Genomic DNA, 277,979 nt, shown 5'->3' on the forward strand with positions numbered 1-277,979 from the left:
TTCTACTTTCGAGATAATTCTTTTGGGATGAGCATGTAAATTCTTATTGACTCGACTTAATCAAAAAAAGTATTTTAATTAGCCGATTTCTAAGCAAGCATACGTAAGGCAAGCCCATAGTGTCAAAAATGGCCCTTCTTGCTATCCGTGATCTGTATTTTGTTTCCTCTTTTCTTATGCCTGCCGAGTATAATCCCAGAACCATCACATTTTGAGTATTCTTCTCATTCATCTGACTGGTTCAAGACTCAAAAAGTCAGATCAGCCTCACTTTTTCCTCAATGTTAGACTTTGAGATTTTCTGAAAAAATCTCCTCAACAGAAGAGAATAATCCTGTCTCATGAAATATTTTGGCAAAATAGCGTCTGCACTTTTTTCTTTTCTTCTGATCCATGAGCGCGCAAATTGGTCAAAAAGATTTTGGTCACTTCACCCTCCACTGTTTTAAGCCTTGAGAGTCCCCCGTCCGCTCTTCACCACGTGAAAACAGAGAGAGCAAGAGAAAAACCAAGTCTCATGTCGTAATTTCAGTTCCTTTTGCAGAGACAGACGGCTACAACAACTGATTTTAAAAGATGGTTGCTTTTATGCAGCAATACACAATTCACAAGGCACTATATTTAGCTTCTTTGAATCAAGTTTGAAGCAGCCAAACAGATTCTCAGTCACTTTAGATGCAGTTTAGCTCACACCCTAGAGTTAGTAGTTATAAACAATGTCTGGGCCATGAAATCAATTTGGCATTGAAAATGTAGTAGTGTAGTGTGACGGGAAAATTGGGGCAGGACTTACCTGCTTAGCCTAAATGGGATTTCACCGAAAATGCAGAAATTACTTGCTTAGCCTAAATTTCAACCACATTGCCAAATTTAATGCACCACCAAGAGTAAACATATAAACAGAAATAGAAAAGCAATGTATTAGCACCGGATATATTTACACGAGAGAATTAATGTTAAGGGCTGGGATTTCTTCTTTTGCATCCCTTCCCAATGAATAGGTTCAGGTTCAATTATGCAGGAACCAGAGAATCATGTAGAGGTACAAGTAACCACTAGGACTAGGAGGGGCTAAGGATCCACTGGGCCTGCCACCGCGTCATCACTAGAGTCGTATTCATCTTCGCTTAGCTCCTCATCACTTGATTTCTCCTCGGGAACTGCTCCCACATCTTCTTGCTTGGCATATTTCTGACAATATTCTGCATGATCAATGCATGGGTGAATCGAACTATTTTTGCATGACCATGCAGGCAACAAGAGAGAAAGTATGTTCAACTCATAAAAAGATAAACTGTTCAATCGGGTAAAAAACTTTTTAAGTGCTGCCAGACTACTACAGAGTGGAACCAGTAAAGCTGGCAAAGGGGGTTGAGGCAAATTAATCATCCGAACCTGTGATAGCTAGACGAAACAGATACAAAGTCTGAAATTTTAAGAGCCCTTTGAATCAATATCCCGTGTGAGCTTAAGGCCCAGTATTGTCTTGCTCTATTGGCTGACAAGGCTAAAGGTACTTCATGGGAAAACATAAAACAGCAGTATATCCATGGATTGTTAACAGACAATTAACTGTTGGGTTAAAATGTAGTCATGACCGCCTTTTCATTTGTTTCCTCTCTTTCTGACCTCAAGCCAGGAACTGGTCGACAGACTGATTAACTCAATTCTAACAGCTATCAAAGAGAAATGAAACATAGCCGACAGTGGCAGAGATTCCACGATAGACAAATCTGCAGCTGCGTGTTTTTAACCTACCATTAAAGGTCACAGCATAATTAACATACTATACCTTTACTCGCATTTATCTTTTCCTTCTACCCACTCAGCCCTAAACCTACATGTGTTTTCTAGTGAGCATACTCATGCCAGGTCAGAACAGATAACATCATTCTTCAATCTTGTATGTTTTCCCGAGGACAGTGTGAAACAATCCTGCCTGAACAGAAAAAGTTAAAGATCTTTCATAGGATTCCCTTGCCATACAATGACTACAAAAGAGTCAGAACCATCTTAGTGACTACAAGAAACTTCCATATGTAATCATGAGGACTGAAAGGTGAAGTAGACTGAATTAGAATCCACTTAGTATCTCCATAAATCTGAAATATGATATTGTTGACAAGTTATCCCCTTAAGCTAAAGGGGCTGCTAATTGTAGCGCGCAGCATACTAGTGAATAGGAAAAGCACTCAATTAGTCCATGAAAATGAGCATAATCATGCAGCAGGAAAACTTATATCAATTTAATCAATAGGAGTGCATTTGCTTATCTGCTCAGATCAAATATTAAACAGCATCTAAAAAAAATCCAAAATAAGGTTATTGATTTTTCTGAGAAACATAAACCACAATAAAAGATTCCCATTTTCAGGCAGGCTTAGGTGGCACATGCTCATGGTTCATGTGGAAGTTTCATGTATTTTCTTTCAACTCTCAGATTTTGGGTGTGTGCTGTCTCCTAGATCCTTGATGCTTCCTTCAAAATAGTATAACAGACTAAAGATAAAGGCAAGCCCACTTTCAGATTTCAAGAGAACTGAACCAACATTGCAAAAGCAGAATGTTACATGGGAATACTGTTGAAAGCCGAATCCTACTTGGATCTCATTACCTATCTGCACTGCTTGAAAACCTAGCACAAGCTAATGCAATGTAATCATGATTCAAGCTTAGTATGTGAAATTGAACTGATAAACATCACGGAAACAAACTTTCACATGAATTCCCATAGATGTGTTGTATCTAGCTAATTCAAAGCAGGAGAAATTCCTAACAAAAACGTTTAAAGAGCATCGAAATTTTCATGGCCAAGATCACATCAACAATCTATTTTAAGTCTCATGATACTCAAATAATTTGAGAAAATTACAAGAATAATGTATAAGACCCGCATCAATTATATTTAAGGCTTGACTCATCTTATGTATTTTGACATATTCAAGAACTATGAGAAAATATCCTACTTGTATATATGTCAAACACACAGAGTAACAAATTAGGAAAGGAAAGCATATTCAGGATTTCTTACATTCCAAATCAAAAGGTACCTTTAACTCTTTGTTCGTAAGCAGTTTGATCACGCATCATCAAAGCAGCTGCCTCCCCATTCAAAGGGTCTGATGGGTTCGGATATAGAAGAAGCTGTGGGAGAAATACTTCGAATACATTTACCAGATCTACAAAGAACATGTTTCCAACATCAAATATACTACTTGGTCATTCAAAAAACAAGAAAGGGATAGATTGATTCATATGTTGAGATCAGCAAACTGAGAGAGTACGTAGTCCAAAAGAAATCTAAGAACTCAATATTATTACCAAACATCGGGCTCCATGTCTGATTAATTACATCTAAACAAACTGAGCCAGACCTGAAAGTATATATTCAACATCATCAAAGACTTCATTTTTTCAGATGACAGTAACGCTGGGATATCATCAAGCAGACAGTAATAGAGTTTTGTAACTAAATACATACATCTCATCAACATTTGGGTGGTAGATCTTATTAATAAATCCTATGGATGGAGATTTGTAAGGGTAAGAATCTGGAAGCTCCACTCTGATTTTCCACGCCCCACCATGATAAGGACCTGGCACATTTCATTGAATGGTCTTAAAAAATGGTGAAAGCAAGAGAAAAAGGAAAAAAAAAGAAACTAAACAAAGTCTTGTTCAGAACAGAGAATTATGCTGGTTCCAGTATCTTCATCAGTAACTTTAATCACATGAACAATTTTTTCAGGTCTAATGCAAATGTCCACTGGGTAGAAAAAGGAAGCTCTTTTGACAGTGTCTGTAACAGCTAAAAGAGTTTCCATCCTTCTAGAATTGCTAAAGAACGACACATTTTAGTTAACAAACAAGACACAACCAACAATTCTAGTATGCACTTTCCCTAAATCTCGAACCAGAAATGGAGGGGTAAATAACCACGAGACAGAAAATAAAGGAAATAAATAAAATTTCAGCATGTGCTGCAACTGCAAGAATAACCTTTTCACTAATCAGATATCAACTATTTGCATCAATTTTGCATTGACTGAAGCAGAGCCATAAATTTTCTTTCTTTCGTTTTTACAGTAAATAATATTAACAGATGGTTCTCGTTGGCTGAACGAGATTTATTAGCAGATACATAAAAATTTTGAACAAGAGCTCAATCTAGAAAAGCACTATCAGCCAAGACAAAGAAAGAAAAGATCCAGAAATTGATATAACTGTCATTATAGAAAAGGGATGAAGTATTAACTGTCATTAGGTCCATGGAAATGGACATAGAATTCTTGCATGCCATCATTGATGATATCCACCTTGTAATCACTCATCATCCTGTACAAATGAACATTCAACAAAAAAAAAAACCCAAAAAATTCAAAAACAGAAAAAAGCCCATAAATCGAAAAGTCAATCCAATCTAAGAAAAAGAAATCCAAAAAATTTAAAAGGATTGATCAGGGATTTAACAGTTTCATCAAGTCCATCTCCCTGCGTTTGCTTGGGGAAGACATGATTTTCGTCTTGATTCTTGGCACGGCTTTTAATCTCTTTTTGATGATTTTCTTCTGGTGGAGAGGAGGAGAAAAGGTGACGCAAAAAAGGGAAGAAATAAGTTACTTCAAGTCTTCAACAACTCAGATAAGCAAAAGAAGAGCCGACACAAGAAAGAAAGAAAAAGAGTAGGATCAGAACTTATCAGAGAGAGGGAATAGTAGTAATAGAATATTCATGGATTATGATACTAACCCCTGTGATATACTTTAATTAGAAAGATTAAATTTTGGAATAGAAATTTTAATTTTGATCAAAGCATAATGAGCCTTCCATTTTCAAGATTCCTTTCCTCTTGTATGCTGTAATCCTTTGAGGTAGTGACACCTTTCTTCCTCTTCTTCTTGCCATTATTACGTTGCCACGCAAACCTTTAAATAATACTACTCAACAGTCGTATTAGATTTTATTTCCCAAAAAATAGAATAAATCCTTCCTACACCTGATAAGATCACTGTGTCGACATGGTGTCTTGTTCCTTTCCAGAATCACTAATAAATACTACTACTCTTTTCCTTTCTTCTCCTTCTTTTTTTTTTCATTTTTGAAGAAATTACTTGTAAATGGTTTGTTTTCTTGATATGTTATACTCCTCCGTCCCACTTTGATAATCCTGATTTTTTTTCACCCAATTTAAGAAAAAGTAATTAATTATGTTGGAACAATCAATTTAAGTAGTTATTTTCCTAAAATACCCTCACATTAATTAGAGTACAACTTTATGGGAACTTGAATTGATAGTAAAAAAAGAATCAACTCTCATTAAATGGGGTAGGTTTATAGTAACAACAACTTACATTGAATAAGGATATTTTAGGAAAATTAAAATATAACTACATTCTTCAATTGGAAAGTGGACTACAATTTGGGACAGACGAAAAAGAAAAACAGGACTATCAAAGTGGGACGGAGGGAGTATTATCTGGTTAAGGTATTTACGGAGCTGTCTGGATCAAATTCTAAAATTACTATCATTATAGATATGATAAATTGAAAAATAATAACTAACTTTAATTTACAAAATTAAAGACTAATAACTAATGTACCAGTACATAAGTACCTAATTTACTAGTACAAGATTTTTTTTTTTTTGTTGAACTACAAAATTGAAACCAAGTTAAAAAGATTCTAACACTAGATTTTCGCATATAGCTTAACAAAATTAATTTTTTTTTATTTTATTGGTTAATTAGTAACTCAGGTGGCATGAGTCAGATGTGAGTTATTATTATTGTTTAAAGTGAACCATTATTTTGTTTCTTTTTTAGCAAAATTTGTGTTTGGATTGCATTTTCTAGGATTTTTTGTAGAAAAAATACTGTAGCGATCTGATGTATGTGAGGAAAAAAGGTAATAGGGAAACGTGAACACGGAAAACGACGCAATTTTCCGGCACAAAAAATGGCTATCAAAACAATTACTAATTTAATAAACAAATGACTGCTTGTGATTATATTGGACAACTGATTATTTTCTCAAATATATTTGTTTACATCATCATTACAATTTTCAATACACCTTTTTATCTTCTCAATTACCTTTTTATCTCACATACATCACATCACAAAAAGTGCTACAGTAAAATATCTCAAATAACTTACAATCCAAACAAACTTTGCCTTGTTTGGATTGCATTTTTCTGGATTATTTGTAGAAAAATTACTATAACGATTTGATATATGTGAGGTAAAAATATGATTGAAAAATATGTTATTTGAAAAATGGCAAGCAACCAAGAAAGTTGACAACATGACTTGCCAACTCTTTTCTGTGCATATCCTCCAATGGTCACATTCCTCGTGCATCAAGAAAGCTGTTCAGCAATTACTCCAATCCAGCCTAATTCCAACCAACTTGTTAGAACAATTCTTCTGGCTTCAATGCAAGTAAAAAGCAAACTCAATAATGGGATTCACTTCCAAGTACACTAACCAGGCAAGCAGTTGATCTTATATGTACAAATTTCAAGCCTGATCTTACGGAAATCAAACAGTAGTGTGGGATGACTGAATCAATTGTGCAAAGCATTTGCGGATTCTGTTGTTTGAACAGCAAATCTTTAGATATGCATATGAGCATGAACTGACTTTTGTTTTGGCTGCTTGATTCTAAGTACAGATTTTTCCACTCTCAAAATGAGCCCAATAAGACAGAATATTTATCCTGCCAGATTTTTGGCACTACACTCAACATAGACGTCAATTCTTTCTTCCCACTGCTCCTGAACCTAAATTTGAGGCTTGATCATGTGATCATTCAAGATTCATTTTTTTCTTTTGGGATTCTACTTCACTTAATAAGCTGCCAAAGTAGCTTAAACCGTCATGGGGTCTTCTGATGGATAGTGGAAAAGCGCCAAAACAGAGGGTTGAAAAGGTTGTCTGCTGTACAATTCTGTTTCCTGAATCAGCGTGTGCCGTCCAAGGTGAATCCAGCTAATTAGACAACTTATTAGGCGGAAAAAACAAAGGGAAAGGGAGATAGAGGGGTGGAGAAAAGACCCAAGCGAATTACTTGGCCACCACCTATCTCATCAAAAGTTGTTATTTAAAGTAACTTCTCTTAAATCTATATGATTGACGGTAATTTAGTTTTCATCGATTTCCGTGATTCCGTTGCATCATTTTAGGACTGTTCACGAATCGGCTCACATGCAGCTCGAATACGAGCTCGACTCGAGCTCGGTCAATATCGAGTTCGAGCTAATCAAGTCGAGTTCGAATTCGAGTTCGAGTTCAAAAACATTAAGCTCGTTGGTTTACGAGCGGTTTGCAAGCACGATTATATTTTTTTTTATTTTTTATTTTAATAGTAAAATTACATATATATTTCTAATATTTTATTATTTCTTAAAAATTATTATTTTATTCATTTTTAAAAATAAAAAATTTATTTTTTATTTTTTAAAAATGAAATAATTATTATTTTTTTATTTTTTAAACTCGAGGTCGAGCTTGACATTTTGAGCTCGAGTTCGAACTTCATAAAATTAACTGGAGGCTCGGTTTAATTAGATCAAAAGTCGACTCAACTCGACTCGTTTGCACCCCTAGATCACCCTCTTAATATAAGTTAAAGTAAGAGGATCACCCCTTCGTATGAGTTAAAATAAATCATGTCGAATTATCCCTTTAATATAGATTAAAGTAAGAGGATCATTCCTTTAATATAAGTTAAAGTAAAAGTAGATATAAATAGTGACGATAGGCGACAAAAAAAAAAAAAAAAAAGAAAGAAGAAGTTCGAGAGTCATTGCATTATTCCTGTCGACATGACTCAAACTTCAAATTTGGCAGCTGCCATTCTATTTAAGAATGACAAAGTGAATCGCAGTTAATCTACCCAATGGGGAGAGAAAGCCCTCTCAATTCTACTGCGACGAGTTACTAATTAATTTTAAAAGATTTGTAGAGTATATACTATATAGAAATATGATGGTTTGGCTAGTTAATAGCGAATGGCACAAGTCAAGAGACTTTTTCAACCATAAGAAACACACACACCCGGATCTAAGGTGAATCCACCGGTTTACCAAAAGGCAATTGCTGACTTCTGGATAAAGTCAAGAGACGCTTCAAGTATTAATTTTTTTAACACAAAAAAAAAAAATTAGAGAAAGTGTTTATATGCAGAGTATAATATAAATATAAGTGTGTGTTCACATAATAAGTTAGGCATAATGTCAGACTAATCTTGATCATATTATAGGCAGAATGGGCAGAAAGGAATCAGAGTACTTTTATTCTTACTTTTAATCATTTCAACCATGCCCTTTTTTTTTCTTTTTTTCTTTTTTTGAGATTTGAAGTAGTGATCCAACATCATTGTCACCAGTTGCATATCTAGTCATTATTCATTAAATACTGTCAAAGAGACTGAGTAAGCAATCGGACTTTTCTTGAACTTAAGCCAAAGTTACATATGTCACAATTTTTTCACAATTTTTTTGAAAAACATGTGGCACAATTAAGTGAACCGCACAATTTGTTGATTACACGGCACCCCAACATCCATTCTATACGTTAAGCGTGAGAAATGGATTTGGTGTTAACATTGGGATTAACATTTATTATCATTTTATTTAATTATTTATCTATTTTTATTTTTAACTATTTAAGTATTTGCTTTGAACATAATTAACCCTAAATATTATAATTATCAATATAAAATTATTTTATGAAAAGTTTTTAAAAGATTAAAGTTTGGTTCAGTAAAAAAAAATTATTTAAAATATCTGACCATAAATATTATGTATTTTTTGATTTCACACGCATTGGATGTGCATTGAGCACTAGTATAATAAAAACCCACCATGCTACATTCCACTGTATTGCACAAAAGGGGTATTGTAGATTCTTCTACAAATGAAATCGACCTTAGCTGAATTTTTTGGCCATTGTGGAACTCACGAATGAAACGATCAAATGGAACCGGAATGTACAAAAGATAAAATTTGTGAGCTCCATTATCTCATTGAGATCGGGAGACTGAATTGTATTTGTTATTATACCAAACCATGATGGGATTTAATGTTTTCCCTGAACAGTGTTGCTCATATACCTATTTTTCTTAACTTGAATTTTCTCAAAAAAAAAAAAAACTGTTGTTGATATTCAAAGCTAATTTATAATATTTTTTATGCGATGAAAAAAATAATTAATTTTGGGAAACTAGTACGACGCTCAAACCACTTTTAAACTCCATGGCCCTCAGGAAATTAAGGGTATGGTTGGGGTTGTGGTAATTTATTGAAAAACATTTCACCAATAGAGTTTTTAATAAAAACACTTATTAAGTATTTAAGGGCTTTTAAATATATTGTTTGAATATATAGTTTAATAAACACTTATTGTATTGAATAGTGTAAAATTTAAAATTTTGTAAATATATTTATCTTTTATTTAGTTCATAATATAAGATGAAATCATTAAATTTAATGTTTTACTTTTTAAAACATAAAAACTATTTTGATAGTACTAAATTTGAACTTTTGCTAAAAGTACTTTTAATACGAAAAGTTTCACTCCCAATTTTATGCGATGATATTCACCAAACATCTTTAAAATATTTTTAATATCCAAAAGTGCTTTTTTATCAGAACCACCACAACCCAAACGGGCCTAAGACAATGATACTAGAATTTTTACTCTCTTGACCTCACCATGTCTTGTGTACCCCATCCCTTCCTTCATTTTTCACCTTCACTCTTGTTCCCAACACTACACAATCTGATACACAAATTTAAGTATATCCAACGTAAAAAAAGAAAGAAACTCAAATTCAGATTTTCTCTAAGGTGCCTTTCAGTTTCTTATTTTGTTTTCTTGTACAGCATCTTTTTCAAATCAAATTGGAAAATGTTCAACCCTAGAAAACACTTGAAATGCAGTATATACTATAGGGTACATAGGTTTTCCCTGTTCATCTGGAAATAAACACAGATATAGGATCTCATCTTGCTATATATAGAGTACAAGGGATTTTTTTTCCCCCATAGATTTGTTAAAAACTAACCTGGCTATAGGATATTATTTTCTTTACAATCAAAAGTAGAATGACAATTTCAAATGGTACTGTTCTGAATTAAGACCAAACCCACTGCTCTATTTTAAAGCACACAGATTGAGCAACTACATGCTGCATTTGTTGTTATTTCTTGTTTGCAATTTTTTTTTTAAATTTTTTTCCTTTGAAGGCCTTTTTCCCCGTTTGAAGCCCATAATTTGGGTTTCTTTTCTTAAGAAGTTCAAGTGATCCACTGGAAAGTCAAATTTGGGCTGTCCAAAAGTTTGATTAGATCGCCCAATTTCAGCCCAGTTCCATCCTCGACAAGGCAATTTGATACGCGCCACAGTCGCATTGGTTTAGGACCTTTTTAGGTTGGGCAGTTCAGTCAAATTTTGGGTTCACAGAAAATTTCTCCTCTCTCCCTCTCTTTTTCATTTTTATTTTTCCAAGAAACAAGAACTTGTGAGGACAAGAAATCACTGCTCTCGTGATCAGCAATAATTTAGGGATTGCAATCGGGGCGGGGGAATTTTTTCTCCCGTTTACAATGTTGTAAAAACCGGACCGTTAATTGAACCGGTAAAGTGAAAGGGTCGAGGTTCAACCGGTCGGACCGGTTCAATTCCGGTTCAATGAATTTTTTTAAAAATAATTTATATAAATATATATATGCACAAAATAAGACATGGAATGGACTAATTTAATACTTTATATGATGAAAAGTTTACTATTTTTTAATAACTTGGATTTTTAAAAATAAAAATTTTAAATTATAAGTTAAAACAAATAAATTTCATCTCAATTTCACTTATATCTAAATCCAACCCAAAAATATCACAATATTTTGAAATTATACAAAATTCACGTCTATGAGAATTTAGATATTGTGAACTTAAATTTTAATTTACGTTTTGGAATTTAGAGATTGCATTTTAAAAAAGAAAGTTTGGAGTTCGAAGGAAGTCAAGAGAATCGAAAATAGAAATGTAAACATGATAAGAAACTAAAAATGAGATAAAAGTGAGTGGTTGTGGCATTAAATAATTTGGGTTAAAGAAAAATAATTCTTTTTTAACTTTTTCCAATTTAATGGACAAAAACAAAATTAAAAGATGGAAGAAAACATCAATAAATTAAAAATAAAGAGGTTTGATTAAAAAGGGAGTGACAAAAGAAAAGAGGATAGAGAGAGAGTTGAAGATTAAAAAGAAAGAGCCATGAGAGGATGAGATTTTGTAAGAAAAATAGAAAAAAGAAATATGAGTGTTTGTTTTACATAAATAAGTTATAAAAAAAAAACTAATAAGATGTGATGGTGCAACGGTTAATACATTGGTCTTCTATTACAAAGTTCTTGAGTTTGAATCTTGATAGCTGCATTTTGCAAAACTTAAATAATGAATCTTGATAGCTGCATTTTGCAAAATTTAAATAAAAAAAAAAGGAAAGTTGAAAATCAGAAACCACCGATTCAATCCGGTTCGGCGGTTTTCACGGTTCGATCAATTTTTGACCGATTTTCTGACAAAGTCAACAATGACATAGAACCGAACTGGTGCCATGGCCGGTTCGAAACATTGCCCATTTAGAAACGAGGCAGGGGCAGGGGATTCCCCCATCTTGTCATCTGTCAAAAAAATAATAAATAAATGTATGTATATAATTATATATAATATTTAATTTAATTAGTTACAAACTTATAATAATGATATTATTAGTTATATGTATTACATAATAAATTTTAGTGTATGTAATATAATTGATATTATCAATTATACTAATAATTATATATGTCTACTAATAGAAATTATTAATAGTTATACTAATTAGCTAATACATTTATACTAAATTTCTAATTACACTTAATACAATAACACTTTTTTTCTCAAAAAAAATACAATAATGAGTTAATAATTATATTTGTGTCAAAAGTAAAAACTTGACTACTTTACCTATATTTATTTCATGATGTTAGATTGTATTAAAATAACTCGTGTTTGACTATTTTTATGGATCTCAATTGTGAAATTATAATGAACAATAACTTGATAATATGTTGATATTTTAGTACTTAATTATTTGTTAAAATTTGACTATAAAAAAATTAAATGATAACTTTTTATTAACTCCGCGAGAAAAACAGCAAATAAATCAACACTTAAATCCTTGCTATCACTACTATTTTCATCAAACGACACAACTACTGAGAGGTGGGAGAAGTGGGGGGCGGGGGGTCCAAGGGGAATTAGTGGACAGCAGGCGGGAGAGGGGTTCTCGGCCTCAACCCTGCCCCGTTGCCAGCCCTACAAGAATTAGAAGTATATCTTGAGAAATCATACAGCAGGTACATTAGAGTAAAATTTGCATTAAATTGAAGTAAACTTTTCACTGTGCTTTTCCACAGTCATTAAAGGTAGTTCTAGCTATGTTATGTCTTGAGAAGTAAAAACGAAACTTTACCAGCAAAATGCAATCTGCACAACCATCTATGGTATATTCTAAATTGCCGAACAAAAGCAACAAAAAAGTCTTCCGCAATTTACACTTTGAACAGAACCGTTGACGCAGATTTGCCAATTTATCCTTCCCCATGCTATCATCCTATATTCAGATGTGGCTTCTTCGGCGAACAAAAGATTGAGCCAGGAGGTTTGGCACTACCGTAGCTGGACTCTGATTCATCATCATCACTGTTGATGTCAGTTGGTGTTACTCTGTTCTGGTAACCTCTGCGATGGAGAAGGCAGACATTGAAGTAGTAGCTTACCAGTGATTCCCTACTTCTGTTTGGAAAAGCTTTAACAATTTCATGCCAGAAACACTTGCCAAGAGACAAAGGGTTTGACTTCACTATATTATGGAACTTCTTCTCTTCTTCCTTTGTCCAAGAAAGTGCAACATCTTCACCCATATTGTCGAATTTCCATCGATAAAATGCAGGCCCCAACTCAAGTTTCACCCTCGTCCTCTTTTCAGAGACGTGGAACCTAACACATTCCAAGGAACCAGGAATTTGGCAACCACACGAATCTAGTCTTCCCTTTCCAATGCGTTCCCTTTCAATTAAGTTTCTATTTTGTTCTACTCTTACAAGTGGCCAATATTGGGTACCTAGCCACTTAGAATCGCTTTCACAAGCCTTCCCAGTCCATTCTGGAACATCTGCTTGAAATTGTGGCCCCAAAGGAATACGCTTTTTCCGATGACGACGACTCCCCACAAAATCAGCTTCTGAATCTGAAGAGGAATCAGACTGTGTGTCATTGAACTCCTCATCACTTTGAGTACCAGAAGAACACGACTCTGAGAAATTCCGGGCCCTTGACTTTTTTGAAGGATCTTTTGCAGAAAGTAGCCTCTGGCTGAATCTCTGTCTCTCAGAACCAACTTGATCATCATACAAGACTGGATGCATCTTTTGTTTCTTCTGCAAACACAAAAATCATCATCTGCTGCTCAACAATTTTAATCGCATATGCACAAAAGACGACAACAGGACATGACTATAAAAGGAAGAATTCAATTAAGTTGAAAAATTCATTTCAGCTATAAAATGTAACAGAGCTCGATCATATTAGTGGCAAGAAAAGGACAATTGGTCACATCTTGAGATCGTAAAATGGATGTATAAAGAAAACCTTAGGCAAAATTAAAATGGTATGTTTCTGCCATTATCCACAGCAGATTAGTGTCCTTCCTTTTGTGAAGTCTATAACAATGCAAATACATATTCCTTCAAACGAGTACAGATTACTGAACACAGAAGAGTCAAAAAGAGTCCAACTGAACTCAAACTTTTCCTCGTATAAGAAAACAAGGAGGTGAACTGAGTAATCATGAATAATGGTATAAGGAAAACTGAAGGCTGAGGCAGGTGATGTTTACTGCACTTCACTGTTGCTTTTCCCTAGTGTGAATGCCATTGTAATCACTTAGCAAAACAGAAGGCACGAGAAATGCCAAAAATGTTTGAGGTGAAAATATATATGCTGATTAAGAAGTAACTCATTTGACAATTTTGTCCTTCCAGTTCTAGATGAGGATAAATAGTGGAATTAAACTGCAAATCCTCAATTAGATTTTTCACCTAAAACCCACAACACTCTCAAGTAATATCTGATCGTCATACCTGCCTGGCAGCAACCCAATTCATACACAAGTGCAGTAAACATGATTCATGCTTGCTCAGTAGAAACCCACATCAAAATGCAGCAATCTATATATTATGGTAAGAGAAAGAGAGAAAGATAGAAGCTACTGCAAACAGCATGTGAAAAGATGTAACTCAAGAAAGGAATTAGCCTATAAGTCAAGCTATAACAGAGAAATAGGAATTAGCCATCACGAAATATTCAGGAGTGTACTTTGCTAAGTTAAGTTACACTGCTAGATTCTTGTTGACCTACGTTGTTAATATGATATTTATTTTGGGCGCATGCGTGATTGGATTAGGTGGGCTGAGTTGCACCAGAATTAGAAGTCTCATGATTCCCAGGACTCCTTCCAAAAACAGATATTACATGTTTGGTAAGATTCAGTAATTGACAAGAAGCATATTTATTTCACGAGACAAATAAGTGAATTCTGTAATCTAATACAACCTAATTATTAGTGATGAGAATGGCCAACAAACGTAGTGGGAGAGTTGTATTAGGAAAAAAATAACCTGAAACAATTTAGTATATCCACATTCCTAAGAACAGTTAGATAAAATTCTTTCCTAGTTAAGTGGAGTTTCATGGATCTTTTGGCAATAACTTACTCCAACAATTACTGTATGGTCCATGTATAAAGCTCCATAATACGACAGAAGTTAGTGTTGCAGGGGAATTACTCCAAAGCCAGTCTTGATATTTTTACGTTGAAGATGTGTTATAAGATAGGCCATTAAAGGCTGATGCCTCTGATTTTTGCTTTGATCAAAGAAAATACCTGCGGCCCTATTTAATGAACAGCTTATTAATCATGTTAACCCCAGACTTACATCAACAAAAAAGAGAGCCAAAATGAAGAACCATGTATAATATCTATGCAGCATAAGCTGACTGACAATGAAGAAAAATTCAAAACAAATTTCATTCAGACTTTCACCTTTTATGTTCATCTTGATACTTATATACACAAAGGATACAAAACTGTCAGTGTATACCTGCAAAATTGAATGTTGATCACTTGACTCGGAGTTCCTTTTTGACATCATTGCCTCTCGAACCAACAGAGCCTGTTTCCAGACCAAGTCATTTGCGTAATACTTCCACTTGGACTTATCTGGTAAGAACCCAATTGCCGGATCACAGGGATCCCTCGCAACCCTGTTAATCCATTTCAGCATGCTCAAGTAGCTCTCCCGCCTCCTCTTTCTCCTAACAAGATCTTCCTTCCTACTACTCGAATCCAATTGTGTATCACCATCCTCCATCCTTCTTTCTTCCCTAATGCCAACCTCAAAAAGATTATCAACACCATCAGGTTTTTCCTCTACATCAAAACTCACAAAACCACACTCGCCTCCATCATCAGCAGCACTAGTTTTGTCTCCATCCTCAGCATCTCCATTTAATTTGACGAGGCCTCCAACTTCATCAAGTCTAGCAAATTTTCCACCACTTTCAAAATCGAACTCCTTTTTCTTCAACTCCACACTCATAACTTCTCCATCTTTCTTCTTGTTATCTACAATCCCTGATAAAAACCCCTTCAAATCAGACTCCAAATCCATGAGCAACTCTTTTAAAATATCCAAACCACTCTCGTTCGCTCCTCTTTCTGAACTCTCACCTCTAACTACTCTCTGCAAAGATTTATCTAATGTATCCAAATACTTCACATAAACCAACTTCAAAGCCGAAGCTGAACTTGAATCAACTCCACATTCCAGAGCCACCGAACCCCATTGCCCAGTTTTTGAAACCTTCTCAAGTCCACCTCTATCTCTAACATTTAAGTAAACTTTAAACAAATCTACAGATTGCCCATTACCCAGCATTGGAGGCAATGGTCTAAAACACAGAATCCCAAAAGATTTTTTGAGAAAAACAGGCAAAAATTCATCGAATGAAGACTTAAGATTACCACTGGAACCTTTCTCTTCTTCTCGTTTTGCAGCAGTTGTACTAGCACTGACAGACCCTTTAGAAACAGGGCTGTTATGATCCAACCAGGAAGGCTGCTTCGCTTCTTCAACTTTCCGGTTAAATTTGAAGCTTTCTAGACCTGACCCATCAACTCTCTTCAACCACCCTGCCATTAATTTGTGAATTCAAGCCCTAAAAACAACTCATTACATTCATCCACAAAGCGAAGCCTATGCCAAAACAAAACAAACAAACCAAAAAAAAAAAAATGATGACAATAATAGTACTTCACACGGTGTATGATTGTGCAGTGTGTGTGTGAAATGAGTGTGCGCAAGTGTGTGAAGAAATGGGCGGGACAAATCCAAAGAAGGGTTTTGGAGCTTAAGCGAGGGAATCAATCAAGTGGGTTTGTAAGGAGAAATGGGTTTCTTTGGCGGGAAGTTTTTGATACATCAGATTATCTGGGGGAAAAATAAATTTTTTTCGGACCCCAAGAATTCGAGTGCCGCTCTCTCTCTCTCTAGAAAATGCCCAAGAGAGAGAAAGAGGGAAGAGGGGGAGACGGGGTCGGGGGGTCAGGGAAAGGAAATCAAAGCTTGGGTTTTTCTTTTTTTTTTTTTAAATTTTCCTTCCTAAGGTTTGAACAGAACCAGGCCCTTCCGTAGAAAACCCAAAAATAATTGCAAATAAAAAAAAGAATACAGATAATTATTCTGAGGGCTACTAGGGAAAGGGAAAAAAAAGAGGGGAAAAGAAGAGAAACGTACCAGTGTAAATTTGAGAGGATGGGATTTGGGATGTTGATTTCGATTTGTTTTTGTTTTGTTTTCCTGTGGAGAGGGTGTTAAGACCAAATATTTGGAGAAGGGGACCCTAAAGCCTAAAAGAACGACTTTTTTCCGCTCTCGAGACTTGAGAAATAAGAAGAGAGAATTGAGAGAGTTGTTATTGTCGATTTCTCTCGGACGGGTAAAGACTTGAAGAGTGACTCTAAAGAATGGACTTTTGTTTTCTCTCTTTTGATGCCTAATATTCTAGGAGATTTGTATCGGTAGTCCAAACCTAATTTTAGGGTGTTTCAACCCCAAAAAAAAAAACCCTAAAATTAATTTTAGGGTTTTTGTGGGGGTTAAAAGAAAGAAGAGAAAAGCAAAAAGAAAAGGATGGGGATGTTAAATTGAGAGTTGGGACTTTTGGGAGGTGGAATTTGGGATGGGAAGAGATAGATCTAGATTTGTAATGGAAGGGAGACAAAATATAATAAGGGGTCTACGATTTGTGTTTTCTAAGGATTGTGAAAGAAGACTTCAAAAAAGGATTGTCAAAAGAATGGAGAAAACACTTATTTATAGGTGAAACTTTTGGATTGGCTTACTATGGTTTGTTAGACTAAGGTACTGAGTTGGTGATGGGTTGAGTAGAAAGGATTTTGGGCAAACAAATTCTTATGGCTGGTCAATTGGCTTTGTCCTTGATGGATTAATGGGTCTTTTTCCCGAGTTAGTGCAACTATGACAATTTTATAAGTAGTACTAAAGACAAAATTTTTTAATGAAAGAAACAAGTTTTTTTTAAAAAAATAATTTTTTGGTAAGCATAAGTTTTTTTGTTCTTTTTTTTTTTAAGATCAAAAGAACATAGTGAGGTATTGGTAAAAGATGAAAAAGAGAGTAAGGTCTTACGGTGAATCTTTCATTGTGATTTCATATGAACAGCAAGAGAAAAATGTTAATGTCTTGAATCCAAATTAATGGTGTATATAGATTTTCACCAACAAGTACATGCTCCACCTTTTCAAAATGAGGTTATAAGTTGATTAAATTGTCAAACTTTTCAACTGTGTGAAGTTGAAGCCCCTTCGTATATTTCAGTCAATTGATTTGATTTGGACCTTTTTTTTTCTCCAGAAACGATAAGTGATTTTATTAATAGTGACTATATAAACTATACAACTGATTAAATTATCAAACTTTTCAATAGTGTAAAGTTGAAGCCCCTTCGTATATTTCAGTGAATTGCTTTGGTTTGGACCATTTTTTCCTCCGGAAAAGATAAGTGATTTTATTAATAATAATGAGTATAAACTATACAATTGGTGAGCAAAAGCTCAGAAAATATCTATACAGGTGCACCTTGTCACTAAGGATGAAGCCACTCATTATCAAAAGATATGCTTAATGTATGGTTACTAATATAATCAGTTCTATCTAACAAATTTGATTAGGATGGACAGAATAGAACATCTCTTTATGGATGTGTGATTGTGAAAGGAAGAGATACCCAGGATGAAGCTTTCAGTAGTTATTCCTTAACCCTAAAACTATATCTTGTTTTCCTTTAGATAGTTCATTCCTAATCATTGAGTGTATTTGAATAGGAGATTATTTGAAATAATTTTTTGAAAAAAATATTCTAGTACTTTTTTATATAATATATGTGAAATAAAAATGATGATTAAAAAATATGCTTATAATACAAGTAAATAAATTTGTGCAAATAATAAACTATCTAAACAACTATCAAAGTAGAAATATACACTATCTAAACAAAAATATTGGTGCCTCCTTTTAGCATCTTGTTCCATCTTTCCCTGTCCTTTTTCTCCGTCAATTCCCAACCAAATACCATGAGAGACCATTAGCTACTTTTGGTTTATGCTAGCATCTTCAAAATACATTAGCAATTTAGCACCACCACCAGTTCTGCTAACCCCGTTGGCCACTACTTTTACCTCTTTCTTTTTCGCTTCTTTTATGTTGCCTATATTGATATTAGTTTTATTTAAAATACACAGACACATTCAGCTATATATATATGTGTGTGTGTGTGCGCGCGTGTGTATTGTATATGTGCATGTTGTGTGCGTACATTTCTAGGTATTTTGTATGTATACACCTTTATGGAAGTGTGGTGTCTTTTTCTCAAAACATGAAGGACACATGCAAGCCCTAAACTTTTTTTTATATATATAAACAAAATAATTTCATTATAAAAAATAAGCATCCAACGAAAAAGATTTAAAACATGAAATTTGAAAAATCATCAAATTACCACTATGAAGCTACAAAATAATTTTTTAGCATCAGATGAATTTTTGCAACCTCAAATTGTGTCTTCAACGGCCAGATCAAATGCAAACTTGTTTTAGACCTCCCCTCCCCAAAATTAGATCTAACAATTTGGGATTAAAAATTTTCAACTATGAGAAAGTAGATCTAAAAAAATCTTAGATATAACATTAAAAAAATTACTAATAACTCTGAAAAATAAATTTAAGGATAGGAGAAACTCTCATTAGATAAAATTAGGAGAAAAGAAATCCTAACTTAAAAATTCAAGGACAAGGAAAAAAATCTCAAGAGCCTATAAGAGACTTCCATACAAACAAATAAGAAAAAAAGGACCATAGAGACAGATCTCCCGTAGAAAAACAAAAAGGAGTTATGCATAGAAGAAATTATGAAAGAAGGCAGAGAATAATTCTTATAAAGGAAATATTTACTCACATAGCTTTCTGATAATCTTTTACCTATAGACCCACACAAGCTTCGAACTTAATTAATTATTTTAATAGCTGTAAAACTAATTGTTAATAATCTTATTGTCAACCATAAGCTTCAATCTTTTTTAATTAATCTCATAAATTAACTTCATTTTTTCTTTGTCATGAAACTAAATAAAATTTATATTCAAAAGATTTTCTCAAATTTGAATTCATAATTCAGTTATACCTATGATAATTCCCTATTCTATGACTTATAAAACATCATAAACCTTCTATAAATTGATTATTCCCTAATGCAAATTAATTTTCTTAGTATCACTTTTGCTTGTTCAATAACTTTGTCTATTTCTTCAGTTACTTTAATGAATTTATATATTGTGGCATGTCGTGCAAATAATGTGATGTGAGAACATACCCATAAAAAAGATGGAAATAATCAAGGGACATGGAGAATATGGGAATAAAATTTCAAATTAGAAAAGAGGGAGAAATAACTTCAAGAAGAAAGAAATAGATGAAAAGAATCCTTCAATGAACAAGTAATTGATGATTATTGTCGGATAAATTATAAAGAAATAATATAACAAATTTTGATAAGAGTGGATGATGAGCATATACATAGACACACACATACACATATATACAAACATACATACATACATGCACACATATATAAGCAACAATATTGAGACTTTTGTATTAAAAGAATTTCCCTCAAACTAGACAACATAGTATAAAAATTAGCCAGCTAAGTGATATATAAAGGCAAGAAAATATTTAGATAAATTTGGTTTTTATGTCTATTGGTAAGCTAGTTGAAATCGCACAATTAGAGTGAGGTAAAATAAAATGCATAGGGTTTTTCAGAGGCCTTATTTGATGCTATTAGAAGGGCAAGTGCAGTTCAACTAGAGTGGCCTTTGTGAACATGAGAAGCAAAGCAAGATGTGCTTGGATGCTTAGTTTTTTGGCTAGTTTTTAATAGATAAAGTTTTTCTCAAATTTTATGTACAGTAATTCCAAAAAATTATAAAATTTTTAAAATACACACTTGTCTCTCTCTTCTATCACCACCTTCCTACCTCAACTTATCATCGTCGCCACCATTGTTGCCTCGCTATCGTCAGCTACCTTTCTTTTCTTTTTTTCTATCTCTATCTACCTTTCCTCCTTCTTCCCTTTCTCCTCCCCCTCTCATCCTTTCTTCTCCTCCCTCATCCTTCTTCCCCCTTCTCTCAACACTCTCTCTCCTCATCCTTCTCCTTCTCTTCCCCCCATCCCCTATGACCTCCGCCCTTTACTATCCAAATTTGGTCCAGATCACAGATTACAGATCAATATATGGACCAAATCCACTCGAATCTAGACCGATCTAGACCAATTCTGGATCAAGCAAGGGATGGCGCCGAGAATCTGAGAAGATGAGGAGAGAAAAATGGAGAGGTCGAAGGGAAGAAAGAGAGGGGGTGGGCGGGAGAAAGGGAAAGAAAGAGGAGTAAGAGGGAAAGAGAAAGAAAGAGGTAAACGAAGAAAGGAAGAAAAAAAATGGGAAGCAGCGGAAAGGGAATGAAAGAGTTGATAGAAAGAGTTTTTAGAATGTTTCGTTTTTAGTAGATTGATAGAAAAGAAAAACCCGGTTCGAATTCTTAAAATGGAAGAAAATAAAGTTGGAATGAATGAATAAATAAATAAGGTCTCGTAGCTTCAATTAATTATAGGAAAAGATAAAGCAACGAGCTTCTATTTTGAATTTAAATATTAAAAATATATTAGTACCCAGTAGGAGAGGTGTTGGCCAATAGCGTTGACTATGATTGGAGTAGGGATGATAGAAAAGAGGAAGAAGATAAGCGGAAAAAAAAAGGAAAAAAAATTAAAACGAAAAAGAAAAGAATTAAAAAGGTTTTTCAATTTCTCCAAAAAAAAAATTTAGAGTAAACTACACTACGCGAATAAAGAGTTTTATTACCAATCTCTTAAGTAACCTTCATTTGTTTTTCTTTCTTATAAAACTAAATAATGTATATCTTCGGAAGATTTTCTCAATTTTGAATTCATAGTTCAGATATCCTTATGATGATTCCCTTTTTAGTAACTTACAACTGATCATAAACTTTCAATGAATTGATTATCCCTTAATGTAAATTAATTATCTTAGTGTGGCTTTCTCTTCTTCGATAACTTGTCCATTTCTTCATTTATTTCAATGAATTTATATATCGTGGGGGTATTGTGCAAATAACGTGATATGAATACCGAAAAAGTTATAGGATAGGGTGGAAATATGAAGAATATGAGGATAAAATTTCATATTGGAGAAAGGAAGAAAAACAATTGCAAGGAGAAAGAAAGAAATGATGAGAATCCTTCCATCAACAAGTAATTCAAAATTATTGTTAGATAAATTATAAAAAAGCAATAAAACAAGTTCATAATAAGTGTGTATATACATATACATACATACATATATATATATATGCGCGTGTAAAAATATTGAGAGCCTTGTATTTAAAAAATTTTCCTCAAACTATACAACATAGTATAAAATTAGCCAGCAACGCAATACATAAAAGGCAAGAAAATATTTGAATAGATCTGGTTTGTAGGTCTACTTATAGACAATAAAATAACAGTTGAAACCATGTACTAGAGTGATGTAAGCTGGCGTTAAAGAAGGGATGATAGGCAAGGTTTATAAGTCTATTTGTTATGGGTGTAAACAAATCGATTCGATTCGAGTTTCAATTTATGAAACTGGAATTCGAGCTTGAGCTTGACGAGTTTAAATGTCGAGCTAAGTTCGAGCTTAAAAAATAAAAAATACTTATTTTATTTTTTTTAAAAAAATAATAATATTTTTTAAAAAATAAAATAATATTAGAAATATATGTAATTTTACTATTAAAATAATAAATAAATAAATAAATATGTAATCGATCTTGAGCCGACTCGCGAACTAACGAGTTTAATATTTTCGAGCTATCAAAAGGAAATTTGGAATTAGGGATGGCAATGGGAGCGGGTGACCGCGCGGGAGGCTAATGGGGCGGGGGGTGGGGCGGGGCCGGGGGGAAAAATTCCCCCCGCTTAGAAACGGGGCCGGGGGCGGGGGGCGGGGAGTGTACCCCCGCCCCGCCACCCGCTTTAAAAAAATAAATATATAAAATAAATATATGTATATAATTATATATATAATATATAATTTAATTAGTTACAAACTTATGATAATGATATTATTAGTTATATGTATTATATAATGTCTATTAGTATATATAATATAATTGATATTATTAATTATACTAATAATTATATATGTGTACTAATACAAATTATTAATTGGTTATACTAAATTTACTAATACATTTATACTAAATCTCTAATTACACTTAATACAATAACATTTTTTTCTTCAAAAAAAAAAAACACAAGCACAATAATGAATTAGTGATTGTATTTGTGCCAAAAGTGAAAACTTGACTACTTTAGTTTATTTATTTCATCATGTTGGATTGTATTCAAATAATCTTTGTTTGGTTGTTTTTATAAGTTTCAATTGTAAAATTACAATGAATAATAATTTGATAATGTGTTGATATTTTAGTACTTGATTATTTGTTAAAATTTAATCACAATAAAATTATATAACAAATTTTTATTAGTCCCGCGGGGGAAGCGGGGCGGGGCGGCGACGGGGCGGGGGAAGCGGAGGACGGGGGATGGGGCAGGAGCGGGGGGAGTTTGTAGGCAGCGGGGCGGGGGATGGGGGAGGGGTCCCCCGCCCCGTTGCCATCCCTATTTGGAATAGATGCAAAAAGACCTTTATACTGTTATTCTGATAATGATTCGGCAGATAATGGTGGATTCTAGAGGCAACAGAGATAGTGGAAACTTTTTCACTTTAGCTCATCCATTTCCTCGTCTGTTTTTCCTGCACTTTTTTCTAGTTTTTCTTTTCTTGGTTTTTTCTTGTGAATTTGGATGGAATTTAAGAGGTTAAACTTGAGATTTGGAGGACTTTTGGAGATTGGTTTTAAGAGAAATGTTGAAAAATGAAGATGTGGCCATGGATTTTTATGACTGCATTTTACGAGAAGATGCAAAATGGAAGTTGAGGTCTCTAGTTCAGATGATTAGGTGATTAAGGCTTTGATGATGAAGTTGGTAATGATTCTAAATGATAAAGAAAATATATAAGAACTAAATTTGCAGAAAAAAATCAGTAGACCAAAAGGCCCTTTGCTTATTGTCCAGTGTGCAAGGTGTTGTTTGTGTTAAACATAACGATTCAAATTGACGAAAAGACTCTAATATACATTTTAATTCGTTGGACAGGTAAAATTGTTCAATAATAATTGGGTTAACAACATAAAAACCCCCTGTGGTATAACTATTATCCAGAAAAGCCCCTTGTGGTTTCATATCATACGCGTCGGTACCCTATGGTTTGAATTATTCTGAAAAATCGACGGAAATCGTTATAACAGACGGAGCTGAGTGAAAAGACAAAAATACCCTAATGATATAAGTGAAAATTGCAGAAGTAATTTTGGGCAAGGGCACGGGCCAGGCGGTCGGTAGTGTCTTGACCTGAGACTCCACCATTGTGGACCTAACAAAGCAAGGTTATCAAGATTGAGCTCTTCGGTCCAAGAAGCGTGGCGATGGGGGAGGAGGTGGTTTTTCGAAGGAACTTCTCGGCGATGGCAGCAGCTGCTGCGGCGGTGACGGAGGAGGATGAGGATGAGGAAGAGTCTGATACGTCGAGTGCTGCCGCGGTTGGACTGGGGTCGGGTGGGATGAGGAGGAAAAAGAGGAGGAGGGCCGCGGTGAAGGTGGCAGTAAAAGGGTATAGGAAGTTGGCGGATACGACAGGGGGATTTGCGGACATATATGAGAGAGTAGAGGAGGCGAAACAGAGGCAAATGGTTGAGTTGGAGAAGCAGAGAATGCAGTTTGCCAAGGATTTGGAGATTCAAAGGATGAAGCTTTTTATGGAATCCCAGGTCCAGCTCGAAAAGCTTAAGCGATCTAAGCGCAATTCACTATCTGGTGGTAAGTTTATCTGTGCATTTGCATATTGTCTCGAGTAATGCTGGCAATGTTACATGACTAGTTTCAGCCTAGAGTTTCTTGGGTTTCTTGACGAGCCTCTCCTCCACCTCTTCTCTCCAGTTGTAAGTGGGCTTGCTCTCTCTCCTCTCGTTCCTCAGTTGCCTTCTCTCCCTGGCCGTTAGTTGCTTTTCATTCATGAACTCTACAGTCGTCGAGATCGTGAAAGAAATAATGGGACTTCGGAGCTTATTGAAGGCTTTGGAGTAATGGGTGGACGGGGAAAGAAAGAGAGGACAAGGACTCCATGTAAGAAGCCTTCGCTGCAGCTCTATCATCCCTATTAGTATCTCGTTATTCAATCTGATTTTGATCTGGTTTTGTTTTCTTGGCACAAATGGCTTGTGTTTCTGCTATTTTGGTGTTTGTTTGGTTTTGGATTAACTAGCAATTTGGTAGATGAAAGGTAAAATAGACATATCAGGTGAAAGTTTGTAATAAAAATCAATTTTCCCAAGAAACACGCGCCTTTCCAGTGCGTTTAATACAAACGCCGTACATTTGACGATTTTCGTCGACTTTTCAGAATAATTCAAACCATGGGATACCGACATAAATGATATGAAACCACAGAGGACTTTTCTGTATGATGGCTATACCACAGAGGGCTTTTATTTTGTTAACTCATAATAATTGGAAGGTCAAAAATTAAATTTTGTCATAATTTGAGAACCACTAGGCATTTTGCCCTTAATTTTTTTCAACCACTTGTGGCTTGCTTGGCAAATGAAAAATTTGTCACATTTGAGAAAAACAATTTCTTTTAATTTTTTAAAAAAATACCCAACAAATATACATGTAAAAAAAAAACCCCCACTACCCTTCACCCCCATTCTTCACCACATTTATCCCTCAGGACTGCTTACAATCTCTTCTGTTATTCTTCTCTTCTAGCCACTCTATCATGCATCTCTCTTCCCATTTTCTTTTCATCCTTTCACCACTTTCTTCTGCATTCCAAATTGGGCGGTGACAAGTCTAGACTAGATCAGCCACCACCTCTCCCTTCTTTCATTTTTCCTTTCTCTTCTTCCTTTTTCACTATCCCTTCTCCCCCACTCTCGATATGGACTAGAAAAGGGATGAGCAGTAGCAGGGAAGAAGGGGAGGGAGGGAGGAGAATGTAGTGATAGGATAGAAATAAGAGTAAGAAAGGAGATAATAGGTGGCAGATGGGGAGGTGGTGTGTGCTAACGTGGTGATGATCGATGGCAAGGATGGATAGTGTATGGAGGGTAAAGGAGTTTTATAACCATCTTCCAGACACTCTAAAAGAAAAAAAATTATTAAAATTCTACGCTAAATTACAGTAAAATTTTAGACAAATATTCAAAAAAAAATCCGTTTGTCAAGCAAAGCCTACATTGCTAGGTGTCAAAAAGAAGAAAAGTATGGGATCAATACAACTAATTTACAACTCAACAATTTCGCCTTTGGAGTAGGGTTACGTTCGAAAGGTCATTTCCCCGTATAGGTAATTCAACCACTTGAAGAATTTTGATGTGCGGTGTTGAAGAAATGAGGGGACCAAGAGTTAAAACTTATGAAGAATGAGGAATGAAATTGCAATTTTTGCAGTTTGCATTTTCCATCTACACTTGAGAATCGGAATTGGGACGTAAACTTTACATATTGCAGTACAGGCTGTATGTATCAAGGATCACGTAGCAATACGTTCAATCCCAGCTCTACTCAAGCAAAGACGAAAAGGATTTGTCACCTGGATTCACATTCTTCAACTATCCCGCCCCACTTTCGCATCCGTTCTGATGCATGTGCTACCTGCGTTTCAATTTTCAAGTAAAAAAAAAGTTAGAAATGAGAATAGTTAATGTTATGTTGAATATATTTATTCAGATTATAGTATCATTAGAAGGCTGGAAAATCGTAATTACCTCTTCATTCCAATCAGTTTTCCACACAACAAAGCAAAGGACTAAAGTTTGTAAAAAAGTTCCAAAAATCATTCCCATCCATATTCCCTGAAACAAACAATCTGTAATTGAATTTTGTGGAGTTTAAATGATGAAGAACAAGGATAGCAAAATTTCATCAAACTAGTAATACGTCACGTGATTTGCACGTGGATATATTTGTACAACATATATTTTCTCAAGCTATTTTATTTGCAAAATTTTATTGATGACATGATATTAACTAAAAATCTGTGACATACGACAATAAGCAATTGCAAGTCATACATGATATTTGTTGCATTAAAGAGAAAACTAAATGTTTATTATGCATTCCGTCATTACAAAAGCTTTAAAGATACAAGTTATTATATCTAAGTTGAGTATCTACAATTTTCTTAAATAGAATGAGTTGGAAGTCATGGCTTCTAAAATTAATGTAAGAATTCAAGAATCTCTCAAGTCTAAACTTATACATTTCTATTAAAAAAAAACTTTGATGAGGCTAAAATAATACCTTAAGATTCTTCAAGACCACTCTCTAGTAAGTTGAAGTTTTGAACCCAAACCTCCATTTGATTCACCAGCAAAATTAATTTCCAATTCCAATCCAACAATATCTAACGTCTTCATAATTAAGCCTTCTTTTTCATGCACCTTGGAATATATATATATATTTATAGCTTTATTCTTCAATAAATCTTGATTTAGGCCATTTCATAGGACATGAGTGGTTCAATCAGTTATTAATACCTACCTATTTATTGCTCTCTTTTCTCATTACAGGAACGGTTGCTTAAGGAGTTTTAGAATATGATGCAGTTAAAAATAAATATAGAATATGATGCAGTATCGTAAACTTAATCATCAACTTAATCTTCTGTCTTTTCATCAGCCGTGGATGACTTTTTCTCTTCTCATTGTTCGCTATTTTTTTCTAGACTAATATGTATGACATGAAGCAAATAGAGATAAAGAAAACTAAAACCATAACAATGCTTACACTGAAACAAACCTAGACACGTGGTATTTCTACAATGGTAATAGATGGATAGATAGATAAGAATTATTCTTTAATTGGAGGATTTATTTTCATTCTTAGCAATAATAACAATTCCACACAAAAATGAAATTTACAATGCATCTCCTTCAATTTTTTGTTTTTTTTTTTTGTTTTGGGTTGCATTTTCTTTCGACAACTGTCTTATACAGTTATGTTTTTGCATCATAGCTTTGATAACTCCTATAAACATGGAATGATACTAATGAGTAAAAGAGAGTACAAAATCCTTAACCTGTTGATGAAGTACTTCTTGCATTTAAAGCATAATATATCCTTACCTGAACTCCTAATTTTGCGTTGTAACCTAGAAGATATCCAAGAGGAAGACCAATAACATAATAACAAGACATATTAATATAGGCCACCAGTCCTTGCCATCCTCCACCAACAGCCACACCTGCAAACCAATAACTCTTATTTTCCTGTTTTGGGCTTTTTAACATATTAAAAAAAAGATTAATCTTTCATAAACTGACAGTGTACTGTCAGCGTTGGATGAATAACAAATGTGCAAAATTTGAATTTTTAATTCAACTTTTGTGCATATGTCATAGATCCAACGGTGATAGTGTACACACTGTCAGTGTATATAAAATTTACTCTTAAAAAAATAGTGGAAAGATAATACTATTAGTGTCATTTATGCCATTCTTGGCACCTGATATTACTGGCTGGACACTATTAAGCACAAGGGTTACACTGAGAAGGTACGCCAAATCTGCAACAGCTTTCTGCATTTTCTCACTGCTGGTGAATAGAATAGCAAAATGGTTCTTGGCTACCATTATAGCCACCATGCAGAGGATCCCAATAAGTAGAGATTGAGCTACAGTTACATAGACTGAATATTTAGCTCCCCTTGGATGTCCAGATCCTAGCTCGTTCGAAACACGAACACTGCAAATTTGTGAAGACATAGATGTGTTTTATATATGAATGCTAAAGTGTAATGATTCCTAAGACAACGCCAAGAACTTTTTACTGTGTTGGTAATTAGTTGCAATTGTACCATTTAAGCCCAAAGCTTACCTTTTACCTGTTACAACTTTTTTTTAATAGTAATTACTAGCTTGACAATCTCACAAGGCAAAAGAATCAACCTAAAGTTGGTTAAGACGTAAGAGAGGAAAAAGAGAATTGAGTTATTAGCTGTTTTTTAAAAAATAATAATAAATTACCTAATTGCTGCATTAATTCCAATGAATAGCATTCCTTCCCAACCATTCACGTTCATGCTGAATAAACACATAATGACTAGTCAGGAGAATTCGTATAAGAGTAAAATTATGAATGTAGAGAAAAAGCTGCGGCAATTTGATCAAGTACCAAATAGATAGGGAGCCAACTGCTAGAATAGGGTCTCCAAGGTGTCCCGTGAGAACAATAATGCTCATAAAATACCAAATTTCTAGGCAAAGCATCACTGCTGAGGCTACAGAAAGCTTTACGAAAGACCAAATCTCCTTGAAAGCTAACCAAGAAAGTCCCTTCCATGCATCTTGGCACCAACCTACAATATATACAACCTGAGCCAAAGAAATTATCCAGCCAGAAACGTCATAAGCTGCAGCTGCACCAGCCGTGCCCCATTTGAATACGCTAATGAAGAGATAAAGAGCCCCAATGTGTATGATGAGGGCGACACAGCCAACCCACGCTAGAATCCCAACCTTACTCTGTGCTTGTAAGAACTTCTGGGTGGAAAAATTGATGGCTAGGGAAAACATCTGAGGAATAATTTGCATGGAAAATGTTCCAGCCATATCTGCAATATCATCTCTTTGGCCTAGGAGCTTTAAGATAGGTGTTGAATAAATGTAAAGTGGCATCAAGCTGAAACAGGCACCTATTAGGATTATCCAAGACCTTTGCATGTATATCCCAAGCATTTCTACTTGGCCAGCCCCAAATGCATGCCCGCATAGTGTTTCCAGTGCACTGCTCATCCCAAACTGTAGATTTATTTAAAGATGAAAACCTGAGTAACTTGGCTTTTGTCTACCATAAAACGTCACTTTTCTCTCTCTCTCTCTTTCCGTTTTATCTTGAGAAGGGGGGACTTTGGTCGACTTTCATCAACATCAGTTCCCACCACCCTACTTAATGCATACTATATGCAGGTTCATACTGTGTTTTTACCTGTTGTAAAGACCATTCTATCTGAAATATAGAATTAGTACAATCTTCGATAAATCCTATGGAGGTCTAAGTGGGAAGAAGAGAGGGAATCCTCTATAATGCTGGGATTTTTTTTCCCTTCCTATTATGGGCTTGATCTTCTTTGCTTGAAATAGCTAATTCTAAATTCTCGAAGCTGAAAGCTATTATTCGGGCGTTCTGTTTTTAGTTTATCTCTACTTCTAACATACTAAAGTTGATCTGCAGAAAAATCTGTCAAGGTGCACGTATTAGGCTTTAATTTTCAAATCTTTTAAGAAAAAATCTCCTTCCATTTGTTGAATGGCTTCTTCAAGAATCAATCAAGTAATGGCAAAAAGATTGAAGAATACACAAATTCCCCATATCCTCCAAAATATCGATAAAAACTCTCTTTTATCTTAGTAAATACGTCAAAAATATATCAAAAAAAGAAAATTTACATCGAGTGCTAAAAATATATGTAATTGAGAAGTCAAGGATTCAGAGGAACCTAACCAAGAAACCGAATGAGAGGTTGGCAATAACTGACAAAGAGATTGCGATTGCAGAGAGCTCCACATCCCCAATATGCCCAACAAAAATATTAGTGAATGAATTTATTCCATAGTTACAGAGAATGTTGAAAACAATTGGACCAGCTATAGACCAAAGTTTCAAAGATTCAACATAACATATATTCATTGCATCCTCAAATCCACGAACTGGAGGATAATCTCCTTCTGCCTCACCATTAACTAACACGGCGGAGGGGGCCTCATGGAGAACAACCTCTTGGGAGGAGGGACCCTTAGGGAGTATTGGTGACTCGATATCCAATACATGCATGGACTTGGGTGATGATTCTTCAGAGGGTAAGCCATTGCTGCCCTCTTCTTTAGCATTCTGTTTATGTTTCTCAATCTTTGCACTTTCTAAAAGACCTACAGATTTTCGTGGAAGAATACGAATATAACGTTGAAAATATGAAGAATTTTGTTGTTCTTTCCTGTTCTTTCACCGGACAAAGCTTTGTTATGCATTTCTTGGAAGTCTCTGTCATACTCCCTAGCTATTAAGTAGGCCATTTTGACAAGTGGCATTTTTGTTTACAAGAATTTTGCAAATTTCACGGTTCTAAATCGAGCCTCACTTGCATAATTGGATAAAATAAAAATAGGGGATAATTTCAGAAACCTCCCCTGAGGTTTTCGACAATTTCACTCGACTCCCTTGAGGTTTACATAATTACAGAGATCTTCCTTATTGTGATAAAAAGACAATAATGCCCTTTATTAATTGTCAACTCAATGAAAAATTCTATCAAATATTAAAACTCTCTCATCAATTATTAACCAATAATTCAAACCACAGTTCTATTTAACTATATTTTCTTTTTCTCATATATCTGTTTTTCTTTCAAACTCATTTATCTATTATTATCAACCAAATGTGTACTGTCGCTACTTATAAAATCACCATACACTCTAAACCACAAATACTTACATATCTTAGTATCTATTCCCAATTCTCGATTTTCCATTATTAGTAAATGGTTTCCTTGCGCCCATTTTTGTTTCCAATTTTTGATAGGTATTAGCAAATTGAAATTATCAAATGGCAAATTGAGTGCTAATTTCACTATCAAATTAGATGGATATGAAGATAGTGACAGTGATAAAAAATAAAAATTAAGGATAAGAAGTGGAATAGGAACTAAATATAAGTTATACTATTATGGTTATCATGAAAAAAAGTGTTCTTGGTATATATTTATAACTACATTGTGTTTCTATTTTTGATTTACAATTATTGATATTATTTCTATAGAGAGAATTTGATTGATTTTGAACTCTGTGCCAATGGAATATATTGGATATTGATATTAGTAGTGATGGTTTAGATTATTTTGTATTAAAAAGGTGGCAGTCATGGAATTGAAATTTAGGAATATTGATGAATATTGTAGTATATTAAGTAAAATCTAATATTGTTATGAAATTGTAGGTAAGTTTTTGGATATATGATGTAACATTTATAGCTGATAAAATGGTCTGCATAAAAAATTTTTAGGTAAAAGAGGAACATTAAAACAAAGATAAGTGTTTATTTAATGATAATTTAGATGTTGATAAGTAGGTAATAATGGTAGGAAATAAAGATAAATGAAATAGAGACTGTAAACCATCTTTTCCTTTACATTTTTGTTATTAATTATAACTCAAGGGTATTATAGAAATTTTGGGAAAAAGTATAGCCTTTTGGGTCTAGAATATTACTTAAATAGTGAAAATAGGGGACGTAAGTATAATTTTTAGAACTTGAGAGGAGCTTTCTACAATTGTTAAAAATCTCAGGGGAGGTATGTGAAATTAACCCTAAAAATAGAGCAGAAGTCCAAACGCCTCAGATGTATAGTGATCAGTATAATGTGGCATCCAGCCGATCACGGTGAAAAGGGACAGTAGAGGACAGCCATGCCCTAACCTCTGCACTGATTATAACTTCTCTTTTTTATAATGATTATTAGGAGGACGACTTGGTCCATCAGTGGTAAGCATCACTTAATCTATGGAATAAAGACTACAATGATGAGTTTTGGGTATGAAATTTCCAACACCCTTTGTACCTTTTCATTATTGTTCTCCTCCTTTTCATTTTTCAACTGTTTAATTGTATATCCATGCCATTTGCAAGCAGCCCTGAATGGCCGACCTTCAGAGGCAGATTCTTTGATTGACATTTTTTCGGTTGAACAACAAATGAGGAAGAAAATGATTAAAGATATCAAAGTTCAAGAGAAAACAGACTCACCATTGAACTCAAAAAAAATAATTTGCATTTCTTCTTTTCTCTTTGAATTTAGCAATATTTCTCCCATTGGTAATTCGAGAGAAAGAACTTGACAAGATCTACACTTTTAAGAGGCAAAAGAACGGAACTTCTAGTGATAGTTTACCTCATCAAAATTTAAAGCTTTCTGAAGAGGCTAGGCCTCGTAGAACTCATACGGATGACCGCGAATCCTTGGAATTCATGGAAAGCTGGCCATTATCATCTGAAACCCCACCATCATCATTATATACCTTGCTGCTGGAATCAACACCTACACCGTGAAATGACTCCCCAGATACTAATGCTTGAAGTAATTTTGGTGGTGGTGGGACTGTTACTTCAACTACTCCTTCCAGCATTTTTACCACCATTCCCATTGTTGGCCTAATTGATTCATCATCCTGGATGCACCAGACTGCTACCAGAGCTGCACGCTGCGCCTCTGCTATGTTGTATATGTTGCCAAGCCTCTCATCAACCACGGCAGCCACATTACCTTCTATAATTTCACGAGCTGCCCAAGGTGGAAAAAACCATTTTTCTGTTCCAACCCCTCCACCGCCACCAGCTGAAGGTGGCCCCTCTACATTGCGCCTGCCACCTAGCAATTCCAGTAAAGTCATGCCATAGCTATATACATCTGCTTTGGTGGTGATCGCCACACCAGAGATCCACTCAGGTGCAACATATCCCCACGTTCCTCTCATGGTGGCTAACACTCTACTGAAGTCCCTACCAATCAGCTTTGCCAACCCAAAATCTGACACTTTTGCTGAGAAATCTTCATCTAACAAAATGTTCTCAGGCTTAATATCACAATGTATTATACAATTTCGACATTCCTCGTGTAAATAAGCAATGCCTCTTGCAGTACCAATCGCTATACGAAATCTGGCATCCCAACTCAAGTTCTTACCATCCCGCCTCAGATACACACTGAGAGGACCATTTGGCATGAAATCATAGACTAGCAGCCTATGAGAATTTTCAGAACAAAACCCCCTCAATCTAACCAGATTTACATGCTGAATATTCCCAATTGTGCAGACTTCTGCACGAAATTCCTTCTCTCCACCGCCTGGTTTTTCAAGTCTCTTCACAGCCACTAGTGTAGAATCTGACAGTTCCCCTTGGAACACTGCCCCAAAGCCACCATGGCCAAGCTTATCTGAGAATCCCTTAGTAGCAGCATGAAGCTCTTTATAGGAAAATACCTTCAAATTTGTCACTGGAAAAACACCTTCCTCTTCCTCTTCCTGCTTCCTTTTCTTAATCCTCCTCCTCCTCCGCAGAAACAACAATACGATTACTCCTATTACTAGAATCACTAAAAACCCGCAAATTGCTTCAAGAAGTACAAGTTTCATCTTGTTCTTCACCTCAGCGTTGTTTCCTGGCACCCTTAAGTAAAGTTTTTCCTCGAGTGTGCTATCAGAAGTAAGATTTCTAAGATTCAGGAGTGAGCCATACAAGTTCTTGCACAAATTTGCTCTCTCATTGTAATGCAAACCAATACATGAACAATTTCTTATACACATTTTCTCACACTCACTCCTGGTTCCAGTAAATGACAACACCACTGCTCCCTCATAGCTCACCACACCTGCATCCTCAAAACCATCATTCTTACCACAAACATCACCACTTTGGCGGCGACAACCATTGGAAAAGTCCCCTGCATCCCATGAAACATCATCTACTGGCTTAAACCCCATCAAGCAGCTACATGGACTTAACAATTTAGCATTACAGAACCCAAAATTCCCACACAATGCATAAACTCTACACAAATTTTCAGGCTGTGACCAGAACATGTTCCAATACTCACTCTGAGGGGACCACGTGAATTGCTTCAATTGGCCAGTGTGGTCCACCTGGAACCTAGTAAGAGGTGGACTCAAACCATTATCCAATGATACCTCCGTATATCCAAATGATGCCATAGGAGTAAAGGGGTTGCCAAAATGAAACCTATAAATGTAAGGAACAGTCATTTCCGGCACCCCGGAAAATGCATTTCCAGTCCAATTCCCAGTTGACCAATAAATATTAGTACTATTGTTATCATTACTAGTATATACAAGAGCAATCTCACCGTAATCAAGTGGCATCAATCTCAGGGAATACTTCCCAGGTGATGGATCATTGGAACTCTTCCAACAAGTCAGCAACTGGTCTGCTGTCAAGTTCATGCCAGGAAGCCACGTGTCAGTTGGATAATCAAAGCTTTGCCAAACTTTGTCACCATTACTCGAGTAAAGCACTAAATTTCCCTGCTCCAGAAGCCTTGCCTCGATTGCTTTCTCAAGATTGTCACTTTCCCAAATAATGGTTCTTGAATCTTCTTCCTTCAGAGCTAACTTCCCATCCTGAGTGATTTCCACACTAGCTGAAGTTAAATTCTTGATGGGATTTTCCCTGTTTGCAACCCAAACATAAGTCGGGGTTGGAATTGAAGCATACCATATCCCCAAGTACCATTTGGACTCATCATCAGTACGGAAAAATCCCAACTCAAATGTCCTGTTCTCACTGAAAATTGTGGTATTTCCAGCAAGTACAAGACGGGATCTTTGCAAAGACTCTAACTTTATGCTATCTTTTAACCTTCCCCTAAATTCTTGGCTGGTTTTAGATAAATGGGACGGCTTTACATCCTGTTTTCTTGATTTTAGTAGTTCTGCAGTGGTGCTGAGGGCAAATGCTGTTGAAATCAGAAGCAAAGGAAGTATGAGAGATAAAGTTGGCATTTTTTTGGGAATTTTAGTATGGTTACGCGTTAATTCAAGAAGCATTCTTGGAGTTGAAATGCATTGAATTAATTGATTGACTGGGAAGCTTTGCTCAATTACTCAAGCTGCAGCAGATTACGAAGTGGGTATGTGCAGAGTTGAAGAGGAGGAGGGAGCATGGGGGAAAGTAATAAGGAAGGGAAAGGGAAAGAGCAGAGAGTGTTTTGTCTCTGATATCTATCTGAAAAAGCTACCACATTTGGACAAAGATTGGTGGTACCTATACTAGTGGAGCTACAAAAATGCTCTCTCAAATCACGGGGCCTTGTACATTAATGCACTTTTTTTTTGGCCATGCAAGAAGGGTGGAAATTTTACCAGGAAAATAAACGAATTATGGACGTGATTATAGCTCATAAAATTACGTGGTATTAACATTTACTCGTACCAAATTATACTTGAAAGCATGGCTTGTATGATAAGACTATAAGTTGAGGAAAAGATGTTTTTGTTATCTAATTAATTTACTCTGACTGAAATTTGAAGAATTACACAAATAATAATAATTAAGATTCATTAGGCAAGACTCACTCTTTATGAAGCTCAGATTTCAAATCCTATGCATAATAATTAGGAATAAGGATTGAAAAAAAAGGAAAGGTCCATTTAATTTAAAACATCCCTATTCGATTAGTAAGTCGAACATGGGTAGTGGGGTCCTGTTAAGACTTTTGAGGGACGAGGGGGCCCCATGGGCTAAGACCACGAGAGCACGAGTCCATTTAAACAACGGATTAGATAGGATGCTGTCCTTCTCTGGTTTCAACACTTTGACCTTTGTTCGGTTTTAGACCCGAGAAAATGTGCCGATTCTGGTACATTGTTGACAAATCCCACCATTCTTCTAATAAAACCATTTTCATAGCCAACTAATCTTTGGATTCTGGAAGTTGGTGAAAGTCGGGACGATCCTTTTCAGGTGGACGATTCTTCTTCGTATGCTCAAATTTTCTTCCAGAGGCAGGTGTATACTGTATAGCTGTACTGGTAATCACTCTAAATTTCTCGAGCACTGCTATTATTATTATTATTATTATTGCTTCAACATATAAGCTTTCTTTACTTGAAGCTGCCCAAGAAAGGTGTTTATACTAGGAGAGGTACTATCAATCGTCTAACACCATGCCAGCCTGTGAAAATAGTTGAAGGAAATAACAAGATGAATCCTTATACAATATAAATATAAGAACGGGTCGTGATCAAAGCAAATTTGAATTTCAATCGCATAAATAGAGATTTTTTTGAAAATGTGGAATGTTACGTAGTTTTTTGAAAACTTTGGTACAATTGAGAACAGCATGTGTTTATACCGAATACCTTCATTTTGATACATTTAAAGTTTTGATTTATGGATACATCTGGGGAATATGAAATTATTTTGCAACTATTTTTGCATTGAGTACAACTCATATAAGCTTATGTGTTATAATTACTGAAATGGTGTTATAGACACATTTAATTGAAGTATAGATTTTGTTGTACAATTAACACAAAGACATAATAACACGTTGTGCAATTCACATGTTACTAGAACTAGCCATTGGAAGATATTCCTTTATCTAAATCAATTTATGTCTACTCTTGCACGATTTTCAACTAACATCTGTAAAAGGATCTTTTGAGAATAATAAAATTGTAAAAGCATTGATAAAACAAAATATACAAGTGTGTGCTGCAATTAGAATGTATTATTATTAACTTTGTCATTTTTTATGACTATTGTTTTCCAAAATGTACTATTACTTATCTAATAAAAAAATCCTCTCGAATTACAAGCACCAAACTCCCGCACAGGCGTTCCTCCGTGGTATGATAAAAGTAAACAGGTTCATGATAGCATGAAGCCAAATTGAAGGAGCATTTTACAGATTTCTGTCGAGCTTTTTTTTTTTCAGTTTTTTCTGTCACAATATAAGAAGTACTAATCACATCGACGCTAGCGCATTTTTCGGTCGCCATTAGGGTGATCAGCTTTCTCGACTTTACACAGGTCAACGTGTACACGTTATTGTATGTTATATACAACTCAGTTGATGCCCAAATCCAAAGAAATGTGTCAATCAAAATCTCAAAATGTCAATTCAATTTTCAATTTAGCCATCTAATATTATATAGTTTTGCCTCTTAAACACCTTAAATAACAAGAATTCAACTTGGTCCGGGTATGAAATCTTGAAACCAGTCAAACGAAGCAACATGGCTGAATGCATGTATCATCCTAACTGATATCAGAAGATGAAATTTGTACAGCATTATGTCAATTGATAAACGATAAACAGTAGTATCAGAAGGATTAATCCATGAGAAATCGAGTAATGTCAGTGATCTTCCAGACATCAAAAGCAAAAGTGACTGTTTCTCTCGAGTCCACGACCATGAGCCTGAGTTTGCACCCTTCAACATCGCTCATAGTTTTCTCTGTACAGGATAAAAAGATCAACCAGCTACGCTGTCCTTCAATGCATAAAATGCCAATCTGTTAAAGATATGGCATCTGGTGTCCTAAAGTGAAAGGAGCTTCCTTCCTTCCACTAGTGCCCCTCTTCTTTCACGTTAATAGCTCCCCAGAATTGAGATGCCTTCCGAATTTGATCAAAATATGAACTTACATTGACATTTCAAAATATGCACATAATGCACAGAATTATTAAGAATTATACGAAAATGAATCTCTTGGCCACCCCACCCCATGGTGTGGACAAATTAACTTCTTAGGCAACCCTTCAAAATTCAAGTTGCCATGCCTTGACATCTCAAGGCCAAGACACTTCAATCTGATGGCATCACAAAGCTTCATAGATCATTTCCTGTCAGAATTGACAAGAAACATCATCTTATGTTGTTGCACATTTTCAACGGTAAAATAGATCGGGCCAATGTCGTCTGTTGTCAGCGACCACGACGACTAAGACTGGTATCTATACAGAAAGATGCCCCCACCCCCTTAGCCATTTAACTACTAAGCGCTAGTCCTAAACAGTTTAAAATAAACCATAAGCAGCATATTTGATATTAAAAAGAATCAATTTTAAAAGGAAGCCCTTGAGTTGCTTTTGAATCAAACTGTGTATTCAAATTTTCAACAATTTAGAAAACCAAATTCTTTTCCAGTTTCAATAAGCTGCACATAACTTATTTGAGCTGTTGAGAACAATCCCAAAGACCCAAAAATATCACTTCCAGTTTTTGGAAACATGTTTTTACAGAGAAATGCTATCAGAGTAATTAAATAGACTGTGATGTATAAGGAAAGGTAATAAAAAGACCTGATCACATATGGGACAAGTGTCACTTCTTTCCATCCACTCCAGTATGCAAGAGAGATGAAAATGATGATTACATTTGGTGACGATTCTAGGATTCTCCGCATCATAATCTGCAAGAGAAAATGCAAAAAAATTAACCTAGCAGTGGTGAGCTACTAAAAATCCATGAAAAAGAGTGATGTTGTTACTGTTCCCCAAAATTGCTGTTAGGCAAATAAAGTGGTGCACCTTCAAGACATGTAGGACAAACATCAGCTTCTTCATCTGGAGTCAATGAATTTAAGTGAGGGCTTGATTTCAGAAGCTCATTTCCAATTTTTTTAGTAGTGGCAAGAAGGAAGCCAGGTTCAGCTTTCAAATCAGATTCTTTATTCTCTACAGGTATATCTGTCTCAAAGCTGCTTGCATTGCCTGGTTCTCCAGCAGAATTAGAATCAGTTGGTGGACGGCCCAAAACCACATCAAATGGAATAGGTGTGGGTGGGGATCGAAAAGTGTCAGGAATTGATGTATCAAGATTCAAATCAACCAGGAAACCAGCAGTGAGTGCAGTTGCAACACTGTCATTAGAAGTCAGGGACTCGTGTTCCTCCGACACGGATGGGCACTGCACAAAGAAGTAGATCTGAGACTCAAAAAACAGCTACCACAAAAACGAGGATTTCATACTGTGGATTTGCTTTTAAAACAAAAAACACGAGAGCAGAGAGACTTGCAGCATTTGGAAATAAAAGACCTCATGAACTCCCCATAGACAAACATATAATCGGAGTTCCATGGAAGAACTGTTCACTAGAAAGTTATAAAGACTGTTTAACATTGCCACGTCCCTACAAGGAGTCAAGACTTGGGTAGCAAGGCACCCAACACTTTTACACCATTTGCACATTTTTGGTTGCCCCTTTTTCATTTGGGGCATGTGTTGGAGAAGGGGTAGGGGTGGCATTCATGTATAAAAGGAACCGGGACTTCTAAACTGATGAATTCATCCCACTCATAAGCACTGGTAAGTGCTCATCCAAGTTTCGTATAAGCGGATAACCATGAGAACATATGGCCACGTACAGTATATTTAAGCAAACTAAAGTATCCAACTAAAACGGAAAAATACTAACAAAAGCAATGGTGCTATGGCCTAAGTAATGAAGGAATACGTAAACCATGTGGTATCAGTTCTTTCAAGACCAGTCATGCAAACTATTAGGTCCACCAAGCTATAAAAACAAATGCACTCAGTGTAGTGATCCAAGTGCAAGAAGCAAAGTGAATTATTCATAGGAAATCTCTCCCAATAACTCGGAGCCTAAGAAGATGATTCTGACAAGGTAAGAGAAAGTAAGCTGTTGTCTAGATAATGGAAGTAATTACCCACATAGTAAAATACAGGAGTTCCATGAAATTGAGGCTTGCGGGAAGAACAACAGCAACCTCCCATTTCCTGCCTATTTGTTTATATCACTTAGTAAAAGGAACATGATTTTCTGGTCACCATAATGAAAATGAGAGTAACTGCTACAAAGAATAAGAACATACCATGTTAGGCCTGTGAATCAAATTAAACAAGAATTATAAAGTTGCACTCTTGCGGCAACAATTCAAGAGGGTGGGGGACAAAGAAGTAATGCACAGAGATGATCAGCAAGAGAATCTCAAGAACCAAGTGCATGGATGAAATTTTTGAAACTTATAATCTTGGAATCAAGATAACTGTAACCCTCTTTCATCAATACCTTGTGAAAACGTGACGCAGCCAGATCCACCAGGAAAAACTGTTTTAAGTACAGATTCAGTCCTAGATGTTCTTACTTCTACATCAATGATTGAACCACCAAGACTGCACCAGATGAAGCACCTAACTACTATTTTTCAGCTTGCAGGTAACATGAGAATGGTTATTGATGCAAAACTCAACGATCTTCTAAAAAGTAACCAAAGCAAAGCTCTTACACTCAAAAGGAAAGGAAAGAAGTACGGAAGAATCATTTGTATATGATCAACATATTTATCATGTCCACCTCGTATGATAAGTACCGATTCAGGGATGGTAGAAGCATGATTAATTATAACTATTTATGGTAAAGGAAGAAGTTAAGGGAGATAAATGCAACAAGAAAATGTGGTAATGAAAACACCAAGGCTAGAAAGTACATTATAGACCTTTGTTGGATCGTACCCACAAGAACGTCATAATCCAATTCAAGCAAAATGTGAGACAAAACGTTCAAGTTCAAACATTTATAAGCAATACATTACGTCCGCAGAGGTGAGCAAAATCCAAGAAGCAGGGAGCTATGAATACACAAGGCCTCATCGTACATGGTCATGGACTTTAAAGCACCATACTTAACGTAGTAATGATACCTAATAGATTAACGTAGTAATAGATTAGGTAGATTGGCCTTTCTTTTACTTTCTTCAGTTTCACCAAATTCTAAGCACTTGCATTTCGAATTCTCGATACAACTACAATTACTTGAAAAGTCAATTGATAATGTTCTGGACCACAAGCAGGCACTCCATGGTCCAAGAATTCCCTGCTCCTTGGAGTCCTTTTCTTAACAGCTGAATCAATAGGGGATACCACCCCACTTAAGTTGTTATTTATGAACATTTACATTTCCTAATGAGCTATAGCTTCCCAACCGCTTCCACCAAAATAAAGAAAAAAATAAGTTATGCTACGATGATTGGTACAAACAAGAATGACACTTTCTGTCGCTGTACAACTGTTGAAAGAAAATTTTTTCCAGCTCAATCAAGAATAGCAAAAGAAAAATATCAGTCAAAAGCCAACAAAGAAGTGAGAAGATACAAACTTTCTCCGCCATATAGCCACCCCTGTCCCTCCTCCTCCTCGCCCAAGTCCCAGGGGGAAAAGATACAAAAAGAAAAAAAATGGAAAACTAAAAAGGATGAACATCAAAATTGCATAAACAGAAGACATTGAAAAAGGCAATTTCTGGACTACAAAGTTCACTAACAGAAAATGTTCAAACCATCAAAGACTTGTAAAAATATGACCCCAAAAAAAAAAAAAACACAACCCAGGCCTGAACTCGACATAAAGAAGTGCATACTGTACAAGTCAACTTTACCTTCAACCAACAAACAGAGACTGGTGATGGTGGGATGCTGCTGAACGAGTGCTGCTGACTGAAAGGGTCAAAAGGGCTGCTACTGTTGACGCTTTTTTTTTTTTTTTTTTTGTAAGTTTTATCTTTCAGGTCTGCAAATGAGAAGAAGGGATTAATTTCATGTCCGACTACTATTAGTATTTTCTGTATTAGCTTCAGCAAACTTTTCTTCTGTTTTTGGTAACGTATGGGTGGCGAATCTTTATCAATTTTGAGAGAGAAAACAACTGGAGGGAAGACCTGAGAAGGGAAAGTTGAAGGTTGTTTTTTCAGAAAGTAAAGAAATGGGAAATTTGGGGAGCGAGCGTGGTGGCATATTTGATGTTTGATAGTCCCTGTAATAATGAGCAGTAAGCACGATGACCACTTTCTGTGAATAGGTATTAGGTGGGGTTAGTGGCTGCGAATTGTTTCAGTTTTCAACCCAAAAAAAGAAAAAAAAAATTCAAAAGCAACTGATGATGCGAGCCACGGATGAGAAAAAGATGGTACAGTAGTTTTCAAAAGGGTGGCGTCGCCCGGACTCGAACCGGAGACCTTCAGTGTGTTAGACTGACGTGATAACCAACTACACCACGACACCGTTTGATTCGAACACGTCCGTAATTCATAATAGGAATATAACGGGATAAATAGTAGGCTCGATTTCAACTTTGAAGCAATATCTAAGTAAAAGTGTCTATATATATATTCCAAGGATGGTATTTTATTAGAAGCCACCACGCACCCTCACAATCTCAATCCCTTTTTTTTTTCTAGAACTTTAAAATTATTTTAATTTAAAAATATTTAGCTCCGCAATTTTGTTACAATCAACTTGTTTGAAATTGTTAGTTAACTTTTCATGATGTCCAATTGCGGTGTGTATTTAGGTAACCCTCATCGACTCTTATCCTTTTTCACCATTTCAAATTTACGCGTCACTTATCCACTAACTCGGAGCACTGAAAACTCAAATCACATCTATAAACTGAAGGCGCCATGCCAATTACAATTCCTATAACTCTATAATAATTAACTGATAACACAAATCATTCATTCACACTCCATTCTGATTACAATTCCTACAACTCTATGCTAATTAACTGATAACACAAATCATTCACAACAACTAATGAATACTTACCACTAGCATTCTGACCCGTACAATGCACAAGTTTATATTTCAATTCAAAACAATATTAACGTATATACTTATATATTATAGTATAAGGGGTTTATATTTCAATTCAAAACAATAAAGTTGAAACCAATTTTTGTTTACCTATTGTCTGTCAAAATATAACAACACTTTGAATATAATAATTTACATGATAGAGCAATTGTAAACTTATTTATCAATATATCATGTTATACCCATATATCAAAATTTTTAACATTAAAAATACAAAGTATAACTAGTTCATTTCCTTCATTTTTATAAAATTTTGCTCCCATCTTGTAATTCTAAAATTGTTGAGTGCTTATAGAATAAGGTTCTTCATAAAATTTAATATATGTTTAAAACAATCTTTGTAATATGTGTTTTTAAAATTTTCAAAATTATTAAAAATTGCCACTCTTCCCATCATCTCTTACGTACTAACTGGCTATTTACTACCTTCTATTATTTTCAGATCTCTTACCACAATACCATCTTTCCTATCATATCCCCACAATCCCATTCTTTCTTCTCCCCTCTCTTCGTCAAACTTTGTAGTAGTTTTCCTTCCTTTTTCAACCTTTTTCACCACTGATTAACTCATTGCTATTCTCTTTCCCTCACCTATAGCTAGCCTCTAACTTCCTATCCTTGCCACCCAATTTCCTATTATTTTCCTCTCACCATTCTCCCAAACCCTTTAAATTCATAATTTGTTTTTTTGCTAGTAGTACTTTGTTTTTTATTTAGTGATTTGATAATTAATGATTCACAAATGGTACCATTCTTGATTTTTTTTTTTAAAATCCATGACCAATGAATATTATTTTCTTTTTGTTTTCTATATAATTTACCATTTTAGTTAGGATTACTAAATTGAAGGTAAAATATTGATATTTACTTTTTTACTTTTAGTAGGGTTGGTGATGTTTCCTCTTTATTTATCTTTACATTAATAGATTTCAAATCAAATTCATATATAAGTGGGTCACTTCTTACTTTTTAAATTCAAAAGACAAGAAATGATATATAACAATTTAAAAAATTCAAAATTCTATAAAAAAAGAATGAAGAGTTATAAGCATTCTGATTTAACCATTCTAAAAACCCTTCCTGCAATACATATATATATATCTGTATATGTGGATGTCTTCCCATTTTGTTCCCTCACCAAATTTATTCTCATTCGTCATCCACCCAAACCAAAAGGAGGGAGAAAAAATAATATTACGTGTCATAGCCTAATCAAGGAGAAAATCCACCTATATGTCAATCAATTTACTATTATAAAATTCCTAATCACATATGCTATATATAGAAAGCTCCCAGGTCTAGGTAAATTACGCCAAAAAACCAGTTCAACTTCTCGAAGCTGTGGGCAAAATGACTTGGTTTGGAAGCAATTCATTGTATAGGTACCTATTCTATTTGTTAGTCAGGCAATTTAAGAATTTTTAGAAATTTTAGGGCCACAATAGGAAATTTAAGAGAGCATGTTATGTAAATTATCCAAAATGACAGGCTGCAATCTAGTCGCAAACCAAATTTGGTTGGAGAGTAAAGGGAACAGATTGTATGGAAAAAGGAGGGGGAAAGAGAGAGGGCCTGGTTATATGGCTAGGCCTGTCAACGGGTCGGGTCTAGACCCGGATCCGGACCGGATCCGTGAAATTATTGCGGGTATGGGTAGGGATTTAATTCCGTTTTCCGGATCCGGATCCGGATCCGTTTTGTCAAACAAAAAAACGGGTCGGATACGGAATATAGTATTCCGACCCGTATTAGACCCGGATCCGGATATAAATGAATTAATAATTTAAAAAATATATATTTATCAATATAATTTGATTAGGGTGATGTATCTTAATAAAATTAATTTGATTTCTTTTCTTATTTGGTTTTTTCTTTGCATTAGTTAGAAATTAATTTACAAATATATTTTTTTCTCATTTTTATTAGAAATTATAAAATTTGGTAAATTTGTTCGGGTAGACCCGGATCCGGATCCGGGACCCGCCGGATCCGGATCCGGAACATAGAATAAAAGACCCGTCGGGTAAACGGGTCGGATCCGGATCCGGTATAGTAATTCGGGTCCGGGTCCGGAATAATGAATTCCGGCCCGGACCCGACCCGTTGACAGCCCTATATATGGCTGATGAAGAAAAAGGTGTTAATGTGTAGGTATTTTGGTGTGTCTGTTTTATGGATGGTGTTTGATTTTTTTTTTCGTTTTAGTGTTTTAGAGAGGGTTACTATAGATATATTTTGGTTATTCAAAGGCAAACCAAGTTAATTAGCCATCATACTAAATGCACAAAATGCAAATTATCATAAAGGAATAGGAGCAGTACAATTATACAAAATCAATCACTAATTGTTGTAATTGAATTAAATTTATTTTTAATATTTTAAAATTAATGGGTTTGACTTAAATATCTTTTACTGGTTATTAATACACAGGTCTAGGATTGCTTTTTATATTTTCTATGGATCGAATTATTTTATGCACAATATTATGAGTAAATCTTATATATATTGACAATGCATACACTATCATCGTTGGATCTATGACACATGTGCACAAATTGAATTTCAAATTCAAATTTTATATAATTGTCGTTCATCCAACGCTGATAGTGTAGAAATTATTATATTGACATATAATAGATAGATCAAATTTGACTTGAAATTACCCATATATGTAAATGTACATAAATTTTTCTTATGATCTCATAGTACCGTTTTTATTTTGTGGAATCAGAACATACAACCTACAGTTAAAAATTAACCCAATGTTAGAAAATAATTAACACATTCCACTAAATTGTTTTTATACCTTTTTATATATAATTTATTTTCATAAATTTGGAAATAAAATAATACCTCTTCATAATTGTATAAACCAACTCATACCCCAAGAAATTTTTTTGTGTGATTCCCCAAAGTCTAGGTTGTTTGTACGAATGGCAATTGGGGTAAATACCCGCGGGAGGTTAATGGGTGAGGCGGGAAATAAAACTCATCCCTCATTAAAAAAAGAGTTGGGGGATGAGATACTATACCCCCGCCCTGTCCCCTGCTTATATAAAGTTTATATATATATATATATATATATATATATATATATTATTAGTTATACTAAATTACTAATTACACTTTTACTAATAATATATTTTGGCTAATTATAAACTTTTTCCGGGTGGGGGGAACGGGTGACGAGGGCCGGCGGGTGGGTCCTTTGCCATTCCTAGTTGTTTGGATTGTATTTTGTAGAGAGCTTTTGGGGAAAAAATTATCGTAATATTTTGGGATGTGATATGTGTGAAATGAAGAGTTGATTTGGAAATATGTAAAAAAGTTATTTACTAAAAATAGAAAATTTTTCTCCAAATAAAATAGCAGTTCAAAACAACACCTGATCGAATCTCATATTGAAGTTTCTCTAAGTAGCTCCTCTAATTTATCAATGTTTGATTACTAAACTTTTTTCTTTGGGGGGTGTCAATTGAAACTTGAAACTCGAGCATTGTTTTCTTTTTATAAGCACAAATTAAAACACGAACGCATCAAAAGCCAACGACTATGGACATGGGCTTAATTGAAAGTTGAAACAATCTTAATGCTACTCTGGAATTCCAAAGGGAAAATTGCACTTTTGAGAAGGGCCATACCTGTGTATTGTGTCAGGCCAAATTGAACTCAACCCTTCAAGCTTTCACAGTTTTCAATTTTGTGATTCAAACTTGAAGCGCAAAATGTCTTTTTTGACTGAAACTTGAATGAGACATTTTAGTCGCAATTTACCATTTCTATTTCGATATAATCCTACGTTGTCTTGCAAGTTGCAATGAACATTTTGTACATTCTCCCGCCAGTTTGCGATGATCAAATGCCTTTCCCTTTCAATCCAGGCCGTCCTTTTTAAAAGACGGTTATCCTTTCTAACCACTCCCTCCATAACTAGACCTCGCGGTTCACTTCCAACACGAGAATCTGCAGCTCGTTCTGCCTGTTCACAATTAACCCATAAGTTTATCTCCAGTGAACTGAAACACTCAGCAAAATTCAATCTTTTTCATCAAGGGAAACAGCTGCATGGCCAAATTATAAAACTGGGATATCAGAATATGCTGCCATTACAAAATCTGCTCTTAAATTTTTATCTCAATTGCAAATGTGTATCCAATGCTCATCAGGTATTCGGTGAAATGATTGTTAGAAACATAATCACCTGGAATACAATGATATGTGGCATTGCAACCGAGTTTAGCTATTTCAAATCAAATTTTGATCTAGGTATTTGTTACTTTGGCAGAATGTTGACGGGAGAAGTCAGACCAGATTGGATTACGTTCAGGGGTCTATTTCGTTTGTGTGTAGATACTAATAACGTTGAGATGAGTCAAGTGTTGCATTGCTTTGTAATGAAGTTGGGCCTGTGTGATGATCTTTTTTTAAGAAGTGCTCTTGTAGATATGTATGGAAAACTTAGGCTTGTTGAAGAGGCTAGGCATGTTTTCATTTTTATTAAACAGAAAGACTTGGTGCTTTGGAATACGTTAGTTTCCTGCTATGTACTTAATTCTTTTGAGGATGAGGCACTGAGACTGTACAAAGTAATGAGGTCTGAGGGGTTAACAGGTGACGAGTTTACATTCACAAGTTTGCTTAATTCTTGCGCTAGTTTTGGAAATTGTCAATTGGGCAGGGGCATCCATGGGACTCTAGTTAAACTTAGCTTTGATTTGGATGTTCTGGTGGCTAGTTCACTTGTTGATATGTATGCAAAGAATGAAAGTTTAGTTGATGCTCGAAAGGTTTTTGATATGATGATCTCAAAAAATGTGGTTTCTTGGAACACTATGATTGTTGGTTATGGACAATATGGTGATGGGGTTCAGGCTATGAAACTTGTTAACAAAATGTTTCAGGAAGATTTCCATCCGGATGAGCTGACTTTGGCTAGCGTCTTCATTTCATGTGGTATATTAGCCATGGTTGGTGAAATCACACAACTTCATGCATATACTGTAAAGAATGGTTTGTCATCTTTAACATCAATTGCTAATGCAATGATTAGTGGATACTCCAAGTGTGGTAGCATTGTTTCTGCCTTGCAAGCTTTTAGGTCAATTTTAGAGCCTGACCTTGTCTCATGGACATCTATGATTGGAGCCTATGGATTCCATGGTTTTCCACATGAAGCTACTGAACTTTTTAAGAGGATGTTATCTAATGGTGTGAAGCCAGATCGAATTGCATTTCTTGAGGTTCTGTCCTCCTGTGGCCATGGTGGATTGGTCAATGAGGGGTTACGGTACTTTGCTCTGATGACTGATGTCTATAAACTAGTTCCAGATCCAGAGCATTATGCTTGTCTTGTTGATCTTCTTGGAAGAGTTGGGCTTTTGAAGGAGGCTTTTGATGTTTTGACCTCAATACCAGTGGAACATTGTTCGGATGCTATGGGGGCCTTCCTTGGTGCTTGTAAGGTACATGGGAACCTAGGATTAGCAGAATGGGCAGCTGAAAAGCTGTTTACTTTGGAGCCAAAAAGGGCTGTAAATTATACTCTCCTGTCAAACATGTATGCTTCAAATGGAGCCTGGTCTGATGTAGCCACAATTCGTAGATTGATGAGGGAGATGTGTTATCCTAAAGCTCCTGGTTGTAGCTGGATGGAGATTGCCGGGAAGGTATATTCATTTGTCTCAGGTGACAAGTCCCACCCGCATGCTAGAATGGTTTATTCCATATTGGGACATCTTTATGAGCTAATGAAAGTAGAAGTGAAAGAATCCACAGAGATCTTCAATTCGTTGTTCTTAAATTGAAGCATTCTGCTGATTTTGTGCCATTGTTGAGAATAAGTAGTTGAAAAGTGACTGTCCATTGGAGATTGGTTTATATCTACCAGTACAAACAAAAGAATTTGCAGGATTTATAAGGTAAAGAAAGCTCTATCTTAGAACCGCTAACAGAGCCTGCAAGTCAGAAGCTTGAAACCATTTCTGGTTAACTAAATTCCATCACCATGTTATAACGTGCAGTTTTCATAGTGTTGGATCACTTTTTATGCTCGAGGGTGCATGAACTATCACTTTTTTCTTCCATATTCTTTACACATTCGTCTTATTTTGTCATATTGGAATCATTTATTCTTCTGACTTTCTATGCAACTTCCAGTTCATCTTTTTTCATTTTTTGTACCTTCCATTATGTCTGCTGACTTTCTTGTGCTTAACAATTACTTCCTGTTTTGATCAAATATCTACAAGCATGACCTCATATGGAAGCGGATTCCCTTATATTTTGTGAAGGAAATACAATAGTAAGTTAAAACTAATACTGCTTTACTCACAATCCCCTTTCTGTATTATGATCTTGTAGGTGCCATGTATTTTGCATTGGCCCACCATTAAGAGCTGGATATCCTGGTCCTTACATTCATGTTATTTGTGACAGACCCGATACTTCCACCTTTTTCTTAAATATTCACTACTAGTTAAAAGCCAAGGATTGGCTCATGTGACTGATGATCTCTTTTACGTAGTCATTTTCTTGGGCTGTAGAATCACCTCTAGGTATTAACTGTGTGCAAGAAGATCCATGGCAATGGATGTTCCTCAGGATTTGAGGTTTACTTCTTCTGTTCCTCATAGGTGGCATTTCCTTGCGAGCTATTACAGTTGCTCATCATATATTATCTATTACGGGAGAGGAGATATCCATATCAATTGGGCTACCATTGTTGTTTGTCTTTAACTTCTTCACGTCTTTTCGAGCCAACTGCCGGAGTTCCCTTTGAATCTTGATTATATTGCCAACTTGTAATTTCTTGAATTGGTTTGCAAGTATTACTTTCAACTAACTGTGATTTTGACAGAGCTAATTGAGACCCTTGATCTGACAATTCCATTGTTTGTTTTTATTTTCCACACTAATCAAGGATGAACCAGCTATTTTCAGAACCTCATGTGTGTTTTGAAGCTTTTTTTTTTTTTTTTTTTTTTAAGGTGTTGTGAAGCTTAATTATGTAAAAAACGATGGCTCCAATGTAATTGGCCGACTCTCATAGCGTGGACCTTTCTTTAAGGAAATGCATGCTATTCCAGAAGCATTTATTAGTCTGTATTATGTCAAGGCCTGCTCCTTTTACTTGGGTCTCTGTCTTCCCCGACAGCATAGTAAGTGGTTGACTTTGACATTTTGCTAACCTTTGGGTGGGTTCCAAATGTTTTTGCACTCAACCGTGTACGGAAGAATAAAGAATTGCAAATACCAGACTTGCAATATATATATAAAAATATATATATATATATAGTTATATAGAGAGAGAGAGAGAGAGAGAGTAAAGACAAATTTATTACTATATGCATCAGAGAGAAAATTTTTCATTGAGAAGGCGGCAGTTTGAAAAGTAAGTCCAGAGAACAGCAGAGCAGTGCTCGTGGAAAATGTTCTAAGAAAAATAGAAGGCCCAGCACCAATCAACGCCGGGCAGAAAGGGAGCAGATGACTTGCCAATGCATTTGTTTACCAGATCTCCTGTTTCTCATGTAGCAACAAAAAAAATTATTATTGGTTGGACTTTTAAGATGGAACTTTTAGCAAGTGATCTAGATAATCCAAACTCCCAAGTCAAGGTATCATTTGGCTCCTGTGCCTGATGCTAGGTCTTGAATGATTTGTTTCCTGAATTGGAAAAAATCATGCTAATCCGAAAAGGGTTTTCGACCGGATTGTTATTTTTTAGAGTTTTTATATAAGAAAAAAATTATACCGTAAAGATCAGAGATAAATGTGTTCAGAAGAATACATATAAATCTTTTAAGAAAAAATAATGATCTAAACAAGATAGCGGACTTCTAACCAATATGGAAATTGCATCATAAATTGAATAAAGTTACAGAAAAAAAATGCATATATACATCTTGCAAATGCACAGAGTTCGACATGAAAAATCTGTAAGAATCATCATCCTCTCGGGGGATCGGTGGGGCCCGCTCTCCCCGGGCGATGGGAATAGTGGCACAGACGGTATTACCAGTCCGGAGTAACCGATACCCAGCGATAAAAAAAAAAAAAAAATCATCATGCTCTTGTGGATGGTGGCCATGTCATTATGCTGTAGCAGTAAGATGTTGGCATTCAAATTGGGGATTAAGCAACTGAGAAATCAAGTTGGGTTCTCCAATAATTGCCTCGGGAACATGGGTCCCCAGTTGATACTTCTTGACCTTTTCTAAACTGAAGTCTAGAAATTCGGCTTTTATAAACCTAATCCCAGAAGAAACCTCAAAAGCCGGCAACTCTTGAGGTCCTTCCAGGGACTTATAAACCAAACCCAAACCCCCCCCCCAAAACCGATGTGGGATGGCAAACCCCACAAGGGCAAGCCAGTAAGGCCGCTGCTGCTAAGAAGTAAAGACCCCTCACGACACTCAGTAAACTACCTTGCATGAATTTGCCTCTTGACCTTTTCTGGTCCCCAGTTGATACTTGAGAGATGCAAATCTATACAAGTTTCAAATACAATCTGCACATGATTGGCCCGCGGCCTCGTCCGCCCACTAAACAGGAGAACAAGTGTTATTAGGCGGGCACCGCTTTGAGTTTGAGTTAATCAAGAATAGCACATCTTCAACACAAAACTTGGCAAATTTGCAACTGACTACTGCTGGTTTTCTCAACTGCAGGTGACCGCCTAATAAGTAGTGACAGCAATCTTCTGATTTGACAAATCAAAGCTCTCATTTATTGAAGATAATTGTGTGGATGGAGTGCAAGATATCTCCAATCTAGCCACAAACATCAATAATCCAAAAAAAAAAAAAAAAGGTATCTATTCCTAAATAAATTTTTTCGTTTCTCACTTTATAATAAGATTGAGAATTCCATAAGATATATCTATTTTAATACTACTTATATTTTACATAAATATAGAAACAGGTACGGGATACAGATTCTTTAAGTTATAGAGCTAAAATTTTGTTAAGGTTTTGCATTCAAGGCAATCAAATTCATATCATATTTTGATCCATATCAACTGAAAAAACTATCTAAAAATTCAATCTGTAAGTTCACTTTGATCAACTAAATCTATCTATATTCATTTTTAAAAACATTTTTTAAAGGAAGAACATCATCGAAGGGAGATGTGCTTGGTGAGTTTGACCTTAGTTTAATTTAGGAACTAAAATATGGTAAAAACAAATATAGGTGGTGTCATTATGAATGCCCTTAAAAAGTGAAGGACTGCTAGAGAAAAACAAAAGTCATAATAGTGGTTCAAGCAAGACCAATTATATCTTCTACTACGTAATTTCTTGTACAAAGCTCTTACTACAACTGCCCGCCATTTTCTAACGCGGACGAGAGACAGCCATGAAAAGTCCCACCTCACACCACCCTCGCCGCCGGTGGGACCTCTCTAGCTCCGGCTCAGCTGGGTCCGGAACTCCCGACCGACCAAGTATTTCCCCGACGTCTACCTACTCATCATCCTCTAATTCCTCCAACACTAAGTCAAACTCCGACAAGAACCCCGTCAAGGTCGCCGCCAGGACGTTCGCCGGAGCCTTCATCGCTTGCTTCACTCCTCCGGAGAAAGTCGAGACTAATAATAGTTTAGGCAGCTTTGGTAAGTCTGCTGCTGATTTTACTACTAGTATACTTCTCCTTGACAAATTAAGCTTTTTTATATAATGGTACTACTATTTAAATTACTCATGTGTTGACCATAGTTTATTGGAGTTGACTCTGAGGTCTTCAAATATCGGATAATATATGGGTTTTAAGAGTGATTAAGTGCTTGTGCTTTGTGAAGAGCTTTTTTTTTTCTTGGATCTTGGGAGATTTAAGAAAGTGTTTTGAGGATTATGGGTTGGATTTCTCTTTTTTCAAATTTGATTACTGCCATTCTAGAAAAAGAAGAACATTTTGACAAAATTAATTAGTCTTGTTGGACCCTTCAATGTCTGGACGAAGAAAAACCAACTGCTCGAGAGATGTAGTAGTACTGCATTTCACCTTGGTTGAAACTTAAATAAGCTGATTGCAGCTTGATTTTTTTTTCAGGAAAAACAGAGGACGAATTTTAAGGCAATTTAAGTCTGCATCTTTATTTTTCATAGTTGGTTATAAAGGACGCATCTTTGGATGTATGTTTTCATAACTTGTTAGAGCAATCCCTTTATTGAGCAACATTATAATGTCTGACATTGTATTTTTAAATCTTTGAAAAGCCAAAGCAATTCACCTGTAACTACAGGCATTTAAGAGAAGCACTTTTGCTGAACTTTTCTGTTTGTTTTTTAGTTTAGTTGCTTTTTCTTCTTATCTTTATATTCAGAGAACACTTGAATTACCTGGTAGATGATCTTGTTTAAGGCCTTATCTGCTCATGTTAAATCAATGTTAAGAACTTGAGAATTAAGAGCTCCCTTGCACAATGTCGAAATCAAAGCTTAGTCCTGTGGTCTTTTTTGTATTCGGATGCGTCAGATGCTTCTTCCGGTTCTGGCAGTGAGACGAGACGTCGAGGCATTTATGCCACTTCAAACAATTCGACGCACGCCAGAGGGTCCGGGAGAGTAAAATTCACTGTGGATGAAATCTACAAGGCGACCAAGAATTTCTCCCCCACCTTGAAAATTGGACAGGGTGGCTTTGGGACAGTCTACAAGGGCCGACTTGAAGATGGAAATCTCGTCGCTATCAAGCGTGCTAAATCGGTGCATTCCTCTGCAATATTCCTTCCTTTCTCTGTGTTGACCTAGTAAAAATTGTCCTCATTGTATATGATTCCTACATGTTTCTTGTAGGGTGTACATGACAAGAATTCTGGAGCTGAGTTTCGAAGTGAGGTACGAACCCTGGAGAAAGTGGAGCATCTAAATCTAGTCAAGTTTTATGGATATTTGGAGCATGAGGAGGAAAGGATTATTGTTGTTGAATATGTTCCCAATGGAACCCTTAGAGAACATTTAGATTGTAAGTTGGTTCTCTCCTACTCTGTCTGCCCGTCTTTCGCTATTTCTGGTTTTCCATTTATACGCTAGTAGATTTAACTAGCGTCCATATCTTCTTTCCTCTTGCGCTGATATTTGTTAAATCCTTAATTGCTAAAATCCCCTGCTATTGACTGGTAATATAGGTATGCAAGGGAATGTACTTGAATTCGCTGCCCGACTTGATGTCGCAATAGACGTGGCTCACGCTGTTACATATCTGCATATGTACACAGGTAAGCTTCGGATTCTTGATGAATATTTAAATCTTTTCTCCAGGCCGTACAGATTTTCATTGATTTTTGGCAGCATTCTGAGCATCTCACATCTATTGTAGCACAATCATGACTCTTTTGTATGAATGCAGATCACCCCATCATCCACAGAGACATCAAATCCTCCAATATTCTCCTCACTGAAAATCTTCGAGCTAAGGTAGCTGACTTTGGCTTTGCAAGGCTGGCAGCCGACAGTGAAGCCGGAGAAACACACGTTTCAACTCAAGTTAAAGGAACTGCTGGCTACTTGGATCCTGAATATCTGAAAACCTTCCAACTTACTGAGAAAAGTGATGTTTATTCATTTGGGGTGCTGCTGGTGGAGCTGGTCACAGGCAGGCGCCCCATTGAGCCAAAACGCGAATTAAAAGAGCGTATAACAGCTAGATGGGTATGATGTTTCCCCTACATTATTTCTGGCATGGCTTGTTTTGCTTTTTAGCGTTCTTTAGAATCAACACCAACTAATTTTCATTTCTTTGAGCATATCTGATTGGAATGAACTAATTGCAGGCATTGAAGAAGTTCACTGAAGGAGATGCTATATTGACTTTGGATCCGAGACTTGAAAGATCTGCAGCAGCTAATTTAGCCATAGAAAAGATTCTTGAATTAGCCTTGCAATGTCTGGCTCCTAATCGACGCAGTCGTCCTTCAATGAGGAAGTGTGCAGAGATACTGTGGGGTATCCGCAAGGATTACAGAGAACTATTAGACTCGGATCGCTCTTCTGATTCTCAGAGCAGCTATACCATCAGAGGAGATTGAGCAGTATATGCATAAATATGATTCCTGGCCACAATTTTCGTATAGATCTTCCACTTTTGATCAGATTAAGTTGCAATCTGTAAATGCCAAGAAAATTCCTTTTCATTTCTTTTGAAAAGCCGATAATCACCACAAAATCTAGGTAGCGTGGCCAATGAAGAAATTTTCATCATCCGAAATTTGGCCATATTACATGATTTTTATAATGTTTTCAATTTTTCGCTTTGTGTAAATTCAGCTTACGGAAAAAGAATCAACAAGTGTGTAATTGCCCTTTAAATTCTAGTACATATTGTTTTTATCGTTTTTGTTGTTGGTTTAAAATTGCCTCCTCAGCAGTATCTCTCTCTGTCTCTCCCTCTCCCTCTACTATTATTTGAAACAACAAATGTTTATTTTCTTCTCATTTCACTACCATAATATTCGATTCAATTCAATTTCTTTTTGGTCCAATTTTGGTTAAGCTCAATCTTAACCTGCCTATTACATTATATAAATTTATAAAGATTCCATCAGAACAAAATAGGAGGTGAAAATCTGTAGGGGATGTCTATTCTATCTGCTGCTCTGATTGTAAACGTTGCTGTACTGTGTATTCACTATCTTTTGATTTATTGTACAGTTTCTCGTGTACAGTTTTTTCCTCTGCCACACCACACTGATGCCTAAACCAGTCAGCCTCCAGTATGCTGAACTATGTACAATTTGGATGGTAGCTAAGGCAATGCCTCCCTACAAACAGATGCCTAGTTGAGTGGAAAAAATCTTCATCCTCTTGATAAACTGCTAAGATCCACATGAAAACAAGAGTTAGCTGATGCAGTAAAACTGCTTTGTATAGACGGTAAGAGGGCTGTTGCTCTGTTTCTAGACTTCAAATCAAAAGGTGCAGAATGAAAAGTACCTAACTGCTGCTATCTCCCCGTTCGCTCCAGTGAATGAATTTTGTCGAGTTAGCACATAGCTCCTGTCTGAGGGATCTTTTGCTTTTGAACAGAGGAAAAGGAAGGAAGAAGTATATATGGAGACGTGCCATATGCTGCAGAGCATTTTGCATCAACAACCAGAGAGAATTAAGGGGGAAAAGAGGGAGAAGCAGACAGACATTGTAGAGAATCCATCATACCTGTGCCAAATCCAGTAGGTTTGGCTATTTTCCAGTTTCCAGCTTATTGCAGCCATCGCTAAGGCAACGAACCCTGCTATAACAAAGCCCCACCGATATCGTCTTAGAAGCGTGTCAACAAGATTACGTATCCATTCCTTTATGGCTGATCTGCAAGTAACAAAAATGTTGATTACATCAGCAAAATTGAAGTGTTTTCTGTATCTGTAATTCACAAGCTGCCAGGAGGCATTAAGCTTCACAAAATGCAGTATCAATCAAATATCCCACTTCCTCCTAGGGGTAGGTGAAAGGGATAACTTCTAGTCTTCTGATACCAGCAGTAAGCAAATTGCTTGACTCAAGAGCAATAGCCGCTTATTTTGCATTTATATATGAGTTCTATACTCCCAAATAAACCTAAATGTGCCCATAACTTCCTGTTTCAATTGTGAAATAGTTCAGCCAGGCCTGACACAGAACAATATAAAAGACCTCGATAAAAATGATTTACCTATCAACCAAATTCAGATGGAACTGAGCCGAACAGGCAAACGATCTATAGTGAGTACAAAGCTCAATCAGCCACCCAGCAATAAGACCCAAAGTCCCAATGGCTAAAACAAGAACGATGTTTGAGGATCTACAAACAATAAAATGAAGGTTAGAAACCCAATAGAATCGTAAGAATACAAGGAAATAAAAGAAATACACTACCGTGTTGGACCAGTTTCAGCCATAAGGGCCGTTACTATTGCAACAATTGTGTGAATCGTCCTCTTTGAAGTTTCATTAATAGCAGCTAGGTACACAAAAGTGCTGACAACCGCCATGAATGAAAGCCAGAAATCCATAAACTATAAACACAAACACAAATTTATGACGACAATAATCAAAATCACGTCTCAAGAGTCCACCAGTACACTCAAATAAGAAGCCAGAAAATACCTGCAAGACATGAAATGTTAATGCACACCAGGTTCCTACATCACAAGCATGATACAGCCCACTTGAGATCCCACTAGATGTGAAAAGAACCCATTCAGCAAATGCCTGCAGCAAAATGCAGAATTTTAACTTTTAATACAGAAATGAAGAGAAACAGAATTTTTTTAGCTGTTCACAGTTGATTAAACTGAAAAACAAAAAATGAGCCCATATGCTGATGAACTGGAAAAGGCTTGTTGTTTTTTCTCATTATTCAGGCTGATATACTTAGGTCAGTGGGGAAAATTAAAGAGAAAAACTCTGTTAATTTCCAGATGAGCTATCACTACCTTATGGCGGAGGGCCCAGTAAGCGGGAAGCACAGCTGCAGCATTGGATGCAATGAGGGAAATTGATTGCCATATGCGCCCTACATGATTTTTCAGCAATTTTCCTTTAAAAGACCCATTATATAGCATTGTTAACTACTAGCTTTTAAATTGAGATGAATATCAATCATTAGCTATAAGATACATGTCGCATCCTAATCTTACACACAACAAATTGCATGTAAAAATTGCAAAGGCAATCAAGAGATTGAAGATATACATAAGATACAATTTGAGACTTTGACAGAGCCAGAGCATTAACAAGGAACAAGTACTGCATAAACATATGCATATGGATGATACATATACATATTCTGACCAAATGTAGGCCCACAAAAAGACAATAAAAGAAAAACTTTTGATGATTTGAACATAACACAAGTGACAAGGACATTCGGGGCAACCACTTGTGCAGCCAAAGTGCAGCTCAAGTACATTATGCAATCCTCTGTGCAAGGAATCTAGTTATAAGATTGCAAACAGTGTGAATCTCTGGAAGATTTTTGTGCATCCCATTTTTTGGACCTGATGTTTTGCTCCCACATGTACAAGCACCGCTTACAATTTATTGGTATACATGATGTACACTTATAAAACAACTGATGTAAAAAAGGACTAACAGATGTAAAATACATCTGATGTAATAATAATAACGAAGATGATGATATAAAATAAATCAATTATATTATTAGGAATATACAAAAAACTTCCGCCTGCATTTAGGCTCCCTTTGCAAGCAAAATGATTAATCAAAAGCACTGACTCAAAAATGAGCCAAAGGATAGAGTAAAGTCAAAATTTACCTGTGGGCATCATCAAATAGTTCCTAAATTTATGCATTATAAGGAATATCTGTTCATGTCTAGAAAACCTGTTGTGTGAGTATGTATCACTCAATGAGGAACCTCAATTGGAATCTGCCCAAATAAATTGTCATTTTTTTTCCCTCAGAAACTTCTGACTCATTTCAATGGCCTGAAACCATCTACCAGTCTAAATGAAACACGGAATTTTTTTTTTTGAAACCATCAACCAGTCTAAATGAAACACAGAATTTTTTTTTCTCAAACTCTATGTCATGTTCAACACATAAAACTAGACTTCGAAATATGAAGCTTAATGATAACCAATAAAATGCCAGAAAGACTTCGGAACTGTCATCTTTCATCAAAGAGGAAATCAATTACCTTTATGTGACACCAACTCCACGCTGCAGTCAAAGCCTCCATGGTTACGATCACAAGCACAGTAGCTGGCCAGAAATCATTTCAGATGAGAATTGATCAATAGTTTACTACTAAGCCATTCATTGAGAAGATATTAACCTGTATAGTGACAGCCCACTGGTATCTAAAAGAAATTGACAGTTTCCATGAGCAGAACATTTTTGTGGACATCTCTCTACTGAGATAGACATAGTTGTTTGATATGTGTATCCACTACCAACGGGATTTACTTGCCTCAGTCCAAAATTCCAGATTCCTTCTCTTGGATATAATATATAAAAACCGATTGATTTCTCAGTAGAATCATACAGCTTAAAAAACATGGAACCATTGCTGCTGCTCGTGCTATTTGTGCAGAAATAGTCCCAGTTATCCAGAGAAGGAAATCCTCCATATCTGGCATACATTTCATAACTTATCTTATCATCTGATGTAAGGCGGATATGGATATTTCCTCCAGCAGCACCATAAGGGATGTCTACGAGGAAAAATGTCCAAGCAACATCATTATTTCCTCCATAAGAAGAATTGCTCAAAAGCGGTTCTAAAGGAAAGTTAGCTGAATCTGACAACACCTTCTCACTCAATGGCAAGTAGTAGGATTCAAAAGGGGCAGAAGGATTTTTCCGAAGAACAGTCTGCAAGCAATCATTTTCAGCTTGTAAAGAATATAATCCAGGTGACTTCTTTGAGTCTTCATCAGAAGAAACAAAATCCAGATTATAAGCAACCAGAATAGCTCAAAATCAGGTAACCGAGGGAAAAAACTTTGTAAACAAAATTTCAACTTATTTTTTGTTAAAAAACGTAACTATACAATGGATCAAGGAAGTCAAGCAAGTGTTTTTGAGTAGTCGAGCAACCATTTATGCAGTCTTACCTGAAGCATGTATCTTTTCCATGTACAGTTAGGTCCAGCTTTATCCACAGGACACTGAAGAACTTGCCACTCCAATGAATAACAAACAGCTGTGCTCAGTTCTCGAAGTCCGCCACTGTTTGGAAGACTGACCGGTTGAACAGTAACATACCAACGGCCAAGTTTTGGTGCTGGTATAACTAGAGGGGCTTTGCTGATATTGCCAGAATAATCATGCAACGTATCTAGCGGCATTGCACCATGCCGAGCATAAGACATCAAGATAATCCCACTTGCATTTTTTGTGCTATTTGAATTGAACCTAATATTTGAGGCAGTAATTGTTAGCTCTTCAGAAAATCCCATTACATTCAAAGAGAAGACTTTTGGTCCATTATCCACATGACAAGTCCCATCATCAGCATTTCTGCAAACAACCACATTCTCTGCCACTAGATCAGAAGTTTTGTTACCAGAACTGCTATCGGTTACAACATATCCCTCAGCACACGTAAGCAGATTAACCGTCTGGTTGCAGAATTGGCCAGTCACCATTGGGGCTGTACATCCTTCCACACTCACATTGCAACTAAAAGAGTATGATTGGCCACGATTAATCTGCAGTGAGATTGTTAAAAACAACAAAATTGAATAAGTAGCTGGTGTGCAATTGCATAAGTCATGAAATTGGGACTAAAAAACAGAAGACATGCGAGAGTCATACATGAGAAGAGAAAATAATGTTTTGGTAGACTAAGTGAATATCCAATATGCCAATATAAGAATGTATACCAATATCTGCTATGCAAATATATAGATGTTACCAAGAAGAAAAATCATAGGATTTCTATGTCTAATATGCAGATATATGGCTGTATACCGATATCTATTGTGAATGTAAGTTTGGCGTAAGAAAATTAAGTCATAATACTTCACCACACATCAAAAAGAATTAAAGGGGGAAAGGGTCATAAAAGTTTGCAAGAAACATGTCCTTTGGCTAGCATTTGTTAATAATGTGATATGAGTCATATGACCCCAAGTCTTGGTTAAAGAGCACCTGCTTTTGATCTTGTCCTATGATAGAGAAAAGCCACGTGTAATAACTAATTTTCACCATAAACTATTTGACAAAATCTAGTAAACTAATCACCATTGTCCCATATGCAGTCTTTTGCCAAGAACAAATAAAAGAAGGAAGAATGAACAGAGAATGGATTTCAGTTAAATTCAACGATCATTCCAATTGATTTTCCTTAGTGAATGTATAAATCATGAACTGTGTCAGAATGTAATCTTTATAGTGCAGAGATCAATTAGAATGAAGGCAAATATAAAAGGCTGAATGGAAATTTAAGTTAAAAAATGTTATGAAAACATGGCTAGCAAAGAGAAATGAACCTTAAGAATTGAAGAAAAAAAGTACCATTTTTGACTGTGTCCTTATAGGTCCAATGCCATTGAATAAACCAAAGTACCATACACCAGGAGAAATCTGTAGAAAAACTTTGCAATTTAGACAAATGGTAATAGGGACTATAACGTTAAAAAATGAAAAGTACATTAGACTATTTACACAATAGCCTGGATATTCAACAAACCCTGTCTAACTCTGTTACCTACAAGACACCTTCATATACCAAGACATAAAAAACATATTTTCTGGGTATGAGTACCATATTGATACACAATCAAAGAGAAAAAGGAAAGTATATACACAATATTGGAATAGAAACGGGAGAGTGTCCAAATATTTATCAATGCGCTCTCTGATTATACGTAGCAAGTTTATGCCTTGTAGATTTAGAAGAACTAAGATTAAACCTGCTCATTTGTCAATCTCAGAGATATTATCTTCTGCATAGGGTAGCACTGCTCAACAATCTGAAGACCTTGTATTCCTCCAATAGAATCATTCGAGACATAATCGAACACTGTGGAAGATAATATTATAACCTTGAGGAGAATTGACAATAGTTGTGTCAATCAGAAGACAAACTGCTATATTGCAGTTATCATAAGTAATATGAATACAAAAAACACTGGACATCAGGAATATAGCATGTAGAAAGAAATGAAACTTGAAGTCCATCTGAAAATTGAAAGGCGTCAAATAACCTCATAAATGGATGTTGTGAAAGGTCCATGTGAATGATTTTACCATCTTCAGAATTTGCAAAGTAATAATGATGCCAGGTGTACAAAATTTAGTAATCCATTAGTAGGGTGTTGGGGATGTATGTATTGGGTACCAAAACTGGAAAAAGATGATACTCCAATACCAGGAGACAATAAAATCTTTCACCAGGGGCATCATTTTAAGAAAGATACAAAGCAAGCATGCAGCTGGCTTCTAGTTTATGCAAGGTATTCACCAAGCTACAGCAAAGTAAATCAAATAAGAACAAAGGAGGCAATCTAGTTTATTGTGCAAAAAGTGTAACTGACGAACACTGACCAAAGCATGTACATGAATGTGCCCTTTGAAGAAAAGTATTGCTTAAAAGCTAGTCCTCACATACAAAATAATAGTAAAATAGTTGCTCTCTGTTAGAATATGCTTGTAAATCAAAACTTTACCTAGACCAGTTAGAGAAGTATTATAGAATATGCTTGTAAAATCAAAACTTTACCTAGACCAGTTAGAGAAGTATTATAAACATCAGGCAGGGGGGGGCTCCCTTCACGGAAGCAAATCATTGGAAGATTGCTTGTTGAGGCTTCTCTAATGTTCCTCAGATCCTGCGAATACTTAGATTCACATATTTGGACATGCCACAAGATTCAAGACACCAGAAGAAAAAGCATTTGAAGGAAAAGCCTGTCGTATTTAAGTAGAAAATACAAAACGCAAGACATAATAAAACTTGGATTCAAGCACAACAGAAATATTAACACGCTTACACTACTAAAAAGCCTTAAATAGCACACTTACAAGGTCTACATCTGATTCTAAATTTATTGACATCGAAGAGAACCATGGCGGCAAATTCACTGCAAGAAATCCCAGAAATTAAAACTGACCAGAGGTAACATGAACAAGTAAACACATTCTTTCAAGTACAATATATTATTCCTTTCTGACTTCTCAAAATGCAAGTATTCATGCTGCATTTTAGAGAGTGCAAGCAAATAAGAATGGAGCAAAATGATTCACAAAAAGTTAATTCCACACACTCTAATTGAAATAAGTAGACAATTAGGAATCCTAAGTTTAATGCTAATCTGCAAGTAAGGGTATTAGTTTGGAGGACTAAAACGCTACAAATCCCGTCTTGGAGAAAATCAAAAGAATAAGCACGAATTGTTCTGATGTCACCGATAATCCAATATTCATACCTAACATGGCATAAAACAACTGACAACTCTTCTTACATCAGTGTTCTGACTCCTAATCATTTAGACAATCAAACTGGGCTTATCAATATGAAACTTATAAGTTAGCCTTTTAAGTTTCAGACAAAATGTAACTCCTAGTAAAATATCAATCATAAAGAGAATTTTGGCAGCCAAAACGGATGAGTCATCATCCAAAACTACCTCTTTTAATCAGGCGCATTCTAGTAGAGAAAGCAACCAGCTAACTTAACCCGAGTGACCAATCTAAAGACACCCTATACAAAAACATGAAGCCTTGGTATTGAAAATCGCTACTTTATACAATTTCCAACCTCTGCTGTCATAAAATTAAGTGGAGAAGCGAGATTTAAAAGTCAAAAAACAGAGGCAGCAGAATGTTTAAACAGCAATTGGTATAAAACCCAAAACCACGCCTACGCAGTCCAGTCAAAAAAAAATTATTAATCAGCAAACAACATCAGAAAAATGATTGAAACTTCGAAGACAATCCTCCAAGCCTAATAATCAGTGATGCTCAAAACTAATAAACCAAAGCAAAAAGATCAAAACTTTTACCTCAGCCCACCAAGCCTGACAATTGATAATTCTAAAACAACAGGATAAAACAGAAAACAATCTAAGTTCAGCGAAAATAATGATCAAATTGTTACCTTTAATATACCGCCAATCGTAAGGTTTAAGTCTAGTTTGAGCATAAGTAAAGCTGGAAATAGTGAAAGTAGAATTAAAACCATCATCACGTCCTCCTCCACCATCATCACCAGCTGGTATTTGTCCAAACTGAAAACAGTGAACTCCAGTACAAATAAGAGCGTATCCTATAAAGAAGGGACACAACAGATTCCGACAAGAAGAACCCAGAATCCAAATTTTGCCCATGTTGTATTTCTCTTTCTTTTTTGATGATTCTCGGTACAGAATCAGAGTGTAATGTGACTACCGAATGTTAAGCAAATTGGGTTTTTTATTACATTATCTTATGTCTGTGCCTATTGAAAAACAAAAGAAAAAAAAAGTTTCCTCTCAAGGTATGATGGGGGTGATAGGTTATATAAGCATGTTTATAATTCTAATTAATAAGAAATTCTATAGTTTGGTGGGATGTTTGCATGTATGTGGATCTGTGGGTTGACTGATGCTTTTTGCTTTGGCCAGGTCTTCTTTGTAAACTAAAATAAAATAACAAGGGGTGCACTCACGCGCTTGGGATGGTATAGTACGAGGAGCTTGTCCTGAGGTTTGGGATACTTGCGAATACAGTAGTGTGATATTGCGTTTCAATAATGACATTGAACTGTGTTGGTGGATCAACGTAATTCTGAATTTAAAATGATGCTCTAAGTTGTGTAAATTGTGTTCTGTATTAACAGGTGATTTGTAAAAACGTAATTCTAATCTTAAAGGTATGCTCTAAATCGATTTAGAAGATGATAGGAGTCGAATTCATCTAAATTTTTATTTTATAAAAAAAATGTAATTGAGTGTGATTAATGACCAATTAATTATTTTGATTAGTAAAGGGCACAAAAAAAAAAAAGCATTTATTCTAGAATGTACTGACTGGTGTAAAAGAGCGTGTCATATTTGGTCAAGAATTCAATGCAGAGGAATATGTACATCAGTATCCCAATGTGATAAAATCCACTAAGTCTTGTTCACATTATTCGGTCTATAATTCAATACTAGTTACTATGTATATTAACAGAGTAGTGTATTGCATGTATCTACTTATGTCATGATGAGTCAATGTACTTGAATTGTTGAAAATGTGGGTTAAATGCATCTATACCATGCAAATTCCAAAAATTAACAACTTTTCCCTGGGTGGTTTATTACTATAATCCAAACCTCAATTGCAATATCTTGCTCATTAATCCTATGTTGGAATTGGATGTGTTTCTTCTTAATTTTAACAATATAGGTTAAATTATATTTGGCGGGTGCAACTTTTTTTTTTTTTTAGTAGGGAAACTCATTCTCCTCAATATGGCTGTGAGAACCCGTTTTGCCCTAATATTTTCCTAGGGTTTATTTTCCCCTTAATTGCATGTTTTCTGCATTTTCTGGCTTAGAAATATTTTCTTAGTGGATTTTATGAGTAATTATAGTTTTTAGATGATTTTTCTAGCATTGGTGAATGTTTAGAAAAGTAAGAATCTATATTGGACGTGGGACCCACTAGTGCGAAAAATTCGGAAAAATTCGGCCAATAAGGTTAAGTTTCGGATACTGTGAAAAATTTATCGGGTGTTAAGAGATAAGTAGTGTGTGTGAAGTGATTGATGTGAGAGAGAAAAGAATGATAAGAATGCATTTAATGAGGTGACAAGTGTCACATAAGTATTGGTTTGACCTTAAGAAATACTATTCACCTTTTGACAAATTTTTGACTTTTGACCCAACTAGTAAATATCTTCAAAAAAATTCACTAAAATTCCCTCATTTTTCTCTCCACCATAGCCGGCTCTCTCAAGCTCCAAGGAAGACACAACTCTTCAACATTCAAGCTTCTAACAAGTCCAAATCCACCAAATCAAGTGCTTAAGTTAGTTCTACTCCATAAAAACTTTCCTTCTAGTGCTAGTTAGTTGTTTGGTGAACTTTGTTTGAAGGACTAAGGTGTTCAACATCCCTCTCTCTCTTGGTCCTTGGTAAGTGAAGCTTGAAACACCCCTACACCTAATGATGCTTATGTTGTGCTTACTAGTGATAAGAGTGTTGAAATTTCTGGTTTTATCTTGGTTGGAATTGATTTGGTGAAGTTTTCCATTTTATGATGATTTTTCTGGTTTAATTGGATTATGATGGTGTGGTTGTTTGTGATGATTGGCAATGGACTATAATGGCTCTAGTGGATGTGAAATGTGGTTAAATGCAATCAATTTTGGATTTGGTGTGAAATTGAAAAGTTAGGGTTCTTAATTTCCCAATTCTGTCCGGTTTTAGATCACTAGGTTAGAGGCCGAATTTGACTTTGCTTAAAACATGAAAGTTGTAGGTATTGATGTGATGGAGATACCTGTAAAATTTCAGGGCATTTGGATTAGTGTGGAGTGAGTTATGACGAAATTACTGTAGCTGTTCTGCTTTGGACAGAATGCGAAAACTGCGATAGTAATTGGCTATTTTGACTGGAATTGGTTTGGATTTTGGAGTTGGTGTCTTCTGATGAAATGTAGCTGGATGACTTAGCTAACATATGCCTTTGGAATTTCGGCAATTGGACTTGTATGGACTGAGATATACTGATTACAGTTTTTGGTGATTTGCAAACCTGTTTTGGTAATTCTGGTATAGTATTTGGCACTTTCGACCTAGTTAAGCTAGGAACTGGATTGAGTGACCTTCTACATTGTTGTAGCCCTGTTTCATAGCTTCGAAATGGTGGGTCTTACACCCCCAACCGATAATTGTAGTGAGAGTTGCGCCATTACCGCATTATACGCTCAAACACGGTTTTTCTATCAAGGCTTAAGTTAAGGCCATATTTTAATTTCTGGTTTGCTATCATGCCTACTTATGCATATGAAACCCTATTGGGGTTGTGTTTTGCATTGTTTGGTGACTCGTTCTCGAGTCTCATTGTATGTGTTACATGTTCTAGGGCTTGAAGGTAGTGCTCGACGGCTTGGTGATCGTGGTACATGAAAAAACCACTTACTTGCGTGGTGAGTATACTACTCACTTAATTGTTACTATGTGGCTTTGCTAAATGTATATGTGATGCCTTGAAGGCTTACTTGGATATTGGAATTGATTAAGGTGAGGGTGTACTTGACCGCCCTCACCCCTTTTGATAGTATCACTGATTGGCTACCGTTTTACTGCATTACTGAACTTGATATACTGGATACTGAATTCCATTCTTGGAAACTGATTTGGTGTCATTTGGGCGAATGTCCAATGGCTTCACTGTATTACTGAGCTCAACCCCGTTTGGTAGTCAATTGGATCGAGCCGGCGAGGGCTTGGTCGTGAAAATTGTCATGCCACGGGGACTGTACTGAGGAACCTTGTGGTAATGAGACCTTTGGTTCCGGTATACTCGAGTATTACCAAAATGACTGAATGGAGTGCGGGCCCGGTTGGGGTATGTTGGGTGGAAGGAATGGAAGTGAAGTGAGGTCTACGGTTTGGTACTTTTAACATTGACGGAGGGTCAATGAGTGTGGATCAAGAATGTAAGCGTGGAAATGGGCTCTTGAGAGCCGACCGTATCCTTTCACTGAATTGCTTACTTCGAAATTGCATACTTGAATTGAATGGTTATGCTTATGTGATCTTAACTGCTATTGTGATAGTTGCTCACTGAGCTTTAGCTCACTCTGTTCCATTTGTTTTCCTTACAGGAAAATGAATACTTTTGGAAAAGGTTGTAATAGTTGAATGACAAGTTGAGCTCATGTACATGTATTTTGAATAGCTCCTTGAGGGTGAAACCCTATGTGTTTTGTTTCACCAATGTTTGGTGTGTAAATGGCTATTGTATGTGAATGAACTAAATGGATCTCTTGGTATGCCATTTTGGCTTGACAAATGTTGGATTTCCATGTATATATGTTAAGTTGATGTTTGGATGAACTTTTGAACGTTTCGGCTTTCAAACGGCAAAAGAAAAATTTTTGACGGAAAGGCACTGGACTGAATCCGGCCAGGAATCCGGCCAGAAACTGGCCGGATTGTCGGCCGGATTGCTTGGAAAATTTTGAATCCGTGAAGTTGCTCACTGGACAGTATCCGGCCAAGAATCCGGCCGCTAATCCGGCCAGATTCCGGCCGGATTTTGCTGTCCAGGTTACTATTCAGTTTTTTCGTTTTTTTTTATTTTGTTATTTTGATACTTGTGACCTGTCCGAGCGCACTTTTGCATTCCCGAAACGTATTAGAACGCGTGTAACTGCTCCGTAGTCCTGGCGAGAGCTGGGCAGACAGTCCGCTAACCCCTTTGGTTCGCCTTAGGGGAAAGTGGGGCTGTTACAATGGCCCCGTTTGACAAATAAGTTTTTTGGGTGTTTGTCTAAAATTTTACTGTAACTCACTGTAGAAATTTTTAAAAAATTGTTTGAAGTGTGTAAATTTTTGAATATTTTGAAGTGTATAGTTTAAAAATTTTGAGAAGTTTTTTGAGATTACTATAGCTAAAGTTTTTAAAAAACTTGTAACAGATAAACTTGGCAAAAAACTCAAGTGCCAAACAGAGGTATGGTTTTAGAAAGGGAAAACGACCAAAATGGTCCTTTATATTAAAAAAAAATTTTGGTCCCCCACATTTAAAATAATGTAAAATAATCTATCATATATAGCAAATCGTATCAATTTGGACCCCGATTCTAACTATCACCAAATTTTCAATAAAAAGAAAAAGTGCACACTCAAGTCGCATGCTCATGTTTTCAATGACAAAAAAGGAATAAAAGTAACGTTCTCTTGTAAAAAAAGCCTCCCCACCCTCGCTTCTATGAGGGAAAGAGGTTTTTTTTCAAGGAAAATATTGTTATTCTTATTCATTTTATTCCTAAAAGTACAAACGTGTGATTTGGACATACAATTTCTAGCCAAAATTTTGGTCGAGAATAGATTGTGGAACCAAATTAATACATTTGTGATTTGTTATATGTGAAGGACAATTTGTGCACCATTTAAAATGTGATAGACCGGAATAGTTTTTTTTTTTTTTTTGCTTCCAAGCACCAAACTAGTTATAAGCTTTTTTTGAAACGGATTGTTGTTCAGCATAGAATAATAAGAGTACACAATCAAATTGTTTGTAAATATGAGGACTTAATCAAAATTTATTAAGTTCTGAACAGTGACATGGAAGATAAAATCTATCAAAGAAAGTGAGTAGACTTGTTTCGATAAAACCTTAGAACTATTTGTTTGCAAAGAGTTTTATCTTAATATATATATTGTCCTTGGCATCATTCACCTCTTTGTTTTCCCATTTTTTTTTTCCTTCTCTTGTTTAGTTTGTAGCATATCGGGCTGCTTTTCAGAACTCTGCAAACTTGCAAAATACAATTCAAAATTTTTTGCCCCGTACGTTCAATATATTCTACTAAAGTAGGATTCATTATTATTTAACTTTTTTTTTTATCAATTGTCATCCCTACTTCTACTCCTACTCCTACTAGGAAGAGGCTCAACTGAACTTACGGGAGACCGATAGGGACAGAATCTGAATTTGAAGAAGAACCACAAGAGTGGCATTTTGGTGGGAGGTTTAAACCCTTGCCTCCCACCCCACCAAAGCTCTACTCCTACTCCTACTAGGAAGAGGCTCAACTGAACTTACGGGAGACCGATAGGGACAGAATCTGAATTTGAAGAAGAACCACAAGAGTGGCATTTTGGTGGGAGGTTTAAACCCTTGCCTCCCACCCCACCAAAGCCTTAAGGGCTCGGTGGTGGCCACCAGCCCAAGAGCTGGTGGTTAACAGCAACGTTGTCTTTTATCAGTTTTGTCAATTGACTTTTGCTGATTAAATAAACCTAATCCCAGAACTAACCTCAAAAGCCGGCAACTCTTGAGGCAGTCCCAGGGACTTATCTACCCAACTAACCCAACCCCCAACCCCGATGTGGGACTAGAATACCCTGAGAAACTCTGCTACTAGAAGTGTACTAACCCCCAAGTTATCTACCCAACAGCAACGTTGTCTTTTAGCCCGAAATTGCTTGCTTTATGGTGTCTGGTTGTCAACTCATAAGTTTCTCTCGAGTACGTGTGTCTACCTAAGTCACAAGATCACAATTCAACATGCCTAACTTCAATAAAGCAACAAAAAAACACGCAAGAAAACGTAGCTAAGTTCAAAAAAGCAACAAAATTATGCAAGAAAACGTGTAAACAAATTGATCATCACAATCGGCCAAGTTTGAACAGCCTACTTTTATATTCCATAACTTTTAAAATCGATCAAAATCTAGTTCAAATTCGATTTAACAAATGAACCAGTTTAAGTTTGAATAAAATTTTAAACTAATTAAAATAATCAAATAAGTTTGAGAACATATGTTATGGTGTTCGTTTTGATTAGATTCATTTACGCCCTGTATAGGTAATATTTTGAGCTGCCTATTAAGCAATTTTGCTAGGTTCCCTCGTCTTCTCCGTCACCGTTTAGACGATAAATTACAATGACAAGAGCAATGGGGAAAGCCTCGAACTGGTGAAACGGTATGCTGAGGGGGGCTAGTTTCATACACAGAAATAGCATCTGGTTCAAACTGCTCCACCAGATAATTTACCGATAAACTGCAACCGGAAAATGGAAAACCATATACTCCCGCTCATGAGGATTGGAGAGATGATCATTACAAGTGTGAATGTAATACTAAGATTCAAAGAGACAATGAGTACGAGAAGTACGATGTTGAGAAGCAGAGGGATGCATGTGGACATCAACCTTGTGTCTGCCCATGACGACGCTGCTTTTGCCCGTATACATATACGGTGTCGTACGTGGTCGTGGAGGCCGACCTCCATCAAGCCCTCCAAGTACGATGCCTACTTTTCTTCATTACAGTAATATGTACTGTCTATTTTTAAGTACATTGCATGCGTATATATATATATATATTGGAACGGTGAGTTGGTAGAAACTAGAAAGCAGACGAGGCAGTGGCCACGGAGAGAAAGAAACAGATCGCTAGAGCTGTAGCCGTAAATGCCGCAATAATTAAGAAGATCAAAGGCTCGTTTGGTTCGTTCAGCAATTTCTTTCTCAGGTTACAGACGCTTGCTTTCAAGAAGGTTTGATCTTCTCCCCTTCTTTGTTCTTTCCTTTTCCTCAGAAAAACGGAAAACAAAAGAAAAAGACTTTTGGTCGTTGACCATGGTCTTGAAATCTTACATGCCTCTTAGAAGACTTTTGGGAGATGGTATCGAAGGGTTGTATCCCCTAGATTTATACATAGTCCTTAGAATTGGGTCACAATGGCCCTCCATTATGTCAAAAGAAAGTAGTACAAAAAAGAAAAATATATAAAAGGGCACTGCCAAATTCTTAAAAGCGTGAAATATATTCATCTAATCAAAACTGGATTTAGCACGCCTTCTTTTGCCCCATGAAGGCGTGCAGCGGTGTCTCGCTACGTCATGAGTTAAGACTCGCGCCTTCACTACTCATCGGGTCAGGCGATGTGAAAGGATTGAAGCAAATCCCAGATGGGTCAACAGCTGCAGTTAAACAACAAACAGTAATGACAAGGAAACTTCAACATTCCCATCAAGAATTAAAACCAACTCCCCTTCAGGTAAGTACTACTAACTTAATTACTATCTGAACTTGGTGGATATACAATACAATTAATCAGCACCAAGAGGAAGTGATGAACTTAATTTATTTTCTCATGCCAACTACATGCAATGGACAATGATGGATGTGGACTTATTCATTTACCTGAACATCAAGGAACATTCAACAATGAATACTTTCAAGAGACAGAGGAAGCCAACAAGTTTAGGCAGGACTGCGAAATGCGGAGAATGAGACGGGCATGCATGTTTGCCCTGTCCATCGGTGTCTTGTTTTAATTAAGTACGCTGCATTCTGGTTTTTTCTGTCAAATGCAAAAATTTGCTGTTTTCGATTTGCAAAATTTATGTCATCTTAAGAAGGATAGTTTGGATTCTAGATTGGTTGGGTTCTGAAATTTTGACCGCATGCATTCGGGATCAAGGTTTGGATGTTATAGCGGAAGGATTGGATAGAGTAAAGAACATGGCCCCTGATATGAATGAGGTTCAGTTCCTTTTCTTTCTCTTATTTCTTCAGAAAGTCTAGTTCTCTGTAGCAAGTGCCGTTTTGTTCCTATACTGCGTCATCTTGCTGCTTCTTCACCCTAAATTATCTGCAGGAGTTGGATAGACAAACAATATTGTTGGATGAGATAGGTGACAAGGTAACCTGCCATATAGTAAAATTTTAGCCTGCCATTCTCAGAAAATCTAGATATACAGTTTCTCCTATATATGGCCGTTGCATTTTATCCTATGGTTAGCGAAATCGAACTCATACATGCTTGGAGGCACTTGCATTGCCCGGTATTGAAGTCGTAAGTTGAACTGCTATTAATTAATCAAAAACTTCAAAGTTACCTATTAGCAGTGCTTCTCATGAGGCACTGCTTTATTAAACCTTCACTAAAACTTACCAAATGATAAATTCCAGGTTGGCAGGGCAACCTCAGACCTTAGAAACACTAACTAATGTCAAGCTCAAGGATACGGTGACACGGGTATATTGATTACCCTTTGAGGCCAAAATAGAACTATTAGCTACTTTTTGTGTTTCACTGCAATTGTTCATATTGTCGAAAGCGCTTTTATGTCTCAGCTAAGATCGAGTCGCAAGTGCTGCATCGACATCATCCTCGTGTGCATAGTTTTGGGCATATCTTTGCAAGTACCCTTTTAGTCCCCCATTCTTTTCCATGTTCTATTAACACGAGTAATTAGAGCATTACTTCCATTAGATGATGCAGTTTTTGTCTGAAACTATCTTTCTTGCGGGCTTATCTTTGGGCAATATGGGCATTTACGCGCCTTTGCAGTTTGCTCTCCAGCCCTCCCCTAAAAATCCTTCCCCTTTGGAAAGCAAAAATTTTCCCTAAAGGATTCATGCATGCATATTACTAGCATCAGATATGCATCAGAATACTAAGAAATGTATTATCCTTTCTCTTTCTTTTTTCTCCCCTTAAATATGCCTTGTTTGGTTGCTTTAGGGTCCCTTCTCTTTTTTTGCAGTGTGCTCAAGTGAGATTCTGATTCTCTTGGCTGTTTGTGGCTTCTGTGAAGCTCAGCTCCTGGCTTCCTGTTTCTCAAAAGTCCTCCAAGATTCAATTCAGTTCCTATTATTGTATTAACAAAGCATGGGAATTAGTATCTGCACATAAAATAGGGATAATTTCAGAAACCTCCCTGAGGTTTCAAACAATTTCAGTACATACCCCTAAGATTTGAATAATTACACTTACCTCCGCTAGAGTTATGAAAAGACATTCTTGCCCTTATCCAATACTATTTATTTTTAAACCTAAAACTTAAAATACCAAAAAAAAAAAAAAGGAAATTTGAAGCAATCAACACAAAACGATTCATAGTTTTGCCCTCTTGCACTAACCTCACATTACATTCCTCTTCGACAACACCCCTTGGGAAACTCTATTCCACAGCTCATAACCCTCCTAAATTAGTTTCATCCTTTAAATTAGTTGATGAAATCTATCTCTTTTGCAAATTATTTATTGGCTATGACTGATTTCAGTAAAGAAGAGAAGTAAATTAATTTGCAAGATGTTGCAGTTCCGAAGGTTACCTTTTGTCATTGATGCTAGACAAAAGTTCTTGGATTGGGCCTTAAAATTGAGATTGTCAAGCTCCTGTAGGACATTACTTGAGATCATATTTGGAAGCTTTATTTCTGTGCATTGATTTTGAAATTGGAAGCAACCGTTGTTTAGAGGCAAAAGGGAATGTAGATTGTTCTTTGCTAGTAAAAAAGGGGCGGTGGGATCAGTGAAAATTATACCCAAAAAAGAAGAAAAAAGCAAGCAAGCAAGCAGAAGTGATGTTGGGAAACAATGGTTGTTAGTATTGAAAGAGTAGTTTAGGGTAATCAATGAACTATTTTGGGCAAATGATGAGTTTTGTTAGCATTAGATTTGTCATCCATCAACTGCCTCAGTACTCTTCCAGTACTTAGTCTTTTGCGAATTCATAAACAGTGACAAACTGCTCCCTTGGATAATATTCTTCATAATTTCTTGAACGTTTTAGACTCCAAAGGCATTTTTCGCTGCTCATTCATTTATTTAGAATCATAATTTGCGTATATAAAATTTTCGGGGATTTTACCTACCGCTAGATATAAATTGTTAAGTAAATAGACACGCACTAAACCAATTGTATGTTTACATTACACTAACAAAATAGTACCTTTAATGATATGAGTAAATATTATATATACTGACGATATATACACTTTCAAAATATTGAGAGTAACTATTAAGATTATTCAACTATACATTATCGATTCTCACAAATTCCGGCGGACACGATTTTGATTTGATTCTTCAACTGGTAACTCAATTTTAGTATTGTAATTGTAGTTTCTAAAAATAGCCTGAATCTAAGACAAAAGTAGTAATTTTTTTTTTCCAAAAAAAAAAAAAAAAAGTACGAGTAACGTTGTGGGAGGAGCATAGATGTATGTCATAACAAAACGAGGTGATGAGCTTTGTACTCTTTGCCATGCATCAGCAGGTGACTGAGTTAACTTTCCGCTGAGCTGAACGAAGTGTTGAGGTTTGACCACGTAGCTAGTCAGATTCATTTATTAACGACATTGACTTTTTTCCTCAATTCTAAGAGCAAAATCCCTTTTGAATCTTATACTAATTGATTCCCAGTTGTAATTAATGAGGTAACCTTCTGATTGTGCGTATTAACTATTCTCAGTGGTACAGAATGTAGCAGGGCCAAAAAAAAAACAATTGGAATAATTAATGTATCACTTTTTATGATGTGATGTATGTGAGATAAAAAAATGATTGAGAATAATAAAAGGTGGATTGAAAAATGTGTTTATAATGCAAGTGAAATATTATTTGAAAAAATGAAATATCCAAATAAAAAAGCTTATTTCTGTGTACTTACGTCATTTCCCAATGCATATCAAAATTTTATTAGTTTATCTCACATGCCAAAATATATAATCTAATTTAGTGTAGATATAAATAATACAACTCAGGAATTATTAATACATTCTTAGCATGGTAGAACATATCAATATCTAATAGTAAACCCAAATAACAGTAAAAAGTGAAATTTTCAAAATTGAATATAGCAGTAAAAAGAATTACAGTACCGCACGAGAGCGGCGTCAGTGAAAAAGGCAACTGCTGCAATAGATTAAGTTGGAACTGCAAGCAGGGTTCACCCACAGCACAGACAAGAAAATCCCAAGTCACGAAGGACGCTATTCTCACCCACGTTGCACACCCTACTCTACCCCCATCCAACAACAACACGTCACTACCCATAACTCTTTTTTTTTTTAATATATAATTAATTAAAAAAAAGTTCATCAAAACACAACAACAATAATTAGTAAAACCATCAATACCCAAAGTCTAAAATCTTCCCATGAGTTTTAAAAAAAAAAAAAATTAAAAGCATTAAAAGAAAAGAGAGAGAGAGAAAAAAAAAAGAGAGAACGATAATCCATAAGTAAGTTACATATAACACACAACACAAAGACCTAACACACAAACTTGCTATGCTATTTTTCTGCTGCTGGGTATGTAGCAGCATATTATTCCTCTCACTCACATTAGAGACTTCAAAGACCTAGCCTTAATCGGCTTCCGGGCTCTCTTCCTTCCCATTTCTCCATTTTCGTCATCATCAAGTTTGCTGTAGTTATCGTAATCGTCTTCATCATCATCCTCAACATAGTCGAGTACTTGCTTATGAAATTGAGAGGTAAAAGGGGAGGATTTAACGCTAGGCTCAGGAGTATTAGGCCCCTCAGCTGCATCAACCTCGATAATGCTGCTGTTGTTGTTTCTACTTGATGTATTCTCACTGCTACTATCGTGACTCGTATAGGGTTCTTCTTTCATAGCAGCAACAGTAGCAGCAGCAGCAGCAGCACCTCTTTTCTTCCCCCACCGAGGTCCGAACCCCGAATAGTAGTAAAACTCGTAAGGATTCGACGATGATGCTGGTTTCTTGGGTCGAGCCCGGCGGCCACTCTCGGATTTTTTCACCGAAGCCGAAGGTTGAGGAGCTAAGTGTCTCTGGCAAAAGGGTTGCTCGTTTTTCACCTTTTTCCTGCGTTGCCAGCCCTTTCCGTCGATCTTGCAGTCGAAAACCTCATCCTCTTCTTCTTTCTTCGACCTTAATGATTCCTTTTGCTCAAACTTGCCCCCGGCCGCGATATCGTCCAGTTTCACCTTGGGCCCAGGTCTGAGAATATAATTCACGAAAACCCCACCGATGAAAACGCGACCAAAACGCTCGAGTTGAGTTTGAAATTTTCAATCATCAAAGCTAAAATTTACGCTATTTGGAAATATTGCAGATTTGGCATCGGACAACGGAAACCCTAATTATTCCTTCCTTAGCAAAACGAAAAATGCTAAAACAATCTCCAAAATTAATTCGAATTCGTAAAAGGGCATAAAACTAACCTCTGGTCAGCTGCAATGTGATCCGAGAAGAACCCATTTGGAAAATAGCTGTGATCTTTATCGACCTGCCAAGGCATTAAAAAGAAAATGCGAAAGCATGTATCAGCTCGGAATAAAAAGCAACAAGCAGAAGATCCGCAAGACAAATTTACTATCTAAACCTTAAGAAACGAGAGAAATGGTGGGATTTACTGTTTCAAAAACAACCCTAACGGAAGTTTTGGAGAAAACCCTAGACCCAGAAGGCAAGGCAAGGAGAAAAAAAAAAAAAAGTAAAAATGTAGAAAAGAATAGAGAGGGCTGCTGTTTTGGATCTGCGGCGTGTGATTATTGGAGTGGAATATGGTAAGAAGGAGAGATTCAGAAACTAACCAGAAAGGCGGGAGGTGGAGGAAGCGTAGATGGGTCTGGTGGAGGGAAGGTCATGACATCCCATGGCGACTGGTTGAGCTGGCAGACGTGGGTTTGGATAACTGTGCCGGGTTTTAGAGACGAAGCAGCGTATAAAAGAGGGGAAATTTTTGCATGTTTTCTGATTCGCATGGTCGAAGATGTAGAGGAGGAAATGAAATGAGAAGGCTAAGGCTGAGGCTGGGGCTGGGGCTGGGAGGAGGGCAGTTTTATTTCGTTTTGTTGTACTTTCTTTTTGGGGGAGAGAAAGAGAAGGGCGAGGGGATAGAAACTAGAAAGAAAGAAAGAGGGCAACAATAGTTAGCACACGACTATTGTTTGGTTCTTTGTTTTTTGCAGGCCTTCTCTCCCTCTGCTCCACTCCATCGAAGTAGATCCAAAAATCTAGTATACATTAATGTAATTAATGTGTTTCTATAATTATTATTATTAATAGATAATTTTTTTAAAAAATATTTTTTGGGGGGTTTTCTTTTTAAATACTATGAATGATGAGACTTGCTTGGCCCTTGGCTCTGTGTGCGTGCTTGGTGTGGAGCGCAGATGTTACAGATGTGGGAGGAGAGATTAATTTGGAATTGATTTTTGGGTCCTTTATCTGTTTGATATTTTCTCTTACTTTAGAGTTACATCCCTGCATTTTTTAGTATTTGCAGAGGCTTCGTGGGAAGCTGAGATGGAAGACAGAAGACAGGTCAAAGTTAGTTCCAACGGAAGTATCTTTGCGGTACATGTTACGTGGACTGGATTGTGGGCTTTGGAAATATTTCTTTTTTTTTCAATTATGCCGTATCCCTGATTTTTTTTTAATCATTAAAATTGAAATTCGATTTAGAAAACTTAATCTTGATTTCAAATCCTTTAAGAGGTAAACCTTAACAAACAAAAAAAAAAAAAAATTGGGCTGTTCTGTAAATAATATCACTAGGTTGTGGAAATATTTATGTTTGATCTGTTGAGTGTATGATGAAATCTTGCCAATATATTGTCCAATGACAATAATGTGATTTTTGGAAAATAAATTTGTCAGGTATGTTATGTCCTGGCATATGACTTTTTACCTTACTCTATCCTTCTATCATCAAATTTAAGTACGCATTAAGAACCACTTAGGTTCTATTCGAATTTGTAGCTAAAGATAATTTCTTTAAACTAATTACAATTGAAAATTGAAAAGCTACCCTCTTTTTCTTAAAAGTTTTAGCACCAGAATTTTGTATCCTTTTCTCTTACAAAAAAAAAAAGAAGAAGAAAAGTGCACGCTTCTCTCCCTTCAAAATAATTAAAACGTACTTTCAATGCTTGCTCTTATTAAGCATATAGCACGTTAAAACATCATATCCCGCTCTTAAAACACAGAAAAACCTACAAATTAAGGATGTATAAGATAACTTTTGCCTTTATATACATCCGAATTGACTCGCTTGCTAATTTTGTACTTTTCTCGACTTTTAATTTCAATACTTTTTTTTTTCTGAATCATTTCATACTTCTCTTTTACAAAGTGACCCTCCACTTTTGAGTTATCTTTTAATGTAGTGAATGGCCAATCTGGAACAACATATGCAACCATACATATTTATATTTCACAAGAATGTACGACATAAATGCAAGAAAAATGGTTATTCTACTTCCTTACATTTTCTTACGAAAGTAAGAATTTCGGTAAATAAACCTAGATCTCCAAGCAACCTTCAAAAGCCGACAACTTTTGAAGACGTCCAGGGACTTATCTACCCAAACCCAGACCCCCCAGTACCAATGTGGGATTGAAACCCCGACAAGGGCCAAAGCCTCCGACAAGGGTTATTCTACTTGAAAGCCATCTTTTTTGGGCACTTCATATCAATGTACCTTAGGTTGCATAATCTATATAGCTACTCTAAATTGACAAACTAAAGACACGTGGCAGTCATAGATTATCAAATCGAGGCAATTTATTACACTTTCTATATTTTAAATTTGGAAGATTATAATGTAAAGAAGCACCTAAAAAAGGGAAAAGGGAAAAATTCATGTCATACAACCAATCTATTGAATTAAAAGGAAATAGTAAAAGTTTATGTTTAAAAATCGTTAGGAACACTTCATAGAGAAACGGGATTTGGAAGATCAAGAAAGGCAGCACCCAAATTAACACAGTAAACCTAAAACAACATGGCTTAAATAGGCAAAACAACTTTTTGATTGTGCGAGAAATCATGTCCAGGAGAAGAACAAGACTTTCACAAGATGGAGTCCTTGAAGCTTTATACGAGGACAATACTTTCCATTAATTAATGTAGGGCAAAAAACTTGTGCGGCCCTTAAACTTTTTATGTTTATGTACTTTTGGCCCTTTAATAATTATATATATATATATATTTGCTCCCTAATGTTACATATATAACGTAAACAAATAATGTGACATATATAAGATGCATATAGATAGGTCTCGATAAGAATTATTAAAGGGATTAAGCATTTTAGTTCCATATCAATTTGATGTAGGCCAATTCGATCGCTCAAGTTTTAGAAAAAACTAATATAGTCCTTACAGTTTCAATTTTGATATTTGTAGTCCCTCGAGTTTGCAAAATAACAATTTAGCGCCATATGTTTTGGATTTCACTAATTAAGTATAAGACATTTGACAGATTTTCAATCACTTTATTAGGCTTTTGTCCATTTATATCAATTATCAGAACTTAACACATCGAGTACGTAGCAAAGGTTTTAAGTTCAGATATGAGGTACCAAAAGATGGGAGATTAACATAGCAACCATTTTACTAATAATACAACTTGATTTCAAAGTAGAATCGATACCCCATATATATAAGTATACAGGACTTTCGTTCTAGTTATTATTTTTCATTAGAGGGGGACTCCAAAATATGACAGTACTAGTTTGCTATCATAACACATAATATCACATTGCACATTTTCTTGTCATCAATTTGCATCCATGGTATTTACTTTGAATAGTTGGCCGCTTAAAGTTATGAAAAATATTCAAATAATCTTTTACAGTAACTTTCAGAGTATGAAGTATCAACGATAAATCTCGCGTGCAAAATCCAAATAGACACTAAAGTTGGGGCAAAATATACATAATGGTTTTTCAATTTCCAAAATTGTAAAAGAAAGTCAAGTTAGTAGTACTTACTCGTCGGTTAATCCCATGTACATATCTTCTTTGTAGTACTTATTAGTTACCCAATGAAAAAGTTGGCGAACGTTCAAGATGGTTATTCCAAACAATTTTACAGCAGCGCAGCTGTGGTAGTAGTAGTACTAATTTATTTGACGTCACATATTTCCGAAGCCGGTCACGTGACAAAATGCGGAATGTGGCGGCTTAACGCTGTAGCACCTTCTGGGCAATCCGAGTAAAAAATTTTTTTTAAAAAAAAGGAAAAAGAAAAAGAAAATGCCTTTGAATTCGCGCTTGTCTCCTCATCCATCGGTGGGGGCCATAAACATAATCAATTGGTCCCACCACCAGTTCCCCGTCTAAACCGTGCTGCCCCGCTTGCTTGCCATAAACCATTAAACTTAACACCAAAAGTCGTTAAGATTTTTTAAACTATTACTAGTAAATACTAAATACAGCTTCTTAATTTCGCCGGTTTTATTTGACCACTGGGACCCACACTAGAACCTATACATATATATACCCCTCCTCAAGTCCTCTTACCCAATGAAGTTGTCCTTGTTCGTCGTTTTCCTTCTATGATGTACAGTATCTAGCCAGAACTAGAAGGAAGAGGAAGCCAATTCGCTAGACGTGCCTAAATCTTCGAGGACGAGGACGAGGACGAGGACAAGGAGGGAGAAGAAGAAGAAAATGGCGATGCAGGCGAAGATGGAGAAAATGGAGATGCGTCAGCAGTATCGGAACCATTGGCACACCGATCTCTTGAACGCCACTGCGGCAGATCCTGTTTGTACGTTCGAATTTTCTCTCTGTATTTTCATCGCATTCTTATGGTGTTTAATTTCTCTTCCGGACTTGCATTGTTTCGTTCTCGACGTAAAACCTCGTCGTTTTGGTTTATCTCCGAACGGCTGACTTTCTGATACATGTGTTAATCTTTTGCAGTTTGCTGTTTCGCGTTCTTCTGGTGAGTTCCAAAATTCTCTAGTTCTTCGATCCATGCTTACTGGAGTGTTATAAATTTTTTTTTTTTTGGTTATTGTTATTTGTTTATTATCGCTGGTCAATGTGATGAATGTTTTGGTTAGAAATGTCTTGAAAAATAGAAAACTTTTACGTCTTGCATTTTCGTTTTCATTTGTTGTTCTGCGAGGTAGTAAAGGATGGAAAAGTAAAGGAAATGTGGATTGAATCTTGAATTCTTGCCTTTTAACAAGGAAATAAATGTAGGCGGAAAATCTCAAATTTTTTTTCTCATGACATTTGACACTGAATATTGGATTGCACAGAAGACTTCACGAATTTAAGATTTAGCAATAGTGACAGCTTGAATTAGAATTTAAACGAGAAGGTGATTTTCTAGTATGAAGCTATAGATCGGACGATCATTATCTCATTCCTTAGGTCTTCAGTAACCATGAGAGTTTTCCGTTCTCGGTTTCTCATTTCTTGTCTGTGCCGATATTGGGTGCAGTGATATGATTCTGTAAGATGTAAATGGCTGTGATAACAGTGTATTGACTGGAACAACTTAGCGCCTAGCTTGTGAAGCTGGCTTAGCTTTTCAAGATACTCGGGCACTGAGTGTGATAATTCAATCACTCTAAATTTCAGACTTTAGTTCTAAAAAACAATATTCTTATTTTTTAGTTTTTTCTTTCATACACAAATTGGAATTTCAAGTTCAGAACTTCGCTGCAAGTGGATCTAACTGCTTCATGTGTCGTTGAAAGGAGATAACATGCATTCTTATGTATCTGCTGTACTTTGTCTAGACCAAAATACAGAAGTGGAACAGTGATTGGTGGAAAGACATTTTAACAAAAGGGAAGTATGTAACTGGATGAGCATTTATTGGAATCAAATGAAAATGATTGTGTAAATACTGTGTCATGTGTAATAGAAATAATAGCAAAGACTTGGGATAAGAGTATGGAGGCTTTTATAAGTTAAGGGCGCAAAAATAAAATTTTCAATGCTTCTGGTGCCTATCCCTCCCCCTGATACATTCATCCTCGAGGATTTATACATGTTGTTAAGACGGCTACATCTGTCTTCAGCATCTGGTAGTAGTATAAATAAGCCATGCCAAACTGAATATTTCAAGCACATAGAATACAATCTTTTCATAGGTTGGTAAATTTTGTCTGCTGTAGGATAAGCTGTTTTTCCTCATAATTTATCATTAATTGTAGTTTGAAAATGTAAATACTCTCATAGTTTCTAAGATGGAGGTTAGAATAGCAATTAAGAACTATTACCAACTCCCATGAAGTTCTCAAGCTATACAAATAGTACTTTATCCATCCAAGGCATGCCATAAACTTCTAGATGTGTAAGGTATATCATGTCAAACATAGAAGTGGATTCTTGAAATCTGTCTTTTGTTTTACCATTTTCTAGATATTGGTTAAGTCTGTTAATGCCTTAGCATTTAGACCTGGCAGATGTCTAAGCTGCTAGACTTGAGAAAGTGAATGCATTGTTGGAAAGTGGCATACAAAATCATTAACTTTGTCCTGATAGATGATGTCCTCATTGTCACTTAAAGAATTTAAGAACTAGAATCTGTGGCCTCAGGGACACGGATGCATGGTTTCAAGAGAGTCTTGTAAACAGAAGTGATTTTATAATTGACACATAACTTTGGTCAGGTTCAGTTGAGCTTGATGACAACTGAGCTGGATTTGAAGATTGAGGGTTGTTAAACTTCCTGAGCTAGAACAAGAGCTATAATAGCTAACTCAAAATTTCTCAAACTTGATGTTCAGATAATCTTTCAGTGCATGAACTCGGCTATGTATATTATGCATCTAATTGATCTGTATGCAACATGACAAAAATATCATCAACATGCACTGTGGGTTATATTATACTTTCTCCAGTTAAGTGTTAATGGGGCAGATAATATGAAATTTTAAAAAAAAAAGAAAAAAGGGAGATAGGGATGTGAAGGTCAAAGCATATAAACTAAGCTCAAGCTTGTTAAATAAAACTTCAAGACGAGATTGAGCTTGAGAATGAAATTGTAATTGAGCTTATGCCAAATTTGTTCAGCCAAGGATAACAATGTGAGGGCTCAACTCCTATGAGGTCAATTACAAATCAATTCAAAAGCTGAACATTGTAGCAGTGATTAATCTGTTGCATACACGATTTTAACATTGTACTTACATACAGAAATTCTCTCCTTTTTATAATTTAAGGGGGAAAGATAAGCTCTGTGGTACACTACATTGAGCAATTGTGTTTCTGAGTAAGAGTTTGTGGCAGCTGCTAATCCAATAATGTCAATATGGTGATTTCCTTCTCTTTTTTTTGGCTTTGGATGAGGATGACTGCCCTATGTGCTGATTTATGTGATAAGTAAAAGCAATTAATCTTACTCACGCACCTGAAGTGAAAGGCTTTGCCGCTGGAATGAGTTCAAATAACATTTTGTCCTTTTTAGGCCTTGTTCCTATTTTCTTTGAGTTTTAGCCTCCCTTAAGCTTAAGTAATGGTTTTTCTGCTTCTGTTTCTCTTCCATTTTGACCAGATCTTATCACAAAAAATGGCTTCCGGCGTTAATTAACTTGTTATGAATGTCAATTGCTCATCGCCCATCCAGTGAAGGATTATATTCCCTCAGTCAAGATCCTCTGGGATTTGAATTGCTGAATAAACTACTAGGAGAATTGGAATACTAAAATGAGAACTGCATCATAATAGGATAATCAAAACAAAACTGTTACTGGTCAAGTGTCTGAAATTCTGGGCCTCCGATGCACTTATTTGGCAGGCAGGCTTCATGATACATGATAATTTCCATAATATACCTCGTGTTACTCTCTTAGTATCTATTTAATTTGATGGCCAGGATACAGGATTCTCTGCAATCCAATTTAATGGTCAGTCTGATGTTTAAGCTGTGTTTGATGTGGAACACTTGACAATAAAGATTTTGCATTGACTGGTTGGGGCCTGAATTACTGCTACGCTTTTAAGATAATTTATTATTTTTTTCAATGCTTTGTTCCCATGTGCAATTCTTTGTATCTAGTTTCCACTAATAACTTTTCTTTGTTACATTCTAGTGGTCCATGTGCATCATACATGCTGCGCAAGCGAGCTCTTTACAATGATATGTCGAGGTTTGTTATGTTCCATAAAATTTGTTTCTTACAATCTAGAGAAAGGAAGTGAAGGATGATATTGTGATGGCTTTTGTGATATCCTTTCTTACAGGTATACATGCTGTGGAGGCTATATGCCTTGCAGTGGTCATTGCGGAGAAAGTACATGCCCGGAATTTTGTCTATGCACTGAGGTGACTCTGATATGATTTATTATTAAGATTGTTCCTTGATACATTATTTTGTCAGTTAAACATCTAGTATCCATTCAATATCTCCATCTTCTCCTATCTAGACATAGTTATTTCTAAATGTGATTTCTTTCCTTTTTCCAGGTTTCTCTTTGCTTTGCGAATTCAGTTGCCTCAACACGCTTCATGCTACAAGATGAATTCGATATACAGACAACCAAATGTGATAATTGCATCATTGTACACTTGCTTACTCTTTTTTTAGTGGTTCCCTGTGTCTCTGCTAGTACTCACTTCTTTTTCCCTGGAATAATTACACTAAATTTCATTTTCAATTCTAGGGATTCATGTTCTGCTTACAGCAGCTAGCCTGCATATGTTCCCTCATCGCTTGCATTGTCGGAAGTGAGGAAATTGAAGATGCTGCTCAGATGTTGAACTGTCTGGCTGACATGGTTTATTGCTCGTATGATACTGGTGTATTTTTTTTCTCATTATCCATTGCTGCGTACTTCAGCTAATCTTTAAATCATTTGCTAATTCTCTCTGTCTTTTCATGTCAGGGTTTGCCCCTGTATGCAGGTATACATGAGATGCTCTAGTCTTTGAAATTGGCATTGTGGTACAGCATAAAGTGCTTGTTTCACAATTGTTGTCTTTTGATACTTGCCTCATTTTAACTTTTCACATGTTCTTTCTTTCGAAAGGATATCACTTTGCATTTGTTATAAAATTAATCTAAGTTTGTCGTGCAGACTCAGCACAAAACTGAGATGGATAAAAGAGATGGCAAGTTTGGATCGGCAGCAGCAGCAACAATGGCAGTGCCTCCTGTTCAACAAATGTCCCGTATAGATCATTCTTTACCCCCTTCAGTTGGATATCTGCCTCCACCAGCCTACAGCTACCCACCACATCAGCAACCTCAGGGCGCTTACCCACCTCCACATTATAATTACTACCCACCGCCTCCACATTTCCATGGATATCCTCCACCTACCCAAGGCTATTACCCACCGCCACAGCCCTATGGGTATTTCCCACCTCAGCCTTATGGATATTCCCCCCCACCTCAACAAGCCCCAGGCTCCCCCCCTGATTTACAATCCCATGTATACCCTCCACCACCTCCACAAAACCAAGGCTCTTCCCCTGTTTCGCACACCGAGGGATACACTCAGCCCCCTCAACAAGCCCAAGCCACGACCCCTTCTTCAGAAATCTCACCTTCACAGGCTCAAGGCCCTTCTCCTCCAGTACAATCTCATGAACATCCCCAAGCTCCACCAGAACAGAGCCATTCCCCTGCTGGTGCTGCTCATCCGCCTCCAAGTCATCGTGTGTAAACGGTAAATCGAAAACTTGAGACGGTAATATGGGTAGTAAGATCCAGGAAAACTGGCTCTTAAAGCCTTACTGGATGACCAAGTATATCAACAATCAATTTATACCATATCTTTCCTTCTGTCTATACTTCATGAGCTGTGTTTTCTATACCGTGCCTATGGTTATTTGATCCTGTCAGCTAATTTTGCAGCCGTTGACAGTTGATTCTTTGTAGTTTGCATCCTCAGACTTTGTCTATTAACCAACTTTGCTCCAGCGCCGTATCTGTTTCCTCCTCCTTTCCAGGCGAATAATAGAATCCTGCTGCTTTTTAAACTTCGCCACTAAATAGGCATTCGACTAGCAAGTTGGTGCCTTTTCACATTCTTAGATTAGTGGTTTGCTTGACATGATGTTTTACGGGTCAAGGTCTACCACTAGCCATTTTCCTTTTTGGTTGTTTTCTGCAGGTGCTCTAGAGAATATTGCTTGCAATTGTGAATGTTTAATTTGGTTCGTTAACTTTCATGTAGCTCTCCCAGCCAAAAAAAGTACCGAATGGTGGTATAATTACAATACTCTATTATTTAGTGCTTGCTTGCATCTGACTATCATTGAGAAAATTTGATCTTCTGCCGACAGAACAGATCTCTAGCGAACACAAGAAAGATGGTAAAAACCACAATGCTTAAAAATAAATTCTTATACTATTATACAGTGGTAACAATCGGTGGGACCAATCTGTGGGCAGATCTGATTCTTAGACAGGGGTGGTGGAACCTCTTGGAATCTTTCTACTGTGACCTTGACGTTTGGTAGGAAGAAAGCTGACGATATTTCCGATTAAGCTCCTCGACATACCCCAAATTCACGCACCCAAATAAAAGAAGGCAGAGAAAGTACTCAGTTGCAGTTCCTGAGATAGAGATTGATCAAGCACAGACCCCAATTTAATATTGATCAAGAAACATGCATTTCCCCACATTTGCATTAATGTATCTTTGTCTCCCCCAAAAAAAAACCAAAGCTTCAGCTCTATAAACTGAAGATCCCCAAAAAAAAAAAAAAAAAAGAACGAAAAGAAGAAATTATTAGAAACATGACAGTTACTGCACTATTGCAGTCCTATCGATTGCTGCCCTTTTTATTTCATTGGAGTTCTAGTAAACTTTGGAGTTATTGTCACCTGAATTTGTGGTGTTTGGACGTACATAGACGCAGGGTTCCGCTTAAGCATCTCACTGTTTGGTTGACACAAGATGACGAATTGATTGATATATATTGTCTTTGGAAGTGAAAAATAATTGATTGCCTACCAATGGTAACAATACATGTAGGGCAACGGTTGTTTGAAGCACAGCCGCTGATACACAAATAGAGGCAGAAAATAGGGAAAAGAACAATAGAAAGATTTAGTCCTACTCTTACCACTGCAATGCGTTAGGACAGGATCTAGTTCATATGTTCAATCAATGGGGCGGCAAACCAGGTTCAGTGAATTTGGTGGCGGCATATTGTTTTTCATATGTTCGATAATAACATCCAACACAACAAAAAGTTAGCCAATACAAACAGTCAATGGTTGGTCTTACTTCAAATCTCCATCTTCCCTCGTGGGTAAATTAATAGGAACTCGGCTCAGATTGGCATGTCGTGGATCAGTACTTTTTATTATTATTATTATTATTATTATCCTCCCCCACATTTCAATTATTGGCCAGTTAAATCTTCAACTACCTACAACCCCCAAACTGAAAAGAAGATAAAGATCTCAACCACCGCAGAAACACCAACATCATAATTTCCTGAATATTTATTAATGCGCTTTTCAAGCAAAGTTGAATCTTTTTTTTTTTTTTTTTTATCTTCTCGGAGGGTGTAATAGTTCATGAATTGGATACTTTACTCAATCTTTCCAAGCATACTGCAGGACTCCGTCCTCATTTAATCATTTGCCAAATGACACTTACGTACCCACAGTCTTGAATCCATTTGAATTGCTATTTTTGAAAGTTTCATAGATAATGTACCGAATAAATCTTATATATACTAACAACGCATACATTATCACCGTTAAATGAATGATAACTATACAAATTTTGAATAATTATCATTCATCAAACGCTACACTGTAGTGTAAGTAATATTAATCCCCGTGTAGCATACCGATGCAAGGTAAAAAATTGATTAAAAAAAATATGATCAAAAAAAACGTTATAATTTTTTTTGAATGAAAAAATGCAAATTGTTAGAGCCAAACACCCCAGTGAAATATTCCTTTCCTTTGAGAAGTAGTGGCCTAGTGGGGGGTATATGAATATGATATGTGTCTAATAGTCGTCAGCAGAAATGATTTCGCTGAAGGCTAGTATTAGCACTACTGTTATAAAAGGAGAACAAAAAAGCGTATACTAACTTGTAAGTACATATAAGTATTTTAAAAAAAAAAAGAAATTGGAAAAGCTTTTCCTTCATATATACAAAAATGTATTTGTCTCGAAAGGGAAAACAACACAGAGAGACAGCAGCAGCAGCCGCCTCAAATTACAAGGCAGGAATAGTAGTAGGATTGTCATCGTAATCATCATCGTAAAAATCATGAGTACTAGTACTACCGAAGGCGGAGGCGGCCCAGAGCCGTTGATTGAATTCGTCTTCCAAATCACGTGGCACAAAAGGAGTCCTACAAAGTGGACAGGTCTTCTGATCGTGGTCCATCCAACGGTCCAGGCAGCTCCGATGGAAAATGTGCTTACAGTTCTTCAACCACCTGATTTCTTCTCCACCTTTGAACTCATACAAGCACACCGCACAACTCTCCTCCGGCGGCTCGCCTCCGGCACCGGCCACCAAATCCGAGAACTTTACCACGGGCAGGAGTTCCCGGATCAGGATAGCGGATATGGGCGGGGTAAGGGGCATCTGGGCCGGGTTTTCTTGAAAATAATACCCCTCAGCTGGTTCAAGAAAATCTGAGAGACCCAGAAACCTAAAAATAGAGAAAAGGACACTCCGGATAAAACCCAGAATGGAAAGTGCCTGTATGAAGATTTTTGGCAAGAAAACTTCTGTATAACCCACCGGAAAACCCATTAAGAAAACTCAGAGCAAGAAAGCAAGAAGCCGGACCAGATTAGTCTAGTATTTATACTATACACTTCTCTAACGCACGTAATATATATGATCTGTGCCAAAGAGACAGAGATGAAGAAGCTTCTTCGGGCTCGGGGGGTTGAGTGTGAAACTGTAAAATGTAGGGATGGATATATAAAGCTAAATTGGAGTACGAGCTAAGTTGTATGGTGGAAGGGATGGTAATCTGACAGGTGGTGACTGATGTGTCCTTGTACATTGAGGGAAGACGATGGCATGACGTGGAACGTAAGGTGCGTCTTTGACCGTTAGACTAGCAGGGGAAGGAGGCTGCTGCATTTTTTTTTAATTATTATTATAAAGAGGGGCTGCATATGATTGCACTAGGGACAGGCAAGTTGCATTAATGCATGCGTCTCACGTCCTATAATTGGTTTTTAGTGCATTTTTACTTCTTTTTTTTTTTTTGAAATTCCAAGAAGCTTCTTTTCTTTTCCTTTTTCCTTTTAATTTTTTTTTTGTGAGGATCATCCGATCGATGGTGTTCATGATAAATATTTTTTTTAATAAAAATATCATAATAATTTCATTAAATCTATACTGTTAACGCTATGGACTAAGTTAGAGAAGTAGTAAAATAACGAGGGTAAATAAATGCTAGTGTATGTATGTATATGGGTAGAAATCAGACACACTAACGAGCGTTCGTTATATACCATTTAAAAATTTATTGTTGTTTTTTTTTTTTTTTTTTTTACAAGTAATTGGAATTCATAATGGACCCATCCCATCTATTTTTTGGATCAAGGGGCTCGTGGTTCATTTTAAAACTATTTTTAGATAAAAATAGTTATTTTAAATTTGTTTGCATCCTATATATCTAAACTTATTTACACTCTGCTCCAATTTGTTTACACCCTCGACCTAGGAGCAAACTGCACTTTGTGTGCCTAATTGTAAGATCAAACATCTAAACTACTACTAATTATGTGCAAAAATTTTTATATGCACATAAAAAAACTCCGACCCTAAAATTACACAAACATAGGGATTCAGAAAAGCTCGAGAGAGTTTTTTTTTTTTTTTTTTTTTTGGGTTTGGGGGTGTACTCTTATAATATTCTATTGAAAAATCATGTGTATGTTCGTTTGCTCTTGGTTAATTTTTAAAACTATAGGTATTCTCAAATTATTCTAATCTTATACTAGCATCATTTATACTAGCGAAATTAAGAAAGCAGCGTGATAGAATCCGTTGCGTCCATATATATAATTGACAATCATATAGTGCCAAATTCTTGTATATATATATATATGAAAGGCGATAATAGGGTGCTGGGATTGAAACCAGGAGCACCACCAGCCACGGCCATGGGAGCCCAGGAGCTAAACTGCTAAGCACAGCAGACCAAAAGATTGAAGATTGCAAAAAGAAAGGACAGATGGCGTCGGTGATGAGAACCCTGGCCAACCAACAAATCACCCTCTCATGCCGAGAAATGGGGCCGGCCAATATTGACGTGAAGCTGTGGAGACTGGAAAGTCGCCATCTTTTGAACGCCAAAGCCCTGGGCCTCACCCCATCATCCCTGTCCATGGTTGCCTGGCCATGCCAAGACACCTCCGGTCCGGTTTGCTTCCTCATCCCATTCATACACTATTATCTTCACTCCCCACTCACCAAATTAAGATGTTAACCATTCAATCCTTCCGGCCATCCTCTTCTGCTTTTCTCTCATGCATTGTCGTCCTGTCAGTCATCATGTATCTAACAAAATCCATTGTTGTTGTGGGTCGAAATTCAAAACAAAAAAACAAATTTTGCAACCCTTTCATCATCCATTATTTATTTATTAAACGATTACAGGATGAGAAATGGCATTTGCTAGTTACTATATATGTCCATTGCATGAGATAAAATATTAGTTAGGAAAACAATATATATATATATATGAGTAAATCTTATATATACACTGTCACCGTTAGATCTATAATATATATGCAAAAGTTGAATTTTAAATTCAAATTATTCATATTTGCCATTCATTCAACGCTGACATTGTATACATTATCAGTGTAGGAAAGATGAATCATATATATATATATATATATATATATATATATATATCTTGTATGGGCAGTTAATGTTACACACAAGTGTGGTGTGGACCTATATATGGGAAAAGTAAACAGGTCAGTCTCCATGATTTTAAAATCGACCTAGCTAGTTCCTACGTACTAATTAAGAGAATATCTTCTATACACTTGTAATTATAGAAGCATTACTCCAAATACTACACGTACGTGATCCCTCAAGTACTCCTGTGCATGCACATACTTCTTAGTTTGTGGACAACAGGGTAGCTATTTTGGTTTTGGTATCATCACCTGGTAATTGGTATATATTGTAGCCATTCCTTTTTCAGCACTTGTAGTTGTAGGGACCGGTATCTACAAAGTTAAATGCAAGTGCAAGGAAGAAGGAAGAACTTATTCATGGATGACCCTCAGATTCATTCAAGAGCCAATCCCTTTGTCGCCTCTGCAAAATCAAAGAGCAACATGATGGCTAGTACTGGAGCAATATGGGCCGGGGAATTATCACAATTCAAACATGTTCGTTAAAACCTACAAAATCAAAGAGCAGCATGATGGCTACTATCCATCCGGAGCAAGATGGGGAATTATCACAATTCAAACATGTTCGTTGAAACCTACCTTGCAAGAGCGGTCCTCACCCGTAATCCTTCACAAAAATTGTTTTATCTGTCACTTCTCTTTCTCTCGCCCGGACCTGCCCTCACAGCCCTCGTGCATGCATTATCTTATCTCCAATGTTCCTTCTATTTAAGTGGGCTTCCACTTCATTGACTCCTCATTTGTATTTTCCACTTTGCTGGTTTTGCTTTGCTTTCCCTTGTCTTAATCAGCTCCCCCATACGCATGCAGCAGTTTCCCTTCTATGGAGTTTTGATGTAACATGTTCCTACTTTCTATCCATAAACAAAAGGCTTCTCCATATGGTTTCCTTACTTTTGCCCGTCTTTCTCATCTTTTTTTTTTTTTTTTTTTTTTTTTGTTAACTAGGAAAATAATGGGATTTAAGAAGCAATGAGCTAGGGAAAAAGAAAATATGATCCTAAAATCTCTGATTATATATTGAGATCTCAACCTTAACCATAAGAGCAAGATCTCATCGGTCTTACTCATCTTGAAGTTCGAATTAATTCTGAAATCTAGGAATGGAGTATTTAAAAGTGTAAAATCGATACTTGATAAGGGGGGTTTTTTTTTTTTTTTTTTTTTGAAGAATTGGTAAGGGTAAATTCGATACTACATAATGATAAATGCTTACATGGCTAGTGGCGAGTGATTTAAGTAAATACTTAGGTGATGAGTGGTGATTGATTTTTTCGTTAATTTCAGCACTATGATAATTAAGGTTGCGATTCTGTGTTATTCTATGGAATGGTTGCATAGCAAGTGAGTATAAAGGGAGAGGAGTGGGATTTTTGCTTAAACATTATTTAATCACTTTCTGAACTTTCAATTTTACCCTTATAGAAACAAACGCATGTTTATAGTTATTTATCTTGAAAACATGTTTTGCTTTAACTATTTACTTTCAATAACTAATACTAAGCATTACAATGATTACCATGGGAAAGAAATTTAAGAGATCAAAATTTGATTTAGCAATAAAAATTCATAGAAAATGTATTTACCATAAATATTATGCATCTCTTTATTGCACACGGATGGAGAAGAGTGGATTTGAGAGCCAAATAAAAAACCTCATAATCACTTGATTAATGTTCCTATCAATTAGTATAAGTTGGGTTTTGAGGATTTCAATGTTAATTACAATGCCCTGGACCACGTGGGATTAGGCCCGTCTTAAGGTCCGGCCCATAAATATTGGTCCAATAAACTTACGGAATAGTTTTTGTTCTGCTGTGGAACCCAACAAAAAAAAAAGAAAAGAAAACAAAGATTCCAACGCCGAAGAATCCAGGCCATGAGCGACTTTGGATCTTTTGTTGTGGTCCTCTAAACAGGGTCGAGACTCCTGAAAATAGCATCTACGGATGTCCCAAAGAAGATTGACCCGCAACGGTTATAAGACATTTAACCCCAACTTCTTGGTTAATCCGTCTTTTTTTTTTCTCCAAGTATTTGCCGATTGATACTTTCATAGTTTGATGCATTTGATTAGGGATGTAAATAAGTCTAATCAAATCAAGCAGTCTAGTGTTTAAACTTGTTTGATTCTTTTATCGAATTTCAAATTTTATTCAATCTTGGCTTATTTTGTTGTTCAATCAAATTTGAACGAGATTTTTTTTTCATTGTATTTGAAAGTCATTGAGAACAAAAAACTGTGCAAATTAGTTAGTGAACCAAATTCAAACGAACTTTTATTAAACAAAACTTGATTCGAGTGTCGAGTAGTTTAATTCATTTTTTAAACATACAATTGATCCCCGTATTATTTAACAACTTTGTAGGAATAATTCCTATTGATCGTGACCTTATTCTACGATATTTATGTGTCTTCCCAAAATTGAGGATAAGAATTGCCAAGGCGCCCTCTCTCTCTCTCTCTCTCTCTCTCTCTCTCTATTTGTTTTTGTACATATGTTATGCTTATCGATGTTTAGTCCCTAATACTCTAGATAATGATCATTTAAAATAGAAGTTGATGCTCCACTAAATTGCCCCGAGCGACCGAAGACGAGAGTTAAAACATAAAAAAAAAAAAAAGCTTTCTCCATATTTGACTCAAGCATGATTTAATTTGTACCTCCAATTAAAGGTAAATAAACTTCCATCATGTGCATAAAATAAGTTTTGTTGGATATTTGTAAAACAAATCTAAATATAATTTCAAAATTTCAATGCCAGTTTTGAACTCTAAATTATAACATTCTTCCAATAGAAATATGCTAAGAAGTGGAATTTCCCTTTGCCAAAAAAAAAAAAATCTTTTAACCACAAACTAATTTAAGGGAAGGAAAAAAAGAGGGGGAAAAAGAAAAACAAAACAAAAGAGTTCACCTCTACCTCTACATAGACAGTTGGCATTTGGCGGTAACGTAATACTAACAAAAGATCTATGACGGGAAAATAAAGGGAAAATCGCCAATTTAGTCCCTAAACTTTTTTTTCCGTCAATTTAGTCCCTATATATTATTTCTAGCCAATTGGATCCCTAAACCTATATATCGGTTCCAATCAAGGATCTTTGCAGCGGCGCCACCGTATAATTTCCATTAGGTTCATAATCGTGCAATACAAAAGGGGCATTTTAGGGAATTCCATTCTGGCGCCTTTTCCAATTAAAAAGTAAACGAAACAAGTCTGCGATAAATACACACCCAAAAATCCAAAATGAAAACAAAAAATGTCTTGGACAAAATCCAGGGCTTGAGTCGATGATCTGCTAAATAAAATCAAAGCAAATCGTGTTAAATAAGGAATCGGAGGGCATAAGAAAGCAAATGATGGAGGCAGTGGGGGACAATATGCAGGAAAGGAGCAATGTTGAGGAGAGGAAGTCAAGAAAAGCAAGTAAGTTTAAATAGCCTGCCTGCCTGAAACCCGCTTGCGGGTTTCCCCCTTATGTAAAATGACTAAAAGCTGCGTTTCTGTTCTATTTATATCAAACACATACTCTCAAACCCTCACCTGAAGGGTGAGGATGAGAGGGGAGGTTTGCTGGGCATCCTAGGGCCCTCCGATGGGCATGTGCAACTCAACGCAGCTTGCATGTAAAAAAATTTTTTTTTTTTTTAAGTAATTTGTTAAATAGCCTGAAACCCGCTTGCGGGTTTCCCTCTTTTTTTTTTTTAAAAAAAAATAAATTCTATGCTAAAATGACTTAGAACAAAAATAAAAGACTAAAAGTAAATAAAAACTAGCATGAAAAATAAAAATAACAGTAAATAAAAATACACTAAAAATTTGGTGTCTACAGTAGTTAATGAATAATCTGGAAACAGATTGAATGAAGACTCAGAAGAAACGGAAGCTGGTCTCTTATTATTAAAGAGTGAAGGCTAAAATAGGCATATCAGGTGAAAGTTTGTGGTGGAAATCTGTTTTTCGCATATGCACGCGCCTTTGTTATTTGGAAATCTGTTTTTCGCATATGCACGCGCCTTTGGAGGCGTGTGTCTTAAACGAACTGCAAAGGCGCGTGCATATGCGAAAAACAGATTTCCACCACAAACTTTCACCTGATATGCCTATTTTAGCCTTCACTCTTTAATAATAAGAGACCAGCTTCCGTTTCTTCTGAGTCTTCATTCAATCTGTTTCCAGATTATTCATTAACTACTGTAGACACCAAATTTTTAGTGTATTTTTATTTACTGTTATTTTTATTTTTCATGCTAGTTTTTATTTACTTTTAGTCTTTTATTTTTGTTCTAAGTCATTTTAGCATAGAATTTATTTTTTTTTAAAAAAAAAAAAGAGGGAAACCCGCAAGCGGGTTTCAGGCTATTTAACAAATTACTTAAAAAAAAAAAAATTTTTTTACATGCAAGCTGCGTTGAGTTGCACATGCCCATCGGAGGGCCCTAGGATGCCCAGCAAACCTCCCCTCTCATCCTCACCCTTCAGGTGAGGGTTTGAGAGTATGTGTTTGATATAAATAGAACAGAAACGCAGCTTTTAGTCATTTTACATAAGGGGGAAACCCGCAAGCGGGTTTCAGGCAGGCAGGCTATTTAAACTTACTTGCTTTTCTTGACTTCCTCTCCTCAACATTGCTCCTTTCCTGCATATTGTCCCCCACTGCCTCCATCATTTGCTTTCTTATGCCCTCCGATTCCTTATTTAACACGATTTGCTTTGATTTTATTTAGCAGATCATCGACTCAAGCCCTGGATTTTGTCCAAGACATTTTTTGTTTTCATTTTGGATTTTTGGGTGTGTATTTATCGCAGACTTGTTTCGTTTACTTTTTAATTGGAAAAGGCGCCAGAATGGAATTCCCTAAAATGCCCCTTCTGTATTGCACGATTATGAACCTAATGGAAATTATACGGTGGCGCCGCTGCAAAGATCCTTGATTGGAACCGATATATAGGTTTAGGGATCCAATTGGCTAGAAATAATATATAGGGACTAAATTGACGGAAAAAAAAAGTTTAGGGACTAAATTGGCGATTTTCCCGAAAATAAAAGGGAGGTCCAATTGGAATAGAAAAAGTAGATTAATTAAATAAAAAAGAAAAAGAAAGATGGGCAGTTAAAAATCGAAAATCTCAGATCCACTTTCTCCACCTGAGAAAATAGTGGCGGTAGTAGTCTTCCTCCTCCATCAGCGCCACCGCCGCAACAAAGCTATGTGATTCGGATCTCCTCGCCCTCTCTCCCTCTTAAACCCTAATTCCTCTTCTCCTACTCTCATCTTCTTTCCGCCAATTTTGAGTCCCTACATTCCACTCTATCCACCCGCCTATTTGGGGCAAAGATGTATATGGCATACGGATGGCCGCAGGTGATTCCATTGGAACCAGGATCATGCCCTACTTCTTTCTCCGACCACATTGTCTACTTCAAAGTCCTCAATCGCTTATTGCTCGTCGTCGCTCCTTCTCATATCGAACTCTGGTCTTCTTCTCAGGTCTCACATTTCTCTCCTTTTTCTTTTGTATGATTTAATGCTATGCACTCTCACTTTCTGGAAATTGATGACTTTTCATTTCGATTTTTTTATTTGAATTTTGCGCCGGCGTTTGTACAGCATAGGGTGAGACTGGGAAAGTCCAAGAGAGGCGTGGATTCGATTCAGAAAGAAGGCGAGAATTTGCGGGCAGTTTGGAGTCCGGATGCCAAATTGATTGGCGTAATTGTAAGAATTTGGAAGGCCTTTTATTAATCAGCCAGCATTGGGCTTATCACTTTTTTGAATGGCAGCATTGAAAATATTACTTGGTTTTGCTGTTTGGAGCATTCATTTGTTCAGTAAAATTTAAGAAATTGGGTCATCAAATAATACAGTGAAACTGAACATCCACACTTTCAGGAATTCAGATATTAAGTTGGTTTGCAGGAGTTAGCATTGTACTTATGATAATATAAGTAAAAATAATATATTTATACTGGGTTTGGTCATATTGGCTAAAATTTGAAGGATTTTGTGGAAAAGTTTCTTATCGTTAGGTTGCTCTGGAGTGAATACTGGAAATTGATCTTCTGAAGTGCACTGTGGAATTTTCTTCATCTGTTTTATGTATAATGAGTATATATCGTTACACTGCATTTCATTTAGTAACCTAAATTCAGGAAAACAACCACCAAATAGAAAAAAAAAACAAAGCAGCAAACTCTTGGAAGAAGATAAAGGAGGAAAGAAAAGGGGGAAAGGAAGATATTTCTAGGAGGAATATTCAGGAAACAATAAAATCTTCACATATTTATTCATATGTCAATAGCAAGAGGAGAAGTTTTCGAAGCCAACAAATCTTCAATACTTTCTTCATACGGCACTTTATGCACTGTGAATGGTGGTGCAAGGCTGGTTGATTGCTGTTATTGGAATGGGATTAAAATGTAAATAGCTGTGATCTTTCATTTAGCTTTCAAAAAGGGTTGGCTAAAAAGTCTCACTTTAAATTCATGTCACTATTGTGTACTTTGGTTCCTTCTTCATAATGTAATGCTTCATTTGTTTCTGGCGATTTTTCCCGCCTTCTTTGCAGACATCTTCTTTTTATCTTCATATTTATAAGATCCATTTCACGGACAAGAAAATACAAATTGGAGGAAAGCAGCCATCTGGTTTATTTCTTGCTACCATTTCTTTACTTCTAAGTGAGCAGATCCCTTTTGCAGACAAGAGTATGACATTGTAAGTGTGTGTACACAGCTCCCTTGGAAATTGTAATTGAACTTCAAGCTTCAAAGTTTTCATTTCCTTCTTTGATGGCAGAATATTGTTTTGAATATGCATTAAATTTGAAATGTTTTGCTGTATAAGCTTCTGACAACCAAAGCAGTAAAATAATATGGTCTAGCAATTTGTTTGGATCATAACATTCAAGGGCTTAGATATGCTAATGGCTTATTTTCTAATATCAAAGTTCTTTGGGAAGCTGCACTAAGGGTTGCAGGCTATATAAAATGTTACTTGGAAGGTCAAATGCATGCATTCTGCTTTCTGGTACAATTTGATGGAAAGATGTTGCATATGCAAGGTGAATGCTGCTCTAAGTGTATGCATAACCAATTGGACACCTTGCATCCCTCTGGTCTTCTTGAATGTTTGGCTGTGATCATACTGCTTCTCAAAAGCAGTCAGACAGTTGGATATGGTGTGTTACCAGGGATTCTTAAATCATTTTCCAGGTGTTTGAAACTCAACCTTGTAGGCTCTAAGGGTACATGTCCTAGCTCCTAAAATTTCTTGTGTCTATTCTAGATACTAAACCTTTTTGCCAGGTAAAACTCGTAATTTAAAGTTAGGCTTGTTGAAAGTTGTATGAGCCTCCAAAATTTGTACATATCTGAATATGCTGAAGTGTGCGGTGCTATTTTGTTTCAACAACACTCTAATCCAAAAATGATTTTATTTAGTATAAGAAGTTTGGATGCGGAGTGATGGATGATTAGACATTGTTTGAAACTTTTGAGTTTTCTTAAAAATTAGTGTCTGCTTTAATGTCATTGTTAAAGCTATTTATAAGAAAGAAACTGCACTTTCTGCTGTGATTTGTTTTTGTTGTTCTTTTTAATAGCTTGATGTTTTCTTGGGGTTTGGGTCACTGCTGGTTTTGAGGGCTGATATACAGATACGAAAAGTGTGTATTTGAGACTTCAGGGCCGAAAGTCATTTTCTGTATGTCATTGGTCCTGAAATTTGGACCTTGGAGAAGAAGGATTTCATTTGTATATTTGTCAGCATGCTATAGTTTTTAATGCCAATAAGTCAAAGAGTTACTTGAGATAGGGAACAAGATCTCATAAGATCTTGCATGTTAATGAATGTCTAGGCTTGCAGAATTGTTTACACAAGCCACTAATGTTTTTACAGTATACCTTAGAAGAAAGATCTGCTAAGTTGCCAGTTATAGTATAAGATCTTGTCATGATATATATATATATTGGTGTAGATAAGCTTTCAGCTTTCAGACATCACTGCAACTGATGTTATGAAGTACTTTTCAGTTGCATATTTTAAGCTTTAAGCTTTTGGACTTCTGTGCACCTGATATTACTAATAAAGTCCTTTCCTGCTATAGATTGATGGTTGTGTTGCACCAAATACAACTTATCATTGAGTCGAGTAAATCTGATAAAAGGAATCGTGGTTACATGTTTACATGCGCAAGAATCTACTCAATTCAAAGGATCAAGATATAATCGAAATGTTGATACTCCAAAATTTTGGTTTTTGGTTATGTTTCACATACCTTAGAGGCAAATCACCAGAGAAATTCACAAGTTCATATCAGTGCTTCTTGTAAGAAACGGGGTCCAGAAGTGGACATATGATGTTTGACAATCTGATATATTTGTGTATTTCATTCCAGATGAATTTCTGATGTTATATTATTTTTGCCGTTGTCAGGAGCAACATTATCTGTGATAACAAACATATGCTTGTTGGACTTTCTGATGGATCATTTTATAATATATCATGGAAGGGAGAGGTAATGTGAATGTAGCAGTTCCTCCAAGTCTTTCAAATGCACATTGAAGAAGCATCTTTGTAGCTTAGGTGCTGAATTCATTTTTTAGCACCATTATAAAATGCTGTGTCTATTCCCTTTCTACTTGCTTAACATGATTTTAATGGAGATTGGAAAGCATCCAGAAACCCGCATCTCCCTCTCAAAAAGGTTCAACCAGGTTATCATTTAACTTATTCTGTGATGCAGTTCTGTGGGGTTGTTGATCTTGACATTCCATTCTCTGATGGAAGTGGAGCTGATAAATTGTCTCATTCTTTGGACAATGGTCTTCCTTCTAATGGAGCACGAGGTGTTTCTCTGCCCAGGAATTATATGAGGAAGAAGTCTGCTATTGTGCACATGGAGTTTTCCTTCTCACTGAGGTTACTGTTTTTGCTCTTTTGTGATGGACAACTTGTGTCATGTTCTGTAAGTAAGAAAGGATTAAAGCAAGCTGATTTAATTAAAGTCGAAAAGAAGCTGGCATCTGGTGATGCTGTATGTGCCTCAGTTGCTTCAGAGCAACAAATTCTTGCTGTGGGTACAAAAAGGGGAGTTGTTGAGTTGTATGACCTCACAGATTCTGCTTCCCTTATTCGTGCTGTTTCTTTATATGACTGGGGGTAAGTGGCTTTACATTTCCATGGATATTTGGGCATATGACCTAGTTGTTTGATGATACTTCCTTGTTATTAGGCCAGTGCTTCTTTACTAAATGTCTCTGAAAGTGGCATTAATCTCTAGCCAGTCTGTACAGCTTCCTGCTTTATTCAACTTTGTTTTCTATCACTAAGGAAATTATCACTTTTGACCTCTATGTCAAAAAATCATTAGTAGCTTCTAGCCTGCTACTATTTTACTGCATTATTTTTATGGGTAACTTTGCTGCTCTTCACTTGCAAATTGTTGGATCTACAAAGTTTTCATTAAGACAGTGGTACAAATAGCTGACTGGAGATTCAGATAATTTATTTCCATATTCCAAGTGCAATCTTTGAGAAGCAAAATGAGATACACTGTTATATGATCCAGTGAGATAAACTAGTTACTATGATTCTAAAGCTGCAGATGTATGTTAAGACTCAAAGTAGGCTCTCTGTGCTTTTGCAATCTGTTTATCAACCACTTGCAAGGAAAAAGATATTTCTACAGATAACCACAAGGTTTAACAACTGAAGTCTCACCATGTTTTTTGAAACTCTGAAAAATATTTGCCCATATAGTTGTTGAATGAGAAAAGTTTGGGGGGTTCTTGTATCGTTTCAAAATCTGAATACAGAACTATAGTTTCTTATATTTTCTTAAACTGTGCTTGTCCCTGGTGTGGGAATTAGGGAAATTTACCATTAGTTCGTCATTCGAAGTGCTCCAATGAAATAAATTTTCCTGATCGTGTGATTAGCAACACTAGGTTCATGTTTCCTTCTTTCTATTTTTACCTTTTTTTTCCTTTGGGCAGATATTGCGCAGATGATACTGGACCTGTCAGCTGTATTGCCTGGACTCCTGATAATTCTGCTTTTGCAGTTGGGTGGAAATTAAGAGGGCTTACAGTTTGGTCTGTTTCTGGATGTCGGTTGATGTCAACAATTCGTCAAATTGGTTTGATCTCAGTGTCTTCTCCAGTTATTAAGCCAAACCAGGATTGTAAATATGAGCCTATGATTGGTGGCACCTCACAAATGCACTGGGATGAGTATGGATATCGGCTTTATGCTATTGAGGAAAGATCTTCAGAAAGAATTATTGCTTTTCCTTTTGGCAAATGTTGTCTTAACAGAGGAGTATCTGGAACAACTTATGTTCGTCAAGTTATTTATGGGGAAGATCGGCTGCTTATTGTCCAGTCTGAAGATACTGACGAACTTAAAATCCTTCATCTTAAACTTCCAGTTATGTGCTAAACTAGGTCATGAATAAGAATTTATTTTTATGCTTATTAAAGAAGGTTATTACTGATATATCTTTGTCCATGTCAGGTTTCTTATATGGCGCAAAATTGGCCTGTTTTACATGTGGCTGCTAGCAAGGATGGGATGTACTTAGCAGTTGCTGGACTTCATGGGTTAATTTTATATGACATACGACTAAAGCGGTGGCGAGTGTTTGGAGATATTACTCAGGAACAGAAGATCCAGTGCAGAGGCTTGTTATGGCTAGGGAAAATTGTTGTGGTCTGCAACTACACAGATTCCTCCAACATGTAAGTGAACAATGCACATATTGCTGTGATTTGAAACTATGGGCATGCCTCAGATATTTCTGAAGAAGCAGTGTATGATAATAGAAGTTGATTGGAGTGGAGAGAAAATAAGATGTGCACATGATTTTTATCAACTGGATAAAGCAAATGAAAGAGTTCTTAGGAACTTAATTTTGTGGATCTTAAAATGGCTGAGCAAAGCCAAAATGATTACACTAGGAACCAATGATATTTGTCATATTGTAAAGGTCTAACAAAACCCAGTTTTTTACATTCAGGTTATAGTATTTCCATATTTTATGGTCTCATGTTGGGTAAAAAAATCATTGCTCGTAGAACCCCAACTTCAAAATTTTTCTATCTTCAATGTTTTCTGGTTTCTTGCTTATGCATTCTCACTGCTGAATGGCAGATATGAATTGCTTTTCTACCCAAGATATCACCTTGATCAAAGTTCGTTACTTTGTCGGAAGCCATTGCTTGCAAAGCCAATGGTCATGGATGTCTACCAAGATTATCTACTTGTTACCTATCGCCCCTTTGATGTCCATATATACCATGTTAACCTGTCTGGAGAGTTGACACATTCTAGTACCCCAGATTTACAGGTAATACTTGTTTCAAGATAAATTCTGTAGATAATCTTGCTTCTAAGTTGATATGAAACATTTAAAATTTTAATGCATGTGAGTCAATTACAAATTGCTTGTTAAGTGAAGGTATCACTGTAAACAATTATTCTTCTTGCGTTTTTAAGTGATAAAATGACAAACAGCTTTCTACAGTACGTGAACTCTCAATTATGACTGCAAAGAGCCATCCTGCTGCAATGCATTTTATCCCAGATCAACATCCTATAGATTATGTTTTGAGGAAGGATTCCTCTTCATCAGACCACTTGGCCAGAGAACCTGCTAGGTATGTGCATAGATTTGAAGTTACTTGCTGGATTTGCAAGTTTTCAAGTGATGGTGATTTTAATCTGTACATTTAGATGCTTGATATTGAGAACAAATGGGGAGCTTTCCTTGCTCGATTTGGATGAAGGGCGGGAAAGAGAACTCACTGACTCTGTGGAGTTGTTTTGGGTTACCTGTGGTCAGTCAGAGGAGAAAACAAATTTAATTGAAGAAGTTTCATGGTTAGATTATGGCCACCGTGGAATGCAGGTAAAAACTTTTTGTCGCACTTGAGTATTTACTGTACTTGTGTTTTTTCAGTTTACATGTCTCATGGGTGCTAAATGCTGCAGGTTTGGTATCCTTCTCCTGGTGTGGACCCTTTTAAGCAGGAGGATTTTTTGCAGGTAGTATGACCCATTTGATTACTGTTGCCTATGAGGCATATGTTTTATTCTGTGTCATTTTTTCCTGTGAAGGGCCTGTATTTTGATTGTCTATATAGTTGAATAGCTTTTCATTTGATTTAAAGGCAACTGATTGGGCTCCACACCACATAAGTCCAAAGATTAGGTGTTCAACAATATATGATCTAGCAGTCCGTGATGTTAGATTTTCTATATTGATAACTTGTAGAAACTTGTAACCATGCAGCTATTGATGATTTTATCGTTTTTGGCTAAGGTGTCTATCTTAATAATATTGAGGTTGCTGGGTTTATAGAAGCTGGAGGCAGGCAAAGAATGCTGGAACTTGGATACTTTCCTCATAGAACTTAAGTGTTAAGAGAGGCGGTTTGGAAGGAGTCTTTGGCCATATCTTTTAAGATTAAAGGCAGCATAATATTGAGGAACGCCAAAGACTATTGAACTTGTACATTATTGCACACCAAAACCTTGCAATTGGCACTTTAATTTTTTTTATTATGTAGGAATTTTAAGAAACCACATCATTCAAGAGGTTCCATCTAAAAAAGTTTTGATCAATCTGAATGAGATCTGTATATCTTTAGTATTTTCCATCTACTATCATCTGGAACTTCCCCCAAGTATCTAAAATTTCTTGGTCAAGTGTCATATATGCTGCAGTTTTCTATTAGTTGACTTATTTTAGCCTTATGCTATCCTCTGGCTCTGATCTTTTTTCGTATTAAGATAATGATCCTATGACTGTCCACATGGCATGGTTCTGGTTCATGTGAATCTTGTGTTACTGTTTCTTCAATGATATTGGGAACTTTGGTTATGGTCTATTTGGTTTGCAGGTCAGCTATATTAAGCATTCAAAACATACTAGTATTCATACATGAATTGTTTCTAGACATGTAGACCTACTACTAAAAGATTTGTTTGTCATGCCTCAGGGTTGGAGTGTCTTGTATCTTTGCTCTTATTGATGTTATTTATCTGAATAATGTTTTGTGGAATCCTCAGTTGGACCCAGAGTTGGAATTTGACCGTGAGGTATATCCTCTTGGTCTACTTCCCAATGCTGGAGTTGTAGTTGGTGTATCCCAGAGAATGTCTTTTTCAGCATGCACAGAGTTCCCATGTTTTGAACCATCTCCTCAAGCTCAAACCATTTTGCATTGCCTACTTCGGCATCTTCTTCAGGTACAACTTGTATTTTCTTACATATGACATTCTGCATTTCCACTGACAGCTGGTTCCAATATGGGATAGAGGAAGAGGATTGTGTGTGGTAGCTAGGATGATAATCACAAAACTCTTGTTTTACACAAATCTCTCTAGAGCAGGATATGTGAAGAGGATTGGTGGAATGTTAAAATTGAAGTCAATTTGCAGTAATTATGAAATTGGTCTTGCAATAAGTATGTCACTCATGATTATATAGAATAGAAAAAAATAAATGTCATGTATGGGTGACAAATAACAGCTGGAGCTGGTTAAATTGCTATAGTCTTAGTCAGCAGAATGTCTTTTGGAATGCTGGCCATTTTTGGAATCTTAAACAAGGACAAAGAAACTCTAGAATTTTATCTTAGTCTGCACAGATTGCTGTACTTATGAATTGTTTTTTTGAATTTAGAGATCCAGACTGTAGCTGGATGCATATAATTGCATTCCTTGAGGTTTTCGTGGTGTATATATTTCTTTATTGAGTTGTGCTTGTAATATGTTTGATTTCTTCCTTTTCATCAGAGGAACAAGAGCGAAGAAGCTTTACGTTTGGCGCAATTGTCAGCAGAGAAGCCACATTTTTCTCATTGCCTTGAATGGCTTCTTTTTACAGTATTTGATGCGGAAATATCCAGGTAAATTGAGTAGAAACCTCAGTGGTTCAGTCTTTTTCAGTTCTCAAAATTTTGACTGAGATAAACTTGCCTTTTTGTTCCTTCTATTCTGTGCCTATCCCGAAATGGTCTGTTTACCTTTGTGTTTAACTGGTCTTCTTTTGGTAAGGCTACCTTATGGTTAATTAAAAAGTTTGATGGTCTTCCTTTGGTAAGGCAAGCTGATAGTTTTTTAACTTCGGTATCTCAATCTTAGATATAATTCCAATTGGTCAGACAGCTTCATGAGATTAAGTTAGGCATCTTTTTTAATGAGGAGCAAGTGAAAAATTTGATATCGAGTCAATAATTTCACTTTTTGTATTTTAATCAGTTTGGATTATTCAGTCTAAATGAGAAGAGAATATTCTTCTCTCTGCCCTTGGATGTCGTATATAACTTGGCTGTATTATTTCTGGCTAGTGTCTCAAAACTTCTTGTTTTAATGTTCTGTAGGCAAGCCAGCAAAAACCACGCACCTGTTCCTAATCATGCTTCTACCTCCTCTCTTTTGGAGAAGACCTGCGATCTCATAAAGAACTTTCCAGAATATTTTGATGTGGTTGTTAGTGTTGCTAGAAAAACTGATGGCCGACATTGGGCAGATTTATTCTCAGCTGCTGGGAGATCGACAGAGTATGTATCTGGCTTTGTCTTTATAACATGCACTTTACAGCAAAGACTGCGTAAAAGGATGGAGAAAAGAAATTTTTTTTTCACTTTAAATCAAAACTGGCCAAATTACAAGGCTCCTGGTTAATGACAAAGTGGCTTTTTATCTGTTAGGTTATTTGAGGAATGCTTTCAGCGCAGATGGTATCGTACTGCAGCTTGCTATATTCTTGTGAGTGCCACTTGCAATTACCCTGAAAATTCCTGAAATCCTCTCTGTAACAGTTTTCAGATATTAGCAAATCCAAAGTTTCGGCTTCTGCTTCATGTGTGCAAACATTATGCAATGAAGATTTTTTTTTTTTTTTAAATTTGGTGAACCCAACATCAAATAATATCGATAGATGTCTTATCTAGTAAGTCAGCGACTATCTATGATTGGTAAAAAGGTTCATCTTCTGCTTGAATAGAGCCAATAAATAGATTTGACCTTCATGGGTTTTGAAAAGACTTTCTTATCTGGTGTTGGCCGTGTGATTGCTTGCACTTATTCTGTAAATCAACTAGACACACTGAGTTTTTCCTTAGGAAATTAACTGTATATGCTGCATGGAAATGGTAACAATGTCTAATTTTATTGCTGCCTATTCTATCAGGTTATCGCTAAACTTGAAGGTCCTGCTGTCAGCCAGTACTGTGCATTGCGTCTATTGCAGGTTACCTTCTGATGCTTTCAGTTTTGTTTCCCATGAAGTAAAGGCTCACATGGGCTAACTCTATATGTTCATATCTTGTCAAATATCATATGAAGAAATTATTCAAGAAACTACGAAACATCTGCACTCATTAGACTCCTCCCTGGTCATCCAAAAGCAAATATGACTTATACTTGTCAGACAGATTCTTTGTTGTGTCCTTCTAACCCAAAGGTTTCTTTGGTATCTTGGTTATGTTAGTTTTCTTTCAAGTTTTGCGAGTTTTAATTACTATATAAAATTCATCTGATTTTCTGCAGGCAACGCTCGATGAATCTTTGTACGAACTTGCTGGGGAGCTGGTAAGAGTTTTATCGAATAGACATCTCTTTGTATGAACTTGATGAATCTTTTATATACATTTTGCGACTAGCTTAACAGACAACTTTTTTTCTTATCAGGTTAGGTTTCTCCTTAGATCAGGGAGGGAATATGAACCTGCTAGCCCGGGTACAGAGAAACTCTCGCCTAGATTCTTGGGTTACTTCCTTTTCCCATCTAGTCAACGGCGGCAGCATTTGGAGTCAAAGAGGTAAAAGGCAGCCTTTAGTATTTTGTTTAACAGCAATTGTATCTGTTTATGTTTTCCCTGCATTAACTAACTATTCTATTACTTCGTCCTCTCTAAACATGATGGAGCAGCTCATTTAAAGAGCAGAGTGCTCATGTTGCTTCTGTTAAGAACATTTTAGAAAGCCATGCTAGCTACCTAATGTCTGGGAAAGAGCTTTCAAAGCTTGTTGCATTCATCAAAGGCACACAGTTTGACCTAGTGGTGAGAGGATATTAATATTTCATTCACAATGCAACATGTGCCACTGTTGGTTGTATTACAATTCATGTAACAAAAAAATATATTTCAGGAATTTCTTCAACGAGAAAGATACGGGTGTGCTCGCTTAGAAAATTTTGCTTCAGGGCTTGAATTAATTGGGCAGAAGGTACAAATATCCATGCATATTCTTGTGCTTTATTTAATTTTTTTTTTTGTATTTTGACTCCTTGTGGCGTATTTGGTGGTCTATTCATCTTTTCTTCATTACATAATTAAGATAATCATATAGCTCATTGCCTTGTTCTACTTAAATCCTCCAATTTCGTTTGCACACACTTCCAGCTCTGATAGTGAAAAACCTCCAGCTGGAAAAAAGATTCTTATTTTATTGGTGTGGTCTTCTTCTGTTTGTGTAAGTTTCATACTAATTGCTGCTTCACTTTAGTGGCATTTCAGTAGTGCCCTTTTTTCTGGTGTTCTTTCCCCTGAAAGTGTCGTGCTTATGTTGCAAAATTTTATATGCCTTGCTGTCTTAAGTAGTGCATTGAAAGAAAAAGATTAAAATTTGGCAATATTTTGTTCCTTTCGTAAGAACATATTGGCATCCGTTTTTCTGCTTTTGCTTGAACCATATTACTGCTCGGCATATTGCATTTTGACATCTATTTGTAAGTTTTGTCAATTAGTCCTAATTGAATGTCTCATTTGAAGTCTTGTTACACATCAATAATTTTTAAGAATTCTTTGAAGCAAAGAGCAATAGTTCCTTTACTGCTGCCATGGGAAGAAAAGTTCGTTTTTTATTTGCTTCAGGTTCGTTTTTTCTTTTTTCCTTTTTGCTTCTTCTGATTCAGTCGTCATTTTTGCCAGCTTCAAATGGGAACATTACAGAGCCGGTTGGATGCAGAATTCCTTTTGGCACATATGTGCTCCGTAAAGTTCAAAGAGTGGATTGTAGTCTTGGCTACACTTTTGAGGCGATCCGAGGTTTACTAAACATAATCAATGCATGTGTTTGAGAATTTATCCTGTTCTGCGTGTCTGCTAATGTGACAATTAATTGGTTGCTTTAGTCAGTGCATTTTCAGTTAACAAGTACGAGACAGTTCAAGATGTTAATTTTCTTTAGATTTAATTTTCCTTATTAAATTTCACAAAGATTGTATCATGCAGTACCATTTCTAACAGTTATTTTCTGTAATTTCTCTCTAATTCAAACAAAACAATCACTTTTAGAGTGTGAATAATTGTTTATAGATACTCCAGTGCAATAGTTGGGTCAATTGTTGCTGTTTTTTTTTGGTGATTCACGTTTGACACTTAGAAGATCACTTCAAGTTCTCTTAAATAGGGATAATCTAGTGATTTTAATCACTTGAGGAAGATAAGAAAAGAAATTATGTAGTTAGTATCAAAGGCTGCAGCAGCCAGATTGTTAATTGTTTTGAATTAATTACCTTTTGACATTTACTCAGGTTCTCTTTGATTTGTTCCGCCATGATCTGCGGTTGTGGAAAGCTTATAGCATAACCCTACAGGTATCTGAGTCATTCCTTTACGGATGTAAACGTTTGTTACACTCTTAGTTTCTTTTGGCTATATCTCACGTGCCTCACCATCGGTTTTTCATTTTCATTTCAGTCGCATCCTGTATTTTCTGAATACCATGATTTGGTTGAAGCCTTGGAAGAAAGGCTTTCATCTGGTTCATATTCTTCTAGTACAACTGCAGATGAGAAATGAGCTCTTTGGATGCTTCGAAACCTTTTGCAACTGGTCAACCATGTTGCTTCAAATGATGCAAATGCATGTGGCACTGCCTTCGAGTAAAACCTTGTTGGCCAAGAAAGTGACTGCCACCACCTACAAATGAAATGCCTTGTATCGTGCTATTGAGCTGTGTAATGAGCATCGTCATGGAGTGATGGAATGAGACTGCGTCTCTCGAAAGTCATTGTAAGTTTTACTTGTAAATAAGCGATACCAGGGTAGTAAATTACCTCTTAGCATTTTCCTTTCTTCAGAGCTTGTATCATTCTTCCCTGTGCTGGCTTTTGGGGTTTTCTATTTTTTTAGGTTTTGAAGGGGGGTGGGGGGGGGGGGGTGGTGCGGGGGTTCTGCGGCAACCATTTTGGGTAAAGAGAGACAGAGAGTGGTTGTTTTGTAGGGGGAAACTGATTGCTGAATAATTATGATATGATGATTTTTCAATACATTTTGATTTCGTGTCATCACCACGCTTTATGAACTTGTTTATCACATGAAAGAAGTTCATGACTTTCTTTCCGGCAGCCTATGTTACCCAACCTAAATGAATTCTATGTTTCAATCTGGAAGTCAAAGAGTACAAGTAGTATCAGGAGTTTCTGGTAGTTAAACGATTGTCCCTGAATCCTAACCCAATCTTATGGTTCTGTGGCACATTTTTTGTTGATTTCTGAACCTATGTTAACGAGTGAACGATCTACTCAAAACTGTGGTACTCGCACAATTGATGCTTTATCGTGTATTGTCGCGCTTATCATTTGGTCTTCGCAATTTTTGTTTCCCTTTCGAAAGACACAAGGCTTTTTGCATAATTTCCTTCTCTTTTGTAGGAAGAATGTATGACCTTTTAATTCATACGGTTCTGGGTTTTATCTATAAATTTTGCTTAGCCAGCTTCTGAAGACGAACTTTGAATGCCAGTTATGAATTCTCCATTAGATATTGCTCGACGGTGGAAGAATTAAACCTAGAGTAAAATATTTGATCTTTTTATAAGATGATAAACAAGGAGACTGCATCTCTGAAATCTAGGCCGCTCGGCGGGCATCCAAACTTCTTCAACATCGAACTTAGTAACGTCCGTATGGTACTTAGCTTTCGACCAGAAAATTGGGGGCGGGGAGCGGGGAATACAACAATCAACACTAATAACGATGACATAGAATTACTAGCTATACACACACAAACACGTATTTGATGGGTCCCTGGTTCAGCTTAGATTACTATTCAGCTTTTACATACATGCATCTGGTATCCAATCCGAGGATCAGGTAATCACCAACTGAAGCTGATTGATTCAAAGTGAAGGTTTTCTGCTAAACCGGATGAGCAAATGGCGGCTACATCATGCCTCATCTGCTTAGGGCCGCACACGAGAGCTCCAATGCTTGATCCCTTACTCTGCAGCAAAATTCCTGCAAGAACACTTCCGTCATACAATGATAAATCAAAACCCAAAACGAGTGTTCGCCAATCATGGGAGTTAAAAGATTTGCTTACGCTTGAGGTCGGGTCTTGCTCCATAGTGCACCTTCATAGATTTGACGAGAGATTGATGGGGAAGACTCTCTAATTCTCTATCAGCAGCATCATGCATGGAGCCGGATGATCCTCCTGTTGTTGAATCTTCCAAATCCTGGATCTGTTTGGTTTCCTTGACATTTTGGTTCTTGTTCCACAGAAAAGCAGCGGTGGCCGTGATCGCGATTGAGAAGCATATGATGAGTGTAGTTAGCACGGTCCTTTGAGTCATCAGGTTGACCTTGTTGGTGTTGTGATCAATGGGGTAAATGTAGTAGCGAGTAATGATACCCAAAATGAAAAGGAAAATGACGAAAGAGGATGAGATGATTGCGGCGAGCCAAAGCCAACTATTTTTGCCCAAGTTGGGAGATATGGGAGAATCTGATGGCAGTGGCCTGAAGCGAATGATCCGGGCAGGTTCCGCTTTCTCCAGCGGTTGCACCTTTTCTCTGGTTACATAAGCCTCTATTTGTAGGTCCAAATTGCAAGATCCTGCAGAAGCACCAGAAACTGGAAGGAGAAGGTCTAGCATGGAGAGATGCGAGGAGTTCCTGAATGTGCTGATCAGCAGTAGCTTGGGAGTCTTGCATTTTCGTGCTGAGCTCATAAACATCAAATCTCTGATGATAGAGATGAAAGGCGTGATTCCACTTCCTCCGCTGACCATCACAAGCATGTCATGCCTGCATTTAAAGGGTTTTACCAGTTCACAAAAAACGCTCACGGTGCAACTATAGTTATTCTGATTACTGCTAAAATACTGATTGGACTGGACAGAAAAACCTGAGAAAGTGAGTTGTTGGAGGTCCATAGGGTCCTTCAATAGAAGCTTGAAGACGATCAACAGAAGAAGGCGATGAAATCAGGTCGTAAAGCTTCTTAGTCCAACTCCCTTCGCATTTAATCACCACACTGAGCGTGTCTGGTTCCAAATGACTGTTGGAAGTAACGGTGAACGGATGCCACTGCAGCTTAGAAATGATGGGGATACTCACGAACATAGTGCTTGTTGGAGTGTAGTTCAAAGCTGTATCGACATTTTGATGACATTATTGGGTGTACACATTTAATCAGAGTATTTGACAAACATAACGGTAAGAGAATGGTGAAAAACTTCATTTACCTCGGCTTTTGGAGAAGTTGAGCTCGACAGTTTCACAGGGTAGAACACGAGCAGAAACTAGACGGACCTTTTGTCTTGATTGTAAGAACCTCAGGAATCGATCGATCACGAAGAGGTACATCCCAGGAAGCATAATGCAGATGAAAAAAAGGCCCTTGTGAAGAATGTAGAAAATGATGAAGAGGATGTAGAGGTTGTGAGTGTAGTAGAAGACTTCAAACATGCGTCGTCTGATGCTTGGGAAAGTTGTGCTCCACATCACTAATCCAGACAGCAAGCATAGCTCTCCTGCTATGTTGTTTACATAGGTTTGATCCCACATCTCATCCCATTTTAGCGCCTGCAAATTAAGAACAACAATGTTGCAAAATAAATGCCTTGTCAAAACAAATGGTAATAATGTAATCACCTATCTACTTCTTCTTCTTCTTTTTTCCTCAAAAAAATTTTGACAATATCATTGGCTTCCATATATAGCATGTGAATTTAGGCTAGCTATTGGAATTCGATTATGGTTCATAATGATTCCAGAGATTTTACTTCAAGTGGATGTGGGTAATATCCGGTTACTAAAATAAATAATATTTAAAAACTATGTCTATGAAATTAGTACGTTAATGATGCAAGTAAATAAATTGTGACAAATGATCTTGAATTTAAAACAGTACTCTTAACTATGCAACTGGGAAAGGATGACGGTGGCATGACATGTTTCTCACGTAAAAAAAAAAAAAATGACGTTCAATTGGTCTTTGTTTTCAATATGAGGATGATATTGCTGAATGCTGCCTATCGCTGTCCATGGAGCAATTGTCAATGACGGCAGGAATTTCTGTCTCTAAAAACAAAATGGCTTTATTAAATTTGATTTGATTTAGGCATATGTAGCTAGATTGATTGACTTATGATCACTACTTCAGTATTAAAAATGGTCCCAGGTTCCAGAAGCCAATGATCGATCAACAAGAACATGACCTCGCACTTCTTCAAAGTTCAAAGCACCTCTGTCCTTTTGTGATGGTGCCAACCACCAAGAAAGTGGAAAAAGCCTCTTCTTTTTTTATTTTTTCTGTTTTTCTTGAGGCCAATATGCACCCTTTTCTATTGCACAATAACCACTCAGCGGACTAAGCAAGATTATGATCCTGCAGGTGACGAGTAGAAATTTTGCATGCACTGCAGGTGGGTAGCTAGGCTTCCCATGAAAAACCATATGGATACTGCTCTCTGAATGTTGTTGGAAATCGAAAGAGAAAGACAACTGAAACACTGTTTCATTTCTTTTCTTCACAAATTAATTGACACTCCGTGGGCAGCGTACTCTTGTAATTAGGTTTCCATAGAAATCAATCTTAATCGTAACGTGTTTGAATTGCTATTTTTAGGAGTTTTTGTAAAAAAATATATTGTAGGAATTTGATGTACGTGAGATAAAAAAGATAATTGTAGCATATATTCACAGAGGAAAAATAACGTGAAAAAAAACTTTTTTTACAAGAAATCAATCCCAATCCTACGTGCCAGCTTCAAGGGTTAATGAAACTTCACAGAATCGTCACAATCCAAAGTTAGTATTAGTAAAGATATAGCCAACACGACACGTCTTATTCCAATTTCGTTATTTTTCATTGCAAAATCCAAAAGAGCATCATGATGTACTGCTTTGCTTTTGGGAGTGACCCCAACAGGAATCGCATTCTTGATCTTGACACAAAGTGTAAAAATCACCTAACCTTTTGCTTTGATTCACATTTGTGCTAACATATTTCTTAATCTTTTCAATTAAGTGACGTTAGGTGCCACCAAAAGTTGAATATGAGATCCAAGGAACAATGATCACTAGGGTCTGCACTCACTGTTGATCCAATAATTGCTGACAAAGTTTAAGGTCTTAAGGGTAGGTAGTAGCTAGGAGTCTTCTGGTCACCTTATTTTGATTTAGTCCAATCTCAGTTTCCACCTTCCGAATATTGAGATCATACATTTCAATGTCATTTCTTTTGCATTTATTTCCACCAAACGTTGCCCCTATGGTTTTTTTTTTTTTTTTTTTAATCCCAACTAAGAGCAATCAATTATCATATGCTTATTTGTGAAGTGAAAACCAATTTTATCAACCTAATAAGTGGTCCAAAACGTAATGTTTATTCTTCACAACCAAAATTCATCATCTGCAATGTTATTATTCACCCTATGCTGACTGACTACAAGGAGTTATCTCCTTCTTGAAGTTGATCTGAATCAAATCTTCAATCTCTATCGCTTATTTGCCAAAGGGAAAAACAAATTTAGAAACTCAATGCCATGAGGGAAACGAACAACAGTTAGGATCTCAGTTATGCTTATTTCCCTTCGTTGTGTTTACATGGAAATTCTACGATCTCTTCTGGGTATGATTCAATAAACTCTTACCATATTATTCGATAATTTAAATTTTTAAAATTATATTGGGTTGACATCTGTTTTTCCACATCTAATGATGAATTGATTCTTATCGGTATAATATTCAAAAGGTACCATAGAACCCCCGTATTTTCGTTTCTTTCTATAAGTAAAACTAGAACTTTGCCCCTATATTGATTTCATTCTTCACATAAAAACAATTTTCTAAAATAAGTAAGTTAAAAGAACGGGTGGGGAAATTACGTTGGGAAGACAAAATTTTTTGACTCTGAACACACCCCCCACCCCCCCCCCCCCCCAAAAAAAAAGGAACAAAGAAGTTTCATTTCCCTTTCACAATGCAAGGAAATGGATATTTTATGCATTAGAGTCGAATATTCTCCGGTTAAAATATCTCATTTATTCTTTGTCATATAAATCTTTAGTCAATGGACTGGACTTTAAAAATATATATATATTTCAATTATTCTAAATTTAGAAAAAAAAAAAAAAAAAAAAGATGATGGAAAGAGGGGAAAATATTACCTCTGATAACCGATGAGTGAGAGCCCAATAAATGAGATAAGAAAAGCCATGAGCGGTAAACATGGTCATGGAAAGGTGTCCAAGCCAAATGTGGTACTTGATGCTGGCCTCTGAAGTTAAACCCAAGAAAGCCAATATTGATGATCCTCTTGTCACCGGAAAGAAGAGAAATGTCAAGCATACATTCCCCGCCAGACCAATCACCAAAGCAAATCTTTCCAACTTCGCTTGCCACCTGAAAATTTAATTTAGAGGCCACCAATTAATCACATCACTCTATAATTATATTCTAGCGACGCGGATCATTAAATACAGTAGATTTTTCTTACAGCTTATCTCCTCGAGACATGGCTTCCATGTTGATCTTCTCGTACCAGAAATGCATGAAAGAAGAGAAGTACCACAGGCAGAGGAGGATGAACATGGCAAAAAAGAAAAGCTCTATCCAGTTAACAATTCCGAGGCCTTTGATGATCATGGGCCGCCTCAACTTCTTGAACGGATCCTTTTTCCTGTCACTGCTCTCCATTCCCTTTCCCAAATGAGTATATATGCATCCCATAACAGCAATGAACAAGATAGGAAATGTAAAATCCAGCAGTATTGGACCTGCAGCAGAAACAAAAAAAAAAAAACTTTAATTTTTGAATATATATATATATGTATGAACAATGATGAATCTGCATTTAACCTTGTAATCCGAAGTAAGTTGAATTGGTGCTGGCCATGATGTGAGGAACCCATTTGTTGTAATACGTATCAGTTGGCATGATGCACCACATCATGATATAACCAAGAAATACAATTATACATAGTCCCACTATTGCACCGCGGATGATGTTGGTTGCTTTTGCTTTTGCTCCTCCTCCATGAGGAGCTGATAACATCTTATCCTCTTCCATTGCTTCCCTCAGGGAGTGTGTGAAATCTGGGGTTTTTGGTGGTGGAATGGTGTGTGTGTGAGTATCTGCTCTATAGGAGAAGAGAAGTCCTTGTGGTGTGGGGTTCGCGTCACAATGATATGTATATATATACGCTGAATTGTAGTATGTGTATATGTGACCTGCTTAAATCAGAAGTAGTGTGTGAGTGTGGGTGTGAGTGTGTGTGTGGGGGGTTGGTGGGGGTTCCGGGGGGGTAATTGGTGAATGGTGACTTGATGATATGGTCATAACAACGGTCACCAATAGACATACAACCAGATTTGTTTTACCACATTTCAAAGGTAAAAGTAAAGAAGTAAGTAACATAAAAACTTTTTGTTGTTTCTAGACTACTACTTGAAAGAGATATTTTACTGTACCTAGATTTCATAGCACGTAATCGATTTTTTTTTTTTTTCCAAAACAATGTGTATTAGAGGAAATACTTACATGGTTAATTTCTTAAAATAAAAAAAAAAAAAAGAAGAAGAAGAAGAAGAAGAATTTGTTAACATGGTATGGTAAGAAGTTTGATGAGGGAAAATGTCATTGATTCCATTTCAATGGAATGAAATACTTAAATTTCGATAGAATTAGAAGTGGCTGCATCCATCGTTAATTAGTTTTGACGCTTGGTGTAACATAATATTGTGCTTTTCAGAGTTTAGTACAATTGGATTAAAGCTCAAGCCATTTTCCCTGATCGAATTACTTTTACCTTTCCACTTTTTTTTTTTTTTTTTTTGTGTTTGGGGGGGGGGGGGGGGGGGGGGAGAGAGAGGGGGTAATACAATGAATGGTTAGATGGTGATGCATGGCTAGGGACAGAAATAGAACTTCATTTTTTCGATTTTAAGTTGAATCGAGCTGCGTTTAGCATTGGATAATTCTGTGTTTTTTACTGTAGATTGAGACCAATTCTTGACCATTTAATTGACAAGCTGTTTGCAGTTGAATGAAATGAAAACCTAGAAATCAACTGTAGCTGTCAAACTAGTTCAAACTCTAGAAAATTTTGCTTCGATTAAGGATAAATTACAAGTGAAGCTTTTATTTATTATGATCTGCAGAATATGCAATTAGGTGATGACATTGACGACTTTGTCTCTCTTTCCATTTTGCAGCCATCAGCCAATGCCATGTGTGACACTTAAGTTCCTAAACTTATAAATACCTCCAAATTAAGGAAAATTGTTGATAAAATCCTGAATGCCGTTGGTGGTCAAAGTGTTCCATTTTATAAGTTTAGGGACTTAAGTGTCCCATTTTGAAGTTTAGGGATTGAAGTGGGTAATCGTCCAAAGTTTGGGGGGACAAAGTGGAATTAACCCTTATTATTATGTGAAGTTGCTGCCATTTCCCGTTTTGTTGCTTAAATTTTTCCTATTCAAATCAGTCAAATATAACGATTTCCTACTTAAATCTTGATTACGACTAATCTGAACAACAATTCTCCAGTAATAATCATTACCTATTACAGCATGCGTTTGTCCGAAAAAAGAAACAGAAAAACTTTTGTTAAGATGGTTTTTTGCCTATCAACCTGGTAGCTTCTTAATTTTTTTTTAATTTAATGAAAGCCCTGGTCCTTATAAGGAGAATATATAAGCAACAGAAGAAAAATTTGAGGATCAAAGAATAGAACTACGGGTGTAAATTAATCAAGTTATTTGCCTCGGGCTCGCAAGTAGTTCGATCAAGTCCAATTGAGTTCGAACTACTTGATAACATAATCGAGTCGAGTTCGAATAGAAAAAATCAAAACTCGAAGACTCGTAGGGTCTTATCCAATAGTATATTTATAATACAATTTTTAATTATTTATTATAAAATCATGAAATTTACTATAAAAAATAAAAATCAAGTTTGAACTAGGGCTCTGCAAACAATTTTTAACAATATTCATGATTGACCCTCGCATCTTTTCGTTCAAGATTCCCAACCACCCACATTTACGTTCTGAAGGCCTCAGGGGAAGCCAGGAAGAATGAAAAAAAGCCCATTATGACCCAATCCAGAAGGCAAAAGGCCCAAAAAGGTTTCCAACCACGCAATCATCTTACGAACGGGTCCAATTGAAATCCAACTAGCAACCCAACCCATCTTGATCGACGCTATTTTGTTTTCTTTTAACTGTGGAAAGAAACACAAGCGTAATATGAAGGAAAAAAACGAAAAAAAAAATAAAAACACAGTGATCCACTCATCTTCTTGGGTGGTCATCTAAATAATCCTTTCTATCATTTATTCTTTTACTCATTGGGTGGTTACCTATCCTCCATCGTATCTATTTACTTTTTATTGATTAATCCTACATTTTAAAAAATACGATACCTAAAATATATCTTATATCTTAACAAGTGACCAATGGCACCCGTTAAACAAACACTTGTTAAAATTATAAATCTCGAAAGTAATATTTAGATAAAGATATTTTACAAATAGAGCAATTGCCATATCCATTAGAGGGGGTTGCCTTTTGGGAGCAATGCTGATTTCTTTTTTCCTTGATTAATATTATGGCCATCATGTTACAATTTGCAGGCAGTTCACCTCATTTCAAATAAAATATAAACTTTCAAGTGATTGATCTAAAATTTGGAAGCCTCTCATGAAACATGAGGAGGAGTTCTATTTATTTTTCAAACAAGCAAGCAATTTTTTCACATTCAACATTCGCATTTACATTTTGAAGCACTCAACTCTGCCCAAGTGCTAACAAAAGGAAACAAGAAAAAAAGGCAGAAGATTGTCATATGATCGATCACCAGCTGAAACTGATGGACTCGAAATGCAAATTAGCTCCCAAACCAGAAGAGCATATGTTTGCAACCTCATGTCTCATCTTCTTCGGTCCACAAACTAGAACTCCAACGCTGGATTCTTTGCGCTCAAAAAGAATTTCTGCGTCAGAACCAACCTTAAGATATCAAAACATGCACGTAGATTATGTTGACCAAAATCAATGGGAACCTACAGTAAATTTTGCTGAACGATAAATGGGCAGAATAATTATTAACCTGCACTCATCTAATCACATTTATACTTAAAAAAAAAAAATACATGTAACACAAGAGTAGTGAGATTTAAGAAGCGAAAAAAGAGGAAAGGAGCGATTTGAATTTATGGCCTCTAATTCCTACGGTTTCAGGCCATGCGATTTTTGTTCGCCATATATAAGCTGTTAATCAAACCCATGTGTCATGCTTTAGGAATTTACCTGCACTAGTATAATATAGTTAGTCATATTGCAATTAGTTGACTTACTCTTTAGGTCTGGCCTTTCACCATAGTGCAGATTGGTAGAGAGGACCAGTGACTGCTGGGGTAAGCTTTCTAATTCTCTGTCTGCATTATAGAACCATGAGTTGGGTGACGCTACGGGAGTTGCCCCTTCCAGGTTCTGAATCTGTTTGTTCTCCATGGCATTTTGTTTCTTGTTCCAGAGAAAAGCCGCGGTAGCTGCGATGATTATAGAAATGCACATGAAAAGGATATTCAGCACAGCTCTAGAAGACCATGAATAGACATCGTTGGTGTTGTGATCAATGGGATAAATGTAGAATCTCGTAAGAATCCCCATGAAGATAAGATAGATGATAAAAGATGCTGATATTATTGCACCAAGCCAGAGCCAGCTGTTTTTGCCCAAGATTGGAGCAACTGGTGAATCTGATGGCTTTGGTTTGAACCAGACGGTCCTGAGACTCTTCTTGCCTTCTGGTGCTGGTTGTTTTTCTCTCGTTACGTAAGCCTCAATTTGTAAAGCGAAGTTGGAAAATTCTGCCGGGGAACCAACAATAGGGAGGAGCAGATCTAGCATGGTCAAGTCTGAAGAATTCTTGAATGAGGGGATGAGGAGAATTGAAGGAGTCTTGCATTTCAGCGTCTCGCTTGCGTACATAAGCTCACGAATGATGGAGATGAAAGGAGTGATTCCGCTGCCTCCACTCACCATCACCAGCAATTCATGCCTGCAACCAACGGAATAAGAAATTATAGGTAAAAAAATCAAGTAGCGACAAGTGTCTTCATTGGTCCGGATGTACTTACATTTTTCTTAGACACGGAACAGGAGTAAAGGACACTGTTTGTACCTTAGGAAATCAGTTGAAGTTGGTCCATAAGGTCCTTCAATGGACACATCAAGATGATCCACAGAAGAAGGGGAAGAAAGCATCTCATGGAGCTTCTTTGTCCAACTCCCGTCACCTTTAATGATGACACTCAGCTTTTCAGGCTCCAAATTACTGCTTGAAGTAATTGTAAAAGGGTGCCACTGTAACTTCGAGATGCTCGGTACATTCAAGAACAATATGCTTGTTGGAGCATAGCTAAGACCTGATAATAAGGGGGGAAAAAGTTAAAAATCATACTAATTTCGCTTTCATCAATTTTAGAGGATGCAAAGAATCAAAAGAAAAAGGAAGAACGCGTAATTACGAATGGTTGCTCATAATGTCACGGCACCAATTTTAGTTCCATAACATATTTTCTATGAATGAACAAATTCCTCTTAAAAATAAACACATCATTTGGACAGTGAAGGCCATCGTTGTCATTCAGAAGAAACCTGATGTAGAGCTGAAGTTCGTGATCATTTGCTATCACCTATCATTTGGTTTTTTTCGTTTTTTTTTTTTTGTAATTAAAAGTTTGGACAGATTCAACTCTATTCACCATCATGGATCAGGGCATACCCTTAAAACCATACATCGCTTAGAACAATTCTTATAGATAGTCCACTAACATAGTTCTCGCATTCGCAGCAAAATTCAAATATACAACCTTTTTGTGAGAAGGTTATCCGCGCTTGTCAATTAAGCCAACTTGTGTTGGCATATTATTTGGTAGATTAATTTTATTTTTCTTTTCCCCCCTGTACAATTGGAACATGCACTTATGTACCTTTGGTCTTGGAGAAGCTGAGCTCCACGGTTTCACAGGGTAGAATTCGAGCGGAGACTGAACGAACGTTTTGGCGAGATTGCAAGAACCTCAAGTAACGATCAATCATGAAGAGATAGAAGCCAGGAAGCATGAGGCAGGCAAAAGCGATGCCAACATGGAGGACGAAGAAGAGCACGAAGATGATGTACAAGTGATGAGTATAGAAGAAGAGCTCAAACATCTTTCTCCTTATGCGGGGAAATGTCGTTGCCCACATGGCTAGTCCCGCTACCAAAGCTATTTCTCCGGCCACATTGGAAATGTCTGCTTTAGCCCATTTTGTCATCTGAATTATTTGAGCAAAAATAACAAAACAAAGAAGAAAGAAAAATAAGATATTAGTTATACTAATTATAAGCAAAAGAAAAGCATACGTGAAGAAGGTAACCTTTGACATATCTCACAGACGAATACAAAAATTGGCAATTTTAACTTTTTGATCTCATAAGATTGACGAACCCCACGATAACACCCTATAAGCTAGCAGCCCACCACCCTTGAATATGATACATCAAAGTCGATTTGTCAAGCAACTCCCAGATGGGACCTTACTTATCTTTTTGCTTTTTCCAGCAAACAACAATATATGCCCATACGTAATGCGAAACTGCAATTTGCATGGAAAACGCACCAAGCCTAAAAGATATGTAAAGAAAAGCAACCAAGAGCCCAAACAAGAAACAAGAACAAATTTAGAGCACAGACCAGTTTCTTCTGGTTTGGTCAGTGGGGTGATGCATGCTAGCTAGCTATTAGTCTCCCCAGGTCCAGGGCAACCCATCCCTGCAACTTGTTTCTTGTGGGCACAATCACCCAAGTTGCTCCTTCACTCATAGTGTCAGTGCTCAGTACATCGACTGTTGCACTATTTTCGTTTAGTTATTGATTTAAACAATTGGAAACTTCTATTCTATTCAATTATATAACTTGTTCAATCGCCTGTGTTTCCGGAAAAGATATATAAGAGTAATCATTTATTTTATTCATTGAAGATAGAGTAACCGTTCAATTAACTTTCAAATTAACCAAAAAAAAAATCGCAAATAAAAAGAGGACTCCATGTACATCTGCATATCAATTCTTACGAAAGAAACTAATTAAATTGGACGAGATAGTCAAACAATTTTTTCGAATATAAACCATTGCATCACTTGTTTAAGGCTGTCACCACCTCAAATTGTTGGCACTGGCAGTGAAGCGAGTTTGTTAAGGGTGTTTTAAGGTTGGATGCAAAGGGCACATTGAACAGGACTAGTAGAATGCTTCAGTCATTAGATATGACTTTGTTCATTAATTCAGTTGTCTTAATTGTATTTAACGTTTGTATCAAGTACAAATAACCGGTGGAGTACTACTACTTAATAATTACCTCGGATATTTGATGTGTGGCAGCCCAGAAGATGATGTAGCAAACGCCATGAGCGGTGAAAAGGGTCATTACAATGTGGCCAAGCCATATATGATACTTGATGCTTGCTTCGGATGTCAGGCCAAAAAGTTGCAGCACCGATGAGCCGCGGGTCACCGGAAAGAAGAGAAATGTTAGACATAGATTCCCTAGCAGGCCTAGCCTTAGAGATGCACTGCCCAGCTTAGCTTGCCACCTGCCACATATATATATCACATATGAATACGATTAGTGTATGGATTTATATGATCCGCCACCTTTGTCCGAACAATCTCAGCTTTTATTTCTGCAACTCTATGCTTTCTGGAAAGAATAATAATAATAATAAAGAAACTGAGATGGATGGATTTCTTAGTTTCTAATTAAGTTAAAGGCATCTTACAATTTCATCCCACTCTTTGCAGCTGACTTCGGAGTGATGCTAGCGAAGCCATTGCGCACGTAAACTGTGTAGAACCAAACGAGAAGGGCAATGAACATCACAAGAAAAGCCAACTCAATTCGAGAAACAATTCCTAGTCCTTTGATGATAACTGGCCTCTTCCATGCCACTATACGATTTTTACCATCACGTCTGTCGATCAGAAAACACGAAGAAGAGTTGCAAGTCAAGCTTCTTCTTCTTCTTTTGTTTTTTTTCCCCCCACGAAGCCAAAAAAAAAAAAAAAAAAAAATCTGCTGCAAAAATTACTTAAATCCTTCTTGATGTATCTAGAGTTACCTCTTTGAATCATGCTCATTGCTTCGTTTCTTTCCTAAATGGAGAAAGACACAGCCCAAGGCAGCAACGAAAAGAACAGGAAATGTGAAGACCAAGAAATTTGCACCTGTAAAAGGTGGTTATGAAGAAGATGAAACTGCTTATATAAAATTGAGAAAGAACATCGAGGAGTAGAGAGGATCGGAGATCAATAAATCATCAATAAATAAACCTTGTGATCCAAAGTAAGTTGTATTAGACTCAGCTCGAATCTTTAGAAGCCAGTTCTGTTTGAAAGTATTGGTTGGCACCATGATCCAGATGAAAATATATCCAGCCGAGACCACAACAAGCAGTGCCATTATCATTCCTTGGACGACACTGTTTCCTCCAGCCTGAGGAGATCTTGTTGCCACCCTTGTGTCCATGGCTTCGTTGATGACTATCACTACGGGCCAATATTCGTAGCGGGGGGAATATCTATGGAATTGCAAATCGATAGAAATAGCCTTGTATAATGGATACAAGAAGTTAATGGCCTTATATAATGGATAGACGTCGTGTAGAATATTATTTCCTAGTGTGTGAACCTACAAGAGAAACAGTAGCATACCACTAATATTCCTAAACCATGAAAAGCATGATTCACGCCCCTGCAAGGGTGATGGAATGTATACACGTAATCTTCATTCTTCCCCTAAAAACAAAACCTGCGAGAGACAGAGAGTGTGTAAAATAATTAATTAATTTTGGACACAAATTTTTTTTGGCAATAGTTGTGTATAAGCACGGCAAACAAGCAAGCATAGGCTTTTACCATATGCTAAGTAGATACCAAAGAAAATCATTCAACTGTAGTAAAAATTTGACAATATATATTGTAACATCAAGGTTAGGCATTTAACTATAATACTATACAACAATGGCCCGTTTAGATTGCATTTTTCATGATTTTTTCATGAAAAATTTACTGTAGCGATTTGATGTATGTGAGGAAAAAAGATTATAGGAAAATATGATCACGAAAAATAACGCAATTTTTTGACAGAAAATGATAATCCAAACAGGGCCTAATTTCACTTATACGTTTATTTTTCAACTGATTACATGTTTTTTTGACATTATTCGGGGGTCAACGAAAGGGCAAAGAAAGGCACGTGGTTTGCTTTATTACGCTTCATTGCATGCTTCATGCATTATTTTCGCGTCAGGGGAGGGGATAGCTTAAGAGTAGCAGCACACTTGTATCTAAATCAAACAGTTTAAAAAATGGATACGTACGTATGCACCTAATGCAAAAGAGAATAACTTGATTGTGTGGTTGACGCCATAAGTAGACTAGTATGGTACTTGTATAATTGGCATATACATAGAGGTCTGAAAATGCCAATGCCATCTATATATATATATATATATATATATATATATATATATATCGTAAAACCTACTCTATGGGAATCTGACTCTAAGGAGTGCCTAATTGAGTCGAAGAAACCTGACGGAGATTGAACCACCATCAGATCAGATGGGTGCACCACTCACCCGTATGGATTTAGAACAATTCTCATATAAAAACATATTGATGGGAGGCAAGATTTATATATATATATTTTTTCGTAAAACCTACTCTATGGGAATCGACTCTAAGGAGTGGCCTAATTGAGTCGAAGAAACTTGACGGAGACTGAACCACTCACCCATATCAATTTAGAATAATCCTCGTATAAAAACATATTGATGGGAGGCAAGATTTGAACCTCTGATCTCTCATCCCACTATTAATGTGGTCGCCGTCTCTATATTCACTAATCAAGATCTTTACTACCATTGAAATGCATCAATATATATATATATATATATATACTCAAATCAAATACGTCCATGTGTTTACACTCGAAAAGAGGAAGATAAGGTGCGAAGTCCTGTCCGTCAAAACTTGCCAAAAAATCAAGAAAAGCTAATATGTAACGATCCATTCAGTCAATTAGAACCATTAATTCACTGCTTTTCTTCCAAGTTTCACAAACGAAGGGCTTTATCCAGCTTTTCTTCTGACAAAAACACCATAGATTTCTGACATTGTTTAACAGGCATATATGTAATGCTGACGCAAAAAAAGAAACATACCACTAAATGGAAGCTAGTGATCGTTAGGCAATGAAAGATCTAATCCTGGTGAAATAAAATTAGGACCATCAAAGTGGAGGCACCGCCCCAAACCTGAATTTCACGGCCCATGTCTAGCTACATTCCTCTCTGTTTCCACAGATTGGGCGGAAGGATAAAGATTTGGCTTTTTTAGGGGAAACAACACTTAGCAAATTGGAGGGCAATCGCCTATTTGACCAATATAGTGGGATGGCTAATGTGGGATGTGCGTGTTGCATTGTGTTCGTCCAGGAGTAAATACGGCAGTCCTCGTGTTGGATGTGCGCCTGCGCGTGCCCAAAAGCTGATGTGTGGAGCAGATGTTGGGTTGACACAATTAGACATGCAATTTTTCTGTAGCTTAATCTTTTTATCTCTTAATTGTTTGCCTACAGTTTCTTGATGATTAATTAAATGGCCTGAAATAATTGCTACATCTGCCTATGCAAGCATTGCATGAGGACACTGTGATGATTATATGTTGTCAGTCGTCACCTTGAAAGTGGAAGTGATGCTTCAGGACACTTTCCACAGCAAAAAGGCATCTACGCTCCATCCTCTGGGAATTCAGTGACGTTTCTAATCATAGTTGCTAAATCTTGGGAACCTAGCCAGGTTTCGTGCGGAAATCAACGGACCCATGTGGCAGCACCACCCGCCAACGATCAACATGGTCGCACTAGGATTGCAAACGAGTTTAGCCTCCTCGCGAATCAACTGGATGGAAACTAGATGCAGGTTCGTCCAAAATTATTGAGTTCTAATCGAATTCGAGCTAGTTTGACAAGTTAGTCGAATCAAATCAAATACATTAGTACTCGGTTCGTTAGCTTGTCAAGTCAGTTCGAATATATACATTTTTAATAGTAAAATTATATATATGTCTTCTGGATTTTTGTTATTTATTAAGGTGAAATGTCAATTTTATATATTTGCTTTTCTAATTAGAAAAAGAAAAGAATGATATTGGTGGTTTTTGAATGATTAGTAGGTTATTGCCCCCGCGTGAATGGTCCAGCGGCAGCGCCTCTCACCAGTGACCCTTGAAGTCACAAGTTCGAGTCTCATCTACGCTGGATTCCTCCGCGCACTTAATGTGTTCGCGCCGGGTTGGGGCGCCGGACCCGGGCCGCAGGGGATTAATCGGGCCCCGTAAGAATTGATCCGGATACCCCTGTGTCGAAAAAAAAAAAAAAAGAATGATTAGTAGGTTATTGAGTAGTATAGGCTTAGACTTGGGAAGAATATAGTGGTACAATTATAGGAAGAGTACAGTGGCAGCGGTGAATTAGCAGTGTGAAATTTGACAGATGAGGTATGGATGTATCATGCTAAATCTTGGAATGGTACATTTGGAAATTGGAATAACAAATAATATGACACTCTATTTTTTGACACTGACTCATGCATTATATGTAGAGAGATATGCATTCACTTTTTTTAGGGGCGGCAATTGGGTCAGAAGTGAATTGGCGGATTGGATTGAGATCTGAATATAACAGATAACCTGCTGACCCGAATACGACTTACCAATTCAAAACGGGTCAGGATACCTAATTCGAACCCGAAATTTTGGGTTAGCGGGTCAACCCGAATGACCTGAAATATAATTTCAATTTATTAATTTACCAGTGTAATTTCTAACATAACCAATTTCGCACAAGACTAATTACATTATCAAATAATAAAAATCTCGATAAAACAATTCCAAACCAGATCTGAAATAAATTAAAACACTGTAAAAGTATTTTATCCCAAACCAGATCTAAAATAAATTAAGATACTATAAAAATAGAAAATAATGTTATATATCATTTGTCCAAACATAATAATTCCAACTTCACACAAGTTAAACAAATTCATTTAGAATTAAGTGGTTAATACCTTTGGGGAAAAAAGAATAACTCAGTTTAGTTAGATAAAATATTTTTATATTTATTAAATTATTTTTAATTTATAAACGGGTTATCGGATCAACCCGTGGATGACCTAAATTCGACCTTTTTTCGGATTCATTAAGTTCGACTCAATTCTGACCCGAACCCATAAAATCTCAACCCAAACCCATTAATTTCGTATTAAATTCATGTCATATATTCAAATCGTGTCGAAAATTGCCACCTCTAACTTTTTTGATTCGTTGTAGTAGTTTTGAAATAAGCGTATCTTGCAAGCACGATCGAGGGAGAAAGAAATCAATGGCTCATGATCAATGGTTTGGCATCGCGCTCACTAATGTTCTTAATTAAGAATTCAACAAATTAAGTGGAGTACTAAACTTTTAAGTTCATTTCTTTGAAAATAGAGTATTACTCTTTGATTATTCTTTATTGCTAAAATTTCATCCCTAAAATCATAGTCCAAAATATGATCTAATATTCTAATGTGTTCCCGCATCTAAAAGGCCGCGAGCCCAATAATTGTTCAGCCAGCCTTCCATAGCCAGGTGATTATATATCATTTTCCCCACAGTTACACTTTTTTAGTCCCCATCCGCATTTAAATTTGAAGGCTGGGCCTGGGTCTAACCATAGAGGCAAACAAGAAGGAAAATGAAGGACCCACTCCAGGGGCCTCCAGGAGGCCAGAAAGTTTCAATTTTGCCAGCCACATTCTACAAGATTGTCGATTCACCCGCTGAAACTGATGGACTCGAAAATGCAGACCGGCTCTTAAACCTGAAACAACGTCTGTTTACAACCTCATATCTGATTCTTTGTGCTGAAAATGAGCTTCTGAATCAGCATCAACGTTGTTAGGAGTTGGGGAAATTAGGACAATCTATTCAATTATCCTCGAAGTAAGATGAAGACTACAATGAATGAAAAGAGTTCAACAAAGATTTTTTTGAAAAAGATATCCAAAACTAACACAAGAAGGAAAGAAAATTTGTGCAGACTACCCTGTCTGGTGGATCTTGAAACACGGGGAGAACTTGAAAACGACAAAACATGTGCTAGTTTAGTATATCAGATGGCAAATTGGCGCAATCCCACCATGCAAGCTGAATATTTTTACATGGCAAAGTAAGAATAACTAGAACCATGTGTCGAGGGATTGATTACATGGCAAAGTAGTCAATAACTAGAAGCAAATGACTGGAGCAGAGCTACATAAAGATGAAAAAGAACCTTCTGCCATCTGTCACTCAACTAAACAAACAAAAACACTGAGGAGATCTTGCAGTTCCAATTCCAGAACAGGATATGCTGTGGTGTAGGTATAACTTGCAAGCATGGCTCTGTCTATAGTCTTTAGTTACTTCAAAGTATATCTAGCATTGAACTAGTCTGTAGCAAGTCAGCAGCAGCAGCTCTTCTTCTTCCAGAACCACAACATATGACGCAAATAATACATGCTACCAATGTTTATCTTTGCGTCTAAAATGTTCCATTATAGTAAGGTGTGATCCTCTTTCATAAATCATGATGACATAGATCTAAAACTTTGCAACTACTACTGGTGATGCTGACGTAAAGACGGAGAAGGAGCTCTACTGTAGTCTATATACCATGCCAAATGCTTCGACCATATTCGAAGCAATTGAACCATAAGATTATCAAACCATCAGCAGCCAAGGTAGAGAATACCATCTGGCAACACAAAGCCAAAAGCCTATCGGACCCAAGATCAATAAGGAACCATAATTCACATCACACTTCATTAAGGTCCTACACAGCAATTAGTGCAAACTGATTTCCGCTAGAAAACCAAACATAAAGAAAACACAGCAACCACTCCAAAAGAAGAGGCATCAAAAAATGCATGATCGATTGCACCCACACTAGAAAAAAATATACTGATTCACAGGATTAATAAAAGCAATGAAGTTTCCTTTTCCAAACTGCTTGAACATTCATAGGTAAAGGTAATTTCCAACAAATAAGCTATTGAGTACAAAGCATAGACATCATTCCCCGGAAAGTATACAAATATGTTAAATATCTCAACACTGAGTGGAGTACAGTTTGAATTTTAGACAAATCTACAGCTACTCTGTATAAATAAAAGTTCTCACAAGAACAAGAGAAACAAAAAGCCATGAAGACGTTTCATATACTAGTCCTTAAGATCTTCAGGGATATATAAGGTACTTGATTTAGGACTCACTAGGCCCACAAGGGCATCAGAGTTTACCAGATGACTGTTGGCTGCCATACTTCAGATTAATTTCAGAGACATCCACAGGTAACCTTAACCATCCCACTGTGTCCCTGCCTCCAGACCTCCTCCTTTGCACTACCACGGATGCAGTTAGCAACAAAAACACTGCCGCTAGTAAAGGCACTATGACACCGGCATTTCCTCTTCTCCAGCTCTTCATAACTGACTCAACACAGAGCTCGCCATCAAAACTACCCAGTGAATTGCTTATCTTGAAGACCTCAACCCCATTGAGGATAGCATCAACAGCATTGGTCAAGCTCATATTGGACGGGCCAACACTAACGTTCAATGATTCGGAATTCAACCCTTCCACTACAAAATCAGCATAGAAAGGCGAAGCAAGCAACATGTTTGTCATTGCTGATAAATCCAAGTCCTCATATGCCAAATTCCCATTTACATAAACATTAAAGTAAAGCATATAAGGCCCAATGCTTGCTATATCGCAGAAATGCATCCGAACCAAGTACTTGTAACCCTCAATTCCTGGAAACACCCAGGCTATGTTCGACTTGGGAATGACATTATTCGAGCTCTTAATCACCCGGGCTGAGTTATAAACATTGTCCGGCCCAACTTCACGCGTTGCCCCGCCCATCTGATACTGAATCCGGCCACTGAAGTGGATTTCCAAGGAGCCCTCATGACCGGATTTTTCCAAAAATTCACCATCAGGGACCCAAGCCCTCCACAGAGAATCATTGAAAGGTGTCACCTTTGGACCTCCTACATTCACTCTATAAACAGTTTCGAACCCTTTGTTCAACAATCCATTAATCCTCTCATTTTTCTCAGAATTTACAAACTGGGCTACGTCAGCGACCAAGTCATGGGGTGCAGAAATCACTTCAATTGCGTTGACAAAGGCAAAATTCGATCTTTTCTTTGGCACAAACGTAATATCAAGCTTATCGGAATCAACCCTTATGATATACTCCTTGATTACTATACCGTCTTTCGGGGAATTCTGGATGCTAAAATCGCGTAACAACAAGAACCCATTTGCCAAAACGTGGAATTGAACAGCGGAGAAGTCGAAAGAAGTGGAATTAAAGAAAGGAGAGAAATGAAGGCGTACCAAGTGGTGGGTCCCCCCGCGGTGGTCCTGAATTGGGAAGCTGTACTTGCAGGGACTGCTGAAGGCTCTGGCAGTGCGGTAGAGAGGAGAAGAATTGGAAGAAGCGGGGTCGGAGTTGGTGAGTGGAATAGTCCGGGTTGAAGGGGTGGTAAAGAATCGGGAGGCTGAGGTGGAGGAGTCGCCCGTGAAGCGGCGGTGGTCGAGGTCGATGATGGAGGGCTCGTGGGAGCCGCAGCTGATGAGGTAATGATCGATTGGGTGGAAGAAGGAGGAAGAGGAGACGAGGGTGGTGAAGAATAATAAGAAGAAGGAGGAGCTAAGAGCGATGGCGGGAGCAGTGAAACTCTTCATAGCTCAGGTCAATTTGATGATGGAATTGGAAACTGGGAAAGTGGAAAAGAAAGGCGTCTGGATCATTCAACTCTCACGAAGAAAGATGAAAATACAAATTAGAAAGCAAAAGCGTGTTTTGGCATTTTAACAACATCTGATTTCTGAGCTGGAGGCGTTGAAGTGAAGAATGTGGACCCCACGCGCTTGAAGCATTCGGTCATCTTACAAGATGAAATCTTTCATCTGATTTTTTTTAAAAAAAAAAACTCGGTTCTTTTTTTTTTACCAAAGCCAGGATGACTTTTGATCATTTTACAAACCTAAATCCGAGGAAATCACAAAAGCCGGCAACTCTTGAGGTTCCTCAGGAGACTTATAAACTAATCCAAATCCCCCCCAACACTCGATGTGGGATAACTACCTTAAGCAGGGCAGCTACTACTAACACCTAAAGAGACCTCACTAACCCCGGACAGGCAGTTGTCTTTTTTACCAAAGCCAGGATGACTTTTGATCATTTTACAAACCTAAACCCCGAGAAAATCACAAAAGCCGGCAACTCTTAAGGTTCCTCAGGAGACTTATAAACTAACCCAAACCCCCCCCCAACACTCGATGTGGGATAACTACCTTAAGCAGGGCAGCTGCTACTAAGACCTAAAGAGACCTCACTAACCCCGGACAGGCAGTTGTCATTTTTACCAAAGTCAGGATGACTTTTGATCATTTTACAAATCTAAACCCCGAGAAAACCACAAAAAAACTCGGTTCGAATTAGCTATTTTTCAAGTGATTTTAAAAATTTTACTGTAATTGTATATATGAAAAAATTTATCTATTGAGGTTGTTTTTAGAGGGTTTTTTTTTAAACATATTTTAAAACATTTTTAAAATTTATGAATTTTTGAAGCATATTTAAAAAATTTACATCACTCACAACTGCTACCCACCGTCGCCACCTCCACTCTCCTCCTTTTTCCTCTCTTCTCTTCCTCCTCTCTTCTCTCCCTCTTCCCTTGCCGTCACCATCACGTGCTTGAAGCATTCAATCGTTTCACTAGATGAAATCTTTCATCTAATCCTTCCAAAAAAAAAATTCATTCATCTAAGGTACTATCTGTAAAAAAAATAAATAAAATGTAATGTATAAAAATTAATCTAAATTTAAATTTAATATATATGTTATGCATCCAATTATTAGAAAATATACACCGTCATTATGTGCAAGATTAACTAAAAAAATAAGGGAGAAGAAATTGTGTCTGTTTGCGTGTGATAGTGGCAATAGGAGGCAACGGAAATTTCTTCGATTACTCATGAGTCATGACAAGGCTTCGAGGTCAATACATAACAAACGAGCAGAGAGGCTACTAATTCTTAAGCCTTACGCGGCTCCACTGTACATTCCACAATCCCAGACGGACAGACTTTAGTACTAGGGATAATTTCAGAAACCTCCCCTGAGGTTTCTAATAATTTCACTGAACTCCCCTAAAGTTTTAAAAAATTATACTTACCTTCCTTAATTTGATAGTTTTAGTAACAAAACCTTAAAATAGTATTTGATTTGGTCAATTTTTTAAATGAATACCCAAAAATACTCTTGTATAATGAGTTTTAATTTATTTTCCTGTACAATTATATGATTTTTTAATATAATTATAAGGCAAAGTTGCCAAATTTTTTATGTCCATTTCTGCTATTTGATAAACAACTATAATAATAATTTTATTATTATGATATTATACTTTTTATGATATTTTATTATCAATTTAGATTTATAAGATAGAAAAGAAAATGTTGAAATAATTCATTTAGATTTTATAAAATTTTCGAATAGTGGGATTATCAGAATTTAATAGTGATTGTGGGACATTTTTTTTATTTATTGTTAATTTTAATACCCAAAAATAGAAAACAAAGATCAGCAAAAACATTGGATTACATATAAAATTAATTCGTCAAAAAAATCACTAGTTCGACATTTTGTTATAATAAAAAATAAAGGTAATAGTTGTAGTTCTATAGTTTTAAGTTTTATTGCCTAAAAACTAAAAAAAAAAGAATGAGAAGGAAAAAGAATGAAAAAATAATTTTAAAACTTATTTTAAGTATAAGCATGCCAAATAAGGGAATTTCATTAAAATATTTAAGGGTAAAATTGTAGTTTTAAATGATAAGAGAGGTATGTATAATTTTTCAAACCTCATGAGAGCTCAGTGAAATTGTCAGAAACCTCAGGGGAGATTTTTTAAATTATCCCTTAATACTAATACCCTGCGGACTTCACTAGTATTAGAATTAGCATAGGATTTTTTTTTTTTGAATTTTTGAAATATTTTTAAAAAGTTTACACCACTCATCACCACTATTAGGCCTGTCAACGGGTCGGGTCTAGACCCGGATCCGGACCGGATCCGTGAAATTATTGCGGGTAAGGGTAGGGATTTAATTCCGTTTCCCGGATCCGGATCCGGATTCGTTTTGTCAAACAAAAAAACGGGTCGGATACGGAATATAGTATTCCGACCCGTATTAGACCCGGATCCGGATATAAATGAATTTATAATTTGATTAGGGTGATGTATTTGAATAAAGTCAATTTGATTTATTTTCTTATTTGGTTTTTCCTTTGCATTAGTTAGAAATTAGTTTACAAATATATTTTTTTCTCATTTTATTAGAAATTATAAATTTTGCTAAATTTGTTCGGGTAGACCCGACCCGGATCCGAGACCCGCCGGATCCGGATCCGGAAACATAGAATAAAAGACCCGTCGGGTAAACGGGTCGGATCCGGGTCCGGTATAGTAATTCGGGTCCGGACCCGGCCCGTTGACAGCCCTAACCACTATCCACCATCACCACCTCCTCCCTCCTTCTTCTCCCTCTCTCTCGTCTCCTCCTTCTCCACCGTCACCATGACGCGCTTGAAGCATTCAATCATTTTCACTGGATGAAATATTTCATCTAATCCTTCAAAAAAAAAACCTTCATCTAAGGTATTGTTTGTGAAAATAAATAAATAAAATATGAATGTATAAAAATTAATTTAAATTTGACATATATATCATGCATTCAAAGATGATAATGTATACACCATCACAATATACAAAATTAACTCAAAAATAAAGGGGAAGAAATTGTGTATGTTTTATGTGTGTTAGTGGTAACAGGAGGCAAAGGAAATTTCTTCTATTACTTGACTCTGTTTGGATTATATATTTTTTTGGGTGTTTTTCAAAAATTTTACTGTAACTGTGTATATAAAAAAATTTGACTGTAGATATTTTTTAGAGGTATTTTTAAAATATATTTTGGGGCTTTTTTATAATTTATAAAGTTTTTGGAATTTTTTTAAAAAAATTTTACACCACCCCCTCCTTCTCCTCCCTCTTTCCTCTCCCTTCTTTCTTCTCCCCTCCTTTCCCCCAACCCCAAAACCCTTTGAGTAGATTATTGTTCTTAATCTACAAAATAATGAAAATAATATTTTGACAAAAAAATACTCATGGTAGACATATATATCCTTGCATATTGACACATGTTCTAATTATTTTGTAGATTAAAAGCAATAATCGACGAAATGGCCACATGTGTGCTGATTAGTTAATTTAATGGCTAATTTGTGAAAAAAATTGTTTGATGATTAAAAGTCGATGTGAACAATAGTTTAACGGCGGTTGAGTTTTTTTAAACCTAACTAAACAAACCAACCAAATAACAACAAATGGCATCAACTAACTAAATGAAATAAATGAAACACTCAAGCTTGGTTTTGCTTTCCTACACAAATCATCTCTCAAATAATTTTGGACTGCAAAACCATGTATGGGGTTTGTTTCTTATCATTCAAGATATCAGGCCACCTTTTTGCTGAATTAGTAGCGACAATGCAATTTATCCTAAATCAAAATGATGGGAAAAAATTAATAACGTATCACTATTGACAATTTTGCATCAGTGCACATAAGAAAAGGACATCGTTGCATAAATCTAAGATCAAAATGACGTGAAGGAAAATGACAAAAGTATTTTAACCTTGTCTTCATATTCATGCCTTTGAAAGTAATTTCCAAATTATAAAATTTACATATCTTACATATTAACTCCTCTAAAGCGCTTTTCAAAACTCAATTGCTTATTTGCATTCTGTCATATGTAAAAATATATGGGAACGTTAAATTGAATGGTAGATAAAAGATATTGTAAATAGAGTATACTGAATTTTAAAAAAAAAACCCTTTTCCTTATTATTTTCTCCTCCTTTTTTTTCCGTTGAGGATTTATATATTCTCACGGGTGTCTAAAAGATATTTTATTTGGACAGATAGAAACCGAAGAGAGAGAGAGGGGATTCATCAACAAAGAATACACTTTTGCAACAATTACACTACTGTTGTTTTATACACGTTATAAACTCCTCTTCAACGAAATCCAGGCCCAACAAAAACCTCTCGTCCTCCTCCTCTTTCTTCTTCACCCCTAAAGCCTAAAAAACAGGGAAGCTTCAATCCCTTGCTACGTTCCAGACAAGACTGCCCAGAGCCACTGAGCCATGGCGTTCCCTTTTATGGAAGCTGTCGTTTGTACGTTTTCTCTTGCCATATGTCTTATCGACTTTCTCCTCTTCCCTAGCCTGTATTTGAGCACATTTTGTTTGTATTGCTTCCGAAAATTAGAACAAGAAATTGATGGTCGATGTTTATTTTGTCAAGAAATCGCTTTATTCATCTCATGCCCTTTATAGAGTTAATAAGTTGACGTTTGCTTTGAAGTTTGGATTTTATCTCTGGGTTTCCGCGGTTGTGGGATTTCTTGAATCTTTACTGTAGTTGTTGCGTTTCTGCGGGTTGGAAGATAGGTTTAGGGTTTCACTTTAATGTCTTTTTTTTCCCCATATTTCCTTTCCTTCAATATTTTCTTTTTTATGTGATATAGTAGCCCTATTTAATTGCTGTCTTGGAGTGAACTTTATGGTATTGTCTTCGGGTCGATTGAAAGGAACACCTATATATGCATGTGTGAGAACACGCTTAGATCACTTGTACAAAGAAAGAAAGAATCTTGCACATAACTTTACAAAAGTGGTAGTGCAAACAGTAGAAGTGGCTGAAGACTTCCACTTTCCGTGGAGTTCTTTAGTAGAATGCGTTGACTTTATGGTTTGATTACTTAGGACTGTTGGCTTTGTTGTTTCATTGTGCAATAGTTCATTATCCTTTACCTTGTTCATCTTCTTGTAGAATGAGTTCCGTAATCTATGTCTTTGTCTTTATGAAGTTCTGCCTGTTTGTGCCATCACATGGTGACTGACTGATTGGACGGTCTTGTTTCACAAATTTAATTCCAATCTTGGATCTATCTTTCAAACAAAAAATGTCTTCTGTGTACTAGTTCGTTTAAATTGCATTTTTATCCCTTCTAAATAGGTGTGAAAGAATAGTTCGTCTAAATTGCATTTTTATCCCTTCTCAGTTCTCATTATGTCCCTTTCACCCCTAATTTTGTTTCAAAATATTCAGGTTTTATGATATTGATGTACTTATTCGAGAGTTATCTTGATTTGCGGCAACATGCTGCCCTTAAGTTGCCTACGCTACCAAAAACTCTGGAGGGTGTAATCAGCCAAGAAAAATTTGAGAAGTCTCGAGCATATAGCCTTGACAAAAGGTATCAATTACTTCCTTTCGTTTCTAAAATGCTTCTGTCTCAAATTTTATAGAGATTATACTTGCTTCAAACAGTGTTTTTGTTATTGATTTTGTTTACCTTTCTTGCAGCAACTTCCACTTTGTTCACGAGTTTTTTACCATTCTGATGGACTCTGCAATTCTGTTCTTTGGTATTTTACCTTGGTTTTGGAAGGTGAGTAGACTTGTATTCTTTGGAGATCTTCTTTGCAGCTGAAATATTTCTGTTGACATTACTATGACTGGCTGCAGAAATCAGGAGAATTTTTGGTTCTTGCTGGGCTTGATGCGGAGAATGAAATTTTTCACACGCTTGCATTTTTAGCTGGTGTTATGTTTTGGTCACAGGTAAATGTGAAATTTTTATTTCAGTCGCAGTTTTCTTGAACTAGTACTGCTTAATGTAAGATTGAATGTAGATTAGCCTTTCTACCTGCCAACTAATTACTAACAAGTCCGACATAAATATTTTTGGGCCCTTATCTTTTTGGGAACTTGACTTTTGGAAAATTAAATACTGGTGAAATCCTGTATCAAAGAAAGCTGTGCAGACTTGCTCTTGAAATGTTGATTCAAATAGAATATTTGATTAAGCTGCTCAAATTGGCTCAATAATTATGAACATTTATCTACCTTATGTTTGACTGTTGATATCTTAATCCTAATTTTTTTTCCATTTTTTAAGTGGTAGAAACTTCTTGCTGTGCATATGTAGAGCTTAGTAAGTTTTAATGTCAAGAAACGTTAATATTTGGGGAGAAAAGATTAATTATGACGACTAGAAATCTAGTGTGATAGAAAATTCTTTTTCACCCCTCTGCACATTTATTAGCTAGATATCTGAAAAGGACCAACTTTGGAAGCCCAAATCTGAGAAACTCAAAGGAAGTTATATGGTGGAAAAGAAACTTTATTTCCTATCAATTAGGAAGACTAGAAAGCCTCAATACGGATAAGACAGAAACTTCTTTCCTATCCCTCTGCACATTTATCAGCTAGATGTCTGAAAAGGGCCAATTTTGGATGCCCAAAGCAGAAAAACTTAGTACTACAATTATCATGAAGAGTACCTGGCCCTTGTGGATATTTACTTGGAAGTTATTTTTAATTATTGTTAGCTTTTGATCGTTTTGAATTCCTATGCGAACTGCTAAAATTGTTGTATAATGCAGATTACAGATTTGCCATTTTCGTTGTACTCCACATTTGTCATTGAGGCAAGCCATGGTTTTAACAAAGTATGTACTCAGACCTGTCATCTTTTATGAGTTTTAGTTATTATATTTGTGTCTGTCACTTGCAAGTTCTTTATAGTTTCCTGGGTTCATTCTTTGATGGCTGTTGAATCTCTTTTTTTAATGTGCCTGGTGTAGCAAACAATTTGGTTGTTTTTTAGAGACATGATAAAAGGAATTGCTCTAGCTGTGGTGATTGGTCCACCTATTGTTGCTGCCATCATTGTAATAGTACAGGTACAATGGTCCTAGGGTTTACATTATTTGGTTGTTGCACTATATAATGCATGGCTGCTCTTTCTAGTGCCTTAACTAAAATCTCTAATGATACTAACTTTTTGTCGCAGAAAGGAGGTCCTTACCTGGCAATATACTTGTGGGGATTCATGTTTGTTCTTTCCCTCGTGATGATGACGCTGTATCCCATCTTAATAGCCCCACTGTTTAACAAATTTACACCAGTAAGTGATGCAATGGATTGTACCTAATATAGAGTTGTAATGGTGCTGTTAAAAAAAGAAGAATGGGAACATTTTTCATGAGACCTTTATTTTGCAAAGTCTTATGAATTTGGTTGTGTATTTCTTTGAACAAGCAGCTTCCGGATGGAGAGCTTAGAGCAAAAATTGAGAGTCTTGCTTCCTCCCTTAAGTTTCCTTTGAAGAAACTGTTTGTTGTTGATGGATCTACAAGGTCAAGCCACAGCAATGTAAGCATTTTACTTGTTGATGCATAGTTTCTTACATTTTGCCTAAGTTATATCATTTTGGAGGTTCTGCAGTATAAAAAACTATGGAGTTTGAGATAGTCCTCTATTGTGCTTAGCTTTTATTTGTATTTTCTGTTAAAATTATCTTGTCCTCCTTTGAATTTTGTACGTGTGTGCATTTTTTGTAGGCATACATGTATGGGTTTTTCAACAACAAACGCATTGTTCTTTACGACACACTGCTTCAACAGGTGCGGAGGTTACGTTTTTGGAACTTGTAGTTAATGACCTTATTTACATCTACTACTTAGCATTTTTTGTTTAGTTTGGTGACAGTTTGTATAACAAAATCTCTGGATATTTAAATTGTTTCAATGTGCAAATGCAACCTACTTTTTGCGTCTCGACAAGGACTTACTAATTTGAGGAATAATAACTAATAAAGTTGTTATACTGGTTTAACCTGAACTTTGAAAAGCAAGATTTTCTAATTTTTCTTTATTGAGTGAGTGGGTATGCAATAATAGGGTTTGGAGGTAAATTTTTGTCTAAAATATTCAATCAGAACAAAAGTGAGATTGAATCTGTATCCCCCTCCCCCGTTTCTTGGAACCTGATTCTTGTTTCCATAATCCTTTTGATTACATTTTACTTACTGGACTGTGTGATTTAGTGCAAGAAAGACGAGGAAGTAGTTGCGGTTATTGCACATGAACTGGGGCATTGGAAGCTAAACCATACAATGTACTCTTTCATTGCTGTTCAGGTATGGGATACACTGTCAAGCTAACAATCTTGTTTGTCATCTGGTTCATTGTTTTCTCCTTTGTTACTTGGGCAGTTACAATTTTTTGAGTGATTTGCCATTCTATGGAATGCATGAAGAGAATTGGATGTTTGCATATCTCTTTGGTTCCTGAATGTAATTAGAGCCAAAATTCCTGAAGTTGCTTGAATTTTTTTTATCTTTTTCTGTTTTTTAATGCTGGAAATTGTTTACTAGAGGCTGCTATGTAATTCTTGTAATAGGTCTATGCACTGCCTAATATACTATATGCTGTTTGGGTAGTGGGATGATGAGTAAGAGATAAAGGTACTCTTTAGCTGATTTTGCTCATGGGCAAAGTAGTTGCCTGCATCTATTGGTTTTCTTATCTGATGTTATCTTTACTTATATTATTTTTTCTTGAGGTAATAGCTAAGGCATTACTCGTCTGTTTTACATGTCTGTGTCATGAGAGGCCAATTTTTTAACCTTTAGTTGCAATGTCTCGTCTCTGTTGTATATTTGTTACTGTTTGGTTCACAAAGTTTCTTATATGTGTCCTAAATGTTTGAAAAACTGATGATATAGATTCTGCATACTGTCTTTCTATGTATTGCAGATCTTAACGTTCTTGCAATTCGGAGGGTACATCCTTGTGAGGAACTCCAAGGATTTGTTTCAAAGTTTTGGGTTTGACACACAACCAGTTCTAATAGGGCTCATCATATTTCAGGTAATAAAATGCCTTGCAATGGTTTCTTGATAGGTGATTTATGCTCAAGCTGATTTCTTGGTTAACCATTTGCAAAAGCTACCTTGATGGTAGTCTTAATCTGAAATGTGTTGAAGGTCAAAAGTCCCATCTGCTTAGGCAATGCGATGAAACGATAATAAACATTCCTAGTCAGTGCAGATCCATTAAGGTTAAAATAGTGACTGAGAACTTCTAGAACAGAAAAACGGTGTCTTAAAAATTGTTACCCAAACGAATTCTTCTTTTTTTTTTTTAATGCGTGGATGAAGAGTACAAGTCTTGGATTATCATAGACCATCATATGTACACACATATGCAGCTTGACTTACCTTAGTGTTAGATAAATACAATAGCTTTCTAATAAATTGTTTCTTCGAACAAGAAAACTGATAGTTGTTTACTTGATCTTTTTGGTCGTAGCACACTGTGATACCTCTGCAGCACCTTGTTAGCTTTGGTCTTAATCTTGTTAGCCGATCCTTTGAGTTCCAGGTAACTTTCAATCTGCAAATTGAATTTTGGGTCATTGCTGTATGACGGCTCTTTGCTGTACTTTCTTTTGAGCATTGGGATCATATCTTACTCACTTTTTGCTGTGATTCCAAAGGCTGACGCTTTTGCTAAGAAGCTTGGTTATTCATTAGCCCTTCGAGCCGGTCTTGTTAAATTGCAGGTAACTGCCCTTCAAATTCTCTTTAATTACCTTTTCCTTGTAAAACGATGATGAGGGGGGTTTTTTTTTGCATGTCATGTGCTGAAGTGCATTGGTACAAATAAGTGTGATATGATTATCACATGGCATGACTTTTTAGGTTTTTCATTCATGCAAATGTATAATGTCTGGTGAGGATTGGTTTCGTGAATTCCTGACTTGGTATGATGGCTTTGTAGGAGGAGAACTTGTCTGCTATGAATACGGATCCTTGGTACTCGGCTTATCACTACTCTCATCCTCCCCTTGTTGAAAGACTGGCTGCTCTTGACGAACCAGACAAGAAGGCAGACTGAAGAAATAAACATTTATGACTTTTTGAGTGTAGAGTTTATGTTTACTTAGTGCCAAACTGTAGTCAATCACGGGAATCTTTTCTGTAATTTTGCTTTTTTCTGGTAACATCTGTTGTTGACATCTACTTTTTGTTTCAAAAAGTGCCCCAGTGTTAAAGACGGCTGAGTTTGGGAGGAATAGCAACATGGTAGGGAAATACTAGCATAGTGGCAGTAGGACGAAATGACTCTTACAAATGTCTCTGCTATCAAAAGAAAAACAATTTTCGAGTCCTCAGCTGGTACAAAATCACGAGTCGTTACTCCTACTCATGAAGTTTCTAGGTATTCATGAAAGGGTTTTTTTTGGCCAAATAGTAACATTGAAAAAGAATAGTGGATCAACTATGAATGCTTTAAAGTTATCACTCAGTCCTTGAGTTGCAGTAATATCTTTGCACAAGAAATTTATCATTTAGCCAAAAACATGCATTGCTTTCAGTTCTTATTTGGTGCCCTAAGGTCACCAAATAGACAAACCCTTCATGAAGAGGAGGGAGATGAACAATATGGCAGCCACATTTGGAGAGTCCAATAGGTAGAAGCATAGATTATCCGGCCTAGAAAACTGACCAATGATTTAACAGTTGCTGTAAAAAAGTTCGTCATGCTTCTTGCTGGAAGAATAGCGGCGGATGGACTAGTGTTATCCTTGTGCTAAGTACTGGGATTTCTACTTTCCAGGTTCGGCAATTTGGTAATCTTAGCAAATCGATTGGATTAACCTAAAATCCTTCCCCTCCTCAGCTTCCAACTTGATGCGTCCATTGTTTACTCTTTTTCAACTTTTTCTCTATGGATTAGCATACTCTGCTATACCATCCCATTTCCCATTACCCTCTTGGAAAGTTGATGCAATGAGCGTGCAGTTAAACCAATAACTTTAGTTACTTAGCACGCCCTGATGGCCATTTTCTTATTTGAAAAATCCTATGCCGGACGACACGTTACTGAAGCACCTATTTGATTTTAGAGATTCTCATGTCTGTATCTATCGCTGAGTTGTTTTTTCATAAGTGGAGTCCTTCTTATTTGTATGCCTTGGATTGTGTACTTCTTAATATGCGTGTTACCGCCCTGTAATTGGAATCACAATTCTACACAAGCTTCTCCTCACAGTTGAAATTTGCACAGTATGGACTTTTCTAACAAGAAATTCAAGGAATCACAGAAAAATCGCTCTCAGTTCAAGGGGAGGAAAAAAAACCAAGAAAAAAGTTGGTTGAAGAAAATGAAAGCCAGAGCCAGCAAATGCCGATGGATGAATGCTTCCTTCCCAGAGAAAGAAACGACCCGTTGCATATGACGGCCAACAAACATTATTATCAGCAGAAGATAAGCAATAAATTCCAAGCAATTATTATTGTCTCATTAGTGAACCTTTAAGTAAGCAACATATATAAAGTGACAGCTAGCTTACTTACCCTAAAATAATAATAAAAAATTAAAAAGGTGACCGCTAACTTAGTACTGGGTTACTTATTTAATTCCATTCAATAGTCAAAGAGCATTTTATCTTGAGCAAACTTAAAACAAATATTATGCGACCTACCTATTATGATGGCCAAGTACGTACAATGATTAGGGATAGTATTCGTACTAGTACTAAACTACTAATCCATCATTAGATTTAAACAAATTTTAGAATGTGTATCTGCTACTAAATCATGAGTCATGACCAACTGATGCGTCCAAATACAAGAATTACGAGAGTACTGTACTTGTCACTTAGTTCGTACGTATTGCAGCCCTCATCATTATTAACATATATCTTGTCCTTTATTTTATTAACCTAAGAACTACAAAGGAAAAAAAAAATTCGTTTAGTGGCCCATCTCTCTTAGCCATCAAAATGAATGCTGATCTATTTGGCTTCCAAAAGGAAAAAAAAAATGCAGATTGACTCCCATTGAGTGATTGGGTGATGGGGATTACACTATTCCTCCTATTCAATAAACTATTAACACGAGTAATTCTTCTTGTTATTCACGAAGCCCATTAATCAAACCTGCACTAGCCTAGCGTAGTCTCGCTTCAAATCATCTATTCCGGATTTTGTTTCTGTCCCGTCTTTATTTAACTGTCACATGTATTATGCTGCTGGACTTATTCTCTAATAAAATTCTAAAAGTTATTGATCGTTGGATTTATCCGTAATAGATTCCTAAGAGTTATTAATTAATACACGTGATAATTAAACTCGGACGTAATCTGGGACAGACGGTTTCAAGCAATGTAGTCTTGTCTAAATGCCGTAGTGTAGGACGTGCAGGGGAGTGGCATTAGGGCATGGATCTTATTTAAAGTGACTCCATTACTAATTCTTGGGTTATTATCACTTTACCCTTTAAACTATATCACTACTATCAGTTTACCCTCTAATATTATCTTTTAGTTACTTTACCCCCATAAGTAATTCAACTCAACGTGTTAAGAAATTTTGGACAAATATACCCTTTTTATTTTATAGCATTACTACATTGTTATTATCACTTTATTCGTTTAGATTATAGTGATATAATCACTTTAGTTCCTAACATTATTTTCTAGACATTTTACCTCATCGTTAATCTAACTAGTATGGTCAAAAAATTTGTAACATATTTACCCTTTTTTATATGTAATTAAAAATAAAAAAGTTGGAATGATTATTCTTCCTTTTTTTTCACTTTAAAAGATCGAAAAACATAAAAATAAAAGGGTTTTCTCAAATTTCTTTCTTTCACATTTATTAATATTAGGAGAAGAAAAAGAGATAAGAAAGAAGAAGACAAAAAATTAGATTTTGCAAAAAAAATAAAATAAAGAAAAGTCTAACATTATCGTATTAGTTTAAGGTTGTCGAGACTAGGATTGGAATTTGGTGGTAAACAAAAAAGTGAAATAATTTTAAAATAATAAAAGTATTAATTCTTTTTTATTTGTAATTTTTAAAAAAAGAATTGAGCTCTCTCTCTCCCTCTCCCCCTTCCCTTCCCCCTCTCCATCTTTCTATTTTTTTTCAACATTAATAAGATTGTCAAGAAGAAAGAAATTAATACGTTGACTTTTTTTCTTGATACTAAAAAGGAGAAGAGTCACTTTAAATTATTATTATTATTATTATATAAAGAGAAGGGTATTTTCTTCTAAAATTTTTTAACTTGCTAAGTTGGTTTAATGGTACGATAAATTGCCTAAAAAATAACTATAAGAGGTAAATTGATAATAAGACTATATTTTATGGGAGTAAAGTGATAATAATTTTAAGGGTTAAACATGTCTTTTCATTCTAATTAACAAATTCCATTAAGTTTGACTGTTAGTCTTGGGAGTAAAGTGACTAAACGATAATGTTAAGGGGGAAATTGATAGTAGCACCAAATGTTAAGGGGGTAAAGTGATAATAACCCTTAATTCTTACTATTGAAAGGCTTGATTAGTGGATTACCTACATCTACGGCAGTTAATGCTATTTAATTAATTCATTCAGTCATCCTTCATTTACGTGATACTAATTGCTAAACCAATACACACTGCTATTAGTTAATGCTACTAGTTGTTGATTGCGACACCAATTTGGGGGTTTCCACGAACCAGGTGTTAAATTTTTGAAAAAATAAAGTTAATTAAGAACAACATATAAATACAAGAAAAGGTACTAGTTAGTATTAATGTGTGTATTCAAATAGTAGTAAAATAGGCGTAATTTAAGCGTGTTAACAAAAGTTTACTAGGCAATCGTTAGAAAAATCTTATTACTTAACGTGAGTTTTTTTTCTTCTAGTATCAAATTTGGAAGAAAATATAGGTTATTCAAATAACTCATGTCGCAAAGAAATAGCTAAGACAATTTACATCTTTCAACTCCTCTTATTTTACTTTTTATCCATTCTCTTGAAAAAATCTTTTGGTATTTTATTAAGAGTAAATCTTATATACGTTGATAGTGTATATACTATCATGATTGGATAGACGGCATATATATAAATTTTGATTTTCAAGTTTAAATTCAGATTATATGTCATGTATTTAATAGTAAAAGTGTATATACTGTGTCAATATATAGAAAATTAATTCTTTTACCAAAATGAATGAGTGAAAGAAAAAAGTCTATTCTTGTCATCATTAACTAATCAATGCAACAATCTAGATCTCATCATTGAGGAAAAAGAGAAAGAAAACGTTCTTTATATGTGTTCTTCTGATAATTCGATACTAACTACTGCACAGTTTACTTTCATTGGGAATCTTAAAAAACAAAAAAAGTTCCAAGACTTCTCCTACATTATTTTCCTAAACAAAGTAAGTTCCTATACTTAAATTAGCCAATCACAAGTTATCTCCTACCGAATAAAGGTGTATACTTAAATAAGCCAATCACAAGGTATCTCATCCCCGTGAATCCTCCGTTCCGGACCACAGGCATTCCAACGAATTTTCTGTCCCACTTCTTGACAATCTCTAATCTATTTTTTATTATATTATTATTATTTTTTATAAACATCATATTTTAATTTTCTTAATTTTCTTAATATTCAATAATTGTTAATTAAGTAAAAATAAATACAAAAGTCTCAAAAATATATATAATAATAAATTAAAAAATGCAACAAGAAATTCATAAAAAATCTCATTTTTTTATACATTTTGTTTTTTGGCAAAATAGAAGATTCCTTGCAACTCCTGGATCTCATCTAACAGTAACACTTGCTTTCCTTACTTTCCTTTCTTTTTTTTTTTTGGGAGGGGGGGGGGGGGGGGTGGAAAGATTGCCTTACTTTAGCCTCATTGTTTGTTTCTAAATTCTAATCCCTACCGTTAAAATGGGCCCGTGAATCACCCAAGTCCAACGGACCTCGTGATTAAGAGCTTCCTAGCACAATTATGCTGTTCTCCACTCCCAAAAGTCCTCAAAATAGCTCCCCGAAGAAAGGCATCCTGGAGTGCCAACATTTTATCTTTATTTTTATCATTTTTTAGATTTATTGTAATTAATGATTTCAAAAAATATATATATATATATATTATATTTGATGTATGTTCTACCATTAATACAGATTTATAGAATAAAAATTATCTTTTTTTAAATCAAAAAATCCTCAAAATAGCTCCTCAGTATTCTTCTCATACATCTTTTTTTTTTTTAAGCCGATTTGAAAACTCCATAATCAAAGAATTGTGATGTTTTTTCTACCCTAAAAAAGTTTTGTTTTGCCAAAAGGTTAAAATTAAAAAGTTTGTGCGTTTGGCAGAAAGTAAGAAACTTGACAAGTAAACATTGGCAATGGAGTGGCTTTGGGATAGGAGAAACTCCGCCCGACTCCCACTTTACAAAAGTTCCTCCGGCCCCATCCCACTATTATTATCTTTATTTATAATCATTATATATATATATATATATATATATATATCTAATACAAATAGTTTTTTTATTAATCATTACTTTGAAATTTCAGCAAAATATTACATCATTTTATTATAACAACGTAACATGTTACTTTTCTTTAATGCGTTGCTTAATTCATACAAATACATTTTTGTAATAACAATAACACAGCATTAATTTCATATTATACATATAAAAACATACATAAATGTTATACTATATTAAAATTTAGGCGAGGGGAAGGGTAGGGGTATGTTCCTCTGTCCTCCATCCTATTTGGGGTGGGGGGAGTTCGGAAATCCCTTTGCCCCACCCCATTTTTTCACTCACGGGATTGGAATTCACTCTGTTATCATTCCTAAACATGTTTTATATAGCATTTTAGAGTAGTTATAATATGATTAGGGGTTTTGGAAAACCTACAATCCTTTGGTTGCAATTTATCTTTGGAAAATCGTCATTCTTTTGACAACTTAAATGGAAATAAACCTCTGAAAATTTAATGCCTACATCCCATTTGATAGTCAATTACTAGCATTTCAACTTTCTGCTAAACACTTTCGTTGTAGGGTATGGTAGAGTCTAAATTTTTTGAACATTGAAATGGTAAATTTTGGTACTTTTTTTTTAAAAAAAAATTTATTCCAACAACGGAGATTTGGGATTTAAGTTTCAGAAGGGAAAGGAGAATTTGAACTTAGATTCTACAAGTCTTGGTAAAATTTAGAACCTATGCTTTTTTTTTTTGTATACCCAAACCGTAAAGGATTTTAAATATATTTTCTTATAACTTTGATATGTTCTGCTGCAATATATTTTTTTTTATAAAGAGTTTTGGATGTATTTTACGTGTAGTGTTTTACGGGATTCTCATTTGATCCCTTGATCTTTTTTGCTTAAGGGTATGCCCCCTTATTATACTTGCTCATCAATGAAAATTTGTACAACTTGGAGAAATTTTTTAATACTTGGCATGATTTTCTTTAGCGAATATAAAGTTCTATAGGAATTTATGTAGTGTTAAAAGTTGCCTTAATTTTTTTTTATTTTTAACAAGTGTAATATACGATGGACCGATTTCAAGGTATCTTTTTATAATTTCAAGCAAAAAAAAAATTTTTTTTTCAAAAAGGAAAAGTCGAGCTTGGGCAGTTTGTTGCACTAGTAGCTTATTATAATTCTTTAAAAAAAAAAAAAAGCTTATTATAATTCAAAGTGGATTTGGGCATCAATTTGAGTTTAAATTAATTGGTCTATCAATTGATTTAATTATAGCACTAGTATTTAAGGTTAATTGTTCAATCAACATAAAGCAAAACCCTACTAAGTAGACTACTTAACCAACAATAATTAGGCAAAGCCACCTCCTAACGTCAAATACACAGAGAGAGTAGTGTCTCTGTGAATTACTACAAAACACAGCAAATCTTATTAAGACCAGACAGTGAGAAGTGAGAACACACACTCTCGCACACACACTCTCTCTCTCTCTCACACAGACAGTGAGAGAAAGAAAGAAAGAAAAGATTCTCTCCCACACACAACTCTCTTTCCCATTTCATCTTCTCCAAGATTTCTCATTTGTTCACTGCAAAGCTCGCCTCTTTAATTTGCCTGACCTCGCCGGAAAACAAGACCCCCCCCCTGCATTTTCGGGCAAACAACATCCACGTTTACTTCAGCATCCGGGCAGGCAATATATATCCCATTGATTCGATGACACCTCATAGCTTCCTTTGATTATTTCAAGCTTGATAATCCCATTGTTTCTCCTAGTATTCGGCCGGATCCCACTTCAAGTGTACATGCACATTTACATAATTCAGATGAATATTGATAGCTTATCAGTACAATAAGAGACGACAGTGACAGCTGCAGCGGCTAGTATATAGTGAAGAGATGTCGGTGTACGATGCGGCGTTTGTGAACAGCGAGCTATCTAAGCCAACCTCCATATTCGGCCTGCGGTTATGGGTGGTAATTGGGATTTTTGTGGGAGCCGTGATTGTTCTAATCCTTTTCTTGTTGTCTCTTTGCATCACCGCCTATCGCCGCCGCACCAGCAGCACCGCTAAACTTCACCATCCCGGAAAGTTTTCTGGTGCAGCCGAGCTGACCCCAGTTGTTTCCAAGGAAATCCAAGAGATCGTTCATGATTCCCACCCCGATCACCGCCCCATTGTCCCTCAGGCATGTCTTCTTTTATGTCTACTTCTTGCTGTCGTGATACTAATATATGCTAATTTACTGCTATTAGTTCTTAATTTTGAAGTATGAAGAAAAAAGAGTACATTTTTAATGACAAAATGTTGACCAAATTGAGTTGGGATTGTGGAGTTTCTTTTCGATCTTTACTTCATCTACAAATTTGTTTAATTTGTTTTGGCATAAGGATATGCATTATTGCTGAGTTTTGTTTTATTTTGCTTTTTCTTTATGATGATGTATAGGCGTTGCCTGAGATTCAGATAGACATGGGGAAGGTTGAGCACAGGGTGGTATTTTCGGACAGGGGGGCATCGAGTGGGGAGAGTAAGGCAACAAGTGGGGCGGAGACAGGGTCGTTCGGTGGTAGTGGGGCATTGCCAGAGGTGTCCCATCTGGGGTGGGGAAGGTGGTACACTTTGAGAGAGCTCGAGGCAGCTACCGATAGGTTGTCTGATGCGAATGTGATTGGAGAAGGTGGATACGGGATTGTGTATCAAGGTATTCTGGCTGATAATACCAGAGTTGCCGTGAAGAATCTGTTGAATAACAGGTATGGGAACTTACAACTAAATTAGCTTTAATGAACTGTTGGTTTGACTTTGGCAAGAGTATGATAGATAATCAGATGGTATCATAATGGTATTCCAGGCATTGCATACAGTGTATTGTCACTATAACTGCATGTCTCCAATAATAGCAATGAATACGTGTTGCTATTTAGGAATTTTTTTACTCCGGAGGAACCATTTGTTTTTTTTTTGTCCTTGTTACACCATTTGGCAAGTTAAATTTAGTATTTGTAATTGTCAGTTTTCGCTTTTTTATGCTTGTCTTGAACAAGTTTGATTTGGACTTTAAAGCAATCTGCTTTCAGGTGAATATGCTTCAATTTCTATATACCGTGAAAAGTGCCAATTTTACAACACCAAGATGTAGTATGCTATTGTATTTAGGACATAAGATCTAAGCACTGTTTGGAATGGTTCTATTGTCGTGGGGTGCGTGAAAATGATAGCTTTGGCGGTTTCATGTACTGGACGTTGGCTTTTGGAACCTTCATCCTCACTTCAAACAGTAAAAAGAATGTCCTTTTTTTCTTTTGCTCAAAATAAGGGAATTATAGTTTTGTGTTGTAGTAGCAGTGCATTATTCTCCCTTCCTCTCATGCTTAAACTCATTGGAGTAATGACTATCAGGGGGCAAGCAGAGAGGGAGTTTAAGGTTGAGGTGGACGCTATTGGGCGAGTGAGGCACAAGAATCTTGTCAGGCTGCTGGGATACTGTGTCGAAGGAGCTTATCGGTAATGATATGCATCTCAGTTGAAGAATGCACTTCGAGTTATTATTATCCCAAAAGAAGCTGATTGACATGTTGTGCTTGTTCTTTTTGTGCAGAATGCTTGTATATGAGTACGTGGACAATGGGAATTTGGAGCAGTGGCTCCATGGAGAAGTAGGGGAAGTCAGTCCTTTGACTTGGGATATACGGATGAATATAATATTGGGAACTGCAAAAGGGTATAGACTTTAGATTTGTACTTCATCAAATGTCCATTGTTTTATTTGAGTGAGTTTCTTGCGTGAATGTTGTCTGCTTGTTTAAAACTTTATTTCCTGACCCTTGCAGTCTGGCATATTTGCATGATGGTCTTGAGCCAAAGGTTGTTCACCGTGACATTAAAACAAGTAATATACTACTTGATAGTCAGTGGAATGCCAAGGTGTCAGATTTTGGACTTGCAAAGCTGTTAAATTCTGAAAGGACTTATGTGACAACTCGTGTCATGGGCACATTTGGGTTCGTTAATTTCATTTCTGAAGTAGCTTACTTGTTTTGTCATATGACGTTGAAGTTTTGCTAAATATCATTGTTTTCTAGTTATGTGGCACCAGAATATGCGTGCACTGGCATGTTAAATGAGAAAAGTGACGTTTATAGCTTTGGAATACTTATCATGGAGATAATTACTGGTAGATCTCCAGTTGATTATAGCAGGCCACAGGGAGAGGTTAGTACTCAAATTTATGCATATCTCATAGATTCCCTTGTTTTTTTTTTTTTTTGCATTGAACTTCTCAATCACCTCTAAAATGGAAAATGGTAAACTACTGACAGGTTAATTTGGTGGATTGGTTGAAGTCCATGGTTGGAAATCGAAAATCTGAGGAAGTGGTGGATCCTAAGTTGCCAGAAATGCCTAGTTCAAAAGCACTTAAACGTGCTCTTCTGGTTGCCCTGAAATGTGTTGATCCTGATGCCCATAAGAGACCAAAAATGGTGCACGTAATCCACATGCTGGAGGCAGATGACCTGCTGTTTCGTGATGTATGCATCTTATTCTCTCTTTTTCTTCATCCAAGAACCGCTACATCTGAATACAAGAATACACTTACTAGGGGGTCCTCCTTATTCACTCTCTAGATTTCTCACTACTTGCATACTTACCTCCCTCTTTTTGTTCTCCCTTGATCTTCAGGAACGACGAATTGGCAGAGAATCTGCTGGTTCAAATCGTGAGTACAAAGAAAATAATCTTGCTGGTTCCAATCGTGAGTACAAAGAAAATAATCTTGCTGGAGCAAAACTAGTCAACCAACCATACGGCAACGGTGCATCTAATAATAGTGAAGGTGACAATGGTACGAGCCATGACTTGCCATCTAGGTGGAGATAATATTACGGATGGGAGATGTCAGTAATAATGTAGGTTTATGCAAATTTTGATGCTTGCTAATAAGCTTATTGCTCTCATTCCATTAGTTTTGTAGGATTTGTACTAGCTTCTTCTTTTTTTTGTGATATAAAAATATGAAATCACCATTGGATTATGCCTCATAAGTTATTGAATCAGGTTTTATTGTATGCTAGATTGGTTGACTGTTTTGTACTACTTAGAAACTATAAGTCGCATTGTATGTTTCCATGCTTGGACAGAGTATACCACAAGAAGGCATACTTCTAAGGATTTGGGGCAGGGACGGTCATCAGTATGACCGTCCCTGCACGGTTAAAAATTTGTGCGGCTGAAAATTGGCCCTCAAAATTTTGTGCGGCTGAAATAACACCATGTAACTCGAAATCCGCGCCAAGTGTGGGGCCCACCACTATCTGTTGTGAAAATACATCCTGTGAAAAAAAAGTTACGCGCAGTTGAACCAATGTTACGCGCAGTTGAAATGAGCTAAAATTGGCAGGACGGTTGCAGCCCCGAGTCCTACTTCTAACCTTCTCATTTTTCTACTGCAAGTTCAGTTGTGTACTTGTCTCTGTTTCTCTGTTATGTTAGCTAGGTTGTCTCAATCTGTATGCCGTACTCTATTCTTTTTCCGCCGCAATCCATGTCGATCTCATGACAGGTTAATTAAGTGCAAAAGTATCCATCAAACATCATCAGAGCAAGCGCCGTGATCATAGGTATGCATCAGTGCCCCACTGAGACAGAGCAACTATATGGGAGGGTGCGAAATGTACAGAAAATAAGACTCCAGACTCCAAATATCGGATTATTATAGGGTGGTGGAGCCTTTGGCCAGCGAATTTGGTTCAAGCCAATTCATTGCAACTCCCCCGTGTCTTTCTCAATTTATGTATTGTATGCCCTGGTTGGTGTAGGATAAGTCAGGCAAGCAAAGCATATTCCAGAGTGGAAATGGGGTCATGGGATTTTTCTTTCTTTTTTCTTTATTCAAACTCACTTTCAATGTCTTGGCTGGACAATTGGACAATGTGCACTGCCTTTGGAGCATGACAAGGACACCTACAGTTTACATGGTGTACAAGTGAGCTGTCTGTGGCTGTATGGGGCTACTTTCTTTCCTTCAATTGGTCCACATTCTTTACTAGTAACTGATTCTTTTTTCTTTCTTCAGAAGAGTAGGGTATTAGTCATTTCGTACCAGGATGAGGAAATAAGACACCACCTAATTAGTGGGCTGTAGTCGGTTCAATTGGATGCTGCTACTATGGTTCCATTTGGTTCAAGGGCCAATTGCAAACGTTACAAGGAAAACCAAATCTCAAGGTCATCCATTTTTCTTCTGTTTTTTTGTGCGGTTGCATTTCATCTCTCTGTCACGGTTCTGTTACTTAAAACAATAGGTAACTCTCTACATTGAGCAGAGTCAGAAATTTCCTAACCCATTTCGTGATCACATTTTCTTATTACCTTTTTTTCTCACATACATTAAATCGCTACAATAATTTTTCTACAAAAAATCCTAAAAAATACAATCCAAACAAGGCTAAACAAACATATTTAATTAAGTTTATTCATACCCGTCCATGAATAAATGGGTATAAGTATCTTAAATTTTTACATATGAGTATTATTGGGTAACCTATCAAACCCAATTAACCCATTTAGAATTATCTTCTCCCAAACCTCCTCTCTTCCTCCACCCATTTTTTTTTTCAAATTTTTCATTTTGTCATGATATTAACTACTTTTGTTTTATTATTATTATTATTATTTGTTGGTTTTATCTTATCATTTTATTTTCTCTTAGTTTGTTAACTTGCTCATTTTTCAGCATTACCAATTTATGACAAATTTTAGCCTCTTTTCTTACTTTTCCAAAATGAAATTTTAAATTTACACACGAAAAAATGTTAGAAGTTCAAAATTTTTGGATTAAATTTTTATGTTAACTTTTATAGTATTTAGTTCAAATTTTTATATTCTTATTGTTTAATTATTAAATAGTATGTAATTTTGCAACATAGAGTACGGATGAAAAAAAATTGATAATTAGATTTATTGAGTATTATAAATAAATATTTAAAACTAATGATGGGTGCAAAGGATGGTATAAATTGATAACTTAGTTTGCAAAAATGAATTTAAATGAATTTACAAAAAATTAAAATAAATGGATTATAAATGGGTAATTGAGTTACCCAATTCATTTTTTGACTTACCCATTTATACCCATCTAATTAAATAGACATAAATAAATTGACTCACTTATATCCATTACCCATTTTACCCACTCATCCAAATCACCCATTTTGACGCCTCTATCCTTTCTCATGCCGTTCTTAATTGGTCTATACTCTATAGGATAAACAGCACTTTTACCTGCTAAGAAAATGGATTTTATGTAGTACTAGTTTTAGACAGTAGTCTGCTATTATATGTGTACGTGATTATTTAAAACCTGCAACCAGTAAAGAGAAGAAAAGTCAAAAGTGTATCATCCATCATCCAATAATTAGGGAAGTGTGTAGGTTTTAACCACGGGAGCAAAAGTATTAAATAGCTCTGGGAATGCAAGTACAATCATTGAGCTGCTTGCGCGGAAGTGGGGGCAAGTTGCAGATTCATGTGATGCGTTAATTGAAAGAAGCATCTTACATAGAATCCAGCAAGAAACAGCTCCAACTCAGCCTAAAAGGCAACTGATATTGACATTAGAATTCTCAAAATACTAGTACTAAATTTGCACCTCAAATCAATAGCTGAGACTCTAACAATAGATTAGAGTAGAAGTAAGGGTAGTGTCAATTAACTATGTGAAAAACAAATGCTAGCACATGATGAAATGATGAAATAGAAATAGAAGGTTTGAACGCTTGACTTTTCATCCCACAAAAGGCGCTTAAGGATTTTATAGCAACCAACGGCCGGATAAGCAACCACTGGACCAATGGCTCTCCTTGGACTGTAGGTTGAGGGTTCAAACCTCACCTGGACCCGTTGTTTTCCACTTCTTCCTTTCTCCTCGTTCTTTTTGTAGGAACAGGAAAAAAAAATGGGAAAATGAAAGTTTTTTATTTTCCCCAAGCTTATGTGCCCATTAATTCAGGGGGTACAGGTCCAATATGTACGTAGGCCCAAATGTGGATGGAGACCCATATATACATAGGCCGAAAAGATGAAACTACAATTCGACCTCTCTCAAGAGTCGAGTCCATAATCAGTATGGAGATATTTCTAGAATTTTCTTCACCATTGGATGGTAATCTGGTATTTCCAGATTCCCTTGACCATGATGAAAGAAGTGGAAGGCCTAGATGGACGGTTTCCACACTTTCCAGTGTTGTACAGAGTCGACCACACTTGTACCATATGACCCCGATTTTATGCGAAGAAATGTGGACGAAGAGTATTGGAGAAATAAATTCAAACAGTTTAACTTAATGCATGTTTTATCGGATTTATGATTTCTAATGCATGTTTAACTTATCATTAGGACAGTAATGTAAATCAAATTATCAAATTGTACTAGACGATTTTCAGCAATCTATTAGTAGAATTTGCTTTTTATAAAAAGTAGGATTTGTACACAATGTCCATCAAATACCATGTTGAACAAAATGAGGAATTTGTTAGTGCAATTAAACTAAATTGATCCTTGAACGGATTTTTGTTTAAGCCATTTCATGATAAATATTTCAGTATACGTTTCCACTTGCACGTGTAAGCATCTTCCCCATCTGGTCAACCACTAAATAATGTTGTTAAATTCGGACCGGATAGCAATTCGACTAAACTACTAGATCATGGGTCAACTGGTCGGAACAGTCAGATCGTTCTAAAAAATCCGTTTGACGTTAGCATGATGTCATAATTATTTTATATTTTTATAAGTTTTAAAAATATTGAAATTAAGTTCTTGATTATATTCGACCAATCATATAAAATGTTCCAAAAATATTAGACTTACAATCAAATATATACCTAATAATTATATATAAAAATGTAAATTCATGAATAAAATATGTCCGTTCTTCAAAACTACTTGAAAATTAAATTAAAACAAATTAATGCAAGTTGAAATTACTTATGCTAAATTAATAAGATTATAGGGATGAAAACATTTTGATTTAGAGATTATTCAGAAAAGTGAATGATCTTGATATTTATACTAAATAGGTGCCGTTTTCTTATTCCTATTAATAAATGAAACTGTTACAATTTAGGTAAGGAAAAATAAGAGAAAAGTTTGAAAATTGGATTAACTAGTCGAACCAAGTTATTGGTTTAGCCGGTTTCGACTAATTTTTTTTATCAAAACGATTTTGTGCTACAAACTAATTCAGAAAGAAGGTCGATTCATGGTTGAACTGGTCAAATCGGCCAGTCCAAACCAGGTCTAACAACACTACCGCTAAACAAGAGTTGTTTACTATTTCTAAAAGAACACGATTAATTTTGGGATTTTTGTAAATCATAAATCCAACATTTTTTTTGGTTTAATCACTCAGCAATATCAAAATTAAGTACAGTGTTATTCTTGACATGCACATTTAAACTAGTTTAAGGGTCTATTTGATAACATAACAAAGTGTTGAAACTGAATTTTTTTATACATTCAGATATTTTGGGTGTTTGATAAATAAAAATTGATCTGTTGAATTTGTGTGTACTTTTTTTAGCACAAGAATCGTAATTGAATATTTAATTCTAATAAGAATCAACATATTTATTTCAACTACTTTACATTAGTGTGTTTGGATTGTAGGTTATTTGTCCAAATATATTTGCTTACATCACCATTACAATTTTCAATACATATTTTTATCTTCTCAATTACCTGTTTATCTCACATACATTACATCACAAAAAGGTAATTAGGTAAAAATATCTCAAATAACTTACAATCCAAACACACTATTTGTTAATTAGGATCAAAATTCTTATCAAATTTTTTTATTCAAAATTCTTATCTAATTCTGTATCGAGGGAAAGGAAAAGGTAAGTGTATGCAAAAATATACTAGCTATTTGTGATTTCAACATGATTTTCATATTCGTTTTTGCGTGTTGAAAAGGTGTAGCACATGACTTTAGAGTTTTGTCAGGAGCCTTAGCAGACCCAACATGCAACTTTCCTATTCCTCCAATAAGTTAAATTTATTTGAAATAGTGTTTTTTTTACAATAGTTTTCATCCACAAACATTTATACTTTGATATATATATATATTGTGCAAATAGATATTATTTATGTGATGCAGCTTATCCATACACACATGGCTAGGCCTGTCAACGGTCCGGGTCTGGACCCGGACCCGGCCTGGATCCGTGAAATTATTGCGGGTATGGGTAGGGATTTAATTCCGTTACCCGGACCCGGACCCGGATCCGGATCCGTTTTGTCAAACAAAAAAATGGATCGGATACGGAATATAGTATTCCGACCCGTATTAGACCCGGATCCGAATATAAATGGATTAATAATTTAAAATATGTATATTTATCAATATAATTTGATTAGGGTAATGTATTTGAATAAAGTCAATTTGATTTATTTTCTTATTTATTTTTTTTTGTATTAGTTAGAAATTAGTGTACAAATATATTTTTTTCTCATTTTTATTAGAAATTATAAAATTTCATAATTTTTTTCGGGTAGATCCGGACCCGGATTCGGAACATAGAGTAGAAGACCCGTCGGGTAAACGGGTCGAATCCGAATCCGATTTGGTATGCCAGGTCCGGGTAAAAAATAATGAATTCCGGGCCAGACCCGACTCGTTGACAGGCCTACACGTGGCTTTATGGCACCATATCAAAATATTAGATAGTGGTTGTCGAATTTTCAAAATGCTTCTCGTCCAAGATCAAAAGAATAACGTTTTAACCAAGTACATGCAAATTTGAGAAATGTAATTGAACATATTTTTGGAGTATTAGAAGCTCGTTATCCCATTTCAAGATGATAAAACCATATCTTTTTTCCCATGCAAAGAAACATTATTGTGATTGTATGCATTGCTCTTCACAATTATTTGAGAAGAATTTCTACAAATGATTATTGGTTTCAACAATATAATGATAATGATGCTATAATACAAAATGGAGAAGACGTCAAAGATGACGAGACAAGCGAAGAAGTAGGAGAAGAATCCAGACAAGCCGATCAATTAGTCATACATAACATACATGAAGAAATTACAAACAATCATTTCTAAATTTTTTAGGTCGGATTTAGATGTTATATGAATTATTGGATTGTAATATTTCTTTTAATGTTTTCTATGATATATTTCATCTTTTATATTAATTTGATTTAAAAATAAATATTGTCATTTTCATACCTTACAATTTTAAGCTAATTAAATCATAGGTTCTATTTATTTTTTGGATGAAAATATAGAAGGGCAAAATTGTACAATTTAGCTTATTAAGCAGTTAGTTAAAAATGTTTATCAAACAATATAAATAGGTTTAGTATTAAAATTCAGCCTGTTATATATTTCTTTTCAGTGCTTAAAATTCAGCAAATTAATTGTTTCAGTGTTTAGATTTCAAAATTCAAATTCAGTTTTATCAAACGAAACCTAAGACACATTCAAAGTTTAAAACTCAAACTGATTCATGTCAATTAGAGGTTAAATTACAGTCTTGAAAAATGATTGACGTCAAATTGAAATTTATTATACAAAATTAAGGACAAATTCAATAGTTGCTTTAGAATTTTCTAGTAAAAGGTCCGTACAGAAATAGGCGTATAAAACGGTGTATTACCAAGATTTCAGCAAACACGCCACAGCCCATAACATGTGAGCTCGGCCCACCGAATATCAACGGTCCGATTCTGCCGACAGCAATCTTGTAATTTAAAATTGATACACCACTCATACATCAGCACGTATGCATTCCACGCAAATTTCACAAACCCCGTGGTTTAGATGTCGCCAGCCCCACCAAGTCCTCATCTACTACTTCAACCCTAAAAATTGCGAAGACTTTTTGGACAAATTCTCATCTGTTACGCGTCCCCTTCCCTACCACTTTCCTCGACGCTTCCGCTCTCTCTATATCTCTCGTATCATTTCCGGTACGGCCGCCTTTCATTGTATCTACATATATATGTTGTGTGAGAATTTCATATAGGGCTGCTGACTTTAGATGTGTGTACAGTGAGGGTTTCATTTGAAATTTTCGTTTTAGAGATAATTTAAGAGCGTTGACTGATTAAATCGGTCGTTTAAGTCGCAGATCTACATAATCGGTGGGTATTTTTCTTGTTTATCGCTGAAATTTGGTTAATTTTGATTAAGAAATGGTGAATATTGTTTGTATGAATGATTTTCTGGTGGATGAGGGTTAGATCTGTTTGATTTGTGTTTATACTCAGCTTCATGGCATGGATCTTAGCTGATTTTAGTAGATACTAATATGAAGAGTTGAGTTATTCTATTTTAGATGGTGGTGGTGGTGGTGGTTTTTTTTTTTATAGAAAATTTAATGCTTTGTTGTTTGGTTGTGCCTCTTTGGTTGAGAAATGAAATCCTGGTTAGATCTAGTCTAGGGTATGTTATTATATTCTATCGCCTTTTCGGTTCTTTTGAATATATCTAATTTATTGGTTTTTTTTTAAATCTATATTTTCTTAGCCATTTTCTTACAAGAATAAAGATGGCTTTTGCAAGTCTTTAGGATTTTTTCAATCTTATTTCCATAAGATTGTTTATAACTGTTTGGCTCGAAGGATGATCTGAATTTAATGGCAGGGTGCTCGTTTTATTTAGTTCTAGATTTTATTTTGTTCCTTGGTGTTTGTTGTCTTGATGTCGTGTGTTTCGTTGAAGTGTGCTTGTTAAATAATCTAGGTATTGCTGGAAATAGATTGAGGGAGTTTAAGATTTTCCAAATACTCATTTTGTTCTTTTTAAATTTCTGTCCGTCATAAAGAGGTGTATTTTCAAAATTTTGTCTCTAAATTGTTTTTGCATAATCAAGGATATCTGAGTTTTATACATATTTCAACTGTTTTAAACTTAGGTAATTTCCCTGTTCGATTATGTTCTGATTTTTTTGGGGGATAACTATTGTGCTTTCAGTGATGTGTTGGCTTGTTATTGGTTCTTTGGTGGTAATTTGTACTGAAATGGGCCTGTTTTGTCCGTGTAACATGCATCTTACTTGTCTTAATGCTTGTGCAGTTAATAGTCCATTGAAATGAGCCGCCCACAGGATCCACACAGGCCTTCTTTTCCATTTGGAAATCCTTTTCGGATGATAATGCCCAAGGGCTCATATCTTTCTCCAAAGCTTACTGAACTGTTGAACTCTTTCGAGGAGTCACTAGCTCAGCGGCTTAGAAAGCTTATGCCTGCGGACAGGGAAGAAATATTAAGCCTGTTGTGGATGAAATGTGCTGTGGAGTCTCTTTCTGCTATTCATACGGACATAAAGACCCTTATCACTGGACTTGAACTCCCTGTCAGTGATTGGGATGAGAAATGGATTGATGTATATTTGGATAATAGTGTGAAGTTGCTGGATATCTGCATCGCTTTCAGCTCTGAACTTTCAAGGCTCAACCAAGGCCACCTATTTCTGCAATGTGCCTTGCACAACTTGGATTGTGCTTCCTCAAAGCAATTTGTGCGTGCTTGTTCATCGCTGGATGGTTGGAGGCATCACATTGGTTCAAAGAACCCCAGGATGGAGAACTGTTTTTCCATATTGGACAATCTTATCAAGACACTTAACCTTCCTAAGATTAAGAATTCTTCCAAAGGGAAGGTACTGATGCGAGCTATGTATGGAGTAAAGGTTGTCACTGTCTTTGTTTGCAATGTGTTTGCTGCTGCCTTCTCGGGTTCTGCAGAGAAGTTGTTAGATTTACAGGTTGAGGAGACTCGTTTGTGGGCAGAAGCTTTTGCAGGCCTGCAGGGCTTTGTCAACGGGGAGATAAGAAGTATATACTCCAGTGGGAAGGCCACAGTTTTGAAAGAACTTGAAGCAGTTGATGCAAATGTAAAGAAGTTATACCCCATTGTACAGGAGGGGGTGGGTGAAGAGGCCGAAGCATACAAGAATTCAGTCTCTGATCTAGGGAAAAGGGCTGAAAAACTTTCACAAGGACTAGATCTACTTGCAAAGGAAGTGGATGGTTTTTTCCAAATTGTTCTCAGCGGGCGTGACGCTTTGCTTTGTAACCTTAGAGTTGGTACTAACGTTACTGACCAATTACAAGAGAAAAAAAATGTAGAGGTGAGGTGAACCTGATGATGGTCACTTCTCTCGTGTAAGCACCGTTGTAGTGATGGGGTTGGCTGACGATGTTTGCAGTATTACTACATTATACGAGTGCGTACATAGTGTTGAAAGGTGTGCGTTGTGTGCTACTGTGGTTATGCGTGAAGCATGTTTGAACTTCTGTGTAATAGCAGCACTATATTGTAACTGTATGTTTGCGCATACGTGTTTTCAGAGCTCGGTCTTCTCCTGCTGTTTCTACGTCTGTTTTTTTTTATTCCCCATTTTATCTTTACTTTTTTTTTTAAAGAGGAATAGTCTCAAGCCCAATGGGAAGCACATTTTCCAGTCATTAGCTAAGCTTTCCTCTTTCGTCTCCTGATCGCCTGGTCAAGCCCAATTTATGAATTCGATTAAGGATAATTTCTTGTACAATTGGAGATGTCACATAACAATTTATCATGTTTTCAAAAGGCGAAGACGCCCTCCCTGGGTTATAATGTGAATTGTTTATCAAGTAGAAGGCATTATAGGTACTTTATTATGTCAAGGGAGATAAACGTAATTATGTAAACTTGACGAGACCCGGGTGAAATTATCCCTTTGCAATAAGACTACTTAACATAACATAGACTATAGAGAAAATAATGCAAAATATAGAGAAAAAAATAATTTTGATAAATAAAAAAAAGAAAAAAAAAGTATTTAATCACGTGTGAAACTGTCCTACGGCTTTCTTGTGGCGAGAATCGACCCACGATCTTGCAGTATTTCGCGATCACGGCCATGTTTAATTTTCTTTCTTCTTGTGCTTCCTATTCTATTCTTGCTGGAGACCGAAGCTGGAATTCAAATCAGAGCTCCCCACTCGTCTTGGAATCGTGCAAAAGCAGAGAGGAGAGAGATAGACATCCAATTCCAATCCAACAGAAGTAAAAGGAAAAAAAAAAATACAAAAGAGACGAGGAAAGGAAAAGGGGATCAATGGGAAAGGGAAGCTTCCGTTGAAGTCTTATTAGTCTTTTATGATGGCGGGCACCTTTGACCACATGTTTTCTTGGTCAGATAGATTGTAAATCCTTTCCTCCTAGCCTAGTCTGTGGGTCGGATTATCAAAATACTCACAAACTTGTCAACGAAGTGATGAAATTCAACAATCAGATAAAAACCAAATACAACGAGAGGATATTGATCATTATTTTGACAATAAGTAGTACCTAGTACTTATTTTCTTTGGTGGTCGGTATGGCACTTAAATTTGAAGTCAACTTTCTTGCATGGATAAGTAGTTTATAAACATGATGAGGCAGTAATTGTATTATGTAGTACTCTAAACAAAGGCAAACTAAAAATCATTTAGGAAGGATTAAAGGATCACTCAGGCAGAGCCAAAGAGGATTTCTCATTTCTCGTCTACAGAAAAACACAAAAGCTGTTGTTGGATTGAAATTTAGCAGAAAACAAAATCGCAGGTCCTTCTGTTCTGGGGAATAGTAGGGGCCAGGTGTGTGGTGGAATATCCATGTCTACATTTATGAAGGTTACAACGGCCAAATCATCATATCGATATCATCACTCTCACAGAAATTGTAAAGCTGATAGGCCATATGAGTGCTCCTACTAGTAAAAGAAAAGAAAAAGCAAACCCACAATTAAAAAGTCCAATTTACTTCACGGGTTACCACCAGCCATTCCAGTTCAAAAGTTCACACTTCCCATTAGTAATTACTTAACCCACCCCCCGCCCGCCCCTTTTCTCTTTCTAGAAAATACTACGTAGTAGAAAAGAGAAAAGAAAAACAGTAAAAAGAAATGTCAAAAAGGTTTCTTCCTTCTTCCACGGCTACCGACAAGTCTTTCAAGAACTCCAAAACCTGAGCAAAGACTCGACTTTTTGAGTTGGGTTTTTGCTGTTTTGAGTTGGGTTTTTGTTATTTTTTGTTAATTTCCATTCTTTAGTTTGATTTTATATAAGCGAAAAGAAAGAAAAACAGAAGGTAGAGGAGAATTTGATTGATTATGTCTGTAGAGTCGAGCTCAGGTTCAGGAGATCACCACCATGGTCATAATATAAGAGGAGTGCCAACTCATGGTGGGCGTTATGTGCAGTACAATATCTATGGTAATCTGTTCGAAGTGTCAAGAAAGTACGTTCCTCCTATTAGGCCTGTGGGTCGAGGGGCTTATGGCATCGTTTGGTAAGCGTAAAGCAGCTTTCTTTACGTGTGGGTTTTACCTATTTGCTTATGCTTTCGTGATTGAATCTGTTGACGCGTGGTGTAAGTGCTGATTTTGGTAATTACATCATAAGGATCTCAAATTGATCTTCTTTGGTGTACAGTTGACGCTAATTTCCACAGAAAATTCTAAAATTAACTTTTGTTAGATTTTGGTAGTTTACATATTAAAATTCATTTTTGGGAATTCAATAGAGGTGTGATACCTGCTGATAAATCATTCAGAGATGTGGTTTTATTAGGAAAAGGAATTTACAGTATTTGGGTGATCATTTAGAGTTGGGAGCTAGAATACATAATGCATATGGCTGAGATCATACTTGTTGATGCCAAAAAGGTGGGAGGGGTAAATAGGTGATGTAGATCTACTTGAAGTCTTGAAAATCTTCCACCTAAATCTGCAAAAGAAAATGCAAAATGCTAATCAGGTCGGAATTGGGGGCAAAACCATCTGATCATTAAGTTCATGATTTAGAAATCTGGAGATTATATCTTGTGTGCAAGTCTGTAGCCTCAATAGTTAAACCTGTTAATCATATCTGCTAGTGCAGTATTCATGGATGAAATCAGGGAGACTGGTAGGGTGCACTATTATGGTTGCGTAGTCGATTAATGTGTGAAACGGCAAAATGCCCTCATTACCATGCTAGACTTGCTATTGTAAATGATTTTAACTTAAATTCAACTATTACGACAAAATATTATCAACTTTTTTGACGTTGGTGATTTAGCAAATCATGTCAATGAAATTCTCTAAAGTTGCTTGGCTACCAGGCTTAAGTTCTACCTTTTACTGCTGCTGCAAAATACTCTCAGGGTCTTTTCTTGAATGCCTTCCCCATTTCTATTCCACATTTTATGGGACTTTCAAATTTCTGATGTGCAGAACTCTATGCTGCATTTGCATGGATAGGAATATAGTTTACCATTTCTTTTGTCCTGTTAATTGTAGAAAATTTCACCTTAATTATGTCCCTGAATTTGTTTGTAGTTTCCTTTGGTTCTAGTCATTTACTTCTCCCGGAAACCTTTTTGACATTCACTATTTTGGTGATTTTCTTTCCCTACTTATTGGAGATGATCCTGTGTATGACCACAATACAATAGGTATTCAGAGTAAGAACACATTTTTTTTTGTTTCGTCGTGAACCCTTGCATGTAGGTATTTAACTCAATATCGAGCAGTGCTGATTCGATGCAACCAATTGGATTGTTATTTGATTTCCTTTATAAATTCTTAAGGGATTTGGAACTTTAACAGGTTTTCTTGCACCTTTTGAGTTTGAGTCGGATTTTAGTTGGAGACTGCCAATTTCATTTAGATGTGCTATTCTAAGGTTGCATGTATTTACATACAAAAAATTTTGTTTGATTTATGTCATTGTAAAAAAAATTTGTGATTATTTTTTCGTATTTGATTTAGTGCCGCTATGAACTCAGAGACACGGGAGGAAGTAGCAATTAAAAAGATTGGCAATGCTTTTGACAACAGAATTGATGCCAAGAGGACACTGCGGGAAATAAAGCTTCTTCGTCACATGGATCACGATAATGTAAGTATCATTACTGTATCAGTTCTCTGAAAGATTGAAGATTTGATTCAGATGCATGTTGTGCTAATTGGTTTACTACCTTTGTGTTAGCTGCTGCTATAGTACTTCAATTGTTTTATTGTTATAGAAATTTTGTTTAGCTGTTGTACTAGCTGGGTAAACATGTTGCTACTTGGTCTTCATAAGCTTTGCATTTTCTTTTCTCATTGCTTCTGTTGTTTACATATATTTTTTTTCCAAGTCTACATGCTAGAAATAAAGTCTTCATTAGTTATATTTTATCCAAATCAAGAGTGCCACAGGACAACTATGTGATTGACTTGGGATGAGATGGAATAGGCAATCTTTAGGCCTGGCTCCTTTAATTTAAGTTTGTTTACTTGGGGGGAGGGAGTCTAAGTGTGAAGTTTCGGGTTTGAGCCTTCCCACTTACGCTAAAAAAAAAGTTTATTTATGGAAAAATGTGGATATGCTTGTTTTATCAACTAGCGAGTCCATGAAGAATTAAGATTGAGCTCAAGGTGGACTGTTGACTACCTTTGTAGGTCCTCACAAGAAATTTCTCCTGAGAAAGTTACATCAGTAAAGATAGCTTTTTTCCTGAACTCAAATGCACATAGCAAGTAGAGTCCTGGATTGCTCAACAGTAGTATCGAAACCCACTATCATTTATGATTATATATAGTTACCGAATAGCCTTAAATTGCACTGATTTCAAGACATCCTGCATCTCTCCTTCAACTTTTATGATCTTCCTTTCGCCTTCAACTGGTATGTTCTTCCCTACCTTCCGTTTCTAGTCTAAGAAGGCAACCAACATGACACCCAGCCACCAGCTAATGAAAAGTAAATGTAGATGAATGGTAAGATGCCCACAGCTATTCCTGTATAAAATGTCAATCCCTTTATAAGCATTTAGCATTGTCTAGATACATAGCAAAAGGAAGCATATAAAGAGCATTTAAAAACAGGTGCTTAAATCTCTCGCAGCCCCGTCACCATTAAAACACACATGTAGTGTGAAGTTGGACATGTTTTCCATGCCTATGATTATTCTGTTGCTGGCTTTGACAGGAAATTACATTGCAAAAGGGGGCGTGAGTGTCTTTTCTTCTAACGTATCGGGTTATAACATATAATTGTGAATCTCCATCCTCTAGGGGACCTCTACAACTTTCCCAAGTAATTTCCAGAGTATTGAGTGTCACTATGATAGTGCCATTTGATTTGGAAATTTTGTCAAAGCCTTCATCGAAAACTATGTACCATTCACTCTGTTGGCCACAGATTCCATTTGTTGTGTTCTTCCCTTGGTAGAACTACATATTTTATAGATGTTTGAAGGAAAATGATTTCTGATTAAGCTTTTTGATCTGTTTATGGGTTGTCTCTTCTTACAGGGAAAGGAAACTTACACGTGAGCAGCAGTAGCGCTCTCTGTAGGCTAATATAACACAAAAGTTTTTTTTTTCTCCCCCTAAAATCAAGAGGCTAAAATTAACAAAGCCTTGTCTAAAATACTAGAGGATCTCTTGATTGTTTGCATTTTATGTCTCTCTTCTTTTGAATTGTGTTCAAACCATTGTGTCTTCTTTTGGGTCTAAAGTTCTTAAATTTGGTTCGGTAATTGTAGCTTACTGGGATTCTTCATTTTTAGATATATTCTAACTTCGTGCTGTTTCTGTTGGCACAGATAATTGCACTGAAAGACATTATACGGCCTCCGCAAAAGGAAAACTTCAATGATGTCTACATTGTCTATGAACTAATGGACACTGATCTTCACCAGATTATTCGGTCCAACCAACAGTTGACTGATGATCATTGTCGGGTTTGGATCCATTCTCTAGCCGCACATACAAGAATTGCTTACTATATATAGCTAGCACCAAAGAATTTCAAATGCTCATAGCTTATCAAAATAATCTTTTTATTTTACTTTTACGAAGAAAAAGAGGTCCTTTTTTTTTCCCCTGGAAACTGCAAAAAGGGCACCAGTATGTTATTTTTAATCATATAAACTGTTTATTTGTGGGACTCCATTGATTAAAAAAAAAGGTTAAGAAAACTGTTTAAAAAATAAAATAGAAGAAATATACTCCTTGAAATCCTTAATGGATGTTATTTTTTCCATCTTTGAGATATCACGCAGCAACAGCAGGCTAGCTAAAGTTCAATTATTTTTCCCTTTTAGTTGTATTTACTTCCTTCCTTCAAGTTAAAGGTGGCTATGCCTTTAGATGTAGCACAGGAGATTCATGTGGTGGAATGTTGGTATTCTTGAAATGGTCCAACACAAGTTATTTTCAGTGGAGTTTTTTTTTATGTATAGGTGTAATTTCATAAAGTGATGATGATAGTCATGGGTCTGATAGTTTGCATTTGCAATTTACTCTGTTGTTTTTGAGTTTGACCTTCTGGAATGAGCTTTTCTTTTGTCTATGTTCATGTGCTTGGGTCTGTGTGAGTAAGAGGGGAAGGGGATGGGGTGTCCAATGTACAGGACTGTTACATTTTTTTTTTAATCTTCTTCAATGTTGATTTAAAATTGCAGTACATGACTTTTTGACTGTTAGCCTTGAACTTCCATTCATGGCAGTATCCAAGAATTTCATGATGAAGTTTTGGCCTTGCATGGAGAACTGTTGGTGTCTACGTTGGGCATTCAACATTAATTTTCATCTAATTAAACATAACAGGCCAATTGGATATTTGTTCTCTGTTCCTATTTGTGTTCTATTGTAGTGATTGTGGTGTTTATGATTTAAGGATCTTTGAAACTTACAAACAAAATGAACAGGAAAGAGATTTTTTTTTTTTTTTTTTTGGGGAAATGAAAGTGGAGAGGTGTCAAAGTTATTCATTATGTTTCAGTTTTTCTTTTTAATATTAACCTAACACTTGTGATAGACTAATGTGTTTATGAACCTATGCGCTAGTACATGGTCTTATCACCACTCCTTGGACATGATATTTCTGTTACATGCTTTGTGCAGTTTTTGAACATTCTCCAGGCTCTGTTGTTTTGATCTCTATGTATTGGATGAGTCTAATGATTTGCATTACTATTTATGCAGTACTTTCTTTACCAAATTCTACGAGGACTTAAATATGTTCACTCTGCTAATGTGTTACACCGTGATTTAAAACCTAGCAATTTGCTTCTCAATGGAAATTGTGATCTTAAAATTGGAGATTTTGGGCTTGCAAGGACAACATCTGAGACAGACTTCATGACTGAATACGTTGTCACTCGCTGGTACCGTGCACCAGAATTGCTACTAAATTGCTCAGAATACACTGCAGCAATTGATATTTGGTCTGTAGGGTGCATACTTGGTGAAATTATGACAAGACAACCCCTCTTTCCTGGCAAAGATTATGTTCATCAATTGAGACTTATAACTGAGGTATGTTCGTTATATCATTTAAGATGATTTGTTGTGACAAGTTCTGTTGCAAGTTTGCAGGATATCATTTGTTTTTTTGTGATAAAAAGGATGAGGAACATCTTTTGTGGTTAAGATTGAATTTCTGCTTTCTTTTCATGTATATTGCGCTCTTAGCCTTCTAGTCCAGACCTTTTGTGCTTTGAACAGTTATGAGTAGTATAGATACCATAATTCCTTTGTGTAATCAATTTCTGCTTAAACATTTATTCTTTAGCTACTACATGAGTAAGTTCTCTTGTTACAGATTGACTGGTTTGCAAAAATCCAATTTTGAGTTTTGCAGGATAAACATCAGAAATGGAGAAATTTTTACAGTGGGAGTAGCACATTATACTGAAATGTATGCGTTTTCTATGGGGGAAATACCATCTTGTGTAGAAAATGTAATTGTTTAATTAAAAAAAAACAAGAGAATCATCATAGCTTAATAGCATTTTGAAAAAATAGATGATTGAAAATAAGAGGTATGCTTGATAGAATTAGAAATGATTGGATTGGAAGTAAGAGGTAATACTTGATAGAATTAGAAATGAGTGGATTGGTACCTTCATGAAAACCATACTGGTGAAATCCTTCTACTTATTTAATGTCTTCAAAATTTCTGCCTGCTCTTGTTCAATGGTTGTCCAATAGTTTGGATTTGGATTACTTCTGATTCTGAATTATACTTGTTTTTCACTTTGCAAAGCTCATCGGTTCACCAGATGATGCCAGTTTAGGGTTTCTTCGGAGTGACAATGCCCGAAGGTATGTTAGGCAGCTTCCCCAATACCCAAGACAACAGTTCTCAGCTAGATTTCCTAATACATCTGCTGGAGCTCTGGATTTGCTCGAAAAAATGCTTGTCTTTGATCCAAGCAAACGGATTACAGGTAAAGTATGATTAAACTATTTCCGGTGCTCTCTTTGTCCATTTATTCTAAATCAAACTTTTGAGTTGAAGTTGAACGGTAATATTATGCTGACTTCTTGTCTTGTTGTCATGCTTCAAAACATAAGTTGGGAAATTAGTGCCAAAAATTAAGATTCTCTCTGGAAGCCAAGTTTTTTGCCAAGTTTGTCTGCTACAAGTTTTTTAAAAACTTTAGCTACAGTAACCTCAAAAAACTTTTCAAAGTTTTTAAACTATACACTTCAAAATATTCAAAAAAAAAACACACTTCAAAATTTTTTTAAAAAACTTCTACAATAAGCTACAGTAAAGTTTTAGACAAACACCAAAAAAACTCACCTTCCAAACGGGGCCAGTGTTTGGCAAGGTTGTCTACATAGTTTTAAGTATTTCAGTTTTGAGTTTGGGTAAAAAATCACTTTTTTTTTAATGCTTTTGGGAGCACTGACACTTAACATTGGGCAAAGGAAAAAGGCAACAAGCAGCATTTTGATCATCAAGAAAATAGATGAATTTAGCTTTCTGAGCACGACATTTTAATTCAAGCAGTGTATGGTGATTTAGTTGTAAGTTGAATGTCTGGACAACTTGAAGGTGGTCATCAATTTTTTTGGATGAACAGCCTAAATATTTTGTCAATCATGCGGTTTTCCCTGGTGGCCCTGATGAATGGCTCTTTTTGTTGTTTCTTGACAGTGGACGAGGCACTTTGCCACCCGTATTTGGGACCTCTTCATGATATCAATGAGGAGCCTGTTTGTCCTAGGCTTTTTGTTTTCGATTTTGAGCAGCCATCCTTCACTGAAGAGAACATCAAGGAGCTCATTTGGCGGGAATCCGTAAAATTTAATCCGGATCCTACTCATTGAGAATGGAACTAATGATGTATAAACAAGTTCTTTGACCGGACTTCCACTGAATACTTTGTGTTGTATCCAGAGTGAAACCCCTGATTAGGATCATGAAATAAAACAATGGAAATGTTGAGGTTGACAAAATTTCTACATGGTAGATCTCATTAGATTTTTCTTCTGTCATCTTCTTTGTATTTTAAATGTTCTAATATTGTACAAAGAAATTGAAGCAGCGTTCACATAGGCTCAACTTACATCTAGGAATGCCAATTTCTCTTTGGGTGATCAAAAGAGAAGGATCCCTTCTTGCTGCGAGCTTATCTTGTAATTTTCTGTTCAATTGCATAACTCTAATCAAATAATTTATGTTATCGAGTATCAAGGCAACTGAGTAGTTGTCCTAAGAACTTTGCATAGTTTGTGATTTTGCTGGTCTGAGGCTTGCTACGCTTTGACGTTGTAAAAGCACTGTACTATTTCCTCTGTTTTGTTGAGACATTTTGACATTTCCTGACAAGGAGTACGGTTCTGATTTGCCAGTCCTAGCAGCATAGCATTATTTCGGTTAACAATGATGAGGTTACTCGTGAAAGGTTAACTTCAGTCTTGACTGCAGTTCCTTTTGTAAATCATTGCTTTGAGAGAAGTCTATCACGGTAGATTGTGCTATAAATTTGACAAAAAAAGAAAAAGAAAAGAACAGTATTACAGAATTCTGGCTAGCATATATTTAAGGGCTTAACAGGTTCGGCGTCTATAATATTGGGGCGGACTTATCATACAGGAAGGAGCAACTGAATGTCACTGGCCTATGAGCATGAAAATCATTGAAATCTAGATAATGTAAAGAAACCAATGTAGCAGCTAAGCTACTGGATAGATGAGGTTTGCTAGTACCTTATTTGGTAAGAGCAGCTCCGTAACTCAACATTTTCAATTTCCAGATTCTCCTGGGGGAAATCACACATTCCAACTTTTTCTGGACCCTGATCAGGCAGTGACGCACAAGGCGTAGGCACCACTCCACTGGCAATGCCTTCGACATCAGCACAAGTCCATGGATATTTCTTCGCCTTCTGTGCCATCCCTATGGTCACGTTAGCAATGCATATTCCAGTGAATGGGTCCCCAGAAATTCCCTCGAGTCTTGCTGCCATTTTCACATCGTCAGCCACCACATCCCTGTAATTGATTCCTTGTATCGCAGGCAATGCATGAGGGTCATAGTGATTGTCAGCGTGCGATCCATAGTTCCCAGTCATCCAAAATACCCATTTCATGGTCTGCAATTTCATGCCTTTGACATATATGTCTTTGACGAAGCCACCTCTACCAACTGCTGTCTTGATTCTGACCCCTGATTCTGTGTTGATGGCCACAATATCTTGGGCTCTGACATCTTGAATTCCTCCAGACATTTCACTCCCTAGTGCTATCGCGGCACTGTAGGGTGAAATGCAGGTTAGTCTTCTGATGAGGAGTTGTTTTGTTGGCATCCCGTATGATATGCCATACTCGTCCCACCCACTTTTGACTGCTATACAGTCATCTCCAGACACAATGTAACTGTCCTCAATTCTTGTGTTTGTGCAAGAATCTGATCACGAATGGGAACATTCAGATTTACCTTAGTTTTGATTATTCTTCAAGAAACTTAAAAAAAAAAAAATCAGGGGAATTTTCGTGCTCTAGGACAAAAACAAACCTGGGTTGATTCCATCTGTGTTAGGAGAAGTGATTGGAGCTGTGATAGTAATGCCTTGTATGATTATATTGCTGAAACATTAGAAGCAAAAAAATGATCAGTATAGTTACCAGCTACAAAGCCAAACATTAGTTGGCTACTGATTTGCTATTACAACACAAATTATTATTAATCAAACGAAATATATTCATGTGCAGGGTACAGGACAATTTGCTGCTGAACCAACAATTGAAGCTTTTTTCTCTTTTGGGAAGGGGAATAAAAAGTTACCTGCTGTAGACAGGATGGACATTCCAGGAAGGAGAGTTGACAAGGGTTAGATTTGATATCTGAACAGTATCAGAATGCATGATCTCAATTAGATAAGGTCGGGTGAATTTTAGCTTTTTCTTGTGGAACTGCTGCCACCAAAGAGCTCCTTGGCCATCAATTGTGCCATTATCACCTATGCAATAATAGCACAAGCAAAAAGTAAATCCATGATTCAGTCTTAGAATTATCTCTATTCTTTCCAATGGATTAGTAGAGTTATGGGTTAGTTTAGCAAACCTGTAATCACCACATCAGTGAGGTTTGTCCCAAACAGGAGACTAATGTACCTTCCTCCCGCGGCATCTCTTCCATGGCCATATGATGGCAAGGGGTCAACAACTGGCCAACTACCTATATCCTGATGATCAAGAAGTGTTACTAAATTTATGAAATCAGTAATTCAGCCAATGTTTGAGAATTAATTTCCAGAATCCATATGATTATTGAACAGTATAAAAGTGGAAAACATGCATGAGCGTTATCTGGTTATTATTTGCTATAAAATGAACAAGGATGTTTATCCCTGATCCTGGTGGCCAAATTGTTTAACAAGAACTGATTATATAAAAAAGAAAAAGAAGGACGCTGAATTAAAAATGTGAAGGGAAATGGAACCTGAGAAGCCAGAAGAACAGCATCCTTGTGGAGATAAAGAGTGAAATGGCTGGTGAGATTGAAGCTTCCCGTCAACCATTTGCCTGCAGGAACATACAATTGAGCCCCACCCTCTGATGCATATTGGCTCAACTGATTCACTGCCTCCTGAAAGGCCTTAGTGTTCAACGTCCTTCCATCTCCAACTCCCCCGAATTCCTCTATGGATGCACTGTGTCCTCTGCAACTTATAGCCGAGTACTCGAAAACATCAGATGAGCCCTCCAAAATTCTTGATTTTCTGCACTCAACTCTGCCAATTACGCAAATCACTGCCGAAACCAGCACGAGAAACTTCACCACCTGTCAAGACACAGCCAAAGAAAAAGGCGATTATTACAATGAAAATGTCCCGTGCCACTTGGTTGGTTTCTGGACAAATCCCATCTTCTGTTTTTGTGCTCTGTATCCATTAAATGGTTGCATTTCCAGAATGAATACAGCCAGACAGAAGATGAAATGTGGTCAGTGGAGATTGGTCGTTCGCTTGATTGTATATGTATTACTCCATTAGAGGGACTATTGGAGAACGAGAGAGAAGAAGACATGGACATGGAAGCTTACTTGAAGAAGACTAGGGAAGCATTTCCGCAAGGAATCCATCTCTTTCTTTCTGGGAATGTTGTATGTAGTAACTAGTAGTACCACGTTATGATGGAGAGCATGTCACGGGTTCAGAGTATATATAGACAAAAAACGAGAGAGAAGCTGGCTGGCTCCTCTATACTCCCAAACATTCTTGCTAATCTACGGTTTGATTAGATATTGAGCTTAAGAATCTGTGGTGTTCACGAGATTTTCAGTTCACAAGAAAACTCTTCCATTAATTATAGAATTGAGGTCACTTTTCCGGGACAAGCAAAGCACGTAGGTTTCTTTAAAGTAACCACAATCTGCCAAAGCCAAACAGGGAAAACAATTACTCACACTCTTTGACCTTTTCATCCTTTTAATCATGGTACCTAAGTTATTAGAATAGAAATTATCGATCTTTGAGCGTTAGGGGTGCAAAATTGATGACAAATAACGGTCCAACTCTAATTGCTCACCAAATTAGCATAATATGTCCAGGCACTGCGAATCTGGTGTATATTAGTAGTATAACAGAGTAAAAGGAAAACAAGTAGATTATTCATTGTCAAGGGTGGACGGTTTTTAAGAGAGAGTGTAAGTAAGAGGTTTCGATTCGAACCTTCTCATTTATACTAAAAAAAAGGGTAAATTATTTATTGAAAAAAAAAAGGCAGAGTAAATTATTCGTTGCAATTTTATGCAATATAAAAGTGTGAAAGAATTTTTGAGAAAACGAATACTTGTGGTCATCTCAGGGCACCGAGACAGCAATCAATTAAGACTGTACATTTATCTAAAATCTTGAAAACTAAATGCTACAAAATACGATGCTCGTAATCAATAATTGAGTTATTAAAGCTATAAAGCATGTAAATGAATTTTTCTAACGAGTGTCCTTAGGGTACTTATTAATACACATAGTATTCACTTAATTTACTATATATATTATTTATTTTTTAAATTAATTTTATATTTTTCAAAAATATAACATCTATAATACATTTTAACGAGTACACTACGGCACCCGGTCAAACAAACCGCATATAAATTTACTATTGGTAATTCTTGAGCCTAGAACAATTGGAAAAGCATCAATTAGCATAGTCTAGCAAGCATAGAGCAACAAACTATAGGCCCGTGAGCTGAAGTGGGTGGGTCATGTCTCTTCTTTTTGGCTTTTAGGCCGGTTCGGTTGGAAAGTAGTTACGGAATCAGTAGTGGCTCCCATTCTGAGGAGCCTTTTAAAAAAAAAAAAAAAAAACTAAATTCGCTAAATATTAGTGTCTCGTGATGATCACCCTGTGCCCACTCTCACTCACCTCACCGCACCATTGCCGACCCACTTCACGGGCCATCGATAAACCCATGGCCCACCTCCGAATTCTCCCTCCCACCACAATCCATGATCCATGATCCACATTGGTGTTTTCCATGATGTTGCCTTTTTCTGCCACTCAAATGGAGGGACAATGGCAGGCTTCGTTTCATTTTTGACTTTCCTGTCAGATAATACAAGTCTAGTTTTTAGCCCGTGCACCATTCAGAAAAATCACAAATGTATATATTTTTTTTAATGCTATATCAATAAACATGCCATTTTTTTAGCATCCTTTTTTTAAATTAATTTTTGTTCTCAAATGTTGCACATAATTACTAAAGAATGTGTGCTTATAGTCATAGGATGGAGCAGTCTGTACAAGTAAATGCAATCATCCAACGCTTACAATTGGCTGCAATGCATGTTTTTGTTTGGGAGGGGGGGGGGGCTATGATTTATTGTCCATGCATGTTGGTTCGATTGGTAACAATTGGCAATTTATCACAAAAGATTATGTGTTCGAATTCTGCTGTCAATATGAAAATGGTGTTAGTAAACAATCTATAAGAATCCCTGATCTTATGATTTCAAGAACGAATCCGAATCCAACAAAATTTTTTCTTAAAGAAGAAGAAGAAGAAGGAGGAGGAGGAGGAGGAGGAGGAGGAGGAGGAGGAGGAGGAGGAGGAGAATACATGATTTGTCGGCAGTCTTTTCAGAGAGCTGAAAAGGGCTGTTGGTGGTCGATGTCAGCGATCAAATAATGCATGTTTCTTTAATGGCCTTCTTCATGTCGTGCATGGAAAAGGTGACCTGTAGATTAATTTTGAAGCAACTCCAACTTATTTTATAAAGCAACTCCAACTATGTACGAAAAACATTTGAATTCACCTGCATCTAGGTGAAGGAAAGTGAACGGTGACTTCCAAGTTCCAATGTGAGCACATCGTTTTGTTCGGAGAGAAGTGAAGATTGGATTTGGATATTAGACGACATATTGAGGTAAATAGAAAGGGGAAGTGTAGCGTAGCTAATAATTTTCAAGACACGGATACCTACCACGATTCATTGTCGTGGCGTTAGTTTTTGGCGAAAGAATTTTAGTGATGATATTTGTTCCGTTTTTCCAATTCTCTTGGAAAGCAAATGAGCACGAAAGAGTAAGGAAGATGAGTATAATCAAAGTACTTAAATGAAAATGAGTTAAACCAAACTCAATACTATTTTACACGTAAATTCTTGTGGATTAAACATGTCACGTCACATAAGAGAGAGCATTTCACAAGAAAAACAAACCCAAGCTTTCATATTTCCAATGATTTTGGCACTCTAAACAAAATTTAGGCACTCCTCCGCCGTAAACAACCTTGTCGAAATGACATATAAAACTCACAGCCCTAATTCTTTAACAAATATATATATATATGTCAAAATTATCTCAAGGTATAGTCGTCAATCACTAGTTAGCATTGACTATACTATAAACTCTAATATGGTTTAAAGTCATCAAACTCCACCTCAAGAATAATGGGAGACTAATATATAGACAAGCTCAAAAGTTAGGGATGGTCAATGAAAATGGGCTTCTGCAGGAAGAGCAATGGGGCGAAGCAGGAGATGAAGAGAATTTTTCTTTCACGCCTCAAATGGGGTGGGAAATGGGGCTTAGACACTCGGCCCTGTTCCCCCGGCTACAGATAATACCTATATTTATTATACATATCATATATGCATATTTATAATATAATAAATAATATGAAAACTGTGCATTCTTACCAATTTGTCAAGGTAAAATGATATATTTTGTTACATTAGTTTTTTTTTTTTGGTTCTTTTCAAGTATCTCATGTTATTTGTAAAATATAACGATTATTAACATGGAATAATCCAAAATAACACTTACCAGAGTCGTTATTTTGTTATATATGTTGGAAAAATAAATTCAAACAAAAATTAGAGTGGCCACCCATGGGAGAAGCGAGGCAAGGATGCAGGTGCATGCGGCAAGGAATGAGAGAGACTTTGCCGTCCTAAACCCGCCTCGTTACCATCTCTATTCTACTAAAAGTGATAAATATCTAGAGATCAAAGCATACTCTACAAATACTCTCTCCGTCCCACTTTGATAGTTCTGTTTTCCTTTTTCATCTGTCCCAAATTGTAGTCCACTTTCCAATTGAAGAATGTAGTTATATTTTAATTTTCCTAAAATACCATTATTCAATGTAAGTTGTTGTTACTATAAACCTACCCCATATAATGAGAGTTGATTTTTTTTTTACCATCAATTCAAATTCCCATAAAGTTGTACTCTAATTAATGTGAGGGTATTTTAGGAAAATAGTTACCTAAATTGATTGTTCCAAAAAAGTTAATTACTTTTTCTTAAACTGTGTGAAAAAAAAAAATCAGGACTATCAAAGTGGGACGGAGGGAGTAATAAAGATCATAATTATTTGTAAAATTACTTTCAAAATATTTGGCTTTAAGCTCTGAAAAATTAATTTTTTGAAAAAAGTTTATGAAAAATAAACATGTATAGGGAGGCGAGTTTCTAATTTGATAAAATCTACAATTGTTGGTCGTTATGAGCATAACTTAAAATTTTAAATAAAAATAAATTTATAAAATTTTTTTGGATATGATTGGACTCCGTTACCTTTGCTCAATTATAAACTAAAAGTCCCCCCGTGCTTCTCTTCCCACGCCCTTCACATTTCCTATTTTTAACTGTTCAATTATACGATTCAAACTCTAACAGCGAAAGTTGGAAGACTGACAGTAATACAAAATCCCCGTGCTTCTCTTGGGTCCTGCGAGGAGCAAAAGATGCGGAATGAATTGGGGTCCTGCCTTCAAGGGACCTCATAGTTAAAGAAAATAAAGTAGCAAGTTGCGGGTTGTCAGAATAACAAATAGTTTGGTCTGCAAAATTCATCACTTTTGATTTGTCGATATCCATTTCAGTTCTGAGGACGACTTCTTTCAAATTTCCTCTTTTTGTCAAACGAACAATTCAGGGTAATAGTAACTCCATAGTTTGAAAGAGAGCAGAGAATTCACTTGCAAATTTGCATCGAATAGAAATAATGGCCAGTGACGAAAATATTCATGTAGTATTGCTACCATGGTTAGCATTTGGCCACATCATGCCTTCCTTCCAGCTTAGCATTGCCTTGGCCAGAGCAGGAGTTCATGCTTCACTCGTCTCTACGACCAAAAATATCCAGAGACTTCCTAAACTTCCTCCTGATCTCGAAGGCTCAATCGATTTGGTGGGTCTTCCACTACCGGCAATTGACAGGAACCTCTTGCCGGAAGGTGCTGAAGCTACAATCGATATTCCGTTCCATAAAATTCAGTACTTAAAGATAGCATATGATCTCCTCAAGAATCCTTTCAAGCAGTTCATTGCTGATCAAGCAAAATCACCTGACTGGATTGTTGCAGATCTGCTCACCCATTGGGCGGGTGAAGTGGGCCAGGAACTCAACATCCCTATTATTTGCTTCTACCCCTTCTCTGCTGCTACTGCAGTCTTCTTCGGGCCGCCTGAATACTTGGCCGGTGAGGGTCAAAAACGGGTTAGGTCAACTCCTGAAAGTCTGATGAGAAAACCGGAATGGGTAGATTTTCCATCGATGGTTGCTTACAGAAAGCGCGAAGCTATCGGTGTACATGCTGGATTTTACCACGAGAATGCTTCAGGGATCGCGACTGGACAAAGGATTGCCAAAGTAATCCAAGCCTGTAAGGCTGTAGCTATACGTTCTTGCCCAGAATTCGAAAGAGACTACTTCAACCTGCAGGAGAAGATCACTGGAAAGCCTGCGATCCCTCTGGGATTTCTTCCCCCTGAGACGTCGAACAACTTGAGGGACGAATCCTGGAACAACATCTTTCAATGGCTTGATGAGCAAAAGCCGATTAAGTCAGTAGTATTTGTGGGATTTGGGAGTGAATGCAAGCTGAGGAAAGATCAAATCCATGAGATAGCCTACGGGCTAGAGGTCTCGGGGCTACCATTCATATGGGTGTTGCAGAAACCGAGCTGGGGTGACAGCGATAATGAAGACGATATCCTGCCTTCAGGTTTCGGCTCCAGGGTTCGGGGGAAAGGAATAATCCAAATAGGATGGGCGCCGCAGAGGGAGATTTTGGCGCACCCTGCAGTTGGGGGTTGTTTGTTTCATGCAGGGTGGGGGTCTGTCACTGAAACTCTGCAGTATGGGCACAGCCTCGTTGTGCTGCCTTTCATAGTTGATCAAGGCCTGAATTCAAGGTATCTGGTGGAGAAAGGGCTGGCTATTGAGGTGGAGAGAAGTGAGGATGGATCTTTCAGCAAAGATGACATAGCTCAATCATTAAGACGAGCAATGGTGCCAAATGTTGAGGATGAAGGGGAAGCCCTGAGACTCCTCAGGGCTCGTGCTGCTGAAGCTGCTGCTTTATTTGGAGATCGAGAGCTTAATGGCTACTACATTGAACGTTTTGTGGAGTACCTGATGAAGACTGAAAATGGGGTTCAAACTTAGATGCCGCAAGGGACTACAAGATGAGAATCACGTTATAATTTACTACTGATCTTTGGGACTATAGCATATAGCATGGGACAGGAACTTGTAGCTCCAAAATGTCATTTTATCAGACACCGTATTTGTAGTGCAAATTTAAAGCTTTGTAATCCTCGTTTTATATCAAAGAACAACAAGTACCATGGTGCAAACTTCTGCAAGATTGAAAGAAAATTTCATATAAACTTTCTAACTACAAGAGTAAGAGACTTGATTTCCTTAGGTAAGGAAGGCATTTATTAGTAAATCATGCCAGGATAGGTAACTCATATTCCATTCAGGAAAACAAAAAAGAGTTTCTAATTATCTACTACAAGCGCAAATAAGTATTTTTTTGTTCAAAAAAGGAAAAAATAACAAAAAGAAATTTACTTGCATATCCCCAGAAAAAATAAAACGCATATTTTGTACAGTTTGTTGGTTCAACTATTTGAATGACAATAGGTAGAATAAAACTCGATATCCACGAATATCCGGTCCAATAACATTAATATTGTCCAGTTTGGTATTGATAAGAAATTATTGACGCGCACCTGTTTTATTTGGAATATTTTTACTGTAGTACTTTTTGTGATGTGATGTGTGTGAGATAAAAAGGTAATTGGAAAGATAAAAAGGTGTATTGGAAATTGTAATGATGATGTAAGCAGATAAAATTGGGGAAATAAAACACAATCCAAACAAACCCTATACTTGATACCTGATGTCATATATATGAGGATTCACTTTTATCGTCCAATAACACATTTATTAATTTTATAACCCAATAACATGTAACTCTAATCCAACACAAATGAAGACAATTATGATTAAAAACAGAAGAATGTTGATTTAACTATTCATTGAATATTGGATTTTTCTCATGCAAGTTCTATGGCTTTATCCAAGTTTAAAACTCAGTGTAATGTGTTAATTTAACATGACGTATGTCTTGATTTAATTCAATAAAAATTAATTTTTCATTTTTGAACTATTCAACTTAGTAGATAGAGGATACGCGATGGGTAATCCGAACCCATGAATAAGAGGATCTGTTAATAAGAATTAAAGTCTATAGAGTTATCTTATAGGGTTTGGTAAAATTAGGCCTATCAACGGTCCGGGTCTAGACCCAGATTCGACCCGGATCCGTCAATTTTTTATGGGTCCGGGTAGGGATATAATGCCGTTACCCGAACCCGAATCCGAATCCGTTTTGTCAAACAAAAAAACGGGTCGAATACGGAATATATCATTCCGGCCCGTATTTGACCCGTATCCGAATATAAAATAGATATATATATATATATATACCAATAATATATCCCAAATTTATACCCCAAATTTACTTCTATACCCCAAAGGCCCAAACAACTAAATATTATCCACGGACATGCAGAACCTTTGGCATATACAACACCTGTTGCAAAAGCATGAATTTGAATCTAACAAAAAGTATTTATCAATGCTAAACATTATATCTAGAAGATGTTAATTAACATATGCAATATAGCCTAGCTAAGACTTTAACCAAGTGACAACATTGAAATAATACTTGTTGGACAAAATTAAATTGACCTTTCTTAATAAAAAAAAGTAATACTTTTTTTAATTTTGTTGTAAAACAGGTTTCAGCTATTTTTTCGGGTAGACCCGTCGGATCCGGATCCGAAACTAGAGTAGAAGACCCGTCGGATAAACGGGTTGGATATGGAACCAGCATAGTAGTAACGGGTCCGGGTCCGGAATAATGAATTCCGACCCGGGTTCGACCCGTTGACAGGTCTAGGTAAAATACTCAGATATACAAGTTAGAGTTTGGTAATAGGAATTTTCAAGGATACGCGACAAAAAGTTTGGAAACAAAAATTTTTGAGAGTTTTTGGCAACTCCAAGCTATCATACTTTTATCTTCAGTGAGAATTATGCCAATTACACTTTATTATACTCCATTGCGGATGCCGGCCCACCTGAGGGCCCCTTGTCTTGCCGGTCAAGCAAAACCCTCCCCTAAAAAAAATCCTTCTCCTCTCCCACTGCCCAATTCATATTATTATGTAAAATGTTCCATCTGGAAAAATCCCAAATTGATGCTGTTCCTAAACTAGTATAGCTACTACTGAATTCAGCTCTAGCTGGTAAGTTCTCCTTCTGCTGCTTATGAAATAATTTCCCAACTTCCTTAAAATGCTGCCTATTTCTACTTCTCCGTTCCCCTTATAATGCTTCGTGTTTGATTGCTTCTTTCTTACGACAGAATACGATTATAAAATATGAGTACTTCATTAATTCCCATCTATTTACTGCGCAATTCACAAGCGTTGAAAATGAAATTCTTTTGTCTTTTTTTTTTTTTTTGGTTTTACTTGTTATTGTTTCTTGCAGGATGACCGGATGGATATGTTGGATTTCTAATGTAGGGGATTTTGATCTCTGACTAATTGGGCTTTTACATATAAGTTTTCTTAATATTGAAGTGCTACATTGCGATGGCTGCTGTTAGATTTTCACGTTTAAGATCACTTTGTTATTCTGCAAAATTCGTGGACTCATTTGACGTCAGACGCACATCTGCTTTTGGAACCCGAAATTATTACAGTAGATATTGCAGAGAATCGGGGCTTAAGTTGAATCCTATTTGCAGTGGATTGGGAATCACGGGTTTGGACTCTGCTGTTGGTAATGGTTATAGTAGGGGAAAGTATACTAGTCCCTCTGGGTCCAGCTTCTCGAATTTGGCTATAAGAAGTAGTGCCCCTTTTGGTGGAGTTGGTCCTATGTTGAATTATCGGTCATATTCGTCTAGTACCAATAGCCAAGATGGTAGCCCGCAAGTTCCAGCTGCTGCTTCAGGTGATGGTGGTTCTAGTGCAAGTGATTGGACGGAGAAAGTTAAAGAGATATGGAACTCTACCGTAGATGCTGTGACATATACAGGAGAAAAGGCTAGAGAGGCGTCAAGTGAAGTCACTCCTCATGTTCAGCAATTGCTAGATACACATCCGTATCTGAGGGATGTGGTTGTTCCTGTTGGTGGTACTTTGATGGGGACATTATTAGCTTGGATGGTTTTGCCAAGTGTTTTGAGGAGATTTCATAAGTACTCAACACAAGGTCCAGCGGCTTTGTTATCTGGAAGCTCATTGTGGGGGCCCGTTCCTTATGAGAACAGTATTTGGGGTGCTTTGGAGAAACCAGTTCGATATCTTGTAACCTTCATGGCAGTTTCTCAGATGTAAGATATCCAAGTAGTTGTATCTCTTTCATACCTCTGTTTTTTGTAATTGAGGTCCTAACAATTTTTTTTACTGTAATTTTTTTTTTGTTTAATTTGTGCATGCAGTGCTGTCATGGTGGCACCAACAACTATCGCAGCACAATACATTGCACCAGCTTGGAGGGGTGCAATTATTCTTTCATTTATCTGGTTCCTGAATCGATGGAAGACTAATGTCATTACTCGAGCTTTGGCTACTAAGAGTGGAGTTGACAGAGACAATTTGTTAACCTTGGATAAAATCTCTTCTGTTGGTTTATTTGTCCTTGGATTGATGGGTTTATCTGAGGCATGTGGAGTGGCTGTACAGTCTATTCTAACTGTAGGAGGCATAGGAGGTGAGTTTTGCACAGCTAATGTTTTTGCTGTTTTTTCTGTAGTGAACAGATTTTTGTCAGTGTAGACACTTCAGTGTCAATTTCTGGAAATGCAGATTTTCTAAGCGTTGATAAGGACTTACATTTACTTGCATTCTATGGTCATTCCAGCCAAATAGTTTGATCTTGTCCATGTTTATTTGGAATTACTTCTGATATCTCTATTCAGGAATTTGTTTGAGAATTTGCTGAACAATAAAGGTTTATGTAGGTAGATTTTTTTTTTTTTGGGAGCTCACTTTCCGATTTTATTCAAGTCATGTTATCTTCAAGGAAGTATTCTATGCATCCTTTTTATGTTGGTTAGATTTCTGATATTCCTTTGTAGCTTTTGGCTTTTAAGGGATGTTGAAGCTGCCAAGTGTTTGTTAGTGTTCCTATATCATTTGTTGGCTACTTCTTGAAAATAGAAAGTTCTCTTACATAAGAGCACCTTTTCACCTGACCTCTCCAAGAATATACTATAGACAATGTAGACATTTGACTTTGGTGTCCATTTTTCCATTCCATTTGTGCCTTAGTTTTTAACTTTCTAGTTCTAATTAGGATTACTTCATGAAAAAACTTCTTATTTTCAGTTATCGAGCTACAACAGCTCTGAATGCGTTGTTCTTGGATTAAGCCTCCTGCTTCTGTCATTGGACCGACCTGTCCCCTTATTGGTATTTTATTGAAAACCATCTTTTTTAATATTTGAGCAACTGTAATTTCTGTTGGACCTCTTAGCATCATACATCCGGCCTTCTAGAAGATATTTCAAGGTCAAGAACTTGGTATCAGGGGAAGGTCTGATAGGGATTATTGTACAACTGCTTATGAATGTAGTGGAAGCTACAGGTTGTAGTCACTAAGAAAGAACTTGGTATCAGGGGAAGGTCTGATAGGGATTATTATACAACTGTTTACGAATGTAGTAGAAGCTACAGTTTGTAGTCCACTAAGTTATGCAATGGTTGGATTAAATGGTCATTATTTTTTTTATCAAAGTAAAAGCAGAATGAAAGGCAAAGAGCTTGCATTGGTTATTGCAAAAAAACAGCACTAAGACTTGTGACTATTTTTATTCAGCTGTCCTGATTTTGAAAATTCTTATTAGAGGTTAATTGTTTTTTTTTTCCCAATTGGAGGGGAAGAAATGCTTGCATTCTGTATTTTTAAACAAGAGTTATGGTTAGGTTTAAGAAGCATTGAAAATTGATATCATCATGCTTTGACTTGCCATGCAGGAGTGGCTACTGCTTTTGCTGGTAGAGACATCCTTGGGAATGTCCTCAGTGGGCTATCTGTACAGATCTCGCGACCCTTTTCAATAGGAGATACGATAAAAGTATGTCCAATCTATTGTTTATTCGTACTCATGTTCTGATTTTTTCTCCTTGTATGTGTATGATGTGTTTTAATTTGTCTGTTTAGTTGCTTTTAACCTATGTACTTATCTATCCATTTAGCCAACTATTGTTTCATCTAGCCATCTGTTGATAATTCTTCGTCTCTCTCCAACAAGTTAAGACACCCAGCTTAAATTTGATTGGTTTCATTTTCACTTCTAGATATTGTCTGTTGGAGAATGGTATCCTATGCTTGGATAGAAATGAATAAAGATCCTCTTGCAGTTGTTGGACAGGCTCATGTCTTTACTGTTTCAGCACTATTAACAATTTTAACTAGTTTGTTTCTTTTAATAAAGTACGGGATGGAGTATTTGTTATGTGCTTATGGTATATGTGGTTAACTGACTCTCAAAGATGTCGGAAAATTTCTTTTCCTTTGTTTTTTTTTTTGTTTTAAGATCTGGGGTCACAATATTATGTTTGAGAAAATATGATATAGGTATACTTTCTTCTATGTGCAACGTTCCTGACTAAAGAAGAGAAGTGGAAACATCAGTCCCAGCAGAGTGCTTAGGCATTTTCAAGTCATGGGATGGCGTGTCTAGCCTTAACCTTTGCTGTAAAAGTGGTAATCTCTTCTGGAAAATCATGTAGAATTAATCTTAACCCAGTTTGAGATCAATGTGCACGGACATAATTTAGTTCTTTTGCTACAAATCATAGGAATGTTTGCTCAAGGTCATGTAATTTTTATGCCATTGTTACTGCATAAACAATAGGCATAAACAATAGATGACATAGTTGACAACCCTTGATTGTGTTTAAAATCTCAGTCAATAACAAACACCACATTAAGAATTTCTTTGGGCTTCTTTTTTGCTCAAAATCCAAGTAGATCTTTACCTTCTTATTTGTTCCTCCTTCTTTGCCCTGGTGATCCTGCTGTCGCGGAGTGGTTTTCCATTCCTCTGCACAACTTGAAAATTATATTTTGATTGACTGGTTTTGTCAACGTTGTGATAGAAGTTGGCTTTTGATCGTATTTTAGAAGCTTGTGCATAATTTTCCTTCTGCTACCACTGTTGCAGGCAGGTTCCGTGGAAGGTCAGGTGATAGATATGGGTCTAACAACTACATCATTGCTGACTTCAGAAAAATTTCCTGTGATAGTCCCAAATTCTCTTTTTGCCAGTCAGGTGGGTCTTATTTGTTTTAGAATTTTCAAAACCTGCATTTTGGTCTTTTTCTTTTCTGGGTTTTCATCGTTGCTCTGCAACTATATGCTTGTGAGTTTTTGAGGCTTTTTTTCACTTGAAAGTGTTGGTTGGAGAATTCTTTGTGGACACAATTACGCATAATTTTGCTGCTACTGCTAGGATGCTGTAGATTTTGTTGAAGTGTTTCTGGCAGTCAACGTTTTGAATTCTTGATTCTCAAAAATTTCAACTTGCATTTTTCAAGTCTCATCACCTAATTGGGCTCCTGTAACTGTCTCATGGGAAATTGCCTAGCTGCCTAAAAGGTTGCACTGCATTCTCTTTGTAACTGGCTGTATTTTCTTTACTACTATTCTAAATCAGGATTACCTCTGAAACTAGAGTCTCTTCAACTCAGTTTCTGGAGTGGTTTCTCATTGCCTGTGTGTGATGAAATGCTTAGCTGGCCAATGATCCCTCCTTCATTCAAGCCTCAATTAATATTTTTTTTTAGGTTAGCTTCAATTAATTTTACCTTGGCATTGCATGAGAAATGACTTTCTTTATTGTGTTTCATTTAGTCTTGTTCAAGTTCAAGTTCAACTTCATGCGAATTTTCTTCACTAATGGTTGCTTTAAGTAGGTGATTGTAAATAAATCGCGTGCTCAATGGCAAGTCACAACGAAAATCCCTGTCCAAATTGGTGACTTTGATGTGATTCCAAAGATTTCGGAAGATATAAAGATTATGCTCAGATCCAATTCGAATGTGTTCTTGGAAAAGGAAGCACCATATTGTTTCTTGTCTAGGGTAGAAAGATCATTTGCAGAACTTACTATTGGGTGCAATCTAAAAGCGATGGTATGCTCGCTTTCATATTGTCTTATCTTAGAGCTTTACATCTCAGTTCATGTAGCTTTGTTAATCGGATTCATGCGATGCTTTTATTCACTGTTGATTTGATAAAAACCGTTATTGCTATTCCAAATGTAGGGTAAAGAACACTTCTTTGCGGCTCAGCAGGAAGTTCTTCTTCAGTCAGTTAAGATAATCAAGCAACATGGCGCTTCACTTGGTAATTACGCGGAAGATACTAGCTACTAGCAAATTAGCTGTAAAAAGAAACCTTACCACTGATTTTAGGCCATTACAGTTTTAGTTTGCTGCATGTTCGACTCATTGTATAGAAGTTTGTTTACACTGGATTCCGAAGGGTAGGGTACGATAAAAATCTGTGCTTTTAGGAACAACGGCGCTATGGTGCCATTTCTGCTTGAGAAGAAAATTTACATTATCAACACGTTTTTCGTTGATACAAACTATTGCAGATGCTCCTTCCCAGCATGCAATTTTTGTACTGAAGTTTGTAAATCGTTGATTGGTGCTTAAGTTTTTTTTTTTTTTTTTTTTTTAAAGAAATTGTTCTGGAGCATAGTCAATATCAACCAATTGATGACGCTTAAAGGGCATGGAAGTTACAAAAATGCACTGGCGGAATCACAGATTGAGAGTTGGGGGACAAGACTATGATCGATGTACGCGTGAAGGGATATCTTTAGATTTTTCTTTAAAAACTTGGGGTAGGAAACTCTAATTTTTACAAGGATGTAATTGAAAACTCTTAATACTTTAAGGACATTCAAAGATGTTCCCAAAATCTTGGTGGCATGATCTCAAAGTGAATAGCTTTACCTTTTTTTTTTTTTTTTTTTGGGTCTAACATTAACAATCTAGACTGCTTCTATACTATGGGAGAAGGGGGAATCTACACTACTATACTATGGCATTGGCAACTCAGTGTCAACTTCTATATTTAAACTCCTCTTGTGCATTATTAATATGGGAGCACATGGATCCTTAGTACCACTTATCAGTGACAATTCAGTGCCTATTTTTATATTTATGTCAAGTATTTTATTATTTAAATTGTTATGTGCTATTTATTTAAATTTTCTTTATCTTCGTGTGATAAATGGGACTGACACTGAATTTGACACCAAGTAGTGACACAAGAGGATGTCAACTGACTATAGGAGAGGGGGAATCCACCTAAACTTGTAGGGAGTTCAAGAGTGAATCTTTAAACTAAACAAGTGCATTACTATTTTTTAAGAAATGAAGCACAAAGATTACCTATAATGCACTAGGGGGTTTAAACCCTTGATTTAATGCACAGAGAGCTCTTAGCCACTCGACTAGAGCCCAATGGTTCAAAATTAAGGATACGACTAATTGATTCTAAGGTCGATACATAATCCAGCATGTTCTTATCTTCTCCAGCAGTTGCAAACTGGCATCTACTTTTGAATCCCATTATTCTTCAAGCACTCCACAAATCGTTCAATGTAGTAGTCATTAAGCTTTTGATCTCCAAACAAAGCAGCAGCTTCAGCAGCACGAGATCTGAGGGCAGCTGCTTCCCCTCCACCTCCACCATCATTTGGTACCATAGCTCGTGTCAACGACTCAGCTACATCATTTTTGCTAAAAGATCCATCCTCACCTCTCTCCACTTCGACGGCCAGGTCCTGCTCAACCACCAACCTTGCATTCAGGCCTTGATCAAGGATCAATGGCAACACCACAAGACAGTGCCCATATTGCAAGCTCTCAATCACGGAACCCCACTCGGCGTGAAACAAACTGCCTCCAATTGAAGGGTGCGCTAAAATCTCCCTCTGAGGTGCCCACCCAATGTGCACAACCCCTTTTCTAGAAAGCCTGGAGCTGTAACCCGAAGCAGAACATCAGTTTCATTCCCCGCCCAGCTCGGTTTTTGCAGTGCCCAGACGAAAGATAGCCCCGAGAGTTCCAGCCCATATGCTATCTCATGGATTTGATCATTGCTCAGCTTGCACTCGCTCCCAAATCCAACAAAAACCACTGATTTGTGACTTTGCTCGTCAAGCCATTGGAAGACTTTGTTCCAACACTCGTCGGTGAAGACATGAATTGACTGCGTCTTCAGAGCAAGCGCCGTGATCATAGGTATGCATCAGTGCCCCACTGAGACAGAGCAACTATATGGGAGGGTACGAAATGTACAGAAATAAGACTCCCAGACTCCAAATATCGGTTTATTATGGGGTGGTGGAGCCTTTGGCCAGCGAATTTGGTTCAAGCCAATTCACTGCAACCCCCCCGTGTCTTTCTCAATTTATGTATTGTATGCCCTGGTTGGCGTAGGAGAAGTCAGGCAAGCAAAGCATATTCCAGAGTGGAAATGGGGTCATGGGATTTTTCTTTCCTTTTTTCTTTTTTCAATCTCACTTTCAATGTCTTGGCTGGACAATTGGACAATGTGCACTGCCTTTGGAGCATGACAAGGACACCTACAGTTTACATGGTGTACAAGTGAGCTGTCTGTGGCTGTATGGGGCTACTTTCTTTCCTTCAATTGGTCCACATTCTTTACTAGTAACTGATTCTTTTTTCTTTCTTCAGAACAGTAAGGTATTAGTCATTTCGTACTAGGATGAGGAAATAAGACACCACCTAATTAGTGGGCTGTAGTTGGTTCAATTGGATGCTGCTACTATGGTTGCATTTCTTTTTTGGTTCAAGGGCCAATTGCAAACCTTACAAGGAGAAACAGGAAAAGGAGATGAGATTGAGAGTCGAACCAAATCACAAGGTCATCCTTTTCCTTCTGTTTTTTTGTGTGGTTGCATTTCATCTCTCTGTCACGGTTCTGTTACTTAAAACAATAGGTAGCTCTACATTGAGCAGAGTCAGAAATTTCCTAATCCTTTCTCATGCCGTTCTTAATTGGTCTATGGATAAACAGCACATTTACCTGCTAAGAAAATGGATGATCATTTGGGATTTGATGGCTTGCGCTTCTATTTGTTAATGGATTTGAACAGCACAAAGTTTCTGTAGTGATGCTTGTACATTCAGCAGCAGATAGATGTATTATATGTACAGGTGATTATTTAAAACCTGCAACCAGTAGAGAAGAAAAGTCAAGTGTATCATCCAATAATTAGAGAAGTGTAGGTTTTAACAGCGGGAGCAAAAGTACTAAATAGCTCTGGGAATGCAAGTACAATAATTGAGCTGCTTGCGCGGAAGTAGGGGCAAGTTGCGGATTCATGTATGCGGCATATCTTTTTTAGTATTTTCTAATTTTAGTAATTTTTTCAAAATTTTTTGAAACTTTTATGAGTTATAATGTGCGTATCACCCAATATTCAACCGATATGTCGCGACGGATGTGGAACAACCGATGCCTCGACCGCGACCGCGACCCGTGATGGCGAACCATGCATCCACCCAGGGGGAGATCAAATCTGAGATGATCCAGTCAGGTCATTGATGTGCAACGAATTGCCTGAATGGGTTTTTGAGGAGATCATATGCTAGTTTTAGATACTGAATTTTCTCAAAATATACGTCTACTGTGGGTTCGGCATCTTCAGGCAACAAACTCCTGTCAACGGCTGGCAGGGGAAATGCCACCAGGTCTATGAGGCCTGTAACATCAGGAGGAAGTTTGCGGAGCCTTTGAATGTTTTTTGGGGTCGAAATGAGTGAAGAATGAACTCCAGCTTTGGCTAAGGCTATAGAAAGCTTGAAAAAAGGCATAAGATGCCCAAATGCTGACCAAGGCAGCAACACTACATGAATATGATCTCTGCTCATTGTCTGCGGAGGGAACTTTTTTCTATCTTCTCCGCAATTCTTGGAGTTGCCAGGTATGTGCAGATGCTGTGTTACTCCGACTCGGCTATCAAGTCCCGTTGATACAGCTATTCTAGTGCAAAATGCAAAATGAAAAGTTAGACATGAATATGGCACGGCAAAAGGTGCATTGCGTTCAGATTTTTGTTCTTTTTAACTTCTTGAAATAGACTTTAACTTGAAGCCAATCAAAACAAATCGATGTTCTAATTTGTTGGTGCTCAATTTTGAATTTCTACCTCCAACTTGAATTTGAGCTCGAATCCTTTCAACACCTTAAAATTTGTGTTTGATTTTGATTTGATATTGTATTTGATCGGTTTGAGCTCTTTTTTTTTTTTATATATATATAACTATATTGTTAATAATGCATATGTGATCTTCATAAATGGTTAACAAAAAAAATAGTCAATTGTTATCAAGTTTTAACAAGTCAAATTTTTGTAAATTTGAACTCGATTCAATATTTTAATCCAATTCTTATTATTGCTCGAGTTCCTTGCTATTATTTAAGTTTGAATTCGAATCAAACTCTTGGGCATTTTTTTTGTTTTGAGGGCGAAGGAAGGAAAGGAAAGCAAAGGAAATGGAGGGAAAAGAATTTTAATATTTAGACTGGTTTTTGAGCAGGGAAAGGGAATGATAAAGTTTAATTAATTTTGGTCAGTCTACTTTCCATCCAAAAGTGGGTGGAATCAGAGAAGAAGAAAACCAAGATAAATAAAAATTTTAAAATTTCTTAAAAAACCATCATCTAGCACTTGTACCATATGCTAGAAAAGCGTCAAAATCTCATCTCAAATTACATTTTATCCCAAAAGTGGCGGACGAAATTCAAAGGAAGAGTTTGAATCAAGCTGCTTCTTTTATATATATATATATATAAATCTTTCAATCAATTTATTAATTTCCACCTTATATATATATTCATTATATATATATATATATATATAGATTCTCAACCTCAATAAATGCGTACTTTTTTTATTCAATTTCTAGTACACAATCTATCAAAGATATTTGCATTTCCTTTCTTGACCCAAAAAGAATAGAAAATATTAAAAAGGTACTAAATACTTGTGATATGCAAAGGTTCAATTAATCCAAACGCAAGCTGTACAGTTGCCTCCCAGAATCGAATTAAGTACAACTAATGGATTCTGGTAACCTCTCTATTCGTGAACCTATTAAACGTTGCCATTGGGCTTTGAACCACTAACCCATATTTGGTGCTAATACATAGGTTCAATTAAAAACCCATTCAAGAGTACTACTGCTAATAACATACTAAAATAATATATATATATATATATATATATATATATATATATATATATATGTCCTGTTTCCTCCAAAAAAAAAAAAAAAAAGAGGGGGGGGGGGGGGGGGGGGGGGGCCTGTGGCTGTGGCTGTGGAACAGAATTTGAAATTTTTTGATCCGTCCGAGAGACCTATAAATGCTAGAACACCCAACCCAAATGAGTGAGACTCCTTGACTAAAGAAACCTTTCAAGAGCAACATCTCCTCCTCTTCTTTCTCCTCGCATTCCACCACTGAAGAAGGAAGGTTTGGATATACTACTATTCCTTGGATTTCATCATATCAAACAATCAACATCTGAATTTGTTCATTAGAAGAATTTGTCATGATCCCTTAGATTTTATTTCTATAGTTCTGTACATAACGAAGATCCTGAAAATCCCAAAACCATGAAAGATGTAGAATCTGCTAGGATTTTGTTACACTCCATGAAGAACCAAAGTTCCATTCTTGGTTGGCTGACAAAACTCATGGCGTCCGTGATTCTCGTTTCCTTCATCACCTGCGTTATTTACTACATAAAGTTATTGTGCCCCTTGGCCATATACATCGAGACCCCTCTTCACATCCATGATCTAGAAAAATCTTCATCATCATCATCATCGTCATCGTCTCTGCAGACACAATCTTACTCTAGTCAAAACAAGTCGAACATCAGAGGAGTACAAGAGTCAGAAAACCCTGGAAAAACGCAGCTCCATCACATTGTTTTCGGCATTGCAGCTTCATCCCATCTATGGAGTCAACGAAAGAACTACGTAAAATTATGGTGGAGGCCGGGGGAGACGAGAGGGTTTGTTTGGCTCGACAAGACCGTAAGTACAGGTACTGAGGATGACAATTCTCTTCCAACCTTAAAATTGTCGAGCGACACCACCAAATTCAGGTACAAGAATACGGAAGGTGATCGATCAGCATTACGTTTAACCCGGATTGTATCTGAAACATTAAGGCTGGGATTGGAGGATGTTAGGTGGATTGTGATGGGGGATGACGATACATTCTTTGTTGCTGATAATCTTGTTAGAGTTTTATCCAAGTATGATCATAATCAGTTCTATTATATTGGTAGCAATTCAGAGAGCCATTTGCAGAACATTAGATTTTCGTACAACATGGCTTATGGTGGTGGAGGTTTTGCCATAAGCTATCCCCTGGCCAAAGCTCTGGAAAAAATTCAGGACAATTGCATACAAAGGTACCCGGAATTGTACGGTTCAGATGATAGAGTCCATGCTTGTTTGGCTGAACTTGGAGTCCCCCTGACCAAGGAGCTTGGATTTCACCAGGTTTTTTTTTTCCCCTTCAACTTTCAAGAAGTTTTTCTGCCTGTTTGATTAGTTGTACATTTTTTTTCTTTTGTGCTTTGTTTCCATTAGATTAATTTTGTGGCTACAACCATTGTTTTTTTTTTTTTTTCAATCTTCGTCGGACTAGCTAGCCTAGTCCAGAATGGTTGTTACAGATCAATTTTGTTCTCGACTTTTTACGTTTATCCTAGTATGGCATTTATTTCATCGTTATTGTCTCTTAGCAACCATATTAATTTAGGTGAAGTCCGATTTATTGCTGAGTTAGATGAATTAATGAGTTAAGGTTAATTAATACATTACAGTTAATTTAGAATTTCAAGAAAACGCAGGATCATAAGATAAGGGATTTGAGTTTCCGTGCAATTTTCAAACACAATGGATGGAAACGATTTATGGTTGAAATTAATCTCCTTAATTTAAAATTGAAAGTTGGTAAGATTTTGAAATTGTAGAGGGATCGATCCATGGACGAATTGGTAGCTAGGATAAGTACCGTATACAAGTTATGAATTGGTAGGGCAAGTGTAACACAAGAATTCATCATAATGTATAGGTGAAAAAACCAGCACGCAATTAAGGGTGTCAAGAAATGTCAAAAAAACACTTGCAAAAATCTTGAAATTTGTAGATATACAGGTCAGGTCAAGTTCGTCATCATTTCTGCTATGAACCAACCAGGTGGGTGGCTTGGGTGCGCCTAAACACTAAACACAAAATTTCAGATACACATATCATGCATCGGTATGATTAAGTGAACTTGCTCCAATAATATTGTCTGTTGGATATTGAGTACTATATTTAGATTATCTAAAGGGGCCGGGGCTGATTAGATATTATAGTTAATGCATATGATGAAATAGGAGCTTTAATTGAAATTCAGGTGAACAACCCCTGATCCTGTTTGCCTTTTGCTGGCAACCCAAAATTAGATTAAAAAAAAACGTCAGATTTTCTATGATTTTGAAAGACCAAGCTAGAAGATTAGACCGTAGATGCGGTCAACCAACTGCTGTTCGTTCTTACGTACTTCTTTGTGGTTAACTTAAAACTCTCTCTCTATACATTTTGTGCAACAGTTCGACTTGTTTGGCAATGTGTTTGGCATCTTGGCAGCACATCCAATTGCACCCCTAGTCTCTCTCCACCATCTAGACTTGATTCTGCCCATCTTCCCAAATGTAAACCAAGTTGAAGCGCTGCAGAGATTGAAGGTGCCGATGGAACTGGACTCTGCAGCGCTAGCGCAGCAATCAATATGCTATGACAATGCTAGAAACTGGACTATTTCGGTCTCATGGGGTTATGCTGTCCAGATTATCCGGGGTGTCGTCACCCCGAGGGAGATGGAATTGCCAGCAAGAAGCTTTGTCAACTGGTACAAAAGGGCCGATGAAACTGGATTCACCTTCAACACTCGATCTCTCAACAAAAATTCTTGCCAGAGACCCGCGGTGTATACATTGTCTGCGGCTCATTACAATCCTTTGACCAATCAAACTGTTAGCCAATATGTCTACTACAAAAAATCAGGTCATCAGTGTGAATGGAAGATGGCTAATCCTTCACAAATTCGTAAGGTGGAAGTTTATCAGAAGCCTAATCCGTTCCTTTGGGATAAGGTATGTATGCATTATTCCCTTGGTTTTAGTTTTATTATAATGCATGCTAAATCACAACTCTACGCTGGTGTTAACCTATCAAGTTCTCATTAGTTTTTTTTTTTTTTTTTTCCATTTTTGAGCAGTCTCCTAGAAGAAATTGCTGCAGACTTTTGGCTTCAGAAAAGAAAGATACCATGATAATTGATGTTGGTGAATGTGTAGAAGACGAAATCATTGAAATGTATAGCAGGATATGAACTAAACAACTTTATTACTATTATTTTCACTTGCTGTGGTGGTGATCCCAACACTCGATACGTCGGCATGCAAGTGCATAATGTTTCACATTAATGGCTCGAGACAAGATCCTTCCCAAGTGTAAAAAAAAAAAAAAAAAAAAAAAAAAAAAAAAAAAGGGATGAAAAATGAATTTTTGTAAGTTTTGGGTTGTATATGATAAATCCTTCTCCAAAATTTGTCCAAGTTTACATAGTTCTTTTCCTAGTCAACACAAGGCCCAAATATGTATTTCTGCTAGATTGGTATGCTTTTCATGTTTGCAAAAGTTGAAATCAACTTCCAGATCCAGTTTCGGTATTTAGGTGGGTGAGTAAACCTTTTTTTTTGGCCATTAAAGCATATCAATTTGGGGAAAAATATGTTGCTATTATGTTTTTTAATTCAGTTCTTTCTACACATTAGGAGGCCCCTGAAGTGAATAAGTTTCTGTTTGCAATGAATCCCGACTTGGGATTTTCCAAACTCCACAGGGTCCTAAGTTAGATACTCTCCTAACCGTCCAATCAATCAAAGTTTATCTCCGATGTCGCTCTAGTGTGGATTAAAATCTAGGGTAAATTACCTTTTATTTCTATGTAGTTAGTTAGATACTTTACTACACAACTCCTTATGATTAAAAAAACTTACATATAGTTCCCTCATGATTTGAGTTAAAGTGTCACCATCAATTTATTCGTTAAAACTAACGATTAATAGTAAAAAATTAAAGTCAAACTAATAAATTGACAAATTCACCATTTCACTGCATTTTTTTCTTTTTTTTTTGTCCTTTTCTTTCTCTCTTTTTTTTTTTGGGAAAAGAAGAGATGATTTTGAAAACTTATACATTGACCTACAAAATCTTAATTTTCTCTGAATACAAAAGAGATGGAAGGGAAATAAAAAAATAAATAAGAAACAAAAAATATGAAAGGGAAATATAAAACAAATAAAAAAGAAACAATAAATACCAAATCTTTTTTACTACAAATATCACTATAAGTTTTTAAACCAAATCTTTAATGGTATTTTCTATTTCGTATTGAATAAATCTTATATACACTATTACTGTTGAATTTATGACACATGTGCAAAAATTGAATTTTAAATTCAAAATTTGCAAAATTGTCATCCATCCAGAACAGACAGTATGCACACTGTCAGTGTAAGAAAGATTAATCTTTTCCTATTTATCTATTTTTATTTCAATTTCTTCTTTTTTTATGTTTGGAGGAAAAAAAGAAGTAACAAAGGGGTAAATTTATCGATTTATTAGTTTGATTTTGACTTTTTACTATTGATCGTTAGTTGTAACGGAAAAACTAACGATAACACGTTAATTCAAACCATGAGAGAGTCATATGTAGGTTTTTAAACCATAAGAGAATTGTATGATAAAACACCAAACTACAAGAGGATAAAAGGTAATTTATCCTAAAATCTAATTGGTATAACACACAGCAGGAAGAGTTTTTCCCCTTCGAGAAGCAGAAACTGAGCTTCTCAGCACCAATTAAAGTTTGTTAGATGATCAACTGGTAAATGTGAGCATGTGGTCCAAGCCCGGAATACAAACCAGCCTATATTGATGATAAATAAGCAGAATTAAAAATAGGATTTGTTCTTATAACAACTTTTGTGCCATCCAAACCAGCCCATATTGATGATAAATCTGATCATTTATAGCCTAATCAGTAATCAAGTCTTCATGGTGTCCGTTAAGCAGACCAAGTCTTCGAGAACTATATACATTTCTTGGAGCGTTGACCAACCAAACTCGCTTCCCCTGGCTCTTTGATGAGGTAAAGTTTTCAAATTATGCTTTTCTAGAACCCGAAGTCTGTTCATTTTGGTTGCCATTATAATACATTTCTCGAACTATTCTATTGATTTTGTTCATTACCTACACCCAACATTATCTTAACTACCTTCGTTTTTCTGCCAAACCCTCTGCTAGGCCTCAGAATTTGCTTCAGTAAAGCCATTTTTGGAACATTCCAGTGCTCGACATGCCTGCAAGTTACCACCAGATAGGTTAGCAGATGATCAAGCTAAATATCAAGAAACTGTGCCCAGAAGTAATACATACCGGCATACTTTTCCAGATTCCTTGCTGAAATAATATTCCGTGTAACCAGTTGCTGCAACACAACCAGCGTAAAAACATGTAAAACCAACTGCAAATGTGCTCCTAAGCGTATAACGATGTCCTTGTTACTAGAACTTTCAGCTTGAATAAACTTGCAGAAAATAAGTCATATTTGCAGTGTCACATAAGCACCTTAAGATACCTGAAAGAATTGGCTTCCATGGAAATGACATAATGCAGCTGAAACGCCAGTGTCCGATGCCTTTTTCCTGCACCCAAAAGAATTCCATATGAACAGTTTGTAACCCTCCAGCGTAGATAACTTGTGCACACTCGCCCATTTAACTTCTTCAGATGCTTAGCTGACCTCAAAGTCCTCCCACTTCATAAGTTTCATGTTCGACTGCGCAAGAAGGGAACCAAAATTCGTACAATTCCTTTTGAACCGTCGCAAGCCTTTGAAAGAACCTGCTGGATCTGCAAATTCACAGTCTTCTTCATACGCATCAAGTGTCAGGTTTCCTGAGCACAAACACGAAGAACAAGCAGTTATGAAATTGAGCTTTTATGTGTATTTATTGATTGAGCATGCTACAATTCCCTTCCTTGAGAAATTAACGTGGTTCTTTACCAATTATGAGCAAGAGTGGGATCACATAATGCCATCCCTTCATTTAAGCAAATACCTAGTATTCACTTTGGCTAACTTCTTCATCCCCAAGTTATTGTTCTATTAGAAAATGGTCCGTTGTATTCATGTCAATGTGAAAATGAGGATTTTCGAGAAAACTTACAAAGATTAGAGCTTTTGAGGGGATCTTTCAGCTCAAAACAAAATCTTGATGGCCAAATCCACAGAAAACATACATGTCAGGTACCATCTTAATGATTAATTTGCTCAACTAATGTCTCTAGTGTCTAGTATAACTTTTATTTACCAACTGAACAAAATTCAAACTCTAATTTCATGAATACAAACAAGTCTTTGAAACGGTTGAAGCACGTAATCGGGAATCAAACTGAAAATACCAGCGCTGAGTGGCGTGATTTGAAGAATGTGAAATAGATAAATAAGTAAATAAACACACTGGTACTTGACAAGTTGGATTCAGAATTGAACCTGTAACAAAGTAGGATCTCTGAAAATCATCTTTAATAGCTTCCACAATTGAGTTGCGATCAGTTATTCCGGACCTATCAAGAGCTAGCTCTGATGTTCCTTGCGGGGCTTCAACATTTTTTGGAGGACGTACAAAAGAAGCAGCAATGCCTAGGAGTTCAGAGCCGTACCATGCCATCTTCAGCAGCAAATTTTCAGGTTCGGATTCTTGACTAGAGGAAGAGGATGAAGTGTTGCTTGTGTTCTTCAAATTACATTGCAATTTGTACGTCTTTTGGCAATCAAAGGACCTGTATGCATCGGGGAAACTAACATGGTGATGATGAGTGTAGAGCTTGGAAGAGATGGAAGCAGTAGAGAAGACAGTTGCCATGTGGTTTCGGGAGAAGGTTTCCTGGGAAAAATTCTTGTCCGATGATACGCGGCTGAGAATTGGACCTATGCCCATGGGTTGCCTTTGGCTTTAAATATCTTTGCCTTGAAATGAATGCCAGCCATAATTTTTTGGGATAATTATAGAAACCTCCCCTGAGGTTTCTAACAATTGCAATCACCTCCCTTCAGGTTTGAATAATTACACTAACCTCCCTTCATATAGTAAAATGACTATAATATCTTTCACTTATAAATAATTCTTACAAAAAAAAAAAATACTCTTACCAGTACAACTAGTCTTTCATTATAAAGCAACAGTTATCACACAAAATAAACTCTTATTCTCTCTTCAACTCTCTCTCCTACCTTCATTCTCCTACACCTCATACTCCACTATTTTTCCGTAATTGCCATCTACATAACCATCTAATACATCTCGAATCCCCATTATTATGGAAATAGATCCTTTTTCCCTTTTTTGTTTTCCTTTTTTTGTAAATGTTATTGAATTGAAATTGATAAATGATAAGTTGCTCAATCAGATTTGTTGTCAAACTAAATGAAGGTGAAAAGGATGGTGGTGACAAGAAAATAAAAGTGATAGCTAAAAAGGGAACATGGATTGAGGAATGTTACGTTATTATGCCAATTGTGTAAAAAAAAATTTTGGGATATAAAAATTGCAATCAGATTTGCCTAAAGACATGGGATATGGTCTCCTGTGTTGCTTTTGGTTGCTCCGTGTTGGTATTTTTGTTGGGTTAGATTATTTTAGCATCAACAAGGTTGCAACCATTTAGATTGAGTTTGGATAGCAACATTGATCAATTCAAACACTGAGTTTAGGCCAAAAAAAAAAAGTGACTAAAAATTAGGTTGAATGCAAACTTTAATTGTCACAGTTGATTTGCATGGGAAGTTTTGGAGGGATATTAGTAGGTTGTCAAAATGATGAGAATATGGGGATTAAGTTGATGTGGTTTGTTGAGTTCATTACAATGGTGGTTATGTTGTTTACAATAGTTGCAATATATAAGAAATTTATTAGTGAGTTTTTCCCCTTTCGAAGTAACAAAAGAGTATTTTGGGATTTTTTAGAACAAATTTAACATATTGGGTCTATATTGTTACTGAAATGCTAATCGTAGGGGATGAAATTATTCCTAATCTATATTGATTTGAAATGCATCTGAAATTATCCCTAAATTTTTTCCTCTATTAATGTAATCATCGACCACTAGAATTTTTGTTTTCCTGTTCATAAGAGAATTGTGCCGTCGCTGCCAGTAATTCAAAAGATGTAGACCATCTAGAAATTTCACAAATTCAAGGGCTCTGTAACCAAAGGACACGTACAACAAGAACTGAGCAAAGGGTAGAGGAGAACTGGAGAATATAATGAGCAGAAATGCTCTAGTCTCCCTAGGGAATCCAAGCAAGGTCATGTTTCTTGCTCATGTGTTCCTAAAAGATTCTTTATGGAAAAGGACATCCAAAAAATGATTCTTGATGGAAACAATTGGAGCGTCTTTTAACTGGGTAAATTTAAGTGCTCAATAAACAAGGAATCAACCCATAGAATCCCAGTAAACTTTGAAAATACTATCAACCCAAAAATGCAAGGCACCTCGCAACCCAAACTTAAAAATGCAGTTATTGACATGTGCCTTAAAAAGCGTAGAATTTGAAGGTAAACAGAAGAATGCAATTAAGATATTACTAAATACCACATACTTAGGTTTTGGAACAGATTGGCAGCATGTCTTCTTCATGGTTCATTGAAATTTGAGTTTTAAGAGTTATTTCTGTTAGCTGATATATCTGCTCTGACTATGTATTATATAGCACACAAATGTCATCAATTATTTGACAAAGTGCGATTTTACAGAGTAAATAAAAGCTCTCAACAGATGCATGCCCATATATATGGGAAGAATGGAGGCAAACGCCAAAACTAATGCCCCAGTGAACGACTATAGTGTTCATTTGCCGAATAGTCCACTTGTAGTTTTTGTAGCATTAGCAATATAGTTACATTGCAGATTACTTCAGGATATGGATACAGATTGATGCTGCACGTGAATAATTGATAATACTGCTGGAAATCGAGGATATAATTAGCCCCTTACAAATCTTTACAAACCCTCCCAGGCCTAACAGCTGACCTCTGAAGTTTCCAAGTGCCTATCACATCAAGATGGAAAATACTAGCAAACACCAAAAGAATTTCCTTTCACAAGTTCCGTCCATTTCATTTCAATTCAATTCGACCACTCCATTTACATCAGCATAAAGATTACTTGTTTCTTGAATCCTAGAAGTAAACAGCGTAATTTCAATCTACTCTCCCAAGGCAGAAGCCCGTAGTGTGTACGCTTAGTCAGTGTTAAACTCCCTGCACAAAAGTGAGTCAATGCATCATTCTATATTTACATTAAAAGCCTCTGCATGACAATTCCTCTTCAGTTTCATACTAGCATATCATTTCAATGGCACCAGGTAATATGCAAAACTTCCTGGGAAGGAACCCCAAATATTCCCCATCAGACTGAACATAAATGCTGTCACTTGGAATGATCTCCTCAACTTCAATTGATTGTACACTGCACGAGAGAGCAATTCTATAAGTATATTGCTCACTTATAGCACTAGCAAGATATACTGACGTTCAAACAGCCAATGTGTTGGAAAGCAGATATAGCCCAGAACAATTGCATTTCAAACACAAACATTCACTTGGTTGGTTGCTGAACTGGAAGCTTATGCTTAACAAACTACTGGCTATCAAAAGAATGGAAAAGGTTAATCGTGTCTTTCTCATTTCTAGCCGTTTAGATAGTAGGTGGACCATACAGCTATACAGGATTGTCTCAGACCATTTTCATGTTTGATATTCCAAGCTTGCCAATTATTGTCAGCCATGTATGTAACTAAGAAAAACTACATAAATGTAATGAATACCTACACAAGCATCGAAAGCAATTAGCAACTTTCTTCAAAGAGCAGATTCAAACCTTCGTGAAAATACATTTTTCACTGATAAGTGTGTCCCGTTATACAGCTTATGCAGATTGAGAATGAAGTCATGCCATCTGAAGTCCTGAAGGATGACCACCTACAGATGAAAGTCAAAGTGGAATTCTATGCTGTCAATAGTAAATTCATATGTTATCAAGTACCAACAAAAAATGAAATCACTTGTTCACTACACCTCAAAATTCCCAGAGGATGGGTCTGCATTTGGAGCAATCTTCATTCCACCACCAAAGTATTTTGCATTTCCAACACAAAGGGCTGTTACCTGGGAACATACTTCCCATTCGCCTCCATCAACCTAGATCAACAAATTGAACGAGTACAAACAGACGGAGACTCTTAAAAGGAAACACCTAAAATAATGAAAGAATTGTACAATGGATATTTGACAGTAAGAAAGGCATATAAACAGATTCCTTGTGCAAGGAAATACAACAGTATACCAACCTTGATCCTTAAATCCCTATTCTGGTGCCTAAAGAAAGCTTGCAAAGCACCAATAACATAACACAAGTTTCCAAACTTCTTGTATCTTGATGCATAATAACCTGCCTTTGCACTTCTGCAAATTATTCAGGGCATCAATGAATCACCACTGAGATTTTCATATTAAACAGTTCATATGATTAGTCATCCTTACAAATGAATATCAGCCTCATTTATAAAGTAATGAGGATCCCCACTTTCTCCACTAATAACTCCGACATCAATCCGAGATCTGAGCCCTGAAGAACACACTTGTCATATGAGAAAGAGCGAAGATTGAAATTGGAGAAGTTAAATGATGCTAAATGGCGGGCACTAAAGAAAGTGAGAAGAGCAGAATACTGGCAGCCCAGATGAAAATTAGAACATCAAAGAAATATTTTCTCTAGCAAGTTTTACCTTTGGCAATTCGTTCAATGGCATCATGAGGATCATTTTTCCTGTTCAAACAGCAAAATAATGTACAGCAGCAGGTTAGTTTGAAGGATCTCAAAAAGAACTGCATACGGTAAAACCCAATCAATATGCTAGGAAGAAGCACCAACTGACCAGCCATATGTTCTGGCAAAATCAGATCCAGTCCCTAAAGGAATAAGCTGTAGAGAATGATAATAGTTAATCTCACAAATCTAGAGCAGACAAGTTACATTCAATACAAGTATATGAACTGGAAAATTCATGGTTAAAAGACCACAAAATGTTGAAATTTGACTCTGAAGCATGTTGATGTATAACTTACACCTAGAGCAGTTTTATGACTTGACTTTGGATCATGGCTAGCTACAGGCTCTCCACCCCAGAAGAAACCATTCACAACCTGCACATCATGAGATTTCAACAATTTCTACACTGATAATAAGATTTTTGTGGGCAGGTATCCCTGTCTTCTGCAAGGTGATACATTAAAGTAAAGAACAAATAGAATATTACGTCTTAAAAAACAAGTAAATGTAAATTGTAGTAAGCGACTGCTTGCGTACACCATGAAATGGGCTATATACTAGAGCTCACAAGGAATCACTTGACTCATAAAAATTACAGTAGTTAACTGAAACAAATCTTCAGGACACGGTACACAACAATTTTCTTTTTTCAGGTAAAAAACAGAAACAAGGTCACTCATTTAGATAGTGTTGATAAATGAAAGAAAAAAAAACGATAAAAACTTTGTTGTTCTAATGTATATGCTGCATCCAGGACACCTGTTTTATTAATTATAGTTAGTGACCTTTTTCAAAAATGGCAATCAACTTCTAAGACTACAATTTTATTATGAATCTTTAGCATTCTGGACAATTAGGTGCTCATGGTTTAAGCGGTCAAAATCTAGCACATGCTCAAAGCTCTTCTGCATTTTCTCCTTTACAATAAAAGGGGACATGGGTCTTGAAGGTTTAAAGGAGGTTGATTCCTTTGGCAAGTTACCAAAGTTTTCAACATATTCACATGCAGATAATAATAGGTCCAGAGTCCTATAAGAAGTGGATAGAGACACACCTCATGCAGAGTTCCATCACCACCAACAGCAACCACAGCCTGGGCACCCTCACGAATAGCCTGGAAATACAGATAACGTTATAGAAGACATTCTGTTTGGTGTCAGACTTAGAGCATTAAGAATCAAGAAGCTTACCTCCCTTGTTATGTCAATAGCATGACAAGGTCCCGAAGTCAAAGACTCACATATCTGCTAGAGAAACAAATATTTCTATTTAAATAGTAGAGCCATAGAACATATTCAAGAATATCTATAAGCCACAGCACAGAAACATTTAATGAAGCCGTGGTTGACATTTAGCTTCAAATACATGCTCTACAAACAAGCCTAACATTTCCCACAACATTATGTTGAATGCACCCATTAATCTTGTCAACCGAATCCAGATTACTTTAACAACCAGCTGCCAAGCAATCGCAATTGACATCAAATGCAGGGAAAGTATATCAATGATCTTCTTTCCTTCCAAATGATTACTTTTCCCAAATTTCAAGAAAAATCAATGAAAAGTCAAATTTAAACCATCCCCGAACTCAATTTGACTGCAACTATGCATCACTTGTCTACTTTTGCAACATTTTATGAGCAAGCAACAGCTTAATTGCACTTGTATGAATTCAACTTTAAAATGCTGCCGCTATACAGCAATTCAAAATTTAAAAAAAATCCAAATATTCGAAAAAGAAACACTCACATTGCAATCGGAACCGAGGCGAGACCTGATGTAAGGTAGCAACTTTTTCCATTGCTCACCCGTTCGTCCATTAGAGCCTGCTCATTTCGAAATTCGAATTTAACTAAAAAAATCAAATTTTTAACAGAAATACCACTCCCCCCCCCCGGCGGGGGAGGAGGGGTGGGTGGGGGAAGGGAGGGTGGGACGAAGAGAGAGAGAGAGAGAGGGACCTCGAGGATTGACGACGAAGACCACGTCAAGGAGGCGAGAGGAGGCGCTGCCAGAGAGAGAAATAGTACTGCGATCAGCTGCGGTGAGATCGGTGGCCAAGGGTTGCTCTGCTCTGATAAGGGAGGCCGGCTTTGCCATTGCCAGGGTAGCTATGCTTTGAAATGCTAACATCTCTCGTAATTAATACTCTGATACAGGAAGATGCCACCACGCTTTAGCATTTACTAAACGTTACGAAATGTTTATATGCTCTGGTAATTAATTAATAGGGCAGGATGAATTTAAGTCTAATCCAACAAGACTTGAAGAACAATAAATCTGAATTAGGAATGGGAAGTGAGAGAACCAAACCAAAGCCAAAGGAGGAGGGACTTTTCTTAGTTTGACTCCTTCTGTTACTACTAGTTGTTTTTACAGCTTAGCTTCACATAGTAGGATCTTAGTTGTTTCATCCAAGACAAGGATTAGTTTTGGGATTACCCGCCAATTTAGGATTTTATGTATCCTTGAAACAAAGATGTTGTAAATTTTATCCTTGCTATCTAGTAGGAGAGGAGGAGGTGGTGGTGGTGGAGGTGGAGGTGGGTGGCGGCTAATTTTTCCGGTGAAGTGCCAAGGCAGCCGTTTGAATTTTAAACCCTTGTCAATCCACTGAATATTAATAGTAACAATATTGTTCTCATCATTGGGTTGGTCGCAAGATGTACTACTGAACTTGGTTGTTAAGAATTATACTAGCATGTAGTAGTAATTTTCACCAACTTTGTGACTTTCCTTTGAAATTTTATATGATTGTCAACTGCTGCATTCCTTGTTTTCCAAATTTATAGCCTCCTTCACAACTTCATTATATGGGTGTCACTGATGACCCCTGGAATTATTATTATGATAAAAACAAGTTAGGCATTAATCGCCAACTCTGAAGTGGAAATTTGCATTTGGCCCCCCTGGATTAGGTTTCATGACCTACTACTGACTTATCGACATGGAAATTTGTAGCAAAGGATGCGATTAACCATTTCTTCTTGACTTTGTCCATCCAAAGCAGTGATGCACAAGATTTCCTGTCCCTGCTCTCCTTATCATCTGATAACCAATCTGTTCCTTCTTGATGCTTGATTTGCTTCATCTTGCAAGCACCATCAGCCCAGCACCCGAAACCACTCCACAGAACCACAATCCCTTCAGACTGACAGATCAATCGAATGTTTCATTTTAACTAAGACATAAATAATTGTTTCCTGCTTGTTGGAGCCATTTCCACCCTCAAGAAAGAAAATAAGTATCATATTAACAGCCAAAAAGGGGGGCACAGAGAGGAGAGGGGAGGTGCGGAAAAGGTATGACTGAAGCAATTGGATTGAAGATGAAGAATCAAAATTACAAAATTGTCTTCAGAAGGGATGTTCCTCACCCAATTTACCAAGTCTCAAGATTATACACTAAGCATTAACAGGTGAGGACCTGGGACTTTTTACCAACTACAAAATCCCTCTCAAGAAAAAGTTCTAACAAGCAGTAAATGCCAATTACATGTTTAATGACACCATGCACATGCCTTCCACAACCTAGGAAAAAATGATGCAGGTGAGCAAAATAACACGCAGCTCTTGGTATTTTCATCTTCTAGCCCTTTGCTTTGCTTTTGAGTCAAAATGATGAGCTTTGAGCTTTTTCTTCCTTACCACCGTTGCTGTACCAGTACTGCCTTCTCTAAATGGCATTCCCATGAGAGCAAGTAATCTCTGAGCTTCTTTATCTGTATTAGCAGTTGTTGCTATGCAAACATCCATTCCTCTTGGCTTACCAAGAGCATCAAAACTTAGCTCAGGGAACACACTCTGGTCACGGAATCCAATGCTGTGATTTCCATGTCCATCGAAGCTATTTGGACTTACACCCTGAAAATCTCTAGTCCTAGGGAGTCCCAAGTTGATTAGCCTGTCCAGAAATGCATACATGACCTGCCAAAAAAAAAATATAATAATAATATCAATGATGAAAGCCAAGCCTAAATTAGTCAAGTATCAGTTCCACAAGAAATACAAGTTCCTGAAGAAGCCAAGACATTTGGAAAACAATTAGATATAAGGAAGAAGAAATGCCAACTTTCAGCATTATGTTGCATAACTTCACAGTTCCGCAACACTAATCACAGTCAAGCATGCATTCAAGTTCCCAAAACTGTCAAAACATCATCTTCTTACCCACTTTAGGGATTAAAAAAAAAATGATTACATGATATCAAAAACCTGACTGTCAACCCAAAAAAATGACCTGAAGTCTGCACGCCCTTTTCCAACTATAGTTCCTTGTGTCAAATGTGGAAATTATATATGTTCAGCTGCTTCCTTCAAAATCAATTTTCAAGGTCACGAGTGAACCAATCATGTTAGCTGCCAATCTACTAGTATGAATAATATCCTCATTTCAATGTTCAGAATCCTAATCTTCAATAAGCATATAAATTCTTGTTAGGAGTTTAAGTGAAAAAACAAGGGATAAATGCTCACTAAAACATGATTCATTGACTAAGCACTGAATTTAAAAAGAAGAAATACATTATCTGTTATTTTTCTTTCTAGCAAAAAGGTGCCAGTAATCCAAATTGTGAACCATCTGGAGCAAAAGTTTCGATAGTAGACATCTTATCTTATCTGAAACCAAAAAGTTAAATATTTCCCTGTTGCATGATAAATAGTTAGCCATTAACCTTTCTTGTGGCTGTCAATAAGCATATGTACGTATAGGTGAGACCTGTCAGTTCGCATGGATCAAAATAAGAAGGTTCTTTATTAGTTTATTTCTTCCTTTTCTCCCTATTCAGCAGGGGGTAATATTAAAAAAACTTTACCACTAAAGAAGATTAATGAGCTCTGTAAACATTCAGATACTCTGGTTCAGCAAACCTAAGTCATTACTTGCATTGAATTATATTAATTGTGGAAATAGTACACTATATCTTAAATAAAACACGTCCAAAACAAACAAACAACGATCACACTCATATGTAGGTTCAAAAACCAACTAGATAAAGGAGACAACAAAATTGAGCGTAATAGTGTGATTTTCCTATTCTCTTCAAAACTCAAAATGTGGTTGTCTCCGTCACTAGGGAAGAAAAACGGCTTACATTTCCCCTGAGAGTGACAGCAATTCCAAGTGGTTGACCTTCTCTTATCTTGAAGGTGGCAATGGCGTTCTTTGCCCTGGTTTTCACCGGCCTTTGCCCTGTGATAAGAGCCAAGTCATTCATGGCCGCATCCAAACCCTTGGCGTTCTGCGCAGCATCTCCAATGCCACAGTTCACAACGATTTTTTCAATCTTTGGTACCTGCCCCAACTCAACCAATCATTACCAAAATTCAGCTAAATAAGTTCACCAGAAAAAATTCATACATCTACCGGCCAAAAAAAAAATCAAATTCGTTCATTTCTGCAACCTTTCAGTGATTGAAATTCACTATTAACAACTTGAGAAATACTAACTGAGAATGAAAGAAACAGCAGCAATTTACCTGATGAATGTTAGTGTAATTGAACTCCTCCTTGAGCAAAGGTACAATTTTTTCGACGTATCTACCCTTGAGCCGATTAACTTGCTTGGCTTCAGTTTTCTCCACTAGGACTGTAGCTGCCGTGGCCTTCACCGACAGCCGACCACCGGGACGCGTGGTCCTGAGGTCACCGCACGGCAACCGAACTGAATGCGGCGGAAATTGACCGCAAAATGAAGAAGCAGTGGAGTGCAAAAGCGTTGGCGACGACGCCATTGTTGGAGTTGTTATTAGAAAAAAAGAAAAGCGGGTGGGGATGAGGTTTCAGAACCGGAAGAATAAAAAGATAGAGGGGGCGCCCAGAATTGGCTAGAAGAAACGAGGCTGAGTTTGGGGTGATTTACGGGTATGCCACTGATTCATATGATGTAAATAGTGGGAAAAGGGAGGGTTGGATTTGTACGAGTAGCTGATAGAGAGGAGAGTGGTGAGGACGGAGGAGGATAAACGAAACTCGTTTTAGGATAGAATTGTTGAGACACGCGTGTCATGGCGCGTAAGGAAATGGATCTATTGTCAGTTTTGGACAGTCGCTCGTTGGATAGGGGGTTAATTCCACTTTGTCCCCCCAAATTTTGGACGATTACCCACTTCAGTCCCTAAACTTCAAAATGGGACACTTAAGTCCCTAAACTTATTAATACCTCCCACTTAAGTCCCTAAACTTATAAAATGGGACACTTAAATCCCTAAACCCTTATAAAATGGGACACCTCGACCACCAACGGCATTCAGGATTTGTTAACAATTTTCCTTAAATGGGAGGTATTTATAAGTTTAGGGATTTAAATGTCCCATTTTGAAGTTTAGGGACTGAAGTGGGTAATCGTCCAAAGTTTGGGGGGACAAAGTGGTATTAACCCTTGGATAGGACTATAGGAGTATAGGACATGGCCGGACTTTTGTGATCTACGAATACTAGTAAGTAGTAGCATCTTTATTACGATAATAAAGCGTGAATCGATACTTGTTAACTTTATCCATTAACGCTTATCAACAAACACACAAATTTTAAACCAAATTTACCACCCTTTATTTCTCACGTTCTTTCTTACCAATGATTTTTTACTTTCTAAACCATTTTCTAGTAGCCTCCATTCTTCTCCACCGGAACAACCTTTCCTCCCAAAATTTAATGCTGCTTCATATGGTTCTTTTATACTAAGTCATTGTTGCTCCCATATGCACGATGTGAAATTCATTAGGTAAATGTTTCAAAATCTTTAATCTAATCAAATCTTTTCCTAGGTTTCCATTGATGCGAGTATAGGACCTGATGACGGTTCATGTTCGAGTCTTACAAGTGATTGATTAATGAAATACCAACAATCCAACGTAGCTTCCTAAGTCTAATGTGGTTATTTGAGTTGTCATTGTTAATGAGTCTTCATGTTGGCGTTTGTTGCATTATTTCCAGCCGTGTTTCTTGTTTACATAAGTGGTCAGATTCGTGTTAGTTAAGAGCAATATTAAGTCATTAGTTAATGGTAAAAGACTAGGTCATGTTGACCATAGTTGAACCTTAAGCGGAATTAGGGATAAGTCTTATTTAGGTGAGTGATAGTCATGTTAGGTTTTTAAGTCTTGTAAAAGTAATAAAAGCCTTAGTTACACGTTTGGAAGTTATACAAGATATGGAATAAGAATTTCGTTGAGAAATTTTTAGAATTTCTTTCTTGTGAGAAAAAAGTTCTTTTAGCTTGTGAAAACCGTTCTTGAACATCTTAGAGTTAGGTTAAGGTGGTTGGTCGACTTATTAATCAAATATTCAACTTAATTGTGGTGTCGTTCTATACGTTTAGACCTTTCTTGAGCGATCCAAAATAGATTAAAGACATCTATCCCCAAACGTTGGTCCTAATCTAGGTCCAAGTCCATAGCTTGTAGTTCGTATTCTTGATTCTTCTTGGAGGACCGAGAATCGTATCATCCGTCGTGTTGTTGCCAATAGCAAAGTTGTGGTATTGAGATGGATTAATCTGACACAGTTATGCATTTGTTAGTTTATTAATTTTTACTTTACTTATTATCATGATGCTAATGTTTCGTTGCATTAGTTTTTTGAGTTGGGGCTTATATATGTTTTTGTTTTCCGATCTTACACTGTGTGGGTAAGCTGCAACACATCAACCCGAGGGTAACTACTTTACATGATTACTCTGCCAGTTGGAGAAGGACTCGCAAGCAATACTTGAATCTCCGGTGAAGGCATGATTTTCTGAAAAGAGGGACAATTTTTCTCATCTTAAGCGCCTTTGCCTTGCATCTTTAGCCTATTATTTTTTCATAAAGCACTCGAAATTTTTGCATTACCTATATGGCAGAGTAATCATCTAGGAAAAAGTATTAATACTTGCAAAAATTTCATTTAGTTTCTTCATGAACTTATCTTAGACAGTTTATCTCCTTTTTTTTTTTTTTTTTGAAAAAAGAGTTTGGGGGCACTTGAAGATATCATATCATGCACTCATATCACTAAATTATTATAAAATTTTTTTGCCAAGTTGCACGCGCATCGAGTACGCCTTAATAATTAGTAAATTATAAAACTTGGAAAAAAATTCAATTAACAACTAGGAGAAATACTACTAGTCTAATATATTTCTCAACAATATATGTTTATCCTTCACTTGTCTCTTTTGAAGAGCTGCCGGAATTTGTTTTTGGTAAGAAGTCTGAACTGATGTTAGGCATCTTTCCGGGACAAAAGTAGTTCCATGGCAACAAGCTTTGAATTCCATTTTGCCTCGTCAAGTTGGTTTAAAAGTTCAAAATATCAAATCGATTTTGACTTGAGGTCAAATTTAAATATATTTAATACAAGCTTGAATTGGGTGCTTCTGTTACCTCCAAAAAAAAAAAAAAAGAAGTAATGCACTGTTGAGATTTAAACGCAATTCCAGTTCCATCATGTCTGATTGTTCGTGTAGTGATACAAAATCCACATTACAAGGAATAAAGTGTAATTAACTCTATTTGATTCGAGACCAAGTTTCATTTGTTCTACTTCAAATCTTAAATGAAATTTCATATAATACTTTAGATGAAGGAGTAAAAAAAAAAAAAAAGAATAAAAAATTTTTGATGTTTGGTACCACACATTTCCCAATCACCATTTTATGTCACGTATACCAAATCATTACAGTGCATTTTCTACAAAAACTTCAGAAAATTGCAATTCAAATACAAATATATATAACGTTAAGATATATTTAAAGTGTTATATTTTTTGAAATATAAGATTAATTAGAGAAAGTAAATAAATACAAGGAAGGATGAACAAAACTGAATAGAGAAAGTATATAAATGCAAGATAAGATAATAATTTTTAGTACGTGTATGTATATAATATATTAGGTGAATACTAGATGTGTTAACGGGTGTTCTTAGAAAAACTCTGTATATGAATATGAGTATGATTTTAGTCTTTTATTATGTGGGTTAAGGCGATAAATTTGAGTGACATAATTATAATTATTGAGTGGCAAAACATTTTGACGGGTTGCATTTGCAAAATGGGATGTTATATATGGGTAGATATATTCTTTTGCAATAGCAAGTTGGCATTTCATTCGCAAAATTTACTTTTTTAATTATTTTTTTTAGGAAACCACTACTTTCATGAAAGTTATTGTGTTTGGATTGCATTTTTCTAGATTTTTTGTAGAAAAATTACTGTAGTGATTTGATATATGTCAGGTAAAAAGGTGATTGGAAAATGTGTTCACGGAAAACATAGTAATTTTTCTGTGAAAAATGGCTGTCGTGCTCAATGATTTACTACTTTCCAATTTTCATTATACATTTAACACAATCCAAAATTTTAAATACGTCAGTACATACACCATTACAAACACATTTAATTCAATCAGATCATCACTCAAAGAGTGTAGTTAGAAAACTACTGTTAAATGTAATTTTTTTTTAATAGAGCATAAGTATCATGAAGTAATAAACGAAGCTGGCATTTCGAACAATTAATACAAATACACTGGATTAGACCACCAGATAAAGAAGGAAAAGACGTGAACAAGGGAAAAAAAAAATCACATAAATCATAAACATTGGATTTCCTCAAGTCCCCTGAAAACTTTTTCCCCATGTGCAACAGAAAAGAGAAAACACCATCCGTCCGAAAATCAACAAAAACCGCCGCCCAACCCATTGACCCCATTTTGATTGGGATAATTTTAGAAACCTCCCATGAAATTTTTTATTATTTTACTATTTTTCTTTCAAATTTTAAAAATTATACTAACCTTTCTTGAGATTTATTATCTTATAACATCTATATCCACCTGACAATTAAAAAGTGATATTAGCAGAGAAAAGATAATATGATTTTACCATTACCCTTCATTTACTAAATTATTTAATTAATCTAATACCCACCCAAACATTAAAGAAAACACTAGAATTTGTTGTTTATCATCAGAAATTAAATCACATATGGTATAAAAAATGCTATATCATTTTTTATATTTTACGTAATGTAAGATCTAAATTTTTCTTTTCAGTTGCAACCCCGTTGTCAAACATGATTAACAATAAATAATCAAAAAAATCCATAACCAAAATATTACAAACAGCTAACTTTAATACCATAAAAATCTCAATAACAAACCTTAATATGTTAATAAGAATATTCATGATGTTAAAGTTTATTCTCTATAATATTTTGGTTGCAAATTTTTTTGATTATTTATTGTTAATTATGTTTGACAATGAGTATGTAACTAAAAAGAGTAATTTGAATCTTGTATTAAGTAAAAAATATGAAATGATATACTATTTTTTGATTGTATATGTGATTTGATCCCTAAAAATAAACATCACATTTTAGTGTTTTTCTTTAATGTGTGAGTTAATATTAAATTGGTTAAATAATGTAATTGATGAGGGGTAATAATGAAATTATATTATTTTCACTTTCCTAATATCACTTTTTTAATTATCAATTGGGCCTAAGTATTACAAAATAATTAACCTTAATGGAGGTTAGTATAATTTTTAAAAATTACAGGGAGATCAGTGAAATAGTTAGAAACCTTAGGGAAGGTTTCTACGATTATCCCATTTTGATTTGATTAGTCATATCTCTCAAAAGCGTGCGCACAAACCAAAAACAGCGCGTAGAAGCAACTCAAATATAAATTTCATTTTTCATTATTATTATTTACCCCTTTCTCAGCTGTTCAATGGCGGGCAACGTCATCCCTCTTCCTGGTTTCTGATTCACATCTCATCTCAAAACACAAAAAAAAAGAGGAAGTCTCCTGACCATCCTCACCATTTCGTCTCCGCTCTCAAAACCATCCCTCCTCCCCCCAACCTATACTTATATATAATTAGGTATATTGCTTCTGTCGAAATTATGTATTTCGATATATACACGTAGAATTACATATATACATATATATGTATATGTAGGAGACCGAGAATACGATCTTCGATCGGGAAAAAAGGGAGAAATTTTGCAGAGATCGATAGAAAACCCTAGGAAATCACGAGCCTCCGATGTGTGCTATTTTTGTGAGGGAAATGAAGAGATAGGTTGTTGTTGTTGTTGTTGATTAATTTGGGGGAAATGTTTGTTATTAGGGTAAGAGGCTGCCACGGGTTTTGATTTCATTTGGATTTGACATTTTTATGTGTAAAGGTTCACAAGGTTAGGGAATTCTATCTCCAAGCTGGTTTGCTGTTGAATCTAGAATGAGGTGGATCAGATGCTAATTTAGCTTAACTTTCGCTACTTTCAACTTAGGGTGGTTTTGTGAGCTTTTGTTTCCTTCTTTCTTTTTATTTTTGGTTTATTTCTTTAGTTGATATCGATGCTGAGGCAAACATATGGATACGGTGGAGGTGATGGGGCTGATTTCTGAGTTGTTGGTATTGAATATTGTTTACTGGGCTAGATTTTAGGTTTCTTTGGCTGAAAAAATTGGTGATATTTAGCTTTTTAGGATATTCTGGGCTGCTTTTTCTGACTAATGGCGTAAACTGTAGCCTGCCGGAAGCAGTTTTGAGCGTTATTCTGGACTAGAATAGATTGTCGAGAGGTGCACGTGTACTATATTGGTTAGCATTTTGTCAGAGAACTGTATTGACTGTGTGGATTTGAAGAATGAGTTTGGAAAAAGAAGGCCGTAGCTCGCTGGATAGTGCTGTGGATGCAAGTCCCAAAACTGAAAAGTAAGCACCCTGCGTTTGGTGTTATCTAGTTCATTGTTTAGCAAAGTTTTATATCTCATAGCTTTATACTTGAATCTTTATGTTTCTTGGCCCAGGGGATCAAAAATATTGTATACAAGAGAATTTCTTTTATCTTTAAGCGAGTTGGAGATTTGCAAGAAGTTGCCAAGTGATCTTGACAAGTCGCTTTTAAGGTGAAGAATGTTTTTTTGATTGATGATTAAGTGACTACTGAACTAAGTTGTTGTCTCTAGTTTGGTGCATCTTGTTGCATTTTGCTTGCTTTAATACCTGCTCATTCCTTTCTGTAATTCCACAGTTTTCTTATACATTATCACTTCTTAACTTGTATCAGTGAGTTGGAAGATGGTCCACAAAGTACTAATGATCGGCTAAGGACCCATGGCAGCTTACCAGTGCAGGGTTTCAGGCGAACTGAATATGGGTCATCCCCACCAACTCGAGGGGACTCTGCGTACTACTCTCGAGGCATATATGGAAGGTGGGACAGCCGTTCTTCTGGCCGCAGTGACCGAGACAGTGACTCACAATCTGATAGGGAATCAGGTTTGATTTGGGATGTGTATGTGTACTTGACTTCCTTGTGCGTGTTCAGATTGATTTATGTCGGATGCTTGCAACGACTTGATTATACCTTTGGAGGGTGGCCAGTCTGCTTGCTTCTTACCACCTATCTAGTGACTTTTGTTAAGTAACTGACTATATTTGATGAACGCATTGCTTGAGCACCATTAGAATTACATGAATTTCTTGTAGAAATTATGGTTGACTAGTATAGACGTAAAAAAAAAAGTGTTGGCCTAGCCATCTACTAGCCATCTATCCATCTTCAATTTTCAGCTCCTTTGTTTAGTCATATTGCCAAATGAGAATTATTACACAGGTTTCTAGAATCTCGTGAAAGTCATTAAAAACAATTCTAGTGGACAATGTTGTTTTTTGATCTCTGATTTTTTGCCATTGTTACTTTTCATTTTATCGTCTTGTTTTGCTTCTGAACTTACTGCTTGAACACTACGATTTTTATTCTATTTAAACTTAAAATATCATCTCCCGAGAAGTTTCTATATGGTTTATTATTCTTTGAGCATATCCTTCTGAAATTTATGTGAGATATACTAGTATTTGTCAAAATAAAAAAGTTGAGAATGTCTGTGAGAATAAGTTGTATACAAAGGGAATATCACTATCACATACAAGTTAGTTTAGGGAATTTGATATGTCTTGATGTTTGATGACAGAGAAATTTAAAATCTAGAAACCTAGAGCAGTTAAGTAATTTTTCTATGTATATGTGTGTACATTATATATATATATATATATATATATATATATATATATATATATATTTTGGTAGTAGTTATAACTTTACATCACTTTGATACTGCTCTTTTGAATATGTATGCACAACATGTCAACAAAACCGCACTTAACAGAAAATCATGTACCTATTACTGTAATAAAGTAAAGCCTACTGCTTTCAGTGATCTAGTTTCAGATAATCTTATAGGCTACGGAGCTGCAAAGCCAAGTTATTTTGTATTCTGATATGTGAAGGATAATTTGATGTCATTTTAAATTGAAGAGTTTCTCCACCACCTTGGGATTTTGGGATGGGCCTTGGTGCAGTTGTGAGGTTGTTTTATTATCATATTTGTAGCCTGTGTCACTTTAAAACACAATGGTTGCTCCATTTTGACTACTGTATTTTACTGGTTAGGAATGTGTAGAAAAAGGGTATTACTGCTATCTACACTTGTAAGCTTAAATTTGATGTCTTGCTTATATTGCAATATCAATGAATTTTACCCCAGTTATTTTACCTGATTCCACATCTATAGCCTACATTTTTGTTCACCATATTAAGAGAATAAAAAGTTTTATTGAGACTATGTTATTGCTAAGTGGCTTCCAGCTTATTTATCTTCAAGTTAATTAGCTTTCTGGAATGTCGAGTTACTTTAAGAATTTTTTTTGGATTAATGGATTTCTCTCCGCTATGCTATGATGTCTATGTTCCAGTGGCTAATTTGTGTAGTTTTGTTGCTTGCAATCCTGTTAAACTTGTGATTCATTTCTTCTCTTTCTTTATTCTTCTTCTTCTTCTTCTTCTTGTTCTGATCTTCTGAATCATTCAAATGATATGTAGAGTCTGGAAGGCGCTATAACAACCAATCTCGAAGGTCTTGGCAGGGAACTGAGCATGATGGGCTTCTTGGTAGTGGTTCATTTCCAAGACCATCTGGATACACAACGGGGGTCTCTACTCCAAAGCTTCGAGCAAATGATCATTACCAACTTAACAGGAGCAATGAGCCATATCATCCTCCTCGCCCTTACAAGGTCCACTTTCACCTATCACTAGGGGTGGCAATGGGGCGGGGGACACCTCCCCCAACCCCCGCCCCGTTGCATTTTAATTCCCCCTGCCCCCGCCCCGTCCCCTGCGCCCGGCTTCCCCCGCCCCGCTTCCCCCGCGGGGGCACCCGTGGGCTTAAAAAAATTTTATTATATAATTTCATTATAATTAAATTTGAGCAAATAATCAAGTACTAAAATATTAACACATCACCAAATTATTATTTATTATAACTTCACAATTGAAACTCATACAAATAATTAAATAAAGGTTATTTGAATACAATCTAATATGATAAAACAAATATAACTAAAATAATCAAGTTTTCACTTTTGATACAAATACAATCACTAAATTATTATTGTATTTTTTTTAGAAAAGTGTTATTGTATTAAGTGTAGTTAGAAATTTAACATAAATGTATTCATAAATTTAGTATCAATAATTAATAATTTTTATTAATAGACATGTATAATTAGTAGTATAATTGATAATATCATTATATATATAATTATGTACATATATATATATATTTTCAAACGGGTGGCGGGGCGGGGGAGTATACCCCCGTCCCCCGCCCCGTTTCTAAACTGGGGGAAAAAATTCCCCCCCCGCCCCCGCCCCCGCCCCAATGACCCCCCGCGGGGCGGGTGCCCGCCCCCGTTGCCATCCCTTCACTCCTGTAGTGCTGCTCTTTGTTGTGGTTTCTCAGTTACATCTATATTTTGACATTTTGTAAACAAATTTGGAATTTTTTTTTCTGTTTAGTTCTTATTTTTCTCTCTTGCTTTGTTCTTTTTATTTCTTTGGCATAAGCATATTATCCATATTCAGATGAAAATTGTATAAGAGATACTTCTCTGAACTTAGCCTTCCCTAAATTTTAATTTCCTCAGGCAGCACCACTGTCACGAAGAGATACTGACTCATACAATGATGAGACATTTGGTTCAACGGAGTGTACAAGTGAGGACAGAGTTGAGGAAGAAAGGAGGAGGAGAGGTATTGTAGACCTGGAGTGATGAGCTCAGTATTTTCCCTTGATTATGCCTTCTTTTGGCTTTCTGATTATGTTCTAAGTTGTTTTCCTGAAATTTTTTCTAGCTTCTTTTGAGTTGATGAGGAAGGAACAACAAAAGGCTCTGCAGGAGAAGCAGCAATCTAGTCTTGAGAAGTCTAAAGCTGATGCTTCTTCAGATATTTCTGTCCTGTCGGATGACATTAATGAGGAAAAGGTTATTCTGGACAGGGACAATGAGTTAGATTCAACCACTAATCCATCTATTTCAAGCATCGATAGTGGAAAATGTGCTTTACCATCACATGCTACGTGTAGACCTCTTGTTCCCCCAGGTTTCAAAAATGCAGTTGTGGAGAAGACTTCTGGAGTCAAATCCTTGACCCAGTCTTATTCAGTAGAGGTAACTCATATGGCTTTCTATCCCCATGAATCATTTTTATCTTTCTATTGGAAAAAGACTATACCTGGACCGCCTTGTCATATTTAATCAGTAGCTCACTCCATTGCATGACAAGTTTTGTGACTAGCAGCCCCACAAATTTTTTTTTTTTTTTTTGAAAATTTATGGACCTGATATTTGTCATTTGCAACAAATAGTTTATATTCCCTGCTTTTGCTTAAAGTGATATGAAGTATCATAACAAGAATGGTTAACCATGTATTTAAGTTGAAAGTCAATATTAAGCAAATAAAATGATACGTCACAGCAAGAATTTTTCCAGTAGGCTTCTTTGATCAGATAGAGTGAGATTATATGGAATGTCACTGGAAAGCAATGGAAAAGAACTGGATGTGATGCTCTCCCCAAATGTGGTCCTTTTCATGCATGTTGTCTGATTCTTCAGGTTATGGGGGCTGTATTAGAATATTTAAGCATTTATAGTGGCCTTCTGTAATCTAGCATGTAACTTTTGTTCATATTTGGGGATATATGTACAAAATAGTAGGACGATCATTTTTGTTTGTTTACTCTCCATTGGATTTCTGATTGTATCTTTTGGCATGGCCTATATTGGCACCTATTCTGAGTCACATTTGCTAGTTATCAATGATCACTTCTAGGCTGTTATTTTATTTCATAATCTATCTATAGTTGCAACATATTGGAAAAACTAGCCGGGTCAAAACCTTTTTCATTCCTCTGTCCAGAACAGCCTATATTAGCACCTATTCCGAGTCTCATTTGCTAGTTATCAATGACCACTTCTAGGCTGTCATTTTATTTGATATTCTATCTAGTCACTACATATTGGAAAAACTGGCAGTGTCAAAACCTTTTTCATTCCTCTGTCCAGAATGGCACTCTTGGTAGTCTGGAAAGAAAATTTTCAGGAGAAATAAGTTTGAGCAATGAACCGCCTGAAGATAAGACGACGCATACATTGTTGAGTAACAAGGGTGAACAAATTGCCAATTCATCATCAAATTCAGATGTTTCCAGCAAGAAAACTGGCATGGTAGATTTTCTACATCAAACTTCCATCCTTCCAGAGGCCCATGAAGCCCTGGATGAACCTGAAATGATCAAGCTCAATGCCAAAGCATCAGGACTCAAACTTGGTGGAGATTTGCGTGAGACTGATGCAACATCAATTCTGGAAAAGATTTTTGGCAATGCATCAACAGTGAATGGCAATGACTCTACAGATTCTGTCGAGGTAATTTGTCTTGCTCACGTACTTCTGGTCATGCCCCTGCTTTGTGCATATCCTGGATTGTGGGTTTTGTTAACAAAAAACAAGGCACCGTTCTTGTTTTTCTTGCATTGCATGTTTGTCGAAGTTTACAAATGCTTGTGTCTAGGGAGTGTATGCCTCATTGTCAAGCTGAACTGGAAAGATATCATATTGATGATTTCCTTCTTTTTTCCCCCTCTCCTAGCATCATGATGATATACCAGATGAATCTTGGAGCAAAAAATCTGTTCATTCGTCAAAGTTTGCCCGTTGGTTTGTTGAAGAAGGTACGGAAATTTTTAGGAAATTGCTTTTCGTGCTCCGTTATCCTGTTCAGACTGTCATCACTTATCTTGTTGCAGAAAGGAAGACAGAAGATGACCACTCCTCAGGTAGGCCAAATGATTTGCTCTCGCTGATTGTTGGTCATGATAAAGGAAGAAATCAAGTTGATACAAAGATTTTCGAGCATTTTCCAGCTGAGTTTCCTGATCAGAGAACTGAAATTGCTAATAAGCCTATAACAAATGCATCCTCTGCAACAATTGGAGTCTCCAAGTCATTATCCTGTTCAAATAAGCAAGAGGTAGTTCCAGCCATCCTAACCTGTGAAGACCTTGAGCAGACAATTTTGTCAGAATATGGTGAGAAGAGTCCAACTTCATTACCACCTTTGGAAGGCTGGAGTTTTTCTGGTGCAAAGTCTGGACGACCTACAGCACATGTTGATAATCATGCATCTCAACACCTCCTTTCACTGTTACAAAAGGGAGCCAGCCAGAAAAATGCAACACCGAGCATTCCCGCAGATATTGATCCTTCAGAAATACAACCTGTTTCTGATGTTTGTGATGTTGGTCCTGCCCCCTACAAGACTGGGGAGAAAGTTGGCAAGAATAGTAGCACTTTGGGAGAAACACTTACTCTCGAAACTCTTTTTGGGACTGCTTTTATGAAGGAGCTCAAATCAGTCGAAGCACCTGTTTCTGTCCAAAGGGGTTCTGTTGGTTCTGCACAAACTGAATCTTTGGAACCGCAAGGACTATCCTTTCCTATTACTGATAATGGTTTATTTCCTACGACATTTGATCAAATAGGACTGGATAAGATGACTGATGAAAAGAATTTGTTGGTGTCAAGTCACAGGCAGCAAATAAAGATGGATAAAACTGAAAAATGGCTGGGATTAAACGATCCTCAAACCGAGTTGAACTTATCAAAGCAACAATATGAACTTGTTTCGAAACATGTTGGCTTCGATGGATCAGTTGAATACCAGCTGCCTGAAGAGGAAAGCTTAATTGCTGTCAGTGAAGATCTAAATGCTCGACTTTTTAGGTCAATGCCTGGCAAATTTTCAAGTAAAAAAGAATCCTCAGCCTTGACTGCACCAGGCGATATGGCAGAGAAACTGGCAGCAATTGGTGCTGCAGTCAAAGATGAGAGGTCCATGACTGGTTCAGATGGGCCGCCCTTTTTACATGGTCCTATTAACCAGATGGAACACGAAATTCCGTATCGTGATTTTCATGTTCAAACATCAGCTTCCCACTTTCATTCAATGCAGATGAGTCATGAGAGGCCATTGCTCAACCCGCTGGATTCTCATCCTGCTCACATGAATTCCCAAATGAAGTTCATTGGTAGGGAGAGCATGATTCAGCATGATGCTCCTGCCAATCAGCAATTTCCTGTAAATATGCTTCGTCCTCCCTTCTATCAGCCTAGTGTGGGTGTGACTGGGTTTGATCATCCTGCGCATCATGCAATGCTGCAGCAAATGCAGATGGCAGGTGGTCTGTCTCCACACATGGAAAACGACTTTTCAAGGGGTGCCCCAGCCCCTCATCTTGGTAATCAAGCACCTGGTTTATTGCAGGAACTCAACCCAATGCCAGGATATCCTTTTGGGCCCCGTCAGCCCAACATTGGTGGCCTTGGAATGCCATTTCCAGGTAGAGAAGCCTTTTGCTTTTTTTTTTTTTTTTGGGTGTGTGTGTTTCTCCTCCCACATTCACAAGTTAAAAGTCTATATGCTTTTAATGCACTTGCTTCTGTGAATGATGAAGGATCCATGTTGATGATGAGCATCCTGCATTCTTTATATCGAAGATATCACTGTTGCTCCTGGCTCCTATGTAACTTTCCTTATCTTATGTTCTGTTTTTCTGAGGCAGTTTATTGTGATCCAAGGCCTACCTATGATCATATCTGAGCCTTTCAACTTTAAGCTTAAAAGTTGATTTTAAAAAATCAGCCCTCAAGATGCTTCTGGAAACAGCTTTTAGATGTTCAAAAACTGTGAAAACGAAAACTTATTTTTAATTTTTGAAACAGCTGATTTATACTTTAAGATGTCCACACCTTTAAAAATAGAAATGCACTTCTGCTTTTTCAAATGGCTTATTCAAACTTAAAAACAAAAAATGAAGAAGAAGAAGAAAAGAAAGAACTTAAGCTGAAGACACCATAAAGTATTCCAAATGTTCCTAGGGAAACATGGTCCAAGTTGACTTTGGTGTATGACTTTATGGTATGCTTTTTACCAGTTGTGCTATAGGAACAATTTCATAGCTCAGCATTGGTAGTCACTCAAAATGTGTCTTCTTACATTCGCTTTCTTGATCAACTGAATTAGAAAGCTTGCTGATCTGTTTATCTGGTATGAATGGTAAGCTAGTGCTAGTTTTCATGGTTTCTATATAAATAGAAGGTTGATTTTGTGTTTCTTTTGGATGCATTAGCTCCTGATGTCAACGGTGGTAGCAATCACCCAGAGGCTTTTCAAAGGTTGGTTGAAATGGAACTTAGGGCTAAATCAAAGCAGATCCCTCCTTTTGCTGTTGGTCATAGCCAGGCTATGTACGGTCATGAGCTTGACATGGGTTTCCGCTATAGGTAGTCGATCGTGAATATGATCTGGCTTGCTATTTGTCCATCATCTTGGCTCCAGCTGTGACTGGTACATGCTGAATTGGGGATAAATGTCATTTATGTGCAATCAAGTTGGGCTTCTTTGCATTTGATCCTTTGAAATTGGCATTCAAAAATGAGGGGAAAAGCAAAATCTGTAATGTCCTTCCAGTATTTTGTGTGCAGGATCTTTGTAGTTTCACTAGCAATCTATTTTTCTTTGTCCTTTTTTTTTTGTTTTTGTTATTTTTTCCCTGGGTTTCTTCATAACTTGGTATATTTGTTAATATCTCTCTGTTATGTCAGCCACTGCATTTGCGACAACTAAAGGCGCGTCTGAACTCAGTCAAGAGACTGACTCTTAGAGTTTAGTGGATATTGAGGGGCTTAACGTGGGCTCGAGCATCTTTATTACTGCATCTGCCAGTGTTCCAAAATGAGCCCCCCTGAGACAAGTCTGAGCCCAGTAGAAGTTGAATCAGCCAACGTTTTGAGTTTTGAGCTACCGGTTTTTGCATCCCAATTATTTAAGATTCTTCTTTTTGCACCACAACTCACCTGTGTTCTCGGATTCCCAAACCCTATTATAAATCCCGTCTTACCCTGCCTGGCATGATCTGAACACAATATTCAGTAGTGTTTGGTGAATTTAACGGTTTATGTCAAGACTTGACCGCTCTTAAAATCACCGAATGAAAACGTGGGTCTTCCCTCACTTGACTATCAGATTGACGCTTAACAATCTTGTGGTAGAGACTTCAGGCTGAGGAATTGCAATCTACCCCATGGAACTCATCTTTTTGAACAATTTCCTTTAATCAGTAGAAAGACTCCTACTGAATTGGGGAGTTGACCATTGAATTTGATTCGCGTCCAAAGTCTCTTAACTCAGAAATTAGATGTTCGTCGGATGCGCAAATGATGTTCATGACATTTTCCAAGAACGGAGGGACTTGATAGATTACTAAATACTCTGCCAGCGTAGAATAAGAAATAATCATGAGATGACTAACAGAAATTTAAACATGTGTACATATATACATAATTGCTATACATAGTGATTCCATCTAACATTTGGTAGCAGCAAAACTTCTTAAAAGCAAGAGAATCAAAACTGTCATCCGCCTTCCACCCCAGCCAACAGGCGACAGCCCATGCCCACCAAAAGTAAACACAGAGCGAGAAACCAAAGCCAGCATCAGCCATCCAGAACGGCGTGGCTGGAAAGAAACCTATATAAGCTGGCTTGTTACAGGAACTCCATCTCCGAATGCCACCAAAAACATGTGACCTAACGTGCGTACATTGGACAGACACGGACATTTGAAAGTCCATGCAACAAACATAGAATATCACACAAGGGCATATAATATGAACTGTTGCAATCATAGCCCACAGCTTCAACCACATAACCTAGCTGATAATCCATTGTAAATAACTAAATCAGCAGAGACTTCCAAGCTAGTGAACGGAAAAAAGAACTAAAGGACACATTAGCACTTCCCACCTTCAAACCTATCACAAAGATCAAACCATGTGCTCTAGCTTCTAAGCTGGGATCATTTTGTTGGGCGCTTTCTGTTTATATTCTTCTGTACCCCGCCCAGATGAGGCAATTAATCTCCTCTGCACCAACCGACGAGAAAAGTATTAGGGCATAAAGATTCGAAAGAACAGAGCATTGTCAAGCAAGTAAATAACATGTCTTGGAACAGAAGAAAACCATCCAAACAGACTTGAGGACTATGAAGAGTTACGCAACCCAACTGTTTTCTCAAAATACATCAGCTCTCCACAAAGTTCTGCGGCTGCAGGAAAGTCAACATATCCAACTCCTCCAACACTCACCTTGTCTACCCTCACATCAACCCCCCCCCCCCCTTTCTCTCTCTCTCTCTCTCTTCCCCAAACCAAAAACCCCAAAATAGAGAATGAAATCAAAGGAAAATGGAGAAAAAAAGATTTAAAAATAAAATCATACATCAAATAACAATGTTATCCATTCCGAAGAGGGTACTCAATATTTTTCTCCAGCAAACAAGAGAAGCCAGTAGGTTATTGCTTGCATTGCTTGCCAACTCGGAAAATACACAACAAAACAGCATTCTATTAGGGCTACTAAACAACAACTGCACTACCATATGTTACCCAGGGAAACCATTAGTAAAGTTTACCTAGATCCAAATATAGTTTTTACATCGCTAGCTTTTGTAATGACAAACTCAGACCAAAAGTATCCCAAGAAGTTGAACAGAGAACAGAAGATGTGAAAGAATCAAAATCATGTAAGAATCATGAATTTTACATCAGCTTATGCTGAATAGTGATGCAAAAGCAAAGTTGACAAACTGAGGGAAAAAACTGAATAACTGAATAAGTCCTGGTAATCATGCAAAATTTAGATCTATCCTGATTAGGTACCATTACATGACTGGAGGATCACAAGATTGTTCAGCACACAACCGAGATCATATTGGATTACAAGTGAAAGCCCAACAGTGAATGGATTACATCCTATACAACCATAAGCATTTATTGTCATACTGAAAACATAATTGGCATTGAAGAAGATCACAGAATACAAGTAGGTCAATCTACAGTAAAAAACTGATGCCAGTTAAGTCTTCTTTCTAATATGTAGATGAAGCTGCTGTTATCATGTAACTTACAGTAAACAGAAGATTGACAATGGAGAAAAAGACTCAAAAGCTAGGAATACTGAAAAGCTTACATGATCCTCAAATTCAGGGCTCACTAAATTGACAGAAAGGTTCTTCATCAGCATCAGCACCTGCATAAAACACAGAACAAAACCCTTATAAATTGCCAGTTTACACCAAAGCAAGCAAGATAAGGATAAACTAAGCTAAATGGCATCTATGTTACCATGAAGGTTACTGAGAAATGCAACATACAAAATGAGCATGCAATGTGCTTGAATGGGTGCAAACAATTTTTTTAATAGTAAATCCTGTACCCAAACAGCTAATGCTGGGCAAGAGAAGAAGGAATTCCAGACATCAAACAAGGAACAGTAGCAAGACATCAACTAAAAACTTCTATCACATCATGTATTAGCAAGGATCTCCACAATTAATTTGAAAACTAAGGGCAAGAGTGCACTGATTTAAAGAAAAGGAAAAGTAGGAAAACAGGAACTTTGGATCTATACATGGCTGTTTCTGTGTATGTTCTACATTTCGACCTCAAGTCAGTTCTACAGGCTTTAAACTCCACATGTAGGTCTTGAATCTTGAAGCAAGTCTTACACTCATATAAAACAAGTTTGAGCAGGCTCATCAGTATGAGTAAAAGAACTTTGTACTTATCCATTGACTAGCACAGAACACAAGCAATATCATTAGTTGTCTAATACTGCAGGAAATAACTAACTTTCTATTGCACATAGGCATTATCCAGAGATCTTTTCTAAGAAGGTCATTTCAATAGAGGTGAAACCAATATGTGCAAAAAGCCAGCATGAACAGAAGAGAAGACCAAATAATGATCTTTGACCCTGACATTGAAGGCCCCACCTTTGTTACAAAACTAAATCCGACATATGATAAGTTGATACTCAATTTTGGTAACTATGGAGATATGTATGATAGACATACATACTTCAATGAGAAAGGGCAAGTGCCCCTGCTCATGATAGCTCACAGGATACCCACCACAGATAACTAAGACGAACAAAGTAAAAAACCCGATAAAGCAGGGAAAAAAGCCTATCAAATGTTTTTAACTTTACAAACCATTACAGCCAAATGAGAGTTACAGCAGCTAAGCTCTAATTATCTCCTACCATCCAGGCATTTACAGGGTCCATCTTCTTTAGACTCAAAATAACTGTTTTTGGCATTCCTTCATCTTATCATAAACAAAATTCCAGAAAAAATAATGGCTTTAGGGTGACATACCGTCTCCATATTAATTGGGTCCATCTTCCTTAGTCTCAGCAAATGATCACTTGCATTGGGATCAAAGATGCTACCAATGAAGCTATACACTTGAGCAAAATCCGGTATTACTGTTCCCAACAACAAAGACATCAATACTGTAGCATATTTGAGAATGACATCTGATGAAACTTAAACATGCTATCAAAAACAAGACACACGAAGTAGAATAATATCCATAAAAGGAAAAAATTCAAGAAAAAATGAAATGCGAGACAGAAAACGGTACAATCAAGGCAACAGGTGAATCTCAGATTCCCATTCAATACACACATACAAGACCAGAAAAGGTCAAGACAGACTTCAACTGAGAAGCAAAGAAGAACTCAACTGTTTCCCTCCAAAATTCAGAAATTGTCATTTGTTGACTTTCAACAAAGAAGATACACATTATTTATCGGGGAGATAGAGAGATGGACGTACATTCATACAGTACAGGATAATCAAACACCACTGACTTGCAGTATATGACATCATTATTGCAGGAAGCAAAATGCATTAACCTTTTCTTGTATTATTAATTAGCAAATATATTGTGTATGTGTGACAAGGAGAAAACTTAACCCAACCATTCCGTTTCCTTTGTAAACTTTTCGCATCCCTTGATCCCAAATTTCCAATACAACGGACTTATCAGAGTTTGAAACTAGCTTTTGCAGTATTCCATCAAATCTTAAATTGGAAGATATGGGCTCAATCAATCAGACTCTTACTGTGGCAACCAAATAAACTAAAATTTGAAACCAAAAAATTCTCATATTTTACCTTTCTTTCCACTCACTTCAACATGGTATGGTAACTCTGCAATCTCTTTAAACATGCAAAATGTTTGAGAGACCATAGAGATGATATATTTTAGTCTTTAATTACCACTTGATCACGGAATAATGATCATAAAGGTGTTTTAACCAAATTAACTTGTTTCAAGAAAATACAAACCTCTGGCTGGCTTGTTATCTTTCTCCTTTACTTGATCACTTGTCTCATTGATAGGCCAAATCCTTGGAGTGCTTTCATTGCTGCTGCTGCTATAATTGTGTGTGATTGTAGCACCAGCTAAGCCCATATCTTTATCTGATAAAGGAAACATACTTTATATTAATCAAGAAGCAATGAAGTTATCAATTCCAAAATCTACCAGAACCGGTAAAAACAAAGGGAACCGGTATCATACAGAGGTCAGAAAAGATAAACAAACCTTTCGTCAGGTATAACGTATTTGCTGTTGGTACCGTATTGTATGTCCAAGGAGACACAACAGGGTTGCTTACTGAATTGCCAGGAACTGACAAGGAATCAGGCCTCATAACGTACTTCGGTTCAACCAACGCAGAGGAGGAATGCAATTGCCCAGTAACCTGGGGTCCAGCTGCAGCAGGCAGGCAGGCATGTTAGTATAATAATAATAATATAATAAAAAGTCTCATAAGATGGCAAGGTCTATAATAGATAATTCCAACCAGTTTTTGGGGCTTTTTGCGGGTATGGATGTGATGCTTTCCTCTTTGGCCGAGGAGGAGGCACATGTTCGCTTGTCCCACTTTTTTGCACCTTTAAAAAGTATTTTTGTGCATGGCTACGTATCTGCAAGAATCACATTTTAGCATCTGGAATAAAGCAGATAGAAGCATATTGAAGAAAATCTGAAAAAATCTAATTGTTGGAGGGGGGGAAAAAAAGAGAAAAATATGCTACATGGACTGGAGAAAAAGATATAACCCCCAGGAAAATGAGTACCAACATTTAAATCACAACCCAACAAGTTCATTAGCAGCAACCATAGAATCATTCAGGCAGAATGATATACAAGCAAGACTTCGTCTAGAGAACTAAACCACAAAAATAATGAATCACAACAAATGTAACAGGTTCTCCAGATATAAAGCAACATTTTCACAAAAGTAGGTTCAGAATAATGAAACAGATCAACTTATAAAACAGAAAAAGGTAATGCGCCATAATACTATAAACATCCGAACATGCAAACAGATGCCATCAAATCACAAGACAAAGTAGTCACAATAAATGAAAGGTTCATCAAACTAAAAGTTTTCAATCTTCAGTAGATACAACTAATGACATGTTCCGAGCATCTCCATAGCGTTGAACAAATGAGGAATAGAATTGAAGACAGTTTTTTTTTTTTTCTGAATTCTCAACCTGAGTCAATGCCTAACCCTGAGGGATAAAACCATTTCATGCTTATGGGAAAAACTTACCTACACCAGGTTCACAGGCACCAGGTCAATGACACAGCACGTGAAGCGCGTGTTAACTAAAACAACTCCAGTATCAACCCCTCACGTGCCACACAGTTGGCCAGGTACTTGTGCACCAAGTGTAGGTTTTTCCCCTGCTTATAAACCTCAACAGAAAATAACAAAGGAAAAAGAAACCTTAACTTCAGTATAAATCTTCACGCAATACAAAGGAGAGACAAAATTTATCCCAGACGAAAAACCAGAATATGGATATAAGAAATTTTTCCCTTGGATAGTTTTCAATGAATGACTAGTCAAAATACCAAGTCAATATCAAGCAACATTAAATGGCATGAGAAATTTGAGTATCGACATGCAGTTACCTGGATAACTGTTTTTGACCCAACAAAAGCTTCAATCTTTTTCCAGTCCCGGTCAAATCTAAAAGTAACAGGTAAATCAGAAAAGTGAAAGGTATCAAAAGATAATCTCAGTCTGGGAAATAGAAAATTTTAACTTTAAAAATAATACTGTTTATTATGTTAACCCATGTATATGCAATAAAGATCTTGAACCACCTTATATAGTGCTCATCGTACTTCTGATCCTTATACAAAAGGCATCATTTTTCTTACTCAATCCAAAGCCTTGAATCCATAAAGTACCTTCTACAATGACCTCAGCTATTACATCAACAACTAAAAGAATCCCCAAACCCTCCATGCAATTACCAAAAATAAAGATAGAAATCCAACTTAAAGACCAAAAAAATTAAAAACAAAATTATCCCTCAATCCAAAAAACCCTAATTACACACCCTCACTTCCATCCCAAATTCAACTAAAAAGCACTCGAATTACAACAAAAAATTCACTAAATTTAATCCTACTATTTTCAAATAAAAAAACCAAACCTTTCCAACCCAGAATAATACAAAGAAACAGAGGCATATTATCTATCACCTAAAATACAATTACTTACAGTTGAAGAGCTTCTAGAAACTTGTCATGCTCTTGGTCAGTCCAGCTCTCTCTAGACTTGGTGATGGTATACGGCTTCCGGACCTTCTTATTTGGATCCTCCGAAACCACACCGGTGCCAGAATCAATCACGTTACCGGTGCCGGTTGTACCAGTAACATTTGTCGGCGGTTGCAGGGAATGCAGACCAGGAAGACCCACTTTCATCGGATCCCCCATGCCCGGGAAATAGTAAAAATCTTGCTGGTGAGCCGCAGGTGGAGTTGGATAAACCGAAACCATATATGTAAACCGAATATACAAGCAAAATTTTCAGAAATGGTAAAAAAGAAAAGAACAAAATATTCTTTTGCTCTTTGGGTTTTAGTTTTTGGTTTGGTGTTCAGAGCGTGACATAGTGTGTGTTGTGTGTGTTGTTTTGGATGGTCAGAGTGAGGAGGAGGAGAATGGGGCCAAAGCGTGGTCGGGTTTAAATAAGTATGACGTAACCGACTTTGGAGGGGAAGGAACAAGTGGATCTTCAACCGTCCACGTGGATTCCAACGAGTGATGGGTTTAAGTATGGGGGCCTTCTGTGTCAACATCTGCTTGGCCTGATTTCCGCAGAAGGACTTGGACCACTTTTAAACTTGTACCGTTAAACGAATTTTCAATTGGGTAGTTGCAATGCATGACTACTGCGCATCCAAATATTTTCCTTGGAAAAAATTAGTACTAAAAATTCCTTCTTTTTCCATTTTTTCCCTCTCATTTATTATTCATTTCGTCAAAATGAGGAAAAAAATTTTAAAAGCATAGCTTTTTAAAAAAAAGAATATATTTCTCTCTCTCTCTCTCCCTCTCTCTCTTTTTAATTTTTAATTTTCCTCTTTGACAGCTTATCACCGTTTAAACGTGTTTACAGATAGTTAAATATCTCTATCATGATTTGATAACTTAAATAAATATCTTTGACAACTATGAATAACTATAACATGCCAATTAAGTCCTTTTTTTTTTTTCCTTTTTGTGCATAGATATTTGCTCATAATGCTAGTAAGCTGGCAAAAATACAAGTTTACCAGATCAAATGTTTCTTCTCAAAAATACCCAAACCAATTTTAGAAAGTAAAAAGAATAAAAGATGCAACTAATTCAAATAGTTACCTTTTTTTTATTTTCAACTTTTTAAAATAACATTCGAATGCTTACCTCATTGAATTGCTTGGATAGAGACAATCACCTTATCATTTTGTTTGAAACTTGACAGTTGGAAAACTATACCTTAAAAAAACCGAAAGACGAAAACCACGCTCGCCCATATTCGATACAATGATGCTGGTTTAATATCACTAGTTTCGTGACAGAGCAGAAAGTACTAAATCAGGCGTTTACCTAGAGAATCCAACCTGCCCATATTGGGGTGTGCTAGAAAGAAGAAATGGTTTTGGTAACCTCCAAGGAGGCAAACAAGACGATACCCGAGAGTAATCCAAGTTAAAAATTTGCCTTAAGAGTTGAATATTCTAGCATGGTCCATAGTAGTGTAAACGGGTAAATCTCTGCCAAAGACAGTAAATTTTGATACTCAATCCCCCAATCATAATTGGGTTATGGCTCAATATGATTCAAACACAACAGGATTACAATAGTAATATTTTACCTTGCGTGTTACAGCAAGGATGTCTTCACTTTTGCCCAATCAAAACGTTACAGAGCTTGTTGTTTTGCAACAAGGATTTTGCCCCATACAATAATGATCTGCCACTATTAACGTTGCTGATTTTACATCCTGAAGACTTGACTGAGCCACATCCAGGAGTAGGAGGGGTTGAGTTCTGTGCCTCGTTTGAAGAGATTAGCCCCTTTATCTTTATTTATGCCCCCCATTCTGAGATACAAAACAATAACAGGATACAATTCCCGGACGCTGAAAACAGCGCTTCTTCCGGACTTTGGGAGGAAAGCTAATGGACATGCCGTATCACAATTCACACACAAGACAACATGACCCATTTGGGACGTTGGGCGTATCTAAAGTTCCCTTTTGCATAGAATTTGATAAATTGCATCTTATTCTTGGCTGGAAATTAGCATTGCATAGTATTCTTGGCCTCAATGTGCAATGCACCAACACATCGCCCCACTCCGAGCAGACAGTTCTCAGAAGACACCGCAGAAACTCGGGTTCCTCACAAGCATTTCAATTGGCTATATATAGCTACTAAAATCTATATCCAATTTTCAATGGGGTCTGCTTGCTGCTCACCTAGCTGGTTTACGATGCTAAATGCTTTACCAACCAACTGATACAATCATTGAGTCCATTACCGAGTGACAGACATCATGAGGCCATTAAGTGTGGACCTTCGGTAACGAGCATATAATTCCTTGCTTCTGTTACAAGCCATGTGGACCATCCACTTCTCTTCCCCACAGAAACGCCTTTTGCTCTGAGATGAAATAACAGGTGCAACTGGCCAAAAAGGATGGACGAGAAAAGAACAGGTGCAGAAAATTCACTAATGAACAAAATAAAACAGATACAAGCTATGATACAGGCTATGATACAGCAAAAACAGCACATGCCACCAAATTCCACCTCAGCTCAAGTTCACACTTCAAAAAGGAAGTGCTCGTGCAACAGTCTGGGCACCAATACAGCAATAAATACCAGAATTTTTGGTGAACAATGGACATTTCCTAATGAACAACATTTTCCATTTTCAAGCTCACTAACCATACGGTACAAACCCTTGCAACTCTGATCTAAGTGTAAAAATTGAATGCTTTACAACTCGCAAGCACTTCAGAAGCGTCACAAAATGTGGTACAAAGAAATTATCTTGTGTTTGAAGAGTGCTTAACATTCCCATTTCACCACCTAATCTAGCCACCGTGTGATACCATCTTCTCCTACAGCCGCAAGAATTTCAATATGTACATCCAAAACAGCCTGCAAGTCATATGTAGGATCGATAATGGATCAATCTCTCTCATGCAGAAATGCACAACCAATCACACAGACAGGCCACAGAGAGGGGAGCCTTATAGTTGTAGGCTGCTACTAAATGAAGAAACCAAAGCAGGCTTAGAGTTGTCACTTTCCTTGATGAAGCCAACATGTGATTCCCATGTCATAATTAATAATCCATGAAAATTAACTCCAAGAAGTGACCCAATGATCATTGGAGCCTATCTCCTATAGATTCTCATTTCCTAGTTTACTTTCTACCGTTTCCTATCTAGTTTGATTAAGCATTAAGGCCTTGGAATAATAACTCAACAAAGAACATTGTACAGCAGAGAGAAATGAGGCTCAACTCAAAGATAAATTGGAACTTGATTTTCCACAAATAGTAGTAGACTTCCCCATTTATTTGAATAATTAGTTGTCATGCTGAAACTGAGTTCATCCAAATGTATAATTTATGAAGAACTACCCCTTCTCAAAAGTAGATATGGTATTTCTTATCTTCCATTGGTGATGAAACTCAATAAAACTACAAGGTCACTTAAATTCTTTCTCTTAGATAAAGACTTCCAAGCCCATTTATATTGACTTTGAAAATTGTGGGATGCATCAACTCTAGGTCTATTCTGAGAGAAACAAGAACAATCATGGCTTTGAAACTTTAGAACATTGCAAAACCAATCTTACTCATCACTGAGGTTACCAAATCTTGTCAACAGATCTGCTGAGTATTTGCATTCTTTAACTACCATCAAAGTCTAGACATTTCCTGCCGCTGTTACAAGTGAATTTTGCAAATTCAAAAGTAAAAAAGGAGATGCAACCTTATTATTTATATATATTTTTGAGGCAGCCATGTTAATGAGGGAAAGGATCACAGGGTGGATGCTATGTGGTTAGTAAATACAGCTTAAACTAGCATATTGGACAATCTGCAGATTTAATATGAACATAAAAGCAAGAAAACAAGAGATTGTTAAATGATGTATATACTCCAAATGCGGATGCTTCAGTCTCAACCATTTTACAACTATACATTCAGAGAATCATCAACTAGTTCATAGCAAGTTGAGTAGGCAACTCACCAATGGATTTCTGCAATTTACCAGCCTACATTCCTCCAATGAACCTTCAAACGTCCAGCTCTCCCACACATCAAAGCTGTGACTGGCAAATACAAACTCCATTTTCCTATTTATCTGCAAAGTCAAAACACGATTGACGTCAAGGAACATATCAATATTTTAATTCCATCAAAATACTCTAACCGACTTATCAAAAAAGGAACAGTTCAAGAATGATTATTATGGCATATAACTCCCATAGAAAGAAGAATACAACAAGGATTATTGTTGCAGATAACTCCCACAAAGGGAACAATAATTAAGCACAGCAAAGGGAATAATGAGTTCTACATTTTAGTCTCATGAAAATAATGCATTCATATTTATGAAAATTTGACTCAAGTCAAAGAATTAATGCTACCTTCAGAACTATGGGAATCATACACCTAATGTCGGCAAATGCTCAAGGTTGTAATCGGAGTTGAGCATTAGCCAAACACAAAAACCAGTTCATACAGATCACCCTGTGCTAAAATTTACCTCCAATTCAATCGGAAAAGTTTAATACCCACCAAACGCGTATTTCTCCTAGTTGGATAAGTTGCACCAACCCTATGCAAAAGTCTATGAGATCATTCTGCACCAACCCTAAGCAAAAGTCTATGAGATCATTCAGGGTAATCTTCATTACTTATGAAACTAGCAAACCCCCACCAACAAGTTATTGCAACTGTGATTGCAATGTAATATTTTCAAAAGCAAGTATAATTACATGCATGCTCAAAACCAAACCAAAACCAGTCAGAAGTGCTGCTTCAGATTCCATAGCCTTCTAGTACCAACTGATTCACTTTGTTAAACATCTGTGTTAGTCCTTAAGTAATAAATCTGAGCTTTAACAGTAACCTTACACGTCAAAAAACTTCTTAACAATTCAAATTCTGCTTACAAGAATTATGAGTACTACGTAAATTCAAAAATATGACCGCAATAGTTAACAGAAATCGTACATGTTTCCAACCCCAAACAGGAAAGTTAAATGTTTTTCTTATGGTCATGCTACATACCAAGTGGGACTGCAAACGAGTCAAATCAAGTCGAGTTTCGACCTAATTGAATCGAGCCTCAACTCAATTTTACCGAGCTCGAGCTCGAGCTTTACATTGAGAGAGTCAAACTCAAGCTTGAAAAAAAAAAATAACTATTTTATTTTTAAAAAAATGAATAAAATAGTTATTTTTCCTTAACAAATAATAAAATATTAGGTATGTGTAATTTCACTATTAAAATAAAAAATAATACACACACACACACACAAACACATATATATAAATAATCGAGCAGCTCACGAGCTAATGAGCTGAGTTTCCCTGTGCTCAAGTTCAAACTCGACTTGGTCGGCTCGAGCTCGAGTCGAGCCGGCTCACGAGCACTCGTGAGCGGCTAGATTTGTTTGCAACCCTAATAAAAAGTCACAGTAAGACATTAACCATCCAGAAGCTGCTCCTAGATGCAGTTTAGGAACATATGCAAGTTGCAACTACAACTTTGAGCAGCTACAATGTGTTGGGCAATCCCACAATTATATTCAACTCTTTCTATTAATCAATTTCACTACAACACTATTGAGTTCTTCCACAATAATATAATCTTTACCCAGACTCTTTTCAAGAAAATAATGATCCCAATAAACACTTGAAGTCACACTTTTTACTACATATTACTACTATTTAACTTCTTCAATATACATATTCATCAAGCCTATGACTTTGTGGCAAAGAATTGTGTTTTATTAAAGCACATATGTCGCACTCGCTAACAAGCTGTGCTCAAACTAATAAGCATGCTCTCTCTATAGCAAAACCAAAAGATCAGAGGGTTTTGTGTGGGGTGAATACAAATAAAATAAAATGGCTAGAAACAATAATACATCTAAATACATTTTACAGCAGAATAGAGCTACATAACACAACTTTACAAACACATGTTCAAATTTCCATGCAAGATAGCATGTCATACCTGCAACAACTTGCCTCCAGCAGTGAATGACCTCAGACCAATTGCATCCTGCCAGAACATTCACACACATATTTTATTTACCAAGTTCACAGAAGCCATACAAACCAAGCCCTACTTTCCAGAATAAAGTGTATAACAGAAAATTAATAAACTTTTAATACAACAAACCTTGCTTCTGAAATCCACAAGAAACTGAGCTGCAGGATCTCTTTTTGCCACATTGGGCACAGTGTCAAGGAACCAAGCACCACCTTGAACTCGTTGCCGGGAGACATAAAGTGCATGTTGATCTCTTGGGCGTAATGCAACAACAAAACCATCTTTCAGCAGTTCACTAGATTTCTTAGTGAATTCCCTGCTTGCTTTTAATAGCTGCTCAGCAGATGATTCCTGTATTGATTCAATAGCTGTTTTTCTACTCCTCGAGTCTTCAGGAGAAGCAAAACGTGAATTAGAACTCAACACTTGATCTGTACCACTCATTGCTGTATCATCTTCATGATGTGAAGTGCTCTCTCTTTCATGTGTCATATGTTCTTCTATTTTGTGCTGTGATTTTTGGCGGGCATGCCTCCTTTTAGTCTTCTTGCTTGATCTACTTCGTTTTGCTTCAGTTCTACTTGAGGTACCTTGTGACGAAACGGGACCTTGATGCTGGCCAGAAGATTCCTTTGATGGATTTGAAGCCTTTTTCTGAGAGCTCTCAGCATTTAAGTGAATGTCTGAAGTTAGCTGCTCACAAACTGAACTCTGTAGCGCACTTTCGCTGTCCTGTGTCTCAACCCGGTCATGGCCTACCTCATTTTCTAATTCTTCTTCATCAGATACAGAATCTCTTGGGTTGATTCCATCAACAAAAAGAGACTGCAGTATGGAAATGGCCTTCTCCCTTATCTCCATCCAGACTTCTTCACTATAATCAGCACTACGAGGGAGTATCAACACATTTGGCATCTCGCGTACCTGAAGTTAATTAGTTCAACTATTGAATAGACAAACCTACCCTAACTATAAGTTGGAATGCCGATAAACATGTAGTATGCAAAGCTAACATAACTGCTAATCTACCTCCTATAACATTGGGTCATTCACTTATTCAATAATCATCAAACGCTGGATACTGAAAACTAACTGTTCACCTATTGTAGCTCAGTGCCGATTAAACATTCAATTCATGCATCTTTACAATATTTCTTCCCATGTTATAGATGTCACCAATTAAAAGTTATTTGTTGGTTAAGTAACATTTCAAACACCTCTATCATGTCCAAGATGAAAGTGACATGCGCTATCATGTTGCAATATCCAAATATCCCAAAATCTTAGGCAAATAGAGAGAAAGAGATTAAGAGATGAGAGGAACCGAGTCCAAACATCATGTACTACACTACCAAGTGAAAAAACACAACATATTTCTGATCATTCCCCATACCCAAAGAATACACATCATACCCATGCTTCCATCCATTGTGGCCCATCAGCACCATCAAGAGCACAGCCTGCGAGGGTGCCATCGATCAAGAGCTGCTTCACAGCACAATCATCTAACAGCTGGCTACTACCTGTATTCACAAGAAATGCCCCTGCATGGAAGAACCAATCCCATATAAATACCAATACACATTAGCAAAATAAGAATGATGCGTGTTAAAGCAGAACTCACCGGGTTTAATGTGCTGCAGACAATCTGCATTAATAATCTGAATTGTTTCATTTGTCAATGCACAGTGTAGTGATATTAGGTCACTTGCAGCCAGTAAATCGTTAAGAGTATCCATTCTCCTGGCAGCAGAAGGGAAATTCAAGGATCTACTTAATTTCCCGTTTCCCTACATGCAAGTCACAAGCAAAAGCAAACCATCCATAAACTTTCAGTTCTAAAAGTACATATAAAATCAAGATATTGATTACAAGACATCACACATTTGTTGTATCAGGAAAAGCCTAGAATCAAGTAGGAGCAACATCACTGGCCTATTGATGTATAATTGTGGCATTGGACACACGACATGCACAATTGAATGGAGAACAATCAAATGAAGCTTAAAGTTCAAACTTTTCATGAATGCAGCATTTGGTTTGGATCAGTCAAGTTAACAATTGACTTTTAGATCTCAACGACATAAAAAATAGCGCACAATCTGCCAATCAAACAACTTCGTCTAGGATTTAGAATCATAAACAAACAGTTAAATATCTGTCAAATATATACTATGTAACCTCCCAGTTTATGCAAGAGCTATCACATTGCAGTGATTAAAGTCCGACATTTTTTCCCCCAAGAAAAAAAAAAGCAGAAAACTTGATAAAATGCAACATTTGGTTTTGGATGGATAGAGTTAGTGATTGACTTGTACATACCTCATCAACATCAAAGTAGAGCACGCTCATCCTGAAAGCCAAGCTCCGAGTAGCCAAGGATCTAGCCGAGGCAGATCTCCCGACGATCCCCAACACTAACCCGCGACATCGGCGCATTCCACGACAAAGCGGCTGAACGGAGCCAAGCCAGCCAGAAGCTGACAACGCATGCCTGGAGAGCAGGTGCGTCCGGCGAAGCAAGCCAAGGAAGAGGGCCATAACAGTATCGGCGACCTCCTCGGCGCGGCTGACATCGACGTGGAAGAGCCGATTAAGGCCGAGATCAGCAGCGAGGGCGGAGTCGACAGAGCGGTCGGAGGAGCCGAGGCAGAGGATGAGCTGCCAGGGGCGAAGACGGCGCTGGGCGGCGCGAGGGAGGAAGGCGAGGGAATGGAGGAGAACGGCGGCGGCAGACTCGATCCGGGCGTCGGCGAGACGGCTGAGAGAAACGTGCTCGACGGAGGCGACGCCAGCTAAGCAGTCGGATTCTAGGGTCGTGTCCTCGATGCAGTTGAGAGTGACGACGAGAGGCAAAGGGTGAGGTTGTGGAGGACTGGAATGGTGAGACATTGTGGGGGGAGATCTGGAGGTTGAAGTTGAAGACCTCTCTTTCTTCCCACTCATCCTTTTTAATTTGAGGATTGTCCGTCACTGTGTGACTGTGTGTTCTTCTTCTCTAAAACCTAAAACCAGCAGCACTAGTAACAGCCGCCGTGCTTTACCACTGCACTGCTTTACTGGTGGAATCCGACTGCCATGGAATGGAAGTTTTTTTTTTTTCTTTCCTTTTTTTAGTGTGTGTGTGTGTGTGTGTGTGTGAGAGAGAGTGAGTGAGAGAGGGAGGGACTGACTGGTGACCCCTAGTCTTCTTCTGGCGAGGGTCTCACAGCTCCTGCCCGTGCCCGGCTGATCTGCTCCGTTCACCGGCTTTTTCTTCTTCGTTTTATATTTTTTTTAAAAAAATTTGAAATTCCGAGAAATGTCCTTGTAAATGTATTTATTTCCGGTTGAGTCCAAACCTTCCGAGAATATTCCCCATTTCAAAGAGATTCCTTTCCTCTTTAACGAGTGCTCGTGCTTATTTCCTTTTCCTGATGAGTACTACTCAGTGAACATGAACATTAGTTAGTACATAACCTCAAGGATAAACATTCTAACTTATCGTCCCCTCTCGTTTTAAGTCATTTCTTGATTTAACTTCACTTGAAAAAATAACAATTTCCTCTCAATCAATGCATGTTGAGCATCCATTAAACAAATCCTTTAACGAATTACAGTTTTATTTATGAAATGCTCATTTAGCTTAGTAGGACACCAGTGTAATCAGACAAGTAGGAGAATTAACGAGTACGGTACTACATTAGTGCAAGATGAGGAATATTTAAGTCCTCAGTGTCAAACGACACTATTGTAAAGCTCTTTATGGGTCGTTGCTCAAGTTATATAGCTTGTTTTTTTTATATTAATAGAATTTCTAACGTTTTCGTAAAAAAGAAAAATAATACATGCTTCCTAGGATATATTTAATCTCCAAAAAAGGGGTAGGAGATGATTGGGAGCTCTTGTAAGATCCTTTTGGTTTGATTGAATATCATTCTTACGAAGACAAAAGATGGATTCAGTTGGCCAATTTCCTGTATGCCTAAATGGATGACTGCTCATAAGTTGAAAGTTGGCCAATTCAAACCGATTATTGTAATTTTTAAGAGCGTTGATATAAAATCATATAAATCGAGTTTACACTTAAATTTGTCAATTGAAATAATTAAATTTATGTAAAATCTATATTACATTAATATTATATGAATTTACACTCTAAGTTTACACTAAAATCAAACTGATTTGAACTGGACTACTTTTTAACTTGTGAGGCGAGTGATCCCGTCCGGATTGATTCGTAGTAAATGCTGTAGTACGGTGGGCACAAGAAAATGATCAAATTTCAACTGCTAACTTCCTTGGATAGATGCACCAATTACGTCATTACGAGTTTTTGGCACACCAAATGTGCCAACTCCCAGGCAAAAGCGTGTAGATTAAGAGAAGAGGAGAGAAGATGCTTGGAGTAAAAAAAACTCCTTTGTCCATTTTTTTCTTTCAGAAACGATAAATGTTGTATAATCTAATCTATCCTACACTAAGGGAGGAGGCGGATCTAAAGAGGTCCAGGAATAATTCGAAGGAGACTGAATCACCACTGGACCATACGGATGCATTACACACCGTTTTAATTTTTAGAAACCAAATCACTTTAAATATGACACCTTGCCTCCCACCCCACCAAGTCTTAATAGCTGGATGGTGGCGACCAACCCAAAACACTGGTGGTTCCTTTGTCCATATGATTGCCACCAATTCAAACCACCTGACAACATTGATGGCAACGTTTAAGTTCCCTCCACCCACGGTTGCATTAAACAGCACTCAAAAAGTCGAAATACCGCAGCTTCTCGCAATTAGGCCCAAGACGGTCAAAAGTAGTACGTTTCTGAACCGATTCCAAAAGGTCTTTGCTAAAGCTTCAAAAACTAACGAGTGTTGTCCCACTAGTTTTCTATTTGCTAAACAATTTCGGCGAAGTCAGCACTTAAAGCACTCACTCTTAACGTAACAAAACCAGGGGCGATCGATTGTCATTTTGAACAGAGTAACCTTTTTTAAATAGTGTAATTTTATATAAATTACTTGTAAAATTTCACAATAAAAACGCAATTATTCTACATGAAACTCGTTTAAAATTATAAAACGTTTCAAAAATATTACATTGTTCAAGAAATCAACCGTCCCTGCCCTGTGCCCGACGCAACAGGACTCTGTTGCTGCTTCAGGTAGAAACGAACGTCCTCCCAGTTATTCAGAAGTATAATGATATCTCAAACAATGGACCAAAAAACATAGGGAGAAACTATAAAGGTAATTCACAAATTATAAACTCAGTTATCCACATAAAAAACGGTTAAATAGTGGTACCAACAGATGGAAATCATAACAAGTTCATTTCTCATTTAATGGTAGGGTAAAAAAATATCCTACATAAAGAACAAGATTGGGTGATGTTCAAACTCCGAAAGATATAGCAACACAGGTACATCCGCAGAAAATCATATATTATTTCTGAAACAACATAAGGTTACTCAATTTCAACAATGTGGCCAACAATAAACCACCCAGGTAAGAACAAGGACATCTCTATGGTTCTCATTCATTTGTAGTTGCATCCTCTGTGGAGGCATTGGCTCCATCTATAAAACAAAACAACAGACGAGACATATCAAGTGAAGAACAGAGAGTTAAATTTACAGCAAATTAGGTCCCAAGGCAAAGGGCCTTAAAGTCACTAAAAGTTGTCCTCAATGTGAAGAAAACCAGAGTCAGAACTTAAACCATCAAATCATGTTCCTGAAAGCCCTTCTTATGAAAAAGTAGGGTCCAAGGTAATCATTAAATTCAATAAAATTATCTCTCTTACCTTCACTTTCCGATGGAGCGCACGGGGACTTGCGGTATCGTGTCTGTTGTTGTGTTGGCTGGGGGACCAAGTCAGAAAAGAGAAGAAACAAGTCAAATTCCAAGCAAACTGAGCCCATATTCATTAATGCAGCTCAGAATTGGAGAATCAAACTCTATAGCAATTGAGAACCGACAGCTGAATTTATAACTAAATCAGTCTTCCAGGAAGCAGCACAAAATATTCACGCTATTGTCTATTTTCAATTGTTCACCTTATTTTTTTGCCAATTTGATTTTCTAGTGCAGTTGGGGATGGGGAAGAAGAATTGGTAAAAATAGGCTGCAGGTTCTGACGTACCAAATTGAACTTACAAACCAACATAAAGACACAGAGGCAGATAAAACTTAGCTTATCAATGCAGAATCAAAAACAAAAGCAAGGAGTCCAAACAAATAAACCAGAAAATGAAGCATGCAAACCATGTCATCCTCTCATACAGAGTTTAGGACGCCTTAAGTAGTAGTTTCATCTCTGGTCAGGTTCAAGCATGCGACAAAGTGAATCTATCTTAACATATGCCAAAGTCAAAAAAGGCTCAACAAGAAAAGACTGAGTGAGAACGCTAAGATTTATCTTAACTGAGCTATTCCAAAAGCTATCTGCTAACAACAGCCTTCATAAATTTTTACTTATTGTGATTAACAGCCACAGAAACTTAACAACGAATGCCTGGCACTTCCATAGACCATGCTTTCTCCAAAGGCAGGTGAGTTTGACACCAAGATTATTCAAGTCCCACTTCAATGCTGGTAAGCATTTTCCACAGCTTTTAAGCCCAGTAGCACTAAATTAAAGAAAAAGAAGGCCCATAGACACTCAGACAATTATAAACCTAACAAACTAGATTTCCTGCAACACTCAATGTGACAATTATCACATCTGATCATCTATGAGATCATAAAATATTCACTAGTTGTTACCTGCACAAGCATTATAGGTTCTTTGGCATCCAAAGATCCAATATTATCATGACTTAGCAAGGCAATCAACCAAAACATAAAAGGTAAATTGGTTTTGACTATGGATAAAGGTACATAACTGAATAAGATCCCTTTATTTCACGCTGCAAGCCCAACTTCGAGTTATGACTCCTAAGACCAAGAATGAGAAAATACATTTTCCTGTTTTCAAAAACACCTAGGTGTGAAAGGGTAAGGAATAAATGCCAAAGTGATTAATTACATGAACACAATTTCAAGTTTGCTAATTTACAAGGAAACAAGTTCACCACTTCTTTACGTCAACTTAACATGAACCCAAGAAATCATGCCATGAACAAACCATGCAATCAGTGATAGCAAAGCAGTGAGCCAAAAACTCCAAACAAATGACTTCTTAACTACCTGTAATTTCGGCCTAAGTGCCTCTAGTGGTCCTTTAGGCTTCTCCACACCTTGCTGCATCCATATTTCATTGTAGGGTGAGAAATTTAAACATTAGCCAAGTCTTCTTAACCTTTAAGCAATGCAGGTAAAGTAGAGCAAAGATGAATACCTTTCCCAAAGCCCAATCAGCAGAGTCAAAGTAAGCTCGTTCATGATCCTAAAGCAAACACAACCCTTTTTCAGATAAAAAGCAAAAGATTGATATCACGCTGTAACTGTCAGCATGATGGCAAGCTCTATAATGTAGAGAGATTCTTAGGGCATCACCTTAGAAATTAGTGGCGGCTTTTTTGGCACAATACCTCCGTATTTTTTCTTAATAACTTCCTCCTAAGCAAAGTAAAAGTGTTAACAACATTGCACCAAAAGCTACTCAAAAGCAAACTCCAAATGAAATCGTGAGACCGTAGAACCTCTTGTTGGGACGATGGCAAGGATTTTTCGGTGTCCCCGACAGCTTGATTTTTGACTTCCTCCATGCCTGACATATTTTTCCTTTCACAGACCTAGCAAACAAAAGCTGCAATAGGCCATTAGTACAATTGGACTTCGTCAAGGAAATGCATCACATAAAGTTCACTGCTCAAAGACACGAGTCAAAGTAATTGCTCATCATTTGCACCCTTATGTGCAATATTTTATAGGAATACATGCACTTCATGTGATGAAGAGCAGAAACACAAGAAGTCAATACAACTGGGAAAGGATGAATTGAATTTTACTAGTGATTTCCATGAATAAGACCATAATTCAACAAAATGTACGATTGAAATCCATACATACAACACCAAATTATAGTACAAGAAAATAGCCAATGAGTATTGTATTTCTCGTTATCCATGAGAATTATGTTTCTCATTTATAAACCAGTTTTAGACAACGGAAATCTTATTCTTCATTGTGTAAATATGTCTTCTAAGTTTTCAAAGTACGCAATTCTCACTTTAATTAGTCTTCAACAGTATTGTTGAAGTAGCGATTAGCGAAGGCCAAAGTTCTTAGCAGCAAAAAACAGATGCACAACACTGGAAATCCAAATCCATCCTTTCTAAGCATGCACATTAGAAACGGGAAAAAAATCCAGAAAATAAAACCTAAACCAGGTTGCGAAGTATTTTCCAACAATTATAGAGCTCAAACTCAAAAATTGACTCACTAGATAGCTAGTTAGGACATTACCCTACTCCGAAATTCCAACTGCTACCGTTAAAATACAAGAATAAAACTTTAATGCATACAACCGCAGCAAAATAAAGGGAAAAAAAAGAATAATCTTAAGTAAAATCATCCATAATACCAACAAGAGCAAGGGACAGGAGATCCTCTAGCTAATATTCAAATTCTCAGAAATTCTTCAATTAACTAACTGAGATCATTAAAGGATCTAATTGACATCGAAGATTCGTAAACCTCGGAAGTGGATAAGATTGATGCTGAATGAAGTATCAACTGGTCAGAAATGGAACAGATCAAGCAAAATTAGATAGGACAAATAAAATAACAATATTGAAATAATTCATTACCGAATTGAATTAAAGCTGACGGATTTCACGCCCGGTATTGCTCCGCCAATCGAGCGTGGATTTTTGTGTTCCTGCGCGCAATACAGAGAGAGAAGGAGAAGAGGGGACTGTACGCGTGAGCAGTAATGGGAGGACGGTATGCGTGAGCAGTTCTGCAAATAGAAAGATAATAACATACGGTATTATACATTTTAGGGTTAATTACACTTTACCCCCTTGAACTTGGACTCTTATAACAATTTGCCCTCCTAAACTCCAAACATATAAACTTTACCCCTTATGGTCGTTAAGATGAAGTTATATTTTTTATGATCAAAATATCCCTAACTAATTCTTAAACACACATAATGATTGTAACATAATAAATATCTATTTTTTTAATAGTTACTAAATGCATCTAAACACAATTATACTATGCATTTCGATTTTTTAATCTTAAAATGAATTAGATAATTCATAAAAAATAAGTCTAACCAACTTAATGTATTTATCACAATGCCGATAGCAATACTTATTTTAAATGAAATAAAATTAATCAGTGCATTTGGTATGAAAACTATGTTCTTATATATTTTTTATTGTAACACTTTTTAATATGTTTTATATGAGATAAAAACATGATAAAAAATAAAAAATGTATTAGAGAATTTTTAGTTTTTAAAAAATGTAGAATGCAAACAAAATACAAAGCAAGGTATGAATGTGACATAAAATTATCAAATAGCATCTTATTGATCCGTGAAAATCTTGTGACAGCTAGAAAGTAAATGAAAATCATCAAAACTAATCTATTTACAATTTAAAGGAAGAAAGATAAGCAATGAAAAACTTGTACAGATGTTTTAGGAATTTTTAAATTCATTTATTCTCGACAATACAATTTTTAATTCTTTGACTTTGTATTTTTAAAATTTTTTAAATTATATGACTTTGTGTTTTTTCTAACAAAATATTTCATATTCCGATTAAAAGTATAGCGTTATTCTAGAACTATTATGTAAGTGCATTAATATCATTTTGTTAAAATTTTGGATAAAGAATTCATCATTAACGTTTGACTAGTCAGTGAAAGAGGTAAAGTGTATATATTTAAAGTTCAAGAGAATAAAGTATCATAAAAGGTCAAGGGGGCAAACTGTAATTAACCGTACATTTTATTGTCCAGATCTTTTTCTTTCTTTTTTTTTTTTGCTTGATAAAATCTTTTTTGGAAAAATATTTGATTGCGATTGGATTGAACGTTAAATCTTTTTTCTTTCTCTTTTTTTTTTTGTTTTTTGCTTGATGAAGTCTTTTTGGGAAAATATTTGGCTGCGATTGGATTGAATGTTAAATGTAACAACACAACAAATCTATGCCCAACTTTCGACTGATAAAAATACCCAAAACTCAATAACCAAGCCAACCAATTTGTCAAACTAATTTGGGATGTTGGATTGGGTGAGTTGCGTATTAGGTTATTTTCGAATTGGGTGAAAGAAATTTACATAATTTTTTGACGGTTTGGATTTTTAAGTTAGGTATTTACCAAGTAAGATGCTGAGAAAACATTTGATTCCCATTTCCACATATATCACTTAAAAATTTTGGCTGTCGTATTCGTTAAACACACTCCTATACCAGAATATGCTACTTCGCAAGCAGTAGTTGGCTTGAATTAACTTAAAACTAATATTCTGACCAAATGGCGGCGTACGTACTGAATCCTACTGCTGCAAACATATAAAAATGTTTACAAGATAAAATTCCATAAAATTAAAGTATCTATACGTAGGAATATTTTACCAAGCAAAATGGTGGTTGAAACAAGAAATGTCCGTGTCTCTTTTTTATATTCAGGATGCAACACCTCTAATTCACATATTTTGTTATGTCAATACTTTGACGCTTTCATTGGTCCCTAACCACGAGGCCCACGACTGGAAAAAAAAGAAAAAAGGAATATAAATAAAGATTGGGCAAACTAATGAATAAAATATTGTTTCAAAAGAAAAAAAAAAATCTATCAAGGTGAACTAAACACAATTTTGGTAGGGTTTTTCCCTTTGAAAATCAAGTGTTTATGGAGGAATATCTCAGCATGAGTTTATTACACGTAAACGGATTAAGAGCATCAAGTGTGTTTGTATCTTTGGAAGTGATTGTGTATGAAAATATATTCGTGCATATGAAACTGTGTGTTTGTGTGTGTAAAAAAATCATTTTATGTGGGTAAATATGTGGAAGAGAGAGTATTATGTATCAAAATGCATAAAATTATATGTTGAATCATATTTGGGGTGAATGGATTTGAGATGATCCAATTCAAAATACACTTGCTAACATACTCATTTTGAGAAAGAAAACATAGTTTCTTTCCAACATTGCCCTTTGGTTACCTCCTTATTTACCAATTAAAAAGTGCATTTCTAACAATATGTCATCCGATGTAGAGAGAGGTGACACCGAAAAGACCCCGTTTGTCCAACCTCTACAGCAGCAAAATTGGAACAATTATTCTCCTTTCCACTAAAATTGGGCTTTGCAAAATTAGACAAGGCACAGTTTTCCATGTTTAGTTTGAAGTTTATAAAACACTACTAGTATTATAATTTGAGTAAATTTTATATATACTTACAGTATATATATCACTGTTAGATCTATGACATATGCATAAAAATTGAATTTTAAATTCAAATTTTACATATTTATCATTTATTCAACGCTGACAGTGTACGCTATCAGTGTTGGAAAGATTAATCCTTATAATTTATGAATAAATCTTATACACATTGCCAAACAAGGCCATAATTTATATAAAATTTTTACTTCCTCCCTCATTACTCTTCCTTCTCCCTCCCACTACCGCCACCCCCTCCCCTCACCACCTTTGCCACCGCTGCTTTGCCAAGAAGATCCATGAGAATCCTCCTCCTCTTCTTCCAAGAGGATCCATGAGAAATGGTTTTAGAGACTGGAGAGGCAATAGCCAAAGTGAAGCAAATCAAGTATTTATGCAAGTATAAAGAAATTCTAGCCAAATTAAAGGAATATCACAACGCATTATGAAATTCTTGCCTAGATAGAGAAGTTGCAGCACAGCCGATTAACCCAAAATTGACCAAAATTACGAGTCAAACCAAAGGCTTTAGCATCTGTATTCCAATTATGATGAAATTTACTATACTAATAATGCAGTCGTCCATTGCTTTCGATGTTTTTGTCACTATCATCACAAACTGGGACTTGAATGGGTAACATTGACCAATAATTTACGTACTCTGCTATGCCTTTGGGCTAGATAATACGGAAAACTGGAACCATGGTCACACAAACAATTAAACAGCTCGCCTGCCGCATACTACATCCTAGAAAACCAAACAACTAACTCAGAACATTTGAAGCCTTAACTATATTAAGCAAAATCAGACGAAAAGAGCCTTCAAACACAAAATTTTTTAAGTTCAAAATAGAAGTCATCTCTAACAAATCCCCACAAGCAGCTTGATATGATAAAAGGGAATCGGTCCAAGAAAACGATCAAGAAATGTAGGCCACTAACTCTCACTCCTCCTCGGCTATTCGCCCCTTCTCACTGACATAGATACCATCAAGGAACTTCCGGATATCTTTGTTCTTCACATGGCATTTCTGTCCACAATAAGAAAAGGTAGTATATTAGCTATTCAGCCAGATGAACTACATTTTAAAGACAAGTGACAAGGAACAAAACTTGTAGATTCAAATGTCATAAATATGGCACAGAGTGACTCTTACTTGGTTTATCAGGGCAGCAGATCGGGAAACAAGCTCAATGTCATTGCCATCCAACACCAATTCGTCCTTAACCTTCTCAGACCGGATAACAGTGACTCCTTCAAGCATATCCACCTTCCTCACCTGATAAAGGAAACATCATACATTACAAAATGTTCCCTATCAGAAATTTCAAGCAATCTCAACATGCATAATGGGGGCAACCCAATAGAAGCAATTCCATAATACCTCTCATAGTCTAACAAGACAACAGAGAAATCCTAACCTGCCAATAAATTACTTCAAAAGAAAGCAAAAGTGAACCCTCGCTAAAGGAGGAGCTGTTTATGATTAGCCAAAAAATAATATGGGAAGTTTATACAAGCATCGGGCAGAAAGGTTCAAACATACATCATTGGTCTAGTAGGAAGATTCAACCATGACCCGGTCATCATTAATTAGCCTCAACAATACCGGTCTACACATGTTCCAGCAGAAATCCCCAAAGAAAGAAAAAGGCAGGAAAAAAAAATCCAAAATACAGTATGTTTGGCAAAGGAAAGTAATTACTTCATTTAAAGTCAAAACCATAATACCAATAGCATCTACTACCCATTTCTATGAATTAAAGACGCATATAGTATTAATAGTACTAAAACTATTACCACGCATCTCCTATCTCCAATGACCAGTGAGACAAACAAATGATTCCAAATGCAGTACAATCACATAACAACCAAGCAGGATACTAAAATTGACAATGTAATCAACAGGTAAGCAAACCAGATAAGCAATTAGATCACTACCAAAACCAGATGAATTATCGAGCAACCTCACACAACCCAACCACGAAAAGCCCAAGTTGGGGATCATTCTGGGCTTAGTTGGCTTAATTCTCAAATTGAAGGGTCAAAAGCATCTAACGATAAACCCAGAAATGAACAGACAGAAAGCATTGGTAGTCTGGCCCATAAACTCTGCTCAAATACACACTCAAACCGAAGGGGAAGAGGCAGAACTCCTCCGCACAAGTCTAAGTCCTCTCACAGTATCAAGAAATTCTAATCAAATCAACAAAATTCACATGTGTGAAAATGTAAAAGAAATCAGAAAAGACAAATCTAAAGAGATAAGAAAAGACCCAAATATTCATCATGCCAGTAGAATAGTAGATACCTTCTTCTCGCCAAGGAAGTTGCGGATCTCAATAGAACGGTTGGAGTTGGTGATGGAGGCGTTGATTGGGAAATGTGCATAGACGAATCTCATCTTGTAGCGGTAGCCCTTGGTAACGCCACTGATGAGGTTCTCGACGTGGCTGAGGGCAGTTCGAATTGCAGCAGTGGTCTTGCGGGAGCCGAACCAAGCGTCGACCTTGAGCTTCCTCTTTCCGGTGGCCTCATCGGTGATGAGTTGGAAGTCGAGGTTGAGATGCTTGAAGTTGCGAGTAAGCTTCCCGCGGGGTCCCTCCACCTCGATCTGCTTGGCTTTCACCTTAATCTTAACACCGTCGGGAATATCCATAGTCTCCGATGACAGAATCGTCTTCATCTTGGACAATCGCTCACAGCAATCCCGCCTCCTCTTCTTTTCTACGGAAGTGCAAAAAAGTGGCAGCCGAAAAACCCTAACCCTACCGGAGGCAATGGGTATTATATAACCCCACTGACTAAAACTCCCATGGCACGAATAGTTTAAGGGTAAATAACATATACTCCCTGTGATTTTATATAATATCAGATGATCCCCTAAAGTTTCAAAATAATCACAAAACTCCCATTTAAAATTAAAAATGGATGAAATGTGCAACCGATCATTCCACAGAATCCACACACGCTGTACAAGTGAGGGCGATAAAATTATAACATTCACTTAACTGTCCTATAATTTGAATAAATATTCGCTTTATCTCACTTATGATTTTTGCATTTATCAATGTAATTCCTTTATGATTTTGTACAAGATGACTAAGTCGTTGTTTTCTCCGCAACAAATGATACCACCAAAAGCAAAAAAAAAAAAAATTACAATCACCAAAATTGAATGAAAATGTGTTAAAATTACTGCTGCATTGCACAAAAACAACCTGGAATGTACCCTCTAATAAAGTCAATGAAAGAGAACATCTAAGCCGCCCAAAAATAGATACAGCATATGCCACCAACCCTTTGGCCTGGTAGTCACTATCAAATATTTAAATCTTGGTAGTGTTTCCTCCCACCAAATTGTCACTATATGTGGCTACCTTCAATGGCTTTCTTCTTCGATGGAGTTTCTACCTCCATCTGCTTCCCTTCCTCTTAGATTAGGATAGTTTAGGTTATAAGAATGTTACCGTTGCGATAAAAAAAAAAAAAAAAAAGAATAGATACAGCATGTACTTGTCACCTTCTTTGCTTCCATCACACAAATGGTTACCTAAAACTGAATAGGCATCCTAACAAGATGTGGTGAATCACCAGCATTTAACACCAACAGTGAATCACGAGAGTTGGCCATCTTCACCGGGATACATTTCTTCTGAGTACAAGCCATGGCCTGTCTTTTCATCATAGTCATTTACCTCCAAGCCAGTGATTTGCAGAAAGCCAAAAAAACATCATTCACTTCAATGGATAAGCATTGTAGTAGAGCTGCCAATGGGTAAGTATTTTTAAGCAATGTATTCTTTTAATTACAAGAAGGATAAGTGCCAAAAGTGTAGCATTACATCACAATCTACCAATACTAACAAATATTATTCCAACTGTTAAAGATACCTCATCCAGCTCTCTTTCTATCTTAACCAGGAAAAATCAAAAACCAGTGAAACTCCAATCCCTAGTTGTCCTGATGTTCAAAGTAAGACTTGCCATTCCTTTATCATCTTGCCATTTCTAGCTGCAATCTGAATAAATAAAAGATATAATTTCAGAAATCTCTCATGAAGTTTGTATCAATATCATTTAGTACATTTGTTAAATTAAAAAAAAATATCACTTGCCTCCTTTGTTTTAACTTTTTTGTAATATTGTCAACACATTTCAAAATATATTATTAAAAAAAGTCAATAATGGATAGAGAATATGTTTTCATTACCATCTTGCACTTTTTTGTTATCCATTTTTGTTTCATAACAAATGTTGTTAACCATTTAGCTTTTAAAAACTTAATTGATACAATTTTTATCTAGAAATTACAAAGTGTTAACAAGGTTGAGAGACATATTAATAATTTATGTGTCACTAATCTACACAAGAAATATAATAAAATATTGAGATTCTAAATAATTTAGAAAATCCATAAAAGTTACTTGAGAATTTACAATAAAATATTATTTTGAACTTTAAAAAACCTCAAATACATTTTAAAGAATTTATTTTTCAATTATTAATCTAGACAGAAAATAGAAAACTCAAAAAACTCGTACACAATTCAAAAATCCTTAAATTCGTCCAGAAGCACTTTTTGAATTAAAAATAATTTTTGCCATTGATAAAACCTCAAATGAGTTTGTGAACATAAACATTTTTTTTTTGTTTTCAAGCTATCAATCTAAACAAAAAGTTTTGAAAATTTTAAAATTTTGAAAAAACTCATCGAATTGACCGAAAAGACTTCTTAATAAAGTAAAAATCTTTTTAGGCTTGAAAACACTTTGCATATATTCTTAAAAATAATCTTCGTGTGTTAAAATACCTATTGTTATATTGTGTGTTTATCAAAATTAAACATTTGAACAATTTGTCAACCTTTTTATCACATGCTTTCAGTTTTATGAAAAAAAAAATTACGACCAACAAATGGTAGTTTTGGTATAAAAGCATCTTCTCTATCCAAAAATGAGTTTTCAAATAATATATTTTGAAATAGATTGACAATGTTACCAAAAATTAAAAAATAGGAGAGGCAAGCGTTTTTTTTTTAAAATTAAGGGGTACTAAGTAAAACTATGAGAAGCCCCGAGCGAGGGTTCTGAAATTATCCCTAAACGAAATAGTTGTTACAAAACAGGAAAAGAGAAGAAAATTTTTTTTGTTATGGATGGCAAAGCAATTGGGCCAGAGAAGCTACAGCATCAGCGATTTAAAAACCTTTCCGCAGATTGGGCTGGCTGTGCAACCGTTCAAACTGGTAGAAACCCAATTCTAACTGAGACTACGCTCATGTTCCACGAGGATGTAGTCTGGCAAATCAACCAATACATTTTTTTCCACAAAAATCCTCTTAAATCATAATCCTGTTTTTGTGCCAACAGAGTATTGCCGCACATGGTATTGTAGAAGTTTTGAGCCGATGCATTTGCAAACTCGGCCTCATTGGTTTTTATTTCTGCTTGCCTTCTAATTTATCTACGGTGAGTAGTTGTTGCCAAGGTAGTATAGTATATTTTCTCTCCTTTTGAAAAAAAAAAAAGTTGATGCGCTAGCCTTATTTGGATTGCATTTTTCTGGATCTTTTGTAGAAAAAAACTGTAGCGATTTGATATATGTGAGGTAAAAAAGTGATTGAAAAATGTATTCGCGGAAAACATAACAATTTTGCCAAAGAAAAATTGTTGTCCAAACAACACAATTAATGACGGCAATCGCAATGATCCTTCAAACCTTTCACACATTCTTCTTGAAACTTGAAAGATGCACGGCCCCTCTTCTTAAAGTTCTTTGTCTTTGTTTTAAAAGAGAATAAAGAATATCAACTTGGAATGAAGTGGCTCCGAAAAAGAATTTCCACAAAATAAGTTTATATTCTTTGATCAAATGATGGGTTGATTTTCAGTCGTTATTTTCCATTTCTCGATTTGTGTGCGTCATCCTTGTGCAAGGGCCATGCATGCTAATCTTATCTGTATCGTTCCAATTTTATCGGATGTCCTACGGTCATTATTTTCCGCTCAAGAGAATCCACTTAATTGTTAAAGTACAAAAGGAAAAGGCCTCGCATTATTTGACGAATCCGGCGAACTGTACTTGTAAAATATTGGTGAGGACCAATTTTTGATTTAGGGCCTACAAAACAATTGGTACATGAAATTATATGAACCACAGACAGATACATCCGTGGTTGTGTGCCCCATCGTCAGTGGCCGCAAAGTATAGGCCGGCTACTTTTTCACCCTTTACTCTTGATCCATCACCATTCCTGCACCAGCAATCAGCGGCGGCCGAGGGAAACCATACCGCGACAATTTGTGAGAGCGGTAAAGTCGTGTCTCGCTTGTTTGTTTGTTAATGGGAGTTGGTTAAATTGGGGAGGTTTAGTCAGTCATCTTATATTTAAGAAAAGTATGCGTCTGATCCCATTGCTAGTAGCAGTCGCTTGTTGATAAATCCATCCATCGCCTTTCTCGCGGTATTGATACAGAAGCGTAGTCCAGAGAGAAGGGGTTACACGAACTTCTCTCGAAAATGAATTAAAGGTTCAAGATATAATAACAATTAGACAAACTTAATCAAAACGACTATTGATGATGGCAACTTAATCAAAACGAGTCGGGTTTGTTTGGATTGAGATAATTTCAAGTAAAATAATTTACTTTACAAATTTCGATCACATTTTCATCTCACATATATCAGATTACAAAAAATACTACAATAATTATCTCAAATAAATCATCAAAATAAACTCCTATCCAAACAAACTTCATGATTGTTGACGTTGATAATGGTACTCTGCAATGATATAGGTTTATCTATTTATAGGATACGACAGTCTGAGGTGAAAAGACTATAAAAATACTCAATGTGCTTTTTCATGGAATGAAATATTACATATTATAAAATTATAAAAATTTTTTTTTAAAAAAAAAAAAAGCAAAAGCTTTCATTGCATATATGCCCTTTAGTCACGTGCCAAGTTTGTAAGTCAAAATGGTTGTGGATCACCTAACGGTTTATGGATCAAGTTGCAAATCTTTGAATGACATCATAAATAGAGATATCGGAGTCTAAAGTATATCAAACAAAAAAAAATATCAACAAAAACTCAAGAACAATTCGAAAAAAAAAAAAAGCATGACACTTCGAATAAAACAGAAAAGGTAATTTGTAGAACACGAAATGAACTAAAAATTAATAGATTGTTGAAACACTTAAAATGAATTTTTTTTTTTTCACGATGATGCCAAAAACCTTTCTATCAACAAACGAATATTTTGATAGGATGTATAAGTGTCAATTGACAAAAAAAAAAAAAAACAAACGAGTATTTTGAGCTCTACAAAAGTTGATGTTGGCAGTTGCCGCAATACACGATCCATGTTCTCGTACATTCTGGTATTTTACCACATCATGATGGATGATTATAACCACGGAAATGGTTTTTAGGAGTAGATGCTCCGAAAGTTCGAATATAGTGCTCCTGATCTCCATAGACCACATAATTAGACATTTGACACAAACACCGGAAAAACAAGGGATCCAAACGGACCCGGAGTTTGTTCAATTGCATACAAACTTTTCTACCAGCACTATTTTGTATTTGTTGATAAGGATGTCAAGTTTCACAATTCAAGTCCCCAAGGAGTTGTACCAAGTAGCTGTCCAATTTATAATTCTTCTCGTTACCTCTCGCGAGAAAATGATTCCACTAAAGAGAAGAGTTATTAAAAAAAAAAAGATAATGGAACCTTTCCTTTATTGACGTACATCGGGATCTTCCTATCATTGATCAACTAAAGGGGAAAGTCGCACGGAGATATTGACTCGAACCCAATTCATGATTCTAGTTCAAAGTATTCCTCGTTAAATTCGTCGAAAACGAAAAGTTCCTCTCATTTTATGAATTTTTCTAGAATATTTTTTTCTTGAATACCATTCCAAAACAATTCGAATTACTCAGCATTCCATCAATTATTAAGTAAGGATTTCGTGACAAACTCTAAATATTAGATACGACAGATACGATGGAGGATAAGTTTTTTTTAAACCCAAGTCATTAACTAAGACCTGTAATGACCGTTCAATACTAAATGAGAAAGGGAGATAGATTCCCATCCCTGCCAGCACGCTGCCCTTCATTGTTAGGTATAACCATTTTATGAGTTAATTAATTAAAAATCATGTAAGGTTTATATATATTAATTGAAAATGAGATATTAAAATAAGTGTATGGCATGCTTCTAACCACACGTATTAGAAATACATCATAAATTAAAGTAAATACTAGTTTTTTTTTTTTTAAACAAAAGGAAATACTGTACTAGTAGTGCATCTTTTTCACAAAGCTTGTATGATTCCGGTGGCATCTTCCTTCCAAAATGATCTCTGTTCATTAAAATATAACATCATTCGTTGAATACATACATGAGTACTGCGTCCTACCTACGTAGTGGGGCCGAATGTCGTGACTCCTGACCTCATAAGATCCAATAAAACGAATTCGCATGTTGTTCTTTTCTCCCTTTTTTTTTTAATGAGCATAGAAAAATGTAGAAGGATTGGAAGTGCCAATGATATCATGTTTTCTGAAGATGAACAAAAATCTTATTTAATTCGTTTTAAAAATGTTGAATAGAATATGTTATTGTAAGAACTATAAGGTGACGGTAATGTAATTTACTTTCGGAAGTAGAAAATTGAAGCTGCAGATATGCTCAGAGGAAAGCAACATGCACCTTGTCTATCATACTAAAATAGTTGACCTTTCGGTGTTATACAATTTGTTTTCATTTTTTAATTGTCTGAAGACTTCCTCAACAGTCATTCTTTTTCTTTTTTTTTTGATTAATTCGACACTTGTCTGCTCTAAACTATACTAATGGGAGGGTCCAATTGGGTTATGGGAGAATCGATAGGGACTAAACTACTATCGAATCAGACTACTCTAGACTATACTAAAGGGAGGGTCCAATTGGATCATGGGCGAATCGACAATTCACAGGGACTAAACTAACATCAGATCAGACATATGTACTATGCACCCCGTATGGATTTAAGCCACTTAAAGTGACAGTCACACATAGTTTAGTGACCCAAAGTTAGATGGTTTTATAAAATATATGGTTATAATTTATTAATTTTTATTTTGTAATTTGAATGATAAAGTGAAAGAGATTATAAACGAAATATTTTAAAATTTACTGACAAAAAAAAGTAAAAAAAAAAACTTTTAATTTGCAATTCGTTTCTTGCCAAAAAAAAAAAAGTGTTGTCAATCAGAATCAGATAGTCGCATGATAACTACTCTTAGCCCTTTGCGGTGAGAATGAGCGCGGTGTCAGCATTGGCGGCAATACTTAGCCGCCGGAAATGTAAAAAAATTCAGCGGGAGTCTGTTCTGACTTTCAAGAGTAGTGGGCTCCACCCATCTATACGCGCGTGACGCTCTTTTCAAAATGAGATAGCAGTACTTAATTCCACTTGCTCCTTTCCTTCTCTTCTCTTTTCTTTTCTTTTTTTTCCCCCCGGTGGAAAATATTCAACGTGAACCCCATTGAGGAAAGATATTCACCTTCAATGGCTAATGAAGTTAGATTTGAAAAACAAAAGAAATCGGATTGGAAGAGTGATTAGTGGTTCTCCTCGTTTCCACACCCAAAAAAAAAAAAAAAAAAAGTTAGGTGTCAAACCACTAATGTCCAGGTTGAATTATTTGTATCATTTTGCTTCTTACGTAAGTATATTATTATTTTTCACAACCAGAACCATTGACCACCCCAGTGCTACAATTGGATTCAATTATTAGATATTGACCATGTTTGATCTATCTTTGTTTTGTAAATTATCAAAATATTTACTAGTCACATTTTCTGATAGTAAAAGTAACGGAGTCTACCTTTTTGTGCCAAGAAGAACTACTGGCCAGATTCTTAATTGGGTTGAACGGTCTAATTCAAGGATTTCAATATGTGTTTGGATAAAATAAATTGTTGATAAATTTTTGTGTCTAATCTATACTTTGCGTGTGCATTTATTGTGCATGGATTCTTAGCATAAGATCTTTGAGTTTTCACATGCAAGTAGTGTATTCAAATAGTAAATTTTTTCTCAAACATTGTTTTGCTTGCATCATAATTATAAATTTCAATTATAATTATAAATTGCTTGCATCACACAATAAAAAAGTGGTATAATAATTATTATAAATAATATTTCAAATAATATTCTATCCAATTAATTTTTACTTGAGTGTATTTATCAATAACGTAGGATCCTCAGAAACATGTTTATCAAATTTTTTTTACCTGAAATATATTTATCAATTATCTTTTTACCTAACATGCATGATATTACACAAAAAAATGTTACAATATTTTTTTTAAAAAATTTAAATGGTATTCCATAAAAGCACACTTATATGATGAACAAAATCAGTACTGGGTTTACTCATGTGTCCATGGTGAATTATTGTGCTCGGACAGGAGAGTATTTGGACATTTTTTTTAATAAAAATAATATAGTATTCTTTATGATGTGGCATACTTGAGACAAAAAAAAAAAGATAATTTTTACAAATAAGAAACTATCAAAATAGTACAGTACTAATTTTTATTTCCACGCGAGGCACGCTCCTTAACATGGGTGGTGGTCCATCAAACCGAAGCCGTAGTAGTAAGTCGTACAAGGCGAAAGCGATACTTTTACTCCAGTTAACCAACCCTGAACCGTGAAAAAAAATAACCAAAAAAAAAAATAACCAACCCTGAACCGTGCTTCAAAAAAATAATAATAAAAAAAAGCCAATCACGAACTAATTACAGAATCAATCTCCGATAAAAAATTGACTGCCACTTGAGTTGAGTTGTGTCACTTTTCTTCCGAATTTGCACGTCTGCGCTGATTCCATTTCCAAATTCTGATTTCCCTCTGAAAGCCTCCCCATCCACTGAGGCACTGACTCCATTCCAATCCCCTTCCCCCCATCTTCTTCCATTCTTTCTTTTATTAGTATTATTTATTCTACGTAAGAATTATTGGGGCGTTGAGCTAAAGTTTTTCTTTTCTCCCTCTTATTCTGCACCATTTGGTTATGATTCGGATTTTCTTGGGTGGTTTTTTCTTTTCATTTTTTAGCTTGTCACAAATATATATATATATATATATATATATATATATATGTGTATATATACATATAACTTAACAAAAACACCCATCCCTTCTATCTCCTCTCCATCTTTTTTCAAAAAGAGAATCATTCTGTTTCTGTCTCTTGTCTCTGTATCTTCATTTTCCCTCAATCTACCTCACCAATTCCACTCTCTCTCTCTCTCTCTCTCCCCCCCCCCCCCCATTGCCAGCTATATTGCTTCCCATAACTATATTCTTGATTGGATTCTTCATTCCAGATTGATTTTCCCAGCTCACTGTCAAAGTCCCTCCTAATTCATACTCCTAACAGATGAAGGTCTGGTTCTTCATTCTGATTCTGATTCTATTTAGCTTTTTCAAATCCTTTCTGGGATTTCTTTGGTGGTTTTTTTTTTTATGTTCCTTTCATTCAAAGTTGCATGAGAATCTTGGGTTTCACTTGATTCCTTCATCATTTGATCTTGCAGAGAAATTGATTGCTTTTATCTTTCTACACCGCCCCTCACCTTTTGCCTTTTCTTTTCAAAAGTTTGGCTACTTTTAAGGTCTCAAAAGTAGCAGATTGTTCCTTAGAAAGAATGCACATGAATGATATACTACTAAAATAAAAATGTCAAATAGGGTATATTTAGTCCTTTTATTCATCAGATTGAACTGAGCAGAGAGTTTTCTTTTTTATTATTAATTTTTTGTGGTTAACTTATATTAAACTTACCCGAATTGAATCCGTGGTTTTAGAAATCTGATCTATTGTTGAACTTTAATTCATGGAATCTCGTTTTACAGAAGTTTATCTTGAGACTGGACTTGCATGATGACAAAGAGAAGCGGAAGGCTTTGAAGACAGTCGCTGCCCTTGAAGGTAATGGGCTGCTTTTACGTTTGCTGATGTTTTGTGGATTATTAAGAATTCCATTTCCCTTTTTGTTTGACAAACTAACTTAGAAATGTATTCAAACGAGGAATAAAGGATAAAATGAAGAAAATGATTGCAAAGCTTTAATTTTTTTTTTAAAAAAAATTGTAATTGTCGTCTCTCAAACTAAACAATACTGGTAAACAGGGCATCCTGGATTGGTTAATACTACTGTTGGGAGAATGGAAAATAAAATTCTTTATACTAGTTTTTATGTGTGCACACACACAGAGATACCTACGTACATACATATAAGGTTGTTGAGCCAATATATAATATTTTTTTTAAAGAAGTAACTATTTATAATGTTGGAAAAACTTGATTGCAGTTTTGGAGTTGCAAAGATCGGATCCACATATGTTTTATTTGCTTCTTTGACCAATCATCTAAATTAAGTTCATGCTGTAGTCCAGTGACTGGTATCAGATGCTAATCCCCGTTTATATTGAGAGCTATGCAGCTTACTATGCATGTTACTGCATTAAAATTTTCTCTTAATCACATTTTTTGTTGGAAAAAAATTAAATGTCAGATATTAAAGTCGTAACTTTGCCGGAAAGTTGGATCTTGATTTTTTTTTAAAGTTCGTCAAAATCATCAAACAACTGGTTTAATTCTCGGCATCGTTATTTTTTATTTATTTATTTTTTGTGGGAATGTGATTTTGGTGTAACGGGGAGTGGCTACATTCTTTTGTGAACAATAATGGAATATGCATTTTTTTTACTATCCCTTTTCCACAAATTTTGTCTTTTCCTATTTGTTTTTTCCATTGCAAACAAGATTAGAACAGTTGATGCCCCCTTCTGCCTTCATTTGCACTGAGTTAGCAACTAAAGAACGTATTAATTGGGGAAGGATTGATTATTCTTTTGCTCCCAAGAATATTGGGAAAAGGTTGAATCTTTACTTGTTCTAGGTGCTCTGTATTGAAGTGACCTTTAGCAATAGGATTTTTTGCTTGACATCTTATGAATTGTTATGTGGCATTAATGATCCTGCTGGTTTATTGTAAGCGAAGAAGAACGAGTTCTTGAAGTGGACTTGCACGTAAACTGGCCCCTGTTTTACGCCCCAAAATTAAATCTATCTGCTTTTGGTTCTTATGCCTACGTGCAAGTAAATTCTTCTGCAACGGCTATGAATACTCAGGAAAAAGACAGAGAGCTTTTCTTTTTTGTGTGTTGCAGAAGATAATCTTGCAGTGATTTGCTCTTCTTTTTCATCTGAAATAAGTCTAGTGAATGTTTACTGTTGTACTTCATAGAAGGGCACGATGCTTACTCAATAATTAGTTTTCCAACTGCAATTTTTGCAGGGATTGATGAGATGACAATTGATCTCAAGGGCAAGAAACTAACAATAATTGGAACAGTTGATCCAGTTGACGTGGTGAGCAAATTGCGCAAATTTTGGCCAACAGATATAATCCTAGTTGGTCCAGCTAAAGAGCCTGAGAAAAAGGAGGAGCCAAAGAAGGAAGAAGCTAAGAAAGATGAAGCAAAGAAAGAGGAAGGCAAAGAGGAGCAAAAGAAAGAAGAGTCCAAGAAGGAAGAATCAAAAAAAGAGGAACCTAAGAAAGATGAAGAGAAAAAAGCTCCAGAACCAGCGCCAGTTCAGGTTCAAGTTCCAGTTCCAGTTGGTGGCTCAGTAATGCCGTATCATTACCCTCCAATGCAGAGCTCAGTAATGCCATATCGGCCATATTACCCTCCAATGCAGAGCTCAGTAATGCCATATCGGCCATATTACCCTCCAATGCAGACCTATTATTACCCTAACCACAGCGTGGAAGAGAATCCAAATGGATGTGTTATTTGTTAATTTTGGCACGACTGTTTTGCCTTTTCTTTTTCCTCCCTATAGATGGTGTTGTGCTTTATAAATACAAAATTCAGGGCAACACCTGTGCTGTGACAAGGGAAGCTCATGTGTATAGGTGCGGTTCTATATGTTTGTCTGTAAAGGCGCTGAATAAGAAATTTTGCCAATTATATTTCAAATCATTAGTTAGACCACGCAACTTTTTAGAGTATGAATACTCAAATTCCCCTACCCAATTCGATGAGGTAGCAAGTAGCTTCACAAAATCCTGTTGATGTCGCCCTGGTTTTGTTGGAAACGCTTCTGATTGGATTCCAAGCTATCCGAACAGGTAAAGTTTCTTCACGATCTTTTATTGCTTGCCCTGCCTAAACTTCAAAGGCTTTTGACAGACTTCTTCATGAAAATTGAAGGGCATCCAATACTGCTGCAGATTCTTGGTAGATGCTTGATGGTAACAGTGAGCTAGCCACCGTTCAACCATCAAATTGCATGAAAATTATTTCTTGTTTTTCGTGGGAGTTGTACCCTTTGCTTACATGTTAGTGTTAAACGTACACGCATGTGGAGATGGTACTTTTGCCTCGTCAGAGAATAATTGATCCAACTTGCTGGCTCCACAAGTTGAAGAACATGTACACTTCCATATGCACTTTTTTTTTTTTTTTTTCTTTCAAACCTCGTCTGATTTTACGAAAATTTGGTTGTAAGTTCAATTTCTTAACCAAATTTATGCACGAAGCCTGATTGATCATATAGGAAATTTTGTGACCATAGGTCCAAAATTCTCCAAAGGACTAGGCATAAGCTAGGTCCTGGATGTTAAATGAGATTGAGAGAGCAAAAGTGTTGAAAATCTCCTGAAGATTTACAGAATGTCAACACCTTATAGGGACGGACAATTAGAGCTAAATGTAGATTAAGCAATTCTATATACAGTGCTTGTCACCTAACCAGTTGTTGCTGTCAACAGCTTTTTGGGCTATTGGGTCATCCCCAAGACTTTAGCTCCCACCTTGCCACTTAAGAGGGTACCCTTAACCTCCCGTATTGTCACTTTAAATGTGGCTTCCACTACTAAATATGCGACCACTTTTTTTTTAGATTAGATTAGAATAGATTATATGGATACTATCGTTGCGACGACGAAAAAAAAAAAGAAAAGAAAAACCTAACTAGCTGTGGCTAGCTTGTGGGGTCTGTAGTTATAGAGTCCATTAACAAATAATCATGGTGCTGGAGTTGATTTCAACCTCAAGCTACTAGATTTCGTTTCGGTCCAAGATTGATGAAGACTTATTAGCAACTTTAAGTAGGGAAGATCAAGATCGAAAACACATCTCCCCATTCCCACCTTCCATAATCCATACCCTAGAAGAAGAAGTTGGTAAGAGTACTGGTTAGGTACCTCCACAAAATTACTACTTCAACCCTGAGGGCCAAAATCAGCAGTCCTTTTCACTGACGTGGATTGCAGGTGTGCTTGAGCTGGAGGAGGGGATTTTTCCAATTAATATTTTGTTCTTTTCCAATTAGTACAATAGTCAGTCAGTATCTAAAATGTGTAATTTGCACCTAATTAATATCAAGGCTCATTTTTTTGACACCATGAAAAATCCTGTAAATGACAAATATGGGTGCTGCAGCTGGGAATATATCTTCTGAGCTATTTTCCTCAATTTCAACTAAAAGGGGAGAAACGAAAGGCACAGGACGTAATTAGTTTCAAGAAGTGGAGAGGGATGAATATTAGTACGTGCCAAAGAGTCCCAAACCACAATTTCAGTGGAGGAATAGGATGAGTGGTCGGAAAGATTTAGAATTACCACAACTTCGTGTTTTTCATGGAGAGGGAGAAATTTGCCAGAGGATCAATCGTGGTATGGTGCAAAATTTGCATAGAAACATCAACCAGCCAATCTCTTAAATCTCATCAATTCCTTCTAGATGCACGTAATATAAACGTCAGTCAATTGGATTCTGAAATTCTAGTTTCGCCACGGCCACCCCGGCCACATCGATATCATCCGTCTTTATCAGCTTTCCTTTCCTCATTGCATGATTCAATCTCTTCTGTATATTCTGGCTCTTTATTGTACTGTCTATATATATATATATATATATATATATAACTCCACGTCTCTAACATCTCAGCCCAATTGTCTTGTCTGCATGTCTTAGCTCGATGTATGTAGGGTTTCTGGCATTTCTTGGCCTATGAAAAATTTTATTATTTTGTTTGTATGCAAATTTTAGCCAGCCAATGAGGTATTATTATAAATGGCTTAGAATTAATAATACTAATAATTATGTTTTGTCATCATATTATATACTTTTGGTGATAATTAACCAGAGGCCACAGCCCCCTTTTCAATTTTCAGTATCATCTTCGCGAAAGAAAACACGGGGGGAGCTACAGCAATGGTCGGCCGAATAGGTAAGGCAAAAGCATGATAGAGTTGAAATTGAGGACCAAATTCATCAGCGAAATCTTCTTTATGAGTCAGAAATGACACATCCAATATATACGTGGAAAAACTTTTGCTCAAACAAAATTAAAAATTTTTTATTTTTTTTTTTGATTTTGAGGAAAAACTTCAGATTCATGTATTACCTCCAAATGCAGAGAGACGAAAAATTAGCTAGGCTTAATGCGGTGAGTCACACCCTCATTAATTATCAAGGACAAGGACAAGGACATGCAGCTAAGAGAAGAATCCACATCTCTTCCATTTTCTAACTTAAGTGATTTTTGTATACCGTAGAACTCGCACGTGAGAGCTGAGCTAAGACATGTTTCATATATATCAAATCATTACATTACATTTTTTCAACAAAAATTCTTAAAAATAGCAATTCGTTGGGGACTTGCTTAGATTTCATATCCCAATAGTTGTTTATCTCCTTGTCTCTTTTTAACTAAGTTAACCAATTCCAAAGAAAACCTACAGCCACTAATTACTTACCCGGCACTAATGACACACCAGAGAAAATAATGTGCCATTAATTATAGGAAAAGGTTAGTGTCTGTGATGCTGCAAAGGTGTTTCGAGTGCAACACTAATTTTGGCATAGAGATGTACAAGCACAAAGAGTGGTTAATTTCGAGATTAGGACAATCTATCTTGAATATTAATGGTTTCGTTTGGATTGATCATTTTTTTAAAAATAAGTTTTTTAAATACAATATTACAGTAATATATAATAATTTAAAAAACATCTCATCCATATAATATATCAAATTTTCAAAAAATTTTATAGTAAACATTGTTCATACACACTATTATAGTAAAATTTTTCAAAAATATCCAAAAAATAGTTAATCCAAACGGTAGTGTTTCACTGGATTCGACTACTGTAGGTACCGTCTGACTCTACGTATGGTAGATAAAAGAGGTCTGTTGAAACGAGAAATCGACACGTAAGGTAAATTATTAATGCAATTGAGTTTGTGGTACAAAATGCACAAAGCATGATAGAAGACCCACACGCGCAGCCTTTGGGGGATTAATTGGATTCCAAGCATGAAACAATAAAGACGGAAAAGTAATAGTAAATAAGTGGAGGAGGTATGAAAATAAATACAATAAAATATAAGAAAGTACCGATTTGAAATATAAAATAACTATCAAGTGCAATTATTAGGGACATCTCAGCTATTTGCTGGACGGAGTACGTTGGCAAAAACGTTGAACTAAAAAATTAAATGTGTTAAGGGCACTAAGCTCCATAATGTTTGGTGTCATTTGCGTGTTCTCTTGTGTAACATTTTGTTTGAATAGTAAATTATTTGTTAAATTTTATTTGCTTTCATTATTAACACATTTTGAACCATTTTTTATTTCATATAGATCACATAAAAAAAGTACTACAATATTTTTTTTAAAAAAATTATTCCAAATAATCTACTATCCAAATGCACTCTTTTTTGCAGTTTACTCTTTGTTAATTCACATTAGATTTTACTAGTTCAAAAATGTCAAAAGTTTCAATATCGCCTTTATTTTCTTCTATTCTTCTTTTTCCTACCCAAGCTTTCCATGCCATCCAATTCTAGCCATAAATTTTTTTATGGTTTCTGGAAATTAAGAATTAGGTTCCAACAATATTCCATTTTTATTAAAAAGTAAATTTGAAACTTTTCTACTTTTAAAAAAAAATTCCTCTTTAAATTATAAATATCAATAAATAGAGGCAAGATACAAATGTTGTAAGATATATCTCATACATATGTATTTCCTTTTTAGCAATTGTTTGATGATGAAATTATTTTGTTTTATATCCTACAATATACTTCAAGGGCATGTGATTTTCTTAAATAGTTGGATCCCATTTTTAAGAACATTCTCTAGAAGCCCAAAAAAAAAATACAGAAGATCTTCTTTTTGAATATTGTTTCTACTAATTGTTATTTTGAGGTCACTAATGTCTTTTTTGCTAAATTATTCGCTCAAATCAATTAGTCAAAGGGAGAAAGTGCAACAAAAAGTAATGTTAGAGGAGAAAGCGTTTTTAGCCCAAAGTTAAACTGCTCATAATAGGAAAGGGCTGTAGTGAGTCAACTCGATTCGTGGGCTAATGTGGATAAAATGTAGAATAGTTTCAAGGGAAAATTGCATAAACCTCCCCTGAAACTACTGACAGTTGCACTGAGCTCCCCTCTAAGTTCTGAAATGGCAGATAGCACCCCTCAACAGGAACATTAAGTTGCAAAATCAGTCCAGGCAGCTTCAATTCCCATTAAAAAATTAGCTGTACAAGTGAGATAAAATATTTGTTCCAAATTTGCCCTAATATTGGTTGACAAGTAGTATTAACAAGGGAAGGGCTTTTTCATTAAGCACAAGGAAGTTCAGGGGGTATAAATGCAACAACATGCTTCCAGGTGATGACCTGCAACAACTTCATTTGCTGAGAAACCAACGACTACTTAACGGCTAATTGATGTAACTAAGGCACTAGCTTATAAACGATGGTCAGTAGCAAAATGAATACCAGAATCTGGACTCATGTATGCAGTAGCAATTTTCCAGCTCAAAACACAGCTTGCTTGATACTCAGTTTGGCAGTTTCAAGTCATATTGCAGAAATCAGAAAATAGCTTCTTCCAGCCACAGGAGAACATCATGGAACTCTCCTACATCCTTCACAATACAAAACAAATATTGCTGGTGCAATAGAAAGGCAACATTGAAGATTTCTGAGTCTGAAAACAACCCCAATAAATTATACTTTTTTTGTGCAAAATGCAAGTACTTCCAGTGGTATGAGGGTCCAGAAGAAGAAGAGGTTAACAGTAGAAACTATGACACCAATTCAGTGCTACAATCGCACCTACAGCAACAAAGGTCTATGGCTGTTAGAAGGGAAATGCCAACTGTTCTGACAAGTGCAGTGGCTATACTTTTCATCATCAATCTCATACTTGTTGCTGTTTATGTTTTCATCCATATTGTGAAGTCAATAGGCTGATGCTATCCAGAAATGTACATTAGTGATGAAGTAGATATAACTGCAGTTCAAATTTATATGTAAGACATAGGAGAGGAACAAGTTCCCTTCATCATGTATGCAGTAGCGTTTGTAGTTTACAATATAAATGCAAGCCAGAGTTCTGTTTATATCTACAGTCATCAATACAAAATCACTTGTTACTAACAATACAAAACAAAACAGTCACAGAAGCATACTTGTATTACAAGATTAATGCATTAATACAACAAGTCTGATCAGAATTCAGTAATTTGAAGAACTACAAAAGTGAAACACAACAGGCAAGTAATAGCAGAGCATGACTAAGCAATCCACAAAAGGTTCAAAACACCATCTGAACCATTAAATTACTTAGAACAGATGGTGAGGATTGCAATGTCGTGAGAGGCAGAAACATGTCTAAAACTGCCACAGTTGAGTATAAAATAGCTCTGTTATGTACCTAATTAATGGTATACTACTGAGTTGATACTTTCAGCAGTAAGCATTCACTTGTCAAAACTATAGAGATAGTATCAGAATTGCATACTAAAACTGCTATTGTTGCTAACATTTGTTGAGTGCAGTGTTGTAGCTGCATTGATGGATTCAGATGCAGGTGTAGCAACTTGAAATGTAGCAATTTGCTGATGACCAGCTTGTTCCACAATTTGAGTGATCTGAGCAGTATTTGAGTAGTTTCTCTTGCTGCTCCCTCTAGCAGATGCTCTAGTATTGCTTAAAGGTCTTCCTCTCTGCACAATCACACGTGTTGAACATTACACTCAAGCATTTTATTGAAGCATATCATAAAATGCACTCATTCAATTGCACATTTTTCTTTGAAGTGGTTACTGTGCTCTGATTCTGCACATGCACATTCACAATTGCAGGTGTAGGTTGAGTTGAAGGAAAAGGATTGCTGCCTTGGCTTGAGTGTACAACTGGAACATTGCCAGAGACATGATCCTAGCAGTAAATATTGACAAGTAATATTAGTTTCGACAAGACATGTGCTATAAATTTTACAATCAGAAGCTTAAATAAGTTAAAAAAATCTTACCCAAAGAGTTGTTCCTGATAGGCCCGTGTTTGCAGTCCCTCTTCCTGGTTTGCCTCTTCTATAGCTCTGTTGTTAAGGAACAAGCTAATTGTAAGTAATGAATTGATATAAATTAATCACATCCAGTAGCAATTTCAGCACATATAACACCTGCTGGCTTGTAGTTCTGTTGCCATTCTTCTTATGATGGACAGGTGCTCCTTGACATGACCTCTTGTTGTGACCAAAAGAGCCACAGTTTTCACACTTGATGTAGCAAAGTCTTTTTGGTTGTGACGCAGACTGTCCTTCATCATGCTCCCTTCTCCTTTTAGTCTTTGGTCTACCTGGAGCTCTCCTTAATGGAGGAGGCAAGACTGTTACAGGTGTAACATATGGCATAGGTGGCCACATTTTCTCATCAGGAATTGGATGAATCATACTTGAATATGTCTTTAAGTACTTATCTCTTGAGAACCAATGCTCACAGTAGGATTCCAGCTTTTCTCTCTTGTAGATAATCCCTAGTGCAGCATGTTTACAAGGAAGGCCTGAAATTTGAAATGCTCCACAATCACAAGTTTTATGTGAGGACTCGCAAATTCCTTGTATTTTTCCTCAAAAATACCCTTTTATTTGAAAATTAGTATTTATCAAAGGCCACTACCCAAATATTTCACATTAAGTGTAGATAAACCTAGAAAATAGGGTTTTACGCTTCGGTTTCAAGTTTGGAGCGAAATTAGGGTTTTCGCGATTTTTCGCCGGATGAATTTTCGGTACAGAGTAAGAATTAATTTGGGGATTAAAAGTGACTTTTAAGTGAGAAATAATATGTGACTAGTGGCAATGATATAAGGTTAGTGAATGGGAAGTAAAAACCCTAGTACGTGAGTTTTTAAGAAAAACGGCGCGATCCGGCGGGTTCCGCGCACTACCGATTGAACGCACCGTTTGACCACCATTTTTCTTACCAGACAAATTTATTGAACTTGAGCAAAATATCTTCTCTCTTGGCAGCAAGCTTGACCGAATGTGAGGCTACAAAATAACAAGAGAGAAAGAGAAAAAAAGAAAGGTGGTGGTGGCGACACTTGTCACCACCTCATGGCTTCTTAACCCAAGACTAATACCATCCATTTAACTCCAACACTTAGCAAATTTCCTCTTCATATTGTTACTGCTGGCCGAGAGGAGCAAGGAGAAAAACAACAAGGGAAAACATTTCATTTCATCTTCAATCCAACAACTAAGTGAGGAATCAAACAAAATAAACCGATTAAACTTGTTCTTGAGTGATTAGCTAGTGGTTTGTGGTGAGACTTTGGAAGGAGAAAACTTGGGCTACTCTTAGTGACCTCTAGTCAAGGTAAGAAAGCTTCTCTCTCTAAGTTTTACTTTCAATCTTGTGAAATTAAGCTTAGCAACTTGATTTAGTGGTGGAATCATGGATGATTATCATGTTTTAGAAGTTTTCCCATTTTTATTTCATGAACTAGGGTTTGGGGAAATTCTGCCTAATTTATTATATGATACTTATATGTTGCAATTGAGGTTTTATAAGGTGTTTTGGTAGTGATTGGACCAAGAAATTAAGGAAAGATTCACTAAAAACTAGAAATTCCAGAATCAGGAAATTTTCCCCAACATTCTGTCCGAATTTGTAACTGTATGTTAGAGGTCGATTTTGCCTTAGGTCAAAGAAGAAAAGTTGCAGAGAATGGAATTTTATAGGTGCCTACAAAATTTCAACTCAATCGGAGCAACGTAGGACGTGAAAATTCCAAAATACCCTTACTGTTCTAAGTATTTCCCAGCAGTCCGTTTCTTCAGTTAAGTCCAGCTTATCACGTTTTTTGACCAGGATCCATTCTGATTTAGCTCTGGACCAAAACATGAAAGTTGTAGTGTTCTGAAGTATCTTTAAAATGCCTCTAAGAACACCTGAATTGGATTTTTGTACGCTGAGTTATGACCATTACAGTGTTCTGCGTTTAAGCAGCCGACGAATTGGTTTCTGGTTTAGTAATTTGAGAATTTGACCAAGTTACATTAGAAACTGGACTAGGTGACCTTCATGAACATTATAGCCCTGTGTCTTAGCTTCGAAATGGCATAGGTTGCTTCTTAATCCGATAAGCGTAGCCTCGGATATGTTATTTCCGCATTCGTACGTCAAATCTGTCTTTTGCTAAATTGAATTTCTGCACTTGTTATTACTGTATTTCTTATTCTTATGATATTGTGAGCCTATGAAACGCCTCTTGACTTGAATTGCTTATGTGTGATGTTGGGTTGTGGTTGAGGAAAAATAATGAAGCCAAAATGGTTGGAAAATTAGGTAAACACAAAGGGCGTGCTGCCCAAATTTTCGCCCGAGGGCTAGGTTTCTATTTGAACTTGTATACTTTTGTTTGGCCAATACCATGACCGGTTTTCCATTTTAAAACATGATTTCTCATCCTTGGGTTCAAACAACCTTCTGCTTACTTGAAAGTCATCTTTACACGTTTTACTCCTAATTAGTCGGGTTTCTTTGTTTCCCTTAAATGTTTTGCTCGATAAACTGTAATATGTTCTCTTGTTCAACCTTAGGTTTCATTGGTGATTAAGGGTAATATCCGGAAGGATATTTTGCACGATATTTTGTATTTCTAGGTGAGTGTTCCTTATTTGATTCTATGGCTTGTTGTTATCATTTGCTAATGTGTTAAGTGCTTTTAATGATTTCCAAACGAGTTTCCTAGGCGAGTGTATACTTTATCGCACTCGACCTAAATAACTGTGCAATTTTCAAGGATTTAATGATTGAAATGTTACTTGCGCATGATTGTAAGCCTTTTGGGCTGAACTGGCCATTTGCCCTTGTTACCGGTCGTCTCGAGCCAGAAGCGGATTCGGTCGGGCGATTAGGGACTTGGGTGAACGTTTGGTATACTCGAGTATTACCCTGTAGGTTGGTGGAGACTAGCCAACGGCCAGGACAGGGGTGAATGAATGAATGAATGAACGAACGATCGAACGAGGGTTATTGATAAACGAAAAATGCAGTTTCAAATGATTGGAGGAATAAGGGGAAATGTCAGGAGAACGAATGAACGAAATAACGAATTGCTCCTTGTGAGCCGTATCCTTTTAATGAATGTGTTACTATCGCTTTCCATTGTAAATGTTTCTTGACTTATTGATACTCCATGTTTAATGTATTGGATTGATTATCTGATTATGTGTTCGGAATCTCACTGGGCTTTTAGCTCATCCCTTTAGTTTTGTTTTCCTTATAGGGGAAGGCGAGCAAGGACGTGAGCTTGAGATAGACTAGCCAATCTAGTTTTGTTTCTTTTGTAGTGGTTCTCGCCTAGTGCTTGGCACGGGCTGGACGTATGAAGGATTGAGAACCCTTGTATATTTGATGTTTATATTCTCTTTTGGGTTGGCAATGTATATAAGTTCCGCTTTAAGTTTGGATCAATGTCCTATTTATTCTTGTGATTTATTTCAATTTTTAATTGAGGACTGTAGCGAACGACTGAGTCCCGGCGAGAGCTGGACAGGCGGCCCGCCGAACCCTCTGGTACGCCTTAGGGGGAGGTGGGGTCGTCACATTTTAGCTGATAAATTGACTATGTAGGACCTGTTCATATCCCCCACTTCAAATACATCAGTAGAAGCCATAGTGAGTTCACATTGTCTTGATGCTTGTCCTATTTTTTGTAGTTTACCAAGCATCTTTGGTGTGATGGCAGTGGTGAGCATGCACTATTTCTGATATCGCTTATGCATTTTCTTCATGAACTTCTTCCTCAGCCCATCAACAAGTGTCAAGATAGGCTTCCCTCTTAGCTCACCTATCCATGCATTGAAGGACTCAGTGCAGTTATTTGTGACATGATCACATTTTAGTCCAGTATTGAAGGTATATCTGCACCATGTTGTTTTAGGAATTTTGTCCAAGTATTTCCATGCTTCTATGTTTAACTCCTTTATGCTAGCCATGGCTTCATTATGTCCTGCAATATCAAAACTTTTTGCTGCTCTCCAAAACAAGTTACTAAGCAGAATACCAGGAAATTGAGCTTTAAAATTACTGCAGATATGCCTACAGCAATGTCTTCCACTAGCAACAGGCACTCTCTCTTCATAAGCTATATTCAAGCCCTGAAATGATCACCAAAACATGCAAACAAGTTACACTAAAAAATACAGAATCATTGACAAGTACATAACTATTCCAGAATCTGGATGCATAATAGAATCAGAATAATGTTCAAGGCCTGTTGTGAAACTCACCTTTTGCCTGTCACTCATGAAGGTTAGAGGACCATAAAAATCATTTTCTGAAGTAAATGGCCCAAAAAACTCCTCAAAGTAATGAAAAAACCAACTCCAGGTTTCTTTATTTTCAGCTTCAGCCACAGCAAATGTAATAGGAAAAATGCTATTGTTAGCATCTAATGTGACTGCTGTGAGAAGCACACCACCATAAGCACCTTTTAAAAAATATCTATCAAAACCAACAAAAGGTCTACCGCCTTCAACAAATCCACTTCTTTGAGCTTTGAAACTAATAAACATTCTGAGAAATCTAGGCTCAACAAGAAGAGTAGGCCTATCATAATGTATTTTACAGATACTTTGTGGGTTGTATTTCCTGATCAGCTCTGCATACTTTGGCAATTTGGCGTACGATTCAATGTGATTGCCTTCAATCTCATTTCTTGCTTTAGTTAGTGCTCTATACATCTGCCATTTGCTTGGATGCACACCATACTTAATCATCTCAACTTCTACCCCTTTGGTGGACATGTTGGGGTGAATTCTCATGACTAGAACTAGTTTCTTGGCAATCCAGTCAGCTATAGCTTCTGTATTCTTCCTGTCCATCACACATGTGTGTTCACCTTGATAAGTTTTAATCATAAAGGTCATGGAATCTAAAACTGGTGATGCATGGATTCTCCATTTGCACCCTTCAACACCACAAACAGCAGTGACTCTACTCTTCTCATTCTTCAGTCTCATAATTGGAAATCCTTTCTGTATTACATAGTCCTTTAAAGCTGCTCTAAATGCATCGACATTAGTAAATAGTTGACCTTTCTTAAACTCTATCTCTACTTTTGGGTTGTACATCCACAGTTTTGATTTCAAAGCTTGCTGAACAGGGTCAGTTTCCTCTTCATTTTCAGAATAAGAAACTAAGGCACCCTCCTCATTGTCATCAAAATCAGAAAATGACATGTCAGATTCACCACTATCGCTATGAACATCTAAATCTTTCTCATTGTCACTATCCATGCTGTGCAGCCAGCTTGAATCAGAGCTGGAATCACTATATTCACCCTCAGAATCATCAATGACAACAACATATACCTTGTCCTTTCCTTTTTCTCTTAAGTTCAAATAAGTGTTATGACCATTTTCATTTATCTGATTAGCTTTATAAGATGGAATAACATCCATATCCTGCACATGCACATTAATCATTCTTCCAGACTTATGCATTTCAAATATTTCACGTACACTATCATCATCTGTAATATCAAACATACGATCTGTCTTAGGAATCTGACACCTCATATGTATTAACTTATTCAGATGCCCAGGGACTTCACCGAACACCTTTTCAGCAACATCAAATAGTAGATTAAGGTAACAGTAACCAATTGGATCGATATTTGAAATTCTCACTTGTTTCTCGTCATAGTGAACAGCTATATCATAAGCAGAAAAAAGAGCCATCCTAGGTTTCAAAAGTGACAGAAACTGAGCAATGTAAGTAACAAATAGCAGACAACTGTATCTAGTTTAGACACTTATGTCTACACTGATGACTAGTCATGAACTCAAGACTATTGTAGCATTCACTGAGTTGATACAAGTCTTAAACTATCGAAAAATAGATCATGATCAAAACATCCATTGATAAACATGTCTAAAACAACATGAATAGCAGAGTACAGCAGCTCGTCTAAAACCAGCTACAATATCATCATATTTGGCATTGATCATTACTGACAATAACATCACATTTGTTTCTGATCATTACTAACACATTCAACTCATGATGGAACAACAAACATGCATTCACTGCACTCAGTATTCAAAAACATGATCATACAAGAGCTAAAGTACAAATTTATTCACCTACTCCACTTCAGTTCTTGCAAATTAACTGCAGTTGATGCTCAAAATTGGTTCCTAGCTCACGGTCACATATGCTGTTTATCTCTCACGAACAATCAGCCTCCCATGAACTAAGCCAGAGTTCCAATTTTCTTCTCTTATGTTTCCTTCTCTCAATGGTCAGAATTTTATCTGCAAGGCACACTCTCTTATGCTGCAAGTAGGCAGCTTGTCACCTCAAGAGCAACTTGTAACAAATTGGCGCCAATTCATGGCGCCATCTTCCTCAGCAATTGCCGCCTTGTTCTTGCCTCTAAAACTAGTCTCACACTAAAGCATACTCTTAATCAAAGCTGGACGGAGACTGCAGCTTGAGTTAGTTAGTTAGTTAATTAAGAAGTTAATTAACTAATTAGATAATTAGTTAAGCATCTAAAGTTAATTAGTTAATTATCTATTTATGTCAACAGATAATTAGTTAATTAATTAATTAGATTATTAGTTATTTAGTTATTTAGTTAAACTATGCATAAATAGTTAATTTAGTGTAAACTACAATTATCAAAATGACAAACGTTTTATTGGGTTTAAGTCATCACATTCTTTGGTAAAATTAAATTTCAGTGAGAGTATTTTAGTAAATTGACCATGAAGAATCTATTAAATTGTGTCCGCCTTTTTTTAGGGAGGTGATTGCTATTTCAAAATTCATAAGGGAGGTCAATGCTATTACCATAAAACTCAGGGGAGGTTTCTGCAATTATCCCTAGTTTCAAACCTGATCAAATAATGCAATGAAATTTAAACATATTACAACTCATAAATTCACAATTGTCTCCAATAATTAAGGTATCACTGCACATGAAATAGAACCTAACATGTGTAATATAGAAAATAGTTAATTTTTGTTTAATTATTTATAGTACCTAATTAGGTTGTAATTGATTTGTACTTTCCTCTGTACATAAAATTTAATGTATAATGGATAATTTAATCCTATAATAATGTTTAATTTATGGGAACAAATGAATTGTAAAAAAAAAAAAAAAAAAAAAAGCACCGTAGTAACTAGCAAGGGCCCCCGGGGTTAGATCACCCGGTCTGCGGCTGGAAAACCACTCGCAAGGTCGTGGGATCGAACCTCACCTAACGCCTGGGTGCGGTTGGGGTGGCGCTGTACTCCAGGCGCAGGGGATTAGTCGGGCCGCCAGGCGCAGGGGATTAGTCGGGCCGCCTTCGGGTCTTGACCCGGACACCCCTGTGTTGACAAAAAAAAAAAAAAAAACTAGCAAGGATGTTGGGACTTTGATTAAACGAGGAGAAAAAATAAGGACGAATGTAAATATTGCCACTGAGCCCCACTGCTTCATAGTCAGGCGCGTTGTAAGTGCTTCTACACGACTCGCCTCCGGGCCGCAAAGCAAGCGATCGAGATTTGATACAGCAATTTACGTGTCCATTTCGGCACGCAAGCGTGGGAACCGTCAGACGACATTTTCCACTGTAGAGCGATCCAATCTGGATTCACTGCCCTCTTAGATTTCCACCTCTTGGATAGGTGAGGCGGCCGCGGATGTCGACTAATTACAGCACAAAGAAAATAATTAAGAGTCTCCATCAGCGTCAGAGAGACAGAGTGAGTAGACATATACGGGCGGCTAATGCCGTTTGTGAACCCTTCATGGCACGGAACGGCAGTTTATTGAGAAGAAATCCAGTGCAGGCCTACTTTGTGAGCGTGGCCATCATATCACATGCTCATGTCATCTCGCACGCACCATTATAGTTCTCACTTTCTTTTGTGTTTTGGGGTCGTGAAAGGATAATTCTGGTGTCATCTGTTTTCTTTGCAAAGGTTATAAGCTGGCTAGATCAATTAGTTGTATCCAGCGTTTCAAACCAGCTTAGAGAAGGAGAGAAAGATGGAGTTTTCGAGGACATGAGATTTGTTTGTCAATTGCAAATAACCCCGGCGCCGGGAATGAAATTTTGACCTTTTGATGAACTATTTGCCTTTCATGTTGCCTTGTTCTCTTGAATTTGTAGCATGCACGTAATTGGTAGTGATTCATGCTCCCTTAGGTTACTATTCTATGGAACTTGATGACAAATTTCAAATTTTTGTGCCAGATATTTTCAGAACCAAAAATAGTGTGCACGGGATGTTCATCTGCTAGTTTCAGATAGCAAAATTTTCGATATACTGCTGGTTCATAATTAATGTATCAGTCCAAATGCTCAGTTTATAAGTATGATCTGAGAAACAAAATAGATACAGGATGATCGATCCTAAGTCAAAGCTATGTTTTACATGGACTCTTTTTCCATTTTCTTTTCTGCTCTTCCAAGTCAGAAACTGGAAACTAACTGATAGAGGTGGCTCCAAGGAATTAACAACCAGGCAGAGAATAGCACCAGCAAAAATATCAGCATCTTAGTGCGCAATGCCACTGTAAAGAATCAACACGCCAGCATGCAATGAAGCCTCAGCTCGTGGAACAAGGTATACAGTTCCTCTGCAAGTGGAGTTCACTAATTTGATTTGGAATACAAGGCATTGAGTCTCACGATATTGCCAATGCTCGTGTGCTACCCTTAAAAACTAAAAGGAGAACCAATCATCCACGCATATGATAGTATGTAACTGCGAGGGGGCAAAGAATGAGAGAGAAGGAAAATATGTTGAAAATCCAGGAAAACTCCGCCAAAAAAGTAAATTGGCAGAAGATTTACCAGGCAGCGAAGATCCCTTCAGATAACGATCTTAAAGAAACCAAGAACATATAGCAAAAGAAGCCTATCGACCCTTCAGTGGATCTAAAATCATCAGAAGAAAATTTGTTTCATCTTCATGATATATTAGCTGAATGTACATGTCATGAAGGCCGTAAATAGGCAGTGTAGTAAAAGAACTAGTGAGAAGATCCTGTCATCACGGTTCTGAGTCTCCTCAGCTCGGAGCAAGGTTCAGGCCAAACGATAAACGATATGATAGGAGACTATAGATAGAATATTAAATAGCATCCATCAGCAGTAGTAGGGAAAGATATACATAACAGAAGAAACAACATATTTTGTAGTTGCTGACAGAAAAAAAAAAAATAGAGAGAATTTCTAAATTTCAGAAACGCGCTGGAAAATTAAAGATCCCATAATCGATTGAGTGTAATCACCTTGATGACATTATAAGATCCCATAATGTCAAGGAATACATTAACAAATAAAACTTTAGGGTCCTTAGCATTAGCATTGTATTTTCAAGTCTGTCATCAAACCAAAACTAAAGAAATTCAAGAAAATAATCGCCACACAGTATCATACTTGGGAACCAAAAGTAAGCTTTGGTAATAATGATCAAGTCAGATCACATGATGGTGCAGTTATTGGCGGTATAATCACCATAGGGGTACGTATGTGGGCGGTACGACGATCCATAACCTTGATGGCAGTGATTGTAATAATTATAAGGATTCTGGTGATCTGCCATTGTCGACCTCCTTGGTGGGTAGAACTGCTGTTGCCATCCCGGCCTTCTGTACCTGCTATAGCTGTGGGGTTCCTCGTAATTTCTGTAGCCATAGTTGCTGTAATTATGATAGTCATCATCGCGCGGGTTCATCACCGGATGCTTCAGCTTCACCCATGCCAGCTCCGCATGCTTCCCGGTTCTGGCTAATGCCTTGAGAAGCATGTTTGGATCCACCTCCCCGTACACTTTTGCCAGCCCTTCTTGTGCATCCACGTCTACTGAATACACTCCTGCCAATCAGTTAAAATGCAGAGAGGACATGAATTTTCATGCTGCCATGCATATAAGGAGAACCGACCTCTTTTTATTGGAGGGATTTCTATAGTTTTCTTCCGCTAATTCATAGTCAATTTAGATTCAGGGAGACTTCCTAATTTTCTTTCATCAGTTACCATCTCCTAGCAACATAAGGCGGGCTAGAAAGGCAAGGAGGGCTAATGTTGAAGCTACAAGAAGCCAAGTCATGTCTTCTGCCATCACAAATACAGTACAGGTATTTGATAAAACTAGTGGATAAGAGTAATTTGTAACTTCCAAATTCATAGCATATGTAACATTTTTATTTTTTTGTTCCATTTTCCTTCTACAATATAATAGTTCAATAATTATAATGCATGGTGCTAAAACATTAAATAAAAGAACTCAATCTCATAACTTATTGCACAACTATATCATCTCGATGACAAATTCAAGTGGACAAATACCATAACTTAAACAAAATTTAATTTAGGTCAAATTTATCAAAATGTCACTGTTTAGACCGCGACCCCTTTTCGGCTTTTCTTTCTCTTTTCTCCCCAGAAAAGTAACAGGTCAAAAAACAGGAAAATAAAAGGTTAAAGGAACTAATATGGATGATTACCAATAACAGAACTCAGCACTTCGACCACCTTCATCTTACACGCCTCACAATTGACATTCACTTTCAAGATACAACACTGCCATGCCATAATTGTAATAAATTAGCTACAAATAGGTGTTTGCATTTTGAATTTTTTTTTTTCCAAAAAAAAAAAAAAAGTACCACTTACTGCATCTGCATAAGGCTCCATTGCACCACTGACGGAAATATCACCAACTGATCCAAGAGAAACAAGAAAAAATACACTAATCATGCTTTTGACTGTTCATAAAAAAAAATTTAATTGTATACCAATCACCCACCATGATTACTTATCCAAGATTCAGTAAAATATGATATGTAAACAATTACTTGAAAAGAAGCAAAAAATAATAATAATAATAATAATAATAATTTTTTTCCTAACAAGTAACAACATAATGCATCACGCAATAATATTTAATTTTAAAGACAGGCAAGAAACCAAACAATAATACATGCATCAAGAAGAAGTATTGAGACGGACGAGAGAAACCAAAAAACAGGAAGCGAACCTCTTAATTGCCTTGAGTACTGCTACTAGGGATTTGGGAAATTGTAACAGTCTCTCGCGCAACAACAACGTATGTATATATATAAAAGAAAATCTTATGGTTTTGGTAGCTAATTCTGTAATATTGGAAAATGAGGCCTAAACATAGAAATAGAACCTATTATGAGAATCAAAATTTCCATTATGAGGTTTTGGATATAGAAATAGAAGTTGTAAGAATGCATTTCCTTATATACTGGAATTGAAGAATATTGCTTGAAATATTTTAAGAAATGCTACTAGAAGTTAATTGCTTCGCGAGAAGGAAAGAAAAGCTGCCTCGAGGGTGTAAATTTGCGGTTCCTCAAATATTTTACGAATAGCTGCTATTTTAAGAAGAGCTCCTAGAGTTACTCCGTAAACCAGGAAAGAAATATTCTTGAGATTACTATAAAATTTTGTTAAAATAAATATCCTTGTATAATACAATTGAACATGGTTTAAAGTATATTAAGAGTAAGAATTTTTTTTTTTGGGACATAGAAATTACATTAAACTTACCATGTAAATCACAATTATTGCACCTCGTGCAATTAGACACCTTTTTTCAAATTAATTACAATTTTTTAGCACATAGAAATTACGCTAAACTTATCATGTGAATACATACGATCACAATTATTGCACCTCGTGCATTCAGACACCTTTTTGAAATTAATTACAAATATTCCTACCCACATGACAGTACTAACATTATTGGAGGAGCAATTTGTCTACTGAAAACTTCTAATGTCTGTCATCGGACTGGGTTTTGCGCATTCAAAATTCAAATATATGGTGTGAAAGTGTGAGCATATTGATTTGAAGCCTAACAGGATTTGTCGGCTTTTATGCAATGAATATTAATTTTGCATCAAATTTTTATATAGAAAGAGTTAAACTGGGGATATCACATTTCAATTTTTCTTTTCAACTAGATCTGGGTAAAATCCCTTCATATACGATATTAAAAATCCAGAACATACGTATCGAACAAGAAGCCTGTAGACATGAAACTGTCAAAAGACAATTTGCTTTATCTTTCATGACTATAATGTTAGTGCCACGGCACATGATGGCACAAGAAAACCAGGCAGCACAGTAAATCTACTGATTAATAAGATGAATCAATCTTGGTGGGTCAAGAAGCTTTCCAATACCTCAATAAGCCTCAATCCCATTGATTCACTAGTGTCTATTTGTTAGTTGAAAACAACACACTTGGCATCTTCGGGATGCGGTTTGGACAAAATTATTGTGCTCACAAACGAAGTATTTCTGCATTTTGGTTGAAACATTTGGCCTGATGATTAGGTGTTGTCCTGGTTGTACTGTTACATAAGAAACAGAAAGTGTTTGATTATTATGCATTTCATTTGGCATTAATCCTCACCACCAATAGGGGTGTGAATCGAAATCGAAATCGATAATTCGGAACTTTGAAATCGGAATTTTGGTATCTGAATTTTCGACCCATTTTGATTTTGAATTCATTAATTCCGAATTCAATTCGGAATTCGGTAAATTTCGATTTCACCGAATTCATGTCTATAAAAATGATTATTATTATATGAATATTATATTACATATATATAAAAAAATATTATATATATGTGTGAAAACAAAATTGAAATCAAAATAGGAATTCCGATTTCACCGAATTCATGAATATAAAAATTATTATTATAATATAAATGTTATATTTTATATATATATATATATATATATATATATATATATATGAAAACAGATTTGAAATTGAAATAGGAATTCCGAATTCTGATTTCGATTTCACAATTCGAAATCG

The 277,979-nt window shown here is 36.4% G+C and overlaps 32 protein-coding genes, 2 long non-coding RNA genes, 1 other non-coding gene and 2 pseudogenes across 66 annotated transcripts; 14 read left to right on the forward strand and 23 right to left on the reverse strand.

Moving 5' to 3' along the window:
* Positions 1–896: 896 nt before the first annotated feature.
* Positions 897–5,024, reverse strand: LOC113728088 (ubiquitin-conjugating enzyme E2-23 kDa-like). 2 transcript variants are annotated; one of them, XM_027252578.2, is made up of 7 exons: positions 4,750–5,020; positions 4,471–4,568; positions 4,256–4,335; positions 3,482–3,596; positions 3,322–3,374; positions 3,051–3,179; positions 897–1,202 (listed from the first exon to the last, which is right to left on the reverse strand). In XM_027252578.2, the coding sequence occupies exons 2-7, from the start codon at positions 4,512–4,514 to the stop codon at positions 1,072–1,074; spliced, it is 552 nt and encodes a 183-aa protein (XP_027108379.2). In that variant the 5' UTR covers positions 4,515–4,568; positions 4,750–5,020; the 3' UTR covers positions 897–1,071. The 2 variants fall into 2 exon arrangements, with proteins under 2 accessions (XP_027108379.2, XP_071937277.1); XM_072081176.1 differs by having other exon boundaries at positions 4,471–5,024.
* Positions 5,025–12,411: 7,387 nt separating this feature from the next.
* Positions 12,412–17,439, reverse strand: LOC113733204 (AT-rich interactive domain-containing protein 1-like). Of its 3 annotated transcripts, none has more exons than XM_072081179.1 (3): positions 16,907–17,439; positions 15,212–16,302; positions 12,412–13,489 (listed from the first exon to the last, which is right to left on the reverse strand). In XM_072081179.1, exons 2-3 carry the CDS (start codon positions 16,046–16,048, stop codon positions 12,659–12,661), a joined length of 1,668 nt encoding a protein of 555 aa, XP_071937280.1. In that variant the 5' UTR covers positions 16,049–16,302; positions 16,907–17,439; the 3' UTR covers positions 12,412–12,658. The 3 variants fall into 3 exon arrangements, with proteins under 3 accessions (XP_071937280.1, XP_071937279.1, XP_071937278.1); XM_072081178.1 differs by having other exon boundaries at positions 15,212–16,328; XM_072081177.1 differs by lacking the exon at positions 16,907–17,439 and having other exon boundaries at positions 15,212–16,868.
* An 8,919-nt stretch (positions 17,440–26,358) lies between these two features.
* On the reverse strand, positions 26,359–30,953 carry LOC113724705 (protein DETOXIFICATION 35-like). Its single transcript, XM_027247581.2, has 8 exons — positions 30,887–30,953; positions 30,385–30,809; positions 29,056–29,681; positions 28,908–28,964; positions 28,388–28,626; positions 28,008–28,126; positions 26,649–26,735; positions 26,359–26,535 (listed from the first exon to the last, which is right to left on the reverse strand). Exons 1-8 carry the CDS (start codon positions 30,951–30,953, stop codon positions 26,470–26,472), a joined length of 1,686 nt encoding a protein of 561 aa, XP_027103382.2. The 3' UTR covers positions 26,359–26,469.
* Positions 30,954–32,681: 1,728 nt separating this feature from the next.
* On the reverse strand, positions 32,682–35,678 carry LOC113728090 (G-type lectin S-receptor-like serine/threonine-protein kinase SD2-2). Its single transcript, XM_027252582.2, has one exon. It carries the CDS (start codon positions 35,493–35,495, stop codon positions 32,871–32,873), a length of 2,625 nt encoding a protein of 874 aa, XP_027108383.1. The 5' UTR covers positions 35,496–35,678; the 3' UTR covers positions 32,682–32,870.
* Positions 35,679–37,680: 2,002 nt separating this feature from the next.
* Positions 37,681–42,278, reverse strand: LOC113733207 (probable E3 ubiquitin-protein ligase RHB1A). 8 transcript variants are annotated; one of them, XM_072081181.1, is made up of 6 exons: positions 41,854–41,962; positions 40,489–40,592; positions 40,131–40,267; positions 38,987–39,365; positions 38,759–38,868; positions 37,681–38,299 (listed from the first exon to the last, which is right to left on the reverse strand). In XM_072081181.1, exons 3-6 carry the CDS (start codon positions 40,191–40,193, stop codon positions 38,276–38,278), a joined length of 576 nt encoding a protein of 191 aa, XP_071937282.1. In that variant the 5' UTR covers positions 40,194–40,267; positions 40,489–40,592; positions 41,854–41,962; the 3' UTR covers positions 37,681–38,275. The 8 variants fall into 8 exon arrangements, with proteins under 8 accessions (XP_071937282.1, XP_071937283.1, XP_071937281.1 ...); XM_072081182.1 differs by having other exon boundaries at positions 40,131–40,270; XM_072081180.1 differs by lacking the exon at positions 40,489–40,592 and having other exon boundaries at positions 41,854–42,278.
* Positions 42,279–42,401: 123 nt separating this feature from the next.
* On the reverse strand, positions 42,402–42,475 carry TRNAV-AAC (transfer RNA valine (anticodon AAC)). The gene has a single exon. It is a non-coding gene; the product is annotated as a tRNA-Val (tRNA).
* A 4,066-nt stretch (positions 42,476–46,541) lies between these two features.
* LOC113733208 (pentatricopeptide repeat-containing protein At2g46050, mitochondrial-like) lies at positions 46,542–49,236 on the forward strand. The gene has a single exon (XM_027259441.2). The coding sequence runs from the start codon at positions 46,918–46,920 to the stop codon at positions 48,868–48,870; it is 1,953 nt and encodes a 650-aa protein (XP_027115242.1). The 5' UTR covers positions 46,542–46,917; the 3' UTR covers positions 48,871–49,236.
* Positions 49,237–52,354: 3,118 nt separating this feature from the next.
* Positions 52,355–55,435, forward strand: LOC113728096 (calmodulin-binding receptor-like cytoplasmic kinase 2). Its single transcript, XM_027252597.2, has 6 exons — positions 52,355–52,679; positions 53,543–53,772; positions 53,863–54,031; positions 54,195–54,284; positions 54,416–54,717; positions 54,840–55,435. The coding sequence occupies exons 1-6, from the start codon at positions 52,424–52,426 to the stop codon at positions 55,092–55,094; spliced, it is 1,302 nt and encodes a 433-aa protein (XP_027108398.1). The 5' UTR covers positions 52,355–52,423; the 3' UTR covers positions 55,095–55,435.
* Positions 55,436–55,619: 184 nt separating this feature from the next.
* On the reverse strand, positions 55,620–64,110 carry LOC113728094 (uncharacterized). 5 transcript variants are annotated; one of them, XM_072081188.1, is made up of 15 exons: positions 63,611–64,110; positions 62,536–62,594; positions 62,234–62,351; positions 61,425–61,534; positions 61,027–61,095; positions 59,622–60,218; positions 58,841–59,379; positions 58,703–58,767; positions 57,477–57,580; positions 57,148–57,252; positions 56,917–57,056; positions 56,714–56,842; positions 56,221–56,370; positions 56,004–56,133; positions 55,620–55,880 (listed from the first exon to the last, which is right to left on the reverse strand). In XM_072081188.1, the coding sequence occupies exons 1-15, from the start codon at positions 63,837–63,839 to the stop codon at positions 55,827–55,829; spliced, it is 2,598 nt and encodes an 865-aa protein (XP_071937289.1). In that variant the 5' UTR covers positions 63,840–64,110; the 3' UTR covers positions 55,620–55,826. The 5 variants fall into 5 exon arrangements, with proteins under 5 accessions (XP_071937289.1, XP_071937290.1, XP_071937291.1 ...); XM_072081189.1 differs by having other exon boundaries at positions 57,477–57,556; positions 63,611–64,109; XM_072081190.1 differs by having other exon boundaries at positions 55,620–55,877; positions 55,999–56,133; positions 57,477–57,556; positions 63,611–64,108.
* A 1,316-nt stretch (positions 64,111–65,426) lies between these two features.
* Positions 65,427–67,541, forward strand: LOC140037383 (uncharacterized). The gene is made up of 3 exons (XR_011841308.1): positions 65,427–65,611; positions 66,565–66,628; positions 67,310–67,541. It is a non-coding gene; the product is annotated as an uncharacterized lncRNA (long non-coding RNA).
* Positions 67,542–75,167: 7,626 nt separating this feature from the next.
* Positions 75,168–76,853, reverse strand: LOC113733212 (uncharacterized). The gene is made up of 3 exons (XM_072081191.1): positions 76,536–76,853; positions 76,164–76,228; positions 75,168–75,939 (listed from the first exon to the last, which is right to left on the reverse strand). The coding sequence occupies exons 1-3, from the start codon at positions 76,704–76,706 to the stop codon at positions 75,297–75,299; spliced, it is 879 nt and encodes a 292-aa protein (XP_071937292.1). The 5' UTR covers positions 76,707–76,853; the 3' UTR covers positions 75,168–75,296.
* Positions 76,854–80,271: 3,418 nt separating this feature from the next.
* On the forward strand, positions 80,272–86,535 carry LOC113733213 (uncharacterized). Of its 3 annotated transcripts, none has more exons than XM_072081192.1 (8): positions 80,272–80,502; positions 80,658–80,679; positions 83,789–83,845; positions 83,940–84,021; positions 84,163–84,258; positions 84,360–84,484; positions 84,582–84,600; positions 84,774–86,535. In XM_072081192.1, exons 1-8 carry the CDS (start codon positions 80,403–80,405, stop codon positions 85,362–85,364), a joined length of 1,092 nt encoding a protein of 363 aa, XP_071937293.1. In that variant the 5' UTR covers positions 80,272–80,402; the 3' UTR covers positions 85,365–86,535. The 3 variants fall into 3 exon arrangements, with proteins under 3 accessions (XP_071937293.1, XP_071937295.1, XP_071937294.1); XM_072081194.1 differs by having other exon boundaries at positions 84,582–84,640; positions 84,774–84,869; XM_072081193.1 differs by having other exon boundaries at positions 80,384–80,502; positions 84,163–84,241.
* A 1,263-nt stretch (positions 86,536–87,798) lies between these two features.
* LOC113728099 (brassinosteroid-responsive RING protein 1-like) lies at positions 87,799–88,610 on the reverse strand. Its single transcript, XM_027252604.2, has one exon. It carries the CDS (start codon positions 88,435–88,437, stop codon positions 87,889–87,891), a length of 549 nt encoding a protein of 182 aa, XP_027108405.1. The 5' UTR covers positions 88,438–88,610; the 3' UTR covers positions 87,799–87,888.
* A 7,056-nt stretch (positions 88,611–95,666) lies between these two features.
* Positions 95,667–108,890, forward strand: LOC113728101 (uncharacterized). The gene is made up of 23 exons (XM_027252605.2): positions 95,667–96,073; positions 96,194–96,301; positions 97,152–97,300; positions 99,020–99,101; positions 99,330–99,745; positions 100,582–101,014; positions 101,102–101,325; positions 101,738–101,933; positions 102,101–102,243; positions 102,320–102,494; positions 102,578–102,631; positions 103,658–103,837; positions 104,387–104,499; positions 104,974–105,153; positions 105,304–105,361; positions 105,786–105,845; positions 106,145–106,186; positions 106,286–106,416; positions 106,527–106,659; positions 106,748–106,825; positions 107,530–107,646; positions 108,135–108,197; positions 108,301–108,890. The coding sequence occupies exons 1-23, from the start codon at positions 95,921–95,923 to the stop codon at positions 108,400–108,402; spliced, it is 3,390 nt and encodes a 1,129-aa protein (XP_027108406.2). The 5' UTR covers positions 95,667–95,920; the 3' UTR covers positions 108,403–108,890.
* Positions 108,891–109,394: 504 nt separating this feature from the next.
* On the reverse strand, positions 109,395–115,037 carry LOC113733217 (ferric reduction oxidase 2-like). The gene is made up of 7 exons (XM_027259459.2): positions 114,693–115,037; positions 114,331–114,610; positions 114,002–114,236; positions 111,074–111,413; positions 110,734–110,977; positions 109,927–110,633; positions 109,395–109,841 (listed from the first exon to the last, which is right to left on the reverse strand). Exons 1-7 carry the CDS (start codon positions 114,901–114,903, stop codon positions 109,702–109,704), a joined length of 2,157 nt encoding a protein of 718 aa, XP_027115260.1. The 5' UTR covers positions 114,904–115,037; the 3' UTR covers positions 109,395–109,701.
* A 2,484-nt stretch (positions 115,038–117,521) lies between these two features.
* LOC113728102 (ferric reduction oxidase 2-like) lies at positions 117,522–122,486 on the reverse strand. Its single transcript, XM_027252606.2, has 8 exons — positions 122,215–122,486; positions 122,004–122,109; positions 121,665–121,856; positions 121,244–121,478; positions 119,833–120,160; positions 119,022–119,265; positions 118,192–118,898; positions 117,522–117,828 (listed from the first exon to the last, which is right to left on the reverse strand). The coding sequence occupies exons 1-8, from the start codon at positions 122,408–122,410 to the stop codon at positions 117,689–117,691; spliced, it is 2,148 nt and encodes a 715-aa protein (XP_027108407.1). The 5' UTR covers positions 122,411–122,486; the 3' UTR covers positions 117,522–117,688.
* Positions 122,487–128,256: 5,770 nt separating this feature from the next.
* On the reverse strand, positions 128,257–129,726 carry LOC113724708 (probable receptor-like protein kinase At5g24010). The gene has a single exon (XM_027247584.1). It carries the CDS (start codon positions 129,724–129,726, stop codon positions 128,257–128,259), a length of 1,470 nt encoding a protein of 489 aa, XP_027103385.1.
* Positions 129,727–134,071: 4,345 nt separating this feature from the next.
* Positions 134,072–140,146, forward strand: LOC113728103 (CAAX prenyl protease 1 homolog). Its single transcript, XM_027252607.2, has 14 exons — positions 134,072–134,297; positions 135,234–135,381; positions 135,492–135,576; positions 135,654–135,749; positions 136,574–136,639; positions 136,775–136,873; positions 136,984–137,097; positions 137,235–137,345; positions 137,534–137,596; positions 138,019–138,111; positions 138,731–138,844; positions 139,286–139,357; positions 139,473–139,538; positions 139,757–140,146. The coding sequence occupies exons 1-14, from the start codon at positions 134,267–134,269 to the stop codon at positions 139,871–139,873; spliced, it is 1,275 nt and encodes a 424-aa protein (XP_027108408.1). The 5' UTR covers positions 134,072–134,266; the 3' UTR covers positions 139,874–140,146.
* Positions 140,147–146,681: 6,535 nt separating this feature from the next.
* LOC113733220 (probable serine/threonine-protein kinase At1g01540) lies at positions 146,682–150,356 on the forward strand. The gene is made up of 8 exons (XM_027259462.2): positions 146,682–147,470; positions 147,731–148,038; positions 148,685–148,789; positions 148,884–149,006; positions 149,116–149,286; positions 149,368–149,497; positions 149,605–149,814; positions 149,966–150,356. Exons 1-8 carry the CDS (start codon positions 147,180–147,182, stop codon positions 150,161–150,163), a joined length of 1,536 nt encoding a protein of 511 aa, XP_027115263.1. The 5' UTR covers positions 146,682–147,179; the 3' UTR covers positions 150,164–150,356.
* Positions 150,357–156,982: 6,626 nt separating this feature from the next.
* Positions 156,983–159,657, forward strand: LOC113728105 (protein BPS1, chloroplastic-like). 2 transcript variants are annotated; one of them, XM_027252611.2, is made up of 2 exons: positions 156,983–157,271; positions 158,380–159,657. In XM_027252611.2, the coding sequence occupies exon 2, from the start codon at positions 158,396–158,398 to the stop codon at positions 159,443–159,445; it is 1,050 nt and encodes a 349-aa protein (XP_027108412.1). In that variant the 5' UTR covers positions 156,983–157,271; positions 158,380–158,395; the 3' UTR covers positions 159,446–159,657. The 2 variants fall into 2 exon arrangements, with proteins under 2 accessions (XP_027108412.1, XP_027108411.1); XM_027252610.2 differs by having other exon boundaries at positions 157,186–157,445.
* Positions 159,658–161,148: 1,491 nt separating this feature from the next.
* On the forward strand, positions 161,149–168,825 carry LOC113728107 (mitogen-activated protein kinase homolog MMK2). Of its 2 annotated transcripts, none has more exons than XM_027252613.2 (6): positions 161,149–161,619; positions 163,082–163,211; positions 164,905–165,042; positions 166,289–166,621; positions 167,352–167,535; positions 168,252–168,825. In XM_027252613.2, exons 1-6 carry the CDS (start codon positions 161,441–161,443, stop codon positions 168,422–168,424), a joined length of 1,137 nt encoding a protein of 378 aa, XP_027108414.1. In that variant the 5' UTR covers positions 161,149–161,440; the 3' UTR covers positions 168,425–168,825. The 2 variants fall into 2 exon arrangements, with proteins under 2 accessions (XP_027108414.1, XP_071937298.1); XM_072081197.1 differs by having other exon boundaries at positions 161,478–161,619; positions 163,099–163,211.
* Positions 168,826–169,114: 289 nt separating this feature from the next.
* LOC113733222 (probable polygalacturonase) lies at positions 169,115–171,798 on the reverse strand. The gene is made up of 6 exons (XM_072081196.1): positions 171,645–171,798; positions 171,042–171,383; positions 170,664–170,784; positions 170,385–170,559; positions 170,115–170,185; positions 169,115–170,006 (listed from the first exon to the last, which is right to left on the reverse strand). The coding sequence occupies exons 1-6, from the start codon at positions 171,681–171,683 to the stop codon at positions 169,300–169,302; spliced, it is 1,455 nt and encodes a 484-aa protein (XP_071937297.1). The 5' UTR covers positions 171,684–171,798; the 3' UTR covers positions 169,115–169,299.
* A 1,280-nt stretch (positions 171,799–173,078) lies between these two features.
* Positions 173,079–174,092, reverse strand: LOC140037384 (uncharacterized). Its single transcript, XR_011841309.1, has 2 exons — positions 173,667–174,092; positions 173,079–173,152 (listed from the first exon to the last, which is right to left on the reverse strand). It is a non-coding gene; the product is annotated as an uncharacterized lncRNA (long non-coding RNA).
* Positions 174,093–175,750: 1,658 nt separating this feature from the next.
* Positions 175,751–177,697, forward strand: LOC113724709 (UDP-glycosyltransferase 91C1-like). The gene has a single exon (XM_027247585.2). The coding sequence runs from the start codon at positions 176,061–176,063 to the stop codon at positions 177,504–177,506; it is 1,446 nt and encodes a 481-aa protein (XP_027103386.1). The 5' UTR covers positions 175,751–176,060; the 3' UTR covers positions 177,507–177,697.
* A 1,748-nt stretch (positions 177,698–179,445) lies between these two features.
* On the forward strand, positions 179,446–185,095 carry LOC113733224 (mechanosensitive ion channel protein 1, mitochondrial-like). The gene is made up of 7 exons (XM_027259468.2): positions 179,446–179,662; positions 179,910–180,759; positions 180,868–181,139; positions 182,405–182,505; positions 183,598–183,705; positions 184,349–184,567; positions 184,700–185,095. The coding sequence occupies exons 2-7, from the start codon at positions 180,014–180,016 to the stop codon at positions 184,808–184,810; spliced, it is 1,557 nt and encodes a 518-aa protein (XP_027115269.1). The 5' UTR covers positions 179,446–179,662; positions 179,910–180,013; the 3' UTR covers positions 184,811–185,095.
* A 684-nt stretch (positions 185,096–185,779) lies between these two features.
* On the reverse strand, positions 185,780–188,350 carry LOC113728109 (putative UDP-rhamnose:rhamnosyltransferase 1; annotated as a pseudogene).
* Positions 188,351–189,895: 1,545 nt separating this feature from the next.
* LOC113733226 (uncharacterized) lies at positions 189,896–193,098 on the forward strand. Its single transcript, XM_072081503.1, has 3 exons — positions 189,896–190,999; positions 192,100–192,642; positions 192,768–193,098. The coding sequence occupies exons 1-3, from the start codon at positions 190,100–190,102 to the stop codon at positions 192,879–192,881; spliced, it is 1,557 nt and encodes a 518-aa protein (XP_071937604.1). The 5' UTR covers positions 189,896–190,099; the 3' UTR covers positions 192,882–193,098.
* Positions 193,099–194,469: 1,371 nt separating this feature from the next.
* On the reverse strand, positions 194,470–196,545 carry LOC113728112 (uncharacterized). 3 transcript variants are annotated; one of them, XM_027252617.2, is made up of 5 exons: positions 196,113–196,545; positions 195,360–195,514; positions 195,195–195,261; positions 194,993–195,044; positions 194,470–194,916 (listed from the first exon to the last, which is right to left on the reverse strand). In XM_027252617.2, exons 1-5 carry the CDS (start codon positions 196,483–196,485, stop codon positions 194,787–194,789), a joined length of 777 nt encoding a protein of 258 aa, XP_027108418.2. In that variant the 5' UTR covers positions 196,486–196,545; the 3' UTR covers positions 194,470–194,786. The 3 variants fall into 3 exon arrangements, with proteins under 3 accessions (XP_027108418.2, XP_027108420.2, XP_027108422.2); XM_027252619.2 differs by having other exon boundaries at positions 194,993–195,094; XM_027252621.2 differs by having other exon boundaries at positions 195,185–195,261.
* A 2,168-nt stretch (positions 196,546–198,713) lies between these two features.
* LOC113733228 (sphingoid long-chain bases kinase 2, mitochondrial-like) lies at positions 198,714–202,891 on the reverse strand. Of its 4 annotated transcripts, none has more exons than XM_072081199.1 (13): positions 202,766–202,891; positions 202,414–202,602; positions 202,202–202,278; positions 201,643–201,699; positions 201,507–201,566; positions 200,749–200,826; positions 200,559–200,605; positions 200,409–200,449; positions 200,164–200,248; positions 199,971–200,085; positions 199,699–199,821; positions 199,502–199,602; positions 198,714–199,090 (listed from the first exon to the last, which is right to left on the reverse strand). In XM_072081199.1, exons 2-13 carry the CDS (start codon positions 202,583–202,585, stop codon positions 198,961–198,963), a joined length of 1,086 nt encoding a protein of 361 aa, XP_071937300.1. In that variant the 5' UTR covers positions 202,586–202,602; positions 202,766–202,891; the 3' UTR covers positions 198,714–198,960. The 4 variants fall into 4 exon arrangements, with proteins under 4 accessions (XP_071937300.1, XP_071937302.1, XP_071937301.1 ...); XM_072081201.1 differs by having other exon boundaries at positions 201,643–201,696; positions 202,766–202,814; XM_072081200.1 differs by lacking the exon at positions 202,766–202,891 and having other exon boundaries at positions 201,643–201,696; positions 202,414–202,730.
* An 866-nt stretch (positions 202,892–203,757) lies between these two features.
* Positions 203,758–206,314, reverse strand: LOC113733229 (large ribosomal subunit protein uL5c-like). The gene is made up of 3 exons (XM_072081202.1): positions 205,933–206,314; positions 205,548–205,748; positions 203,758–204,378 (listed from the first exon to the last, which is right to left on the reverse strand). Exons 1-3 carry the CDS (start codon positions 206,185–206,187, stop codon positions 204,034–204,036), a joined length of 801 nt encoding a protein of 266 aa, XP_071937303.1. The 5' UTR covers positions 206,188–206,314; the 3' UTR covers positions 203,758–204,033.
* A 4,812-nt stretch (positions 206,315–211,126) lies between these two features.
* On the forward strand, positions 211,127–220,381 carry LOC113733230 (uncharacterized). Of its 6 annotated transcripts, XM_072081205.1 has the most exons (12): positions 211,127–212,163; positions 212,259–212,357; positions 212,519–212,730; positions 214,334–214,527; positions 215,440–215,545; positions 215,648–215,964; positions 216,860–217,222; positions 217,446–217,527; positions 217,603–217,632; positions 217,720–219,195; positions 219,310–219,378; positions 219,985–220,381. In XM_072081205.1, exons 1-12 carry the CDS (start codon positions 212,096–212,098, stop codon positions 220,140–220,142), a joined length of 3,174 nt encoding a protein of 1,057 aa, XP_071937306.1. In that variant the 5' UTR covers positions 211,127–212,095; the 3' UTR covers positions 220,143–220,381. The 6 variants fall into 6 exon arrangements, with proteins under 6 accessions (XP_071937306.1, XP_071937304.1, XP_071937307.1 ...); XM_072081203.1 differs by having other exon boundaries at positions 211,129–212,163; positions 217,603–219,195; XM_072081206.1 differs by lacking the exon at positions 219,310–219,378 and having other exon boundaries at positions 211,131–212,163.
* A 759-nt stretch (positions 220,382–221,140) lies between these two features.
* LOC113733231 (protein REVEILLE 3-like) lies at positions 221,141–227,746 on the reverse strand. 3 transcript variants are annotated; one of them, XM_072081210.1, is made up of 9 exons: positions 227,295–227,745; positions 226,697–226,754; positions 225,573–225,696; positions 225,311–225,481; positions 225,052–225,186; positions 224,074–224,183; positions 222,885–222,944; positions 221,661–221,779; positions 221,141–221,570 (listed from the first exon to the last, which is right to left on the reverse strand). In XM_072081210.1, exons 1-8 carry the CDS (start codon positions 227,573–227,575, stop codon positions 221,702–221,704), a joined length of 1,017 nt encoding a protein of 338 aa, XP_071937311.1. In that variant the 5' UTR covers positions 227,576–227,745; the 3' UTR covers positions 221,141–221,570; positions 221,661–221,701. The 3 variants fall into 3 exon arrangements, with proteins under 3 accessions (XP_071937311.1, XP_071937310.1, XP_071937312.1); XM_072081209.1 differs by having other exon boundaries at positions 221,141–221,779; XM_072081211.1 differs by lacking the exon at positions 224,074–224,183 and having other exon boundaries at positions 221,141–221,779; positions 227,295–227,746.
* Positions 227,747–229,840: 2,094 nt separating this feature from the next.
* LOC113733232 (C-terminal binding protein AN-like) lies at positions 229,841–236,627 on the reverse strand. Its single transcript, XM_027259487.2, has 7 exons — positions 235,691–236,627; positions 234,993–235,158; positions 234,782–234,912; positions 233,498–234,292; positions 233,330–233,377; positions 231,332–231,445; positions 229,841–230,228 (listed from the first exon to the last, which is right to left on the reverse strand). The coding sequence occupies exons 1-7, from the start codon at positions 236,312–236,314 to the stop codon at positions 230,157–230,159; spliced, it is 1,950 nt and encodes a 649-aa protein (XP_027115288.2). The 5' UTR covers positions 236,315–236,627; the 3' UTR covers positions 229,841–230,156.
* Positions 236,628–238,667: 2,040 nt separating this feature from the next.
* LOC140037104 (uncharacterized) lies at positions 238,668–242,257 on the reverse strand. 2 transcript variants are annotated; one of them, XM_072081213.1, is made up of 7 exons: positions 242,110–242,257; positions 241,000–241,092; positions 240,854–240,916; positions 240,696–240,743; positions 240,545–240,598; positions 239,160–239,217; positions 238,668–238,932 (listed from the first exon to the last, which is right to left on the reverse strand). In XM_072081213.1, the coding sequence occupies exons 2-7, from the start codon at positions 241,072–241,074 to the stop codon at positions 238,889–238,891; spliced, it is 342 nt and encodes a 113-aa protein (XP_071937314.1). In that variant the 5' UTR covers positions 241,075–241,092; positions 242,110–242,257; the 3' UTR covers positions 238,668–238,888. The 2 variants fall into 2 exon arrangements, with proteins under 2 accessions (XP_071937314.1, XP_071937313.1); XM_072081212.1 differs by having other exon boundaries at positions 241,000–241,106; positions 242,110–242,248.
* Positions 242,258–245,473: 3,216 nt separating this feature from the next.
* On the reverse strand, positions 245,474–247,492 carry LOC140037105 (large ribosomal subunit protein uL6-like). Its single transcript, XM_072081214.1, has 3 exons — positions 247,021–247,492; positions 245,866–245,988; positions 245,474–245,739 (listed from the first exon to the last, which is right to left on the reverse strand). Exons 1-3 carry the CDS (start codon positions 247,393–247,395, stop codon positions 245,653–245,655), a joined length of 585 nt encoding a protein of 194 aa, XP_071937315.1. The 5' UTR covers positions 247,396–247,492; the 3' UTR covers positions 245,474–245,652.
* Positions 247,493–250,601: 3,109 nt separating this feature from the next.
* Positions 250,602–250,710, reverse strand: LOC140037425 (U6 spliceosomal RNA; annotated as a pseudogene).
* A 5,272-nt stretch (positions 250,711–255,982) lies between these two features.
* LOC140037106 (uncharacterized) lies at positions 255,983–258,785 on the forward strand. The gene is made up of 3 exons (XM_072081215.1): positions 255,983–256,167; positions 256,638–256,713; positions 258,086–258,785. The coding sequence occupies exons 1-3, from the start codon at positions 256,162–256,164 to the stop codon at positions 258,589–258,591; spliced, it is 588 nt and encodes a 195-aa protein (XP_071937316.1). The 5' UTR covers positions 255,983–256,161; the 3' UTR covers positions 258,592–258,785.
* The last annotated feature ends 19,194 nt before the right edge of the window (positions 258,786–277,979 follow it).

Source organism: Coffea arabica, chromosome 2e, assembly GCF_036785885.1.
Source record: "Coffea arabica cultivar ET-39 chromosome 2e, Coffea Arabica ET-39 HiFi, whole genome shotgun sequence".
In the NCBI taxonomy this organism is placed as follows: Eukaryota; Viridiplantae; Streptophyta; class Magnoliopsida; order Gentianales; family Rubiaceae; genus Coffea; species Coffea arabica.

Excerpts from the sequence above, each read along its gene's own strand:
- LOC113728088 (XM_072081176.1), bottom strand. The coding sequence starts at position 4,514 with ATGTCTTCCCCAAGCAAACGCAGGGAGATGGACTTGATGAAACT. Across the intron at positions 3,597-4,255 it reads TTTCCATGGACCTAATGACA|GTCCTTATCATGGTGGGGCG; the intron begins GTTAATACTTCA and ends GAAATGTGCCAG. Across the intron at positions 1,203-3,050 it reads TTACGAACAAAGAGTTAAAG|AATATTGTCAGAAATATGCC; the intron begins GTACCTTTTGAT and ends TTGATCATGCAG.
- LOC113733204 (XM_072081178.1), bottom strand. The coding sequence starts at position 16,309 with ATGGCAGGGTGGTTGAAGAGAGTTGATGGGTCAGGTCTAGAAAGCTTC. Across the intron at positions 13,490-15,211 it reads ATCAACATTCAATTTTGCAG|AAGAAACAAAAGATGCATCC; the intron begins GTATACACTGAC and ends TTGTGTTTGCAG.
- LOC113724705 (XM_027247581.2), bottom strand. The coding sequence starts at position 30,953 with ATGGCCTACTTAATAGCTAGGGAGTATGACAGAGACTTCCAAGAAATG. Across the intron at positions 28,627-28,907 it reads GGAATTAATGCAGCAATTAG|TGTTCGTGTTTCGAACGAGC; the intron begins GTAATTTATTAT and ends ACAAATTTGCAG. Across the intron at positions 28,127-28,387 it reads TGTCCAGCCAGTAATATCAG|GTGTGGCTGTTGGTGGAGGA; the intron begins GTGCCAAGAATG and ends ATTGGTTTGCAG.
- LOC113728090 (XM_027252582.2), bottom strand. The coding sequence starts at position 35,495 with ATGCTTCTTGAATTAACGCGTAACCATACTAAAATTCCCAAAAAAATG.
- LOC113733207 (XM_072081180.1), bottom strand. The coding sequence starts at position 40,193 with ATGGGAGGTTGCTGTTGTTCTTCCCGCAAGCCTCAATTTCATGGAACT. Across the intron at positions 39,366-40,130 it reads GAACTCCTGTATTTTACTAT|TGCCCATCCGTGTCGGAGGA; the intron begins GTGGGTAATTAC and ends TTCTTTGTGCAG. Across the intron at positions 38,869-38,986 it reads TTGTCCTACATGTCTTGAAG|ATTATGATGCGGAGAATCCT; the intron begins GTGCACCACTTT and ends TTTCTCTTGCAG.
- LOC113733208 (XM_027259441.2), top strand. The coding sequence starts at position 46,918 with ATGATCAAATGCCTTTCCCTTTCAATCCAGGCCGTCCTTTTTAAAAGA.
- LOC113728096 (XM_027252597.2), top strand. The coding sequence starts at position 52,424 with ATGAAAAGTCCCACCTCACACCACCCTCGCCGCCGGTGGGACCTCTCT. Across the intron at positions 53,773-53,862 it reads CTATCAAGCGTGCTAAATCG|GGTGTACATGACAAGAATTC; the intron begins GTGCATTCCTCT and ends TGTTTCTTGTAG. Across the intron at positions 54,285-54,415 it reads ATATCTGCATATGTACACAG|ATCACCCCATCATCCACAGA; the intron begins GTAAGCTTCGGA and ends GTATGAATGCAG.
- LOC113728094 (XM_072081188.1), bottom strand. The coding sequence starts at position 63,839 with ATGGGCAAAATTTGGATTCTGGGTTCTTCTTGTCGGAATCTGTTGTGT. Across the intron at positions 62,352-62,535 it reads TAGAATCAGATGTAGACCTT|TATTCGCAGGATCTGAGGAA; the intron begins GTAAGTGTGCTA and ends TGTGAATCTAAG. Across the intron at positions 56,134-56,220 it reads ACCTACTGGATTTGGCACAG|CATATGGCACGTCTCCATAT; the intron begins GTATGATGGATT and ends AATGCTCTGCAG.
- LOC113733212 (XM_072081191.1), bottom strand. The coding sequence starts at position 76,706 with ATGCGAATCAGAAAACATGCAAAAATTTCCCCTCTTTTATACGCTGCT. Across the intron at positions 76,229-76,535 it reads CTCCACCTCCCGCCTTTCTG|GTCGATAAAGATCACAGCTA; the intron begins GTTAGTTTCTGA and ends ATGCCTTGGCAG. Across the intron at positions 75,940-76,163 it reads CACATTGCAGCTGACCAGAG|ACCTGGGCCCAAGGTGAAAC; the intron begins GTTAGTTTTATG and ends TTATATTCTCAG.
- LOC113733213 (XM_072081192.1), top strand. The coding sequence starts at position 80,403 with ATGGCGATGCAGGCGAAGATGGAGAAAATGGAGATGCGTCAGCAGTAT. Across the intron at positions 80,503-80,657 it reads CACTGCGGCAGATCCTGTTT|TTTGCTGTTTCGCGTTCTTC; the intron begins GTACGTTCGAAT and ends AATCTTTTGCAG. Across the intron at positions 84,022-84,162 it reads AATTTTGTCTATGCACTGAG|GTTTCTCTTTGCTTTGCGAA; the intron begins GTGACTCTGATA and ends TCCTTTTTCCAG.
- LOC113728099 (XM_027252604.2), bottom strand. The coding sequence starts at position 88,437 with ATGGGTTTTCCGGTGGGTTATACAGAAGTTTTCTTGCCAAAAATCTTC.
- LOC113728101 (XM_027252605.2), top strand. The coding sequence starts at position 95,921 with ATGTATATGGCATACGGATGGCCGCAGGTGATTCCATTGGAACCAGGA. Across the intron at positions 104,500-104,973 it reads TTTGATGCGGAAATATCCAG|GCAAGCCAGCAAAAACCACG; the intron begins GTAAATTGAGTA and ends AATGTTCTGTAG. Across the intron at positions 108,198-108,300 it reads CTTATAGCATAACCCTACAG|TCGCATCCTGTATTTTCTGA; the intron begins GTATCTGAGTCA and ends TTTTCATTTCAG.
- LOC113733217 (XM_027259459.2), bottom strand. The coding sequence starts at position 114,903 with ATGGAAGAGGATAAGATGTTATCAGCTCCTCATGGAGGAGGAGCAAAA. Across the intron at positions 110,978-111,073 it reads CAACTTCTCCAAAAGCCGAG|CTTTGAACTACACTCCAACA; the intron begins GTAAATGAAGTT and ends ATGTCGATACAG. Across the intron at positions 110,634-110,733 it reads CCAACAACTCACTTTCTCAG|GCATGACATGCTTGTGATGG; the intron begins GTTTTTCTGTCC and ends CTTTAAATGCAG.
- LOC113728102 (XM_027252606.2), bottom strand. The coding sequence starts at position 122,410 with ATGGACACAAGGGTGGCAACAAGATCTCCTCAGGCTGGAGGAAACAGT. Across the intron at positions 122,110-122,214 it reads AACTTACTTTGGATCACAAG|GTGCAAATTTCTTGGTCTTC; the intron begins GTTTATTTATTG and ends CACCTTTTACAG. Across the intron at positions 121,479-121,664 it reads GCAAAGAGTGGGATGAAATT|GTGGCAAGCTAAGCTGGGCA; the intron begins GTAAGATGCCTT and ends TATATGTGGCAG.
- LOC113724708 (XM_027247584.1), bottom strand. The coding sequence starts at position 129,726 with ATGAAGAGTTTCACTGCTCCCGCCATCGCTCTTAGCTCCTCCTTCTTC.
- LOC113728103 (XM_027252607.2), top strand. The coding sequence starts at position 134,267 with ATGGCGTTCCCTTTTATGGAAGCTGTCGTTT. Across the intron at positions 135,382-135,491 it reads GCATATAGCCTTGACAAAAG|CAACTTCCACTTTGTTCACG; the intron begins GTATCAATTACT and ends CCTTTCTTGCAG. Across the intron at positions 138,112-138,730 it reads ACTCTTTCATTGCTGTTCAG|ATCTTAACGTTCTTGCAATT; the intron begins GTATGGGATACA and ends TATGTATTGCAG.
- LOC113733220 (XM_027259462.2), top strand. The coding sequence starts at position 147,180 with ATGTCGGTGTACGATGCGGCGTTTGTGAACAGCGAGCTATCTAAGCCA. Across the intron at positions 147,471-147,730 it reads ACCGCCCCATTGTCCCTCAG|GCGTTGCCTGAGATTCAGAT; the intron begins GCATGTCTTCTT and ends GATGATGTATAG. Across the intron at positions 148,039-148,684 it reads AAGAATCTGTTGAATAACAG|GGGGCAAGCAGAGAGGGAGT; the intron begins GTATGGGAACTT and ends AATGACTATCAG.
- LOC113728105 (XM_027252611.2), top strand. The coding sequence starts at position 158,396 with ATGAGCCGCCCACAGGATCCACACAGGCCTTCTTTTCCATTTGGAAAT.
- LOC113728107 (XM_027252613.2), top strand. The coding sequence starts at position 161,441 with ATGTCTGTAGAGTCGAGCTCAGGTTCAGGAGATCACCACCATGGTCAT. Across the intron at positions 165,043-166,288 it reads TGACTGATGATCATTGTCGG|TACTTTCTTTACCAAATTCT; the intron begins GTTTGGATCCAT and ends CTATTTATGCAG. Across the intron at positions 166,622-167,351 it reads AATTGAGACTTATAACTGAG|CTCATCGGTTCACCAGATGA; the intron begins GTATGTTCGTTA and ends CACTTTGCAAAG.
- LOC113733222 (XM_072081196.1), bottom strand. The coding sequence starts at position 171,683 with ATGGATTCCTTGCGGAAATGCTTCCCTAGTCTTCTTCAA. Across the intron at positions 170,785-171,041 it reads CTGTTCTTCTGGCTTCTCAG|GATATAGGTAGTTGGCCAGT; the intron begins GTTCCATTTCCC and ends CTTGATCATCAG. Across the intron at positions 170,560-170,663 it reads CACTGATGTGGTGATTACAG|GTGATAATGGCACAATTGAT; the intron begins GTTTGCTAAACT and ends ATTATTGCATAG.
- LOC113724709 (XM_027247585.2), top strand. The coding sequence starts at position 176,061 with ATGGCCAGTGACGAAAATATTCATGTAGTATTGCTACCATGGTTAGCA.
- LOC113733224 (XM_027259468.2), top strand. The coding sequence starts at position 180,014 with ATGGCTGCTGTTAGATTTTCACGTTTAAGATCACTTTGTTATTCTGCA. Across the intron at positions 183,706-184,348 it reads ATTCTCTTTTTGCCAGTCAG|GTGATTGTAAATAAATCGCG; the intron begins GTGGGTCTTATT and ends TGCTTTAAGTAG. Across the intron at positions 184,568-184,699 it reads GGTGCAATCTAAAAGCGATG|GGTAAAGAACACTTCTTTGC; the intron begins GTATGCTCGCTT and ends TTCCAAATGTAG.
- LOC113733226 (XM_072081503.1), top strand. The coding sequence starts at position 190,100 with ATGAAAGATGTAGAATCTGCTAGGATTTTGTTACACTCCATGAAGAAC. Across the intron at positions 191,000-192,099 it reads AGGAGCTTGGATTTCACCAG|TTCGACTTGTTTGGCAATGT; the intron begins GTTTTTTTTTTC and ends TTTGTGCAACAG. Across the intron at positions 192,643-192,767 it reads ATCCGTTCCTTTGGGATAAG|TCTCCTAGAAGAAATTGCTG; the intron begins GTATGTATGCAT and ends ATTTTTGAGCAG.
- LOC113728112 (XM_027252617.2), bottom strand. The coding sequence starts at position 196,485 with ATGGCAACTGTCTTCTCTACTGCTTCCATCTCTTCCAAGCTCTACACT. Across the intron at positions 195,515-196,112 it reads GAGATCCTACTTTGTTACAG|GAAACCTGACACTTGATGCG; the intron begins GTTCAATTCTGA and ends GTTTGTGCTCAG. Across the intron at positions 194,917-194,992 it reads GAATCTGGAAAAGTATGCCG|GCATGTCGAGCACTGGAATG; the intron begins GTATGTATTACT and ends GGTAACTTGCAG.
- LOC113733228 (XM_072081199.1), bottom strand. The coding sequence starts at position 202,585 with ATGTTAGCATTTCAAAGCATAGCTACCCTGGCAATGGCAAAGCCGGCC. Across the intron at positions 202,279-202,413 it reads CTTCGTCGTCAATCCTCGAG|GCTCTAATGGACGAACGGGT; the intron begins GTCCCTCTCTCT and ends CGAAATGAGCAG. Across the intron at positions 199,822-199,970 it reads ATAGGGATTTAAGGATCAAG|GTTGATGGAGGCGAATGGGA; the intron begins GTTGGTATACTG and ends TTGTTGATCTAG.
- LOC113733229 (XM_072081202.1), bottom strand. The coding sequence starts at position 206,187 with ATGGCGTCGTCGCCAACGCTTTTGCACTCCACTGCTTCTTCATTTTGC. Across the intron at positions 205,749-205,932 it reads ATTACACTAACATTCATCAG|GTACCAAAGATTGAAAAAAT; the intron begins GTAAATTGCTGC and ends GAGTTGGGGCAG. Across the intron at positions 204,379-205,547 it reads CTGTCACTCTCAGGGGAAAT|GTCATGTATGCATTTCTGGA; the intron begins GTAAGCCGTTTT and ends TTTTTTTGGCAG.
- LOC113733230 (XM_072081203.1), top strand. The coding sequence starts at position 212,096 with ATGAGTTTGGAAAAAGAAGGCCGTAGCTCGCTGGATAGTGCTGTGGAT. Across the intron at positions 212,164-212,258 it reads GCAAGTCCCAAAACTGAAAA|GGGATCAAAAATATTGTATA; the intron begins GTAAGCACCCTG and ends TTCTTGGCCCAG. Across the intron at positions 217,223-217,445 it reads ACTCTACAGATTCTGTCGAG|CATCATGATGATATACCAGA; the intron begins GTAATTTGTCTT and ends CCCCTCTCCTAG.
- LOC113733231 (XM_072081210.1), bottom strand. The coding sequence starts at position 227,575 with ATGGTTTCGGTTTATCCAACTCCACCTGCGGCTCACCAGCAAGATTTT. Across the intron at positions 225,187-225,310 it reads TACGTTATACCTGACGAAAG|ATAAAGATATGGGCTTAGCT; the intron begins GTTTGTTTATCT and ends TTCCTTTATCAG. Across the intron at positions 222,945-224,073 it reads ACCCAATTAATATGGAGACG|GTGCTGATGCTGATGAAGAA; the intron begins GTATGTCACCCT and ends TGTTTTATGCAG.
- LOC113733232 (XM_027259487.2), bottom strand. The coding sequence starts at position 236,314 with ATGAGTGGGAAGAAAGAGAGGTCTTCAACTTCAACCTCCAGATCTCCC. Across the intron at positions 235,159-235,690 it reads TCTACTTTGATGTTGATGAG|GGAAACGGGAAATTAAGTAG; the intron begins GTATGTACAAGT and ends ACTTGCATGTAG. Across the intron at positions 230,229-231,331 it reads TAAATTGCAGAAATCCATTG|GCTGTTTTGGATGTACATAT; the intron begins GTGAGTTGCCTA and ends TATGACTTGCAG.
- LOC140037104 (XM_072081213.1), bottom strand. The coding sequence starts at position 241,074 with ATGTCAGGCATGGAGGAAGTCAAAAATCAAGCTGTCGGGGACACCGAA. Across the intron at positions 240,917-240,999 it reads TGCCATCGTCCCAACAAGAG|GAGGAAGTTATTAAGAAAAA; the intron begins GTTCTACGGTCT and ends TACTTTGCTTAG. Across the intron at positions 240,744-240,853 it reads AGCCGCCACTAATTTCTAAG|GATCATGAACGAGCTTACTT; the intron begins GTGATGCCCTAA and ends TGTTTGCTTTAG.
- LOC140037105 (XM_072081214.1), bottom strand. The coding sequence starts at position 247,395 with ATGAAGACGATTCTGTCATCGGAGACTATGGATATTCCCGACGGTGTT. Across the intron at positions 245,989-247,020 it reads ACTTCCTTGGCGAGAAGAAG|GTGAGGAAGGTGGATATGCT; the intron begins GTATCTACTATT and ends TTCCTTTATCAG. Across the intron at positions 245,740-245,865 it reads CTGCTGCCCTGATAAACCAA|AAATGCCATGTGAAGAACAA; the intron begins GTAAGAGTCACT and ends TATTGTGGACAG.
- LOC140037106 (XM_072081215.1), top strand. Across the intron at positions 256,714-258,085 it reads GACAGTCGCTGCCCTTGAAG|GGATTGATGAGATGACAATT; the intron begins GTAATGGGCTGC and ends CAATTTTTGCAG.